Raw genomic sequence first — 284,395 nt, 5'->3', positions numbered from 1 at the left:
AACTTTCAGAGAGATATTAAAGCTTAAATATCGTTGCTGAATAAAGTTCAAAGTCATTAGAGTGCAAAGAATTGATTTAGCAGAATAAGGTTAGACAACACTTTTTCATTTGCTCATTTGTTTATTCAACAAATATTTACTGGAGGTATTTAATGTGGCAGCATGTTTCTAAGGGCTGGGGATACAAGGTAAGGAAGAGGGTCTTGGGTTCTGCTTATATTCTAGATTGGGGATCAGCAAGCTGTATAGCCCATCACGTTTTTGCAAGTGACGTCTTATTGCAACATGGCCATGATGATTTGTTTATGTACTGTCTATAGTTGATTTTGTGTTGCAGGTAGTGGAGATGAGTAGCTGTGACAGAGACCATTTGGCCCATGAAGCCTAGAATATTTACTCTCTGGATCTTTATGGAAAATAAAGTCTCCCTCCTAGATAATCCCTAAACATAATAACTAAAGATGGTATAAATGCTATATTAGTCAGGGTTCTCCAGGGAAACAGAACCAATAAGATGTACATATATGTGCAGAGAGATTTATTTTGAGGAATTGGCTAACACAATTGTGGGATCTTGCAAGTCTGATCTACAGGGGAGGCCCAGGGAAGAGTTGAAGTTGCAGTCTTGAATCTGAAGGCATTCCTGAGGCACAATTCCCTCTTCCTCCAGGGGACCTCAGTCTTTATCTCTTAAGACCTTCAACTGATTGGATAAGACCCGCCCACATTATTAATACGCTTTAATCAAAGTCTGCTACTAATTTTTTTTTTTGAAAAAAAAAAAGTATCTTTATTATAAGGAAAATACACAGCAAAACAGAGCTGGAGAGTGGTGTGGGTAGAAGATCTAGAAAAACTTAATCACGAAACAAGCTGCTCAGTTACCAAACAAGCTGTTCAAACATGGCTTCCTGCTGTGAGGGAGAGTGATTTAGCCCTTATCTTTCCCACCTTTCCTTTTTTTTTTTTTTTTTTTTTTTTTTTAAAACTTATTTTTTTTTTATTTTTATTTTTTTTAGATTTTATTTATTTATTCATGATAGTCACAGAGAGAGAGAGAGAGAGGCAGAGACACAGGCAGAGGGAGAAGCAGGCTCCATGCAGGGAGCCTGATGTGGGATTCGATCCCGGGTCTCCAGGATCGCGCCCTGGGCCAAAGGCAGGCGCCAAACCGCTGCACCACCCAGGGATCCCTCCCACCTTTCCTGATTCAAAATAATCTGCTCTTAGAGCTGGGCCCAGGGAGCTCCATTTTCCAACCTGTTCTCTTCCTGGAGTTTGGGAAAGGTTATCTAGTTCTCAGGCTTTCAAGATACAGAAAACAATATGGAGAAGGAAAGGATGTTCTAGCCCTTTGGTCCAGTGTTATCCCCAGCCCTATCCCTCAGTATTTGTTGATGCCAAAGAGATGAACCCCATGGAATTGGGGTAACTTAGACAGCAGCACACTAAGCAATGAGGTTGTGTTGATGGGGAAGTGAGTAGCATCATACTTGGTGTAGAAGCTGGCCAGGAGGTAGAGTACAATAGGAGAGATGCTGAGGAATTTGCAGGAAGAGATAAATTGGAGCCTGTAGTCCATCTGTTCTCAGTGGGCCAATAGCCGAGCCTTTCCTTGGTCAGGGGTCTCAAAGGGTGTCCCTTTCACTGTATGTAAGAAGACATACATAACCAAGTTATGGAAGACGTTGTTCAGGGTCCAGACAACAGGTCTGCTGAAGAAGGGGATGCTTCACGTCCTACCAAGATGATGTAGGCCAGCCAGATGCCCCGGCTATTCATCACTCGAGTGTTGGGGTTTACTTCGCTGTGTGTCACCCCCACATTCATCCTGCTGACTTCACAAGCTGGTCAGACTTGAGGCACGGCATTCGCTCCCACCTCTCTGCTACTAATTTAAGTATTATTCATCTTAAAAAAATACTTTTATATCAGCATTTAGACTTATGTGTGACCAAATATCTGTGTACTGTGATCTAGCTAAGTTGACATTTAAAATTAACCATTACAAATGTTTTGAAAGAAATATGTGGGAGATGTTCTAAAGAGTGAAGGAGGTCTATTTTTTAAGTGGTGGTCACAGCTATTTTCTCTTAGAAGGCAATATGTGTGCTGAGATTTGAGTGACGACAAAAACCCAGCTGTGGGACTATCCAGGGGAAAGGCATTCCACACAGAAGACACAGCAGGCCCTGAGGTGAGAACATTCCAGGTATGTTTGGGCCCTGGGAGACCAGTGTGGTTAGAGGGGAGTCATGAGGTGGACAGCGGTAGGGAATAAGGTTAGAGGAATCATGAAGGCCTCATGTGCAGAGATAGAGGTTTGGACATTTTTCTGCCTTCAGTGTTAAGTCAGTGGAAAAATTTAAGCTGAGACTGTGGTGTGGAAATTGGAAGCAGAAATGTAACTGGGAAGCTGTGGAGGCTTCTAGAAGAAAGATCTGATTGGCTCAGGTGGGGGAGGAGGCAATTGTGGGGCTAGATAGAGCAGAGAAACATGGGCTGCACTGACTGGGATTTGGTGCTATTTCAATGACCTCAAGTGGCTTTCTATTAACCACAACCAAAAACCCCCAGCTGCTCACATCAGCTCATCGGATCTTGCCCAATGTGCTCCTGTCACTTCCCCCATCTCACCTTCTCCCATCTGCCCCCTCTCTCTGTTCCAGCCCCAAGGGGCCTCCTAGCTGTTCCTATGCATGCCAGACACAGTCCTGGCTCAGGACCTTGGCTCTGGCAGTTCCTTCTGCCTGGAAAGCTCCTCTCCCAGATCTTCCCATGTAGATTCTTTTTTGTCATTTAGTGCTCAGCTCCAAAGCCATCTCCTTACCTGACACTCCACTAAAAAGAGCACCCCCGCCAATTCACTATTTATTACTGACCCTGTCTTATTTTGTTTTCAGTGTGTACCAGTTACCCAGTGATGCATAATAAATGCCCCAAACTTAGTGGCACAAAGCAATGACCATTTAATTATACTCACAGCTTCAGTGGGTCAGGAATCAGGGCAGAGTGTAGTAGAAATGACTTATTTTCTTCTCTGCAATGCCTAGGGCTCAACTGGGAAGATTTAAATGGTTGACGATTTGAATAACCAGGGCCTGGAATCATCTGGAAGCTTGTTCACTCAGCTCATTCAGGACTATCAAGTTATGCATGTACCCTTGTGTTTTCTATGTGGCTTGGGCTTCTCACAGCACAGCAGCCTCACACGAGAGCTGGATTCCAAGAGGCAGGGAGTGGAGGCTGCCAGGATAGTTCAACATTGTATCTGAGAGTCACTTTTGTCATCTGCCATTCTTTCCTCAGGGCCACCCAAGTTTAAGGAGGCAGAGAAAGTGACTTTGGAGGGGCAAGTTCCAATTGCAGAAAGGTCCCCTGGGATGGGAGATGTTAGGACAGTCATCTTGGGAACATACTGTCTGCCATACCGCTTTGGTGATGCATCTTTGTTATTTTTTTTTTTTTAAGATTTTATTTATTTGAGTGAGCAAGAGAATGTGCACACGTGTGCACAAGCAGGAGAGACAGAGGGAGAACCAGACTCCCCGCTAAGCAGAGAGTCTGATGTGGGGCTTGATCCCACCACCCCAGGATCACGACCCGAGCCTAAGGCAGACACCCAACCGACTGAGCCACCCAGGTGCCCCGATAATGTATCTTTAGTAACCAGAGAAAGCATTCTTGTTCCACCAAGTGGTAGAATCTGATATGTAGGATGAGATGCAGACAAGAGACCCATCTTTGACTTGCCAAAGTGTAAGCTCCATGATAGCAAGAGTTTCTGTTCGCTGAAATTCACTGATGAATCCCAGGCATTGAGAACAGTGCCTGATATATTAGGTGCTCAACAAATGTGAGTGGGAAAGGAGGAAACATAAAACATTGAGCATTTCAGGGCACTACCAAAGCAAACAAGAGGCTCTCAGCACCTGGCTTGGCTTTGTAGGATCCAGAGAGGTCCTACAATCTTAGGAATTCTCCCTAAGATGGAACAGGAAGTGTGCAGTGGGTGCATTCATAGGGAACGTCTGAGAGCCTCAAAATCCCTAGCAGGGCTGACTGGTGATGGCATCTCTCTCTTGCAGCCAGTCTGGAAGGACTGGAAGACATGACTTGTTCTTCAAATGTGAAGACAGCAAATGCAAAACTTTAAGGAATATGAAAAAAATCAAGGGGCTGAGACACCGCCAAAGAAATACCATAATGTTTCAGTAATCAAATCCAAATACATATGGTGCAGGAGAATAAGAGGGTAGAGTTTTTTATGTGATTGAAGTTGTTAAGCTGTCATCAGATTAAAACAGACTGTTATATAAACACACACACACACACACACAAACACCCCCCCCCAAAATCCCAGACTGTTAGATGTTTTATGTAAAACTCATTATAACCACAGAGCAAAAACTGATAGATACAAAAAGATAAAGAGAAAAGAATCAAAGCATATCACTATGGAAAATCAACGAACCAAAAGGAAGGCAGCAAGAAAGGAAGAAAGGAGCTACAAATAGCCAGAAAACAGTTAATAAGATGGCAATAGTATGTCTTTATCTATCAATAGTTACTTTAACTGTGAATGGATTAAATTCTCCAAGCAAAAGACATAGAGTAGGGGCACCTGGCTGGTTCAATTGGTAGAGCATGTGACTCTTGATCTCAGGGTGGTGAGTTCAAGCCCCATGTTGGGTGTGGAGCCTAGGTTTTTTTTTTTTTTTAAAGTAAAAAAAAGGTCATAGAGTGGGTGAATGGATAAATAAACAAACCAACAAGACACACCTATATGTTGCCTACAAGAGACACATACCAGCTTCAAGAACACACAAAGGCTCCAAATTAAGGGACAGAAGAATATATTTCATGCCGATGGAAACCAAAAGATAGTAGGGGCAACTATACTTTTATCAGACAAAATATACTTTATTTTTTTTGACAAAATATACTTTAAATAAAAACTATAACAAGAAAAAAAACTATAACAAGAGACAAAGGAGGGGGCAGCCCCAGTGGCGCAGTGGTTTAGTGCTGCCTGCAGCCCAGGGCGTGATCCTGGAGACCCGGGATCGAGTCCCACATCAGGCTCCTGCATGGAGCCTGCTTCTCCCTCCTCCTGTGTCTCTGCCTCTCTCTCTCTCTCTCTCTGTCTATCATAAATAAATAAATCTTTAAAAAAAAGAGACAAAGGAGGTCCTATAACAATGCACATATAACATTCAACACTGGAACACCAAAATATGTTATGCAAATATCAGAAAATCTGAAGGGAGAAAGAAACAGTAACACAACAACTTCAACGGTGGGTAGATTAGCCAGGCAGAAAATCAATAAGGAAACACCGGACTTGACCTGTACTTTACGTTGAATAGACTAAACAGGCTCTACAAGACAGTTCATCTAACACCAGCAGAGTACACATCCTTAAGTACACATGGGATGTTCTTCAGGATAGATCATGTGTTAGGTTACAAAACAAGTCTTAACCAAATTTAAGAAGACTGGAATCCTATCAAGTATCTTCTCTAACCATAGTAATATGAAAACCAGAAATCAATAACAGAAGGAAAATGGAAAATGTTCACGAATGTATGGAAATTAATCAATACACTCCTGAACAATCGATGGGGCAAGGAAGAAATCTAAAGGGAAATTAAAACATATCACGAAACAAACGAAGATGGAAATGTCATATGCCAAAACTTATGGGGATGCTGCAAAGCGGTTGTATAATTAGATAAGTTAGAAGAAATGGATAAATTTCTAGAAATAGACAGTCTGCTGAGATTAAATCATTAAGAAATAGAAAATCTGAACAGACCGGTGGCTAGTAAGGAAATTTAACCAGTGATAAAAAATCTCCCAATGAACAAAAGTCCAGGACCAGGTGGCTTCACTGGTTAATTCTTCCATACATTTAAAGAAAAATAATCAATCCTTGTCAAATTCTTCCAAATGATAGAAGAGAAGTCAACTCTCTGAAATTCATTTTATTTTTTTAATTTTTATTTATTTATTTTTTTAATTTATGATAGTCACACAGAGAGAGAGAGAGGTAGAGACACAGGCAGAGGAAGAAGCAGGCTCCATGCACCGGGAGCCCGATGTGGGATTCGATCCTGGGTCTCCAGGATCGCGCCCTGGGCCAAAAGGCAGGCGCCAAACTGCTGCGCCACCCAGGGATCCCTGAAATTCATTTTATAAGGTCAGTATTGCCTTGATACCAAAGCCAGACAGGGATGTTACAAATAATTGAAACAGAATGGTATTGGCATAAAAGCAGACACGAATCAATGGAACAGAATAGAGAGCCCGTAAAAAAATCCGTACCCATCTGGGCAATTAATTTATGACAAATGAGCCAAGAGTATACCAATGGGGAAAGAACAGCATTTATTTATTTGTTTGTTTGTTTATTTTTAAAGAACAGTCTTTTTAAATAAATGATTTTGGAAAAACTGGACAGTTACACATAGAAGAATGAAACCGGACTGCTCTCTCACACCTTACACAAAAATTAGCTCAAAATGGATTAAAGACTTGAATATAAGACCTGAAATCATAAAACTTCTAGAAGAAAACAGGCAGTAAGCTCCTTGACATAGGTCTTGGTGATGATTTTTTGGAACCAACTCCAAAAGCAAAGGCAGCAAAAACAAAAATAAGCAAATGGGACCACATCAAACTGAAAAGCTTCTGCACAGCAAAGGAAACCATCCACATAATGAAAAGGCAACCGCTGAGTGGAAGAAAATATTTGCAGGCCATATATCTGATAAAAAGAGTTAATCTTCAAAATATATAAGGAACTCCTACAAATCCATAGCAAAACCCCAAATAATCCAAATAAAAATGGGCAAAGGACCTAAATAGACTTTTTTCAAAGAAGAGATACGAATGGCCAGCAGGTACATGAAAAGATGCTCAGCATCACTCATCATCAGGGAAATGGAAATTGAAACCTCAAGAGATGTTATATCTGGTAGAAAGGCTTTTATCAGAAAAACCCAAAAGATAACAATTGTGGGCAAGGAAGTGCAGAAAACATGTGCACTGTTGGTGGGAATGTAAATTGGTGCAGCCACTGTGGCAGAAAATATGGAGGTTTCTCAAAAAAACAAAACAAGACAAAACAAAACACAGCTACCTTATGATCCAGCAATCTTGGTTCTGGGTATAAATCCGAAGAAACCAAAATCAATACCTTGAAGAGATACCTGCATTCCCACATTCATTGTTGCATTACTCACAATAGCAACGATGTGGAAATAAGCTCAATGTTCATTGACAGATGAATAATGAAAATGTTATCTCTATATATCACCTTTATTATCAATGGAATGCTAATATATATTTTTTAAAGCACATTTTTAAAAATTTTTTATTTATTTATGATAGTCACACACACACACACACACAGAGAGAGAGAGAGAGAGAGAGGCAGAGACATAGGCAGAGGGAGAAGCAGGCTCCATGCACCAGGAGCCCAACATGGGATTTGATCCCGGGTCTCTAGGATCGCGCCCTGGGCCAAAGGCAGGCGCTAAACCGCTGCACCACCCAGGGATTCCTGGAATGCTAATATATACAGTTATATATTATATATTTATATATTATATAAAGAGGTATATTTATAAATATATAAATGGAATATTATTTTAATGAAATATGTTATCAGTGATGCATATTAATTATGTCATTATAGATGAACTAATATTAATGTTGTGCTAATAATATAGTAATATTATATATATTTACATGTCCATATTATTCAGCCATAAAACAACTGAAGTCCTGCCATTTGTGACAATGTAGATGAACCTGAAATAAAGTAAGCCGGATTGGAGAAAGACAAATACTGGGTGATATTACTTATATGTAGAATCAGGAAAAGAAAGGTTGAAAGGTTAAATTTATAGCAACAGAGGAGAACTGTGGTTACCAGAGCCTGGAGGGTGGAGAAAATAGGGAGATATTGGCCAAAGGAGATGAATAAGTTCTGTGGACTATAGTAACAACACTGTGTTGTATAATTGAAATTTGCTGAAAATAAATCTTAAACCTTCTCACCACACATCACAAAGTAGTAACTAGGGCACCTGGGTGGCTCAGTGATTGAGCAACTGCCTTTGGTTCAGGTCATGATCTCAGGGTCCTGGGATTGAGCCCCACATCAGGCCTCCTGCAGGGAGCCTGCCTCTCCCTCTGCCTGTGTCTCTGCCTCTCTCTGTGTGTCTCTCAGGAATAAATAAATAAAATATTTTTTAAAAAGCCAGGCAAAACTATAAAAATGGGGGCTCAGCCGTTAAATCTTGGTCCAGAAAAAGATAACCACCTAATGACAGCCTCATCCATCTCAACCTCAAGACTCTTCTCCCTTGGGACCACTAAAGGGTGATTGGTGCCACTTCTATTTTTGCCTTATTTCCACCACATCTAAAAAATGGATTGTGGTACTCAAAAAAATATATATATACAGTAATATACACATATAGTAATACACATGGTAAATAAACGTACTGAATCCTGGCTCTGTCATGCGGGGAGGGAGATCAGAGAGGACCAAGGGGGTAGAGGACAGAAGGGAGCAAGACACAGACCAGTGAATGAAGAGGTCATTTTGCAATTGGATTCTCCAGCCTCACCTGCCCCAGCAGGTACCACCTGGATGAGAGATAAACCACTCAAACTCTTCTCAATTCCTGACTCTTACAATTTTAAGAAAAATAAAGCCAGTACCTTTTAGGGTGGCTTGTTGTGTGGCAGTAAATAAGCAACCAAGAAGCTGAGGCTAGCAGTTGAAATAATTTTCCTAAGGTGGGGGCTCAGGACTTAACACCTACACATTTTAATTCCAGACCTAGACTAGTGGTTCACAACTGGAGGTGACTCTGTCCTCCCCACTGGGCAGTGGTGCAGTCATTTATGGTTGTCACATGGTGGGGGGAACTCCTGGCCTTGGGTGGGTGGGGGCTAGGGATGCTTCTTGACACCTCTCAGTGCCCAGGACGCCCCCACCATGGATAATGATTCGGTTCCGGATGTCAGTAGTGCTGAGTTTGGGAACCCAGCTCTAGATCCCAGAATCCGGTTATTCTGCTTATGAAATACTCTGTATCAGGTGGATTCAGAGTAAAGCTCCCTTTCTGAAGTGTAGCATCCAGTTCCAGGAGGGCTGTCCTGGTTAGCCTGAGCTGCCATTAAAAAAACAAACAAACAAACAAAAAAAAACCCCACAAAATAGGGGGTGTAGACAAGATATTCATTTTCTTGTTCCGGAACCTGGAAAGTTCAAGATCACGGTGTCAGCAGGGTTTCTGGTAAGGACTCTCTAGCCACCTGCTTTCTGTGTCCTCACATCCTGGAAAGAAAAAGAGGGACCAAGCTCTTTGGTAGTTTTTTTTTTTTTTTTTTCTTTTTTCTCATCAGGGCACCAATCCCATCATGAGGGTACCACGCTCGTGACTTCTTGTAAACCAATCTCCTCTCAAAGGAAAAACACTGGTTCTTTTACTCGACTAAAAGAAAGCTTTCTCCACTTAGGCCCACTAAGGAGAACTGTTTCCTTCTCCCCCCACCCACACTCCAGTTACACTTCAGTTGACAAGGCACAATTGACATATAACACTGTGTAGGTTGCAAGTGTACAACATAATGATGTGGCACACGTAGGTATTATGAAACGATTACCAACAGCAAGGGTCACCTCACATGGTCATAAAAAGGTTTTTTTCCCCTTGTGGTGAGGATTTTAAAGATTTCCTCTCAGCAATCTTGAAATATACAAAATACTATTATTAGCTATGGTCACCATGCTGTGCATTACATCCCTAGAACATTTTGATACCTGGAAGTTGGTCCTTTTTAATCACCTTCACCAAATTCCCCCTATTCCATCCCCCTCTTTCCTTCCACTCTACTCATAGAACACCTTGGACACCAAACGTGTGGGTTCCCACCATGCGCCCTCCCTGACACTGACCGTTTCTCTGACATCTGCTGGGTGCCCCCAACTTCAGATGCCAATCACGTCTGGGCCTCTGACCAGGGAGCTCTACGTGGAGGGTTCCCACAACTCCTTCTTGGGTTGATAATTTGCTAACACAAACTCACAGAGCTCAGGAAAACGGTCTACTAATTTAAGGGACTAAGTATGGAGGGCTGGGGAGCTTCCCGCCCTGTCCAGGTGCCCCACCCTCCCAGCACCAACACGTGCTCAACAACCTGGAATTTCTCTGAACCCCTTTGGTCAGAGCCTTTTATGGAGGCTTTGTTATGTAGGCATGACTGATTAAATTGATTGGCTGATGGCCTGTAGTGATGAGCTCAACCTCTAGTCCCTCGGCCCCCCTAGGTCACCAGGGGGCTGGGCCCAAGGTGCAAATCCTCTGGCAACCGGCTCCCCCATCCTTAGGGGCTTTCCAAAAGTGACTTGGTTAAAACAAATTCAGGTGGTTCAGTTTCAAACGGGGCTTATTATGAATAGTAACAGGAAATTACAGGATTTTAGGAGCTCCGTACTAGGGACTGGGGACAAGAGCAAATATATATATTTAAATTAGACATTAAAAAATATATAAACATATTTTATATGATATTTGTTGTATTATTGTATTATAACATAATAATATTATATATTTATAACATAAATATATATACTTTACACACAATCTCACATCTCCCAAAGGCCCCATCTCCAACTACCATCACATTGGGGTATAAGCCTTCAACTTGCATAATCTGTGGGACACATTCCATCTATAACATTTTTTTTCCTCCCCCGTTTGTGCTTTGGCTGAGTTCTTACCAAGCTGTTCTTCTGGTCTACAACCCCAGCTGCTTATGCTTCTGGTGTTTATTACTTCCTTCTCAGTGAACTCCCCATTTTGTTTCTCATGCAGGAGCTTAGTTTGGGGACCCACTTGGCTTCCAATTCATCAGAAGGAAGAGATTTTAACAGCTAACAATTTCAGAAAGTTGGTGAGTGTCTGTAATAAATTATGTTACTTAGGAAATCCAAATCACACTGTTTTTAAAATGGAGATAGAATTTACATAATGACAAGCATAGCATTACAATGACATTGAAGCAATGCTTATACCAGGGTAACTCACATGCCCTACAAGATTTAGAACATTTCTGGGACACCTGGGTGGCTCAGTGGTTGAGTGTCTGGCTTTGGCTCAGGTCCTGATCCCAGGGTCCTGAGATTGAGTCCCGTAACAGGGTCCCCATGGGGAGCTTGCTTCTCCCTCTGCCTATGTCTCTGCCTCTCTCTGTGTACCTCTCATGAGTAAATAAATAAAATCTTAAAAAAAAATATTTAGACCATCTCCATCATTGCAGACATGTCCTATGTGTCCTTCCCAGAACAACATTGTTCTGATACCTATTACAATTCATACGCATTGCCTGTTCCTGAACTTCTGAGATATGGAATTATATAGAGTGTGCTCTTTGGTGTCTGGCTTCTTTCACTCAAAAGAATATTTCTGAGGCTCAGCCCCAGCAGTTCCATCCCTTCTTCATTGTTGCATAACATTTCACTGTATGAATAGAGCATAGTTTCTTATCATGTTGGAAAAGAGACAACGACCGTGAATGGGGTCATTTGCTCTCACAACGCAAATCAAGACATGATTGCAGCCTCAACCTCCCAGAAATGTGACCTTTGAACAGTCAACCTGAAATGTCCTGATCAGTGCTAAAGAGCTAATGCTTGAATTAATACCCCTGCTATTTCCTCTCCCTCTTCCCCAGACCGTACAAGACAGCCTGAAACTATACTTTCTTTTGTTTTGCTGATAATTTCTTTGCCCTACTCTCCTACTCAGAAATACTTTCTGTTTTGTCTGCTCCACGGAGTACCTATTTACTGGAAGGGGTGCTGCCCAACTGGTGAATTATTAAATTTACTCTGTTGAATTTTCTTTCTTTAAAAATCCGTTCCCCAGGTGATGGACATTTGGGTTGTTTCCAGTTTTTGCTTATTATGAATAATGCTGCTACAAACAGCACTGCATATGTGTTTGTGAACACATGTTCGTTATTCTCCAGGAGATACCTAAAAGTGAAACAATCAGTTACAGGGTTGGCACAATTTTAATTTTACAAGGCCTGTACCATAATTTCTTTGTAAAATAGCAATTTAAAAATAAAATAGAAACAGAAACTTGAAACACATGTATACGTTTGCACATCAGTTAAAAAATGTGGCCCCCATATGTTAACGATTTTCCCGCAACCACATGATCATTCAAAACCTCCCATGAAAAAAAGATATTTTCTTTTATTCCAGTAAAATATGCCTAATATTTACTATCTTAACCATTTTAAAGTATACAATTCAAGGCCAGTGGTACATTCATATTGTGCAACCATCCCCATCACTCATTCCCATGACTGTTTCTATCCTGCTCTTTTTTGCTTTTACGTTTCTTCCTTCCCCCTGGTGGCTTGAACTTTCTGGGAATGACCCGGAAACTGGGAAAGCCTAAAACTGGTTTTGAACCGTTGTCTTTTTCTTTCTTTTTTTTTGAGCATTTTCCTATAACTTTATTTTCCTCTTGAGTATTTCTCTGTAACTCTCTCTCTCTCTTTTTTCTCTCTCTCTCTTAAAAAATTTTTTTTTCTCTCTCTCTCTTAACATAGTTTATCCATTTGTTGCTTTCTCTCTTTTCCTGTCTCATCCTCTGATTCAGATCTTCAGGAGAAAATTGAACATGTGTTATAACTATTTCAGGCTTACAAGACACACACCTGGTAGAGAACTGTCTATTGGAAACATCTGGAAAGCTTTAACCAGCACTGAGCCTTGGGACCATCTGAGACCTCGATATGAGGTCTGAGAATATGCATTTTTAACAGGTTGCTGGATGTGGTAGGCAGAATTGAAGATCAACCCCAATGACCCCGGCTCTTATATAATTACCTTCCATGTAAAAATGATAGACTGTCACTCCCATGATTATGTTACATGGCAAAAGGGATTTTGCAGGTTTTATTTAGTTGACTTTGAGTTAATCCAAAGAGATAATTCAGGGGGGCCTGAGCTAATTACACAGGCTCTTTAAATCTGGATCTATAAGTTAGCTACAGAGAAAGTCAGAGGCCAGAGAGATTCACAAACTTGAGAAAGAATCACCCTGTCCTTGCTGGCTTTGAAGATAAGGGGAATCCCATGGCAAGAACCCATCTTCAAGCTGAAAGCAACCCCTGGCCAACAATGAGCGATAAAGTGGGGACCTCAGTCTTATAACTGCAAGGAACTAAATTGTGCCAACAACATGAATGAACTGGGACATGATTATTCTTCAGACTGGTCTCCAGATGAGAATACAGCATGGTTAACATCTCAATTACCAAACCCTGAGCACGGAATCCTGCTGAGCCTTGTCTGGACTCCTGATCTGTGGACACCGTGAGATAACAAATGAGTGTTGTTTTAAACCACTACGTTTGTCATTTCTATGTGGCCAGCTTGTTGATTGGGTCACTTGTCCTGTGTGCAAAGATACTTCAGAACCATGGACAATGGAGTGTGTGCCAGGGAAGAGCTAATCGGCTACATTAATCACCTTCCATCACGATGCGAGTCTATTGGGCAGTCTTGGACTTGAGCCTTGATTATTGGTCCAATTAAGCCTTGTTAGGGCCTATAGATTTGACTTCTCTTTGTTAGACATAACGATGTGTCTTGGGGGTCCTGTAAGGTCCTGAGTGAACTAGTCTTTGCCCACTTCTTCAGAAGGATCTTGCACCAACATCTTCCTCATTGCATCAGCCTTCTTTTAGCTTCTTCCCGCTTCCCAGCTACTGTCCACTGCTGCCGCTACAGTCAGGAACTCCCTTCCTTCCTCCCCTGAAACTGTCCCCTCTCCTCCTAGCCAGTTCCAACTGATCCCTTTTTGGTGTTTGCCTTGAAGGTCACTACTTCAGGGACCCTTCCTTAACCCCTGTCCCCAAATTAAGCAAGATCTCCCTGATAGATAAAAACTTGTAGCTCTCTGAACTGATGCTTTTACAAATCTTATTACAAATGTCTTTTACAACATTGTTTTTTTGGTAATGATTTGTTTGCTACCCCCACTCCAGAGGCTGGCTGGTCATTCCCCAAAAGCATTCCCTTTTCTTCTTGGACACATACAACTCTTAGACCGTGTGTCTCAGCTTCCTTTTCTGTAGGTTGGCTGAGTTCTAGTCAGTGGACTCTAAGAGAAAGCTGTATGCTCCACTTCCATGCCTGGCCCATTAAAAGCTTCCCACAAATGATCCTTCATCACCTTTCCTCTTTTGCAGATGAGCACATCTGTGGATGGTAGAACCAAAACATGGGAGAAGACTGGATCTCTGAGTCTCTGCTTGGAGCAGAGCTTCCCAATAAGCTGGAAATACCTGTTTTAGACTTTGTATGAACAAGAAGTTAACTTCTATTGTGCTAAGGCACTGGGGCTTTGGTGTTTATCTATTACAACAGCTAGAGTTATCTTAATATGCCCTGATTCTCAGGCTGGTGTTTTGGCTCACTCAATGCCCACTTCTTTTCTGTTTGTCTCTTTAGATGCACTGTCCATACTTCTCCATCTTCTGGAAGGAAGACCTATATTGATGGTGTCAATAAGTACCCTTCCACCACCACCACAACCATTATTCCCAATTGGGCTTAACTGGTAAGAGGTGCTGGAAGGGAATGAGGGATAGGGGGTTGTCGAGAACTGGGTATTTATTCCCCTTAGCTCCATCTCTGCTGGGTCCCCTTACATTAAGAGAGAAAAATATCTAAAACTTGATAAAACGTCAACTGAGTAGATGGCCTCATTTCCTTTCAGGATCACTGTCCGCTGGGTTTGTCAGTTAGGTTCTCCAGGAAGCAGAGGCTGAGACTGAGTCAGAAATGTAAGACAATGACCAAAAGCGAATGACTCAAATTTTAAACGGGAAGGAAACAAGATGGGACAGAAAGAACCTCGGACTACAATCCAGATTGCCCAAGTTCCAGTCAAGCCAGTGTGGATACTAGAGTGAAACACACACACACACACACACACACACACACACACCCAAACCCATTCTCTTTTGTTGCTACCTCTCCATTCCATTTTCCTTCCAGCCTTTGGTAGCCACTAATATACTTTCTGTTCCTATAATATGCCGATTCTGAATATTTTTATGTGAATGAGATCATGCACTATGTGACCTTCTGTGTCTTGCTTCTTTCATTTAATATACTGTCTTCAAGTTTTGCCCACAATGTAACATGTGCCAGAACTTTCTTCCTCTTTGTGCCTGAATAATATTACATTGTATAGCACATTTTGTCTCTCCATTCATCATTTAATGAACATTTGTGTTGTCTCTACTTTTTGGTTATTACAATTACTGCTGCTACAGAATTTGGTGTAAAAGCATGAGTCAGTTTTGTATGTATCAGCAAATTCATGTTGCATGTTCTTTGACTCTGTAGGTTATGTTCCCTGAATTTGAAATCTGCCCTACCATCTTACCAATTCCTTCATTAACAAATGACTTGAATAAAATCTTTTGACTCGTGTTTACTTTCATTGTGGCTTTCATTTCTTGAACTTCATTGAAGGCCACAGATCTTCTCTTGCAGCCTTTTGTTACAGTTACAGCTATCCTCTCTGGGTTCCTGGAATTGGTTCCTCCTCTGGCTCCTGTGGGCTGTGGCTAGCCCTAAGGACCCACATCATTCCTGGTGGGTTCCCCTAAATGCTGTCCACACTGTTGAACACGGTCCCTTTACCAAGCATAGTGATTGTGCCATTTGTTTCCAGACTGGACCTGACTGATACTGTAGAGGCAGGGAACATTATGGGATGTAGTTCATTGTATCTCTGGGTAGAGACATAGTAGTGCATAGCAGGTCCTCATTAGACCTTTGTAGAATGAATAAATCAAAGGGCACATTCAGGCACTCTATGTCCAGGTTTTTAAAGTCTTCTTTCTTCTGCATCTGCTGCTGCGAATTGGCAATGCTGATTGACTGAAGGTTAAGAAATCCCTTTATGGTCAGTGTTTGGGAAAATTGCTTTCGTGAAGGAACCACCCTTCACCATATGACACAGATAAGACTCACAGATGGTCCCCCCTTATTTACCTGTAGCAAGGCTAGACACAGATCCTCCAAACCCTCATTCTTAGCCTGAAAAGAAATCAGCCAAACTGCTTGCTCCCACGGATCCATCAGAACACAGTGCTTGCTAACCAAACTTTGGTTAAGCTCCTCTCTTTCTCATAGGCCCTGGACTTTGGCTCTTCCTCACCTAAGCCAGTAGACAGTCCCTCCTGAGAACAAGTTGGCCTCAGAATAAAACTTTCTCTGATCCAGTATCCGACCTCACTATCCTTTCATTCTATTTCCCCAGTGCCAGAAAGCTCAATTCTTTCTAGCTTTCTTTCCTTCTTTTTTTCTTTCTTAAGATTTTATTTATTTTCCATGAGAGACACTCACAGAGAGGCAAAGACCTAGGCAGAGGGAGAAGCGGGCTCCCTGCAGGGAGCCAGATGCAGTTCTCGATCCCAGGACCCGGGATCACAACCTGAGCCAAAGGCAGACACTCAACCACTGAGCCACCCAAGCGTCCCTGTTTATTCCTTTCCATAAAAGAAAAATCTGGCTTAACTCTTGTGATGCTTGAAGACTTTATGCTCAGTGTTCTATCACAATACTCCGCGGACCAATTTCAGTATCTTCCCCTGCCCCCTTTTAAGATTCCTTTTGGATAAAGTCTCTCCTAATTCTGGGTTTGTTTTTTTATTGGACAGAATGATAGTCTGTGTACCCAGCCAGACATATATGGTGCAGGGGGGAAAATTTCTCTACCCTGTTTGGGGAATTATTTCTAGTAGTTTTAATTATATACATTAGTTGGAATTCTCATCTCTTAGAAATCTTAATTTCTAGTGAAAACTAAAGAGCAAGAAATTATGAACTGTTACATACCAACATTCCATAGAATGTTGGCAAATTATGAATATACTGTTTTATTATTTCTAGAAGCATACATTTCCCACAATTTTCAGTGTGGCACAAGACATGTTTACTAACAGACCTCAAAATTCTTTCATTCAAATAGAAAGCCAAAAGCAGGTAAACTCAGACTTTTGTTTGGCAATTAGTGTCTCATTATATTATCTAATTTGGAAATAATCTAGATATTCAATGAATATCAATCGCTTAACTTTTTTAACCTGGTAGAACTTTAAGATTTCAAGGTACCAAAACATTTTGGAAACTATTTTGTTATTTTATTTATTTATTTTTAAATATTTTATTTATTTATTCATGAAAGACACACACAGAGAGAGAGAGAGAGAGAGAAGGCAGAGACACAGGCAGAGGGAGAAGCAGGCTCCATGTGGGGAGCCTGATGCCAGACTCGATCCCAGTACCCTAGGGCCCCAGGATCACAACCTGAGCCAAAGGTGGATGCTTAACCACTGAGCCACCAGGGTGAGCCACCAAGGTGCCCCTTAGAAACTATTTTAAAGTAGACATACTTTATAAAACATAATCATTGTTGAAAAGTTCATCTATAGATGTTTAGCTTATGTTTATTTAATTCATTTGTTCACAATTATGTTTATTTTTAAAAAAATTTTTCTGACTTTATTTTTTTATTTTTTATTTTTTTTAATGAAATAATTTTTATTGGTGTTCAATTTACCAACATACAGAATAACACCCAGTGCTCATCCCATCAAGTGTCCCCCTCAGTGCCCGTCACACACTCACCCCCACCCCCCCGCCACAATTATGTTTAGATTACTTACTGGGATGCCTGGCTCAGCAGGTAGAGCACGTGACTCTTGATCTCAGCATTGTAAGTTAGAGCTCCATTCTGGGTGTGGAGATTACTTAAATAAATAGAAACTTAAAACAAACAAACAAATACTAAGCAACGTTAGCCATCATTTTAAATCGCTTTTCTTGCTGACAAATTTCATTATATATCCTTATTAGGCAAGCATGGAACACCCAGGGCCTTATAAAAGGCTGTCTGCATGTGGGGAGAGGGGTAGGCACATTGGGTGTGAGTGTTTTCGGTTTGATTTTGAGACTGGGAGTCCAAATGCAGTCAAGCTAAAGAAAGTCCAGGCATGTCTGGGCTTGTCTCCTGAGCGTTGGGGCACCAATCTATCCGGCTTATTTGCATTATGATAATGAAGAGTCCTTACAGTATAGAGTAATTGTAAGGGAGGAAAGAATCACAGGACTATAATGTGATCTTGGGGGTGGGGGGAAAAAGAAGAGTCTGCTCCAGATCTGCCAGCATGGATTTTTTACCTTCCCTGGGTCTTGTGTGATCCCAACAGATGGAATTCGAGGAAAAATTAATGGATCAGTTTTCACTTAGGCTGAAAGATCCTGCCACCTTTTCCTAGAACCCAGTGTTGGAGGAGGTCTCACTGTCTGATAAGCCTCACAGATTTATATCCTCAAGGGCTGTGTTTCTGGACATTGATGTGATCACCAAGGAACTGATAGTAAGTACGACAGGTGCATCTTGGCCCGTATACACATGCCAAGCCCCTACGGGTAAAGAAATACAGAATATGAGGGCTCTGGTGTCTTGCATCATACCGAAGGATGTGGTTGCCTCAACTGGGGAAATCTGAGCTATCTTTGTTCAAATAGTTTCATTTAGGTCCTAGGGGTGATGAGGTCTGGGGGAAATTCAGGTTAGAATCACATCCTTGCATGGTCTTTGAGTCACTATTTGGTGACTTTGAAAAAGACATATTTTCCTTTTTTCAGCTTTCTTTCTCTGGCGTTTATCATCATTCATCAAAAGGGGCATCCAGGGGATCCCTGGCGGGGCTCAGCGGTTTAGCGCCTGCCTTTGACCCAGGGCGTGATGTTGGAGACCCTGGATCGAGTCCCACGACCGGCTCCCTGCACGGAGCCTGCTTCTCCCTCTGCCTGTGTCTCTGCCTCTCCCTCTCCCCCACCCCCTGTCTCTCATGAATAAATAAATAAAATCTTAAAAAAAATAAAAATAAATAAAAAATAAAAAAAAGGGAGGGGGCATGCAGAGGGACACCTGGGTGGCTCAGTGGTTGAGTGCCTGCCTATGGCTCAGGGTGTGATACCCCTGGGTCCTGGGATTGAGTCCCGAGTCCCGGATTGGGCTTTCTGCAAGGAGCCTGCTTCTCCCTCTGCCTGTGTCTCTGCCTCTCTCTGTGTCTCTCATGAATAAATAAATAAAATCTTTAAAAAACACAAAACCCAAAGGGGCACACAGAGAGTGTTAAAAATGGGGTGTCCTGGCTGGTTCAGTTGGTGGAGCATGTGACTCTTGATCTCAATATTGTGAGTTGGAGCCCCACACTGGGTGTAGACATAATTTAGAAATAAAATCTTAAAAAACAACAATACTGTTAAAGTCATGACTTCCTAATATGGGTGGACCTCATCCAATCAGCTGAAACCCCCAAGTAGAACAAAAAAGTGGAGGAAGAGGGAACTCCTGCCTGCCTTTGAACTGGGATTTTTTTTCATGCCTTCATGTTCAAACTGGAACACTGGCTCTTTCAGTTGGTCTTGAGCCCGTGGGCCTCCGGATTGCCTATCCCATTGCTTCTCCATGTATCCAGCTTGCCAACGTCAGCTCTTGAAACTGGTCTATTTCTATGACTCTGTAAGCTGATTCTTTATGATAAATCTCTTTCCATATTTTTGTGCATCGTATTGATTCTGTTTCTCTGAAGCATCCTTACTAATACAACCACTAGTCTACTGTCTGTCTCTGTAGGTTTCTCTGTGATGGACATTTCAAATTAACGGAATCATATAATATGTTGTCTCTTGTGTCTCGCTTCTCTTGCTTAGCATCCCCTTTCCAAGATTCATTCATGTTGTAAAATGTGTCATTACTTCATCCTTTAGCTGCCAAACAATATTGCATCATATGGAGTCCCGCATTTTGTTTATCCATTCATTTGTTGATGGACATTTGGGTTGTTTCAACTTTGAGCTATTATGAATAATGTTGTAGTGAACATTTGTGTACAAGCTTTTGTGTAGACATGTTTTTTTTTAAGATTTTATTTATTTATTCATGAGAGACACAGACGGGGGGGGGGGGCAGAGACACAGGCAGAGGGAGAAGCAGGCTCCACGCAGGGAGCCCGACGTGGGACTCAATCCTGGGACTCCAGGACCATGACCTTAGCTGAAGGCAGCGCTAAACCGCTGAGCCACCCAGGGATCCCATGGACATATGATTTTTTTATTTCTCTTGCGTACATACCTAGAAGTGAAATTGCTTCATCATGTGACAGTCCTGTGTTTACGTTTTGAGAAATGTCTGAGCAGTTTTCCACAGAGGCTGAACCATTTTAGAATCGCACCAACAATATATGAGGATTTCTGCATTAGTCAGGGTTTCCTGAGAAACACAGTCAACAGGAGATGTGCATCTGTAAAGAGATTTAGAATGAGGAATTGGCTCATGACAGTATGCCCCATGATCTTCCATCTGCATGCCTGAGATTGGAGAGAGCTGTTGGTATAATTTGAGTCCAAGTTGAAGGGGTCAGGAGCTGATGGACATCACAGTTCAAGGGCAGGAGAGAACCACTGTCCCAGCTCAGTTAGGCAGTTAAAAAAGACATGTGTCCTCCCTTCCTCTGTTTTTGTTCTGTTTAGGCCCTCCACAGGTTGGATGAGGCCCATCCTCATCAGGGAAGGCAGCACTCCCTTCTCAGTCTACAGATTCAGATGCTAACCTAAGCTCTTCCAGAAACACTCTCACAGACACATCCAGACATCATACCTAACCAGGTGTGTGGGTGTCCCATGATCTGGTCAAGTGGATACCTAAAGTTAACCATCCTAGTTCTAATCTCTATCCCTCCTTGCCAGCATTTTTTAATTGTCTATCTTTTATTTTTAAAGATTTTTATTTATTCATGAAAGACACACACACAGAGAGAGAGAGAAGCAGGCTCCATACAGGGAGCCCGATGTGGGACTTGATCCCTGGTCTACAGGATCAGGCCCTGGGCTGAAGGGAGCACTAAACTGCTGAGCCACCCGGGCTGCCCCTATTGTCTATATTTTTTATTATAGTCATCCTAGAAAGTATGTAGTGATATCTCATTGTGGTCTTGACTCATATTTACCTCATAGCTAATGATGTTGAGACTTTCTTTTTTCTTTTCATTTTCTTTTTTAAAAATTTTTATTTATTTATTCATGAGAGATACACAGAGAGGGAGAGACATAGGCAGAGGGAGGAGAACCAGGCTCCATGCAGAGAGCCCGATGCGGGACTTGATCCTGGGATTCCAGGGTCATGCCCTGAGCCAAAGGCAGATGCTCAACCACTGAGCCACCCGGGCGTCCCTCTTTCTTCTTTTCTTTCACCAGTATTTATCCTTTCCCCCATCATTATTATACTCATTCCCTTGCCAAACCACAGATACCCTAATGTCTGAAATAAACAAGGCTATCCTGGTCCTGATGGAGAGTCAGCAAAATATCCCCATGTATAGCTATTATTTGTAGACAGCATGGTGAAGGAAAGCACTAGGGATGCAGAAGGAGAGAATGTGATCCAGTCCTGGGGTGGGGAGGATTGTGTAAAAGACTCCTCGAATGACCTTTTTTTTTTTTTTTTAATTTTTTTATTTATTTACGATAGTCACAGAGAGAGAGAGAGAGAGACAGAGACAGAGACAGAGACAGAGACACAGGCAGAGGGAGAAGCAGGCTCCATGCACCAGGAGCCCGACGTGGGATTCGATCCTGGGTCTCCAGGATCACGCCCTGGGCCAAAGGCAGGCACCAAACCGCTGCACCACCCAGAGATCCCTCGAATGACCTTTTAAAACTGCAAATTCAGTCAGGTCCCTCCTCATTCTGACATCTTTAATGGCTCCCTCTTGCCTGGGCAATAAATCCTTAATCCTTAGTCTGGAATTTAGAGGTCTGCCTAACCTGGTTCTAGACTCATTTTCTACTTCACAATACACCCAAGAGCCCCTTGCATTTCTACCATCAGAGGTTCATGATCCCGACTATGGCTCCTAGCCTTCTAGTGGAATGTTACAATTCATTCCTGAAAGTGGATGAGAACTTTTTGTTAATGAAAACCTCTTGATGGGTCTTGATCTTTGGTGATTGTTGAGTAATATAACCCTGGATATCAGTAAGGACAGAATTCAGGAGCTCTGCATGATAGAATCAGCAGAATTTTGAGACAAGGGAGTGAGATCTATGAAGAGAGAGATAAGGGGGGAGAGGTGAGGAGCAGCTGGTGAGAAAATGTAACCCCAACAGCTACGGCAAAGGCCAAAGGCGGAGGGCATATATGGTTTCCCGTGGCTACTATATGAATGATCATCAGCCTTGTGGCTTAAAACAACACAAGTTTACATTCCTATGGTTCTGAAGGTCAGAGTTTGAAATAGGTCTCATTGGGCTAAAAGAACGAAACTGGATCTCTGTCTTACCACCATCCACAAAAATCAACTCAAAATGGATTAATGGGCAGCCTGGTTGGCTTAGCGGTTTAGCACCACCTTCAGCCCAGGGCGTGATCCTGGAGACCCAGGATTGAGTCCCATGTCAGGCTCCCTGCATGGAGCTCGCTTCTCCCTCTGCCTGTGTCTTTGTCTCTCTTTCTCATGAATAAATAAATAAAATATTAAACAAACAAACAAAAACTCCAAAATGGATTAATGTCTTGAACATTTGACACCAAAGGTAAAGGAAACAAAAAGCAAAAAGAAGCAAATGGGGCTATCTCAAGAGAAGAAGCTTCTGCATAGAAAGGGAAGCCATCAACAAAATCAAAAGGCAACCTAAGGAATGGGAGAAAATATTTGTAACCATCTATCTTAAAGGATTAGTATCCAAACTACATAAAGAACTCATATAACTCAGTAGTGAAAAAAAGAAGTAATCCAATTAAAAAAATGAGCAGAGGACCTGACTGGACATTTTGCCAAAGAAGACATATAGGTGGTCAATATGTACATGAAAGATGCTCACCATCACTGATTAACAGGGAAATAAATCAAAATCACATGAGATATCCCTTTACACTCATCAGAATGGTTATCCTTCCCATACTCACTTATCTTTGCTATCCTCTTGAAACTCAGATCTACTAGGCAAGTGATCGGAAGGGTGTGTTGCCAAATGGTCAGTTATGGTCCATTTATTTATTTATTTATTTATTTATTTATTTATTTATTTATTATTTATTTATTTTTAAAAAGATTTTATTTATTTATTCATGAGACACACACACACACACACACAGAGAGGGAGAGATACTGAGGCAGAGACACAGGCAGAGGGAGAAGCAGGCCCCATGCAGGGAGCCCAATGCGGGACTCCATCCCAGGACTCCAGGACCACACCCTGGGCCAAAGGCAGGTGTTGAACGGCTGAGCCATCCAGATATCTCTACTATGGTCCTTTTAAAAGGTAAATTAAGGGAAGGACTATACAAAATCTGGCTTTTTTGTTGTTTGTTTTATTTAATATTCTTTTGCACTGTTGGGATTTTTCCCACTGGGCATGTTTTACTTTTGGAAAAAATTTAAAAGCTGCAAATCCAAAAATCATTGCGAAGGCCAGCATCAAGGAATTTATATCCTGTGTTTTCTTCTAGGAGTTATATGGTTTCAGGTCTTCCATTCAAGTTTTTAATCCATTTGGAGTTGATTTTGTATATGGTGTAAGGTAGGGGTCTGGTTTCATTCTTTTGCATGTGGCTGTCTAGTTTTCTTAAAACCAACCGTCCTTTCTCCATCACATATTTTTATAGATTAATTGACCATATATGCATGAATTTATTTCTGGACTCTATTCTTAAAAAAAAAAAACAGATTTTATTCATTAATTTGAGAGGGAGAGCGAGCATGAGCAGGGTAGAGGGGAGGGGCAAAGGGAGAAGCAGACTCCCCACTGAGCAAGGAGCCTCCAGGACCCTGAGATCATGACCTGAGCCAAAGGCCGACACATAGCCATCTGAACCTCTGTACTCTATTCCGTTCTATTGATTGATGTGTTGGTTTTATGCCAATACCATACTGTTTTGATTACGATAGTTTTGTAATATAAATAAATTTGAAATCAGGAAGTGTGACACCTGCAGCATTATTTCTTTTTCTTTTTCTTTTTTTTTAGATTGCTTTGGCTATTTGGGACCTTTTGTGGTTCCATACAAATCCTAGATTTTTTTTCTATTTCTGTGAAAAATGCCATTGGAATTTTTAAAAATTTTTTTAAAATTTTTATTTATTTATGGTAGTCACACACACAGAGTGAGAGAGAGAGAGAGAGAGGCAGAGACACAGGCAGAGGGAGAAGCAGGCTCCATGCACCGGGAGCCCGACGTGGGATTCGATCCCGAGTCTCCAGGATCACGCCCTGGGCCAAAGGCAGGCGCTAAACTGCTGCGCCACCCAGGGATCCCGCCATTGGAATTTTGATAGGAATTGTATTATATCTGTAGCTAGCTTTGGGTAATGCAGACATTTTAACAATATTAATTCTTCCAATACATGAGCATGGAATAACTTTCCAATTATTCGAGTCCTCTTAGGATCCTTTGTACTTCTATGGAGCTAGTTGTAATGTCTCCTCTCACTTTTCTGATGTTATTTATTTTAGTCTTCTCTCTTTTTCCCCTATTGAGTCTAGCTAGAGGTTTGTGTATTTTGTTTATTTTTAAAGAGCTAGCTCTTAACTTCAATTTTCTATTGTTTTAGGAGTCATTATTAACCCTTCTACCTGTGGCTACATTGAATGGTGCTGCTATGAGCATAGGTGTACTAAATTTAGAAATTTACATCTGATTGACATCATCTTGCATGCCTTGTGGAGATCATCTTGGAAGATGAGATTTTACAAGTTTACTGCTTAAACTTTTGAAACTCAGAATTTATTTTTTTTCCAAAAGGCTTATTTATTTATTTATTTATGAGATACACACAGAAAAAGGCAGAGACATAGGCAGAGGGAGAAGCAGGCTCCCCTCAGGGAGCCCGATGTGGGACTCGATCCTGGGGCCATGGGATCACACCCTGAGCCAAAGGCAGATGCTCAACCGCTGAGCCACCCAGGCATCCCTGAAACTCAGACTTTCTCTCTCTCTCTCTCTTTTTTTTTTTTGTAAATTTATTTTTTATTGGTGTTCAATTTGCCAACATATAGAATAACACCCAGTGCTCATCCCATCAAGTGCCCCTCTCAGTGCCTGTCACCCAGTCACCCCATCCCCCCACCTTCCTCCCCTTCCACCACCCCTAGTTCGTTTCCCAGAGTTAGGAGTCTCTCATGTTCTGTCTCCCTTTCTGATATTTCTCACTCATTTTTTTCTCCTTTCCCCTTTATTCCCTGTCACTATTTTTTATATTCCCCAAATGAATGAGACCATATAATGTTTGTCCTTCTCTGATTGACTTATTTCACTCAGCATAATACCCTCCAGTTCCATCCAAAGCAAATGGTGGGTATTTGTCGTTTCTAATGGCTGAGTAATATTCCATTGTATACATAAACCACATCTTCTTTATCCATTCATCTTGAAACTCAGACTTTCATACTTGGCTACACCATCCTTCCATTGAAGCAATTCTCATTATTTTTTACTAATAAACTTTATTTTTTAGATGAGTTTTAGATTTACAGGAAAACTGAGCAGAGAGTATAGACTTCTCATATACTTCCATGCACACAGTTTCTCTATTTTTAACATTTTACATTAGTATAGAACCTTTGCTACAATTCATGAACCAGTCCTAATACATTATTATTAACTAAATCTCATAGTTGATTCAGATTTCCTTCACTTTTCCTCCAATATCTTTATCTGCCCAGAATCCCATCCATGATTCCTAAGTACATTTGATCATCATGTCTCCTTAGGTTCCTCTTGGTTACGACAGTTTCCCAAACTTTCTTTGTTTTTGATGACTGAGCATTCTGAAGAAGACTGGTTAGGTATTTTGTAAGATGCCTCCTTCTTGTAATTTGTCTGATTTTTTTCTCCTAGTTAGACTGGGGTGATGGATTTTGGGAGGAAGACTGCAAAAGTGAAATGTTTTTCTCATCCTCTCATGTTAGGGGTGTGTGCTGTGGCAGTGGCTTAACACTACTGATGTTGGCCTTGGTCACATGACTGAGGTGTGTTGGTCAAGTTTTTCTTTTTCTTTTTTTAAGATTTTATTTGTTTATTCATGAGAGACACACAGAGAGAGGCAGAGACACAGGCAGAGGGAGAAGCAGGCTCCCTGGGGGGAACCCAATGCAGTACTTGATTCCAGGACCCTGGGATCACGAGCTGAACAGAAGGCAAATGGTCAACCACTGAGGCGCACCTGGTCAGGTTTTTCCACCATAAAATTACTCCTCATCCTCTCACTTTCCATATTGTCCTCCATGGAAGGAAGTCACTATGGTGAAGTCCACACCTAAGGAGTGGGGAGCTACTCCTCCTTTAGGATGGAGTAGCTACATTGTGAAAATTATTATTTTTTTTAATTTTTATTTATTTATGATAGTCACACACAGACAGAAAGAGAGGCAGAGACATAGGCAGAGGGAGAAGCAGGCTCCATGCACCGGGAGCCCGAGGTGGGACTCGATCCCGGGTCTCCAGGATCGCGCCCTGGGCCAAAGGCAGGCGCCAAACCACTGTGCCACCCAGGGATCCCCCCATTGTGAAAATTATAAAGCGAAACTTCATTTAAATGAAGTTGCGATGTGTGGCAGGAGGAACTCTCATGCCCTACCACTCATCATTGACTGCAAACCCAATAGGAAGAGCCACATCTTGCATGTGGATACTATTTAACCATATCAGCAGGAGGAAGAAAGTTTTCCTCCTCCCCGGGCAGCAGTATAGCCAATGGCAGACAGTCACAACTCACCTAATGAGAAGCCACTTTACTTCAATCTCCCAGGTTACTCCAATGGACTTCATCTATGATGCCTTCCCAATTTTCTGCTTTCCTCTAGAAAAGAGCAGTCCTCTCCTTTGTTTGGCAGACTTGGCATAGGTTTTGCTCGCTATGGATTGCAGTTTGGTACTATTCCTGAATAAATCTATTTTTGCTGATAAAATAACTGGCAGTTTAAAAAAACATTTTATTTATCTTTTCGAGAGAGAGAGCGTGCACCAGAGACAGTGAGACAGCAGAAGGAGGAGCAGAGGGAGAGGGATGAGCAGACTCTGGCTGAGCATGGGGTCTCATGTGGGGTTTGATCTCTGGACCTTGCGATCCGGACCTGAGTCAAAACCAAGTGCCCATAACTGGCAGTTTCACTTCTAGGGTTGACAATATAAAGTATTTGAAATTCTGCACAAGGGCTTTGTCTCTTCTTCTCCACTTACAAATATATTCAACCACCTATTTATATCAATATGGACTCATGGATATTTATTTTATATTTTGAATTATAATCCAAAAGTATTCTGTTTATAACAGAACCTTTAACGCTCTCCACACAGAGGAAATGCCAAGGGTTTTCTGCCACTAGGCTCCAGTGCCAGAAAAGAGGACAAAAACCAAATAGATATTTATTATAAATCACTATATTACAGAGATACACAAAGAAAAACATTTTTATAAGAGAAAATAAAAAAGAGAAAAACACATTCTCCCAATAAATCTGGGCCAGGAAGTGCAATAGTTAGGGGTGGACCCACTGAACCCCAAAAAAGGTCTCATCGGCATTTGGGGATGGCAGCAGAGGCAGGGTGAGGTTGGTGCAGAGAGTGTCTCCTCGACCCAATGGTGTCAGGCGCTGGGAGGTGACCACACAACCTCCGTGAAAGTTGAGGCGCAGCAGGCTGATGCTGCGAGCTGCTGGGGAGCAGATGCCCACCGTCAGGGTGGCCCTGTGGGGCGTGGTGGCCCATAGGGAGGAGGAACAGTTGGCCAGTGTCACTTGGATGTGCAGCCTATAGATGCCACTGCGCTGGACATGCAGCTGCCCGTTGTCCAGCTCCGGTCCATGCACGAAGGAGCGGCCCAGTGCTGGGCCTCCTTGCCAGCGCAGCCTGCAGTCCTGCCGCTGTCCTGGGGGCAGAGCGTCAGGGAGGTGGGAGGATGGAGGTTTAGGGAAACAGCGCTACAGCCCCAATGTCCACAATTCCTCTGTCGAACCCTAACCCCCAAGATAATGGTATTGGATAATGCCTTTGGGAGGGGATGAGATCATGGGTGTGGAGACCACTCTCCCCGTTCCTGCCACGTAAGGGCACGGAGAAAAGATGGTCAGCTAGAAACCAAGAAGCAGGTTCTCACCAGCCACGGAGAATCTGCTGATGCCTTGATATTGGACTTCAGTTTCCAGAACCATGAGAAAGAAATGTCTGCTGTTATAAACCACCTAATTTACGGCATGGTGTCTCAGCAGCCAGAATAGAAAGTGCCAGAGAAGAAAAAGAGGAACAGGGTTTCCCTCCACTACAAAATGGAATGAACACAGCATCCAAACCTCTGGGGATGAGCGGGAAAGGCCCCACGGTGGGGAGGGCTAGAGGGAGGGGGAGGGCCTCCCCACGGGCCACCCAGTGGCTGGCTCCCTCACCACCTTCACCTCTTTCTCTAAGGCCACCTTCTCAGGGACGCTGCCGCTCCCGAGGACTCCACTGTCCCCGGCAAAGCCAGCCCTGGTGCGCCCCAATCCCCTCCCCTGCTTAATCTTTCGGTAGGACACGTCCGAGGCGGCGGGGTGTACCCCCCCCTCCCCTCGGCGTGTAGGTAGTTTGCATGTTCTTGTATTTACTGGCTGAGCCTCTGGGTAGAAGGGAGCCCCGCTCCCTTGTCTGCGGTGGCACCTGAACAGCGCCGGGCTAAGGCCTGCGGGGCGAAGGGAGGAACCTGGCGACTGTGCTGAGTGCGCTTTCTTTCCCCAAAAGGCGGACGGTAAAGGGCGAGGGATGCCGAAGGAGCAAGGTCGTAGAGAGCCAGAAACACACTACGCCCCCCTCACCTTCCTCTCCCTCCCGGGCTCACTCTCTCTCCCTTTCTCTGGCTCTTTCTCTTTCTGTCTCTTTATCGCGATTTCTCATTCTCTGTCCCTCTCTCTTTCTGCCTCCCACGCGCGCGCGAGGTTACCTGTGTGATTCAGCTGGAGCTCAGCCATGTCCCACTGGAAGAAAAGAAGGGGAAACCGGTGGGCACAAGAGCATGAAGGTTTTAAGTCCCCCCTCCCGGTGGGCACATGAGCATGAGGGTTTTAAGTCCCCCCCCCCTCCCGGTGGGCACATAAGCATGAAGGTTTTAAGTCCCCCCCTCCCGGTGGGCACATAAACATGAGGTTTTAAGTCCCCCCCTCCCGGTGGACACATAAGCATGAAGGTTTTAAGTCACCCCCCTCCTGATGGGCACATAAGCATGAAGGTTTTAAGTCCTCCCCGTTCCCGGTGGGCACGTGAGCATGAGGATTTTAAGTCCCCCCCCTCCCGGTGGGCACATAGCATGAAGGTTTTAAGTCCCCCCCTTGCCCCCCTCCCCCCGCCTCGGCGCCCCAATGAAGACCTCTCTCTTCTGCTCATCCTTCTACCCGCTTCTCGACCCGTCCGCCTGAGTCGACTTTTTAAAGATCTCTTAAAGAGGAAGTAGTTTTGAATGAACTGCTTACACCTGCTCTCTCCGCCGCGCAGCCCCCTGCGCTGCGCACCCCCCTGCGCTGCGCACCCCTGGTCCCCCGCGAGGTGGGGCCCCCGTGATGGGTGTCCAGGGCTTCCAGGAGAGCGGGCCGGGCCGCCCTGGTCTCGCAGGCGCCGGACCCACGCCCTCCCGGCTTTGTGAAGCCCCCAGCAGCCTCTGAGTCAGCCCGCCGGGGGAACACCAAAGACGAGTCATTTTCTATGCCCACATCGGATGCCCCTTGCTCAGCGGCAACCTCCCCACCCCGGGATCCCCACCCGGGATTCACCTCCGGAACACAAGCGACATCCCCTACCCTCCAGGGCAGCCGGGCCCTATCCGCTTGCTCGGGTCTCTAACTCTCGCCCTACTCTTTCCCAACCAGGTCTCCCCGGGCGACTTTTCTCCATCTGGCTCCGAGAGCCCCGGCCGCTCGGTCCCTGGGCTTGGATCCCACCGCGATTCCGGTCGCTCGCCCCGGCTCCCTCCGCGCCCCTCCCCCCACCCACGCAAGACCGGGTAGCGCCCGGAGGTCCCCAGGCTCCACGGGGCAGGTGGCAGGTTTGCATCTCTTTTCCGCCTTGCTTTTCAACTCACCCCAGGTGACTCGAGCTGCCGCTGCTGCGCGAGGCGCTGGGTGCAGAGGAAGCAGTAGATAACCGCGCCCGCCAGAAAGAGCGGCAGAGCCACCCGCAGGACGGACGCCCAGGGCAAGCGGGGCACCGGGCAGCCGGAGCCCTCCTCTGCCATCGTGGTCTTCAGTCGGCGCTGCATCAGCCGGATGAAACGTCAGCCCTCCCTCAGCTCTGAGGCTTCTGCTTGCCCAAACCTGCCTGGGACCCGCCCCGCCCCACTCTGGGGATGTCCGGCAAAGGGGAGGGATTTGAGTGGTTCACTCACTCAGCAGGGAAATCCCCCCACCCCAGCTCCTGCACACCCCCAGCTCCCAGAGCGGTGGGCCAGCTGCACGGGGCCCCTTGAGCTTCCTAGTTGGCTCCTTCCCCTCACCTTCCTGGTATTCACTCACTCACTCACTCACTCATTCACTCATTCACTCATTCAACAAATCTTCATCGAGCATCCCCTACGGACCAGATGCTGCGCTGGGCAAGCAGCCAGGGATGGCAGGGAGGCTCTCCAAACACCCACGTGCTTCTCTTCACTTTCCCGGGTCTCCCCAGCCTGCTGCGGGGCCACGTGACTGACCTGCCCAATAGGAGGAGAGTAGAAGCCTGTAAAGGTCACTTTGGTGGCCGGCTCTTATAAACACTTCACATCACCCTTCAGGGTTCTCTTCTTTTCGGAGACCACCTGTCCCTAATGGCTGCAGTGGGTTGAATAGTATCCGGTCCCAAATTCCTGTGGTGCCTAGAACCGCAGTTGGTATGTGACCTCACTTGGGAACACCATTAGATGGGTGTCGTTAGATGAGATCATCCTGGAATAGGGTGGGTCCTAAATTCAAAGAATGGCATTTTGTCAGGAGAGGAAAGGCCACACAGAGGCACGGAGGGAAGATGTGAGGATGGAGGTGGACATCAGAGGGATTCATCTACAAGCCGAGAGAGAGAGAGAGAGAGAGAGAGAGAGAGAGAGAGAGAGAGAGAGGCAGAGACATAGGCAGAGACATTGCCAAGAATTGCTCAGGACACCAGAAACCGGGAAGACGCTAGGAAGGATTCTTTCTTAAAGCCTCCAGAGGGAGCGAGGCTCTGCGGACACCTTGATTTCAGACATCTGGCCTCTGGACCTGTGACAGAATGAATTTCTGTCGTTGTAAGCCACCCCATTTGTGGTACTGTGCTGTGGCAGCCGCAAAAATCCTACAACAAGACGTTAGAGAGATGGCCTGGGCTTGCAGGATCATGCCCATCGCGGTCCGTATCAGTGAATCTAACCCTGCACTTTCACTGCATGAAAGCTGCTGTCGCCGCAACAAGTGCCCAGAGCTGTGTTCTAAGAAGCTTTGCCGATAGACACCGGAACTTAAAAATTTCCTTCCAAAGTGAGGAGTGGGTAGAGACCTGGTCTGGAGGGCGGACACGGGATAGATTTCAGAGATTTCAGAGCCGGAGCCAACCACCTTGGCTGGTGGGGTGGCAAGAGAAGGAAGGAGGGAAGGAAGGAAGGAAGGAAGGAAGGAAGGAAGGAAGGAAGGAAGGAAGGAAAAGAAAGAAAGAAAAAGAAAAGAAAAGAGAAAAAAAAGAAAAGAAAAGAAAAGAAAGGAGTCAAACGCACCCATAATCCTTGGGATGCAGGTGATTGGCATTTGTACGCTGAGACCCCCAACTGCTAAAGGAATTACCTTTCCTAAAGCCCTAGGATTAAGTTTGGGGTTTTAGCGGGCAGGACCCCCAAGGGCTTTCCCCTTCCAGCTCTCCTGAGCGTGGTGGCATGATCCTAGAAAATTTTCCCAACCTTCTTTCTTACTATATAACACCCCCCCCGCCCCCGCCCCTGGGTTCTAAAGTCTAGCTCCAGCCGCTAACCCCATCTCCAGAGCCTCTAGTCCTCATCATGTCCTGTTCCCCACAACGGACTTTTGACGATTTCCTGCAGTCCACCTGGTGTCCCTCCCGACCTCCATCTCAACGCGGTAAGACTAATTGCTACAGAGGATAGTCAAGTACGTGGAATCTGCAGTCCCTCAGCGCACCTGTATTCCAGTCTCTGGAATGTCACATTTTAGCTTTGACGTTTTGAGAAACTCATATCCTCATCAACTTTTAGGGTCAATGTTCCTGGAATCCCTAACGTGGGCCGTGAAGGGGTTCAGAGGAAAAGGTATGTGTCAGGCCATAGCCTGGCGCCAAGCACACAGCAAGTGCTCAATAAAGGCCCGCTCTTGATTTTGTTATTTTCACCCACAAAATACTCATTAGAAGAACGTACAAGGGGGATCCCTGGGTGGCGCAGCGGTTTGGCGCCTGCCTTTGGCCCAGGACGCGTTCTGGAGACCCAGGATCGAATCCCACATCGGGCTCCCGGTGCATGGAGCCTGCTTCTCCCTCTGCCTATGTCTCTGCCTCTCTCTCTCTCTCTGTGTGTGACTATCATAAATAAATAAAAATTAATAAAAAAAGAACGTACAAGGGTACAAACAATTCACAAAGAAAGGAATTCAAGTGGTTTATAAACGCAGAAAAAGGGTATCAACCTCTCTGGGCAGTCAATTGGTAATTACATCAATCACCAGTTGACAGAAAAGCTAAGAGATGGCCAAACCCGAAGTCAATTCCAGCTGGAGGGATCCCTGGGTGGCGCAGCGGTTTGGCGCCTGCCTTTGGCCCAGGGCACGGTCCTGGAGACCCGGGATCGAATCCCATATCGGGCTCCTGGTGCATGGAGCCTGCTTCTCCCTCTGCCTGTGTCTCTGCCCCCCTCTCTCTCTCTCTCTCTGTGTGTGACTATCATAAATAAATAAAAATTTAAAAAAAAAGAAAAAAAATTCCAGCTGGAGCAAAGGTTTAAGTGTAAAAAGGAAAAAAGAAACCAGGAAAACACCGAAAGCATGGTGATTTCATAAAAATTCATCCTGGTGCAGTGATGTGTTAAGTATGTTAAAACAAAAAAAGCAAACAAACTAAGAAGGCATAAAAGAGAATGCTGAAATGATTCGCAGATAAATGAATAATTGCTCCAGTAAAAATAGCAAGTTTAAGGGCACATACACACGCAAGATGGGAAGCGGGAGTGAAAAAGGAAAAGTGGATCACACACTGACGATTTTCTTTAAGGTATAAAATATACCTGTGAAGTCTTTAAGAAATGACTGACACTCTCTAGAAACGTGAAACAGAAAAAGTCCGTTTATAAAAAGAAACGCATACGCACAAGAAATAGCATCAAGCGATACACTCTCTTTTCATAATAAGAGAATTTGGAAGTTCAAAGCCGGTGGAATACACATTTTCATTTTCACCTGCGGTTTGGTGAAAGATCAAAGCGCTGGATGATTTGCTGTGTTTTCTCGGCATCTGGCTGGGAGGCATCCTCCGGCCCAGATGATGGGATTTGAAATGGATCCGCAATTTTGCAAAGGATGAGGTAGAGCAGAACCAGTCAAGGGACCAGAATACAGCTTCCCTGTGTCCCAGCAGCTGTCCTTGAAGGATTTTATGTGATAAGCACACCCTCACACATCACAAACACGGATGCTCACACCTAAATTCGACGTGGTGTGATTTGTAGTAACAAAAGGGAAAACAAAACCAACGCAAACACCCATTTGTTATTGGGGGCTTATACCTGTGATAAATAAAGAATCACATTTTTGAGACTTTGCATGGTCGGTGAAGCGTGTCATGCTACGACTTCCATCTTTCAGGGCAGCAGGGCTAGAAAGATGAGCCGAAACCACCTCGCAGAGAGGTGGGTGGAGGGGGTGTGCCGGAGTTTGATTGCACATGTGCACCCCATGTCTGGGTTTTCCCTGCTGCTCTGAAATTACTGGCCTGGGACATTAGGGGGGCTCCATCAATCGATTGTTCTCCCAATTGTGCAGTTGTGCTGGGGCGGTGTGGGATGTTTGAGGAAGTTCTGAAACCAGAGCTTCCCCTACCTTCAAGCAAGAGGCTGGCTCCCTCCCCTTACCAGCTAACTTTCCACCTCCCTTACTACTCCTCTTCTGACCCGTAGGGAAGGAAGAGGATAGAGCCTCTCCACCCCCTCCCCTGCCCTGGGGCAATCTGGTTGCAAGGAAGTAAGATCCCTTTTCTCCTGAGCTTGTGTTTCCGAGAATTGCAGATATTTGCAAGCATTCCTTACGTAGGCTTCCCAGATTGACTTCTTTTATTCAGTAATATTCATTTACATTTCCTCTGTGTCTTTTCGCGGTGGAGTCCTCACTTCTTTTTAGCACTGAATAATATGCCGATGTCTGCATGCCCCACAGTTTATTTGTCAATTCACCTACTGCACACTTGCTTCCAAGTTTTGGCAATTATGCATAAAACTGTGCGGGCATACGTTTTCCAACTCCTTTGGGTAAATACCAAGGACTGTGATTACAGATTCCTATGGTGAGGGTATGTTTAGTTTTATGAGAAACTGCCAAGCCATCCTCCAAAATTAAGCCAAGCTTCTATACGTGGTGGCTGGATCCTAAGAAGGCAAAACTAGAAGCTGATGGTCACAGGATCTCAGCTTGGGAGTGGCAACTGTGTCACTTCCACTGTATTCTTTTGGTGAAAGCAAATCCAAAGATCAACCCAGATTCAAGGAAATGGGAAGTAGACTGAATCCATGACTTGATGGGAGAAGGAACACATGCACATAGAGATGGGGAATGCTTGGGGATCATTTCTGCAGACAGTCTACTAAAAGGACAAAGCTCAAGCCTGAAAAAGGAACTAATGTGGTTTTTAAACATTTCTAATTTTTCCCAGATTTATTGAGGTATGATCAACAAATAAAAATTATATGCAGCTTAGGTTGTATTATGTGTGTTTTTTTAAAAGATTTTATTTATTTATTCATGAGGGACACACAGAGAGAGGCAGAGACACAGGCAGAGGGAGAAGCAAGCTCCCTGCAGGGATCCCCATGTGGGACTGGATCCCTGGACCCCAGGATCATGCCCTGAGCTGAAGGCAGAAGCTCAACCACTGAGTCACCCAGGTGCCCAATGCAGTGTTTTTTTTTTAAAAAAGGTATACAACAGGATGATTTAATATGTTTACACTGTGAAATGATCACCACTATCAAGTTAATGAAGAGGTCCATCCCCTCACAGTTGCCATCTTGCTGTTTTTTTGTGGTGAAAACACTTAAGATCTATTCCCTTAGCAAATTTTTTTAATCTTTCTTTTTTAAACATTTTATTTACTTATTCATAGAGACACAGAGAGAGAGAGAGGCAGAGACACAGGCAGAGGGAGAAGCAGGCTCCATGCAGGGAGCCTGATGTGGGACTTGATCCTGGGTCCCCGGGATCACGCCCTGGGCTGGAGGCCACGCTAAACCCACTGAGCCACCAGGGCTGCTCCCTTAGCAAATTTTTAAAAAAAATATTTTATTTATTTATTTGAGAGATAATGAGAGAGACAGAGAGAGAGAGCACAGAAGGAGAGAGAGAAGCAGACTCCCCACTGAGCAGAGAGCCGGACGTGGGGGCTCGATTCCAGGACCCCAATATCCGGATCTGAGCTGAAGGCAGATGGTTCATCCAACTGAGCCACCCAGGTGTCACCCCTTTAGCAAATTTTAAGTCTATAACACAGTGCTACTCATTATTTCATCATTCTGTCACACTAGATTCCCCAGAACTTATTTATTATTCAAAGTTGTACCGGTTGACCAACTTCGCCCCTCTTACCCCGCAGCGCCTGGCAGCCACCGGTCCACTCTTTAGTTCTATGAATGAGACTTTTTAGATTCCACGTATAAGTGAGACCATACAGTGATTGTCTTTCTGCATCTGGCTTATTTCACTTGGCATAACGTCCTCCAGGTTGGTCCGCCTTGCCATGAGAATTGAATGTGGTTTTAACTAATAACTTGACCAAGACTCCCATTCAGTATTCTGGGTCTGTGAAAACCTAGACCACCTACTCCCAGGTTTCTTGAAAAATCTGCACAGGTGACTACACAGGGAGAAGATGTGATCAGCAGGAGACCTGTGGCCTGAGAAGGTCACCTCTTGTGTTGAAGATCATTTTCAGTGGCAAGGAAATGGGAAGTTGACCAACAGTGATTACTTTTGTTGAGAAAAGTACTTTCCTCAGAGAATAAGATGTTTGGAAATGAATATTTGCTGACATGGTTTAGCTGATCAGTGGAGCCATCAGTACCAGACCCAGGCTCTGCCTTTTTATTTTTGCCACTATCAACATAAAGGTTTATTTTTAACAGAAGTATAATTTCTATCTAATAAAATTCACCCATTTAAGTGGATAGAGTGATGATTTTTACCAAATGCACAAGGTCATATAATAATACCACAGTTGAGATCTAGAATATTTCTGTTGCCCTGGAAAGTTACCCTGTGACCTTTTTTTTTCAACTGGCTTTCCATAACTCTTTAGCCTCAATCGTTTTTTTTAAATGCTAACATTTAAAAAAATATTTTATTTATTTATTCATGAGAGAAAGAGTGATAGAGAGAGAGGCAGAGACACATGCAGAGGGAGAAGCAGGCTCTACGCAGGGAGCCCAATGTGGGACTCGATCCCGGGACCCCAGGATCACGCCCTGGGCGGAAGGCAGGCGCCAAACTGATGAGCCACCTGGGGATCCCCACCCCATGACCCTTTTATAGTTGCTCTTCCCAATCCATCCGTAGGCAACCATCGATCTACTTTCTGTCACTCTGGTTTTGCTTTTTCTACAATTTCATGTAAATGGAATCCCACAGTATCTTTTGTGCTTGACATAATGTTATGTGTATCAATATTGCTGAGTAATATTCCATTTTGTTGTGCATTCATCAACTGATGGGCATTTGTGTTGTTTTCAGTTTGGGGCTATTGCGGATAACGATGCTATGAGCATTCTGTGTGGGTCTTTATGTGGGCATGTTTTCACTTCTCTTGGATAAATTCATAGGAGTGGGACTGCAGGTCATAAGCCAAGAGTATGTTCAACTTTGTAGGGAATTTCTGGTTGTTTTCCCAAGTGGCCATCCCATGTTGAGTTCTAGTTGCTCCATATCCTTAACAATACTTGGTTTGGTTAGTCATGTTAGTTTTAGACATTCTTGTGGTAATTTGCTGTCATTATAAAAAAGATTTTATTTATTTATTTGAGAGAGAGCACAAGCAGGGGGAGGGACAGAGGGAGAAGATGTGGGGCTCCATCCCAGGAGCCTGGGATCATGATCTGAGCTGAAGGCAAATACTTTACCGCCTCACCAACTGAGCCATGCTGGTGCCCCAATTTGTTGTCATTTAAATTTGCACTTTGTGCTTGCTTTACCAGCACATATACTAAAATTAGAATGATACTAAGAAGATTAGCATGACCCTCTGTGCAGGGATGACACCCAAATTTGTGAAGCGTTACCATATTTATAAATAAATAAACAAATAAATATTGAGCATCTTTTCATATGTTCATTTGTCTGCTGTATAGCTTCTCTAGGACATAGCTATCCAGCTTTTTGACAATTTTCTTTTTTCTTTTCTTTTTTTTTGCTGAGGTTTTTGTCTTTTAATCATTGAGTTGTAAGAATTATTTTTTTAAATAAGTAAATTTTATTTATTTATTCACGAGAGACACAGCAAGAGAGGCAGAGACACAGGCAGAGGGAGAAGCAGGCTCCCTGCGGGGAGCCAGATGCAAGACTCAATCCCAGGACTCCAGGACCATTACCTGAGCCCTGAGCTGAAGGTAGACACTCGACCACTGAGCCACCCAGGTGTCTTTGATATATTCTGGGTACAAATTCCTTTTTAGATGCATGGCATAAAATATGTAAATATTTATTCCTGTTTTGTGAATTTTATTAAACTTTCTTAATCGGATATTTAGAAGAGCAAATATTTGCAATTACTCAATTTTTAATTTATTTTAAAAATATTTTATTTATTTGACAGAGAAAGAGAGAGCACAGCAGAGGAGCAGTAGGCAGAGGGAGAGGGAGAAGCAGCCTCCCTGCTCAGCATGCGGGTAGATCCTAGGATTCTGGGATAATGAACTGAGCTGAAAGCAGATGCTTAACCCACTGAGCCACCCAGGCACCCCCTTACTTAATTTTGAGAGAGAGAGCGCATGTTGTTAGCGGGAGTGAGGAGAAGGGCACAGGGAGAGTGAGAGAGAGAATCAAGAATTGTAACTAGACTCTATGCCCAATGTGGAGCCCAACCCAGGGCTTGATCCCAGGACCCCAGGATCATAACCTGAGCCAAAGGCAGACATCTAGCCGACTGAGCCAGCTAGGTATCCCAGATGTTTTTAATTTTTGTATGGTCCACTGGATTCTTCTTTCATGGTTGAATGCTTTTAATATCAGTAAGTGTTCTCTATTTAATCCCTCTTTTGTTTGCCTCTTCTCAGGACTGAGAATAGAGAGCAAGGAGTCCCTCTGAGTCAGGGCATGCCTGATAGATCTTGTCTTAGAGAACATTCATTCAATCAATAACTATTTAATAAGCATTTACCCTGTGCCAGGCATAGTTACAGGCACTGGGGATGCAATGGTAAAGAAAACAAAGTTTCTGCTCTTTGAAGTTTATGTTCCAGGTGGTGATAGACAAAGAACACATGGTGCTGTGACTGCCTCTCCCAGATCCTCTTTGCTGGGCCATGGCACCCAACCTCCAGCTGCTGTGGGTGTTGGCTACTAATGACTCATTCTTGTACTTTATTTTTTCAAGAGAGTGTCCTTGCCTGACAGATGTTTCTTTGCTTGAAGATGGTATGAAAGTTATTTTCCCCTCCCTAAGGGTAGCCCTTGGCCAATGAGTGAATGGTTTACATAAATAACAGATCACACTTCTGTGTCTCTGGGTAAGAAAGTCTTTGTGATGCAGGTCATGCTCCAGAGCTCCCTATGAGATCAGGCTGAGGCAGATTCTCTTCCTTTGCAATCACATCTACAAGGCTAGCTTCTTCTGCCCCTATTCTGCTTCCTTCATTCTTCTACAGGTTTATTCTGAGAGACCTTCTTCAGTAAGCCATATGCACATATGGTTTTAGGAGACCCAATCTAAACATTGGGTGCCAAAAGTGGTCCTGGGAAAGGACTCTAAAAGAGATTTTGGAAGAGGGTACCTCACTGATCAGATGTCAGTGAGAACCCCATCCTTGGTGATATGGGGATTTTTGAACATCCTTTCCCCAAGCCTAGTGCAGTGTGTTAATACTTTCACTAGTGATCAACTGAAATGGGATACAGGAGGAGGGGTATGCACTAGCTTGTGCCGTACCTCTGGTGTTGGAGTTAGAGGAAAAAATAACTAAAAAGACCGTGAAAAAAAAAATACTGTGGAATTGAGTGGCTATTGCTGAGCAACACTGATGCTTTGAAGAGAGAGAACAGGCTCAGATATATTAATGATCTGGCAGCCTGGGTGGCTCAGCGGTTTAGCACCTGCCTTCAGCCCAGGGCATGATCCTGGATTCCCGGGATTGAGTCCCACATCGGGCTTCCTGCATGGAGCCTGCTTCTCCCTCTGCCCGTGTCTCTGCCCCTCCCTGTGTCTCATGAATAAATAAATAAAATCTTTTTAAAAAAGATATATTAATGATCAATTCAGGGTGTAGTGCAAGAGTCTGGGGGCTCTTTGGCAGCATCTGGAAGGGTCCTCACCTATAGTGAAGGTCATGCAGAGCTGAGCATCAGACTCACAACATAATAGTAAGGGTTACAGAATTTTACCTAAGGTTGTTTTGGCTATTGAAGCAAGTTTCCAATATCAAAGTCAGGGTCCTGATGAGGGATGAGTAGTAAGCCAAGTCCCTGGATAGGTACAGTTGAAAACTTTGAGTCTCCACATCCCTTGAGCCTCTGGACCCACAAGAATGGTCCCATCTCTGTTGTTGGAAGATTATTCAAAGGCTTTAAATGAGGCTGGTGTCTTGCAGGGCACCCTCTTTAATAAGCCCTCTACAGGAACCTACCCCCCTTCTCTGCCATGGGGTCAATACTAGGGTCAGATCTTCTCATAGCTTGAATGTGAGAGTGTGGTCCTGCTAAGAACACAGACAGAATCTTTTGCCATTAAAAAACTTTTATTGGGACACCTGGGTGGCTCAGTGGTTAAGCATCTGCCTTTGGCTCAGGGTGTGATCCTGGAGCCCTGGGATCGAGTCCCACATTGGGCTCCCTGCATGGAGGCCGCTTCTCCCTCTGCCTATTTCTCTGCCTCTCTCTCTCTCTCTGAGTGTCTCTCATGAATAAGTAAGTAAAATCTTAAAAAAAAATTTATTTCAGTGTTATTCACAATAGCCAAGACGTGGGAACAACCTAAGTGTTCATCTTCAGATGAATGTGTAAAGAACACACACACATACAAATGGGGATAATGGAAGACATTTGTTAAAGGATAAAAACTTCCAGTTCTAAGATGAATGAATTCTGGGGATCTAATGTACAGCATGGTGACTATAGTTGACAACACTGCGTTATATACCTACATGTTGACACCACCACATACACACATAAGTAGCCATTCTGATGGTTGTATAGTGCTATCTTATGGTTTTAAATTGCATTTTCAAAAAAATAAATAAATAAATCGCATTTTAATGATGCTCAGTGAAGATGTACACCTTTTCAAATGTGTATAGGTCATTTGGACATTCTTTTCAGCGGAATGTCTGTTCTAAGTTTTTTGCTCATTTTCCCATGGATTGTCTCCCTAAGGACTAGGGAGAGTGGTGTGCTCAGATGGAGCATCAAAGCCCTATGCCCCTTCCCCACTCCTTGTCCTGTGCATCTCTTCCATCTGGCTATTCCTGAGTTCTATTCTTTTATAATAAACCAGTAATCTAGTAAGTAAAATATTTCTCTGCATTCTGTGAGCCACTCTAGCAAATTAATGGAACACAAGGAGGGAGAGTCACTGGAACCTCTGATATAGCCAGTAGGTCAGATTGGCATCTGACATTGGGGAGAGTCTCGTAGGTGTCATCTCCAGGTAGAGAGGGCGAAAATTTAGTTGAATTGTAGGACACCCAGCTGATCTCTGAGAATTGCTTCAGAAGTGCTGTGAGTGTGGTAGCAGGGTGTGTAAAGGAGAAACACAGGAGGATAAAACTGAGTTTCCCCAAAATACAGACATACACATGAAATGTATATGTGAAAAAGCCAGAGATTGGAGTGAGGCATTTACAAGTCAAAGAACACCAAGGATTGCCACCAGAAGCTGGAGGAAACCAGGAAAGCTCCTTCCCTAAGTCTTCAGTGAGAGCCTGGCCTTGCTAACACTTAGGTATTGGGCTTCTGGTGTATACAACTATGAGAGAATAAATCTTCATTGTTTTAAGCCACCAAGTTTGTAGTGCTTTGTTATGGTGTCCCTAGGAAAAAATACAGTGAAGAAAGGTGGAAAAGGCACATGGGTAGTAGCTATAAACGTGTGAATTCCCATAGACACAGAGCAGGATTCAACGAAACCATTAGTTTCTCCATGATTAACAGAATTTCGTGTTACGTGTCTCAAACTTAAAGGTTTCAGCTAATGAAAGGCTCATTAATATTTTACTCATTTGGTATAACTTCAGGATCTGTTTTTGGATCTTCAGTGTCACACCACCTTTTTCTTCCCTAAAGAATACTGAGCCTCTCCCTCTCCCTGCAAAATGCACATTTCAATCTTTTTCAAATGTAATAGGCTTTGAAGCTGACTTGCCAGCATAAGGCTCACCTCTCCCTATGGGTCACAAAGCAAATCTGAAAAAGAATGTTGTAGGGGAATAGTGAGTCTTCAGGAATGAACAGCTTCTAGTTTTGGTTAAAAAGTTTTGCGTCTGCAGTCTTGTTTTTTCTTGCCTAATTGCTCTGGCTAGAACTTCTAGTACTATGTTTAATAGAACTGGCAAAAGTAGGCATCCTTGTCTTATTCTTGGGCTTTCATTATCAAGTATAATATTAGCTGTGAGTTCTTCACAGTTGGCCTTCATTAAGCTAAGGAAGTTCCTTTGCAGTCCTTGTTTACTGAGTGTTTTTGTCATGAAAGGGAACCGGATTTTTTCAAAAGCTTTTCTGTATCGCTTGGAATGATCATGTGTTTTTTCCCTGTCATTTTATCAATTTGGTATACTACACAGACTGATTTTTGTATGTTGAACCATTCTTGCATTCTGGAAATAAATCCCACTTATGCTGCTAGCTTTGTTTTCTAGTATTTTGTTGTGGATTTTTACATACATATTCATAAGAGATATTGGTCTGTAGTTCTCTTTTCTTGTGATGCCATTATTTGGTTTTGGTAGCAAAGTAGTGCTGTTCTCAGCATGAGTTAGGAAGTATTTTCTCCTTTTCATTTTTTTTTTTTTTGGAAGAATTTGAGAGAGATTGGTGTTTACTCTTTATTAAATGTTTGGTAGAATTTACCTTTAAAATCATCTGGTCCTGGGCTTTTCTTTTCTTTCTTTCTTTCTTTCTTTCTTTCTTTCTTTCTTTCTTTCTTTCTTTCTTTCTTTCTTTTTTTTTTTTTTAGATTTTATTTATTTATTCATGAGAGACACAGAGAGAGAGAGAGAGGCAGAGACACAGGCAGAGGGAGAAGCAGGCGCCATGCAGGATGCCCGATGTGGGACTTGATCCTGGGACTCGAGGATCACGCCCTGGGCTGAAGGCAGGCGCTAAACCACTGAGCCACCCAGGGATCCCTATTCTGAGCTTTTCTTTGTTGGGAGGTTTCTGATTAGTGGTTAACCTCCTTACTTGTTATAGGTCAACTCAGATGTTCTTTTTCCATCTTGAGTCAACTTTAGTGGGTTATATATTTCTAAAAATCTATGCATTTAATCTAGGTTATCTAATTTGTTAGTGTAAAATTTTTCATAGTCTTCTCTTACTATACTTTTTATTTATGTAGAATCAGTAGTAATGTCCCCACATTCATTTCTGATTTTGGTAATTTGAGTCTCTTCTCTGTCTCTGCTCTCTTTCCCATGAATCTAGCTAAATGTTTGCAGTTTTTCTGATCTTTTCAAATAATAGATTTTTGGTTTTATTGATTCTCTCTGTTGTTTTTCTATTCTCTATTTTATTTGTGTCTGCTCTAACCTTTATTTTGTCCTTTCTTTTTTTTTTTTAAAGATTTTATTTATTTATTCATGAAAGGCAGAGAGAGAGGCAGACAGAGACATAGGCAGAGAGAGAAGCAGGCTCCATGCAGGGAGCCCAATATGGGACTCGATCTTGGGACTCTAGGATCATGCCCTGGGGTGAAGGCAGGTGCTCAACCGCTGAGCCACCCAGGCCTCCTTGTCCTTTCTTCTGATAGGTCTCAATGTAACTTGACATTCCGTTTCTAGTTCTTAAAGGTATGCATTGAAGTTACTGATTTTAGATCTTTTTAAAAATATGTACATTTACATTTATAAATATCTCTCTTAGTACTGCTTTTTCTGCATCCTATTCATTTTGGTGTGTTGTGTTTTAATTTTCATTCATTTAAAGATATGTTCTAACTTCTTTTTTTTTAATTTTTTTTTTTTTTTTTAATTCATGATAGGCACACAGTGAGAGAGAGAGAGGCAGAGACACAGGCAGAGGGAGAAGCAGGCTCCATGCACCGGGAGCCTGACGTGGGATTCGATCCTGGATCTCCGGGATCGCGCCCTGGGCCAAAGGCAGGCGCCAAACCGCTGCGCCACCCAGGGATCCCATGTTCTAACTTCTATTATGATTTCTTGTTTGACACATTAGTTGTTTAAAATTATGTTGCTTAATTTCTATGTATTTGTGAAATTTCCAGTTTTCCTTCTATTATTCATTTCTGATTTATTACATTGTGATTGGAGGAAATACTCTATATGGTTCCAATCTTTAAAAATTTATTAAGACTTGTTTTGTGTCACAACATATGGTCTATCCTGAATAATACTGCATGTGCACTTTAGAAGGATGTGTATTCTGTTAGTGTTAGGCCAAGTATTCTGTATATGTGTGAAGTCTAATTGGTTTATCATGTTGTTCAAATCTTCTGTTTCCTTATTGATCTTCTACTGATTGTTATAGTCATTACTGAGAGTAGTGTGTTAAAGTCTACAACTACTATTGTCGAATTCTCTAGTCTTGCTTCAGTTCTTTCAATATTTGCTTTCTACATGTTGGGGTTCTTTTGTTAGGTGCATATGCGTTTATTATTGTTATATCTTTTTCTATTTTGAATCTTAATAGATATACAATATCCTTCTTTGTGTCTTGAGATCTTTTTGATTTAAGATCTATTTTGTTTGACAATAATATAGCTTCCCCAGCTTTCCTTTGGAATAATTTGGATGGAATATCTTTTCCCATCCTTTTACTTTTAACTTTTGTGTGTCTTTGCATCTAAAGTGAGTCTTTTGTGGACAGATGGAACATGTTTGTTGTTGTGTTGTTTTGCCAATGTGCCAATCTCTGCCTTTTAATAGGAAAGCTTAATCCATTTACATTTAAAGCATTTACTGATAAGGAAGGATTTCCTTCTGTAATTTGGCTATTTGTTTTCTGTATGTCTTACATGTTTTGTTCCTCATTTCTTCCATTATTGGCTCTAAAAAAAATTTTAGTTGATTTTTTGTAGTGTACCCATTTGATTTCTCTTATTTTTCCTTTTTCTTTATTTTTTTAAAAAAGAGTTATGTATGTATGTGTGTATGTATGTATGTATTTATTTATTTCAGAGAGAAAGTGAGAGAGAGCATCAGCATGGGAGAGCAGGAGCAGGATCAGTAATGGAGAGAGAGAGACAAACAGATTCTGCTTCACTGAATGCAGAGCCCAATGTGGGCTCAGTGCTGCAGGCTTAATCCTAGGAAACTGGGACCATAACTTGAGCTGAAATCAAAAGTCCAATGCTTAACTGACTGAGTTACTCAGATGTTCATTCGTCCTTCCTTCCTTCCTTCAGGCAGGGGGAAGAGGAAGGAAGGGAAGGGAGGGGAAGGAGGTTGGGAGAAGGGGGGAAGGGACGGGGAGGGACAGCGGCAGAGAAGAGAGAGAGAGAAGGAGGGAGGGAAGGGGGAGGAAGGGGGGGGGAATGGACGGGGAGGGAAGGGAAGGGAAGGGAAGGAAGGGGGAGGACGAGAAGGGAAGGGAAGGAGGGAAGGCGTTCGAAGGGAGCTTAGGGCCAGAGGGAAGGCTGAATTTCCGGAAGGAAGTGAAGTCTTAGACTCTCTCTCCTCTCTCTCCCTCCTCTCCTCTCCTCTCCTCTCCTCTCCTCTCCTCTCCCTTCCTTTCCTTTTCTTTCCTTTCCTAAAAATTTTATTCTCTTAGTGGTTACCTTAGGGATTACAATTAACATTTTAACCTCATAGTAATCTAGTTTTAATAATACCAAGTTATTTTCAATAGTATACATTTTGCTCCTCTGCATCTCTGTCCCTCCTCCTTTATGTCATTAGTGTCACAGATTGCATTTTTATTCATTGTGTTCCCCTTAACATATGATTATTGGATTGTGCATTTGCCTTTTAAGTGCAAGGTTGGTTTAACATTAAAAATCAATTATTATAATTTGTTACATGAACATAATAAAGGAAAAATGACATCATCTCAAAAGATAATGCAGAAAGCAATTGATCAATTCAGCATCTTTTAATGATAAAAACTTGCAGCAATCTAGCAATCTGCTAAAGAATATCACCAAAATATCTAAAACAACAACATAATTAAGGGTGGACAATTGAAATTGGAATTGTTATCACCACTTTTTATTAATATTGCACTGAGGTCCTAGCCAGTACAATAAAACATACAAACAAACAAAAAGAAGCAAAAGGCTTGAAAAAGAAGAAATAAAAGATTATATTATTGTGTAGGCAGATAACTAAAAGAAACTATAGGTAGATTTATTTTTTTAAAGATTTTATTTATTTATTCATGAGAGACACAGACAGAGAGAGAGGCAGAGACACAGGCAGAGGGAGAAGCAGGCTCCCTCTAGGGAGCCTGACATGGGACTCGATCCGCAGTCTCCAGGATCAGGCCCTGGGCTAAAGGTGGCGCTAAACCGCTGAGCCACCCAGGCTGCCCTATAGGTAGATTTAATAAAGGAATTTAGCAAGGTTACTGGATTAAAAATAAAAATACAAAAATCAATGGTGTTTTTATGTATCAACATCTCTAGAAAAAGACATTTGAAAATCATGCCATTTACAAGAGCATCAAAAAACATCAAAGACCTGTGACTAAATCTAAGGAAAGTAGTACAAGAAATTTACACACAAAACTTAACATGTTATTGAGGATATTAAGTAAAATCTAAATAAAAAGAAAGATATACTATGGTCATGGATTGAAAGACTTAAAATTGTGAAGACATTAGTTCTACACCAACATCGATTGATCTATAGATTCAATGCCATCTTAGCAATATTTCAGCAGGGTGTGTGTGTGTGTGTGTGTGTGTGTGTGTGTGATGCTGATTTAAGAAACACACGGAAATGCAAATAACCAAAAATAGCCAGGAAGATTTTCAAGAAGAAAAACAAAATGGAGTGTTACCCTTTCAGACATTAAGATCTATCATAAAGCCACAGGAATTTAGACAATGTGCTGTTAGTGCAAGGATGGACTGCAATCCAGGTGGATTTTAAATATAAAAGTAAAAGATAAAGTTTAAAGAAAGAGATTTATATTCTTACAGGAGAATATTTATTTATGTTAGAGTAAGCAAAGATTTTTAAAAGCAGAACACTAAAAATACTATAAATATAAAGGAAGTTATTAAAATGATCATTAAGTTAAATATTATTTTTTTTAAGATTTTATTTATTTATTCATGGGACAGAGAGAGAGACAGAGAGAGGCAGAGACACAGGCAGAAGGAGAAGCAGGCTCCATGCAGGGAACCCGATGCAGAACTTGATCCTGGGACTCCAGGATCACGTCCGGGGGGCCAAGGGCAGGCGCTAAACCGCTCAGCCATCCAGGGATCCCCATTAAATATTATTCTTATAGTATTTTAAAAGTAAGATCTTCTGTTTTTCAAAAGACACCAGTTCAGAGAATGAAAAGGTAATCCACAGAGCGAGAAAGAAGATTTGCAAAAATATAATTGACAAAAGGTCTCACTTCCAGATTATATGAAGAGTTCCTATAAATCAAAAAGGAAAAGGGCACCTTGGTGGCTCAGTTGGTTAAGCATCTGCCTTCGGCTCATGTCATGATCCCAGGGTTCTGGAATCAAGCCTCACATCCTGGGATCAAGACTCTCCCCTCCTTGCTCAGGGGAGAGAGTCTGCTTCTTCCTCTCCTGCCCCCCTGCTCATGGTTTTTTTTTTTTTTTTTCTCTCTTTTTCAAATAAGTAAAATCTTAAAAAAAAAAAAAAAAAAGGACAACTCATCTTTAAAAGGGCCAAAAGATGTGACCCAATATTTCACATAAAACAATATATAAATGGATAATAAACATGAAGGGATGCTCAACCATATTAACTATCAGGAAAATGCAGTTTAAAACTACAAGGGCGGGACACCTGGGTGGCTCAGAGGTTGAGCTTCTGCCTTCAGCCCAGGGCATGTTCCTGGAGACCTGGGATCGAGTCCCACATCGAGCTCCCTGCATGGAGCCTGCTTCTCCCTCTGCCTATGTCTCTGCCTCTCATGAATAAATAAATAAAATCTAAATAAAATAAAATAAAATAAAATAAAACTACAAGGGCATGGAGTGCCTGGTTAGATCAGTCAGTGGAGTTAATGGCTTGATCTTGAGATTGTGAATTTGAGCCCCATGTTGGGTGTAAAGTCCACTCCTAGATATATACTCAGCACAAATGTACACATATGGTCACTAAAAGACACAAGAAGGCACTGATTTCATTTATGAACTCATATGCAAAAGTTCTAATAAAAATATTAGTGAGCACTCAGTAAAGATATAAAGACGAATGGGCATAAGGAAAAGGTGCTCATGAATCATCAGGGAAATGCAAATCAAAACCAGTGAGATACCATCCCACTGCGTTACGATGGTTTCAATCCACCCAACACAAAATCCCAGACAAAAGACACCAGGCGCTGTTGAGGATGTGGAGAAACTGGCGCCCCTTGTGCACTACTGATGATGGAAATGCAAAATGGTGCCATGTTATGGAAAGCAGTGTGGAGGTTCCTCAAACGTTAAAATAGAACTACTTTACCATCCAGTAATCCTACTTCTGGGTATAAATCCCAAATAATTGAAATCAGGATCTCCAAGAGATACCTCCACTTCTATGTTCGTTGAAGTGTTATTTACAGAAGCAAAGGCATAGCGGATGAATGGATAAAGGATCCATGGTGTATACGTATCATGGAATATTGTTCAGCCTTAAGGAAGAAGTTAGGGCAGCCCGGGTGGCTCAGCGGTTCAGCGCCGCCTTCAGTCCAGGGCGTGATCCTGGAGACCCGGGATCGAGTCCCATGTCAGGCTCCCTGCATGGAGCCTGCTTCTCCCTCTGCCTGTGTCTCTGCCTCTCTCTCTCTCTGTGTCTCTCATGAGTAAATAAATAAAATCTTAAAAAAAAAAAAGAAAAGGAAGAAGTTAAATCTGCCACTCTCTCAAGCACATGAAATAAAGCAGAGGACAAAAGAACAAAGATGATTCCACTTATACAAGGGAACTGGTAAGTCAAGTGGATAGAGACAGAAAGTGGAATGATGACTTTCAGGGGCTGGGGGAGGGAGGGTTGGGAATTGGTGTTTAATGGGTATACAGTTTCAGTTATGGAGGCTGGGTAAGTCCTAGAGATCTATGATAAAGCACAATGCATATTGCTAACAATACTGTATTGTCTACTTAAACTTTTTAAATTAAAAAAAATATTTAATTATTTATTCATGAGAGACACAGAAAGAGAGGCAGAGACATAGGCAGAGGGAGAAGCAGGCTCCCTGTGGGGAGCCCAATGAGGGACTTGATCCCAGGACCCTGGGATCATGACCTGAGCCAAAGGCAGATGTTCAACCACAGAGCCACCCAGGCATCCCTACTTAAACTTAAAAAAAAATTAATATTTATTTATTTATAAGACAGAGAGAGAGAGAGAGAGAGCACATGAGCAGGGGGAAGGACAGAGAGAGAATCTTAAGCAGACCCCACGATGTTGAGCGCAGAGCTCCCTGCGGGGGTTGATCGCACCACCCTGAGATCATGACCTGAGTGGAAACCATGAGTGTGTCGCTTAACCAACTGAGCCACCCAGGTGCCCCTAAAATTTTTTTTTATAGAGGATGGCTCTTATACTAAATGTTCTTGTCATGCTTGCTTGAGCAGCACATATACTAAAACTGGAATGATACCAAGAGAAGATTCGCATCGCCACAGCACAAGGATGACACAAAAATTCGTGAAGCGTTCCATATTAAAAAAAAAAAGGTTTCATCACACATAAATAAAGAAGGAAAGAGGAAACTTTTAGAAGTGATGGTTAAGCTTGTGACATTGTGGTGATGGTTTCATAGGTGTTTACTTTTCTTTAAAATCATCAATATGTAGTATTAAACATATACAGCATTTTTGTACATAAGTCATACCTCAGTGAAATAAAATAAATGCAGGTTTTTTTTCTTTTTACATCACTAAAACAGAAAGTGAACTTACAATTCTTTGGTTATTTTTGTTGTTGTTAGCTTGTGATACTTGAATTGGTTTTTGTTCCTTTTGGTGAGTAATTTCCATTTTTGGAAGAATAGAAAAAACATATTTTTTATCCTAAGAATGTTTTGGTCAAAGAGATGTCTTTAAATGAGATTATCTGTGATTTTGAATAAATATTACATGTTAAAAAAAAGGTCACCAAAAATCTCACTTTGGCTGCTGTGCGGAGAACAGCCTGGAGGGGGCGAGAGTGGATACAGGTAGAACCGTCAGGAGGCTTCAGGAGCTTTAGACAGGTTAAACCTCCACATGAAGGTGCCTGAGGAAATGGTTAAAAGAATAAGAACAGAAACCGTCATTTTCTGGGTAAGTAGAAGAAAAAAACTGGAATGAGAAAAAAATCCACAATAAAGCAAGGAGGGCGAGTAAAAGAAACAGAAAAGGAGAGATGGGGCGATTGGATGCCTCAATGGGTTGAGTGTCATGATCCAGGATCCCAGGGTCCTGGGACTGTCAGGCTCCCTGCTCAGCAGGGAGTCTGCTTCTCCCTCTCCCTCTGCTCCTCCCCACTGCTCATGCTCTCTCTCTAATAAAGAAATGAAATCTTAAATGAAAAAAAAGAAAAGAAAAAGAAAAAGAGGGACAAACAGAAATCACAAAATAAATCCAAACCCATCAGTAATTGGAATGAACGCGGATGCTCTAAATCTCTGCCACCTGATAGAGTGGCCGGGGACCGTGGAGCACCTTGAAAGGTAGGCAGTCTGTGCTGAGATCCCTCCTGCGTCAGTGACAAATGCACTCCAGAATTTGGAGACCTGGAATGAAAAAAAGTGAAGCGCATCTTACTAATAATTTTATACCGATTACACCTCGAAATGAATAACATTCTGGGTACATTGCTAAATAAACTACATTATGAACATTCACCAGTTTATTTATTTATTTATTTATTTATTTATTTATTTATTTATTTATTTTTTCCATTCACCAGTTTTTAGACTCTTAATTGTGGCTGCTAGAAAAGATTTAAATTACAGAGATGGCTCACCTTATGTTTATTTTGGACAGCATTGTTTTAAATACTCAAATTAAAATACAAATATTATCAGGCTGGATAAGAAAACTTAAGATCCAGCAACGTGTTGTTTACATTTAGACATGTAAGATGTAACCAGTTACTAGTTAAAGGATATAAACAGCCAGGGACGCCTGGGTGGCTCAGCGGTGGGGCGCCTGCCTTCCGCTCTGGTCATGATCCTGGCGACCGGGGATCGAGTCCCACGACGGGCTCCCTGCAAGGAGCCTGCTTCTCCCTCTGCCTGTGTCTCTGCCCTCCCCCCTCTCTGTGTCTCTCATGAATAAATAAATAAATCTTAAAAAAAAAAAAGGATATAAATAGCCAGAAAGAAAGTTGGTTTAGCCCTACAAATAACAGCACAGAGTTTAATGTAAAAGGCGTTACTAGATAAAACCACTAGAAAAACCATAAGTTTTAAGTGTATGCACTTAAAAAGTCTCAAAATAAATGAAGCAAAAATTGACAGAACTATTCAAACATGTGGGTAGTATGAATTGAGATGTGCTATTATGTAAAATGCTCTGCAAAAATCGAAGACCCAGAACGGAAAAAAAAAAAAAAAGGACTAATGTAAAATATCTTGTATTAGATAATTATACCACTGAAGTCAGAGATTTTAAAAACACCCCTCTTGGACACCTGCGTGGCTCAGTGGTTAAGCATCTCCCTTTGGCTCAGGTCATGACCCTGAGGTCCTGGGATTGAGCCCCCCAGTAGGCTCCCCACAGGGAGCCTGCTTCTCTTTCTGCATGTGTCTCTGCCTCTGTCTCTGTTTCTCATGAATAAATAAATAAATAAATAAAATCTTAAAAAAAAAAGAAACCTTGTAGGTTTCAAGGATGAGTGTGGGCATTTTGTTCATTGCCACAAGGGGTAATAAAAAGGCATGAGAAGCCCTAACCTTATGGAAAAGCCAAAAGTCAGAAAATGTTTATTAACAGAGCAGAACACACGGTATGCAATGTTTCCATATCCAGATGAAAATAGTTACATATCAAATTTATGACATGAAACCAAAGGAAACTTTTAGAGGAAAATCTGCAGCCTTAAAGTGAAAATCAGTGAGCTACGTATTGAACTGAGGGTCAGAAAAGAACAATAGAATAAACACATAGAAAGTAAAGAAAGAGCCAAAATAAGGGCAGAAAATTTAGAAAACAAACATAATAAAAAGGGCAATATTTCTTTTTTTTTTTCTTTTTTTTTTTTGAAAAGTAGAGAAGATAAACTTCTGGTGACACTGATCAAGGAAAATAAAGAAAAAAAAGGTGCAAATCAGAATTATTTACGACGAGAAAGGGAACGTAAGCATGGGGCTGTAGAGGCCATAAGACGGCACAAGGAATGATTTTATTCACCAATATATCTATTCAACCATGATTGGGACAATGTAGATAAAATATAAAAAACAAGCCAAGAAGAAATACCAAGTCTAAAAAAGTCATTAAAGAAACTGAATAATAAAAACCTTCCTCTCCCATAAAAAAAAAAACCCTTCCCACGAATAAGATGCCAGATCTAGATGTTTTTACAAGCGAGTTTTACAAATATCTGTGTGACTAATAATGTTAACAGTATGCAAACTATTTCAGAATACAGAAAAAAAAGGATACCCAGGTGTTCTTTTGTTTTTGTTTTTGTTTTTAGAGAGAGTCGACGAGGAGGGGCAGATGGAGAGGGCGAGAGTGAATTTTCAGAAGGCTCCATGCCCAGCACAGATCCCAACACAGGGCTCAATCTCATGACCCTGGGATCATGACCTGAGCCACAACCAAGAGTTGGATGCTTTAACCAACTGGGCCACCCACGTGCTCCAACACCCAGTTTTCTTTTTTCTTTTTTAATGAGGCTAGCCTTGCCTTAATACCAAAACCTGACCAAGAATAGTATGAGTCAGAAAAATCATAGACCATCTTCCTCCTTCGCACAGATGCAAAAATCCTACCTACAATATCAGTAAATTGAATCTAGCAATGTATTAAAAAATACACCCTGATCAAGTTGGATTTTTTCCAGAAATTAAAGGTTGGATAATTAACATTAGAATACTGATGTCCATAATTCACCACATTGTCAATCTCAAGGGGAAGAATTCTGTAATACTTTTCAGATTATGTGATACAGAGAAAACATATAATAAAATTCAACCTTTATTCATGATTTTTGCAAAACCTCTTAGCAAATTAGGAATAGGAGGGGATTTCCGTCATCTGGTAAGGGCTACCTAAAAAACCCAGCAGCAGATCCATCTTTGGTGGGGAAACCGGGAAAACATTCATTTAAAGATCAGAAACAAGACAAGGATGTTGAGTTTTCCAATGTCATTGTGATGGCTACAAACATCATCTATTTGGTCAAATCCCAAACTTCATCACTTTAGGCTTTTGGAGATCGATGCAAGAGACTCATAGGTTCCCACCATCTCTCTTGGGAAGGAAAGAATATACAAAACCAACGACTCCTTAACTAGGAAAAGAGGCAAGGGAGATAGTCAACCCTTGAACAACATAGGTTTGAACTGCGTGAGTCCACTTACATGCATTCTTTTTCCAAAACATATATTGGAAACATTTTTGGAGATTTGTGACAATTTGAAAAAAATATGCAGATGAACTGGGTAGCCTCGAAATATGGACAAATTAAGAAAAAGTTAGGTATGCCATGAATGCATAAAATATATGTAGATAAGTGATCTATTTTATCATTTGCTATCATAAAATGTACAGAAATCTGTTGTAAAAAGTTAAAATTTATCAAAACTTAGGCGCATGAAAAAAGAAACAGAAAAAAACTTAGGCGCATGAACACAGAACGTACGTGGGGCCATGCACAGCGTATCCTTATGTAGGCCTAAGATAAGTGATATTTAATGTAAAATTATTAATGTATTAGTTTTCTGACTTTTATAACTTCGCTTTCAAAGAATTGGAGGAACTGCGAATCAGCCTATCATCACACGTTTTTTAAAAAGTGCAATAAGGTCTCTGATGCTGTATTATGAACATAATCGTATTAAAATTTTATAATAGGGGATCCCTGGGTGGCGCAGCGGTTTAGCGCCTGCCTTTGGCCCAGGGCGCGATCCTGGAGACCCGGAATCGAATCCCACATCGGGCTCCCGATGCATGGAGCCTGCTTCTCCCTCTGCCTATGTCTCTGCCTCTCTCTCTCTCTCTCTCTCTCTCTCTCTGTGACTATCATAAATAAATAAAAAATTAAAAAAAATTTATAATAATTCATTTATTAGTGTATAGGCTGGGCTACAGTGAAGCAACTGTATCTGTTACACTAGGCCACCCCAAAGCAATCTTATTGCCACCTCTTTGTTACAAATGCATGAATCATGATTCCTGTTAAGAAATATGAATTTCTTTTTCATATTATCTTTTCACTTTGGGTGTCTAGTATTAGTAATATGTATCGATCTGAAGTGTGTGTGGTGTTTTTTTTTTTTTTTTGGTCATATAAAGTAACATTGATGTAGGTACTAATAGATGATTGGTCGTGTAAAGATCTGATGTAAACTTACGGTATCGATAAATACAGTGCAAGACTGTACATGTATTTTCTATTCCTTATGATTTTCTTAATAACATTTCTTTTTCTCTAGCTTACTTTACTGTAAGAACACAGTGTATAATACGTAGAACACAGAAAATATGTGTCAATCGATTGTTTATGTTATCAGTAAGGCTTCTAGTCAACAGTAGGCTTATAGTAAAGTTTTTGGGGAGTCAAAAGTTATACGTGGATCTTTGACTGTGTTGCGGAGGGTCAGTACTCCTAAACTCCAGGTTGTTCAAGGGTCAACCATAATAATATCACCAACAGTGGCCAGTATTTACTGAACACTTAGTATGTACCAGAAACCACTCAACTAAACCTTAACATGTTTTCACTGTGCTCAAGTAGTGTGTGTGTGGGGTTGTATTATGAGGTGTGAGGTAGTGGAGATATTATAATCCCTAATTTTCTTTTTAAAAATATTTTATTTATTTATTCATGAGAGACACACACATACAGAGAGTCAGAGACACAGGCAGAGAGAAAAGGAGGCTCCATGCAGAGAGCCCGATGTGGGACTCGATCCCAGGACTCCAGGATCACGCCCTGGGCCAAAGGCAGGTGCTCAACTGTGGAGCCACCCAGGTGTCCCTAATCCCTAATTTTCAAACAAAGAAACAGAGAGAGAGGTTTAAGCCAGTTACTTAAGGTCACTCAACCAGTAACTGAAGTAAATATTTAGATCAGAAGAAGGAAGGGAAAAAGATCTTACATTATGATTTCAAAATCATTATTCCTCCCTGCATGGGATCTTTGAAGTGACTGGTCCCATGTTCTATAGCTGGGGAAACAGGCTCAGTCAGGTAAAGGGACCCGACCAGGGTGACATGGGGGAGGGAGTCCCTTAGGTGTAGAGCAAGTCAGTCCTCAGGGACAAGTGTTGGTGAGAGTGTCCTGAAGTAGGAGGCAGGGTGGGTCATGGAGGAGAAACGGTGGGGGAGGCAGGGAGGCTGGGTGGAAGTCTTGGATTTGAGGTCCCAGGATGGAGGTCAACGCATACAAGCTCAGAACCCTTCTCGAGCTCTCGCGTGAGGGGCACCCAGGACCTATAAGAGGGGGGCCACCTGCACAAAAAGTCATGATGGGGGCATTCATGACAGTATTTTGTATAATATTATGAAACAACCTATGTCTCCATCGATAGGGGAGTGGATAATAAAATGGGGTCTATGCATACACTGGAGTATCATGTGGTAGATTTAGGAAAGAGATTTAGGCAAAGGCTCTGGGATTAGAAGCCTCCATAATTTCCTAGATGAAGGACTCTGGGCCAGTTGCTTCACTTCCCAATGCCTCAGTTTCCTCTTCTAGTAGTCAGGGGACAATAATAATATTGACACCACAGCATGGTGGTGAGGGTTTAGAGAGATAATGTATGTCTGGCACTTGGCCCTTGGAAGTCACTGAGCAGGTCAAGTATTGTTAGTAAGCTTTTGCTGTGGATAAGGTCAAGTGGAAGCCTCCCAAATCCTTCTCCTCCACATCCCTTGCCAATCAAGGTAGTAAACTAAATGCAGTCTTGCATCACAATACAAGGGCAGAAATCAGTGCCACTCTTGAAGGTCTAAAGGTATGGTGACCAGGGTCTCTGACCCCTCAGGGGTGAGGAACTGGGTCACCTCATTGGACAAGCCACCTAGAGGAACAGAAGTGCCAGCTGAAGTGGAAGGGAATCCAGAGGGAATGGTTGGGGAGGGAGATGATGAATAGTTGGAGTTGCTCGATTCAGTGGCAGCAGTGGATGATTCCACTTTCTGTCTGGGAGAGAGATCAGCAAATCTCCCGCAGTAGCTATCCCAGCATGTGGCCAACCTCCCTGCAAAGCACATGGATCCAAGTGGCGTAGGGGTGGACCATCCCGGATGCCCCGAAGTACCTCCCAGCTCCCTCTGCGTCAGCTTGCTGTCGTTACTGGGACACATTGCTGCAGACTTAGAGGCTTAAAACAACATGAATCTCTGAGTGTACAGTTCAGGGCTAACGTCAAAATGTCAGCAGGGCTGCATTCCTTCTGGAGGGTCTAGGGGCGAATCCGTTCCTTTGTCTTTTCCAGCTTCTGGAGGCCACCTGACTTCCTCAGGACTGGTGGGAGTAGGAGAGGTGGTGTCTAGGTATGCTAGGGCTGCCGCAACAGACCAAGTAGCTTAAACATCAGAAATGCATTTTCTCACAGTTCTGGAGGCTGAAAGTCTGAGATCAAGGTGTCAGTGGGACCGGTTCCTTTTGAAGCTTCTCTCCTTGGGTTGTAGATGGATGACTTCTCCCTGTGTCCTCCCGTGGTCATCCCTCTGTGTGTGTCTGTGTGCTAATCTCCTCTTCTTATAAGACATAGGTCGTATTGGATTAGTGTCTACTTTGATAACCTTATTTTATGGGGGGGGGGTTCCTGGTTGGCTCACCCGTAGGGATGCAACTCTTGATCTCAGGGTCATGAGTTCAAGCTCCATGAGCTCCATGTTGCGCATAGAATTTACTTAAAAAAAAAAAAAAAAAAACAGAAACAAAAACAATACAGTAGCCCTTATTATTTTTTTTTTTTTTACCTTAGTCTTCTCTTTAAAGGTCCTATTTCCAAATGCAATGAGATTCTGAAGTACTGGGTATGAATTTGGGGGGACACAGTTCAGTACCTGTAACAGGGTGGGAAGTTCCTATGCCCTTCTTTATGGAACCAAAAAAAAAAAAAAAAAAAAAAGAGAGAGGCCTGGGTTAGGGAAAGTTCCCCAGAGCTATTCTAGGGGCCCTCAAAACCAGAAGAGGCTTGAGTCCTGCTCTTCATTACAGAGCCCAGAGAGTTTGCAGGTCCCCAAAAAGGAAATGACTTGATGGTGTCTCTGGGCAGTTGAAGCCACAGACAGCCTCAAAGAGCTTCCGGTGCCTCAAGCTGGCTGAAAATCAGCCCTGTGAGCAAAGCTCAGGAGTAGCAGAGAATGCAGCAATCTTGATAGGTCACAAGTATGAAAATGGAAGGCTGACAGGTGAGCAGCAGACTGACGGTGGGCAGGTGGACCCATGGCTTGAGAATCAGATGGCTCCCTCCCTTACCCTTAATGTCGGGGCCCTGCCTAAGCTCGCTGGAATTGTGGCAGTCTTGGGAAAGGGGCATGTGGGCAGGGACAGATAGTTCTCAGCATCCTGGCCCACAGGGATCTTTGCACAAAGTAAGTTGCATTGAGAACAAACAAGAACTTAAATTATTTGCACTCCTTGCGCATTGTGATTTCTATATGCTACACGTGTGTCAGGGTTTTGGGCTCTGACAGATGCAACTCTGATAAAAAAAGATTCTGGGCAAACCTTTCCTGCGGAAGGAATGAAGCCCTGCTGACACATTGATTTTAGGCCCAGAAGGCTCATTTCTGACTTCTGATTTCTAGAGCTATGATAAATTGCTAGTATTTTGAGCAGCAGCAAGAAATGAGTACAACCATGAATACCCATTCTTCCTGAAACTCGTGGTCATCTCAGGCTTTCATTTATTTTCTCACCTGACAGAGAACTGACTTCACCTCTCTGTGCCTAGATTTCTCCACTCATAGGATGAGTGTTACACCACTTCCTACCCAATGATCATTATGACAATTAAGTGAGTTATTGTGAGTTAATGAACTTAGCGCAGTGTCTGGCATGCGGTGAGTACATTAGAAGTATGACCTATGGGCAGCCTGGGTGGCTCAGCAGGTTTAGCATGATCCTGGAGACCCGAGATCGAGTCCCACGTCGGGCTCCCTGCATGGAGCCTGCTTCTCCCTCTGCCTGTGTCTCTGCCCCTCTCTCTCTCCTCTCTGTGTATTCTCATGAATAAATAAATAAAATCTTAAAAAAAGAGAAGTATGACCTATAATTAATGATCCTTATTACTTTAAGAGAAACAACTACAAAAGCATGATGCTGAAAGGCAATTGACATTTAGCCTCCGTGTGGGAGACAATGAGGAGTGGTGGAGACCACGGTGAGCTGGTGAGCCCATGCCTTATCCAATAGGGACAGCCACTGCCCAGCCTCAGTTGTTGTTCACAGCTTCCAAATTTCCAAGAAAATCCATAAATTCGGATTTCTCCACACACAACATTTTGTAATGTTTAAATATTGGCTGTCAATTTGCATATTGAAAACACTCTTGTCACTGACCTTGGTCTCTGAAACTAATAATACAGTATATGTTAATTAATTGAGTTTAAATTAAATAAAAGAAAAAAACCCCCACACAATTTGGGGCATCTGGGTGGCTCAGTCCATAGAGCATCCAACTCTTGATCTCAGGGTCATGAGTTCAAGCCCTACATTGGGCAGAGAGGCTACTTAAAAACAAACAACAGCAAAAAAACAACCTAGTGACTAGATGTGGGCTGTAGATGTAAGGTCACCTTCGATGTAATCACTGAAAAGAATCTGAGCTTTAAATGTGCATATGATTACAACTATGCTTACAAAAGGAATATCTACTAAGGATTAAAGAACTCACTGTGGGCCAAACTCTGGAAAACTGCTTAGACACTCAAGTCATTTCATCTCACAATAACCAAGGTAGGGTAGAGGCCACTATTCATATTCTTTTACAGATGAGGAAACTGAGGCCCAGAAAGGCCAAGGATGGATCCCAAGAGCCCCCAGCTGGGAAGTAGGAGAGCAAGGATTCGAACCCTGGTGGCCTGGCTTCCCTGAAAAACCTATTCTGTCTCTCTGAGACAATGCATCCCAGTACTTGAACCCAAGTGATATTTAGCAGGAAGGACATAGCATTATAATACAAAATTAATAAATGATTTATCATCTTTACTTTTACTTCTACCACCTCTGGGTCTTGGCAAGAGATGAAGGGAGAGCTTTCCAGGGGCCGGGGAAGGGCCAGGATGTAGACCTCTGGTCTCGAAGGAAGAGCCAATTGTGGGGGAAGGTGATCTCTGAACAGATGCCTGAACGCGGGATGTGAAAGCGGAAATCAAGCAGATAAACTTCTCAGAAGTTGTAAAGTAGGTCAGTGGCCTGGGCTGGGGGCATCCTGCCCCATGCCCTATCTGATATCAAGCTGGGGTCTAGGTGTCCTACTGCACCAGCCTCTACACCTGCAGGGCTCTCTGTGCCTCCTCCCTCCTTCTCCCCTCCATCTTCCTCTCCCCTCCTTCTCTTTCCATCTCCCTCCTACCCTACCCTACCCATCCTCTTACCCACCCTCTCTTCTTCCGCTTGCTCCTCCACCTCAGGGCTGGGAGGCCCCTCCCAGGAATGATCTTTGGAGGCTAAACTTAGTGAGAGGTTCCATCCCCAGGCGGAAGTTGGTGGCTGCTGGTGGCTTTGTAACTACGCCGTCCCCACACCTTGGTCTCATCAAAGCCACGGAAATAGAAAAATGGTGACAAGAGTAAAGGAAACTCCAGCAGGGGCTGAGGCCGGGCATCTGGGGCTGCCCCACCTCCCACCAGTCCTCAAGGGCAGAGAGGCGCAAAGCTGTGTGCTCTTGGTGGAAGTGGAGTCCAACATCCCTCCTCTACATCTGGAACGTGAGGGCAACAATAGCCCCTGCCCAGGTACGTATGTAAAGGTGTGACTCACGCAAGATGCCTGGCATAGGGAAAGTGCCTGACAAAGGCTGTTCTTGATATTTCTAAATCACTTATGTCACTCGCGCACTTAGGGAGCTCTTACCACGTACCAGGCACCATAGCCAATGGCTGTTTCCGTGACTGATCTGATGGAGTCTTTACAACAGACCTAGGGGTGAGGACTGGTGTCACCTCCCATTTTACAGGTGAGGAAACCAAAAAGGGATGAGACTTGCTCAGGGTCACGCAGCAGCAAGTGGCAGAGTGGAATTGGAACCCAGGACCATCTGGTTTGCAAAGCCTGCTTCCTTCTCCACTGTGGCGGGCCGCAGGACGACAGTAGCCACAGTAGCGACAATGATCCATCCACTTCTGGGGGCTGAGCCCTTATTTTCAGGTCCTAGGCACCAACATCTCCCTCTGGCCACACCAGGGTATCTGCTCATTTGTACAGACCGTCTGATTTGTGTGTGTATCCTTATCTGTCCCCCCCCCACCCCACACTTTCCCCGAGCTCCTACTTGTTCCAAGCTTCCAGCTGGCTGGTTAGACTACCACTCTGTTCCGGACAGACGGACAGACGTCTGCAGTAAGAGTGCCTGGCAGGGTGTAGCCTCTACTTCTCCAGCGCTGGAAGACTCGAGGGGGAGGGGAGGAGCTGACCCAGGCATGAGATCTCTGGTACCCCCACCCCCCACACTGCCCCGAGCTTCCTGCAGGGAGCTGGGCCAGATGGGTTCAGTTTTCTTATCTGTAAAGTGACCTCCGTGGGTGATTCAATCTATCCCTCTGCCTCTATGAGCCACCCTTCCCCTGAGAATAGATGGACCCAGGTGGCAACATTTACCATTTATTTCCAAGACCTGTGGTCAGGGAGCCCAGGGCTTCAGACAAAGTCTGGTCCTCATCCCAGGATGTATTCATCTTGGCTAGGAGGAACCTTAGACTGCGTGTGTGTGTGTGTGTGTGTGTGTGTCTGTGTGATGGGTGTGACTGTGATGCAGTCCAATGTGACGAGCACCTATCCCATGTGTCACACTTGGTGTGGCTGTATGGCCCCCGTGGGTGACTGTGGTTATGATGATGACTTGTGCGTGACTGTGTCATACGTGGTTGTCACACACTGTGACTGAGTGTGATGCTATGACTTGTGTGTAGTTGTGCAGGAATCTGATGCCTTGTGTGCCTCAATGCAGATGTGAAAGCGATCATGGAGCTGTGTGATTCTGTGATGCTACAGGTGTGTCTGCATTCTCTCTCTCTCTCTCTCTCTCTCCCTCTTTCCCCTTTCCCCTCCTTCCCCTCCCTTCCTTCCTTCCTTCCTTCCTTCCTTCCTTCCTTCCTTCCTTCCTTCCTTCCTTCCTTCCTTCCTCCTTCCCTCCCTCCCTCCCTCCCTCCTTTCTTTCTCTCTGTAAACATTTTCCAAGCACCTGCCATGTGCCAGGCCCTGACCTGGGTGCTGAAACACAGCCGTGATGTCCTAGTGGGGTGTGAGTGCTCGGCGGTGTTGGGATCCAACCAGCCAGTCGGTGATACGTTGGTAGCCAGAAACCAGTTGTGTTGGGAGTAACGACACCAGGGAACTGGCAGACGCTACAAAGCCTCTTCCCTCCTGGGAGAGCTGGTCGCCAAACAGTTACGGGCACATCCGCGCGCCAAGTCTCTGCGAGGAACCCCTACAGGACCCGCAGGGGGTGTGGCCACACAACTGCGTGTGGATCTTGAGTGCGTGACTGTGGCCATGGGTGGGCCTGGGCTGGGCTGTCCACATGGGTGAGTCCTAACGATGACTCTCCCTACAACCGCCCACACTCATGAGAGTGGGGGACAGTGAGGCTTCCTGTCCTCAGCCAAGCCCCTGGACCTACAAGTCCCATTCTTCTCTGAATCAAAAACATAAATACCCACCCCTCACCCCTTCTTCCTGAATATCAGGCATATGAGCTTTCTCCCCCTGTTGGGGACCTCCTGACTCCCAAGTCTCTGGGTCTTTGTCCTCAGTATTGTCCATGGCAGGGTCTGTAGATTTCTTTGGTGCCCCAGAGGTGCCAGCTGGGTCTGCAGCCTTCAGGGGTGGCTAGGTCCTCGGCCCCTGGAGGTGCCCGCCGGGCTCTTTGCTTCCTGAGTTTTGGGTCCCCAGGGCACCCTCTGAGTCACTGTCTGTCAGACCCCCATTCAGTCCGTTGGCAGCCCTTCCTTCACACCATGAAAGCCCCAAAGTAGGAGTGGGTGCCATCGCGGAGTCGGACCAGGCGCTCGTCGGGCACACGGACCAGCACCTCCTCGCCCGCGTCCAGGTGCACCACTCCCCCCAGGAAGCTGCTGTCCCACCACACGCGGGGGCTGGTGGCTCTCCCACAGGGCGACCGCCGGCTGACCAGTAGCTCCAGCTCCTTGGGGTAGCGGGGTGTGCGCTTGTAGAGGCCGTGAGTGATGGGCAGGCCGCTGCTCAGCCCCTGCGGGCAGCCCACGCCTCCCAGCTGCACCTTGGAGTAGATGTAGTAGTAGCCGGCCCGGGCGATCACCAGGGAGCCCTCGCGGTAGTTGAGGCCTCGCAAGAAGGCCAAGCCCAGCTTTGTCTCCCAGAGCAGCGGGCCCCCACTGCCCGTCAGGCTGGAGTTGGCCCCTGGGGATGGAGACAGAGGGTCAGCACGTGTCCCTCCCTGGGTGAGACAGGGTGATGGCGACCCTCCCGTGTTAGTCCTTCTGAGAACCTTATACACGTTAGTTCACTTTATCCTCACTTTGCAGGTAGAGAAACTGAGGCACCCAGGGGCAAAGTCACTTGCTTCTTATACATCTTAGCTCATGCCCCCTCCCCTCCCGCAGGTGGGAAAACTGAGGCATGGAGCAATTAAGCAACCGGCCGAAAGCATCAAAAACGGTGAGTGGCAAAACCAAGGACCAGAGACAGAACCACCCTGGTCCAGAAGCCTAATAATCTCCATTTTCGTCAGTGTCTCTCTCTCTCTCTGTAAAATGGAGATATGAATCGTGCCTCCTTCGGGTGTAAGGAATGAACATGCCCAGAGTGTGTCACAGTACGTGTGACACGGTGAGCACCACGTAAGGGTGTATTCAATAAATGAAATGAGACACTGCCCGGGTGCAGGCAGTGTCTGTGTTCTGGGCGAGGCTGTGAATAAATTGTGATGGATGCGTGGATCCTCATGTTGCCATCTGGTCTCCCCAAGGACACCCTGCCCCTCCCCTCCTTCCCCCGTGCCAGGCCCCGGGGTCCCCCTCACCTGTGAGGTGTGCAGCTGGGCTGGCCTGGTGGGACCTCCGCTCTGGAGAGGGAAAGGGTGAGAGGTTAGCGATGGAAGCAGTGGGGGGCGAGGGCCAGCCTCCGGAGGGGTCATCAGGTCTACCTCCTGGCGTCAACCCCACCCTTTCCGGAGTGGCCCAGACTTCTGCTTCTCGGGCCTGGGGGAGGGGCACCTGCAGGGCTCAGATCAGTTGTGCAAATCACATTGGGCAATGGGCTGAGGGGGCGGGGGCAGCGTGGGAACCATCCCACCCTCCCTCCCGGGGGCCCAGGACCCTGACTCACCTTGAGTCAGCTGTTTCCAGGCTGCATCTCCATCCTGAAAATGCAATGGAGCCGGTGGTGAGGACCTGCGTGGCCCACGCACTGGCGTCCTCAGGCTCGTGGCTGTGAGCTGCACACAGACTACAGGTACAGACGCCACCCAGGGCCACGTGCACACCCCCGCCCCACCAAGCAGCTTCAGCTTTGCCCTCTCGAAATAGACATGTGAATGAATGGTGCTATTTAGGGTCCAGTGAATTCACCGGGGCTGGGGTAGGGGTAGGGTAAAGCCATTCCGGTGCCCTGCACATAGGAGGTACTAGGTAAGGGTTAATTAAAGAGTCAGGGACAACTGGGTGGCTCAGCAGTTCAGCGCCTGCCTGCCTTCCGCCCAGGGCGTGATCCTGGGGTCCCAGGATCGAGTCCCACATCGGGTTCCCTGCATGGAGCCTGCTTCTCTCGCCGCCTGTGTCTCTGCCTCTCTCTCTCTCTCTCTCTCTCTCTCTCTCTCTCTCTCATGGATAAATAAATAAATAAAATCTTTTAAAAAAATAAAGATTTTTATTTATTCATGAGAGACACAAAATAAAGGATTTTTTATTTATTCATGAGAGACACATTGAGAGAGAGAGAGAGACAGAGACACAGGCGGAGGGAGAAGCAGGCTCCATGCAGGGAACCCGATGTGGGACTCGATCCTGGGACCCCAGGATCACGCCCTGGGCGGAAGGCAGGCAGGCACTAAACTGCTGCGCCACCCAGGCGTTCCTAAATAAAATCTTTTTTTTTTTTTAAAGAAGTAATATTACAGATACACGGACATTCAGGTGGCAGGACACGTGGACATTAATGCCAACAAGCGGATATGGATGGACATGTGGCATAGAGCACAGACTTGGACACTCGTGTGACACACGACAAGGCACACGTGGACTCGGATACACGGGCACATGGTTTATGGATCCCTGTGGGTCTGTGTGCAAGGCCAACACATGGGCCACGGACAGGCCAGTCCGTGGACACTTGGGCACACAGGCGCGGGATAGCAGCACGGGTTCCCGAGCCGGACATGCACATATGGCCATCGGGTGCAGCCATAAGGTGAAATGACCTGGGGAGACACAGGACACGGAAGGCCAAGGCCGCATGGCAAACAGACAGAGACAGCCACCGCCAACGGCACACTGCTGCAGGGAGAGGTTCTCACAGACTCGGACCAAGAGGATTAGTGGCGGTCCCCACAGTGGGGGTCAGGGCACGGCTGACAATACCTAGCAATGTCCGAATGCCCGTTCCGGGGGTTGCCGGCAACAAGACTATGTTATGAGCATAAAACCTGCTGAGAGACCAGATTTTTCTTTGTGGCCACCACGAGGAGAAATGGTAATTACGTGACAGCGCAGAGGTGTTGGCGATCGTGTTGCGGTACAAATACGTTGCACGCCTTAGATGACAGAGTATTTAAATCTCCATTAAAAAAAAAATGCCGGTTTTGATTGATTGAACACCTGCCTCGGGCCCCCGCCGCCGGGCGCCACACCCGCGACACCGTGTCATCCCTGTCGGGTGGGCACTCTTATTTCCACAGCCATTTAACAGACGAGGAAATTGAGTTTCGGAGGGGTGAGCTGACTCGCCCTGGGCTGCTCTTGGTCTGTCTCCTGTCTTGCACACACACGTGCACCCAGTGACACAGAAGCCCCCCCCCGCCCCGAGCCCCGAGCCCCACTCACCAGCAGGGGTGTGACCATCTCCCCGAGGCGCCAGTGTAGCCGGAGTAGGAACCAGCCCTGGACGGCCAGCCCGGCCACCAGCAGCAGCAGCAGCAGGCCCAGGCCCAGCTGGGCCACGCTGCAGGGCCGGCTCCGGCGCCTGCGCCCCAGCCTTGTGAATGGGATGTCTGTCTGTCCGTCCACCACGAACACGGAGGGTCGCACGACGGGCTCCTCCATGCCTGAGCAGATGAGGTCCCGAGACGCCCCGGGAGCTGGGCTAGCGCGGCTGGGTCCCTGAGGGCAAGGAGGAAACCACAATTGCCCAATGCTCCTGGGCTTCCCACGCTGCAGACAGGCGCCCGTGGGTCCCGGGGCTGCCTTTAGAGCGGGGTTCAGCCCCTCCCCTTTCCCCACTGGCCCTCCTCTTCTTCCTGTCCCCCCACCCCCAGGCTGGCCCCATCTTACTTTCACTCATGCAGCCTCTCACACTTTCCAGGGGCATCTGAAGATGTGACTCAGGTAGGGATGGAGAGGGGAGGCCCCAGCTTTTCCCTGAGGCCGCTTCTTTGTTACGAAATATTTATAGAGCATTTCCCGCGTGCCAGGCACTGTTCTAGGCTTGAGGGCACGGCCGTGGACAAGAGAGACAAAAGTCCCTGGTCTTATGGAGCGCCTACTCCCCTTAACAATGAGCCTGGTAAATAAGAAAATACTATACAGCATGTTAGTTAGATGGTGGTAAGAGCAGTGGGAAATACGAGAGTGGTTTTTGTGTGTGTGTGTGTGTGCACGTGTGTATATTGTGTTCAATGCATGTGTGCATGTGTGAGCATGCCTGTATGCATACATATGCACACGTGTGGGTGTATGCAGGTGTGTGCATCCACCCGGGATGTATGCAGGTGTGTGCATATGGGCATGTGTATACTGTGTATATGTGTGCAGGTGCAAGCGTGCCTGTATGCGTACATAGGCACTCATGCAGGTGTATGTAGGTGTGTGCATGTGTATGTGTGTAGGTGTGAGCATGCTTGTATGCATACTTATGCACACATGTGGGTGAAATGCACACAAGTGTGTCCCAGTGCAGGCATATGTGTGCCTGTGTGTGTGCATAAGCATGCACATGTGTGTGTGTGCATGTGTGCATGCATGCATGCAAGTTTTAATGGGAACTCAGAGTCAGTGCTGGAACCACTGGTCACCAGGCTAAGACCCAGGCTTGGAAGGCGTCCTGAGGGCACCCGGAATTGGCCTGAGTAGCTCTCTCTTTTTGCTGAAATCCCACCTTTCAGCGAGCCCTGGTGATTCAGTCTCCAAGGCCCGTCTCAATCCAGCCACCTGTGAACATACCCACTGCTACCACCTTCCCCAGGGCTGTGGACCGCTTCTGTCCCTCCCTCCATTCTTATGGTGAGGTCCTGGTTATCAAAGTGCTGGTATTTGGAGGTGGAGCCTTGGGAGAGGGGATGAGGTCACAAGGGTGAAGTCCTCCAGAATGGGATGAGTGCCCCTACTGGGCACTCTCTCTCTGCCTGGTGAAGATCCAGCCAGAGGGCTGCTGTCTGCAGGCCAGGAAGAGAGCCCTCACCAGAGCCCGACCGAGCTGGCACCCTCCTCTCAGACTTCCAGCCTCCAGAACTGTGAGAAATAAATGTCTGTTGTTTAAGGCCCCCAGTGTAGGGTTGTTACAGTGGCCAGACTGCGCCGAGACCCCAGGGCAACCCACCTCTTCTGGCTTGGGCTCTTACACTCTTATCTTCTCTTTCCCTCTAGCCACCTCGTAATTCATTCTCTGCCCTCTACCTAGTGTGAGATTGCTTATTTCATTTTATTTTATTTTATGGAGGCAAAATTCACATAACATAAAACTAACCTTTTTTAAGGTGAGCAACTCGGTGGCATTTAGGATATTTACAATCTCAGACAACTCTATCTAGTTCCCAGGCATTTCTGGTGCCTTGAAAGACAAGCCCCTTCCCAGCCCCTGGCAACGGCAAGTCAGCTTTCCTGCTCTGGGGAGTCACCCATTCTAGATATTCTAGATATTTCATAAAAGTGGACACATGCCATCTGTGGCCTTCTGTGTCTGGCTTCTTTCGCTGAATATAACGTTTTTGGGTTTCATCCACATTGTAGTGGGTGCTGGAACTTCCTTCCGTTTTAGGGCTGACGGATGTTCCAGTGTTTCTACCCTTGGATGGATGTTTAAATTGTTTCCACCCTTGGGCTACTGTGAGCATGCATGTGTGCACATGTATTTGTCTGGGCACCGGGTTCCCAGTCTTTTGGGCATATAGCTGGGATTGGAACTGTTGCCATCGGCGTTTTAAACACGTACATCAGCCTTCACCTCTCCCCTGCTTACAATCCTGTAATGGCTTCCCATTGAGCATATAGGGCGTTAGCATATTATGCCCCATGGGCCGCATCCAGTCATCCCCCCTGACTGCACAGGAGAGCAACTTTCCGGGGAAAGTATTTGGGTGAGCTGCAGATGCCCACCAGCGGTCCCTACTCTGCTCCGTGTCCACCTCCCTGACCGACAGTCCACATCTCATCACCTTCCATGCCTTGCGCTGCTGTAGAGAGAATCCCAAGCAGCCTCTGCGCTGAACACAGAGCCCGACGCAGGACTCGATCTCATGACCTTGAGATCATGACCTGAGCCAAAACCAAGAGTCAGACCCCTAACCAACTGAGCCACCCAGGCGCATCTATCTATCATCTATTTATGTATCATCATCTATCTACACACACAGCTTATTTTAAGGACTTGGCTCATATTTTGTTTTTTGTTTATAAGTATGCCCCACACCCAATGTAGGGCTTGAACTCGTGACCCTGAGATCAACAGTCTCATGCTCTCCCGACTGAGTCAGCCAAGCAAGCACCCCAGGAGTTGACCCATGTGACTGTGGGGTGTGGCAAGCCCCAAATCCATCGGACAAGCCAGTAGGCTGGAGATTCGGTTAAGAGTTGATGTTACAGTCTTGAGTAGAAAGGCAAGAAACCAAGGCAGAATTTCTATGCTGCTATCTTGAATTCCTTCTTCCTCAGGAAAACGAATCTTTCCCTTTGGCCCTTCAACTGATTGGATGAGGCCCATCCGCATTATTGAGTGTAGCCTGAAAGTCAATCGACTGTAGGTGGGAATCACATCTAAAAAATACCTACATAGGGACGCCTGGTTCAATGGTTGAGCATCTGCCTTGGCCTCAGGTCGTGATCCCGGGGTCCTGGGATCGAGTCCCGCATTCATCTTCCCGCAGGGAGCCTGCTTCTCCCTCTGCCTCTGTCTCTGCCTCTCTCATGAATAAATAATCTTTTTAAAAAAAGGTGTGGGGGAGGCTCAAAAATCCTCATCACTCACAAGGGTCCCAGCCAACCTCTACCAGGATGCCTTTCCACCTTGATGTCTGCCTTCCTCTTTCTTTTTCTTGCTTATTTTCCTGTTCTTCTGCCCTGGGATTCCTTTTCTTCCTTTCTTTAACACGTGGCATGTTGTTCTGTTGGAGCACCTGTGGTTCCAGACTGTGAACAGCTCAGATAGGATCTTTGAAACTTATATTCCAAGGACAGCATGGAGTTGACTTCAGACAGTGAGGTTGTCCAAAGAGGAAAGGAGAACAGGGCAATGTGAGAGAGCCTGCCTACCATGGGGCCACCGGTATAGTCATTTAGATCAAATAATAGTCTTTTTTTTTTTTTTTTAGAAAATATAATAGTCATTTTCTATGTCAACCTAGCTAGGCTGTGGTTTAGTAAAAAACCAGTGTAAATGTTGCTTTGTAGCTATTTTTAATTTTTAAAATTAAAAAAAACTTTAAAGACTTTATTTATTCACAAGAGACACACAGAAAGAGGCAGAGACATAAGCAGAGGGAGAAGCAGGCTCTCCTTGGAGTCTCCCCTTGACTGCTGCCCCCACTAAACAGGGACTGGTTGTGAATCTATTTCCCCCTATTTCTGGAATCAGGAGGCAGCCTTTACAGGACCTGGCGGGGGGAGTCTTAGCGGAAGGGGCTGAGAAGGGGTGACTGCAAGGCTCAGGGATTTTCAGGTGATGAGCACATCTAGAGTGGGGGAATGGATCCCACCCTCAAGCCCTTGAATTAATCAGAAGAGGCACCTAGGGCCCCAGTTCCCCTCGACTGTCAGTCAGCTCACTTCCCTCTGGCTCCTGCCCCCCAGGCAGCTCTGATGATGCTGTGACCACAATGCCAACTCCCCACCTAGACCGCTGACTCAGATCTTCCCTTTCACTAGCTCACTGGCTTGCTCACTCGCTCAGAGCTCACCGGAAACACCGCTGGGCCTGCCCCCTACCGCCCCCTCCTGGGCACAGCCGGCCCAAGAGGAATGCAGGTGAGGTAACAAATGGAATTGCCCCGGAGGAGCTGCAGGTGAGGGGCAAATGGGATGAAGGTGAGAACAGGTGAAGATGCAGGTGAGGATGCAGCACATAGGTAGGCGAGTTGGTAAGATACAGGCCAGCTTGCGGTTGGAGATGTCGGCATGGGCCGAGTGACAATGCCAAAAATGCAGGTGGATACAAGCCAGGGCGTAGGTGAGACAGCAGGTAAAGATTCAGATGATAATGTTGGTGAAAACGCACGTGAGGGTTCGATGAGGAGGCAGGTAAGCAGGCAGGTAAGCAGGCAGGTGTGAAGGGGCAGCTGGTGAGAATTTCCAGAAGGTTGGGGCTGAGAAGCAGGGTAGATGCAGGGGAAAGTGGAAGTACACTTGGGTGGGGCCGCGTGCCAGCCAGGTGGAGGGTGCTCCCGGGAGAGTGGGGAGGAAGCAGGCCTGCAGGAGGGCCACAGAGGGACGGAAGTGGGGGTCAGGCGAGGCTTCAGGATGGATCACAGTGGCCTCTTTCCCTCTCAGAGACCTTCCCACACTGGAGACACATGACATACAACTGAAGCTTTATTGTGGGGACCACGGGGAGGGGTCAGTTGGGACAGCCAAAGGTGATCATGTCATCAGTGAAGCTGGCCAGGTCTTGGCACCGTTTCTCATTTTCCTCATCCTGGCATTCATCGGCCTCAGGCCACATCTCCACCCATGTGTCCTTCCCGATGATGTAGTTGATCCTGCAGGGGGGTGGGGGGATGTGCGGAGAGGAGGCAGACCGGTCAGGGGCAGGGCAGGGGAAGGGTGGGCAGGGGCGGCCCTGGGCATGCACAGGGCTGGCACTCACTTGGGTTTCTCTCCCCACAGGTCGGTGGAGACGCCCCACACGAGGTAGCGTTTCCCATCCTGCAGCTTCAGGGCTTCTCTGCACCTGATGTGGCTGATGAACCTGCGCTCCTGTCCTCTGGCCACCTCATCGGAGCCTGGAGGGGAGGGAGAGAAGCTGAACTGGAGGGAGGGAGGGAACTGGGGGGAAGGGGGTGGGAAGACAGAAGCCAGAGTGCAGGGCTGACCTGATTTGATGATCTGCTCCACAGCCATTACGTACTCGTCAAAGTCTTCTGCTGGCTCCTTCCTGAGAAGCCTGGTCTTGTACACTGTGGGGGGAGGGGAGGGGGCGGTGGGGGTCAGGATCACCTGCAAGCGCACCTGGGCACACGGCACCCCCCATGCAGATACATGCAGGATGGCCGCCAGTCGTGCTACAGTCCCTGCCCCCCAGTAACACACATGTCACACGTGATCTTACACGGTCTCACACAGTCACACACACGACCATGTGCATGATTACAGCCACCCACATGCATGACCATGCCTACTCCTGTCCACTGTCACCTGCAACCACTGTCTCATATCTCCGTGATTTGGCACAACTACAACCTCACAGTCGCACACACAACCAGGCACACAACCACATCCACTCATACACTTGCATACACCCAGCCCGCTCACAACCATGGTTCCCATGTAATCATGGCCCCTCACACACACACACGTCGCCTGCAATTATATCCTGAAGTACAACCACATGTAGCCATGGTCACTCGCAGCCAGTCACACACACAACCACAACCATAACACAGTCTCACATGTACAACCACGTCCCCACACACTGTTGCTCCCACACGCTCCCACATGTATGCACCCACTGACCGTAGTCTACGCCTGGCTCACAGGCCTTGTCCAGCCGTTCATCCTTGGTGACCTTGTCGTACACCTGCTGCATGAAGCAGTTCTCTGTGGGGCGGATGGGTGGGGGACATGGTTACATCTCACATCTCCTCCAGGGCCCCCCCGCTCCTGGGTCCGTCCCTCTGGGTGTGTGGAGGGATCTGGTGGGTGTGGCCAACCCTTCCCCGCTCCTTGGCACCCACCCTCAGCACAGCGGCACATGTCCTTGTGACAGAGCTTGCTTAGTTGCCCATCTTCTTTCTCTGGGTGGTAGAACCGGGTGCAACTCTCATCTGTGGGCAGAGTGGTGGGAAAGGGTTAGAGGGCGAGGACCTCCAGTCCAGAGAACCCAGGGGGTAGGGCTTGGATTCCCAACTCCAGTCCCTCAGACCTGGAGATGCCAGGTCCTCAACCCCGGGAGCCTCAGACTCCCACTTCTCAGATCCCTGGAACCCTCAGACCCCAGGCCCTAGGTCAAGGTTGCTCACCTAGGTTGTAATAGGAGTACACCTTGACTGATCCAGGCTGGATAAGCCCCACCTTAAAGTACTGGTGCACTCTGAAGGATATACAGTCCTCCTGGTTATGTGAGATCTATGGAGAATGAAGAGGCTGGTTAGTGGGATGAAGACGTGGAGGGCATACCAGCATGAGGTACTGGGGGTTGGAGAAACTGAAGGATCAAGGTGGGAAGTGGGTGGGGAGGGTGGAGGGCAGGACAAACCCATGTTCTGTTACTCCAAGGCTCAGAGCTAGATTACACTCGTCAGCTTCCTTCCTTAGTTTAGTGTGTGGCCATGTGATTGAGTTCTTGCCAACGGACTGCTATCTATGCCCATAAAAACATCATCCCGCAGCTAATGATACTGAATTGTAGATTTTAAAGTTGCTGAGAGGGTAGATCTTAAAAGTTCTCACCACACACACACACACACACACACACTAAAACTATGTGAGGTAATGGATGTGTTAAGTAACTTTATTGTTGGGATCGTTTCCCAATATATGGAGACATCAAATCATTATTTTATACACCTTAAACCTAACAGTGTTATTTGTTAGTTATATCTCATTAAAGCTGAAAAAAAAATAGAGAGAGAGAGAGAGAGAGAGAAATAGATATACACACGTGTATGTGATAGACAGGTGTATTTGGAGGAAAAGGCTAACAGTGAATTTGGGTAGAACCGTGGAACCATGTTCTCCCACTCTGCAACTTCCCCATAGGGTTAGAATTAAATAAAAATTGAAATGCACAAAAATTAAGATGCAAGAAAATATCAATGTCTGTCTCATGCAGAATCCTCCTTTCTTCTAGAAAGAATGGGTCCAGTAGATAACTCTAGAGTCCTAGGGATTGTGGAGCCCCAAGACAGAAGGCATGTGGATCCCTGAATGACTGTGTGGAACAGAAGACCCTTTCCTTAACCTCCCACACCAACTGGACTTGGCGTGAATGAGAAACACAAATTTCTTGGGTTGGAACCCCCATATTCTTGGGAGTTTTATTATAGTAGCTAGTGTTACTCATACTGACTAATATGGGGTGAGGGGCAATCAAAGGTATTGGGACTTCAGCAGGGAGAGTATGAGGATAAGAAAGATGGAAGATAGAAGTAGGGGTGAGGAGGAAGCTCAAGTCATGTTAGAGATGAAGAGTGAGAGGTCAGATGGAGAATTAATAAGAGAGAGATGCCAGGGGATGGGGGAGCAAGGGAAATTCTTGTTCACCACTGAGCACTTTATTTTTTTAAACCAATATGGCTCTTTTCATTGGTTGTTTAGACTCTGATGAGAAGGGATGCCTGGATGGCTCAGCGGTTGAGCATCTGCCTTTGGCTCAGGGTGTGATCCTGGGGTCCTGGGATTGAGTCCCACATTGGGCTCCCCACAAGGAGGCTGCTTCTCCCTCTGCCTGTGTCTCTGCCTCTCTGTGTGTGTGTCTCTCATGAATAAATAAATAAAATATTAAAAAAGACTAATGGGAAGAAGTTGGAGGAAGCAAGTAAACTCTGAGGTTGGAACATGAGTGGGCATAAGGTAGGATGCTTACAAAAGACAGGATAACTTGGGTTGACCATCTTGTTTTATATAGCCCTTCCTCCACCACTCAAAAATATGGACCCCATCCCCCCTAGCCTGGGCCTGGCCTGACCCAGAGGAAGGCCAGCCAGGTAGAGGCTAGGTCCCCACTGGAAGCCTTACCTTTTCCAGGTAGAGGATGACATTGTTCTTGTTGGAGAAGGCCTTGTTCAGCTCATACTTAGATATGTATCTCTCGATACCACTGCTCAACTGGGGAAGGAAGGATGGGATTTGTGAAAATCTTCCTTAGTCTTTCAGACCCCAGGGTTCTTCCCACTGATCTCAGTCCCCAAGCCCATAAGCCTTTCATACCTGGTTGAGGTCACAAGTGTCAGGAGAAAAGCCAGTCATCATGGATATATCCAGTATCGACATGGTAGCGTCCTCGTCTCCCAGGTACCTGAATGGAGTGGAGGGAGGGCAGTTGGTTGCTCAGGCAGTTGTCCTGAGCCCTGGGGGTCAACGCCTGGACAAGGGAGTCTGATCAGAGACTGAGGTTCTTGGTTCCCACATGGCAGCACAAGGGGATATTAGATTTTAGGAAACATTCCCCAAAGGGACTAAAGGGAAGATGGTGTAATGGTCAAGGAGACTACTAGCTTATTTTTTTTTAATCTCTTTTTTTTTTTTAAAGATTTTATTTATTTACTCACGAGAAACAGAGAGAGAGGCAGAGACACAGGCAGAAGGGGAAGGAGGCTCCATGCAGGGAGCCGGATGTGGGACTCGATCCCAGGTCTCCAGGATCATCACCTGGGCCGAAGGCAGGTTCTAAACCGCTGAGCCACCCAGGCTGCCCGAGACTACTAGCTTATAAATAAATTTTTAAAAATCATTAAAAAAAGGATGCCTGGGTGGCTCAGCAGTTGGGCATCTGCCTTTAGCTCAGGGTGTGATCCTGGGGCCCTGGGATCGAGTCCCGCATCAGGCTCCCTGCATGGAGCCTGCTTCTCCCTCTACCTATGTCTCAGCCTCTCTCTCTCCCTGTGTCTCTCATAAATAAATAAATAAATAAATAAATAAATAAATAAATAAATAAATCAATCTTAAAAAAAAAAAAAAAAAAGGAGACTAATAGCTCAGGCTCTAGGGCCCAACCACATGGGCTCAAGTCCCAGCTCTGTAAGACATTTGATGAGTCACTTGACCTCTTCATGCCTTAGTTATTCTAGGAAAGAAAGGCAGAAAAATGTTACCGTGGTCTAGCTCAATAACATCAGGTCCCCAGCACCAGGGTACAGTAGTCACAACTGCATAAAGTACAAGTCTTGTTTCTAGTGATTTAGCCCACCAATTACTGAGCAGATAAGAGGTGCACAATCAATGACCAATCACGTCACTTCCTTCAAAGTCTGTCAGTGATGGTCACTGAGCAGCCATTATTCAGTTCATGCACTGATAGCAAGGCCAAGTTACGATAAAACACTTTAAAGGTCATGGGACAATTGGAATGTGCCCCACATCGATTGCTGAGATTGCTGGCACAGTCTCAGCCTATAGGGTCACTGCCAGTCTCGGACTGCCATGCATAGTGAGGATGGCATCCGCCTCCTGGTGGGTACTTAAGGCAATACCAGATGCACAATGCACTGTTGGAAAGGGTTTGGTACCACAGATATTATTTTGAGAAGTCTTCTTATAGACGGAAGAATGGCCAAGATGACCCGTAGTGACCCATCATCACTTACCTGGTACAGATGTTAAGGGTCATGCTGTTCAAGGCGTCCTGAGGCCTCTTGACTAGAAACACAGAAGACAGAAAAATGGGATGGGGGTCCCTGGGTCCCGATTCAGGAGGGGGGCAGACATTAGAATGGGGTTGGGGGAAGCGTAACATGTAGGGTCTTCACTCCCTTTACCATTTTCAGGGGCTGGTTGTATGTCAACCCTGAGGTCAAACTTCTTGCAGGTGGCTTTGTTTTTGAGCTTGGCATAGTACATGGTCACCACCTGGTGAGACAGTGGGGGAGATGAAGTGTCAGCCCATTTGAGTTGAGAAGGAGAGGGTCCCTCTGGGTGCTGAGAGAAAGTGGTGGGCCAAGCAGGTGTGTGTTCCTATTCCTTACCGACAAGGTGCCTTGTCCTTTTCCTTTTGCTATTACTTCGAAATTCTCATTTTTCTTGGTCTGCAGGGAGCCGGGAGAGAGAAGAGAGGATGTTGGGGGAACCAAACTTTCCCCTGGCTGCAACAATGACCTGTCCTCCCTCCTGGCTCTGGCAAACCCTGGCTGGTGTGGAGGGTGACACCAAGGAGGGTTTGGCTAGGCAGCTGTACCTCTTCTGACCGTTGGAGGCTAGGAGAATCCCAGACAATGTGGTGCTTGATCTCTGTGCTGCGGCTGGGCAGGTTGATGGACACTTGCAGGTTCAGGTCCTTGTGGTTGGGGACATCCTTCTGGTATTGGGCCAAGGCTTGGAACACCATGAAGGTGGCCTAGAGCCCAGGAGAGAGGAAAAGACTCAGATCAGAGAGAGGATAGCCTAGAACCCGCCCCCCCCCCCCACACACACACAAAGAGAGGGTGAGGATGGGATTGAGGGTTGTTCAACACTCAGGACATGTTCTAGATTCTCCAAGGGACAGAGGCTTAGACCAGAGCTTGGAGACACTGAGGACAGGTCTAGAATCCACCAGAAACTACAGACATAAGACCGAAGCTATAGCAACATTGAGAATGTGGCCCAGACTCATCCAGAGGAGAGTCTAAGACAAGAGTCTGGAGTCCGTGAGAATGTATTTAGAACCCACTTGTGAAAAAAGAATGAAGTTAGAGTCTGGGGACATTGAACATATGATCTAGAATCCAAAAGGAACACACTGAGAATGTGACTCACAGCTCGCCAGAAAGAAAGGAGGTCAAACCAGAGCCTGAGGTTACTGACACCATGCCCTAGAACCCACCAGGGAGAGAGGCTTGGATGATGTCCTCAAACAGCTGAGAACTTGGCCTAGAACCCATAGGAAGATGAGCTAACAAGGAGCCTGGTGGAACAGAGAACATGGTCTAGATACCAGGAGCTTCAGAAGACAGCTTGGGGCATTCAGAATGTAGTCTAGGACCCATGGATGGGTTCACAACTATTTTTTAGTTGTGATCTCTCAAATCCACTCCAGCCACTCTGCTGGTGGGACAGAAGGATTGCCCCTCTTGGTCTCAGTGTCTTCTCTGGGAGGCCAGTGGGAGGGTAGAGGAGGTGGGCATGCAGGTGCCAGGGGGATATGGGGTCACTTGCCTGGGTGGAGCCATAGCCACCTCCGTAGTATCTCTGCTCATTGAGCCAGCGGACGACAGGAGGTACATTGTCAAAGTCTTTGAGCAGCAGCAGGGCCAAGAGGGCGTAGGATGTGGCTTCCACATTGTAGAGCTTCTTGCCAGGCTCCACCCAGCGGTTCCTGTCTGCGGAGAGAACCCCCACCCCATCCCCCATGCTCACTGCTCTGTCCAGCCTGGAGATGGCTCCGAGACAGCTCTGAAGTGGACTTCTTGGTGTTCAGATATCCTGGCTCACATCCAAGGCCCACAATCTGCTGGCTCCTGCCTCACTCTCTTCTCTATTAACCTTCACTCCTCCATTTAAATTCTCAGCCACAGCCCCACCCACCTACAGGAGATTCCCTAAACTTTCCATGCTCGTTTTTACTTCTGAGCCTTTTGATATTCTGTTCCTTCTCCTTGGAGCACCTTTTCTCCATCTACCCCTGTTAATCCCCTGATTTGACTTCACTGGCACCCCAAGACTGGGTGACAGACCCTTGCCATTCCTTCTGTCTCTCAAAACATTCCGTGCTCTCCCGTCCCAGCACTATGATGCTCCATAGCAATCAGGTAACTCATTTCTCTCCTCAGTTGGGGTGTGAAGCCATGATGGCAGGGGCTGTGCTGTATCCACTGTGATGTCCCAAGTGCCTGAGAAAGTATTTATGGCAGAGATCGTCATTAAGAACCATCCCCTCCTCTTCCCGGGCATACAGTTGGACTATGTCTCCCGCAGATCCTTGCAGGGAGATATGGCCACAGGACTGAGCTCTGGACAATGGAATGGACACTGGCAACGATGGGGGCCCCTTCCACGCCTGCTCTACCTCCCTTGCACAATCCTCCTGACTTGTCCCCCTTCTGCTTGAATGGAGTAGATTCCAAGGACCCAGAGTGGCAGAGCCATGAAAAGTCAGAGGCCAGGAGCCAAGCATCAACATATGGAGGAGAGCTGCCCACAAACAACAAACTCCTATTGTGGTAAACCACCTCAGTATATCCTACATCATGTTTCTTGACATATGTTACAGCAGTCAGTGGGAACCTGGCACAGAGCATCACTGGAACCATCAATTAAGTGCTCGCTATGTGCTACCACTGTGCTAAATTCCCTATGGCACTATCTTGTCTAATCCTAATTGCCCTTGAGATCATGGTAATGTTATGACAACAGCAGCGATAGAGCTCTTCCTGGGTGCTGGACCTTCTACCTGTATTACTCGTCCAATCTTCACAACCACCCTATGATGTGTCACCTTAAGGTGAAGTCTAGAGAGGTTCAGTGACTTGTACAAAGTCACACAGGGAGAAAGGGGCAGAGTGGGATCTGGATTTGAGTCTGATGTCAGAGCCCAGGTCCTTGCTCCTGTGTCCTGGCAAGTGCTCAGCACGCATTTGTTGAACGATGGATGCAATGGACCTTCTTGTGTAGCTTACAGTGAGGCCTTCTCACACCTCAGAGCCATTCACTCAGCATGGCTTGGCACCACCCACCCCAGCTCAACTTGAGGCTGCCCATCCCGGCGTGGCTTACGGCCACACATGCCAGCTCAGGACGACCAGTCAGGCATTCGCCTCTCACCTCACCAGGCTGCCCCTCACCTCTGGCTGTGTTCAGAAATTTTCTGAGGTTATCTCCCTCCAGTTTGTCTAGATGGGCCAGGGCGTAGCCAGCAATGGCCACAGAATATGGTCTCCTCAGGTTCTGGTAGTGGGCTGCAAGATAATTTCCTGCCTTTTCGATGCTGCTTGGCAAGATCTGCAAGAAAGAGGACGGGTACTCTGGTAAGGTGGACATTGCTGCCACAGAGAGCTGGTAAGTGTCACACAAGCACCGCTTCCTGGGTGCCAGGATGGTTTCTGTCCTTGCAACACAGATCTGTCTTAGATCTTTTTTTTTTTTTTTTTTTTCAGGTTTTCCAGTGGTTTTAGCCACTGTGAGCCGCCTTGTTGCTGAGTACCTAAGCTGTGTCTGGGACAGTTTATATATCTGGTAGTGTACTGGTAGCTATTTAAGAACCAGCTCTCCAAGGCATGTGATTGGGGGCAAGGTGGGGGGTCAGTTTATGGACTGTCAGTTATTGTGATGCCAATACTCCCACTGTGGCCAATTACAAGTTACCAACATAATATCCCTGATCCCAGAGTGACGAAGAGATGTCCCAGATAGGCACTTGTGAGCTAGTGTGAACCAGACTCAGCACCCTCCTGGGAATGCCTCTTGTCTAATCATCGGCTTCATAGCTAACACTTACTAGATGCCAGTCATACAGCCTGTCATTGAACTTCAGAATCCTATGAGGTAGGCAGTATTTTTATCATCATCCCCACTGCACAGACGAGAATATTGAGACCCAGAGAGATGAGAGATGGAGAAAGACATAATTTATAGTGTTTGCGAATTTTCATGGTGTAAGTACAACCGTGGCCAATTTCAAACTACTGATGTGGAAGCAGTGAATGCAGAGTTGGGAAGAGGTGGGCAGTAAGCAGCACAGTGTTAGGTAGTATTTCCACCATACAAGGTACAGAAATAACCTCGAGATGGGTAGATTTATCATATAGATAATGACGAAGGGTAGTAAAACAATTAGAAAGTGATAGGTTTTGGGTGTTTATTACCTTAGGTTTTAATGGTTGATGTTTAGTCTAATTTACTTAAGTTTATGTAACTTAATTTTATTTTTTTCAATTAAATTTAATTTTTTAATTTTTATTTTTTTTAATTTTTATTTATTCATGATAGGCACACAGTGATAGAGAGAGAGGCAGAGACACAGGCAGAGGGAGAAGCAGGCTCCATGTACCGGGAGCCCGATGCGGGACTCGATCCCAGATCTCCAGGATCGCGCCCTGGGCCAAAGGCAGGCGCCAAACCGCTGCGCCACCCAGGGATCCCTAAATTTAATTTTTTAAAAAAGATTTTACTTATTTATTCATGAGACACAGAGAGAGAGGCAGAGACTCAGGCAGAGGGAGAAGCAGGCTCCATGCAAGGAGCCTGATGCCGGACTGGATCCTGGAACCCTAGGATCACTCCCTGAGCCAAAGGCAGACGCTTAACCACTGAGCCACCCAGGCATCCCATAACTTGATTTTAAGTGATGATTGTATTTAAGAACTAGCTTGCGAAAAGTCCTGGAGATGTAACAGTTGGTTTTCCCAAGTTCAGTGGTTGGTTCCAGCACACTCTTGATTTGAACCCCAGCAATCTGGTTCTACAGCCTATGCTATCCTCAGTTATACTGTTGCCATGTTGTAGAGGAAAATGTTGCTGCATGGTAGTAGAGCCTAATCCTTTGGCCTGCCCAGCTACTTCTCCTCCATCTACTTTTGTTTGACGTCTGTAGGAGCTTTTCTCCTCCATTTCCACGCCACACTGGAGGCAGGCCATATTTGCCCAGCGAGACCAACTCCTTGGCCTGAGCTGATTGGCCCAGGGGTGATCACCCTACCACGGTCCAGCCAATCAGTGCTGTCCCCTGGGAATCAGCTAGCCTTACTCTGGCTGTGTTCCTCAAGGAAGGTCAGCCCCGTGCTGCCCTGCAGGCAAAGAGGAATTATTGGGCCCAGAAAGGTCTGGGTCCCTCCTGGGCACTAAAGTTAACAGGCCCCTCTCTTCCATCACTTTCTGGGGTCCAACGAAGGAAGAAGCAGCTGGCTGAGGGTGAGATCCTGGGGTTCCAGACTTGGTAAGCCAAAGTTCAGACAATCCACTCTGACCATCCCAGGACAAAGCAGATGAAGCAATCACAGAGACTCTCAGGAGCCCATCTCTCTAAGTTTTGTGCTTCGAAATGAAAACCAGAGGAAAAGGAGGTAACCTTTTAGGGTCATGGGCTCCTTTGAAAATTTCCTAGAAGAGAGATGCTTGGGTGGCACAGTCGGTTAAGCATCTGACTCTTGATTTCAGCTCGGGTCATGATCAGGGTGGTGAGATGGGGCCCTGCATGGGGCTCTGTGCTCAGCAGTGTCTGCTTGAGATTCTCTCTTCTCCCTCTGCCCTGCCCCCATGCTCTCTCTCTCTCTCAAATAAATAAATAAATCTTAAAAAAAATTTCCTAGAGGATCCCCTGGACTAAGAAAATAGTCTTGATGTTTTCTTAGCACTGTGTTGTGAGTTTCCTTTAGGCAAGCAGCAAGGATACAATGCACTGATCATGTAGGAGTGATGTGGGAGGCAGGCTGAGGGGGCTTTTGTTGAAATTGGCTAAAATTCTCTGAAAAGGGTAAGGCAGGCAGAGAGGACCCGCTCTTTGATCTCTTTGTGTCTCAGTTTTCTCTTCTGTTAACTGGGGATAATAAGAGTAGCCTACCTCTTGGGCTCCAACAAGGATTACAGGACTTCACCATGTGAAGCTCTTAGATGAACATCTTTAGTTAATTGCCCCCCAAATGTTGGGTATTATTATGGCCGCTTTGCTGGCTGTTAGTGCACTGGGGGAGGACTGAGAATCACCCAAATGCAACACCTCACCCTCCAAGGTGCATGTGCCTTGGGTAGAGGAGGGGAGAGGAAGAGGATGGCAGATACTTACGTTAACCTGTCCTATACAAATATCTTCAGCCTCTTTTAGTGCTATGAGAACAAAGGCCGTGAGGGACACAGACTTCTCCTCAGCTTCCCGGAAGCCACCCTAGAGTGGGAAGCAAGAAACAAGGATAGAGTCACCAGTGTGTTCCCATTTGCTGGCCAATCCCCCTGTAGGTTCAGTAGGTCCAAGCAGGGCTGAGTCTCTCCCCAGTGTCTCCCTAGGAGGGTCACTGTCTTCAGTATTCATTCATTCAGCAAATGGTGGTGCTGCTGGGGATAAGGTGGTGGGAAAGACCTGGACACCAGCCCCAATCCTCATGGAGCTCGCCGTATAGTAGGGGAGACAGACAAGAACCGACCAATTCGCTATAGATTTATCATTACAAACTGATGAGTGCTATGCAGGAGAAGTGGATGTGGCAGTGAGAATGGACAGTGGGAGTGTGACTCAGTTGGGGAGGTCAAGAAAGATGTCCCTGGGGGATGACAGGGGTTAGCAGGCCAGGCAGTGGGAACAGCATGTGCAAAGGCCCTGTGGCAGGACAGAGCAAGGCTCCTAGCAGTACAGATGGCATGTGGATGGGGATAGGAGCAACACCGTGAGAATGGAAGCTTGAAAAGTCAGGCTAAGGCAGTGATTCTCTAACATGGGCATGTGTCAGCATCACGGTGGTGGTGGTGGGGGGGGAGGTGGGGTGTGGAGAGGGACTTATAGAAACTGGTTCCTAGGCTCTGCCCCTAAAGTTTCTGATTCCATGCATCTAGCATCCAGCCTGAGGACGTACATTACTAACAAGTTTCCAGGTGATGCTGATGCTGCTGGCCTGGGGAATCCCGTTTGGAGAACTGTAGTTCTGAGGGGTTCTAGGTGTATTTTCAGAGTGAAGGGGAGGGACTTTGGTTTTGTACTGGACTCTGAAGGTCTCTGGTTTTTGTACTAGACGAGTGACACTCCCAAAGGAATGGGTCGTCTTTCTCCTATCTGTCCCATGACTTCCAGGCGCCCCTCCCTCACTCTGTCCTGAACCCCTGCTTCTTACGGTCATCTCTTGGTGGATCACAGGCCCATCCTCCTGGAAGATCCCATCGGGCTTCTGCTTCTCCAGGATCAGCCATTTGACAGCCCCGCAGAGAACCTGGGCTTCAATGGCGATGAGGTTGGTGGCCAGAGAGAAGACCTTGACCACGTAGGCTGTCAGCCTGGGGGTGGTCACAGAGCATGAGCCAATCGCCTCAGCATCCAGAGAGCAGGTTCCAGCAAACCAGTGAGCAGAGGGGGCAGGCCCTGGCCCAGCTGGCTCAGCTTGCCCACCCAGGTTGAGACCCAGCCTAGCTGCAGGAGGTGCTTGATGACCGAGGGCCACTCAGGAGCCCACAGTGGGCGCCTCGCCTCTGTGGGTGGAGGCTGCATAGCTGGGCAGAGGGCTGTGTGGATGGGGCCCACCAGGACCACGGTAGGCTGCCCTGCTCTGTGGGGTGCAGGGGTGGCTCACCAGGTGCTGGATGGCCGGTTCTGGAAGGCAGCGAAGGCCGAGTTGGGTTGTCTGAAGGCCAGCTGTTGGGTGTATCCTGCGGGGAAGCAAGAAGTGTTGTCAGAAGAGCAGGGGCGCAGTGGAGAGGGTGGCCGGCATGGGAATGCCAGCGAGGGGGAGGGCCTGGAGTCCTGGGGTTCAGGGAGGGGAGAGGGGGCTCAGCACAGAGGAGGGAACTGCAAAGGGGGAGGAGCTTCTAAAAAGAGAAGGGGCTCAGAGGATGGGGCGATCAGAGTAAAGGGGGTGGGGTCCCCGGGAGGACCCAGCTCCAGGAGGCGGTGGCAGCGGGTCTCCCACGAAGACGCACCCTTCTTGATGAGCTCCAAGGCCTCCTGGCGCTTCTCCAGCCCGAACTTGTCCCACTGCTCGGTTTGGTCCAGGTAATGCAGGGCGATGACGGTGGGCGTCATGCCGATCATGTTCTGCTCCCCGCAGCCCGACGGGGTCACGATGAGGTGCTTTAGACGGTCCCCGTCGATGGCGTCCTCTACCATCTGAGCCACCGGGGTCCCTGGAGCCAGGCGGGAGGGAGGACCGCGCTCAAGCACAGTGGGGCGGGGTGAGGAGGGTCGGGACTGACCCAGGGACCCCAGGCTCCCACCAGCCAGTGCCAGGGATGCGGGGGGCAGTTGGAGGCTGAGGGGGATGTGATCAAAGGGGAGCAGCAGGCTGAGTGGCCCCAGAGGGGGGTGCGTGGCCTACATTTGTAGGGAAGGGGGGGCTTGTGCTTCATAGAGCCCTGGTTCCCGAGTCCTCTTGTTACACCAGTGGCAAATGAATCCCAGTAACAATCGTCACGAACACTTAGATGTGCTTAATGCTGTTTTGTCAGGCGCGCTGTTCCAGAGATCATCATATAATATCTCATTTAATCCTCTCAGCAACCCTTTGATATATTTGTTATTTTGTTATTTGCCCCCATCACAGATGAGGAAACCAAAGGTCTCTCCCCAAAACCTTAAGCTTGCAAGGTGCCTTTCCAGCGACCTCTTTTCCCTCTTGCTCCAGTCCTCCATCCCGCGCATTAGGTTCCAGAATTTCCTGCTCTCAAGAGGAAACTCTACTGTTTCTCATTCAAACTTCTCTATCAGCAAAAGCTATTTTCTGAATTAAATACTGCCTGGGGGCTTCTCTAATCCAGGAGGTGGTTCTAGCAGAAGTGGAGGGGGGAGACACAGCGACAAATGCCCCCAGAATTAGGTGGCACTGGGTCCCCTGCTCCAGGGTCGTGCCTTCCTGGGTCGGGGCCAGTGGCCACTCACCTTGCAGGAGGATCCTGGTCTCTGACTCCGTGTCCGGGACTTGGTCGCCCAGGTCTGCGGCATGGACCTCCTCTCGCTGCACTCCCTCTGCCGGCCGAGCGGGACAAACGGATGGCACCAGCCCTCTCCCACAAGGCCCTGCATCACCACCCAGGCTGCCACTCCTCTGCTGTGGCTGACTCACCCTGGCCCTTGGCTTCTGGATCCAGCGTGCGAATGGCCAAGGTTTGGTTGACTAGGATTCCTTCCGGCTGACCCATGTCGGGATAGGGGGTGGAGGGAGGGCAGGCGAATAAAAGAACAGACAGACACAACTGGTCAGCAAAGACACTGTCCTTCTGGCCATTACTGTCGCACAGGCACGAGGTACCACCTTTCCTAGCTGTGTGATGGGAGTCAAATACCTTCCTCCGTGGCTCAGCTTCCTCCCTTCTAAAGAGGAAGCAATACCAACATCTACTTCATATGGTTGTCCTGGGAGTTAATTTCTTTTTCTTTTTTTTTTTGGGGGGGGGGAGTTAATTTCAAATTATACGTTCATAACAAAAGCACAAACCCTTTGGAAAGCTTCCTGCGTGCTAACCCTACTGTCTTGCGTTAATGGTTCACAGCAAACCCAGTGGGGTGAGGGCTGCTGTGATACCTCCTGTCTCAAAGATGGGGTATGAAAGGCGAAGTAACCGCCCCCCCCAACATCACAGAGCTGGTAGGAGAGAACTGCTTTTTTTTTTTTTTTTTTAGAACTGGGGTTTGAACAGGGCATTCTGGCACAAAGTCTGTTTTTTGAGGGGAGGCAGTCACGCTGAACGACCCCAGAGTGTCTGTGTTTGTAACTCAGTGCCTTTCAGGCGTCTCTAACACAAAAGAATGTGCATAAAGTACTCAGCACAAGGCCTGGCACATAGTAAGTGCTCAGTTAAAATAGGAGCTATTTTAGTTAGTTATCGGATTCCCAATGGAAGCTCTCCTGTAAGTGCAGAAAGACCTCCATGGTGGACTGCAGCTGTTTATGCCTTTTCAGAACACATTCTCCTTTTAGGCTGATATTAATGCCCAAATTTTCCTTTAGAGACCGACTCTTCTCCCATGGCATGCTGGTAAATATTTGCCACCCAGCTCTCCAGGAAGAAAAGATGCTGACTTGTAGCGCTGCCAGTTTCTGTGCTGTGAATATCTCCTCCACACTGGATTTCAAGTTGCCAGCATCTGGGATTGCAAAATTGGGAAGTTGTGGGCACTCTGGCTCTTGGGCGCTGGACCATTCAGGCTCCAGCAACCCTACTGGGTTTGCATCCCATTGGTTCCCATACTGAGCCAACGCTCAGAGGCACAATGACATAAGGGTCCCAGACAAAAGGGATAATAAAAAATGTATCCCTACGGGCACTCAGCTGACTCATCAGAAGAGCATGTGACTCTTGATCTAGGGGTTGTGAGTTTGAGCCCCACGTTGAGTGTAGAGATTACTAAAAAAAAAACCCAAAACAAAAAAAGCTTAAAAAAAGAACTCCTAGATATATATTTGTATGTATGTTTTCATGGTTCATTATATTCCAGAACATTAAAGTAGTTGAAAAAAACATGAGTTTGGGTGCACCTGGCTGGCTCGGTTGGTAGGGTCGGATCAAGTGTGACTCTTGATCTCAGGGTTGTAAACTCAAAGTCCCACGTTAGGTATAGAGATGACTTAAAAATAAAGTCTTAAAAAAATATGTGAGTTTGGTTCCATTAAAGTCAGGAAAGAAAAATTATAATCAATTCTGGTTTGGGTATAAATAAGACATTTGACTGTAAAATAGCACTGTCAGTTTTAAAGCATTTGCTTTTCAATGTTTCAATATTTTTTCAACTACTTTAACATTTTTTGGGAAAATCAACCATTAATCAATTTTAACACTTAAAAAAAGACATGTATATGCCCTATTTTCCCTTTTAGCTTCAGGCTCTAATATAGCTTGACTTGACATTGTCAGGTCCTCTCTGTGTTTAAAATTTTGATCTTTTGTCCATCATGGATTTTTCTGGCATTAATTTTGATTTCTTAAAACACTGCATTAAAATATTGTTGCTCTTATTTATGATCTCACATTTTGCTCGAAAATATTAATAAAAGATGATAAGAGGCTTTTGTTTTTATTAATGACTTGATCTCCTATTATATTTGTGAATGTTCCTCACTGTAGGAAAGAGTAGATATTATCGGATATACCTTAACAGTTATATATCTACTCTTTCCCTACAAATTTTAGAAAGCAATAACATATAATGTGAGAATATAAGAACTTCTATTTTTATCTATTATATGTTATTGCTTTCTAAAATTTGTTTTTTGAGGGGTGCCTGGGTGGCTCAATGGTTGAATATCTGCCTTTGGCTCAGGGCATGATCCCAGGGTCCTGGGATTGAGTCCTGCATCGGGCTCCCCGCAGGGAGTCTGCTTCTCCCTCTGCCTATGTCTCTTCCTCTCTCTGTGTGTCTCTCATGAATAAATAAATAAAATCTTAAAAATAAATAAAAAAGGAAATAAGTAAAATTGATTTTGTGAAACATGTTTTCCCAAGACTTTTAAGGTCAAAAGAAAACTCCTCTATACTGAACTGTGTTAAAAATATCCTATGTGATAATAAAACATATATATATATTTTTTATAAAACATATTTTCATTTAAAAATCTATCACTGGGAGTGCCTGGGTCAGTCAGTTAAGTATCTGCCTTTGGCTCAGGTCATGATTCTGGGATCCTGGGATCCAGCTACACATGGGGCTCCCTGCTCTGCGGGGAGCCTGCTTCTCTCTCTCCCTCTGCCTGCCACTCCCCCTGTTTGTGCTCTCTTTCTCTCTCTCTCTCTGTTTGTCAAATAAATAAATAAAAGCTTTAAAAAATATATCACTGATTTTTATTATTGAGTTTTTTGGTTCCCCCTCAAAGTTCTCACTCACTCACCCTAATCCTGGTTCCTGCTTCCAAGCGCGTAAGGACTCTTAAATTTCCTAAGCTGAGACACTTAGTGTCTCAGGGCCTGGATCTCCAACTTGGGTTGACAGCATGGGAGACAGGAGCCTCTCCTGAAGGGCAAGGAGCCGCAAGCACCCCCAAGGACTCACCACGACCTTCAAGATCTTCTTGACACCATCGTTGGCGAAATGCCTGTAGACAGCGGCCTTGACCTCCACCTCATGGAGGCCAATCTTCAGAGGCACAATGACATAAGACACGGCCACGGAGGACTTGGCTGGGATGTTTACAATCTGCTGGTAGCTCTTCTTAGATGTGGCCAGACTACAGAAGGCTGGATTGTAGAGTAGTTCCACCCTGACCTGTTGGGGACAGAGGATCGGTTAGGGGTGTGTGCCACGGGCCACCAGCATGACCACCACCACCCCTTCCAAGCTTGCCATCATGCCTCTGTCATCCCAGGGACCCACCTTGATATCCTCTCTCTCCTGGTAATTGTAGAGTATGGCTCGGATCTCCACCTGCTCATTACGTACAACAGAGTAGGGTAGCCGCAGGTCAATGAAGAAGTCTTGTAGCACTGTGACTTCATAGGGGTCAGCCACACAGATCCCTGCCCGGAAGTGGAGTGTCAAGTGAAGGAGGTGGACAGAGGCTCAGTGCTTACCCTGACTGCTGGAGCTGGGCCAAGCTCAGGCTGTGTTTGTAGCAGCCCACGGACTGAACAACTTCAATGGTGATACCTTACCGACGGTGGTGGCAGCTGGGAGTTGCCGTGATGGGACGATTTCCATCCTCTTTTGTGATTTGGTTCATAGGTAGGTGTGCAGGTGGGAAGAACTCAAGCATAATCAATGGCTCCTATCTGCGCTCTCCAAAATGGTAGCCCGAGCTCCTTGTGGTTACCAGGCACTTGGAATATGGCTCGCTCTGGTGGGAACTGGATTCCTACTTCTATTTCATTTCACTTCACTCAGATTTAAACTTAAAAACTGATGTTTGTCATGAATATGCTACAACCCCCTGAACTATACACTTTCAAAGGGTGACTTTCATGGTATGTGAATAATATCTCACTTTAGAAAATGATGTTTGATTCAATAATTGGAAAAACCTTTAAATGTATGCTTGGAACAATTTAGATATGCCAATATACCTTTACGACTGTACATTTTACAGATCCTAAAATACAGATCAAAGTGTTTCCAGTGAAGGCCTAGGGGCATCTGGCCAGTTTAGTTGGGGAAGAGTGTGACTCTTGATTTCAGGGTTGTGAGTTTGAGCCCCACGTTGGGTGTAGAGATGACTTAAAAGTAAAAATAAAATCTTAAAAAAAAAAAAGTTAGCACCCTAATTGAATTTGCTCTGCAGGTATAAAATACGTGCTGGATTTCAAAGGTTTAGTGCAAACAGAAGTAAAATATATCATTCCTAATTTTGAGATGTTAATAGGTTATTCTTAAATATTAAAAGATTTATTAAAAAAAAAGATTTATTGTAACATCATCACTAGTGTGAAGTGGTTTTGTGCATGTTTATAAAATGTTGAAAGAATAAAACAATGTTGAAAGAATAATATTTGGGGCATATTTTGTAAAGAAAATATATAATAAAATTGATTTCACCTATTTTTTTTCTTTTCTTTTTTTTCAGGTAGGCTCCATGCCCAACATGGGGCTTGAACTCACAACTGAGATCAAGAGTTGCATATTCTATGAACTGAGCCAGCCAGGCATCCCTCACCTACTCCTTTCTTTTGGGGCTACCAGGAAATTTAAAATGACATAAAGCTTGCATCTGCCACTCTGTATTTCCAATGGACAGGGCTGATCTACAAGCAGTGAAAATGATGCCAGAAACAATGGTTATTTGAAATACAACAGTTATTGCATTAAATTCAAAGGGTTGATTGATGCAAGCAAAATTTGCAAAAAGATATTTAAAATAATGTTATACTAAAAAAATAAAACAAAAATAATGTTACATTAAGAAATCTATTAAGATTTTTTTGTTGTTGGTGGTGCTTATTCTTCAGTGGTGAAAAAAATTATCAGAGACTTAAACAAAATCCTTATTTCCTAACCTACAGTCATTTATTCACCACCCTTGGGGTGTTTGCTCTAGTCATGGGAGCTCTTTACCCATTTCTTATCTACTATTTGTTTTTACATTTTTCAAAAAAAATTATTTTTTTAGTAGTCTCTACACCCAGTGTGGGGCTCGAACTCACAACCCTGAGATTGGGAGTGGCACCTTCCACTGACTGAGCCAGTCAGATGCCCCTGTTTTCACATTTTGAAACTCAAATCGAATTTACGATGGTGTGTGAAAAACGAGCTTTTGCACCATAAATAGGAGGGTTCTCTCAAGGAAAACAAAACGGTTTTGTTCAATACTGGTTAGCTTGTGTGGTGCCTGCAGAAAGTGGCACCTGCTCCCCTCTCCTCACTGATTGAAGTTGTTAACAAGAACCGGGGAGATGAAGGGGTGCTTGCCCCAGACTGAGCTCTTCCCTTTGAACAAGATAAAAGGACTGAAGGAGAACCAAAAGAAGGACTTCTGATGCACCATCCATGTTATTTTTAAGGCAATGAAACAACTCCTCTGTGTGATATTGGAACTGTGGCTGCATGTCATTACAGGTTTGTTCAAACCCCCAGAAGGTACAACCCCTAAAGGGGGGGAGCTCAAGGCTATTGGCTGCAATTAATAATAACATATCCAGGGGCACCTGGGTGGCTCAGTCTGTTGAGCATCCGACTCTTCATTTCGGCTCAAGTCATGATCTCAAGGTCATAAGATTGAGTCCCAAGTCGGGCTCCCCGTTCAGCGGGGAGTCTGCTCAGGAGTCTCTCTTTCCCTTTGCTCCTCCCCTGCCCCTCAAATAAATAAATAAATAAATCTTAGAAAAAAAATCAGATATCCATATTGGCCTATCGATTATAGCAAATGTACCACCCTAACACAAATGGGGATGGAGGGGGGCATGGAGGGATGTGTGGCGACTGTGCTTTTTGCTCAAACTGAAAACTGTTTTAACAAATCTACCAATTAAAAAAAAAAAAAGAGTGACTTCTGGTGCATGATTTGCGGTATTTAAGGAAATAGCCATGCATCTCTGAAAGGCATTTACTCTTTGGTCTCTAATACATGTCTGGCTCCAATGATAACTCACACTCATCGGACATCTATAATATGCCAGGCCCCATCATAAGGGCTTTCTGTGTATCAACTCATAAAATCCTCCCAACAACACTCTGAGTAAGTGCTATTTCTATTGTGCCTGCTTTATGGATGTGCACAGAGAGGTTGAGTAACTTGACTCAGGCCACACAGCTCCCCAGGGGAAGATCTGGGATTTGAAGCCAGGCGTTTCAGCCTGGGAGGCCCCCTACTTGTAACCCTACTGACTCTTTAATTCATAGTGTCTCAGGAGTTTGAAATTTCCAAGTTCTGTTGGTTATAGTGCTACAATATTTTATTCTGAAGCTCTAAGATGGGATTCCCGGGAGGTTCATCCCCTGCTGATCTTGGGCAAGTCACCTTCTTTCGTTGGCTTTAGTATCCTCATTTGTAGGAGAATAATAGTACCAAGCTCTCATGGGGTGGTTGTGAGCATTGAATGAGATAATGTGGAATCCAGCAGGTAGAGGCCATGAATGCTGCTCGACATCCTCTCCTGCACAGGGCAGGGCCCCATCACAGAGAACCATCCAGCTCAGGGCCATGTCGGTGGTGAGGGAGAGAGGTGCTGGGGCAGGGCGGGCCTTCCCCAACCACCACACGCATGCTAACCCCTTGGGGACCTCGTGAAAACACAGGCTCTGAGTCAGCAGGTCAGAAGTCAGGCCCAAGATTCTGAATTTCTGACCAACTCCTAGGTAAAGCAGCTTTGCCAGATTGCTAGTGGTTCAGGGAACATGGTTTCGGTCCAAGAATCTAAACTGTGGCTTTCAATTTTTTTTTTTTTCCCAAGCAGCAAGAACTCTTCTTATTTAAAGGACACCTCACACAGAACCTCAATATACGAACACAGAGGATGGGCAGATAGGAAGATGCTCTGATCTGAAACACGGGTGGGGGCCACAAACCAGAATTGTGCTGAATTGTACTGGGGTTTCAGGCGAAAGGAAAAGTAGGTGCCCCGGCCTACACGATCGTGCTGTGCCATCATCGCTTGTTCAAGAGAAACTGCCAAACAGTTTCAATTCCTTCATTTAAAACAAGACAAGCAAAGAAGCAGATTTTGGAAACCTTGAAGGAAAATGGTAATGAGGTGTAATTTATTATAAACTGTGACACAATAAAATTATTAAAAATCACTTAAAACGTTGGTTTGGCATAAGTCAGATATCATTGGTTTTCATACACCCACTTTTTAATATTTCAATCTTTTTTCCAGCTATTTTAATGCTCAGGGAAAAAATTAAAATATCCATAAATCAGGCACAGGGGACATACATTTTCTCTCTTGCCTCAAACCCCAGTATGGCTTGGCATGGCGCTGGCTTCTATTTAAAATGTAGGTATTTTGTTCACCACAGATTTTTTTTTTTTTGCATTCACATTGATTTTTAAAAAATGATTGAGTGAAAATATTACTTATCGGGGCACCTGAGCTTTTTGGCGCCCACTTAAAATTGGCATGTAGGGGTGTCTGGGTGGCTCAGTGGTTGAGCATCTGCCTTTGGCTCAGGTCATGATCCCGGGGTCCTGGGATCAAGTCCCGCATCAGATTCCCCACAGGGAGCCTGCTATTCCCTCTCCCTATGTCTCTGCCTCTTTCCCTGTGTCTTTCATGAACAAATAAATAAAATCTTTTAAAAAATAGATAAAATTGACACTTAAAGTTAGCGCCTCCTTCTCCTCATCCTGCTCCTCACCCTCCTCGAGACCACTCACGTCAGGCCAGGGCTCCCGGGTTCTCTGAGGTGGTGGCCTTGGTTTCATAATCTGACCACCCATGTTCCAATCATGCATTTCATTCTGCTTCCTCTTATACTCTTTTTTAATCGCTTTACCCATCATCCTATCCACATCACTCCTTAAGGGTGTTTGTCATTGCGAATTATTCTATAAGATACCACAAGGGTGGATATAGATTGAACAGCACCAAGAGTGAACCCTACTGTCAACTATGAACTTGGGGTGATGATGATGTAATACACCGTGCTGGTTCGGAATGCTGGGATTTGGGGAGACTGTGCTTGTGGGGAGGTAGCATGGAAGTATGGGGGGAAATCTCTTACCCTACCGTCAATTTTGCTGTGAACCTAAAACTGTTCTCAAAAACATATCTATCTACAAGAAGCACTGACTATGTCACTCACAGAGAGGACCTGACACCCCTTCAGTCACCAAGAAACGAGGATTTCTTTGCATGGGAGAGAATGCCCAGTGGCTCTGGGGTCCCTGCCTCCTGAGGATGGGGCCACCACCTTCTCTCACCTTTCTTCTTCGACAAGCTCACAGCCAGAATTTCCCAAGTTGTGATGGAGTCTTTCAAAAACACATTCATGGTCTTCGTGGAGATTCTGGATGGGGGGGAGAAGTTGGGGTGTTAGGAGAAGACGTGTGTCAGGGTTATGGAGGGGCCCCAAGGGAAGAGTGGCAGGGGACAGCTAGGCACATTTAGGCAGCCTGACTCTTGATTTTTCTAGGCTGGATTTGAGGCTGCACGGTGATTCCAGAAAAGAGGGGGGTTGGGGTGCATGCAAATTAAGTGGTCCAGTCTGGGGTGCTGTAGGAGCTGGCCTGGGCCATGGGTTGAAGTGGAGGCCTTACCCATTTTTCTCAGGTTCATTGAGAATCTCTATGGTCCACAGCCAGCTCTCAGGGAACTGGCTTCTGGAAACGATGTCCTCTTCCAGGAATAGTTCTTCATCCATGTCACCTGGGAGGCAGGGGGTGGGGAAGGGAGCAATTTGGGTTTAGAACAGACCCATTTTCCCACTGTCCCTGGAGATATTTATCTCTGTATCTCTGGAGGGATTTCTAGCAGCAAAACACACCCATGGCCACGTGATGACCTTGGCAGGGGGCGGGTATGTTTGCCTTTGTCACTCCTTCCTCCATAAAAATACTATTAAAAATTGTATTTTACAACTGTGTTGATATAAGAGCAAAAATAATCCAGGCTGGGTTATACTATTTACCCTTCCCCCGATTTTCATAGAAATGAAAGCATTCGCTTGAGCCTCTAAGCACAGTGGCTCTGGGGCTCTGTCCCTGCTGCATCTGATGGTTATGGTCCTGAAGCAAGCAGGTGGCTCGAGAGACTCCCCAGACCTGATGGAGACCCCTGGAGAGGGAGTGACCTTTTAAAGCGTGGCTGACACCATCAACACGTAGGTAAAGTAAGGCCGGAATAGGGTCAACCCTGTCTGGGCTTTCTTCAAGACACAATGGGCAGCTCGTAACTCAGCTCTGGGTCTGCCTAATAACAAATTGGTGAAACCTGCTAATACCTAAATCCACCCACATTCTGGAATAACCCATCAAAGTGCCTTTGGAGGATGAACATGTGAGCAACTCTCTGCCTCACCCCAATTTGGCTGAAAAAAGTACACAATGCTACAGGATGAAAGCAGCCGAGCATATGTAAGCCAGATGCCAGTAGATCAGATATTTTTGTCTAATACTCCTCTTTGAGAAAGGAAGTCTGTAGGTTGTTGGAATGGTAGTCTTCCAGCTAAAAGAATTTAGAAATATTTGTCCACTTTGGCAAATTCTGCCTTTAAGAGGTGACTGCTTACTTCTAAGTAAAAAAAAAAAGGACCCAAACCAAACCAGACCAAACCAAAGCGAAATCGCTGGTGCAACTTGAATGGGGCTGGAGGGTTTGGCGGTGGCAACGAGTCAACATTAATATCCCAATTCTGGTGGCTGTGCTGAGTTTTGTCGGGGAACATCTCTGCTTCTAGAAAATCCACACTGAGCTAGTTGGCGGTGGTGGGGCCTCAATGAGTTCAGAAGGGAAAAAAAAGATTTTTATACCCACTTCCACTTTTTCTGTTGGAGATTGTTTAAAGAAAAAAAAAAAAGGATGATTTTTGCTTTGCTTGGGCAGCTATGAAATGGCCCTGTTTTTTTTTTTTTTTTTTTTTTTTGGCCCTGTTCTTCCTCAGTTTTTAAGCAAAGGCATTCTCTTTCATGACTTTTCATCCAATAGTTGATAAGGTAATTTCCCTTGATTTCAAGAGCCGTTCACGTGGGCTTTTATTCTTGGAGCCCAATTTGAAAGGACGTGATTTCCTGTTCCCCATGAAAACAGTGGGATGTGCAAAAGAAATGTTCAAACGGCCAATCAGAGCGATCACCAGAGCAGTGAACGCTCTGCCTAAAATGATTAAAAAGAGCCATGTGGACAGGGTGGGATGAGCTGGGAAGTTTGCCAAGGTGACCCTCACAAAATGCCCTGTGCTGACAGTGGTGCGCTGTCCCTAGGTTCAGTTTTGACGGTGCCCATCCTTAGCAGAAAGATCTCTAATCAAGACAAAGCAAAAAGCATTTTTAAAAAGGAGGGATCAGGCCTCACTGGGCTCAAAGCCTCTCAGCAAATGGCACTTAGGACTCCGCTCATTTCTATCAGTGCCACTTTGTGGTGGAGACAGCTCTGGTTTTTGCTGTAAATGGGGTTATTATAAGAGAAATTTCTGGGGATCCCTGGATGGTGCAGCGGTTTAGCACCCACCTTTGGCCCAGGGCACAATCCTGGAGACCAGGGATCAAGTTCCACGTCGGGCTCCCTGCATGGAGCCTGCTTCTCCCTCTGTGTGTGTGTGTGTGTGTCTATCATGAATAAATAAATAAAATCTTTAAAAAAAAAAGAAATTTCTCTTAGCTTTGCTTAAGATATATTTGGACTGAGATGTAAAGCTTCAAGCGTGTACACGTTTTGTCTTATCCAGACTGGAATGAATGAATGAATGAATGAATGAATGAATGAATGAATGAAAATGAATCAACAGATGTTAGGCATGGAGTTAGGCACCACTTTGGAAGGCAACATAAATGAGTTTTCTTTGGTCAAGGCCAGTTGAAAACCCATCTCGGACAGAGGCATCCTCCCCTCTGGGACAGGGCCTCCTCCCCAGACAGGTGCACCTCCTCTCCCCTTAGGCCCCTTCCTCTCTCTCAGGGAGCCCCTCCTCCCCCCCCCTCCGGCCCACCCCCCTGCAGGTGTACTCACTCCTGGCCAGTCCCAGGTTGTCCATGCGGCTGTAGTTGAGCCGCAGCTGCGTGATGTATTTGCAGCACTCGAGGAAAGCCTTCACGCAGCTCTCCGACTCCTCGCGGGAGACGAACTGGGCCCTGCGCTCGCAGGAGAACTTCATGGGGTTGTCCCGCATGCCGCCCTCGCAGCACTTGCGCAGCTCTTTCGGGTACTGGCCCACTGTGGGGGCACAGACGGCGTGTCACGCCCTCTGCCGGGGCCTCGCAGCGGGGAGGACGTCCCCATGGCCAGGCCCTGCCCCCCTTCCCTCTTTGGCTGGGACCCCGGGGCTCCCACCTTTGTCCATCCTCTTCTCCGTGAGCACCACGGAGCGGCGGCGCCGGGCGGCTGGTTTGGGGCACTCAAGATCTGGGGGGCAGGCAGATATTAACAGGGTGGATTAAGCACCGACCTGGTGAGTCCTCACCATACTCCTCTCTGGTGCTCCCATTTGACAGAGGAGGAGACTGAGGCTCAGAAAGCAGTGACTTGCTAGATGGTGGCAGAGGCAGGACTAGAACCCAGGGCCCCCTGACCCCAGAACCCTGCCCTCCACCTGCACTCAGCATCTGGGGGTGGAGGCCCCGCCCCTCAGCGGCCCTCACCTCTCCTCTGGGGAGTCTGCAGTTCTTTGTTGGTCTTGAGGGCCAGGCCTGCGTCCATGAACACCCCGGCATAGTCCTTTCCGCTGCCCGCTGTGCAGCCGATGTCCGCCGCCTCCACCACGTTCCAGATCTGCAGGGCGGGAGGAGTCATCCGCGGGGCCCACCCACCCCTGCATTCTCATCCCGGGTCCCCCTCAGCGCTGTGTGTGCTGTGTCGGCCGCCACGGCCCGTCTGCATCCATCTGCTCTCCCCTCTGCAGCCTTGACTTCTAGCCCATGTCCGTGTCCCTTCTGACCTCCCTCCAGCCCACGCCTCACTCCACTTCCAGAGCTTTCCCCAAGCCCACCGCCCGCTCTGCCCAACGCCACCCCTTTGCCTCGCCTCCCTCCACCCTATAGCACCGGGAGGCACACCTTGCTCTGAGTCAGTTTGTTCTTCTTGTTCAGCACGAACACACCCTTGTCCACAGCCACGAGGCCCACGCGGGCCCCCGGGTCTCCCTGGATGATGAGGGTCGTCTGCTGTCCAGGCAGGTGTGACCTCTGTTCCTTCCCGCTGCCTTTCACCACCAGCTGGGGGGCGGGGGGCAGAGTGAGGGGTCAGCGCTGCCAGGCCGGGTCTTGGGGCTGCCCTCGTGGGTGAGCGGGGGAAAGCTGGAGCCAGGCAGAGCAAAGGCAGGAAGGCCAGGAGAGAGAGAATACGGGAGCACGAGAAGCCCTGAGGCCCAAACAGGTCGCAGGGCTGGGAGTGGGCGCAAGAAGGAGCCGGGCAAGGAGAAGAGAGAGGCAGAAATGCCATGACCAGGTGGAGAGCCTGCTCGGAAGGCCGGAGAGAGGCAGAGACTGAGAAAGCACTGGCCAGGTGGGGAGTCCCAAGGTGAGTGCAGAGGAAGGTTCTGGAAGCTTACGGTGCCCATGCAGGAGTCCTTGACGTCCACCCACACGGAATCGGCGACCACTTCCCTCTGGCCGCTGCTTCCAATGACTGTGTAATAAGCCACTAGGCGGAAGGAAGGAATGAAGTCCGAAGTGATGGTCAAGGGCAGTACGACCAGGTCCTGGCCACTCTCCCGCTCCTGGCGGCCCACCTTCAAGATCTTCCCTTTGTTCATGATCTGGGGGGAACAGGTGGGCATTAAGGATCAGCAGGGTGGGAGGGAGGATGGGGCGACCTGGGATTGGGGGTGCTGGGGAAGCGGAGAGGAGGGGCCTGGGATCCTAGGGAGCCACAGACCAGGTAGGTGTAGTAGCGGATCTGAGCCTCCTTGCTGGGGTCCGTTCGCAGGTGGAAGTTGACATTGAGAGTTTCCCCTGGCTTCAGTTCCATTCGAGGCACAGACAGATGCAGGTAGTTTCTGGAGTTGCCGATGGTGTTGTAGGGTTGGACTTCCATGGTCCTGGTGGCCTGTCGAGACTCTAGGATACCCTCCTTCTTCGTGCTTACCTGGGCAAGGAAACAGGGATGAATGCTGTCCCCCCCGCCCTCCTCCAGATGTCCATGGTACCTTCTGTGGCAAGAGGGACTTTGCAAATGGGATTAAGTTAAGGATCTGAGGATGGGGGCAGATTGTTCTGGATTGTCCAGGTAGGTCGAATGTAATCACAACGATCCTTATAAGATAGCTATGCAGGGACGCCTGGGTGGCTCAGTTGGTGAGGCGTCTGTCTTTGGCTCCGGTGGTGATCCTGGGGTCCTGGGATCGAGCCCCACATTGGGCTTCTTGCTCAGTGGGGAGTCTGCTTCTCCCTCTGCCTGCCACTCCCCCTGCTCCTGCTCTCTCTCTCTTTCTCTCTCTCTCTTTGACAAATAAATAAAATAAAGTCTTAAAAAAAAAAAGAAAGATAGCTGTGCAGACAAGAACCCCTCCATGTGAATGAAAACACCTCTATGTGAACAGCAAAACCCCCTCATGTAAATAAAAGAACCCCACTCTGCAGGTGGCAGGATGTCCGGCAGAGGACAGATGGGGTCCCTCTGTGCAAACTCAGTCCCCCAGCTCTCTGGAATGGGGCCCCAGGCGGGCGAGGACTCACAGTGATGTGCAGGGGCTTCTTGCTGTCGGGTGTGTTGATGGTCAGCTTGGCCACACCGTCTTTCTGGGTTAAAGCCTGCACTCTGTAGTTCTGGATCCCCACGGGGACGTGGGGGGCCGGGGAGCCGTCAGGGTTTGTCACGAACACCTGTGGGTACAGGGGCAGGTGGAGGGGGCTCAGGTGGACCCAGAGGCACAGCCAGTGCTCAGGAGCAGGGCGTGGGGTACAGGCCCACCCAGGGTCTCACCATGAGGTCAAAGGGCATGGCTGGTTTGAAGAACTTGGGCGTCTTGGTGAAGTGGATCTGGTAGGGGGAGGTCACGATGGGGATCGCGTTGCTCTCGGCCTCCACCATGTCGCTGCCTGAGGGGGCCAGCAATGAGGGCGGGCTCCCCTCCAGATTGGGCTCCACCTTCATTTTGGGCCTCCCCCCTCAGAGTGGGCCTCCTCTGTCAGACTGGATCCCACCTTCCTACTGGGCCTCCCCCCTCATACCGGGCCTCCCCACGCAGCCGGGCCTCTGCCCTCAGACCAGGCCTCACCTGAGTGCAAGATAACAGTGGCTGACACGTACAATGACTTCCCCACCAGGGCTTCTGGTCGGGAGGGTCGCACCCCTTCCAGCAGGACATTTCGTTTCAGCGTAGCCACCCCATTGCCATCTTCAATCTGGGGAGAGGAAAGGAGGCTCAGGAAGGGGGAGGCGCTAGGCTGGGGGAGGGCGGGAGTTCAAAGTGGAGGCAGCTGGGAGGGGCAGGGCACCAGAATACGGGTGAGGGACTGAGACAGAGAAATCCTCCGGTCGCCATCCTGGACTCCAAAGATGACGAAGGCTGTTCCGTCCACTTCCTTCCCGTATAAGAACCTGAGAGGCAAGAGAGTCTCAGGTGCTTGTCTCCTGAACGGCAGGCCTCCCTCCAAACCTCCACTGACGCATCTCACAGAGCCCCTGGTCCTTCACCTGGTTCTCACCTGGTTCTTACCTGGTCCACATCTGGTCCCTCATCTAGCCCCTCACCTGGCTCCCCGCCCCCCCACAGGGTCCCTCACCTGGCTCCACCCCGGGCTGCTCACCTGATCCTCATCTGGCCCTCATCTGCCCCCTCACCTGCCCTCCTCGCCTATCCTCCCACCTGGCCCCTCACCTGGCCATGATGGTGACATCCAAGCCCTCTGTGCTATCGATATAGTAGAATTTCTGTGCAGGTTCCACCTGGACCTCAAAACTGGGCAGCACTGGGGGAAGAAACACACAGGTTAGGGCGCCAGCACTGGGACCCGGCACCGCGGGGCCCCCACCCCGACTCCCTCCTCCTCTCACCGTATTCCTTCACCTCGAACTCGGCGGAGAAGACCTGCTCCGGGGCATCTTCGTAGTGGGCTTGTATCTTCCACTGCCCCATGCTGTGGGGCAGGCAGGCAAGTGAGCTGGCCACACCTGGCAGCCCCCACACCCCCACCCCGGGGTAGGGAACCCCCTCCAGGAAGGCCTGACATACTTGACCAGCTCTGGGATGTACCACGACTGGGACAAGATGCCATCCTGGTTTTGAGAGGACAGGGAGCCCCGCTTGACGGTCACACCATCAGGGGACTGTGGAGGGAGACAGGGACGGTGTGACTCTTCGGAGATCGGGCTTAGCCCCTAGGCTGTCCCCTCCCTCTCTGTGTCTGGCCACTCTCTGCGTGTCATGGTGTCATGACTATTGGGGCGGTGGTTTTTAAACATGCACTTGGGTCAGTCGGCCCCGATTCAAGTCCCCACTCTGCCATTGATGAGCTGTGTGACCTTGGGCAAGGTACTTAACCTCTCTGTGCTCAATAGGCCCATGTAGAAAAAGGAGAAAAATGGAGCCCCTACCTCATTGGCTTGGGACACGGGTGATGTAAGCAGGTGCTCACCATCCTCAGTGTCGGTCCGAGTACTAATGATCACTAGCATTTATCACCTACTCTGGGCGGGACTCTGTGGGAAGCATCTCATGGGTGCTGAGCCACCACGGATTGCCTACATCCAACTCTTTGACCCACAAGGATACCAATTTCATGTGGTTCGACCAAATACACATGATTTTTTTTTTTTTTAACGCATGATTTTTGTTGCCAATTATTAAACGTCAGGAGACGTCCTGTAAACATCTGGTTTTTTCCTGGCTCCTCTTGGGGATTGGGATAATTGTGGATGATGGATTCCTGTTGCTACAAGGCGACATCTGACAGAAACTGGGCCGAGGCTATGTCGTTAGAGGCATGTGTTCTCTGGTCCCCACAATTCCACTGAGCCCCCAAAGTCAGCTCAGGGCTGCCGGAACCTGCTCCCTGTTACCATTGCATGATCTTGAGAAATACTCATGACGATCCTCTGAGAAAGATGCCCCCCTCTTCCCTCCCTCCTTCACCTCCTCCTTCTATTCTCCCTCCCACCCTCCACCCTCCCCCCGCCCGTTCCTTCTTCTAGTAAATTTTCATTAAGCTACTACACACCAAACACCGTGTTGGGGTCAGGAGGTAAGGCCCTGAAAACATGGGTGAAAATCCCTTTCGGTGTGGAATTTAGGTTCTGGGGAGGTTGGGGGAGGGGGCAACTAGCAAACGAATAAATCCAGTTGATGAGGATGCTAAGAGGAGATGACAGGAAGGGAGAAGAGTGGGGTGTGTGTGTGTATGTTGAGGGGGAGAAGGTTTGCAATCTTACGGGATGCTCCGGGAGGCTTCTCTGTACAGTTGGCACGTGGGTGACATCGGAGCAAAGACTTACAGGACATGAGGGGGCAGGCAGTGTGGGTATTTGGAAGAAGGGGGTTTTCTGGGTACAGGGGAACAGTCTGTGCAAAGGTCCTGGCAGGTCCCACATGGCAGTTGGAGGGCAATGTGGCTGGAGCAGAGTGAGTAGAGGGAAAAGAGAGAGAGAGAGAGAGAGAGAGAGAGAGAGAGGAGGGGAGGACAGGGAGGGGACAGGGTAGGTCATGCAGGGGGCCCTGGGGACCGCTGGAGAGCTTAGGCTTTTACCCCAGGGAGGTGGGAACTCCTGGAGGGCTCTGGGCAGAGGAGGGTGGGACCTGAGTTAGGTGCTTGTGGTCGCCCTCTGGCTGCAGGAGGCGGAATGGACTACATAGCGTTTTTTATCTGTCACCCCTATCTTCAGATGAGAAAACTGAGGTCCTGGAAGGTGAAGTGACCCGTCGGGAGTCACACAGTGGCCAGAGGTTTCTCTGGAGCCAGGATCCACGTGGTATCCCTGGATCCCTGCCCTGTCTCTAGGGCTCTTTCTGTGTCTGGGGCTCTATGTATTTCTTCTGCCTTTAGGTTTCTGCAGGTGTGCCTTTTCCGGAGTCTCTTTCTCTGTCTCTCCTGTCTCTTTGTCTCTCCCTGGGTCTCTGCCGGGGCAGATCTGGGGCCCTGGCTGGCTGGTACCTGGATGCTGATGATAACGCTCCGGCCTATGGGCAGCAGGTTGTGGTCCACGGTGAAGACCCGATAGAGGACTGGAAGGCGGTGGGAGACAAAGGCGGCGGCAGGTGAGCCCTTGGCTCTCCCGGCAGCGGGGCTCCAGCCCTGGCCCTCCCCAGCCGCTGTCCACCCTCTTACCTGTGGAGCTGGGGGTGTAGATGGTCTTGTCCGTCTGGATGAACAGGTACCCACTCTGGAAGCTGACCAGCACCACCTTCTCCAGCACAGTGGCCCCGAAGGCCGCCTGGACAATCACGAACTTGCTCCCCTTCTCTGATTTTGCATCCTTGTTGGCCGGCATCTAGGCACCGACCAGAGGATCATTAGGAGGGTCTTTCCGGGCCCCTGGGCCACATCCAGCCCCCAGGAATTCAGTGGGGCCCACACATGCCCCTCCTGCCAGTAGCACCTGCCCATCACTTCTGGTCTCCCTGGTGTGCCCAGGTTGGGAGAGCAGGGGGACTCGGAGGTAGGGGTCAGAGAAGGGGATGAGAAGGGGGGCTCAGCGGCAGGTGGCAGGGGTGGCTCTGAGGACCTCCCAGGGGAGAGGAGCTCGGGATGGGAGGGGTTAATTGAAAGAGGAGGCTCCCGGGTGCTCAGAGAGCTGCAGGGCTTCAGCAGGTGCCCACCTGGATGGTGACGGTGCTCATGTACTGATTGGCGCTGGTCAGATCGGTTTTCTCTCTGAACAGCACTTGCTTCTTGGCCGGGAAGTCGTGGACGGTGACGGTGACTTCAGTGTTTTCTTTCAGGTCATGGGCCTCCAGCACCACGGTCTCCTTGTTCTCCAGCCGCAGGATGTTGGGGGTGATCATGGAGAACCTGCCGGCGCGGGTGGGACATGGGAGGGCGCTGCCGTTCTAGGGACCTGGCATTCCAACCCTCACCCGCACAGTGAAACTCCCAAATCCCATATGCAGTAGTCAGATGTCGGGGCTTCCAAAGCAGTACTGCCACAGGATCACCAAACACCACACCCCATGTGCCCTAAACCGGCAGACGCTTGGTTCTGGAAATACCCGCACCCCGCTCCGCGTTACCACCCTGAACTCCACAAACACCCGACTCATGAACTCTTGAACTCACAGGCAGCCTGCATTCCTTAACAGCCCAACCCACTGCCCACTGCCCGCACAGGCACCCGCATGCACCCTGAATCCTCCTGAGACCTGACCCCATCACTCCAACCCACGGCCCACTGCCCGCACAGGCACCCGCATGCACCCTGAATCCTCCTGGGCCCAGACCCCATCACTCCAACCCACGGCCCACTGCCCGCACAGGCACCCGCATGCACCCTGAATCCTCCTGGGACCTGACCCCATCACTCCAACCTCAGAAGTAGCTGTGTTTGGGGAGGGGTCATGACCACTCACATGGGGTCCCCCAGTGCCAGGGGGAGGCTGGTCAGCAGCAGCAGCAGCAGCAGGCGGGGGCCCGAGGCAGGCCCCATGGTGCAGGGACAGAGGAGGGATAGAAGGACAGAGGGAGAGGACTGTGGGGGGGAATGAGCAGAGGCTGTTGGGGATTGCCTTTTATCTGGCCCCAGCCTCCCCCCACCTTCAGCCCAGCCCACAGCTCCTGTAGCCTCCCCCTCCCTGCAGCTGCCCCAGATTACTCAATACCATTTCCTAAGTTTTTCAATCCCCGGGGCCAGTGTGTCGGGGGTAACTAACCCAAGGGCATGTCCTCCTGCAACATGAACACACCTTCCCCTTGCCATGGCCTCCCTCAGGGTCAAGGCCAGCTGGTGAACCTTTCCCCGTGGCAGCTTCTTCATGGTGAAGGAACACTGCAGGCCAGAGAGCCTGCACCCCAGATAGCTGAGCCTGACCCCCAGTCCACTTCTGGTGTGCATTTATGAACCAAACCTTTGGCAGGTGACAGACATGGCCTGAATGACTATGATGGTTAATAGAAAAAAAAAAAATAAAAGTCATCATTGAGCAAAGTCCATATTGCTAGCTTTTTCCTCTTTCATCAACATTCCCTTAAGATATTGTTATTACTATCGTTGCAAATTGTATTTAGGGTTTTGGTATGAATATCTAACATCTTCATATGGTTCCACAGCAAGAAGGTGCAAGTAGACACTCAGGGAAAAGGCGATTTTCCTATTCCTGGTGGCAAACATTCAAATCTCGGGTGTCACATCGCAACCAAATGCCTTGTTTCCTTCCAGAGATATCTTATGCATTTATAAATGTTCTCAGGTTTCAAAAACAAATGATTGGGGGACACCTGGGTGGCTCAGTGGTTGAGCATCTGCCTTTAGCTCAGGGTGTGATCCCGGGTCCTGGGGATCGAGTCCCACATCGGGCTCCCTGCATGGAGCCTGCTTCTTCCTCTGCCTGTGTCTCTGCCCCTCTTTCTGTGTCTCTCATGAATAAATAAAATCTTTAAAAAACCCCAAATGATCGGCATTCTCTACCTGCCCTTCTTACTGGTCTCTCCACCCGGGTGACGCCTCGCTTTTTCATAAACCATATCCCTTAGAGATTATTTAACATCAGTGCCAAGAGAGCTTCCTCGTTCTCACCGGCAGCTGCCCCACGTTGTGTTGTGTAAAGGTGACCAGCCTCTTCCCCGTGGACGGACTTCCGTGATTGCAAATCATGTTCTCTCCAGCGAGTGATCTTGAGCCTGCAATCACCTTCCAGCTCTGACACTTATTAGTGCTAAACCTTGGGCACCTGATTAATAACCACTGCGAGCCTCAGTTTCCCCGTGTAAAAGGAGGTGATGATAGCACCCACTTCACAGGGTTGTTATTGCCATGATAAGGCAACCAGCGACCTGGCTAGACGCTGCTGTACGTCCCTCTGTAACTACTGATTTACAAACCCACTGACCCCGCAGGAAATTAGTGATCTCTCCCCGCCGCCTCACCCCTGACAGCCTGTTGGCAAAGCTCTGTTTGCTTTTTTTTTTTTTGCCCCTCTGTCATTTTGATGTGCCTCTGTGGGATCTCCAGCAAGGTTGTGTGTCTGGGGGTGGGGGTGGGGGTAAAGGGGGTGTGAAGTCCCCAGCACAGGAGGCAACTTGTATGTTGGTGGAGGATCCCGATCCTCTGAAGGGCTGGTCTCTAAAGTTCCAAGGAAGGGGTTAATGGGGAACTCAGCGAGGATTTCCTGTAAACCACGCTCCTTTCCTGGCTGTCTGCATGCCTGGAGTGGGGAGGGAGGCATGGAGAAACAGAACAAACTTGGCCCCTGTCTGCTTTGATTGCAACACCCCTTCTTTGGAAGGAGGGACAGTGCAAACCCCTGCTTACCATCCAGAATTGAGATTAGACTTCTGAAACGCGGGAGGGGGGAAAGGGGAACCTGCTAGGATCTCCCAACACTGCCCCCCCCCCCATGACTCCATCTATCCTCCTCCCCACCCAAACCCACCCCGTTTCCTGAATTCATCATAGCCTTAAACACTTCGGGCTCTGTGGTTTGACGGTGTCTGGTCCCTGGGCAGGTGTTGCTGCTGGCTTCTGCCTCCCTGCCAGGCTTGCTTCCTTCTTTCTCAGAGCCTTAGTTAATGCCGCGGATGGTGGGCTGGGGATCCGTGATAGTTCCTGCGGTTTTTGACAATGAAAGGTGCTCAGATGCTTCGACCCTGGGCTTGGAGGGAAGCTTCATGCCCATGGTGGTGCAAGTCTGGGAAGTGTCCTGGCCCCGACCCGCAGGGCCTGCTAGGAGGGAAGGAATTCTTTGAGGCTTCTTCCTGGCCCTGTGCATGTGCACTCACAAGTGTGGGAGGTGGCTGGCAGGCAAGATAAGGCAGCTGGGGGAGAAAGAGGAGGCTCAGGGGGGGATGGCACTTCCAGTTAGCTGGTGCACCCTGCCCTGCATTCCAGGCAGGAGGGAGGGGGAGCTGGGCTGCTAGAGCTGGGTAGGGTATCTGGGACATACTTAACAAAAACAAAGTATTTGCTGTTTATCTGCAATTCAAATTGAACTGGGTGTCTTGTATTTCATCCTGCCACTCTCACTGGAAGGGCAAGGAAAGAAAGGGAAGGAAGTGGGGATGGGTTGTGGGGGTGGGGACGTGCCCCCTCTGCCACCCCAGGCCTGCCAGAGTGCAGTTTCTTCCCTGCTGCACCCCTTACCCTCACCTCACCCATCAGAGGCGGTGCTGGTGCCAGGCCGGAGGGGCAGGTCTCCCCTCCCTCCTGACCCCTTACTTCCAGAGTGGGGTCCTTGCTACACTGCCTTCTGAGAATTTCCCTCCCCCTCCCACGCAACCCGAGAGCTTTCGCTTCTCCCTCTATTTATTACCCATTAACTGGAAGGTAAACTTGCCCTGGTTGAGTCTGATCTGCCCCTTGGTTCCTGCCCCCAGCCCCCGCCCCTCATGCTCAGCAGAGACCTGGGCACCAGGGTCCCCTACCCTGGAGGATACAGGGCCAGAAAGGTTTTGACTCCAGCTGCACCTGCTCCCAGCCTCTGTTCCTAACCTGTAAACGGGACCGTCGCAGCCACGGAACGTCCCTCTGAGTCGGGGTGACAGACATTGGCAGGCAGGATGGTCAGCCCGGTGCCCGGCACATAGCGAGTGCTCGAGGCGCTTGGACTGTATTTTTATTTTTCCCAACACCTGCTCCTCCTTATTTTGGGGATAGGCCTGCCAGGCCTCCGGGCCGGGGGTCCCCCCAACCCCCTTTCTCCCTGTCCCCTGCATTCTCTGTGTGCAGCCTCTCTGCTGCAGACTTCTTCTAACCCACCTACTCTACAGTAACTGGGGACTTTTTTTTCTAAAAACACAGCTTTGTGATCCTACAGAATTATGATGTCGAGTACAGGCGTGCACACTAACGAGGCGAAGGGCTCCGTGAGGCCCAGACACAGCACCTCATCTATCTCACAAACCTCGTGTGTTCTGCACCCCTACGTTACAGACCAAGAAACCGAAGGCTTTGGCCACCTGCCCAAGATCCTCTAGCTGGCAGGAGCTGGGCTCCTGAGCCCCTGCTCCTAAACCGTATGAGTTTCTGACGGCTGCTATAACAAATGACCACGAATTTGGTGGCTTAAAAGAACACCTATTTATTATCTTACAGGTCTGGAGGGCAGAGATCTGCAATCGAGGTGTGGGCAGGGCTGCGTTCCTTTGGGAGGCTCCAGGGGAGGAATCCTCTTCCTGCTTCTTCTGCTTCTAGAGGCCGCTTCTCTCCGTGCCTGGAGGCCCCTCCCTCCAGCCCCACAGCACACCACCCTCCCAGCCAGTCACCCCTTCTCTGACAGACGTCACCGCCCGCCTCTTACAAGGATCCTGGTGATGACACTGGGTAGAGGATCACCCAGTAGAGTCCAAGGATCACCTTCTGTCTCAGGGTCTTTAACTAAATCACAGCCGCAGGGTGCCTTTTGTCGTTTAACTTAATGTTGGCAGGTTCTGGGGACTGGATGTGGATGTCTTTGGGGAGCCTGATCCTGCCCACCCCTGCACGCACAGGGAGTGAAAAAACTCAGCCCTGTATGGCCATGTCTTTCCCTGCTTTCAACTTTTCCGTGGCTCCTGCAGGCACTGGCACGAAGTCCAACTGTGTATGTGTCTTTAGGCTCCTGCCAGCTGCTCCCCCTCCCCCCTGCCCCCGTCCCTGCCAGCCCTGCAGTGGGACTCGTAGGCTATTCTGGGCTTCTCTGCCTTGCTGCATAACTTCCTCAGTCTGCAATGCCTCTCCACTTCCTTGTCTGGCTGGACTATTTATTCATCTGGGCCCGTTATACTTGTTTCCGTTTGCAGGAATACTTGACCCCAGCCCAATTCTCTACCCATTCATTGTCCCATGCCTGTGCAACCCTCCCGCCCAAAAAAGTATTTCTCAGAGCTCCGAATGGGGCTCAAGGCACTCCAGCTGAAGGGGACGGGATGGGGGACAGGAGACGAACTATATCTCTGGAGCTGCCTATGTGTGTGCACAGGTGCATCCCTAATCTGAGGTCATTCCTCAAAGTTCAGGGCAGTTCACGCAAGGTCAGGCTCACAGCATTATCATGTGTGATCCTCAGCGACCTGGTGGGACCCCCATTTTCCATGTTGGGAAACAGAGGTGAAACCACTTATCCAGGGTCACTCAACAAAGGGGGCAAGGTCGGGGCACCTGGGTGGCTCAGTGGTTGAATGCTTTTGGCTCAGGTCGTGATCCTGGGGTCCTGGAATCAAGTCCCACATTGGACTCCCCACAGGGAGCCTGCTTCTCCCTCTGCCTGTGTCTCTGCCTCTCTCACGAAAAAATAAATAAAATCTTTTAAAAAAAGGAGCAGGGGGGTGGGCACAGGTCAAAAGGTTTGGTTGCAGTGAGCCCAGGAGCAGAGGGCAGCACACACAGTGGTTAAGTGCAGCTCTGAAACCGGCCTGCTGGGGTTTTGAGTCCCGAGTCTCCCAACTGGTGAGCTGTGTGGCCCTGGGCAAGTTACTTGGCCTCTCTGTGTCTCCCAGGCTTTTTAATAGGAATTAGGATCAACAGAAAGAAGCCTTAGAAGAGGGTGTGGCATGTAGCAATCACTACGTGTTAGCCATGATTACGGATAGTCTTCAGTGTGGGCGACTTGGGGGCCTGCCAACCGCCCTGTTTTCCTCCCCTCCAGCCTCTGCAAGGGCTGTCCCCTCCCCTGGGCCTGCTGTCCTTCCCACTGCTTCTGTTCAACTTTCCCTGAATTCCCAGGCTGGGTCAAGGCCCTGTGATGGAACTGCCTGAGGACTCAGCCCTCTCCCTGCCTGTCCCCCACCCCCAACCATGGGCCCGGGTCATTGCCCTGTCCTCAGCATCCAGCCCAGGGCCAGGTACAGAGCAGTTGTTCAACTGATATTTACTGAATATGTAAAGCAACGGATCCTACAACCCTCCCTCCACAATGAATATAGGTTTCTAAATTGTAAACACAACCTCTGTGTTAGGCCTCAACACACAGAAAGGCAAATAAACCAGGGTAGCAAAACAGATTGGTCATTATTGTACAGCTGCAAGTGGCAGGTGGCTCAGGGGCAGGGACAGGGCTGCCCAAATCTTGGGGGAAGAAGGGGCTCTCTTCCAAATGGGCTCCTGGAACTCAAGTCTCTCACCCAGGCACCTTCCTCCCCCGCCACCCCCCCACCCACTCTCCACCCCAACACATATGTGTGCTTTGGGAGCAGAGCTAGAGTGAGGAACGTGTACGCAGAGGGCGGAGGCGGGAGGTGGGGGAAGCAGGACGGTCCCAGACACAGGGGAGGATCACAAAAGTTCCCGCCCGCTGGCTGTTTTGTTGACCTTGGACAGGCCTTCCCGGAACCCAGAATCGGTCATTCTGGAGGCAAATAGCAAGGAGGTGGTCCAGGAGTTGAGGAGCGCTCGGCCCCGCCCACCCAGCACCCATCAAATCCAGCCCTAGAGCGGCCTACCAGGCTGGGCCCCCTCCATCCCCAAAGCCCTGGCCCTGCCCACTCTGCCTGGGAAGCCGCCACACTTCTCACTGCCCTGCCCACCCCTGTGACTCAGGACTCACATCTGCTCCATCTGCATGTCCTCCTCATCCTCCTGGGGCAGCTGTAGGTAAGGGTTGTTGCCTGCAGGCTGGAACTTGTAGCCAGTAAGCACGAAGAAGGCCAGAGTGGAGCCCTCTACCAAGAGCTGGGGGGCAAAGGGAGTGGGAGTGTCAGGCATATCCCCTACCCCCCAGTTGTAGTCTGGCCTGCGCCCCTCCCCGCCATTTGTGGTCTCGATCCTCACCTGGTATAGCCACTGCCACTGGAAGGGCACAGCCACCTGCAGCAGGATGGCGATGATCCGCGTGAAGTAGACGTAACAGATGACCTGCCGGGACAGGGGCAGAGTGTTGGGGCTCAAAGCGACGGCAGAGGGAGGGCTTAGAGTGGGTACACCAATGGGCTGGTTGTACGCACCCCCCGGCAAAAAACAAAAACAAAAACACCCCCAGACACTTCCCCGAGTGAGAACAGGGCTCCTACCATGATGTAGTAATGCCGAAACAGCTTCAGCTTGGCCAGGTTCACCGCCACTGACAGGTGTGCACAGAGATTGAGGGCGTAAGGGGAGGGGGAGAGGTATGGAGGAGGATCATTTTGGGGAGAGTCCAAGGGACAGGAAGGCTGGAGGAGGATGTTCAGGGGACAGGCAGGAAGGGGCAGCTGGTGGGGAGGGAAGGGAAGGGACATCCAGGGGTCAGAAAGAGGGATCTGGAGCAGGACAGGGGCTGGGGAACAGCAGGTCCTGGGACCAGGGCCTCACCCTTTCCATCGGTGCCAGATGCGTCCTGGAGATGCCGGATGGACCTGGAACCAGACGGGGGACCCAGACAGCTCTCAGCACTACCTCCTGTCACATTTACAAGGGGCAGGGTCTCAGCCTCCGGCAGGGGTCAGCTAGCAGGGGTCAGATGTAGGATCCTCACCAGACCACAGGGAAGAGGATGGTGCCACAGCAGATGAGATCCACCAGGAAAAGGATCTCCTTCCAGAGCCTATAATCACTGGCGCCCTCCTCGCGGGACTCGATGACAATGTAGGCCACGTTGGCCAGGACCTGTGGGGGGTGGGTGGGTAGGTGTGCCCCGAGAGTGCATGCATGGCCGCCCCCCCACCCCCACCCCGCCTGCCACCCAGGTGCACCTGCAGTGGAATCACGATCCCAAAGATCTTCTTCTCCTTGTCTGACAGGACGTACTTGACGAAGGCCCAGCCGGAGCCGATCAAGGCGATGGTGATGAAGAGGAGAGCACCCTTCAGCCTGGGGAGGGTGTGTGTGGTGAGGGGGATGGTGCCCAGCTCTCCCCAGCCCACTCCCCCCACCTGCCAGAGAAGGGCACTCACAGGTGTGTGATGTAGTGCATGATAGCGAGGCCTTCGATGGGGTGGCCCTGGCTGTTGATGAAGTAGTAGTTGATCTGGAGGTGGGTGGATGGATGGATGGTCAGACAGACGGACGTGTGGGTGGCCGGTGGTACAATTGGGAGGATGGCAGTGGTTTAGGGACATGGACGGTCAGGGTGGCATGGTGGGCACAAGGCTGACAGAACTGACAGTTATGATCAGGATGGCAAGTGGACGCAGAAATGGGCAGTCGTGGCCCTGACAGAGGAGGGCGACTCACAGCTGGATGGACAGACAGGGGGAGGATCAGAGCTGCGCCAGTTGACCGTCAGACTGAAGGGCAGACAGTCACAGACAGGACGGACGGGCAGACAGCTGAGTTGGGGGGCCAGCTGGTGGCCACTGCGATGCAATGGCTGGATATGTGGACGGGGGGCGGGGGGTGGACAGATGAACTCCCAAGCCCGGGGTCTGCAGAGACTTGGGGAGTGGGCTGCACGGGCTTCTTCCTGGACCCAGAGACCCCAGCCCGCCCCCTTCTGCTCCCCGCCCAAGGCTCTCACACTGTGGAAAAGGAGGGAGATGCTCTTGGTGAAAGCGAGGGCCGCCATGAGCCAGTGGATCTTGAAGACCTTGTACCTGGCGGGGGAGGGGGCGGGGGCATCAGTCAGGGGCGGGGAGGGGAGGGCTGTGACCAGGGGAGGTGGGGGACCCCCAGGGGCCAGGGCATTACGTGTTCCTGCAGAGGACGGACACCCAGAAGATGCCGGCTGCCAGGAAGCAGGCAGACATGACCAGGTACAGCTTGAACAGGGGGATTTCCGCCGCCGACAGGAAGCCCTCGGGGTTCTTCTCCCGAATCATGACCTGGGGAGGGAGGCCGCAGCAGCGGGGAGTGGGGGTTTCACACCTCACCAGATGGGCACGCCAGCTCAGGCCTGGGCGCGGCCGCCTCTGCTCACCGTGAGGTCGAACGGCTGCTCCCGGCCCGGCTCCGAGTTGTAGCAGTTGTGGAAGTTGAGGCTGTACTGGCCTTCCTCGGCCCGAGAGCCGATCACCACGTGGAACTGGGCGGCCGGGACAGGGGGAGAAGGGGAGTCAGCCCGGTGGTCCCCGCTCTGGGGGGGAGGGGGGCCACGGGTGCGCCCCGACACTCACACTGAAGTTGTAGGAATTGTTGAGATGCCCAAGCCCCAGGACCAGTTCGCTGTCCTTCCCACTGAGGTCCCTGAGGGGACAGAAGGCCCACATCAGCTGGCCCTGGGCCTGGCTCTCCGTATGTCCCCCCCCACCCCGCCCCGCTACCCTCTCCCCCTGCCCCCAAGAGACAGTCCTCCCTCCTGCCCTGGCTTCCTCAAACCTGCTGGTCTCCCTGGGACACTGTGGGTTTTGACTGGGCCTTGCTGAGCACAGCGATGGTCCCTAGAGGGGGCAAGTGAATGACTTTAGGATGGACAACAGAAAAAATGGGAGGTAGGCCAAGCAGCCCTGGCCATCCACCCTCCCTGCTCCCACAGCCCAGCCTGACTCACCGCTGCCCACTTTAGGGGTGACTGTGAGCTCTGGTTTCGGGGGCCCTGGTTCAGAGGGCACTTCGGGGAGGAGCCCAGGAGAGATGAACAGCTTCTTCTGGTCCCCATACCTCCGCACCTGGACCCTGGGGTGAGGATGGGGGCCCTGGGGGTGAGGCCAGGAGGCTGATGGCTTAGGTCATCTGTACAATGTGTGCAGAGGGACTCGATGGTCCCTTGGGCCCTCAGATCTCCTTTGTGAGGCTTGGCATCAGGCTGAATCAGTGGGCACACAGTTCCAGCACTGGCCACCAGCCCTCAAGACGGCTGCCCCACCAGTGACCGTCACTTTCTGCAACGCTGACTTATTCCACGTAAGTGCGTTATTTAAAATGAAAATGCATCTATAGACAGGCTACACGGTATTGTTGGACTCTGGTTCTTGGGCCTCAGTTTTTTCTTTCAGAATGGGGGATAATGTCAGCATCAAGAGTCGACGAGTTAACACCTGTAAAAGCTCACAGGATGCTCCCTGGGACATATGACACATTCAACAAGTATGAATGATGGAGCACCCGACCCATCAACTTACCGCAGATCCTTGGTGTTGATGAGGAAGAGAACCAGGAGGTTGCTACTGTTTTTCCGGAGAGGACAGTTGGGGGGGTTCGGGGTCTGGGGAGTGCGTAGGAGGGTGTCTTGGTTACCGCCTCCCTAGCCCAGCCCCACCCCTGTCCCCTCCCCATCTACCTTGCAAGGGAGGGTCACTTCTTGCTCCCCCTCCCTGCGAGAAAGAACAGGGGCCCTTGGCTCCTGATGTAAAGGACAGACATCCCAGGCCCTCCTCACCCCCTCCACCATCTCCTCCTCCACTCACTGAGTAGGATCGAATGCTGCCAGATTGAACCCGAGTCAGACTGAACCCCACCTGGCAGGTGGAAAGAAAAGGGGAGGAAATGAGGGATTCCGCAGGGACCTCCCCAAGCCACCTCTTTTAGCAGCAAGCGAAACATCATCTCAAATTTACTGAACACCTACTGTGTGCTAGGTCCCACAGTCACTCGTGGAATCTTCCAACAACCTGTCCTGCCCTGGGGCCCCCCATACTCTTAGCTCCTAACCATCCTGTGCCTCTCAACTTGGATGTCACTTCCTGCAGGGGCAGGTCCTCTGGACCTAGCCCACCTTGTTTTCACTCAATTAAAATGTTGATGTAATAAAGAAGTAAAAATAGATAAAATGTTGATGGCCTCCAGCCTTGACCTGTGGAATCCGGCACACGTGGGTTTGCATCCAGGCGCTGAGACTCTGAGCAAGGCACATACCTCTGAGCTTGTGTGAACATCTGTAAGGTTGGGTTTACAGGTGTAACATTTGCACAGCATCCCTGAGAGGTGGCTGTGAGAGAACGGACCCATGGAAAGTGCTTTGCCTGGTTACCTGGTACTCAGTGGCCATTCAAAAAAAAAAAAAAAATGCTGGCTACTCGTTCCGACTGCGGGAACTGGGGATATCTTGTGCACTGGTGTGCCCTCCCTCCACCAACCCCCGCTCAGGGTTGCACATATTGCACGAGGCCTTATTATTCCCATGTTACAGATGAGGACACGGAGGCTCAGAGAGGCCAATGGATTTGCCCAAGATCCCATGGATGAGAGGCTGAGCCACCTCTCATCGGCGTGGTGGTGGTGGTGGTGGTGGGGTGGTGGGGTGGTGGCAGGAAACTTGTGCGCCTCGCCCTCCTCCAGCAAAGTCCTCAAAGCCCCTCACCAGCGGGGTCTCCTCTTCTGTCTCCCGGAGGCCCAGCCGCAGGAGGCTCAGGTCCACCTCCAGGGAGCCATTGGCGTAGAAGCCGAAGCTGTTCAGCGGGATCTCGGCTCGCTTCTCCCCCTGCCGGAGACCAAGGAGGCAGAGGCAGCTCAGACCTCTCCCCACCAGCCCAGCCCCACGGCTCTGGCGCGAGGTGGCAACAGGGTGGCCCCAGCTCCTCCAGCCGCTGCTCTGCGAGTCCAGGAAGGGAAAGCCCAGGGGCACCTGGAAGTCTGGGCAGCGGGTGAGCACCACCCCAAAAGCGGAGTTCTTCATCTTGGTGTGCGGAGCCCCGACCCCCCAGACAAGTGTGAGCTTCCAAGATCCCAGCGAGTGCCCAGGGGACCCGGTTCTACGAGCCCCGGGGACTCCCCCAGGGCCCCAGCGCCCCAGAGCGACCCCGAGGATGCACACACAGGACTAAAAGTTGGGGCTCCCGGGGGGGGTGAAGTCCTACCCCCTAGTGGGTGGGGCACGACCCTAGCGGGGGCGGCCCCGCAGCCCCAAGCGGGGACCGAGGGGGACTCCTCGGACGAGACCACTCGGGGCCTGGAAGCGGGGGGGCGGCGGACCGCTCCATCCCGCGTAAGCAGAGGGGGAGGTAGGACGAGACCACTCCAAACCAGGGGCTTCTTGGGGACAGAACTGCGCCCCCCGCCGCCGCCCGCCGCGCGGAGGGACTCACCGTCAGCGCCAGCCGGTGGATGCGCCCAGAGCAGCTGTCCAGGAGCAGCAGCAGCAGTAGCCGCTGCCCCCACTCCGCGGGGCTCCGGCGGGCGAGCCCCCTCCTCTCGCTCACTGCCATCTCTGGAGCCGCCGCCTCCCCCGACACCGCCTCTGACGCCCCCACCCGCCGACGGGTGAGCCAATCGCCGCACGGCGGGGGCCGTCCCTCCGGCGGGTCCCGCGCGTCTAGCCAATCAGCCACCGCTTCCTCGGAAATCCGCACCGTCCCCCTCGCACGACGCCAGATGGACATCGCCAGCTCCGAATGGGCCGCCTCCGCCGTCACCAATCACTAGGGAGACTGTGCTGATGCAATTGGCTCAACAGTCCACCTAACCAGTGCTGCTGGACCCGATATCCCGCCCCTGAAGCGGAATTCCTCCACCCACGCCCAACTGAAGATCGGTCCAGGACTACATTACCCAGAATGCAGGAAGACCAGACAGCGCAACAGGGCACGCAAAAACTACATTTCCCAATGTCCCTCAGGACGGACTTCCCCTCTTTACCCTGGGGAGGTGGCTCCCAGCCAGAGCACAGGCTTTTGGTAAACACGCACGTCTGCCGAGGCCTGTCCTGTTCTAATCTTGCTGATCCAGGAAGGCCGAAACCTAGCCCCAGGCTCAATCTTGACCCTAGGATGACCTATGACCCTGGGCTGAATTCCAGCCTTAGGCGGAGACTCTTCTAACCCTAGAGTGAGGCAACTAGAAACCCACCCACAGATCCCAAGCTGGAGGTGTCCACGGGGACGGGGGCTGAACCGGGCTGAGTCCTTAGCTGCAACTGAGCCCGGACATCAACCTGAAATCCAGACTTCCCCACTCCCTTCCGACCCTCGACCTACGCTGAGCCTGAGCGTTAATCTCTGGTTGAGCCCTCCCAACCTGGACGGAGCCCTGACCCCAGACGAGGCCTGACCGCTGGACCGTAGTTTGTGGCCACGACCCCCTAGTGGGTTGCTGACCCCTCCGCTAAGCTGACCCCAGGTTGAGATCCTATCCCAACTGTGGTGCCGACTTGGAACGAATCCCAATTCCAATTTGAGTTTGATGCCAGTGTGGAGACTCTAATACCAGGCTAAGCGGCTGAGAGCAGAACTCACGCTGAGCCCCTGACTCAGCTGGTCCCCCAAACCCTGGAGCACAGCCCACTTTGCAACAGGATGTTTTCTAGCTCAGAAGCCACCAGCAGGTGGGGCCAGGTCCCCACAGAGCCATCTGTCCCAGGATTTCAGGCTGATGTCCCCTGGGCTCCTGGGGCTCCCCTCCTGGAAGCCCAGAAGCTTGGGGCCTAACTTGTGCCCCAGGGGCTCCGGGGCGTCTGTCACCTCCGTTGGCACTAAGGACTAAAGGCAGGAGAGGATGAGGGTGGGAGCTGCAGGGTTCTCTACCCTTTCATCTCAGTGCCTTAAGGAGATTAATGAGGTGTGAACAGGCATTTATGAGGGAAGTGACAGACTTCTGTGCCCCCAGGGCCCGAGTGTCTGGAGGGAGAGGTGGAGTCGGAACCGGGGTCTGGACAGTGAAACCTGATTGGGTCTAAACGGATGCGCCTGGAAAATGGGCAGGTGGAAGCGCGAACTGGATGAGGACCGAGGAAAGACCTGGGCCCGGTGCCCCAAGGACAGCCCGTCCTCAGTTTCCCGGCGCAGACTTCGGGAGGAGGGAGAAGGCAGGATGCGGTGGGGGTGCTAATGGACCGGGCCTTGGCGGAGGCACGCGTTCTGGGCAGGATCGAAGTCCTCCCATCCGCCCTGTGGCCGGAGGGAACCAGACCATTAGTGGGCCGAGCATAGATGTCTGGAGCCGGGCCGGCCCGCAAGAGCGGGGTGACCTCAGGTTCTCCCAGCGACGGCGGGGGGGGGGGGGGGGGGGGGGGGGGGGGGTGCGGGAAGGGGTGGCTGGTGGTGGGGGAAGGACCTCTCGGGTTGGGGTTTTAATGTCTTGGTCCCTCTAAGGAATGGTTGAAGGAAAGAGAAAACAACAGTCCCAGGCGACTTAGGGGTGGGGAGGATAAGAGGGGTCCGGGGGATTTGGGAAATGGATGGGGGTCCTTTAAGGGGTCGGTCCAGTGGCGTCTAGTGGCAACTTTCCTTTAAGAGGGGGCGGGGCGTCCGTTGGGCCCCGCCTCCTCGGGGGTCCCGCCTTTAGGGCGCTGTTCGGGCCTCCGCGCAGATGGGGGCGTGGCAGGGCCTGCGGGGGCGGGGCCGGGCCTGGGGGGGCGGGGCCTGGCGGGCTGGGCCGGGCGCGCCGCTCCAGGCTGAGTCTCCCGGCGGCGGGCGGCGGGCGGCGGGCGGCGGGGACCGGGCGCGGCGGCGGCGGCGGCTTCGGCGGGAGCAGCATGGATTGGGGCACCGAGCTGTGGGTGAGTCCGATCGGCCCGGCTTCCAAGTTTCTCCTTTTCTGGAGTTCAGACCCCCCCTCCTTTGCTCCTGCACGACCTTAGCGGGGGCTCGGCGCTTTCCCCTTCGGAGACCCCCGGAGTCCCCGCTTTCCGCCCTCCCTCGGAGTTGCCCAGGGCGTTTCAGGACGCCCGGGGCGAAGGGCGACCTTGCAGCCGCCGAGTCGGGAAACTGAGCGCGGGGTTCCGAGTGAGGAGGGCAGGAGTCCTGGGACCAGGCCGGGGCGGCCGGGCGAGGTCACCTATTTTGAGCACCCTGGCTGGGCCGGCGGCTTATCTTACGGCCCCTGGGTCCCTGCCCGCAGCCCGCCTGTCCGGCTTGGGCGGGGGAGGGGACCCTGTGGCCACTTCCAAGCCCACGTGGGACCTGGAAGTTCTGACCGCCTTTCGGAGGCTCCAATCAACACCTTGGGGCTTGGGTCGCGCTAGGGGGGAGGGGGCTGCGAGGCTTGGCCTCGCAGCCCCCTCCCCCATCCCGCCCCAGGCACTGGGAGGGGCCGCCCCCAGGCTGCTTCTGACCTCTGCTCTGGAAGCCCCAGAAATTTCCCCTTATTCTAGCCAGGACCTCTGACCCCTCCTTTTTATGGGGGCGGTGGCATCCCTGGGTTCCTGGATGCAGAGGGGGTAACCAGATTCCTTCCCCCACAACTCTGGAATTTCTTTCGGAGGTGCAGTGGGGTCAGTGGGGGAAACGGAGTCACGTGTGTGCGGGGGACCCCGGGAAGCATGGCGACCCGGGGAACATGGTGCCTGGCCCCTGGACATTCTGGGGCCCCCCGAGCTGCGGCGAATCCTGCCCCTCTGGTCCTGACTCACGCCGGGCCGGCCGGATTTTCCGGAATCTTGGGAGGGGGGATTAGGGGAGCCGGGGCAGGGGGGAGTGGCCCTGCCCCATTCCACACCCCTCTTGGCGGTCTGGAGGCCGGGACCCCGTAGTCCGGCCGGGGCCCCGCCCCTGTTCCCTGGCCCTTCCCGGGAAGGGGAGGGGGTTCCCGCCGGTTTCCTGCCTCCCCCCGCGCCGCGCCGGGGCGGGGCCGGGAAGCCACACCTTCTCCTAGCTCCGAGCCCTGAGGCTTCTCAGGCGCCTGGTGTGCGGGCGGTGGGGTCCCGACGTCACGATCCCGAATCCTCCGCCCGCTTCCAGGATCAGTTTGAGGTGCTCGAGCGTCACACGCAGTGGGGCCTGGACCTGTTGGACAGATATGTGAAATTCGTGAAAGAGCGGACCGAGGTGGAGCAGGCTTATGCAAAGCAACTGAGGTGAGACCCTAGGGGGGACCGGCCTGGGGCTTGGGGAAGCTGTTGGAGGGCTGGGGGCTCAGCCTTTCTGCCTCTCTCCATTAGGAGCCTGGTGAAAAAATACCTGCCCAAGAGACCTGCCAAGGATGACCCAGAATCCAAGTAAGGATGGAGAGGAATTGCCAGGCTAGATTTGGGGGCGCCTGGGGAGCGTGTGTTGGTCTTACTTCCTCTCCCCCAGCTAGGCGGTAAGGCCCTCACCTTTTGCTTCATTTCCCACCTAGAGGAATGAGCATGGATGGAGAACCTGGATCACCTGTGCTGGAATCGAAATCCTGTTATTTTCCAGCCCTACGACTCTGGGCAATTGACTTGAGTTTTCCATTTGCCTCTTCTATTGAGCGGGGCTCCAGCACTCACTCAACAAGTGACTCTGGGTCATTGATTTATGTTTTGTGCCTGTTTTCCTCACCTGTGAAACGGGATGATGATGATGATCTTGTACGGCTCATGCAGAGAATAACAGATCTTGCACTGAAGCAGTGCCTAGCCCATAGTTAGTCCACCATAGGAGCATTTCGCTTTTTGCCACATCCCCAGTTCCCGAATCCAAAGAGCTCTAGAAGTGAAAAAATTGTTTTGGTAGCTTGTGTGGCAGCAGCCTCTGACCTGACTTCACGTTCATCACGTCCTTGGTTTTTATTCTTCTTACTGTGAATAGTAATATCTCTCGCTGCAAAAATATTTATGGTGTTTGATTCAGGATGCTGCCCCTGACCCCACTGGGGTGCTGCATAAAAGATGGTATAAGCATTATATCCCCTTTCTGAACCTGAAAAGTTCTGAGTTCCAAAATGCATCCCACTGAAGGGTTTGGGGTAAGGGATATGAACCAGAATTTATGATTGCTTCCAGGAGGAATGTGTTGGGGCTTTCCCGTTCCCATATGGAGGTGGGTCCTAGGGCATCTGGCTTCCCTGGGTGGCGGGGGTGGCCTCCTGACCCTGGCTTGCTGCCTCTGCCCATCTTACCCTAGGTTCAGCCAGCAGCAGTCCTTTGTGCAGATTCTCCAGGAGGTGAATGACTTTGCGGGCCAGCGCGAGCTGGTGGCTGAGAACCTCAGCGTCCGTGTGTGTCTCGAGCTGGCCAAGTACTCACAGGAGATGAAACAGGAGAGAAAGATGGTGAGGGATCCCCTCTCTGGGTCTTGAGGACTGCTACCTCGACCCAGGTGAGCCTAACCATCTCCGTTTTGCACAGCACTTTCAGGAAGGCCGTCGGGCTCAGCAGCAGCTGGAAAGTGGCTTCAAACAGCTGGAGAATGTGAGTCTGGGGGCGTGGAGATGGGTACCTCTGGCCCTAAGGAGCTGGCTGAGGGTTTGCTGATCCATGGAACTGCCTGCATTGTCTGGCCTGGGGCCCCTCTGTCCCATGGGTTCCCAGCATGCCTGTTGCCCTGCATTTGCTGGGTGATGTCCCACCAGTCTCTGAAACCTTGATTTCTCACCTACTTCCTCCTTCTGGTTCTGTCCCTGGCAGAGTAAGCGCAAGTTTGAACGGGACTGCCGGGAGGCTGAAAAGGCAGCCCAGACCGCTGAGCGACTCGATCAGGATATTAATGCCACCAAGGCTGATGTGGAGAAGGTACCTGTGGGGTCTGGGATGGTTTGGAGGTCTGGTTGGGGGGTGGGTGCAGAACCTGGCCGTGACCCCTGCCTCGATATTCCTCAGGCCAAGCAACAAGCCCACCTTCGAAGTCACATGGCAGAGGAGAGCAAAAATGAGTATGCAGCCCAGCTCCAGCGCTTCAACCGAGACCAGGCCCACTTCTATTTTTCCCAGATGCCCCAGATTTTTGATGTGAGTGTTCTAAGCCCCCAGCCTACCCTCCTGAAAAATACAGTTACCCGACTCTTACACATTTGTCAAAACCTTAGCTGCAATGTCCCGATCTCTAAATTGGAAGGGAATTAAAAACAGCAGTGAGCTCTGTCTCTAACTCTTTCTGCCAGGATGTCTTTCTTTTTTTCTGAAACTCCTATTCATTCTTCTAAGCCCCAGCTCTAACAGTCCCTCTGAAAGGCCTCAAATTTCCTGTCTTCATCTTTAGTCTCTTGCTCTCCTCCACCTGGGACTGGCAATATCTATGTTGGGTGTGCTCTCGGTGGGTTCAAAGCCCTGGCTTCGTGGTCACCTCCTTTGAGAATCCTTTCCTGACTCCCTAGGCGAGGCTGGTGCTCCTCAAACTCCCCTCTTAGATCCTCTGGCCACCCCGGGCTGGACGTCTCTTCGATTTTGTGTTTTCCCCACCAGACTAGGCTTGGGGCTGGGGCCAGTGTGGCACCCCATCGTGTTTGCGGATTGAATCGCTGCTGCTGGTCCCATTAGCGCCCCTGCCTCTGTCTCTGCAGAAGCTGCAGGACATGGATGAGCGGCGGGCCACCCACCTGGGGGCCGGGTATGGGCTCCTGTCCGAGGCTGAGCTGCAGGTGGTGCCCATCATCGCCAAGTGTCTGGAGGGCATGAAGGTGGCCGCAGATGCTGTAGATGCCAAGAACGTGTGTATCTGGTCCTGGGCGAGTGGGCTGACAGGTGGGAAGTTGAAGGACCCCAGAGGCTAGGCATCTGGTCTTGCCCCTGACTGCTTGCCCCTGCTCCCTCCTGCAGGACTCCCAGGTCCTGATCGAGCTGCACAAGTCAGGCTTTGCCCGCCCTGGTGACGTGGAATTTGAAGACTTCAGCCAGCCCATGAACCGCGTGCCCTCAGACAGCAGCCTGGGCACCCCCTCCGATGGACGGCCTGAGCTCCGAGGCCCGGGCCGCAGCCGTGCCAAGCGCTGGCCCTTCGGCAAGAAGAACAAGGTGGGGGCCGGGGCCCTTGGGAAGGGGAGTGTGAGTGGGGACAGGGGGGCCCCCACTGAGTCAGCCCCAGCCGCTGGGACGCTGAGTCCCGGGCAGGAATTTGCCTCTTGGCTGCTGGCCCAGGCTGGAGGGAAGGGAGGCGGCCGGGTGATCGGCCTGGGAGTCCCCCAAGGCTGAGGGGGGGTGCAGGGAGGGGGCCCGTGGCGTCTGTCTGCTGCTTCTCGGGATGCTGGGAGAAGACCTGCTTCTGGGATTCAGGGCTGGATGAGGGCTTGAGGGACTTGTCCTAGGGACTCCCCTTGAGTCTCTCTCCATCCTGCCAGTGGGTCCTTGGGCCCCTGACCCTCAGGCTGTTTTTTCTTGGGATTTTGGCTTGTAATGTCAAGCACATACCTGTTTTATACCTTAGACCCTCACCCCCCACCCTTAGTTTATTTCTCATGAGCCCTGTTATATATTCTTGATCCCTCTTGACATATAATTTGATAGCCTCCCCTCAGTTTGTACAACAGACTCCCCCAGCTTAAACCCCACCTGTAACCCTTCTGATACTTCATGCCTTCTACCTTTCTCTCAGCTTGCCTTTGACCTCTGTAGCCATATACCCATCTGAGACCTTGATTCCCGCATGCATCTCCCTGTATTTTCTAGACTGTGAGCTCAGAAAGCTGGGTGGACAGAACCCGGGGCCTCCCTGCCCCTGCTCCCCTCCAGCCCCATGCTAGGTACTGGACATAGAATTCAAGGAAGGGATAACATAAGGGGGTAGGGAGGGGTCTGGCCTTCCGGCTCACAGTCTAATGCCCTCCCCACCACCTCCCAGATTTTTGTGTTGCTCTTTGCATGCATTTTCTGTGTGTGATTGTGCATCTTGAGTTGTGGTTTTCTTACCGTTTTTTTTCTTTTCTTTTCTCCATTTTGTTTTTTCTTTTTTCTTTATTATGTCCGTCCGTCCGTCCATCCTCGTTCTCTACATCCTCCAACCCCTTGTGACCCACCCCCTCCCCTGCCCCCGCCGGTAGCCACGCCCCCCACCCCTCTCCCCCCTGGGGGGCCCCCTGCCCTCGGCATTGCCTAACGGACCCCCATCCCCTCGCTCCGGCCTCGACCCCTTGGCCATACTGAGTGAGATCAGTAAGTCGGTCAAACCGCGGCTAGCATCCTTCCGCAGCCTTCGAGGCAGCCGTGGGGTAAGTGAGGCCTCCAGGGGAGTAGGAGGGGGCGGCCCCAGCCCACCCAGTGGCTGGGTGGTGGTACCCTGGGCTCGCTTCCTGCAGCCGGCTGGGCCCCCCTCCTCCGGTTGCCAGACCTGGACCTGCTTTGCTCTGTGCATGGCCTTGCCCCCAAAGAACCTTGGGTGGGGAGGAAGGTGGACTTGGTATGTCATAGCAGTGTCTTAGAGCATAGAAGCTGAGAATCCCCAATCCCCCCGAACTCAGTCCTCTTGCCACCTTGCAGACAGTGGTGACGGAGGATTTCAGCCACTTGCCCCCAGAGCAGCAGAGAAAGCGACTTCAGCAGCACCTGGAAGAACGGAATCGTGAGCTGCAGAAGGAGGTCGACCAGAGGTAAGGTTTGGGGCAGGCAGGCAAGGAACAAAATAAAATAATAAATGAACTGTACTGAAATGGTACTCCAGACTCTCCCTAACAAGCCCCAAGCCCAGTGGTTTTATAGGTGATTCCTACCACACTTAAAAGGAAACCATTCATTCCAGCAAACAAAAAAAAAAGAGTGAAAAGGTGTCAGCTCACTTAGGAGGCTGGTGGAATCAATTCCCCTATCATTTAGCAAGAATCAAGAAATTCAAATTCTGGACTCATTTTATTTCACTTAGGATCTTAGATGGAGAATCCTAGCCAGACAAATCCAATGATATATTTTAAAAATAATATTGCACGTGGTGGAGATGGTCGCACAACAGTGTGGATATACTTAATGGCTGTGGAATCGTACACTTAAAAATGGTTCGAGTGGGGGCTTTCTCGTGTTATGTGTATTTTACCATAAGAAAAACAGAATATTTTTTGAAGACAAGTCATGATCAATTGGGTGTTATCCCAGTAATGCAAAGATGGTTCAATGTAAAGACATCTATTATTCTTTTACTACAGTAATTGGCTAAAAAAAAAAAAAAAAAAAATCATGGTTATCTACTAACTCAAACACTTAAAACATCAACAATAAAAAAACCTGCCAGATTAAAAAAGGAAAAGCTGTACTCACTCCTTCCAAGCAACGAGATCGTCTTCCCAGTCCTCTTACATAATGGGAATGACGCTGGCCACTTGTGGACGGGCAGCCAAGTTATATTTTGCCATTGCATTGAACCTCTTGTACGAAACTTTTATTGGTGTAAAGTTCCACTTGGAACTTTGTAGTTACAGAGTCTTTATGACGTAGGGGTGAAGGGGGATCCTTTGGAGTCAGGACTGGCCTTGAATTCTAGTTGTTGCACCTCACTGTGTTTGTTTCCTCATCTGTGGCACGGATCTGGTATTAAGACTGGAGAGAAGTTGAACCCAGGTTGGACAAATGCCAAGGTTTACGCTTGTTACTGCTATTGCCTACATAGGCTTGGAGGAAACAGGGACCAGGGACTAATGATAGTACTGAGCATTTATAGAGTGCTTACTGTATGCCATACACTATTTGAGATCCTTTACATAGATTCACTGGCATCCCCAAATTCTGAGACTGTGAGCTGGGGCCGAATCCTGATTTTCTTGTTCAGGGCTGTATTTCTGATGCCTGGAACAGTGCCTGGTATGCAGTAGGTAGTCAATATGTATCTGAATAAAAAAAGGCACTGTTGTAATCTTTGCAACCACTCACATGAGTGGGATTAATGATGCATTATCCCCATTTTCCAGATTTGCATACTGAGACAGAGGTTCAGTAACTTAACCCAGGCTCACAGACAAGGAAATGCCCAAGGATTTGAACCCAGGTGGTGAAGCACTAGTGTTTGAGATTTACCAACTGTCTTCTCTTGCTATTGGCTCATTGAAGCAAAGCGTGTATTTTTTTTGCTTGTTAGATCATATGGGACTGTTCCTTCTAATCTGTCTGTGTCATCCTAGAGAAGCCCTGAAGAAAATGAAGGATGTCTATGAGAAGACACCCCAGATGGGGGACCCTGCCAGCTTGGAGCCCCGGATCACAGAAACCCTGAACAACATTGAACGGCTGAAATTGGAAGTGCAGAAGTATGAGGTCAGGGAAGACCCTGGGGAGGGGTGGGGGCCAGCGGGCCTGGCTGAGTCACTTCCTGGGGGGGTGGGGGCAGGGAGGTGTTGGTGTGGTGGTGCTCCAGCTGTTTCTCATCACAGCCTTGGGTGTGCATGGGTGAGCTCAGGAAACCTCCAGGCCCAGAAGGGGCTGACCCCAGAATCCTGCCCTGGAATTGACTGTGTGTCTCCCTCCTCTTAGGCTTGGCTGGCGGAAGCTGAGAGCCGGGTCCTGAGCAACCGGGGGAACAGCCTGGGCCGCCACACCCGGCCTCCAGACCCCCCAGCCAGCGCCCCACCAGACAGCAGCAGCAGCAACAGTGGGTCACAGGATAACAAGGAGAGGTGAGTGTGGATGCCAGAGAGGGTCTGTCCCCAGGACCTAGGAGGCCTGTCCTTACCTGCTTTGCTCTCCCCAATCAGCTCTGAAGAGCCCCTCTCAGAGGAGGGTCAGGATGCCCCCATCTACACAGAATTTGATGAGGATTTTGAGGAGGAACCGGCATCCCCCATAGGTCACTGTGTGGCCATCTACCACTTTGAAGGTGAGGACAGCTTGTAGGTCCCATCAGCTGCTCAGGGGAGGGCGGTCTTTTGGGCTAGGTTGAGTTTAAACTCACCCGAAGCAGATCTGAGCCCACTGCCCCTCCCGTGACAGGGTCCAGCGAGGGCACCATCTCCATGGCCGAGGGTGAAGACCTCAGTCTCATGGAAGAGGACAAAGGCGACGGCTGGACCCGGGTCAGGCGGAAACAGGGAGGTGAGGGCTACGTGCCCACCTCCTATCTCCGTGTCACGCTCAACTGAACCCTGCCACAGGCGGGAAGAAGGGGGCTGTTGGCTGCTGCTTCTGGGCCACGGGGGGCCCCAGGACCTACGCACTTTATTTCTGCCCCCGTGGCTTCAGCTGAGACCTGTGTAACCTGCTGCCCCCCATCCCACTCCTCATCCCAAATGGACCCGCTGTGCCTTCCACCATTGATGTACATACTCGTGTTTCAGATCTTTTCTTCCTGCCGCTGGGCTAGGGCCATTTTGTTTTATATAAAAAATTCTATAAAGCTTTTAGAGTCCACGCGTGATTAGATTTACCTACTGGGGCTGGATATGCAAATGCCACCCTCCTTCCTGGCTACAGAGGGAATGAAGAAGGAGACCTTGAGGTTAACTTGGGCCCACATGAGACAAAACCTCCCTGGAGTGTGGTGCTTGTATGTAATTGCGACATAAGGAGAAAAGTCCCGAACATCCTTTCTGTGTTTACTGCAGCTTTACTGAGAAAAGGTAGTGTTGAGCACCTGTGTGCTAGGCATTCTCCACCTGACATTTGAACACTGAACTTTAAGCCCCCATGACAACCGGTACAAAGTACAACAGCTTTGCTCATAAAACCTGGTGGGTTTTTATGTCGAAGGCACAGAGAGGCTGAGCCATTGGCTGGAAGTCACAGAGCTCTTAAAAAGCATTTGAACTCTGGCTTCTGAGTAAGGGATGTGCAGGTTCTCCTACCCTTGAAAGCCTCATGTTCTGCATTTGTGGGTTATGTGTGTGGGGGTGGGAGGTGGGATGGGGCCTCCAGACACCCTAGGATCCATGTACATTTTGGGGGAGCTGTATGGGTTTTTGTAAATCTGCACTCCCTTCTGTGAGGCAGAATGGGTTCCCACTGCTTTGGCTACATGAACGGCTTGGGGCAAGGTCTGGTGGCCCCGGAGGTTCCCCAAAGTCTGGGTGTCCCAGCTTGAAGAAGGGGGTGTGCTTTCAAACGTCTGGCTCCAGGCGCTGCGAAAGGGCACTGAGGACTCTTTGGAACTTCTCCAGACGGGTGGCATGTGGCGCCCCCACGCCTTGGCTTCCCCAGAGGAGCCTCTGTACGAAGCCTGTGGTCAGGGCCTCCCTCAGCTGCGGGTTCGGCTGGAATCCTAGGGGCGGTGCCAGGTGGGCTGGGGGCGGGGCCAGGCTCCTGCCTGGGCCCCATCCTCTACCTGCCTCCTCCCCTCAGAACTTTGTCCCAACAGGGCCCTGGAGGACTCTGCCCCGAAGCTCTGGACAACTGGGCGGGATCGGAGGGGAGGGGGCTCTCTGGGGCTCTGCAGGACTGGGGCGGGGTGGCCAGGAGCTCGGTGGAAGCATGCTACGCCAGGGTGCGTGGGGGCAGTCTGTTCCAGGTGCCTGATGGCTGAGGGGTCCCCTTAGGGGTTGTGCCTGGGGATGGAACCACCTGGGGGGGGGGGAAGATTTGGAGTCTGGGCCGCCCAGCGCGACACATTTTGGGGGACGCTGAGCCATGTTGGAGAGAGAGGAGTGCCTGGGTCGCTGGTGAAAGCGGAATAAGCCAGGTCGGGGGTTCTGGAGGCTGGGCTGACCCAGCACGGAGGAGGTTTGGCTCTCAGCGCAAGGAGGGGGCTGTCCTCCCAGGATGAAGGACTGACTCATTTTGGAGACAGCTAGACAGACGTTGTCAGAGGGATCGAGGTCCTCCGGGGGCAGGGCCGCTTCAGGTGGGAGCGGGGAAGTGGGAATTTGTGGACGTGGCTCCGGGGCCGGGGGCCAAGCCTTTTGGGGTGGAGAGCGCTATTGCTGTCAAGACTGTTGGCTGCGACTCGGACTTGGGGTGAGATCTCCCCGGGGGCCGGGCCGTCCCAGTCTGGGTGGAACTCTGGGAGGCGTGGCCAGAGGCTCCGGTCCCTGGCCCGGTGGGTTTTCGGGTACCGGGTTAGAGCATGCAGCGGGTGGGGGGGACTCGGGGAGTCGGGACCCGCTGGCAGCCGGGAGCAGAGGGAGCACTCACCTCGCAGGCGCCGGGCCGCTGCCTCACGGAACTGGGGCGCGTCCCGGGCCACCAGACGCGCCCGGTGCAGGGTGCGCAGCAGCCGCTCGCAGCTCTCGTCTAGCGGCCCCGGGAGTTCCTGGCCTTCCAGCAGGCGCACCGCGGGCACGACATGCGGCAGCGCCACCTCGCCCGGGGCGCAGGGTCCTGTGCGGGCGAGGGCTCAGAGCTAGGCTCGGGCAGAAGATGGGACCCAGGGTGAAGAGGGTGGGAGACTGGGCGGAGGCGGACCCCGGGAAAGGAGCCCAGAAACCCACGTTCCAGCCTAGCACACGGCGGGACCGGGCGGGGGCGAGGCCCGGGGCGGGGGCGGAGCCTAGGACAGGCGGGGGCGGGGCCTAGGCTTGGGGCCGGGTAGCCAGGCGCGAAGGGCGGGGCGTAGAGCGAAGTGGGTGGAGCCTAGGGCGGGCCTAGGGCTGGGTTAGGATTCTGGTTAGACGTGGGTGCGCAGCTCCAAGCGATGCCACTCACCAGCGCCCTCGTCCAGCGCCCGCATCAGCGGCTTCAGCTCCTGCTCGAAGGCCAGCGCGGCCTGTGTGTGGCTCCTCCTGAGCTGGCGCCACGTGCGTTCCAGCCGGGACACCTGGGGGAGGAGCCCTGAACATGCTTCCTCTTCCCTCTTCCCCACGCCCCGCACTCAGGCTTCCTCCTCATTTCTGCTCCCCACGCACCTGGGGCATGAGCAGGGCGCCCATGACCGCAGCCAGTCCAGGCAGGTCCCCTGCCGCCCCTGGCCGCAGCGCCAGCGCCAGCTCCACCAGGCCCCGCAGGGTGGCCGCGCGCTCCTCCAGCGGCCCCGAGCAGCCCAGCACGGCCAGCGCCCCGGCCAGCGCCAGCGCCTCGTGTCTGCGGAGGTAGAGAGCAAGGGCCTGGGGGCAGTGGGAGCTTTGTAACTTGGAGGTGAGAGATGTGTGTGTGTGGGGGGGTAGCTTTGCCCATTTCCCCTCCTCCTTAGGGGTCCGTGAATGGGGGGAGGTTTGAGGACCCTGGGGATTCCGGGTGGCCCGCTCACCTCTCCAGAAGCTCCAACCTCAAGCGATGCCCATGAGGAAGTGTGAGCAGCTCCAGGCCAGAGGTGACCCCCATGGCGCCCCGCTGAGCCTTGGTCACTCCTAGGAGGCCTGTAGCCTGGGCAGGAGGGTTAGTGGGGAGGTCAACTGAAAAGAATAAGTATATGCTTGAGGTGCCTTGGCCTGGCTTCAGCCCCTGTTTGGGGAGGAGTGACCCACCTGGCAGTCCACCAATAATAGGTGGAGGGCTGTGCTCCCAGGATGGTGCTCCAGGAAGAGGTCACGGAGAGTACTCAGGACTTTAGGTTCCAGGGGCCGATTCTGGGGGCCCAGCAGGCAGAAGAGGTTGTTAGGGGGGCAGAAAAAGACCTCGGCCTTTGGTCTTGCAAAGCTTCTGTCCTCTTCCTCCTCTTCCTCATTGGCTTCCCACCATGAGGCCTCTGTCTCTGGGCCACTGTGGCCAGTGGGTGTTTCTTGGGCACTGGGCACTCGGGGTACCAGCTCACAGTATGTTGGGGGGCGTCCAGATGCATCATGCAGCACCAGTGAGGGTGTTCGAGGTGGTTTGTTTGGTGCCTTGGCATGAAGCTGCCCATCGGAGGCCCTGAGGCCATCAACAACAGACCCCAGAGAAGCTGGCGTCTTCAGCAACACCGGGTCACTACCCATCCGAGGGAGGGCACATGTGGGCACAGGTGAGGCTCCTGGGGGTCAAACAAGAAGAGTGAAGGGGGTAGACACAAAAGATAGCTGGATGGGATGGGTGGGGGGCTTCATGGGCTACCGTCCTCCCGGACATCTAGTCAATGACTGGGTATTTTGGTGTGGTTTTGAACCTAAAGGCTTCATTGATACAAATGCTACACACTTATCAATGGTTTTAAAATGAACTTTCTTTAATACTTCTGTGTGTAGTCTGAATGCTACAATTTAAATCTGAATTCCTTGTGTTTGCCCCCCTGAAGGTGGTAAGCACTGACTACAAAACTAACACAGAAAAAAAGTATTCAAAAAAAAAAAAAAAAAAAGAAAGAAAGAAAAACGAAAAAAGTATTCAAAATACAAAACTACAAAAGCATCCAAGAAACTGAATTCATCAAACTCTCAAATGATGTCTTTTGTTAAGTTTGTGGCCTGTTTACTCCTGTGGTTATTAGAACTTCAAGCTGCACCCAGGCTTCTGGAAGACTCTGTATTTACCAAGCCTATAAAATAGACCTTCTTATAGAGACTTAACACTTTCCCATGGTTCTAGGTACTCTGGGTAAAGGCCAAAATCTTCACAGTAGCCAAAAAAAAAAAAAAAAAAAAAAAAAAGCCCCTGAAATCTGAGCCCCAGATGGTTCAGCCACATCCTTTTGGTTGATGAACAGCTGAAGTTCTTGTTTTGGCCCTAGGACCTTTGCACAGGCTGTTCTTTCTGCCTGGGCCACTCTCACCCCCCAGATATTCACATCATTTCCTCCTTCCCCTCTTTCAAATCTTTCTCCACGTGGCCTGTCCTACTACTTCAAATTATAATTCTCTCATTCCCCCTATTCCAGTCTCCCTGACTCTGTTCTGCTTTTAAATTTTACTCCCAAGCCAACTCAATTATCGATGTCCATCTTCCTCCAGTAGGATGTTGGCACCACCAGAGACCTTTATTTTTCTTGTTGAGTGATGTATCTCTGCACTTCATACAGCGGCTGGCATGCAGTGAGGGTTCATGATGAATGAGGGGAGGCAGGGCAGACGGGGCAGAGAGGGCACAAGGAGAACCTTCCTTTAGGTAGGATGGCCAGGGTCAGCTACTTTGAAGAACTCGAGTTAAATGAGAAGTCAGTCAGGAAAAGATTAGGGGAATGGGCTTTCCCATGGCCAGAAGACCAGGTGCAAAGACCCAGAGGCAGGCACGAGACTGTGTGGCTGGAGTTATTTGAGAGGTCAGCTGTGATCAGAACACATAGAACTTCTGGAAATAATCTTAAACCCTCCATTTTTAAGCCCCTACAGAGCTCCTGTGTATTTCTTAATCACCAGGACAGTTTTGAAAGCTGATTGAGCCCATTTTCCAAGAGGTTAATCCACCTGTGCAATACCAGTCAGGCAGTGAGCAGCAGAGCAACCTCTGGACCATGTGCTGTCCTGGTAGACCCTTACCTGGTCCTGAGTGGTCTTCTCCTGACAGCCCCATGTGCTCCAAACCTGCGGGCTGACTGTCACTCCGCTTCCTAGCCCTGGAAGAGATGAGGGAGATGTGTAGTCCCACCCTGAGCAGGGCAGCCCCCACCGATGCCCAGAAAACCCTTTATCTAGTCACTCAGGAGCAGTGGCCCCAACCAGGGTGCTCTACCCCCCCAGGGGACAACTGACAGCATCAGAAGACATCTTTGGGTTGTGACAGCCAGGGGGTGGAGGGGAGAGGATTCTACAGGCACCTAGTAGCTAGAGACGAGGGGTGCTGCTCAACATCCTATGATGCACAGGAGAGCCCCCCACAATCAATCCAGCCCCAAATGTCAGTAACAGTTACTGCACAGGTGGAGAAACTCTAGGGGTATCAGGTGTCACCAGAGGTGGAGTCTGTGATTACCTGGGCAGCTCTATCCGAGCTGGGCTCTCTAGGAGGGTATCCTCACTAAAGCTGCGTCGAATAGGTCCTTGTCGTATCACGGGCCTGGAGGCCACAGCCCCTGTGGCTTGGGACAGTGGACGCTGCCCAGTCACATAGCTGAGAACTAGGGAGGGCAGGCTTGGGAAACGTTCATCTTCCAGCTGAAAGAGGGCTGTGGGCCGGCCTGGACGGGGACGGAGGGCCACACGGAGCACCTCGAAGTGTAAGGCTGAGCCCTGCCAGCGGCAGGAGATCACTGGGTGGCCCCCACGGGATCTGGAGGCACGAACCAGGAAGTCCCCATCTTGCTGCAGGAGGGCCTCAGCCTTCTGGGGATGGAGGGCAGGGGGTAGAGGACTTAGCCATGAGCCCAGATGAGCCATTCATAGTGATTCCTTACCTCCATCCCCCCACCCAAAAAAAGCCACCCCAGAGACTGGGTGGTTTTGCACCAAACCATTTCCCATTTTCTCATGGGCACACTTCTGGAGTACATTTCCCAGGCTCCCCTGCAGTTAGACATCATCTGACACGATCTGGCCAAAGGAGGAGGGCAGAAGTGCTGCCCAGAATGTCCAGACCCGGCACAGTCCTACAGCTTCTGTCCCCTATCTGTCAGGGGATATTCCCAAAGTGCTAGTTGAAGGCAAAGCCACAAGATAGAGCTCGGGTCCTGATTTATTTCTGGAGCTCCACCTTCCCCACTCCTCAACCACCTTGTACTATAACATGAACGAGACCATAAACATTTGTTGTGTTTGGCTGGTGACACCTTGGGGATGTTTGTTAGAGCTGCTAGCTGACACTGACTGATGCAACATCCACACTGAGTAAATGCGCTGAGCTTTGTGGCTTCATAAAGGACCATTCACTGGATCCTTCCAAACTGACTGTGGCCTGGAAATCTTCCTTTATAAACATTTTCAAGCAGTCTTATGCCAGCCATGGTGGCTGGTGTCAAAACAGGGGCTGGGGGCCACAACACCAGAGGAAGACAAAGCGGAGTTGGTGATGGGGGCTGGGGAGTGAACCATACATATGGTGGACACACATATAGCCTTTACTACGTGCCAGGCCCTGCTGTAGGTATAAAACATACGAACTCATTTAATCCTTTACCAAGGTTAGGCAGCAGATACCATTATCCCCATTTTATGAGTGGGGAAACTGAGGCCCAGATAGGTCAAATACCTTGCCCAAGGTCACACAGAATGTAAGTTGTAGGGCTGGGATTTGAATCCAGGGTGTCTGGCTCCAGGGTTTGGGATTTTAACCACTAAGCAATATTGACTCTCACAATTTGATTGGATGCCCAGGGTCCCAAGACTCCTGGGGGTGACAAATGAGTTGCAGAGGAGGGTGGGGAGATTTGGGTTGAGAGGGAGATGCCAAGAGTTCTCAACACTGATTGAGCCCTTATTGTGTGCCAGGGCCTAACTAGACCCTGGAGACACAGTGATGAATGAGACCAAGGCTCTGTCCGGCGCCTTCTGATGGGCAAGACACACAACAAACACACATGAATGAAGAAGATAATGTCTAAGAGTAATCACTGAAGGTGATAAAAGAGGGATATGGGGCTCTGGTGGCCACAGGTGCCTAGGACCCAGATGGAGAGACAAGCAAAGCCAAGGAGTCGGGTTGGGGAACACGCCATTGTACCAACCAAGCTTCAAGACAGTCTCGAGACCCTCAGCCACCCCATCCAATAGACCTTAAGTCCCCCATCCTGGACCCAGAAGTTCCCAGCAGGTCAAGGGCAAGAGGCTCCCCATCAGATGGTGCTGAGGCCCTGTAGGAAGCAGAGATACCTGACGGGATAGGGGGCCGTGGTACCACGGCTGGCTGGCAAAGTCCTCTCCATCCTGTGGCACCTGCATGGAGCTCTTGGGGGCAGAGGGTGCAGGGGCTGAACTCTGTACTTTCAACAGTCCTCAGTCTTCCACATCTGTAAAATGGGAATAGTTATTGCTGCTTCCTAAGCTTCCTGAGTGGCTGGGTCAGCCCTTCCACATTCCTCTTAGTTTTGGAGACTGCAGCCCACATCCTATCAAACCTTAAAATGCCAACTCTCTCTCTCTCTCTCTCTCTATACATATTCTAACATGTAACATATAACCATATTCTAAATTAAACAAGTTACTTATAGTAAAAAAAATACACACTAGATTTTGTTTATATATATGTGTATATATATATATGTTCTAGATTCATACTATACATACTATAAAATTTAAACTTTAATTTAGAATTGGCTGTGACCTCATGGAAACACTCATGCATTCACTGGGATCCTTGCAAAGGGAGAAGACCTAGGCACTGCTTTCATTTTTTTTTTTAAAGATTTATTTATTTATTCATTCAGAAAGAGAGAGGCAGAGACACAGGCAGAGGGAGAAGCAGGCTCCATGCAGGGAGCCCGACGTGGGACTCGATCCCAGGTCTCCAGGATCACACCCCGGGCTGCAGGCAGCGCTAAACCGCTGCACCACCGGGGCTTAGGCACTGCTTTCAAATGTAATGCAATTTTGATGCAGATGACATGATGCTGCGTTTTATAGAAATTTCATGAACTAATTCACTCAAACTAATATTTAGGGGGGACCCACCATGTGCCAGGTGCTGCTGGGAGCTAGAGGCCCAGCAGTGAACAAAACAGGGGCATCCCTGCCCTTGGGGAGCTGCTGTTCTAGTGGGGGAGACAGCAATAAAGAAAATAAATAAGTAGACGAAGGAGTAGATAGATCAGAAAGAGATAAGTGGAAAAATAAAGCCAGGGATGTGACATGAAATGGTAGAGATAAGATTTTCCATAGGGTGGCTCGTGGAGGTCTTCATCAGTAACAACTGGGAGAATTTTGAGGGAGCGAAGCCAGGTGGGTGAAAGAACCTTCCAGGCCAGAGCAAATTTATTTTACTAATCTCTAGCTTCTTAGCAATCTATGTGTACACTCAAGAATTCTTAAGTTGTAAGAAAATCTAACCCATACAAGGCTTTCCTATGTAACACCATTTTAAAAAATTTTATTTGTTATTATTATAGTTTTAAGTAATCTCTATGCCCAACATGGAGCTCGAACTCACGACCTGCAAACCAAGAGTCACACGCTCTACCAACTGAGCTAGCCAGGTGTCCTTCCAATCCTTCCAATGCAATATCATTTTCAAGGACATTTTGTAGAAATGTCAGCAAACAGCAATTTTGCATTTGCAGATTCTTACATTTTGGAGCCGAAGCTGATATGCTTTGTTATTATTACGGTCAAATTTAGGTCTCTGACATTTTAGGACTCCCTTGATATTGTGCAGGCCCGAGGCCCGGTGTATCTCCAGCATCTGGTGGAGAAAACCTGCCCTGGACGGGAAGGAAGCTGGCGGTCTGCTTCTCACTTCCTCCATCCCACGGTGTTCTGGGCCTGCCTGGGTGTACAGGGAAATAGCACCAGGATTCTCTCATCCTGAGTCAGCAAGGCCTTGAGTGCCAGAAGCCAGCGAGGAGTTACCAGACTTGCCTCAGGTGGCTTTAGGGGCGGGGAGCTGGGCAGGGACCTGGCTCCAGGTGCTGCATACCTGAACACCAGGTGTGTCTCCTGGATGCCTGCGTACTTCCTGTTTGTCAGCTGGGCCAGGCCAGCCTCTGTCTTGAGTCCCCCAATGTCAGCTTCCTCTGTTTTGTGCCATCTTTAGCACCCTTGCAGGGGGGTCACTGACAACGCTCCGGTTAGCTTGGTGGAGGGGAGTTTGCATGAGGGAGGAGCTCAGAGAGGGTGCAGGTCAGACATAGGCCAACTAAATCATCCTCCTGCCCCTCATCCTTTGGAATAATTTCTGGATATTTGGGCAGGGGAGAGGGGAAGGGAGAATCAGGAAGAGGGGTAGGGGCAAGCATGGAGAAAAGAAGGGGGTTATTCATGCCCTATAGAGCACACATATGTGCACACACATGCAGGGGGGCAGCCGCCTGCCTACACATAGACACATGGACACAGACTCCGGTACCCAAACTTGACATTGAGCAAACACTGATTGGTTGAGACCTTGCTGTGTTCCAGAACCTGTTCTAGACCCGGGAGACACAGTGATGAATGAGATGAAGGCTCTGCCCTGTGCCGTCGGGTGGGCAAGACACCCAATAAACAGAGCACAACGAACGAAGACGATAACGCCCACGGGTAATCACTGAAGACGGTGTGCTAAGGAAGGCTGGAGGCGGCGGCCACGGTAAATAACACGTAGCCAGGAAGGTCTCTCCCACCGGGTGACATGGGAGCTGAGCCCTCAATCAAGGGAAGGAGACTTTAAAAAGATTGCTCGGGCAAAGTGGGAGCAGGGAGGCTCTTCGCGTTGCACAGGAAACACGCTCGGAGGAGCACTCCCAGGTACGCCCAGGTACACGGACACGCGTGACGCACAGCGACCCAATCAGGCACTCGGCGCCCCTTCTGCGTCCGCGGCTGCTCATGGACCGACACCCAGGTCCTCCCTGCGGGCCGGTGGCCCCACCTGGAGAAGAGAGGACTCCCCACCCCAATATCCCTCTGATCCTGGATGTGCCTGGGGCCCCTCACTCACCTGGGCCGGGACCCGCGGAGCTCGCGAGAGGCTGGGGCAGGGCCGGGGAAGGTGGAGGCCCGCCCTCCCCTCCCCCCCACCGGCCCCACCTTCTCCGGCCGCGCCCGTGGGTCACCGAGCCCTTGCACCTGGCTCCGCCCCCGAGGACCCGCCTCCGACGGCGGCCTCCCGGCTCTCGCCCCGCCCCCTCGTCCCCGCCCCACCCCCTTACAGCGGTGCCGGGCGCTGGCCACGCCCCCTTTGGAGAAACTCTGCTCCCATAAACCACGCCCCCTCGGGAACCCCGTGGGTCCCCGTGGGGGGCCGGGCCACCTGGAGCCTGGCCACGCCCCTAGGCTGGCCACGCCCACACGCTCCTCGCCCCCCCTTAGCCCCGCCCCTTAGAGCTCGGCTCATGCATTCCCCGCGGGCAGGCGCTTAAGTACCCCCGAGCCCTAGGGACGTGGGAAGGGGCGTCTCTGTCCTCGCCCACGGGGTCCCGCCCGGGGACCGGGCTGCCTCTTACGGGCTCTCTAGCAGCGCGGGGTGGCGGCTGCTGTGACGCAGAGAGAGGTGCGCTTCCTCCAGACCGCCCCCCTGGGTTTCCCGGAAGGGAACTCCACTGGGTGTCGGGTTTTGTGGAGGCAAATGCGTGGAAACACAACAGCCTCCCCGTGTAACAGGACGAGGGAGATGAGCTGGACTCTGGGTGGGGGGGAGACATTCAGGTGGTTTCCCTGGTGGGACGGGGGCTTCCATCCTGATGCTTGGAGCAAGCCTGGAAAGAATGGGGGAGTGTTCTGGAACCAGAGGGAGGACGCTCTGGCCACGTTTATTGAGGGGCTTGTGCACAATGATAACAGCGAAAGCAGCAGCCTCACTAACACCCACTGAGCACTTAACGTGCCAGGACTGTTCTGCTTCCTTGACCTGCTTCAACGCATTTATTTTTTACATCGACCTCTCAGTGAAGTAGGTACCATTTTCATCACCCCCATTTTCCAGATGGAGAAACTGAGGCACGGGGCAGCTAAGCCATTTGCCCAGGTCGACTCGGCTTGTGAGTGTGGCGGAGGTGCGGATTCATACCCGGAGCCCTGAAGCGCCATCCTGTCTTCCTCGCTTTCATCTGCGCAGCCCCACATCGCTCTGATCCCTACCATAATTCTAAACGGTGAAGGTGACTGTCACCCAATTTACAGATGAGGAAATGGACTCATTAGAGCGCCCAGGATGGTTGGGGATGAAAAGTTTCGGTGCCCATGGGATCACAAAGCGGGTGATTTCTAAGCTCAGCTCCTCACCCCCTCCCCACTCTACCCCCGCCCCCTCCCCAACCCCCGCAAATGTGGAAGAGATTCGAGGCTCAGGAGGAGCTGAGGGGAGCCACTTTTTCTTGACCTCCTCCGTCCTAGTTTTGGTACAGTCAGGAGGTAGGGGGTAATGTCCAAGTGAAGGAGCCTAGCGCTCCCTTGTGGTTAAAGAATTAAAAAAGAAAATCCAAGGGGCGTGCCTTGTGAGACGGTCGGAGGAGGAGAGTCTACTGGGCCTAGTGGGGTGGAGGTGGGGAGAGAGACCTTGTAGACAAAATGATTTCAGGTAGTGATAAGGTCTAGGAAAGACAGTAAATGTTTGATAAACGAATGGATTAACGACACCATCGAAGTCTATGGAAAGAGATGATGGTGGCCAGGGCCATAGCAATAAAGAAATGAATTTGGGAATGTTAGAGGCAGGGCCGAAAGAAAGCTTCCAACCATGTATTTATTCATTTAACAAATACTTATGGGACATATATTCATGCCAGGTGCTAGGAACATATGAGACACAGATTTCTAAATAGACAATACAGAAATAAGTCTAATAAAATGTCAGGTTTGTTGGACAGTGATCAGGGCTTAATGTAGGGACATGGGAAGGAAAGTCTATGATTTGAAATGGAGAGATCTGGGAAGATTTCGTGAGAAGGTGACACTGAACAAAGAACTGTTGGAGGTGAGGGAGTTAGCCATGAAGTTGCTTGCCTAAGGCGGAGAAGCAGCATGTACAAAGGCCCTGTGGCAGGATTTTGAGGTAAAATTCTGGGGTGGCCTGGTGTCCTGGAGGAACAGTCCCTGCGTGGCTGGAGGAGAGTGGGTGAGGGAAAGTGGTGAGTGGAAGAGGTGAGGAACGTGTCATGTAGGGCCTTGTTGGCTGCAGGGTGGTGGGCTATAAGAAGAGGAGAGACATCATGGCTTGCCCAGATGCTCACAGGTGTGCGCCTCCGTGGGGAGGACAGACTGTGGGGATAAGGGGAGGGTAGCCTGGGCACCAAGGTAGAGGAGGCTATGCTAGCTCAAGCTGAGATGTTGGGTGCCAAACCAAGGCGGAGGCAGAGGAGAGAGGGGTCAGAAGAGAGCAGACGTTGAGTATGTTGCCGAGGTCGTACTGCTCATGGATTGGATATGGAGGAAGGCGACAGGCCTCAGTAACTCCACCAGCAGCCTCCCACTCTCCGGGGCCCAAGCCTGTGTTGAGCTGGTGGGGGAAAGAGATGCCAGGCCCTGCATAGAAGGGGCTGGGCAGCAGCTGCTCCCGCCCCCCATGGCTCCTCCTCCTCCACCCCCTCTCAGGGCGACAGTTACAGGCAAAGAAGAGGAAGTGGTAGCTAGCTAGCATAGGCAGGCAGGCAGGCGGTGGAGGCCGCAAGGGCGCGAGGGCTGACCCGGTAAGGCAGCAGCCATGGAGCTGTGGCGCCAGTGTACCCACTGGCTGATCCAGTGTCGGGTGCTGCCGCCCAGCCACCGTGTGACCTGGGACGGGGCCCAGGTGTGCGAGCTGGCACAGGCCCTCCGGGATGGCGTCCTTCTGTGCCAGCTGCTCAACAACCTGCTGCCCCATGCCATCAACCTGCGTGAGGTCAACCTGCGCCCCCAGATGTCCCAGGTGAGCCTGCCATTGGCTGGAGTGCCAAGGGTTGGAGGTGGGGGGCACCCCAGGCTAGCACCAGGGGAACTAATACCCTGAAACTCTGGGTCTGGGATGTAGAAGGGAATATGCTGCGGACTCGGGCTGGCACAGGGGAGATAGGGGGAAGGGACGGAGGGGATGGCAAACTCTGAGATTCTGGGGTGTCTCACCCAAGGTTAACCGGAATGGGTTAATAGGCTCTGGGTTAGTGCACATTTAGACTAAGAACTGACAAACTTGAGGTTAACGCTCCCAAGCCCCAGGCTGACTTCACTGAGGTTCAAGCCCCTAGATGGGACTATGTGGGGGTCTTGAGGGTTACCTGGGAACTCCTAGGTGGCCAACAGGGTGCCTGAGGATTTCACCTCCTTTGACATCCCCCCTCCTTCTGCCTATGGGGGAGGGGCCTCCACCAACTTCTTCCCCCACATGTATCTCCTCCTCCTGGGCCCCTTCCTTCCCCTCACATCTTCTTCCCCTTCGCTTCCTGCCTGGGCCTGGGGCGTGGGATGGGTGGGGGGCTGTGAGCCCCTGGGTTCTGGTCTTCTTAGTTCTATCCATCCCAGGGGGACATTGAGAAAAGCCTTGGTCTCCAGCCTAAGACTGGGTCCTGGGGTTTTGGGGCCTAGAAACAGCTGCTCTTTCTCTGTAGGGATTACTGCGAGGGCCCAGGTCCGGGGAGGGTGGATTGTACAGAGCGGGCCCTGTGAGACTCAGGAAATATATTCAAATCCCTATTTGAATGCGGTTGGGGTGGAGGCGGTAACGTGACTGGATCCCCTCTCTGAAGCACCTTCTTTGGGTCCCTATGGTCTCCTGGGTGCTGGGTAGAAGCTGTGTATGCTGGGGGCTGGGGGCTGGGGGCTGGGGGCTCCAGGGGCCTCACCTGCCTTGGGAGTCTGAGCCGACACTCACCTCTGGCCTTCAGGCTTCACTCTGGAATGAAGGCTTTGGGCCAGCGACTTGTGTTTTGGTAGGGGTCCGAGATGCCACGTGCGGATGCGGAGAGGGGAAGTGACTGCTCAGGGAGTGGGCCTGTGGGGGTCCCTGGAGGCATTCCCTGGGGACAGGGTGGTGGGGTGGGGGAGGTGGGTGGCCCACCCTCCTTGGCACAGGCAGGGCTTCCTGAAAGGATGAGGGAACTCCAGAGGCCCAGCTCCTCTGGCTACAGGCCATCCCAGATTTGCCTACATTTGCTTCCCTCCTGGCTTCCAGGTGATGGGGAAGTAGCCATAGGACCTGTCAGGCCCCAGCCCCGCGGGCTGTCAAGGTCCCCAGTGAGGCTTTAACAGCAGCTGATGGGGAAGTGGATAAATGTGAGGATGAACTTCCATCCCCATGCCCACATCTTGCCTACAGCCGGCTGTCGGATGAAGGGCACAAGGGAAGGCAGCTGTGGGGATCGCAGGGCTGCAGCCTCTTTGTGCCAGGCAGTGCTGAGGACCTGCGCCAGGCCTGGCCCTCAAGGTGCTCTCAAACTGGGGGAGACAGACACCCCCTGGCCTGTGTGGTCGGGACTGGGACAGAGGGAGAAAGCTCTGGGCTGGGGGCCCTGAAGCAAAGGCTAGACATTGCCTGGCCATGTCAGGCTTTATGCAAGAGGGGACATCTGTGCTGTGTTTTGAAGCGTGAGTAAGAGTTTTCTTGTTGCTCTGGCTTCCTATGGCCAGCTCTGTCAGGCTCCAGGCTGTTCTCCAATCTCCCCAGGTCTGGAGCTCTGTGCCTTCCTGCCTCTGCTCATCGTGTCTCCCCTCAAAGCTCAGCTCTGAGCCCCAGTTTCTAGGGAAGAGGGCGGGGAAGAGGGCCTGCGCTCAACGGCAGTTGTGATGTACGTCAGGCCTCTTTTTGCTGCTGGGACAGTGGGAAGGACACACACACAGAGCCCTGGCGCTGAGGAGCCCACCTCGTAGTGGGCAAGACCGACAGTGAGCAGATAAAGAAACACGTAACTTATGGGGCGGGGGTACGTGCTCTGGAGAAATCAAAGCAGGAAAGGGAGCTCCTGAGTGCGGGGGTCACGCTCTGGAACGGGTGGGCCGGGAGGCCCCACTGACTTGGGCAGAGACCTGGGGAAAAGGAGGGAATGAGCCTTGTGAATCTGGGGACACACTGCCCCTGGCGGGGGGTACCGCCATGCAAAGGCCCTGAGGTGAGAGCTTGTGGGGGCGTCTTCAGAGGCTGGTCGGAGTGGTTCGTGGCCGAGGTCAGAGCAGAGCGCGTCTCCAAGCTGGATGTTCCCTCTGAGGTCTGAGGCGGAGTGAGGATCCTATCCCAGGCGTCACCCTGACCACCAGACCTCCTAACTCACCTCCCCTCTCTGGGAGTCCACATTCTGGTGGCAGAGATGAAACTTTATGGCCAAGGGAGCGGAGAGGAAAGGACGAATGTGACAGTCATTGTGGGAAAGACCCACCAGAGCGTGGGAGCTGATTAGACCTAGCGGGGGCAGGCGCTAGGGCCTGGATGATGTCAAGGTCCCCAGCCTGTGAATGCCCCGTGCCACTGGCAGAGGCAGGGGAGAGGGCAGGAGAGTCAGAAAGTGGGTCAGCTGGAGGGCAGAGGCTCTGAGGGGCCAGACCTGGATTCAGATCCTGATGCCACCACGTGAATAAAAATGGGACATTTACTTCGAACACTGTTGTGCTATTTCAATACCACTTGGCACGGTGTCTGACACCTGATAAACCCGCACTAAAAAGTCTTCTTAGGGAGGACGTGGGGCAGCATAACACAGCAAGCAGGAGGTTGGGTTGGGGTAGTATTTCTCAGCTGGGGTGACTTTGTACCCCCTCCTCGGGGCATTTGACCAAGTCTGGACATGTTTCTCGTTTCATCACAGCCGGGAGATGCTACTAAAATCCGGTGGGTGGGTATGAGGGATGCTGTCAGTATCCTATAATCGCACACACAGCAGAGAATTCTCTGCCCCTAACATCAATAGCGCTGAGGTTGAGAAACCCTGCGATAGGGGCAGAGAGCTGCAAGAATTTTTAAAATATTTATTTGGTTAAATAAATACATTCATACGATTCAAATATTAAAACACATAAGAAGGTGCACAGGGAAAAATTTAACTTAGATACCCAGCTCCTGCCTTCTTCCGCGAGTAACTCCTTTTTTTTTTTTAAGTGGACTGTGTTTCCATCCAGAGTTTCTTTTTTTTTGTTTTTTGTTTTTTAATAAATTTATTTTTTATTGGTGTTCAATTTGTCAACGTATAGAATAACACCCAGTGCTCATCCCATCAAGTGCCCCCCTCAGTGCCCGTCACCCAGTCACCCCCCACCCCCCGCCACCTCCCCTTCCACCGCCCCTAGTTCGTTTCCCCGAGTTAGGAGTCTTTCATGTTCTGTCTCCTTTTCCGATATTTCCCACTTTTTTTTCTCCTTCAGAGTTTCTTTATGCAAACATAAGCAAATAGGAATTTAGGTTCTTATTTCCTACCCTTCTCCCTTAACACGGACGATGGCACATACCACCGACTGCTTTCCATCTTGCTTTCCTTACTTAAAAATCATCTTGGGACTCTTTCCAAATCAATACATAGAGATTGTCCTCATTTAAAAAAAAAAAAACAACCATGACTGCACGGTATGCCAGATAGTCCATTAATTTAAGAAGTGACTTATATTGTGTTAATTGCGTGCCAGGCATTAGTCCAAACCAGGTGCCAGCAAACTGCAGTCCAACAGGTGCATCTGGACCACAGCATGTTTTTATAAATAAAGTTTTATTGGCACACAGCCACGCACATTGCTTCATGCACAAATTGTCCACGCTGCTTTCCAGCTAAACCAAGGAGTTGAGGAGTTGCCACAGAGACCGTCTGGCCTGCGGGGCTGAAGATGTTAACTGTCCAGACATTTGTAGAAACGTTTGAGGGTTCCTGTTGTAAATATTTTCTTTCTTTCTTTTTCTTTCTTTCTTTCTTTCTTTCTTTTTTCTTTCTTTCTTTCTTTCTTTCTTTCTTTCTTTCTTTCTTTCTCTTTCTTTCTTTCTTTCTTTCTTTCTTTCTTTCTTTCTTTCTTTCTTTCTTTTCTCTTTTTCTTTTTCTTTTTCTTTTTTTAGATTTATTTCTTTATTTTAGAGAAAGCGAGTGAGAGGGAGCACCAGCGAAGCGGGGGGAGGGCAGAGGGAGAAGGAGAGAGAGTCCTGAGCTGATTCTGTGCTGAGCGCTGAGCCCGACTTGGGGCTCAATCTCACAACCCTAAGATAGAGACCTGAGCCGAAACAGGAATGCGTCGCTTAACTGGCTGTGCCACCCAGGTGCTCCTGTAAACATTTTCTATACATTAACTTGTTTAATCTTCATAATGCCCTTGGTGGTAGATGGTATATGATCCTCATTTTTCACTTGCCTCAGGCCACCCAACTTGAAAGTGGCAGAGCTGGAGATTGGAACCCTGGACAGCCTGGTCCTGGGGTTCTTGCTGTCCACTGTTACCCAAAACTGCCTCTATCTCATTGCTCAGTGGCATGATCACTTATTTTATCATCTCCTCTATCAATGGACACTTGAGTTGTGCCAGGCTTTTGTTATGACACATTAAATGCAACCATTCACCTTGTCCATGAATCATCTTTGGTCTCCTCCACTGTGTGACCTTGGGTGTGTTACCTAAACTCTCTGTGCCTCAGTATCTGCATCTGTAAAATGGGGATAATAAATCCCTACCTTTAAGCATTGTTGTGAGGGATAATGAATTACTATAAAAAGCTTAGAAAAGTCCCTGGCTACCCAGGAATGTTATTATTGCTGCCATACACATGAGCAAGTATCGCCATGGGATAAGCTCTCTGAAGGATTTGCTGGCTCAAAGGGTGTGAGCTTCTTGTTTGGGGCAGGTATGGCCAGATTGTTCTCCATGAGGGCCTGTTCCCATGTGGGCTGTTCCAACTACATTACCACTAACAAAGCATGAGAGTGCTTATTGTTCATCACCTTACCACAGACTGTTCTGTTGTTAAGATTTTGGAGTCTTGCCAACTTCATGGGTGATAAATGGAGCTTATTATGGCTCAATTTACATTTCTCTTATTCTGAGTTTGAACCACCTCTTTTCTTTTGTTTAAGAGTTATTTCTGTTTCCTCTTGGTGAAGTAATATTGGTTCATATCATTTGCCCATTATTTTTTTTCCTTCTGGGACTGCTGTCATTTTTTTTTCTTATTGATTTTTAGGAACTCTTTATATATGAGGCTGGCTTGAATTTCAAGTCAGGTACTTACTACCTTTGTGATATTGAAGAAGAGAAACATTACTTAACCTATTTGAGCCCTGGTTGTCTTATTTATAAAGTGGGGATGTGGACAGCACCTTTATCTCAGGGTTGTGTGTGGGTTAAAAAGTAATAGGTTAAGTTAAATTCCTTACTGATGCGATTGATGTGCTAAATTTAGCAAGTGCTGGGGATCCCTGGGTGGCTCAGCGGTTTGGTGCCTGCCTTAGGCCCAGGGCGTGGTTCCAGTCCTGCATTGGGCTCCCTGCATGGAGCCTGCTTCTCCCTCTGCCTGTGTCTCTGCTTCTCTCTCTCAGTCTGTGTCTCTCATTAATAAATAAATAAAATCTTTAAGAATAAATAAATAAATAGATAGATAGATAAATAAATTTAGCAAATGCTAAAATAATGGGAGAAACTTTTTTGTTGATTTGATTTCAGTCAAAGTTGGCTTAGATGTGGTACGTCATGGTGTGTAATGTTAGCTGCTGTAACAAACTGCACATTTCAGTAGCAGTAAGGGTTTACTTCTTGCTCACATCACAATCTAGTTTGGGTCAACTGGGGGGTTAAGGGGGTGGCTCTTCTTTACAAAGTCCCTTCAGGACCTGGGCTCCTTCCATCCCATGGTCCTCCTCTCCTTAAAGCCCTTGGACTCCTCTCTATCCCAGAAGGTGAGGAAGAAGAGTGTAAGGAGGGAAACCATGGCAAGCTTTCATGGGCCAGGCCCAGAAGTGGTGCCTTCACCTCCATTCTTGTTTCATTGGCCATAACTCCATCACAATGGTCCTATCCAACTGCAGGAGAGGCTGAGGCTGGTTTCGTTGGGAGCCGGGGAGGACAGGAAATGGGTTGGGTGGACGTAGAAGAGAATGTTGTAGAACCGCAAAGTGATGCCTAGCTGGCTTCAGAGATGCAAGTCTGGAGGGGCTGGCTTGGAGGAAGCCATGATGGGATAGGGAATGAGGATCTTGAACCAAAGCCATGGGCGGGGTGGGGGTGGGGTGAGGGGGTTAAGCTAGGGACTGGGGCCCTGGGGCCCTGGGGTGGGAGCAAATCTCAGCAAAGTAGGTTGGGTTGGTTCAAAGACCTCATCTTAACATGTTTACTATGGCCGATGAGGACAGAAGTCTGGGAGGGCCAACATTTGGTATTATACCTTCTTTTATTCCATTTTTATTTTTTTTTTTCTGTTCACTGACCTCCTTTTGGTCCTAGTACTGGGAAATGTTACCCTTCCATTGCCTTTGGGGCAAAAGATAGTCCTCATCTTGGCCCATGAGAGTCTATGATTTGGCCTCTGCCCACCGCCTGGCCTTCTCCTCCCCCACTCTGTTGCCTTCCTTCACTCTACTGCAGACACAGAGCCTCCTCGCTGCTCCCAGAACCCACCAGGCCCAATGCAGCCTCAGGGCCTTATCACATCTGTTCTTTCTCCACAGATCTGTCTTCCCCCTGATATACACTGTGATTGTTCTCTTATCTCCTTCAGGTTTCTTATCAGAGAGCTTCCCTGGTTTCCACACCTAAGATTGCACTCCCTACCTACCCCCTACCCCTGTTCCCCACCCCTCTGTACTATCACATCTTTTTCTTATATTATTTTTCACCATAGCACTTACAACCCTCTGACCTACATAGTTTTTTTTTACTTCTTTGCTTATTATCAGCTTCTTCCACTGGAATGTCAGGCAAGGCTTTTGCCTGTTTGGTGCATAGCTGTGTCCCTTGTGCCTAGAACAGCACCTGGCACATAGTAGGTGCTCAGTAAATATTTATCAAATATTCACTTTATTCATTTATTTGTCCTTCCTTTATTTTTTAATTTTTATTTTAAAAATATTTTATTTATTTTATTTTATTTTATTTGTTTATTTGATGGGGAGAGAGAGAGCGCACAAGCAGGAGGAGTGAGAGAGGGAGAAGCAGGTTTCCCACTGAGCAAGGAGCCCAATGTGGGGCTTGATCCCAGGACCCTGAGATCATGACCTGAGCTGAAGGCAGATGTTTAACTGACTAAGCCACCCAGGAAACACTTTTCATCCTTCCTTTAATACTGGAACAGCAAACCATAACTGATGCCTTCTTTCGTACATACAATTTAATGGATATACCCTGTCACACTCATTTGTTGACATTGTCTGTGGCTGCTTCCATTTCATGAATAATCATGACAAAGGCGCTATGACCTGTGAAGACAAAAAAAGTTTGTTGTCTGTCTCTTTACAGAAGGAGTTTACCAATTGATCCCTGATTTAGTGGGTGTTTGTTGAGTGCTTGCTTATTATTGGTTAGTGGTGGTTGGTTAGCAGTAGTTAAGTATGGATTGCTTGAGATCAATCCTGCGTCTACTGGTTCCTAGTTATGTGACTTTGGGCAAGTGTCCAGGCCTCTCCTGCCTTTGGTTTTCTCACCTGTAAAATAGGGAAAACAGTGATGATGCTTCTGGTAATAATAATAATAATAATGAGGATATCGCCCGCATCATGGATATTTACTTGTATTAGGCCATGCACAAGATGATGGAGAATTCCATGATGAACGACACACAGGCCCTCATGTAGCTCATGGAAACAGATGAGGAAATAGGCAGTTACCTGAGAGTGGAACACAGTCTGTGATGGGTGGGTGGAGCCCGGGGTATTGTGGGAACGGAGAGGAGGGAAGCAATCAGGGTAAGCCTCCTGGAGGAGGTGAGATGCCAATTGAGTGTAGGAGGTTGGGACATATTGAAGAGCCAAAAGAGGTTCTGTTTGTCTCCTTTGTTAACATTTATAGTTCCAGGAAGTGGGCAGCACCCGAGGGTGTGTTGGATGGGCACAGCTGAGCTTCTAGAGATCTCACCATATTGTAGAGATGAACTGTCCCCCTCTGATAGCAGGGATGGTGTTCTGAGTCCTCTGCTTTAGGAGGAACTTGGGAGTCAGGTCCCTTGGGGGGAAGAAATAAGGGATGTTCAGTTGGAGAAGTTTGAAGTTTGAGGAAATTCTGAGCTCCGTCTGCAGAAATTTTAACCAAGAGTTTTAGACCTTGTGACAGAAAACCCAACTGAAACTGGCTTAGTAAAAAATAATATTTATTAGCTCACATAACTGAAAAGCTTGGGAGAAAATGTGTTCAGGTCCAGCTGGATCCAGGGGCTCTATCTCAGGATCACGCCTACCCGTCTCTTAACTCTGCTGTGTTTTCAGTGTTTTCCCTCATTCTCAGTCATCCTTTCCCCTCATGGTGGCAGGCATGGTGCCTGACTGCTCCAAATTCAGATGCCCACATTTTTGTGTATAATGAAAAATGGCTGCTCAAGCCCAAATCTATGCCTCACTGGATATGATTTCTTTGTGTATGTGTATGGGGAGGAGAGTCACAACCAATTGTGGTGAGTAGATTATGATGTTCTGATTGGCCAGGCTGAGGTTATATACCTATTCCTGGAGTTGGGGAGGAGCTGACCCCACCGAAAAGAGCTAGAGGGGAAGGAGGAGGAGGGGTGGTTCCCCAGGGGACACTGAGGGGCTGCTAGCAGAAGCAGGAATAGATGTCAGGAGGCAGTCCATGCATATACTGGCAGTATGAACTTCAGTGCACAGCTTCTCACCATCCTGCTGTCAGCTGGAGTCTCGTCTTTCTCTCTTCCAGGGGCTGCCCCATGCATTGTAGGATGTTTGGTGGCATCCCTGACCTCCACCCACTTGATACCAGTAGCACCCTCTTCCCTTGAGCTGGGACAGCAAAATGTCTGCAGACGTTGCCAAATGGTCCCTGGGACGCGGAATCCCCTTATCCCCCCACCCTCACCCCCCACCCCCATCTCAGAAACTTGGTTTTGGAGGGAGCAAGCTTCCTATCTTGAGAAAAGTCCAAGAAGATGTGTGTGAACAATTTCTGTCTGGGGACGGTGAAGAAGAGATCCAGAGCTTCTTTGAGTTAGAATAATCATCTATTCTATTATCAGCAATAGGAGCTGTGCTGATTGCTGGAGTTTTGGGAAAGAACACAGAAGATACATTCTCTGATCTCCTGAGTTCATGGCCTTGTGGGGGAGAGGGGCAGTGTACTGGTTTCCTGTGGCTGTAGCAGAGGACCACACACTGGGTGACTTAAAATAACAGAAACATATCATTTCTTGATTCTGGAAGTTAGAGGTCTGAAATCAAAGGTGTGGGCAGGGTCAAGCTCCTTCTGGAAGCTCTCATGGAGAATCCATTCCTGGCTTCTTCCAGCTTCTGGTGGCTCCAGGCATTTCTTGGCTCCTGGCTGTGCCACCCTGTCTTCACCAGGTTGTCTCCTCTGTGTGTCTCATGTAAGGACGCTTGTTGGTGAGTTTAGGGCCCACTCTGGTAATCCAGGATGATACTGTGATCTGCAGATCCTTAACTTAATTACATCTTGCAAAGTCCTTTTATTATTATTATTATTATTATTATTTTCAAATAAGGTCACATTGACAGGGAGGTTCCAGGGATCTGGTATAGTTATATCTTTTGGGGACCCACCGTTCAACCTACTATAGATAGTAAAAAAGCAAATCAACAAAATATTACAATAAATGCTGCAGACAAAATAAGCCAGGGGTCAAGATGGAGAAGAGGAAAGCGTGGTCTGGAGGGTGGCCAAGGAAAGCTGAAAGCTGAAGGATGAAGAGCTAGCTCTGGGAAGAATGGGGCGAGGAGGGCAAATGTCATGCAAAGGCCCTGTGGGGAGGAGGGTCTAAATGAAGGTGAATGGTGAAGAGAGAGTGCTGGGACTGAGGTTGGGAGGAAGGCACTTCACTAGAGTGGCTGTGCCTATATGTGCACAATTAAATGTGATGAGAAGTTCTTGGAGGGTTTAAACAGGTTGGCAGGTTAAAGAGGTTCCTCAAGCTGCTCTGTTGGGACCAGACTGTTAGGGTGATTGAAATGGCAGAGGGGGGACCTGGGTGGAGGGGATTGGTGGTGTCCCACCGGGATGCGATGGTGGCTGGACTATGGATGGGCTCACATTTCAGTGGTTGTGCTGGTTGGACATCCTGACAGACCAGATGGGGGAAGGGTGAGAGTGAATGAAAGGAGGTGAGATGATGTCTAAGTTTGTAGTTTAGGAACCTGTGTGAATGGGGGCCTTATTTGCTAAGATGAGAAGGCTGGGGAGAGTCAAGATTTGGGGAGTTCTGATGGGGCTCAGTTACCTTGGAGATGGAAGGCAGCACAGCATAAGTGTTAGTGCAGTGGTTCTCAACCAGGGGCACGGGGAGCACTGCCCCCCCCCCCACCCAGAGCACATCTGAGGGGGATGCCTGGAGATATTTTTGGTTGTCACTACTGGAGGGAGTGGTGTGCTCCTGGCATCCTGTGGTAGAGACCAGGGGTGCTGTGGATATCCTGATGTCCTATAATCCCAGGACAGCCACCGAAATATCAGTTGTGCTGAGGCTGAGAAACCCTGTTTGAGGGACAATGACTCTAGTTACATGGGGGTCTGGGTTCCACTCTTGACTGTTGAATCTTGGATGAGTTACTGAATCTCTCCGTGACTCAGTCTCCTCACCTTTTAAATGTGGATCAGAATAGTCCCTGCCTTATAGGTCTGTTACAGGAATTAAATGAGCTCATGGTTATAAAATTGTCACATGCTGCAAGTAGTACCTAGTAGTGATTGGTAAGCAAACTCACAGGGGTGGATGAGATCCCTGGTGGGGGAAGAAGAGAGAGAAGAAAAGGGGTCAGCGCCTGAGGGTGCAGCAGCATGGAGAGGTTGGGGAGAGGAAGAAGAAGAAGCTGAGGGGTCAGAAGACAAACAGTGACTTAGGAGGAAAGCCAGAGGCCAGAAAAAGAAAGTGTATCCACAGTGAGGTGTCAGTACTTTGAAAAGAATAGTTTTATTGAAATGGATGGAAATAGTATCAGAAAGTGTAATAAATAACAATAGAAACCAGTCCCATTTATGCAGCCCTTACTATGTGCAAGTGGTTTTTTTTTTAATTTTTTAAATTTATTTTTATTTATTTATTTATTTATTTAATTTTATTTAATTTTATTTTTTATTTTTTTTTATATGTGCAAGTGTTGTTCCAAGTAGGTAACACTTATAACTCATTTGATTTTCACAACAAATCCATGGAGTAGGTGCCATGATGTTCAGGTTATTTCTTCTGTGAGTCAAACCACCCCAAACTTAAAGATGTAAGACGACAACTATTTCAGAATTTTCAGAGTCTGTGAGTCAGGAATTCAAATGGAGTGTGGAGATGATGGTTTGTCAGCCTCACGATGAAATGCCTTGAATATCTGAGGGCTGGAGTCAGCTGGAGGATCCCTCACCCGCACGCTGGAAATCTGGGATGGGGTGACTCACAGCTGAGCTCAGCTTGGGCTGTTGACTAGAAGAGTGGCCTGTGGCCTCTCCACGTGGCTCGGGCTTCTTTACAACATGGTGACTGAGTTTTGAGAAGGAGTGTGGAGAGACCAAGTGTTTCTCAAGGTGGAGGTTGCAAGTTTGCTTCTGACCTACTTGGAGACCACGTGGTGTCACTTTGCTCTGATTCTCTAAGACCAGCCTGGATTCAAGGGCAGGGGAATCAGACTCCACCTCCTGATGGTGGTGTGACGAGTCCCCCTGCAGAAGAGCATGCTGGTTGGGTGCTATGTTGATGGCCATCTTTGGAAAGCACAATCTGTTCTTCGTTACTATCCTAGTCTCAGAGATGAGGAAATGGAAACATGGAAAGTTTAAGTGAGTTGTCTAAGTGAACAAGTAGCTACGTTGGGATTTGAGCCCCCCAAGCCTGTGACCATAAGCACAATATGAATGTTGCCTCTTCAGGGGGCGGGGTGGGGGGGAGCATATGAACCTTTTAGGTGGTTATGGAGGTAGACTTGGATTCAAATTTCTGGTTTTCTCAGTCAGGGTTTAGCCAAGAAAGCAGAAATCATCTTAGATCTTTCAGACAGAGAAGATTTAATTCAGGGAATGGCTAGTGGGTGATGGGGGAGCTGAGAGGACAGGGAATTCTGAGGTTAGTAACCTGGAGAGTGGCCACCTGGCCAGAGAAACAGTAGAAGAGATGATGTGACCAGGGTCCAGAGGCTGGAGCCATTCAGGGGAGCCAGGACCTTGTGCAAGGACCGCCATCAGGGAGTGGAGACCAGGAGGAAGATATATTAGCTGCTGAAGAAGCAGAGCAAGAGAAGGAGAAATACCCTGGTTTCTCTTCCTCCCGCCCTCTGGCCTCCTGCCAGGGTATCCCATTGGCTGAGCCTACCTGGAAGCCAGGGTGCAAAGGAGCCTGGGAAATGTAGTTCCCTTATCTTTGGCGCAAAGGGCAGAGGGCAGGCGGGGAATGGATCTGAGAGCAAGCCGACCACGGTCCTCATAGTAACTGCCTCGTTGAGCTCGGTGTTATCTCAGTGGGAGCTGCTGTTACCTGCTGTTTGCCCGAGATTGGGTGAAATAAAATGGTTTCATTTCCCGAGGCAGGGTCCTCTTTAGCTCTAACGGCTCTGGTGGTTTTGGAGTTCAATCTTAGATCAAATCCAGATCTCCTTTCTTAGGACTCTCCACCAGCCCACAGCTCATCAGCCTTCCTCCAGATAACCCATCAGAGATCTGCCGCAATAACTGTGTCCCTGGCTCCCTCCAAGTCACCTCTAGTCCTGGAGCCCTGCAGCAACTTCATGGCTTCTCAATGGACGATGTGTTCCCAGAAATCCATCTTGGGGTGTCTGTCTTGTGTCTGTCTGCCCTGGGGACTTAGAATGATCCCCACATGGATGCAGCATCCAGCACCCCAAAAGATGTGGGGCTGTCCCCTTCAGCGTGATCTGCAGTGGAGTGTGGGACCAGGGGAATTGGGGGAAGGGCATCAACTGTTTGTGCTTCCCTCTCAGAGACTCTGAGACATGGCCAAAGGGTGGGGATGCTCTGGTGACAACCACCTACCCCATTTTGATTACACAGTTTTTTTTTTTTTTTTAAGATTTTATTTATTTATTCATGGGACAGGAGAGAGAGAGAGGCAGAGACACAGGCAGAGGGAGAAGCAGGCTCCATGCAGGGAGCCCGACGCGGGACTCGATCCTGGGACTCCAGGATCACGTCCTGGGCTGAAGGCAGGTGCCAAACTGCTGAGCCACGCAGGGATCCCTGATTACCCAGTTTTTAAAAAATTTTTGAGAGAGAGAGAGAGAGAGAGAGAGAGAGAGAGAGAGCCTCTTAAGCAGGCTCCACACCCAGCTTGGAGCCTGAGGTGGGGCTCGATCTCAGAACCCTGAGGTCATGGCCTAAGCCGAAATCAAGAGTCAGGCACCTAAATGACTGAGCCACCCAGGCGCCCCTGATTACACAGTTTTGTTGTTCAGTTTTGGTAAATCAGCATCCGATACTACTCTTGGTTCGCTCCCTCCCACTCCTTCTTTCTCACTTTGCTCCAGTCACACTGGCCTCCCACCTCTTTTCCCAACACACCGGGCAGTGTCCTGCCTCAGGGCCTTTGCCCTGGCTGTTGCCTCTGCCTGGACTGCTTTTCCTCCAAGGCACCCACCTGGATCATTCTATCCTTCAAGCCTTTACTCCAATGTCACATTCTCAGTGAAGCTCCCGTCCTAGCACAGCCCATCTCTTTATCCCACTTCTTTTTCTCCCTCAACACTCACCACCTCGTACATACATATTCATGTAACACTTTGGTTGTGCGTCTCCTTCTACCAGAGGGTCAGCCTCACGCCAGCAGGGAGAGCGCTTTTGTTCACAGCTGTACCCCCAGCACTTGGATAGGTACCTGGGGGCATAGTCGATGCTCAATAAATATTTGTTGAATCAAAGAAGGGGTGGAGGCCAGAGGAGAGCTCTCTGTCATGCTGTTCCGTCTGCTCATAGGCTATGTACCCTCTCAGTCTGCTTCTTTCACTCTTTTGCGATTTATCGTAGTGCCGTGTCTATCAGCCCTTCACACCTCATTCCTGAGTAGTATTCCAGCATACGGATGTCCCACAGCTTGCTCATCCCTTCTCCTGTTGAGGGACACCTGGGCTGTTGCCACGTTTTGGCTGTCACAGATGTGGCTGCTGTGAACACTCGGCTTCATGGGGACGCTTGCTTTCATTTCTCTGTGTGAATGCCCGCGAGTGAAATACATTGTGTGGTAGGTGCATGCCTACCCTTTGAAGAAACTGCCAAACCATTCTTCCTACTTGGTCACACCATTTGACATCCCAGCCAGCGGTGCATGAGGGGTGCTGGGAGCACTCCTCCTCTTGCTTTACCATCCCTTAGTCCTTGGCTTCATCAGACGCCCTTCCCAGGGCTCTCTGTGCTGTTTCCCACGCTCACCCACCCACCGCCGTTGTAACCAATGGCTTATTCATGCCGCTATCTGCTCAGTGTCCGTCTCCCCACTAGACTGTAAGCTCTGTGCGGGTTTTGTCTGTCTTGGCCACCCCTGGGTCCCGGGGCTTGGCACACTGTGCCACTCAATCCGTGCTTGTTGAATGAATGTACGATGCTGCCTGGTGGGCCTGGTGCTAGAGTGGGGATTCGGTCGGTATTTTCATTCCCAGAGTGTAGACGGGGAAGTGAGTGCCCCAGATGGTGCAGTAACCCATCCAAGGTCCCTCAGCTCGTGGCAGCTGGGCCGGGAGTCAGACCATGTCTGTCTGAACCCCTTGACTGAGACGGAGATGTTGAGTGTGTGTTGGGGTGAGAGGGGAGGAGACGAAAGAGAGACAGGCTAGCATGGGGAAGGTTTTGAAGGCCCGGATGAGGAGTTGATACTCTGTACCCCTGCTTCCAGGCTTCGAAGAGGGTGCACAGCACGCCCACCCTCTCTGGTCTGCAAGATGAAGTCTTGCAGTCCCAAGATTAAGGGGCTTCAGGGCTGAACGCAGAGGCCCCCCTTCTCTGTCTCCCTGAGCAAGCCCGGGTAACAGGCATTTCCTGTTTCCGGTGGCTCCCTGGGCCAGGGTGGGGGTAGGGGAGCTGGTTGCCGCAGTGGTGCTCTGCTGTGGGTCCCTCTCTGCTGCTCCCTGCCCCCAGCCGCCCAGTGGGTCTCTGTCCCTGCACGCTGGTTCCCTAAAGGAGGGTGGCAAACTAACCAACCTTTCTGGCTCTTTCTTTGTCTTGGGCCAAGGGGTGTGCCGAAGGGGGACCAGCCGGCAAAGGGGAAGTGTCTGGGTGCCGATTTGCATATGGGCAAGATGCCAGCCCAACTTTTTGATATTCTGGTGGAAGGAGGAGGGAGGCTGAGGGGCTCGCCTCACCAACATGAAGGAAATGTTCTCACACGCCCCTCCCACTTTTGGTTAAAAGGCCTCCTGTCCTTTGCCACCTCTCCTACGCTTTGGGCTACCGGGAAGTCCTTCTGGTGGTCTCACCTCAGTCACTCTGGCTGTCTGAGGGAGCCCCTTTTTTCAGTGGGCCCTACCCCAGCCTGGAGGGCTGATGAGTCACACCTCTTTTCCCCCCTTGAGATGTCACATGACTGGGGGGAAGAAATCTCAAGGCTCAGCTGATCTCCCTGAGGTCAGGAGGGAACTTCCTCCCTCAGGCCAGATGAGGCCAACTGTTCTATTGCTCCTGGTGACTTGCAAGCCCTGACTGGAGTCAGCCTACAATGCTGCAAAGGCTGCTGGGCAGGAGAGTGTTACATGTGGTTCCTGTCACGTGTCGAACATCCTATGTGGCACCAGGAGGCAGCCTGGTGTGGTTCAAAGAGGTAGGGTGGTGCAGTGGTTAGAAGCATGGCCTCTGGGTCCAGAAAACTTGTATCTGGCTCTTCACTCCTTCCTTTGTGGCCTTGGGCAAGTGATATATCCCCACCGAGGCTCAGTTGTCTCATTTGTCAAATGTGGATTCATTTATTCACCAACTTTTACTGAACAACTATTGGGTGTCAGGCATTGTACCAGGTGTTGAGACCATAGCAGTGAGCAGACGACACTGAGAATCCTCTTCTTGTGGAGCTGATGTGCCAGCATGTAAAGGAAGACAGACAGACAGTAATAAACTAAATAAGAGAAATATACAGTGCTCCAGACAATAAGCTCTATGGAAAAAACACGAAGCAGAGGGAAGGATGGGGAGTGCTGGGAGTGCGCATGATGCATGTGTGGTGCAGTTTTAAGTAGAGTGACTGGGAAGGTCTCACTGAGAAGTGTTGTTTTTGTCAAAGGCCTGAAAGAGATAAGGAAGGGAGGTGCCAGGTTAATTGGGGATGGACATTCTGAGCAGAAGGGAATGGCCCTTGCAAAGGCCCTGGGGCACAGCATGCCTGGCAGGTTGGAGGAATAGTGACAAGGCCTGTATGGCTGGAGCAGAAAGAGCTAGGAGAACAGGAGGAGGAGAAGGTAGGGAGGGGATGAGGCAGGTTATGTGGGTCCTTGTGGTTTGCATCTGGATAGGATGGAAGTCTTGGGAAGGTTTTGACAATATTTCTCTGGCTGCCATGTTGAAAATAAATGATATGGGTCCAGGGGCAGAAGCAAGCTGTCTGATGAGAAGGCCGTTGCAGTAAGGCAAGGAAGCGATAATGGTGGCTTGGACCAGGCAGGTGCAGAGAAGGGGGCAGGATTCTAGCTGTATTGGGAAGGTGGAACCAATAGGATTTGTTGATGGGTTGGGAGTGGATGAGAGAGAAACAGAGGAGCCAATGTGATCCAAGGTTTGGGGTTTGAACCACCAGCAGGGCAGATGTTGTCAGAGCGTGCCTCCTGGATCTCGGTAGCAACGTTGTCGGGAGGATTGAACAAACCTGTGCACATCAAACTCTTCATCTCAGGCTTGGAAGAGGCTATGCTCTCAATAAATGGTGCCTCTTTGGAAGGGCTGGTGCCTGGAGGGTGGGGGCCGGCTTGCACAGGCAGCGCTGGTTCACTGAGTGACTCTTCAGAGACAGCTTTGGGGAAATGGGGCTGTAGTGAGAGAGGGAGGGTGGGCTGTGGGACAGAAAGGCAGGGGCACCAGACAGTACAGAAGCACGCTACCTGCTGTTGAGGGGTGCACGTGTGGAGAGAGAATGAGGACATGGACGGGAATGGTCCACATCCACTTGCAGAGAGGGGCAGCCAGTGAGGAGGGAAAAGGGAGAATGAGGTCAGAGACAGTGCACAGGACTTGGAAATGTGACTATAATGTCTAATTAAAAAAGAAAATATATTTATTTACCCAAAGGGGCTGAGAACTCAGGTCCAGATAGAAACCTGTGTTTATGGCAGCTTTCTGCATCTTTGCCAGAACATAGATGTAACTGAGATATTCTTCTAGGTGATGGATAAGGACACTGTGGGACATCCAGACAAGGGATTTATGGAGATAGTGGTTGCCAGGGGATGGGCAGGGTTGAGGTGGGGTTGGGGTGGGGTGGGAGGGACAGATAAACAGAGCACAGAGGATGTTGCAGGCGGTGAAACTACTCTGTATCTTACTATAATCGTGGGTACGTGTCATTATGTATTTGTCCAAACCCACAGAATGTATATCAGGAGTGAACCCTGATGTCAAGTGTGGACTTTGGGTGATGACGTGTCAGCATAGGTTCATTGATTATAACAAACATATCCTCTCTGATGGGAGAGGTTGATAGTAGGGGAGGCTGTGCATGCTTAGGGGGTAGGGAGGTGTATGGTCTCTCTACCTTGCATTCAGTTTTTCTGTGGACCTAAAACTGATCTAAAAATATAAAATCTACTATAAAAGGAAAGAAGGAAGGGAGGGAGGGTGGAGGAGGGGAGGGGAGGAGGGAGGGAAGGAGGGAAGAAGGGAAGGAAGAAAGGAAGGAAGGAAGGAAGGAAGGAAGGAAGGAAGGAAGGAAGGAAGGAAGGAAGGAAGGAAGGAAGGAAGGAAGGAGTACAGCCTCCAGATAGGATGGATGAAGATACCACGCACCCCCAAAGGGGCTGGCCAGGTGTTTTCTCACCTCCCTCTAGCCTGTTTGTCTCCACTCCGCACTGTCTCTCACCCTCCAAAGGTTAGACTGAGCTCTTCAGGTTGGCAACAGTGTTCCAAGAAAGCAAGAGCAGAGGCTGCAAAGCCTCTGGAAGCCTAAACTTCCAATTCACACAGTGTTACTTCCACTGGTTCACCAGACACAAAAGGTGGGGAAGCAGATGCTGCTTCTAGTGGATATTTGCCTGACTTTATTTTTTTTTAAGGTTTATTTATTTATTCATGAGACACACAGGCAGAGGGAGAGGCAGGCCCCTGCAGGGAGCCTGACACGGGACTGGATCCCGGATCCCGGTATCAGTATAACACCCCGAGCCGGAGGCAGACGCCCAACCGCTGAGCCACCCAGGCATCCCTTTGCCTGACTGTAATAAAAACTTTGCATATCTGGGGGGTGGGAAATAGTATCTTGTGGTTTTAATTAGCATCGCTTGGATGACTACCAAGGTTGACCGTCCCCTTGTGGGTTTGGGGGCATTTGTGATTCCTCTTCAGGGAAGCTCACGTTCAGGTCTTGCCAATTTTTCTTTTTCTTTTTTTTTTTTTTTAATTTATTTATTTATTCATGAGAGACACAGACTGAGAGAGAGAGAGGCAGAGACACAGGCAGAGGGAGAAGCAGGCTCCATGCAGGGAGCCGGATGTGGGACTCGATCCCGGGACTCCAGGATCATGCCCTGGGCCGAAGGCAGACGCCAAACCGCTGAGCCACCCAGGGATCCCCGCCTTGCCAATTTTTCTGATTGAATTGTTGTCTTATTGATTCTTATTGAATCATTAAGAATTCTTGATACACTTTGAATGCAAATGTGTAGCAAATATCCATTTTCACTTTGTGGCCTATCTTGTCACTCTCTTCCTAATGCTTTCTGATGAATAGGCCTTTATTTTAGTTTGATCAAATTTTGTGTATCATTTGGGCTTTTTGTTGTTCCAGAATCACTCATAATCCTGAGATCATCCAGAGAGTCTCCTCAATTGTCTTCTCAAAGCCTTGCTTTTACCAGTTAGGTCTTTAACACCATCTGGGATTTGTTATGAGTAGGATATGAGGAAGGAATTTGATTTATTGTTTGGGTTTGTTTGTTTGTTTGTTTGTTTTTTGCCTTTATGGATAACCAGTAGAACCACCCACAATATTTTTAAGATTTATTTATTTATTTATGATAGACATATTGAGAGAGAGAGAGAGACAGAGACACAGGAGGAGGGAGAAGCAGGCCCCACGCTGGGAGCCCGTCGCGGGACTCGATCCCGGGACCCCAGGATTGTGCCCTGGGCCAAAGGCAGGCGCTAAACCACTGAGCCACCCAGGGATCCCCAGAACCACCCACAGTTATAAAATAGTACCTCTTTTTTACCCTACGTCTGTAACAGCTGCTCAGTTGTAAAAGACATTTTTCATACATGTGTGATTTATTTCTGGCTCTTCCATTGTGGTTTGTCTTTATCCCTATATTTCTTTCTTTTTTTAATTTATGATAGTCACACAGAGAGAGAGAGAAGCAGAGACACAGGCAGAGGGAGAAGCAAGCTCCATGCACTGGGAGCCTGATGTGGGATTCGATCCCGGGTCTCTAGGATCACGCCCTGGGCCAAAGGCAGGCGCTAAACTGCTGCACCACCCAGGGATCCCTATCTCTATATTTCTTAACCAGTGCTAAATAACAAATTATCCCCAAAATATTCCTTTATTGAGCATTTGTTGTGCTTATGAATTATTTGGATCAGAGATGATGAAATGGCTCAGCTGGGGTTTCTCGTGAGGTTGCAGTCAGATGTAGTCAGGGCTGTAGTCATCCGAAGGCTCAACTGTGGCTGGAGGATCCGGTGGTTCAGCCACATGGAACCCCAGTTCCTCTCCACTTGGACCCCACCCCCATAGCTCTGACTGAGTGGTCTCACAACACAGTGGCCGGTTAGTGATCCAAGAGGCCAAAGTGGAGGCTACAATGCCTTTTATTACCCAGACTTGAAAAGCCATGTGTTGTTATTTCTACCATACTCTATTAGTCAGTCACACAGGGCTAATCTTGGTTCAGTGAGAGAGACAACTACAAATAGGGCACAAGTACTGGGATCTGTGGACCACTGGGGGCCATCTTGGAGGCTAACTGCTATAATTACATTGTCTTAATTACTGTAGATTTATGATAAGTTTTGATGAGAGTACTCCTGGCTTACTTTTCCCTTATAGAATTGTCTTGGCTATTTGTGGCTCTGTTCTTTTCCATATAAATTGTAGGATCCATGTGCCACGTTCAACGAAAGACCATTTCAAGATTTTAGTTGAGATTAAAATATTGAGTCTTTCTAGACAGGAATTAACATGTATTACACTCTATTTGTTTAGATCTTTCATATTTTTCAAATAAAATTTTATAATTTTCTTTTTAAAAATTAAAAAAAAAGATTTTATTTATTCACAAGAGACACACAGGGAGAGGCAGAGACACAGGCAGAGGGGGAAGTAGGCTTCCCACAAGGAGCCTGGTGTGGGACTTGATCCCAGGACCCCAGGATTATGACCTGAGCCAAAGGCAGACACACAATCACTGAGCCACCCAGGCACCCCATAATTTTCTCTATAAAACATTTTTCACTTCTTTTTGTTAGATTTGTTATGTATCACTAGCTTTTTTGTATGTTTGTTTTACATTTTTAAGGCTATGGTAAATGGTATCCTTTTAAATGGAAGTCCAATTTTCATGCGGTGAAATGCTCCATTCTTCAGTTTACTGCTCAATCCGTTCTAGCATATGTGTAGACTTGTGCAACCCACACCCTTATCAAGACACAGAACATTTCCATCACTTGTGGCCTTTCTGAGTCAATCTCCACCACCCTCCCCACCCCAGAAGCAACCACTGATCTGATTTCTGTCACCGTAGATTAGTTTTGCTTATTCTAGGATTTCTTAAATATTATCTTTTTAAGAAAATTACATTTTCTGGTTGATTGTTGCTAATGCACCAACACGCAGTAAACTTTGTATATTGATTGTGTATTGACTAACATTGTGAAATTACCGTATTGATTCTGGTTATTTATCTGTATATTCTTCTGAGCTTTTCATGTTGACAATGGTATATTTCGAATATGAAGAAGGGAGAAGAAGAAGGAAGAAGGTGAGGAAGGGAAGAAAGGAAGAAAGGAAGAAAGGAGGAAAGGAAAAAAAAAAGAAAAGAGGAAGAAAGGAGGAACCGTCCGTCCCTCCCTTCCTTCTTTCCTTCCTGCCTCCTTCCTTCCTTCCTTCCTTCCTTCCTTCCTTCCTTCTTTCCTTCTTTCCTTCTTTTTGTTTCCCTGTTTTGTCTTGCAGTGTAGGCTAAGATCTTCAATGCAGTGTTGACTAGAAATGGTAATGGGGACACCCTACTTTAGTTCTGATTTCAAATGCAGGGAATCGTTTCACCATTTCCCCATTAAATATAATGTTCTACTTTTTATTAAAACAAAGGTTTAAGATTTTTTTTGAAGATGCTCTCTTTATCAGGTTACAGAAATTCCTTTCCATTCTTACTTTGCCAAGAGTCTTTTTTTCTCTCTTTCTTTATCACAAATGAATGTTGAATTGCTACTCTGTTTTTTAAGCACCTCTAATTATTACTAATCTCTCTTTGACAGAGACAGAATGAGCCTTGGACAGACAATGGAATCTAGCTGGAATTTACTAACACTGTTTACATCATATTTATTTTACACTGCCTTCTTTTTATAGCAAATGATCTTAGTTTTCTTTCAATCGGAGGATGTAAAATTCTCTTCTTAAAGACATTTATTTAAGTTAGCGTTTATTTAACATTCATGTTCTGTAGAGAGTGGGTTAGGTATACTGTGAATGCAGCAATAAATGAGAAGACGATACAGTCTGAAGATGGAGGTGTGAGATAAACACTGGTACAATGAATAGTGTGTATTGATTTGATTCATATATGTTGCTACTGCATGGGCAAACGTTAAAAAACTTTCAGGCACAGCAGCCTGGGTCCTTTGTACAGGATTGCAGTCATGCTGCCTGGGGTTGCATCCTGGCTGGCTGTCCTTGCCTCAGTTTTCTTATCTATAAAGTGAGGATATAATAGTACTTGTAGCATTATTGCAAGGATTCCATTATATATGGGGGGGGGAGGGAGTAAGGAGAGAGAAGGGGGAAGATTTGAGGGGGGAGGGAGGGATATGGAAGGAGGAAGAGAGAGAGAAAGAAGGTCAAATTCGTAGAAGCAGAGAGTAGAAGCTTAGCAGGGACTGAGTGGATGAGGAAAATGGGGAAATGTTGGTCAAAGGGTACAATAGTGCAGTTAGGTAGGATGAATCTGTCTAGGGATCCAATGTGCAGGCATGATGTAGCTACTGTATTGAGGGGCACCTGGGTGGCTCAGTCGGTTAAGTGTCTGACTCTTGATTATGGCTCAGGTTGTGATCTCAGGGTCTTGAGATGGAGCCCCAAGTAGGGCTCTGTGCTGAGTGTGGAGTCTGCTTAAGGTTCTTTTTCTCCTTCTCCCTCTGCCCCCCCCACCCCACTCCCACTCACACGCACATGTTCTCACACACACTCTCTCTCAAAAGAAAAATGATAATACTGTATTGAACACTGGAAATATACTAAGAGAGTAGATTTTAGGTGTGCTCATCACACACACAGATATATATATATATATATATATATATATATATATATATATATATATCTGTAATATATTTAGAGAGAGTGCCAGGAATTGGGTACACGGCGGGTGCTCATGCAAAGCTATGAGATAAAACTGTGGTCAAGCAAGGCTGGTTAGGATTCTGTAGGATCTAGAGACCTTAGAGAGAGCTGAGCCCATATGGACACTTGGATGAGTTATCAGGCAAATGCAAGGATGTGAGGGCTTGTTTATAACAGAGCCAAATACCCCAAACCCAGAGTGATATCCTGTATATCTGACTGCTGCATTGGGTAACATCTTGTGGTTGCAAGTCACTACAACCCAACCCAAACTGATTTAAACAAGAAAGGTATATGTTGGCTCATGAAATTGAAAAGTTCAGACGTGTTTCCTATAAATGGAAACATACAGTATGTGACCTTTTGTACCTGCCTTCTTTCACTGAGCATCACTTTTTTGAGGTTTATCTACTTTGTAGCATGTATCAGTACTTTGCTCCTTCTTTTGGCTTAATAATTTAATGGATATACTTCATTTTGTTTATCCATTTATCAGTTATGGATATAGTAAATGATAGGGACAGGAAGCTGACAGTGGTTGCCAGGGAGAAGGATGAGAGTGGAAATGGCAGGTGACTGCTTAATGACAGAGACTCTGCGTGACAGAGTTTCCTTCTGGGCTGAGAAAAACATCTTGGATCTAGATGAGGTGTTCATTGCAGGACATGGTGAATGTGCTAAATGTCACCCAAGTGTACACTTTAAATGGTTCGTGGTTAGATTTTTTAAAAGATTTTTAAATTTATTTACTCATGAGAGACATATATATAGAGAGAGAGAGGCAGAGACACAGGTGGAGGGAGAAGCAGGCTCCCTGCAGGGAGCCCGACATGGGACTCGATCCCGGGTCTCCAGGATCCCACCCTGGGCCAAAGGCGGTGCTAAACTGCTGAGCCACCGGGGCTGCTCCATGGTTAGATTTTCTTTATCTCAGTAGAAGATACACAGTATTTACCATTACATATACATACAGAAAATGACATAAATACATATTTGATAAATATAAATACAAGTTTATATAAAATATTTGAATACAATATATATAAGAAAGAATATTTATCACTTTAACCATTTGTAAGTGTACAATACAGTGGCATTCTATATCCAAAATTGTTCCTCTTCTCCAATGGAAACTCTGTTTCCATGAAATTCTGACTCTCCACCCTCTCCTCCAAAGCCTGGCTCCCACCATCTACTTTCTCTGTGAATTTGCCTACTCTAGAGACCTCATATAAGTGCAATTCTATAATAATTGTCCTTCTGTGTCTGGTTTATTTCCTGGGAAGAATGTTTTCAAGGTTCATTCATGTTGTAGCATAAATCAAACTTTCATCCCTTTTCCTGGCTGAGTAATATTCCATTGTATGTATATAATATGTTTTGTTATCAGTTAATGGTTAATTTTATGTTATATGAATTTTACCTTAATAAAGAAGAATTCAAGGGTAGATCTAGCTTCAGGTACAGCTTGATCCTTATCAGAAGAGGGTGCGGCTTACTGAGAAGGAGGTGATGGCTTCTTTTCCCCCTTCCCTGCCAGTCCCCAAGACAGACTGCCCAGGGCTCAGCTGCTCCCCGTCCTGTTATGTTTCCTCTACCCCCATTTCTGTCTCTCTTCACAGTTCCTATGCCTTAAGAACATCCGTACCTTTTTGTCTACCTGCTGTGAGAAGTTTGGCCTCAAGCGGAGTGAACTCTTTGAGGCCTTTGACCTCTTCGATGTACAGGATTTTGGGAAGGTAAGCTGGTGCTGAACTGCCCATGAACTGGGCACATAGAGCTGAAAGATTGGATTTAGTCCATTTCCATGAACACTTACACCGGGAAAGCTAAGGGCTACTGGGGGAGGAACAGGTAAGTCAGACCAGATGGTACCTCAGATACAAAGAGCATGGGTTGGGGTGTGTTCCAATCTTTGGAACTGGGTTCCAATCCTGCTTCGCTACTTGCTGTGTGACCTCAGGTTTGTGGCCATGCCTCTCTGAGCCCTAGGTCCCTCTTTTCTGAGTAATATCATCCTATACTTTCTGAGTGGTTATAAGGATTGCATAGAAGAAGGCAATCAAGTGGTGGGTGCTTAGGGGAACCTGACCTACTCACACAGAGGAGTGGGAAGGTGGAGAAAATCCTGAGTTAGACTCCTAGGGATGTGGAGTCTAACCATAATATCTAGTCTCAGATGGAGTCTGAGGCTGTGTTCTGGCATGTGGGTGGGCAAGGGGCTTGCTGAGCAGCCATGGCCATTGTCACAGGTCATCTACACCCTGTCTGCTCTGTCCTGGACCCCGATTGCCCAGAATAAGGGGATCATGTGAGTAACCATTTGAGCTGGCATCCTTGGGTTGATCTGGCCCCAATCCTCCCCCTTCTGGAAGTCCCCCTCCCAACTGGCCCCCAAGCCTCTGGCTCATACCATTATGGCTCCCCTAGGCCCTTTCCCACTGAGGAGGAGAGTGTGGGTGATGAAGACATCTACAGTGGCCTGTCTGACCAGATCGAGTGAGTGTCTGGGACCACCACCCTGCCCTGGGAATCTGAGGGGACATGGTCCTGCTCTAAGGGGTTTCAGGGGACATGCCCCTGCCCTAAGGGGTCTGAGAGGATATGGCCCTGCCCTAAGGGGTCTGGGAGGATATGGCCCTGCCCTAGGGGTTCTGAGTGGATGTGACCCTATCTTTGGGGGGCCTCCAGGGGGCATGGCCCTGTCCTGTGGATCTGAGGGGACACGAGTCTGATCTGGGAGGGGCCTGTGGAGTCCCTGGCCTAGGGACTCCGGTGGCCCTGGTTGACTCCATACCCCGCAGTGACACGGTGGAGGAGGACGAGGACCTGTATGACTGCGTGGAGAACGAGGAAGCGGAGGGTGACGAGATCTACGAAGACCTCATGCGCACGGAGCCCATGCCCATGCCGGTGGGTGGGGTGGGGTATGACGTCTGGGCAGACACTTGGGCATGTGCATACATGCACCCCAACACCGACCTCTGCTCCCCATTCTCAGCCCAAGATGACGGAGTATGACAAGCGGTGCTGTTGCTTGCGGGAAATCCAGCAGACGGAGGAGAAGTACACGGACACGCTGGGCTCCATCCAGCAGGTGCGATGCTCAACCCAGCCCCTGGCAGGCGCATACGCGGGAGGTGGCCCTGCAGGTGCACATCCGCCGGTGTGGCGGCCTCTGGGCCACACTGAGAGGCCACTGTGTCCCCAGAGGACCTGGGGCTCTTCTCTATCCCGTCGCTTTGTGTTTCTTCATCTCTGTCTCTGCTTTTCTCGTCATCCTGTCTCCTGTGTCTGTCTCTTTCCCTCTAGGTCTCTCCTTACATCTTCCTCTGTTTGTCTCTCTTTCCCTGTGTGTGCCCCTTTGTCCCTGTCTGTACCCGTTCCTGTACCCTCGTCTCTGTCTGCGTGTCTCTGTTACGTCTCTCTGACCTTCTATTCCCTTCCTTTGGGCCATTGCTTTTTCTTTTTTTTTTTTTTTCAGTAGCTTTATTGAGGTGGACCCAGTATACTGTACAGTTCACTCATTTAATGGCTACAACTCAGTGGCTTTTGGTTTACTCACAAGGCTTTGTAACCATCACCACTATTTAATTTTAGAACTTTTTCATCATCCCTCCCAAAGAAAACCCATACCCTTTAGTCATCACACCCTAAGCCCATCCTTCCCCGGCCCCTGGCAACTGTTAATCTACTTACCATCTCCGTGGACGAGCCTGTTCTGGGCATTTCACACACGTGGAGCTACACACCGTGTGGCCTTCTGTCTCTGGTTCCCTCCCTGAGTGTCATGAGCTCAGGGTCCCTCCACGGGGCAGCAGATGTCGGCGCTCGCTCCTGTTCAGGGCTGATATTCCCGTGTGTGGGCGGACCACATCTTGTTATCCACTCATCCACTGATGGACATTTGGGTTGTTCTCACTTTCTGACTGTTACAAACAACTGCTGTGAACAGCCACGTACAGGTGTTTGTGTGAACATTCTCCATCTCTCTTTCTCTCTTAGTCTCTCTTTCTGTTGTTTCTTTCTGACTCTGCCTCCTTGTCCTCATCTCCCAGGAGGGGTGAGGCCCCTCCCTCACCCTTCTCTCCCCTCCCACAGCACTTCATGAAGCCCCTGCAGCGGTTCCTCAAACCTCAAGACATTGAGATCATCTTCATCAACATCGAGGTGAGCTGGCCAGTCCCCAGCCCTCCTGGCCTCTGTCCAGTGGGGACAACCTGCTGGCCTCACCTGTCCCTGGAATGTGGGGGTTGGGAGTTGAGCAACATAGAGTGGGAGGGTGACCCATCTCCTGCTTGGCTTCCTGAGCCCCGGTCTTACCCTTTCTTCCGAGTAGGACCTACTTCGCGTACACACTCACTTCCTAAAGGAGATGAAGGAAGCTCTGGCCGCCCCGACTGCGCCCACTCTCTACCAGGTCTTCATCAAATACAAGGAGAGGTGAGACCCAGCTGGCCAGCCTTGACTCCTGGAAGTCACCTTGTCCTGCTCAGGCTGGGCATTTGGGAGATCTTGCCCTCAGAGACTACTGGACAGGCAGGGCTTTTCCTTCTTTGCTCCTGGGCAAGGGACCGCTCATTTCTGGTTCAATCCCCAGCTCTGCCTCTTGGGGCTGTGTAATATTGGGAAACCACTTAACCTCTCTGTGCTCTGGTGCCACATCTATCAAATCAGTGTGGCACAGGAACGTACCTCCTAGGTCGTGGTGAGGACTAAATAAATTGATGCCTAAAGTGCTTAGCACAGGGCCTGGCACACAGTAGGTGCCCTGTAAGTGTTGGTTAAATGAATGAACGTTGAAGCGACAATATACCAAATGCTAAGAGCTTCTTATGCGTTGTCTCATTCAGCGCTACAATAGCTCCCTGTGGGAGGTGCCATTGTTATGCCCATTTTACAGATGGGGAGACCGAGGCTCAGCATCACCCATCTGGGAAGAGGTGGGGCCTGGACTGACACCCAGATCTGCCTGACCATGGTGCCGGCCACCATTACCCGGCCACCTGTCCTTCCCTCAGGTTCCTCGTCTACGGCCGCTACTGCAGCCAGGTGGAGTCGGCCAGCAAGCACCTGGACCGCGTGGCCACAGCCCGGGAAGATGTGCAGATGAAGCTGGAGGTGGGTGCCTGGGCCACATCTGGGGAACCCTCTTACTCCTCCCCAGGCTCCAGGGGCAGTGGGGAGGAGACTGAATTGATGGTGCCACTTTTTGTGGCTGCCCAGCCAGAGACCTGCCCATTGAGGGTTTGGGGAGGGAGGTACTGACCAGGTGAGTGGGAGAAATGGAGCAGGAGGAGGTAGATGGGAGCACGGAGCCCTGACCCCAGCTGAACCCCGACTCTGCACTCAGCCCTGACACCAGGTTGAGGTCCTCACCCTGAACTGAACTCTGACTCCATCCTGATCCCCAGCCCTAAGTTCAGGGGCTGCCCCAGGTCCAGGCTGAGCTTCAAGTTCATACCGAGCCCTCATCCTGGGCTGAGCCCCACCCTGGCCCAGTGTGTCCATTGGAAGCACAGACAGGGCAGAGATGATAAGGAGCCACCTTTGTGTGCCATACATCAGGCTCATTGGTCTCTAGAGTGGAGACCCTGCAGACCTGTCCCTCTCTCCCTCACCAGCCCCACTCAGCTGATGGAATCCTGGGCTTCTGCCCCAGGCAGGATTTGCCAGCCTTCCAGGAAATTCTTCACCATTTCCTCAGGGGAGATATGATGGTTCCAGTTCTAGAAAAATCAACACCTGTCTCCACCTCATCTTGCTCATCTCTCTCCCTCTCTGACCCCCCAGGAATGTTCTCAGCGAGCCAACAATGGGAGGTTCACGTTGCGGGACCTGCTGATGGTACCCATGCAGCGGGTGCTCAAGTACCACCTCCTTCTCCAGGTGCATGAGTGGGGGCCCCTAGGCAAGGGCTTGGCCTCTATTCCTCTCTGTGTCCTAGGAGCGGGGTGGAGCTGGCTTCCAGGGGCTGAGCCCTAGGACCCTCTGGGAGGAAGGACGAATCTGGGAGGCCAGGCTTGTGTGGAGGGCTCCCAAGAGGAGAGGGCAGGCCCAGGTCATGAAGATGTCTGTCTCTGTGGGTCATGCAGGAGCTGGTCAAACACACGCAGGATGCAGTGGAGAAGGAGAACCTGCGGCTGGCTTTGGATGCCATGAGGGTGAGTGTTCACGCACAGGTACATATGCCTTCAAGGCAGTGCAGCCCAGGCACACAGTCACACCCACAGGCAACCCTCCTCTCACCAACAGTGACATGCCTACGTGACCCAGTGAGTGATTCCCAGCCTTCCCCTTGGGGACAGGACATCTGGGGATACCCTCTTTATACCTCTCTATACCTCCTGAGTGGAGGGGCTGACCTCCTATCCCCAGCCAGGTAGGGGACTGGGTGGGCTGGGGAGGCAGTGTCTAGGCATACCCTCATTCTACCCTCAGGACCTGGCACAGTGTGTGAACGAGGTCAAGCGGGACAACGAGACACTGCGGCAGATCACCAACTTCCAGCTGTCCATCGAGAACCTGGTGAGGGGGTAGGGCAGGGATAGCCAGGTGTGTGGCCATGAGGGAAGGGTATGTGGTATCTTCCTTGGTGGCCCCTTGCTAGACCCCCTTCCTGCTGCATAGGACCAGTCTCTGGCCCACTATGGCCGGCCGAAGATTGATGGGGAGCTCAAGATCACCTCAGTGGAGCGGCGCTCCAAGATGGACAGGTGGGCAGAGCCAACAGATATAGGGTAGAGCCTGGGCAGAGGCAGGGCCAGATTTCTAGTTATACCATGGGGTGGAGCCTAGATGGACAAACGGCAGGACCAACGTGGACGTGTGTGTAGAGCCAAGACCAACAGGTGCTGGGACCAGTATGGATCTTATGGGTGAAGTCAGGATGGATAGACAGGGGGGCACTGCCAAGTTGGCCTAAGAAGAGAAGAGCAGGAATCCTAGATGGACAGCAGGGTGGGGCCTGGATGGTGGAGGAGATCGAGCGAGTGGGGAGCTGGTGGGGACCCCTGGGGGGAGCCAGACGAGGCACCTGACCCAGCCGCTCTCAGGTACGCCTTCCTGCTCGACAAAGCTCTTCTCATCTGTAAGCGCCGAGGGGACTCTTACGACCTCAAGGACTTTGTGAACCTGCATAGCTTCCAGGTTCGAGATGACTCCTCTGGGGAGCGAGAAAACAAGAAGGTGTGTTCTGAGGCCGAAACTGGGATCCCCAGTGGTGGGAAGCCCTAGTGCAGCCCAAGCCTCCCCCCTTGACCTTTAGAATTCCAGTATGTGTGTGTGTGTGTGTGTGTGTGTGTGTGTGTGATTTTAGATTTATGGATGTGTATTTGGTTCTCCTGGGCAGACCCATACGCAGGTACCTGTGCCTGGTTCTCCTGGGGGTAGAGAGGCTGTTATAGGCCTGACCCTCTTCTCCCCACAGGAGTAGGGGTAAAGGGGGCATGTGGTCCCCCCTCTGCAGAGTGGGTGCCTTCATTTTGAGCTCTGCTTCCCTGCAGTGGACTCATATGTTTCTCCTGATCGAGGACCAAGGTGTCCAGGGCTATGAGCTGTTCTTCAAGACACGAGAACTGAAGAAGAAGTGGATGGAGCAGTTCGAGATGGCCATGTGAGATCCCTTCCTCCTCCATCCTCCTGTCCTCAGAAGACTCTACATGCGGGCAGAGGCCGAGAGGCAATTCTGTGCTCCGCTCTGTAGGGCCACCGTGAACCTCAGTTTCCTCATCTGGAAACTGGGAGGGATAGGCTTTTGATGCTGTCTGCATGCTCAGAAAGCCAAGGTTCTGTGTGAGCTTCAGCCACCAGCCTGGACAGACTCATCTTCTTCCTCCTTCCTTTTCTTTCTCTTCTTGGGGTGAAATTTATGTAAAAAAAATTTAGCTTTTTCAAGCATATGACTCAGTGGCATTTAGTACATTACAGTGTTGTGCAATCGTCACCTCTGTCAAGTTCCAGAGCATTTTCATCCCCCAAAAGGAAACCCTGCAGCCATGAAGCCATCACTCCCCATCCCCCACCCCCCAACACCAGCCCCTGACAACCAATTTGCTTTATAGTCTCCACCCATGTTCATAGCAGCACTATTCACAATAGCTAAAACATGGCAACGGCCCTAATGCCCATCGGTGGGCAGACCGAGAGGCACAATATGCTTTGGGCAGCATATCCAATACGGCTGCATGGATGCGTCCAAGTGGCAGCACGTGTCTGTACTTCATTCCCTTGTGTGCTGAATACTATTCCATTGCATGGAATTCTCTCCCCTCTCCAGCTCCAACATCTACCCCGAGAACGCTACTGCCAATGGGCATGACTTCCAGATGTTCTCCTTTGAGGAGACCACGTCGTGCAAGGCTTGCCAGATGCTGCTGAGGTGGGAGTCTGGGAGGATGGGCCTGGGGCCTGGGTTTGGGTATCTTTTCTTCCTTAGAAGGGCTCCTCTGGCCATCTTCCCCCTGAGTTGGAAGGCAGGAGGCTCTCCTTTGAGCTTTGGCTTCCCCATGTCTCTGCTGCCCTAAAGAGAACCCAAGGGGACCCTTGGCAAAATGATTGGCTGTGTCTGTTCAACATCACTGACTTTGCTTTATCTCGCCTTTGTGTCCCAGAGGCACCTTCTATCAGGGCTACCGTTGTCATCGGTGCCGGGCACCTGCACACAAGGAGTGTCTGGGAAGGGTCCCTCCGTGTGGCCGACATGGGCAAGGTATACCAGTGGGAGAAAGGGTGGGAGTCGGCTTGGTTCTGCGTGGGGGGATTTCCCATCTTAGCTACTTCCTTTTCTCTCCCATAGATTTTTCAGGAACTATGAAAAAGGTGAGACCCCCCATGCTCCTTTCTCTGCATGGAAAATCATGGGGGATAATGAGGGGTGACCCAGGAGACCCCAGCAGTGGGCATGGCCCTTTGCTGGGTGCCCCCATAGGGGTTGAGGAAGTCCCAGGCTGGGCCTAGGTATCCACGCTTGCTTTCTTGGTCTCTCCCTCCAGGATAAGCCACATCGCCGGGCTCAGGACAAAAAGAGGAATGAGCTGGGTGAGTCCAGGTGTGGGGCGGGAGGAAATCTGGTCTTTGCCTCAGATCTCAACAATTGTATTATCAACCACATAATGTGCTGCTTATAAAGCTGTGATCCATTTGTTCTAGTCCTAGAAACTCGAAAGGAATTTAAGATTTATTTATTTATTTATTTGACACAGAGAGATCGGCAGAGACGTAGGCAGAGGGAGATGCAGGCTCCTCACAGGGAGCCCAATGCAGGACTCAATCCCTGGACCAGGATCATGCCCTGAGCCAAAGACAGACGCTCAACCCTGAGCCTCCCAGGCGTCTCCCTGAAAGGAATTTAAAAATAACTAACTTAGATTCTTTACTTGCTTTGCTCAAGTGCTTGGAAAAGAATGCATTGATAATAACAGTCCTTAAGATGTGTTTTCTTGGGGCACCTGACTGGCTCAATCGGTTAAGCATCCAACTCTTGGTTTCAGCTCAGGTCATGGTCTCCGGGTCATGAGACTGTGCCCCACGTCGGGCTCCACACTCAGCGGGGAGTCTGCTTGGGATTCTCTCTGTATCCCTCTGCCGCTCCTTCTTACTCTCCCTCTCTCTCAAAAAATAAATCCTTTTTTTTTTTTTTAAAGATGCTCTTTCTCTTACCATCCACTTTTCTTATCCACTGCCTCTTTTCTCTTACTCTCTGAGAGATGCCTTCTCTAGCCTTAGTCAACTAGGCACGCCTCTGATAGTTCTCACCTCCTTTCCTCTTGATGCCACGCCACAGAATCTGATTATGATATTTGGTCTCAGCAAAGTGCCCTCCACCAGGAGGATGGGGAAGTGGAGGACATGGATTCTTTTTAGCTCAATGGCAGAGGGGAGAGGCTAGACTCATTCTTATGTTAACGAATTTTGTGGAATTACACCAGGGATGGGTTATTTGTGTTTAGCATCTACTGTAGAAGTCGTCTGGGGCAAACAGCTAAAATAGCTGTGCTGCTTGTCCTCCGGAAACTCTCAGACCAGTGTTGGGGGACAGATAGCCACCTCTGGCCAGTGATTGTCCTACCAGACTGCACTATTGAATATCTCCACCACACAGAAAGTTTCCAGTGCTGCTGGTCAGTACCCACCTGGCCCTCAGAGGGGACCACTCTTAGACCTCTGTCACCATAGATGAGTTTTGCCTTTCTTTGAACTTCATAAAAATGGACTCATGTGGTATGTCCTCTTTCTGCATCTGGCTTCTTGAGTCAAGTGTCATGTCAATGAGACTCAGTTTGGTCACTGCTGTCTAGGATTCCATTGCATGATTATATCACACTCAGTGTATCTATTTTATTGAGGACATTGGGTCATTGCCAGATTTTGGTTCTTGTGAAGTAAGCTTGTCTAGAACTTTTGGTGGACATGAGCATTTGTTTCTCTTGGTCACATATGCCAGAGTCAAATTATCAGATCACAAGGTGGACATCTATTTAGCTTTGGAGAGATATTGCCAGACTGCTGTCCAAAGTGGACTCCCAGCAGCAACATAGAATTTCAGGTGCTCCACCTCCTCACCACCACCTGGTGCTGTCAGCCTCTAGTTTTCACCATCCTGGTGGGCCTTGAGACTCAGGTTTGAAAATCCCTGACCACTACTAACCACACCAAGCCACCACCATCCCTCCCCTCCAGGTCTGCCCAAGATGGAGGTGTGTCAGGAGTACTATGGGCTTCCTCCACCCCCTGGAGCCTTTGGACCTTTTCTACGGCTCAACCCTGGAGACATCGTGGAGCTCACCAAGGCTGAGGCCGAACAGAACTGGTGGGAGGTACAGGCTGAGCCGTAGGATTGATGGAGAAGGACCTGAATGTGGGGCCATGGGTGCAGGCAGTCCTGGGAAGTGACGCTGGCAGGAGAGGCTGGTCTGGAGGAGGCATCTGGGGAGGGTGATATACATGGGGATATCTAGGACTGGATCGGCTCTTCCGAGATGGCCATCTTCCCAGGAAGTTGATACTGGCTGGCACTCCGTGGGTCATGCAGGTCACAGCGAGATAGATGGACAGACAGCGTGGCCACTGGGTAGAAAGTTCAGCACACACACAAGCATGAATGCCTATAACCTCTCTGTCCATGTCTTTCCCTCCTGGCCTTTTAGGGCAGAAACACGGCTACCAATGAAGTTGGCTGGTTTCCCTGTAACAGAGTCAAGCCCTACGTGCATGTGAGTGCCTGAGATTGGGATGGAGTGAGGGCAAGGGGTTCCAGAAAGGGTCGTGTGAGGGCAAGAAGGCTTGGGGTGACACTGCTGAGATAGGGAGGGGCTGCCCATCATGGTAAGGTCATTCCTGAAGTCCACATTCTGCCAAACCTGAACCCAGAGTAGGGGCCACGTGCAGAATGATGACCAGTCCTTTCTCCCTTGATTCTTGTATGAAAGTCCTCGCCCTTGTAAAGGAGAAGGAGCAGGGGCTCAGAGGCCTGGCCAGTCCCTGGCTTCCTTCAGAGGCAGTGAATGTTGTCTCACCAGGAGCCGGCCACCCATGCCTCCTGGCCCAGCTCCTGTGGACACACCTGCTCACACTGTGCCTGGCCTGTTTTTCAGCAGTCCTCTGCTGGCCTGACCCCCTCACCTTACAGTGACCTCACATCTTTCCCACTCTCCCCAGACCTCCCTCCCTCACCACAGATGCTCTTCTGGCTGCTTCACAGCCCAAACAGGAACCTGCAGAGGGAAACTCTCTCCTGTTTTGTTGCTTTTGTATCATTTTTGTTAATTTTGATATCATTTCAGACTTCCAGAATGGTTGCTAGAATAATGCAAAAAACTCCAAATAGCCTTTTCCCTGATCCACCAGCTGTCAGCATTTTGTCCCGTTTGCTCTTTCATTTGCTCTTTCTCTGCACATTTTATTTTAGAAATTCATATTATTTTTTATGAAGATATTTAAAAGGTGGTTTACAGACATATTTTCCTTTAATCCCTAAATACCTCCTAAGAACAAGAACTTTTTCTTACATTACCATAGCATGATTTTAACAATCATGAATTTGACACTTGACATTGAGATTATGCTATGATTTAATCTATTGTCCATATTTAAGTTTTGACAACCCCCCCCTCCAACTATCTTTTAGTGATTTTTTTTTTCTTTTTTGGCCTGGGTCTTCTGGGTTTCTCTGCTGTGAAGCTACATTATGCATATCCAACTCTATCATTCTGTCCAAGTTTTTTAGCAGATGTTCTACTGTAAGGATGAGCTATCTCCTAATCAATCAACCTACCTACTATCAGTTATCTATGTATCTAATGATCATCTAGGTATCTACCTGTGTCTCTGTGTATCCATTAATCATTTATGCATTGATCTATGTATCAAGCATCTATGTATCTGTGTAGCTGGGTATCTGTCTATCTGCTAATCAATCAGGTTTGTATGCACATATCTCAGGAATGCTCATGGATTCTTTAAAATTGTCCAACTTTTGGCCAATGAAAGCCCTATCTGTCCTTTTAATATATCCCTATTATTCTCTGAGCTCTTCCTTATTTTCTGGCATAATACCAGACTTACCTTGTACTTTCCATGCCCCAGTCTTGGAATCAACCATTTCCCCCCAAGGAGCTCTGGTCCTTTCAGTGGGACATGGCATTCAAAAGCCGAGATCTGGGCATCTCTCCAATTTCTGCCTCCGAAATGTACTGCCTTTTTAAAGCTACACCCATCCTAGCCTCCTCCTCTCCCATTACAATGAAGGCTCAGAAAAAAGATAGAAAAAATGACAATTCCCCTTTCTACTCAAGGATTCCATCCTCCTGGCACCACCTACCTTACAACTGTTATTTGTTTTCTGTGTGCCTCATGGAGTTTCTTAATGTACATACAAGTGGATACAAATACGGATTCTCATTTCCCCCACGATTTGTTCAAAGGATTTCACACTCACTGTTTTGCAGCCCCCTTCCCTTAATATATCTTGGGACCTTTCCATACTACTGTACATAGAACATTTCATTCTTTTTTTCTCTTTAAAAAATGAGGTGAAATTTGAAAAACATAAAATTAACCATTTTAAAGTGCACACTTCAGTGGCATTTAGTACATTCTGCAATCATTTCATTTACATGAAATATCTAAAATAGGTAAATCTGCAGGGAAAGAAAGCAAATTAAGAGTTCCCAGAAAAAAAAAAAGAGTTCCCAGATACTCCCAGGAGGTGGAAGGAATAACGGTGGAAGGTTTAATGGGTGATAGGTATGGATTTTCTTTTGGGGTGATGTTTTGCAATGAGGTAGGTTATTCCTCATTCTTTTTATTGTTACTATTTTTAAATTATGGTAAAACACACATAACAGAGAATTTACCATTTTAACCATTTTTAAGTGTACAGTTTGGTGGCATTAGGTATATTCACACTGTTATATAACCAACCCCACCATCCAATTCCAGAACTCTTTTCATCTTGCAAAGCTGAGACTCTGTCCCTGTGAAACATTAAACTCCCCACCCCTTCCCTCAGCCCCTGGATCCCACTATCTACTTTTTGTCTCTATGGCTTTGACTCCTCTAGGAACCTCAGATAAGTGGAATTGGTCCTTTTGAGAATGGCTTTTCCTTTTTTTTTAAATTATTTTTTTTAATAAATTCATTTTTTATGCACTGAGCATAATGTCTCAAGGTTCATCCAGGTTGTAGCAAGTGTCTGAATGTCCTTCTGTCTTTAAGGCTGAACAATATTCCATTGTGTGTACACACCACATTTTGTTAACCTGTTCATCTCTTGATGGACACATACCTTTTGGCTAACATGGATAATGTTGCCATGAACATGGATGTATAAATATCTCTTTGAACCCCTGTTTTTAATTCCCTTGGGTGGATACCCAGAAAAGGAATTGCAGGGTCATATGGTGATTTTATTTTTAGTTTTTGGGGAACTACCATCTGTTTTCCATAGCGGTGGTACCATTTTACATTTCTGCCAGTAATACAAGATTTCCAATTTCCCTATATCCTTGCCAACACTTGCTATCTTCTCTTTTTGTTTTGTTTGTTTTGTTTTCTTTACAGTAACCATCCTAATGTGGTGGAAGTGAGCACCTTTGCATTTATTCACACTACGGGTTGAGCTTTCTGTAAATAGACAGATAATATAGATTCTCATCTTTACAGGTCACAGGCTCTCTTTGTGACTTCTCACCTCTGCCAGAGTAGTTCAAGAGCAGCCACAGTGTGTAAATGAGAGGGTGTGACCATGTTCCAATAGCGACTGAATTTATGGACCTTGGCATGTGAATTTCATCCCATCTTCCCATGCCAGGCAATATTATTCTTCCTTTAATTTTGGTAACCATTTAAAAATATGAAACCCATTCTTGGCTTGAGGGTTATGCTAAAACAGGTGGCTGGACAGTCCCTGTTGGAAGTGGACTAGTCTCTCCCACGAGATGCTGAGGCTGCATCTTTAGTGAAAAGCACAGTGCCTGGCATTCAGGAAAGGATGGTGGAATGAATGATAGTAAATGACAGTGAATTAATGGAGTGCTCTGCAGTCTGTTGCCAACCTGGGCTCTTTATCCTAAGTCCCAATCTCTGTCTGTGTCCCTAGGGTCCCCCTCAGGACCTGTCTGTTCATCTCTGGTGAGTAGAACTACTTTTCTTTTTCTTTTTCTTTTTTTAATAATAAATTTATTTTTTATTGGTGTTCAATTTGCCAACATACAGAACTTATTTTCAACTTGAGACCTCTGAGGGTGTTCCGAGGTTGGGTTTGAAGGGGCCTCTAAACCAACCGGTTATTCATTTTTTGAACTCTGGGGTATTAACTGCTAGATTGAGCCCTGTACCCAGGGCTGCTAAGGGGCTAGAAAAACAAAAGAGGCTCCCTGACTTTGGGACGTTAGGGTCTCACTGGAAGGAAAATGGTGGTGGGGATGGTAACAGCAGCCCCTCCTTCCTGTTTTTGAACACTTATTGTAGGTAGAACAGTGAGGGGTGGAGGTTTACAGTGTTGCTTCTGGAGCCCAGAAGTCAGTGTTGCTTCTGACCTGGGTTCAAATGCTGAGTCCAACATTTCCCAGCTATGTGACCTTGGGCCAGTAACTCAACCTCTCTGGGCTTCAGCTTTCCTTTCTGGAAAATAGATTAATACCAACATCTACTTTATAGGGTTGTTATAAGGCTTCCATGGGCTGTTCCCTGTCAAATTCTTAGTCCCATGCCTGGCACACAGTAAGCACTTTATTTTCTGCAATTAGATTAGCTCTGTTATTATTGTGACCATCTTATTATGACTACATTCCATCAATTCTAAAATGCACATTTTTAAAGAAATATTTTAACATCTCTAACATTGGAATGGCTTTTACCACCAGTGGAAGATCAGTCTTCTGCTTCATTTTATGGGTAGGAGTTTTTATTTCACAATGGCCCGTGAAAGAACAGTGCATTTTATGATTGCTGGCATCTTAGATGATGTCATACGGGATTGTTTGTATGACTGCCAGGTCAGCACTTTGATGAGCACTTTGAATTCTCATAATAGCTCTTTGCTCTTCTTCCTCCCTTTTGGCAAAGAAGGGGGAAACCAAGGCTTAGGGAGGGGAAGTGATTTGTTCAGTGTCACACAGTGAGGAAATGACGGAGATTAGATGGAACCTACCTGCTTGACTCCAGAGCCAGACTTTACTGCCCCTCAAAAGTCATAGTAACACAAGGGGCGTAATGATGCTCACATTTCCCCAGCGCCAACCGCATACGAGGTACATCAGCTGCGTTACTGCCAGGGGTCAGAAATGTCACTCCATGGGGGCAGTTTTAGCTTCCTCTTTTCAGAAGAGGAAATTAGGTCTCTGAGTGGCAAAATCAGTTCCTGAGGTCACAGAGCAACCAAGTGGCAGAGCCAGGATTCAAACCCCATCTCTGCCCTCCCCTGCTGAGATGCAGTCATCATCATGCCTGGCACTGGGTGATTCATTTCAGGCACAGAATTTAAGGGGCCCTCAAAAACTCAGGGATCAAGATCCATAATATTTCAATGCAACACTTAAAATAAAAGCAAGGCAAACAGGGGTGCCTGGCTGGCTCAGTCAGGAAGCATGCAACCTTGATCTCAGGGTGGGGAGTTTATTTTTTATTTATTTATTTATTTATTTTAGGGTAGGGAGTTTAAACCCCTTGTTGGGCATAGAGCTTGCTTAATTAAAAAAAAAAAAGCAAGGTGAACAAAATCCATGATAAGCAAAATATCAAAATTGTAAATAAAGATGGGGTCTGAAAAAAAAAAAAAGATGGGGTCTGACAGGGCTTGGTGTAGAAAGAGGTGATGCAGGGAACCCCGAGTACGGAGTCAGGTCTTGTCTTTATTTAAAGCCCTGACATTTTGTTCACTATGGATTTTTTTGCATTAATTTTTATTTTTATTTATTTATTTTTTAAATATTTTTTTAAAGATTTATTTATTTATTTATGATAGACATAGAGAGAGAGAGAGAGAGAGAGAGAGAGAGGCAGAGACACAGGAGGAGGGAGAAGCAGGCTCCATGCCGGGAGCCCGACTTGGGACTCGATCCCGGGACTCCAGGATCGTGCCCTGGGCCAAAGGCAGGTGCTAAACCACTGAGCCACCCAGGGATCCCTTTTTGCATTAATTTTTAAAACTGAGTTGAAATCCATATAACATACAATTAACCATTTGAAGTGGCATTTATATTAATATTTACATTTCTGTTACATATTTACATGTATGTATTCTGTATAGTTATATATTACCTCTAATTAATGTATATTATTTATGTTCTGTTTATATTTGCAGCACAGATACATTCATGTTCACCTTTATATATCATCTATAATTACTTATGACCTTTAATTAGTATATATTATATATGTTACATATTTATATTTATAGCATAATACATTCATATTCACACTTAAATATCATCCATATTGTGTATTATTTATGACTAATATATATTATCTATGTTACATATTTGTGTCTACAGCATAAATATATTCATATCCATTGGCATTTAGGGCATCTGCAAGGTTGCGTGGCCATCACCATTATAACTCCAGAACATTCCATCCCCCAAAGGCAAGCCTGACCCCATTAGTGGTCACCCCCAGGCTCCCAGCACCCACACCCACTTCTAACACCTTCCTGTCCATGGAGGAGCCTATTCTGGATGATTTACACACGTGGAATCATGTACCGTGTGTCCTTCTCTGTCTAGTTCCTGCCCCGAGTGTTGTATGTTCAGGGCCCGTCCACGGGGCAGTGTGTGTGGGTGCCTCACTCCCTCAATGATTGTTTTGTCAATCATTTTGATTATTAAAAGTATTGTATTAAAACACTCCGTACCTCTTTGCTATCACTTATCTTGATGGTGGAATGTTTGGGTTCTCTCTTCACAGTTTGTACCTGGTGCTTGTGTCTCATTCTCCTCACCCAGTTTCTGTCCTGGCGGTCACAGAGAGGGGCAGACAGTGGGGACCCAGTAAATGTCCATCCAAGCAATGTCAAATTCCAGATTTAAGGAAAAAAAAAAAAAACCCTGTTTTTCTATACTCACTCTCTCAACCAAATGTGTGGGGTTTTCCCCACCCCCAAACAGTTCTGCAATTCTTCCCTCTCAGCCAGGTGTCCTACAATTTAGGTCATTTTGGACACTACTCACCTGGACATGGCACCAGACCCCACAGGTTAAGGCTGAGTTCCCACCAGACTGCCCCACTTCAGGTGCCAACCTCAAGTCCAGGCTTTCAGGACTTGTGACCGACCTGCTGATAAATTGTAGGCAGAAAATGTGCCAGCACAAACTCCTAGAACTCAGGAGGACCATTTACTTAGGAGATTACCAGTTGCTTGCTCTGCATCAAAGGACAAGAATTCCTGTCTCCTTCAAGGTCCTTCTAGCAGGACTAAGAATCAAACTGGCATGAGATAGATTAATAGGAGAAAAATCAAACTTAAAAAAAAAATCAAACTTAATTTTGCATGCCTGGGGAATCCACACAGACACTGAAATTCCAAGACAGTCAAGCAAAACGAGGCAGATGTCATCCTGCACTAGGAAGAAAGGGATAAGGGTGTGGGACATCCGAGGGAAGGAATGCACTTCACAGGAATGTCACGTTTTTCCTAAATCTGCTAAATTTTGATCACTTTTTAACTCAAAATGGCCATCATGCCAAGGTGGCTCATCTTGGAGCAGCCTGCCCTGGGACTGTCACCAACTTAAAAATCACAGGGATGGAAGGGGAAGAGCGGCCCCCATATGGCATGTGGGGGCCCAGGCACTGGGGCAGTGTGGACCTTTCTCCTTGGTGTATCTTGACAGGTACGCCGGCCCCATGGAGCGCTCAGGGGCAGAAAGTATCCTCACCAACCGCTCAGATGGGACGTTCCTCGTGCGGCAGAGGGTGAAGGACACAGCAGAATTTGCCATCAGCATTAAGTAACTCCTCCCTCCCTGACCCCTATGACCTGGGCGCTGCAGGAACCTGGGAGGAAGGGAATGTAGTTATGACAACCATCTCTTATTAAACCCTGCAGTGTCCTGGGTGTTTTTATCCATCTTATTCCTTTCAGTTGACTGACAGCCCACAAGAAAGAACAATGACCCCCAGGCAGGCTCCAAAAGGCATTTAGCACATTCTAGCAAGGGGCGGAAATGCCATCTGGGCACAATGCTAGCGGACCCCTTCACTCATGCCTGTTTGTTGTGTGCAGCTTCTCACTCATGGTGACTTGTTTCCTGGTCGGTTTTGTAATTTTGTCTTGTGATGTTGAGTGGGGCTTTCCTGGTTGGGAATCTCATGCTACTTGGGTCTCCAGAAATTTTGCATTTGCTTCTGTTGGGATCACCAACAGGTTAATTTTTTCTTCCAGGTTAAACATTTTAGGTTAATTCCTTAGTTTCCTAGACTGTGCATGTGGGTTTATGTTCAAATCCCAAACTTGCATGAGGGCAGGTGTGAGGTTCTGCGTTCTCAAGGGTGACTTTTCTGTTTTGGGTCTGAGACAGATAAATTTTCTTATCATCCCTGTGAGTGACAGGTGGGTTTTCTAGAGGAAGTCACATTTGATAGTCTAGGCTTATGGAGTGTGGGGGTCTCAGTGCTAACTCTCCACCTCCAATGGACCTAGTAACTCATCCCATGTTTCTGTGGGATCATCAAGCCATAAGCTACTTGGTTAGCAAGATCAGCAAACCCTGTAGGGTAGCAGTTTATGCAGTGAGCTGTTTTTGGTTTCAACCTCATTTTTGGCCTCTGGGGATTTCCCTTTACTTTTTTGAGAGCTCAGCATTTTTTTTTTTCCTCATCATTTCTAGTTTTCTGATGAGATCGGGCGCATTCAGGGTGGTATGGCCGTAGACCATTTCTAGTTTTCTGTAGTCAGATTTTTTTTTGGGGGGGGGGGTGAGTTATCTAGTTTTCTGTGTTGACATTAGTGCATATCTCTTCTATGTCCTTACTAGTTTGTGGGCCGCCATGTTGGTGGAAATGGGTCTCTTTTCCCTCCTGTAGATTCTAGGCTCTCCATCTTGGGAGAAGCACAGCGCTCATCCTTTCTATTCTAGAAAGTGGCTTTCTTTACAAGATCTTTGTGACTTCTCAACAACCTCTGAATCAGGGAAGATGGTTCCTATATACAGGGGAAGATATCAAGGCTTAGAGTAGCAAAGCCTCTCCCCATCCCCCAGGGAAGGGAATCCTGCTGGGGCAGCAGGAGGCAGTTTCTTGAGTCTTTGGGCTTCAATGGTTGTTTCTTCCCCGAAGTTGTCAAGATTGTGTGAGACCATGGTTGGGGTATATAGCTTGGGGGCTGAGACTTGGCAGGCGATGAGCTTGAGTCTCCAGTGTCAGGGCACAGTGACTATCTGGGCTTCTCTCTCACTGCTTCCAGGTATAATGTTGAGGTCAAGCATATTAAAATCATGACAGCAGAAGGACTGTACCGGATTACAGAGAAGAAGGCTTTCCGGGGGCTTACGGTAAGCACCAATCTACCTCAATCCTGGCCTATCAGAATCTGGGAGAATCTAGCCCTCCCTGAAGCCCCATCTTGGGACCGCCCTTTCCCCTACTCAGAGCAGCCCCTCCAAGAGCACCATGGAGCAACTTATTGGCCTTAAATTCATTCTCCTAATGGCCCATGATGATGATGGTGATGAGTAACAGCAGTGAGCATTTGCCAACACTTACTGGGTGACCAGATGTGCTATGGATAGGACTCTAGTGAATCCTCTCACCTCACTGCAGGAGGTTCTATTTCACACACAGGTGAAACTGATATTCTTTTTCTCGTATCACAGAGGAACAGAGCTCCTGTTTCTGTAAGACTTCAAGACTTAGCTTTGCCTCATCTGTTCAATGATCTTTTCACTGAGAATTCAAACACCTTCCAAGCATTTTTGCTTCTGCTTGGTGCCCTGTAATTTGGGGCACACTTTTAGACATTTTAAGCCCATTGGCCTAAGGCACGTGTATTTAAGTTGTGGTCTGTGGATCTTTGAGGAGCTCTGAGTTCTCTGGAAGAAGATACAGAATTTTGCACATAGCTGCACGTATTTGGAGGCGTGTGTCTCAGGTTTCACTCCATTCTCAAACAGGTCTTTGATTCCCTAAAAGGTTAAGGACTGCTCATATATGTTTTTCTCCCCCAAAACTTGATTCTGAAAATTTTTCCCTTCATTGTTTTATTTCTGAAAGATTTCCTAAAAGTTCCTGGAATAGTGAAATGAACATCTGTGAATCTTTCATTTACTAATTAATATTCTACCTCTTTTGTGCCTTCTCTGTCAATCCCTTCCCCCATCACACACATTTATTTTGCCCTATATAAGAATAAGTTGCAGGCATCAAGACCCTTTACCCAAGAACACTTTAGCATGGATATCAGAAGAACCAGACATTCTTGTATCTCACTACAGTATCATGATTATACCCAGGAAGTTGAGCATTGATGGAAAATTATTATGTAATATACAGTCTATTTTCCAAACTCCTGCCCCAAATATGCCTTTTATAGCTCTTTTTTTTCCTCCAGGATATAATCAAGGATCACACATTGCATTTCTCTTTTATCTCCTTAGTCTCTTTTTGTTTGTGATAGTTTGCCAGTCTTTTAAAAAATCTTTCTTCTTCTTCTTCTTCTTCTTCTTCTTCTTCTTCTTCTTCTTCTTCTTCTTCTTCTTCTTCTTCTTCCTTTTTCTTCATGTGTGTGTCTTTCATGGTACTAGCATTTTTGGAGTCTAGAACTCTAAACCATGAGACATTTTGTTTTGTCTTTCCTACTACACTCTACTGCCCCTTCCCCCAGGGGACTCTATTCTGGATCTTCCCTTTTCCAGATGTGGGACCTCAGATCAGGAACTTGGCTTCTCTGTGACTCAGTTTCTCCATTTATAAAATGAGAGAAGCATGAATGTATTCATCTTTCATGATTATTAGATTTTTATGATGTGTGATTGCATACTGACCAGCACATAATAGATGTTCAATAAACAGAATTTATAATAATAATAATAATTATTAATTACAAAAATAAGACTCTTGACACCCATGGGGGAGTTGATTTTGGTGAGCTGATTATCAGGCAAGTTGATTATTTGGTAAATTTATTATGAAGAGAATTTGTTAATAAGAGAACCAGCTTTAGGCACTGTGATCTCTTCCCCACAAAATGGTCCTGGTTGGTCAAGAAGGGAATGAGCTTCCCATCATGGGGAACAGTCAAGGAGTCACTTACTAGGGAGGCTGGAACGGGGGGGACCTGCTGCACCTGAGGAGTTAGCTGTGACTCCTTCCAGCTCTGGCCCCATGTGAGCTGGCCTGATTGGATAGCATCTGTCCTGCTGTCCTTCCAGGAGCTGGTGGAGTTTTACCAGCAGAATTCCCTAAAGGACTGCTTCAAGTCACTGGACACCACCCTGCAGTTCCCCTTCAAGGAGCCTGAGAAGAGAGCCATCAGCAAACCGCCAGGTAGAGGTCTCAGGCTGAGGGCCTGTGGTCCCAGCTCCTTCCTATTGTAGAGGGCAAGTTTGGGGATGCCATGGACATTCCAGTGGGCATATAGGGGTCATATCTGTTAAATAGTGGGAGCTCCTTCTCACACAAGTCAGTGCCTTTGCTCTTGAGTGGTTTGCATGTTGATTTACTTGGATGGAAGGTGGGAGGGAGGTTATTTTTGTATTTGGGAAGATGAGGACACTAGGTAGCAGAAGGGTCCTCACCTGCACTTTTAAGCCTATATTTTTGTGTCAATATCAAGAATTAATTAGTATCTATAACATTCTCTCACAAAAAGGCAAGATCTTTAATGCCTTCTTCTCTTTTCCTTTACATCCCTCTCCCATAGGTTCATTGACATTACCTGGAAATGTTGGATACAGTTTGCTATGAATTAAAATCATTATGACATAGGTTCTAGAATTCTTTCTTAACAATTGCATGTAGCTTCTCAAATGCAGTATCAAGAATTATTCAGATTCCATCTATATTTCTTGTTTCTCATATTTCCCTTTATTTTGAAAATTCCTTATTCTGATTTCATTCAATTTTATTCAAAATTTCATTTTGCTAGAGTGCATCCTGATGTATGTTTTTCAGAAAAGTCACATAGTTTCTGAATTCTTATATAGCCAAAATTTTTTTAAAGAGAGATTTAAAGATTAATTATTATTAAAATGTTACATTTTTGAAAAAGCAACACCAACATAACATCAGGACTCCAGGCATCATCAGAGGATCTTCATCACCCAATGGGATAGATGTTTGTGTTTGTCTGCGTGTTACTTTTTTGCTCTGGTGTCAATTTGGATCTTAGCATATTTTCAGAAATACTAAAAATTAATTTTCCATTCTATAATGTTACTTAATATTTTACTATGAAAAATTTTCTGTATTTCTCTCCCCTGTATGTCTTCCTTGTATTCCCCTTCTTTTTTGACCCTTGGTATTCTTAGGATAATTAATATGAACAGCCTAGAATGAATTTCTCCATGTCTTCCCTCTATTCCTTTCACTATTAACATATAGATGCCATTTAAAAAGTTCGTAAATGGCATTATTTTCTAAACTTGGATAGTGATTGGGCTAGAAGGATGATTCCAGACGTACAGTTGTGTCCACTCAGAGCACAGGGCACTCAGTACTCTGCATGAAGAAGTATTGAGGGACCCTTCATCCTCGTGTTACTCTCCTGAGAGCATTCCTCCCCTCAACTGTCCCTAGATGGCAGGCAGGTGTCTGCTCCAGGCTCTTTACCCACCTCTGCTCTCCCCCACACAGCAGGAAGCACCAAATATTTTGGCACAGCCAAAGCACGCTATGACTTCTGTGCCCGGGACCGATCAGAGCTGTCTCTCAAGGAGGGTGACATCATCAAGATCCTTAACAAGAAGGGGCAACAAGGCTGGTGGCGAGGGGAGATCTATGGCCGGGTGAGTTGGTGCAAAGCTTGACAGGCTGGGGAAAGGGCATGGGGTGACCTGGCTATAGCACTAGAGCCTAGAATTATGGAATGGAGCAGGTGGGGAGTGGCTCCTATGGGTCTTCCCTGGTCAGAGGGGAGGAAAGGAGATAAAGATTTCATTCATTTACACAACTTGCCTTTATTTACTGAGCACATACTATGTGTTGGGCATTCTGCTGGGTGCTGAGGAGACAAAATGACAAAGTGAGTGTGGTACAGTCACTGCCCTCATGAAACTCAGAGTCTAGTGAAGATGATAGACATGTAACCAAGCAGGTACAACACTGAGTGGTCAAGTTTGAGATGGGGAATCACAGGGCAGGGTAGGAGCAGGTCAGGAGGACTTCTGGAGGCCCAGGTGATCTCTGAGGGATGAGTAAAGTTAGCCAGCAAGAAGGTCATGGAGGAGGTGAGGAAAGTATTCCAGGCAGAGGTACCAGCAGGTACAAATCCCTGAGGTGAGAGAATAATTGGTGTGTTTGGAGGACATGAAGGGAGGGATTTTTGTCTCTTGTTTGAGGCAGTGTCACCAGTGACTGGTGCATAATAGATGCTCAATAAATATTAAATGCATGAAGAGGTATAACTGGAACTGACTACTTTTGCCTTTGGTACTTTTTTGCCTACCTGCATTCGGACTTTCAGGAGGGACCTCAAAGTTCCTCAAAAAAATTTTTTTTCCAGCTAGGTCTTATTTTTGTCCCATGAAGACAGAGAGTCTTATTTGTTTTATCCATAAATTAATTCCTAGTCTCTAGAATACTGCTTCACTTGTAATGGTTTCTTAAAAATATTTGTTAAATGGGATCCCTGGGTGGCTCAGTGGTTAAGTATCTGCCTTTGGCTCAGGGCGTGATCCTGGAGTCCCGGGATCAAGTCCCACGTCGGGCGCCCTACATGGAGCCTGCTTCTCCCTCTGCCTGTGTCTCTGCCTCTCTCTTTCTCTCTGTGTGTCTCTTATGAATAAATAAATAAAATCTTTAAAAAATTTTGTTAAAGAGTGAAGTTTGGTCAGGAACTTGCATCCTACTGGGGGAAACATATGTGAAAAAACAGCTCAGATAATTGCTTAGGTGAACAGTTTTGTTGAGAATTGTAGAGGGTAGAAGGCACCTGGATGGCTCAGTAGGTTAAGTGTCTGCTTTTGGTTCAGGTCATGATCTCAGGGTCCTGGGATCGAGCCCTGCATTGGGCTCCCTGCTCAGTGGGGAGTCTGCTTCTTCCTCTCTCTCTGCCCACCTCCCGCTTATGCTCTCTCTCCCTCTTTCTCAAATAAATGAGATAAAATCTTAAAAAAAGGAATTGTGGATGGTTAGTTCAATGTGTAGGGGAGGACAACTGGGGTTTGAGAGAGCCTTTGGGAAATCTTGGCTATAATGGATTCATCTGTCCATCTATCTATCCAACCATCCATCCATCCTTTTAAGAAATATTTATTAAGCATCTCTGGTGTGCCAGGAACTATTCTAGGCTCTTGGGAATCTAATGAATAAAATAGACAATAATCCCCACCCTTGAGGAGCTCATTTTGTAGTGGGAATGTGGGGACAGATGACAAGCCCATAAATAAGTAATATATAATCAATAAGATGCTGACAAGTGCTATGGAGAAAAATAAAACAGGGATAAGGAGTGTGGGGGGGTGGATAGGGTTTGCAATTTTAAATAGGGTAGTCAGGAAGGCCTCATTAATAAGGTGACATGTGATAGAGAACTCTGGAAGGTGTTTGGGGGCGGGTATCAGTCATGTGTATCTCAGGGATGTATTTTTTTTTTTTTTTTTTTTTTTTTTTTTTAGGGATGTACTTTCTAGGGTAGAAGGTATGTCAGGTGCACAGGCCCTGGGGCTGCAAGGGAACCTGCCTGGTATGTTGAGGAACAGTAGGGAAGGTGCAGAAGCTGCCCTGACTACTTTCTCTTCTCTTTCCAGGTTGGCTGGTTCCCCTCTAACTATGTGGAGGAGGATTATTCTGAATACTGCTGAGCTTTGGCACACTGGCCGAGAGATGAGAAACTCCAGGCTCTGAGCCCAGGATGAACAGGCACCAGGGCCAGGAGGGGCTGTGACAGGTCCCAGCGGGTTGAGAATCCAGGATGGACTGTGGAGGGCCAGCATCCAGCTGGCAGGGCTCCTGGGATGACGCCCGCCATGGTTAATTTATAACACACTGATTTTCTCTTGGGGTCCCTCAAGAAGGTGGGGCTCAAGGCAACAGCTTCTAATAAAATCATGAAAGGAATGACTGCTGTCATTCAGGAGGACTTGAATGGGAAAGAATTTTACACTCACAGATTCCAGATCACAAAAATGTAACTCTCCTTTGTTTTTTTTTTCTGTGCTAGAACTTAACTACCATCCAATTCTGCTAAAAAGAAGCATCTTAGTCAGCTTTCCCCAAGATCAGGCTTAAATTCCACCGGGCTTGACACTGGGGTGTTGGGGAGACAGCTGGTGCTTGGCGGTTATCTCTCACACTGCCACCTGCAGAGATGTCATTGCTTCTGCTTCATGTTTGGTTCCTCTGCAACTTTCACATCCCTCCTGGCACATGCAAGACATCTGGCTGATTGTCCTGAAATACTGAGTGGAATGACTGTGCCTCTTGGTTTATCTGCAACACTCTTGGCTATTGCCCTGGTGTAGTTATTAATCATGATCCCTTTTATTCTCCAAAGTGTCCTGCTTTGGGTGATAAATTATATGGTCACTGTCTCCAGTGGGCTTCTCCAGAAGCAGAGCCTGAGACAAGGATTTGGATGTGCCCGGTTAATCTGGAAGGTGATCCCAAGAAGTAACCAGAAGGGAGGGAGAAGGGAGGAGCCAGTAAAGGGAGCACTGATGAGCAGGTGACAGCTGTGGGCAGCAGGGGCTCGTTCTTGTTGGGGAACCTCCATGGAAGTCCATACAGAACATTCCTTGCAGTTGAAGGGCAAGGGAGTTGGGATATGTGTTCACCAACTTCCATCAGTCATTGCTTCTGAACTGCTTGTATCTAGGCAGTGCATGCTCTGGTGGCTGGAGAAACACAGGCATTTCTGGAGCTGTTGACCTGTTGGATATGATCAGTGGGTGGGCAGAGTGCTGACAGGGTCTGCTGCATTGTCCCATAAAGTACAGAGAAACTGTGTGTACAACCTCTTTGCAGCCATCCCTACCCAATGGATCCGGCCATATGCAGGGTGTGGAGAACCTCTGCAGAGCTTGCTATATCCTGGGGTCCATAGGGCTCCAGGGAACCTTCTTTTTCTCTTATTGCCCTGAAGCCATCTAAACTGGGGTGTGTGGATAAGATACAGGGATGCTTCTCTGGACCTATCTCTTCCCCTCTGCCTTGGAGAGTCATGACCTTTCTTATTGAAGGAAAAGTTGCTTCAGTCTGATGAATGCCGTTCCACAAACATGGCCAGATTTTTTTTCTTTTTGCTTAATCAATTTAATTTTTGAAAAATTGTGGTCCAATATACACAATATAAAATCCATTATCCTCACCAGTTTTACGAGTATGGTTCAGTAGTGTGACGAATATTGGTTGTGCAACCAATGTCCAGAATTTTTCATCTTGCAAAACAAAAACTCTGGTCTCCCCATTAGGCAACAACTCCCCATTTCCTCCTCCCTCCAGCCCCTGGCACCCACTATGATCAGATTTTTATTGGGCATCCTTTGGGGCTTCGATTTTTGAGGTTCAAAAGCCTAGATGCAAAAATCTCTAAAAAGGCTTTTGAAGTTCAGAAGCCAAAACGCTATTTCTTTGGTAACTCTCCTGCAGGTTGTAGAAATACCCCTTTGGAGGCAAAAAAGATGGTGGCCAGGGCTAGGGAAGGGCCATAGGTTATATGTTAATTTTGGGGAAAAGAGCTAATACTTCTAAATATTACTCCCCACACTCTAATAACAGATGCAGCCCCATGTCAAGCCAGTGCTTCACACTTACCATCCAATGCTATCTCACAACTAGCCTCATGCGCAATAGAGCATCATGACCACAGCTCTGGGAAGATCCCAAGAGCAGCTTTGTTTCTGTAAAATTAGCTGTAACATTTTGGAAAAGTGACTTCACCTCTCTGAACTAGAGAAAGATGGGAAATCACCTGTCTGAGGGTGCAGAGTTGGCTGGTAACAAGATGCAAAGCCACCCTCTTAACCATCACTCCAGTGGCTGGTGGGAACCTTAGAGTTTTCTGGTTCTGTCCTCAACCCAAGGAAACCAGTGCCCAGACAGCACCTGCATGCACCTGGCCAGGTGATGATCTGGACTCTGAAGTCTGGAAGAACTTTCCATGTTTGAAGGAATGTGTAATGGAAAATGGGGGTGTTGGAATCACAGAGGTCAAGGACTACGAGAGGGCTTCTGTCTTCCTCCATGACTCCCCTCCCTGAGCCACATCATGAATTTACCAAAGTTCTAAGGAGGCTACCCGGGCTAATTCAGTGGTGCTAATGAGGTAGAGGTCATGGACTTGTTCTTGGAGGTCCTGAGCATCACCATCCGCCAGACCCAAGCTGAACTTCGATGCCAGCCATGCTTTGGGCTCTCAACCCCGACTTGGGGGTCTTTATAGGGCAAACTATCATCCCTCGCCTTAGGCTAAGTGTTGCTGCAGCCACGTGTGACTTCCGGTCTGTCATACAAATAGCTCCTTCAGGTATTAGCTTCAACTGTGCTGAAGAAGTTCCTGGAAGGAGAAGGCATTGCAGGAGTAGCCCCACAATTTGAGACATTCCAGGCTCAGGATATGCCAGACTCCTGGCAGAAAGAAAGGAGAGATGGCAGGACCGCTCAGGGGCTCTCAAAGTTTCTTCCAGAGAATGGCGTACTACTTCCTCTTGCATTTCATTGGCTAAAGCAAGTTGAATGGCTAAGACTAGCATCAACAGAACAGGAATGTTTAATCCTCAGAGAGAGGTGTGAATACTCAGAACAAAGCCAGAATCAACGGGAGGGGCCTTTGTATCAAACATTGATTTATTCACTCCTGTTGGTGATAAGCAGCTAATAACACCAGCTGTTCTGGCTTAACCTGAACCCTCTCCAAATTCATGGGTTGAAGTCCTAATCAGGACCTCAGAATGTGACTGTTTTTGGAGATGAAGTCTTGATAGTGGTGAGTAAATTAAAATAAGGTCATGAGGATGGGCCCTCATCCCACATGACTGGTGTCCTTATAGGTATGGAGACACAGACCCATCCACAGATCATCTGTGAACCAAGAAGAGCAGCCTCAGAAAGAACCAACCCAACCAATATCTGATCTTGGGTTTGAGACAGTAAATGTCTGTTTTATAAGCTGTCCTGTCTGTGGCACTTTGTCACGGCAGCCTGAGCAAACTCGTACACCAGCTTTGTGCCATGTGAATGAATCAGGCACAGACCTGCCTGCCAAGTGCATACAACCTAATGAGGACTCTTACCAATCAACCAGGTGATCATGGCAAGCAGTGAGGAGTTTCAGGTTGAGGGAAGCAAGGGGTTATGGGAAAGGAGACATATGTCTCACCCAGGCTTGGGTTGAGGGGATGGTCAGGGAGGACTTCTTGGAGGAGGAAACATCTAGGGTGGTACCTGAGCAATGAGCTGGAGTATTTAATAAAAATGCAGGGACATTTTTTTTAGGGGGAGGTGGAAGTGATGGTGTGCTTTGTGGGTTCTGAGAACTGCAAAGGGTTGACTTTTCCTAGAAGGGGAGGGAGGGGGGCTGAAGTAATTGTCAGACGGAGCCCAGGTCAGGCCTGATGCAAGATCTGCCTTCTTAGGTGTCCCTCCAGGGGGCCAGGAAGGGAGAGGCTGTGACCGGCTTCCTGAAGACAGTTGCTGGAGGAAGCTGCTTCTTGGTGGTGTGGTGGAGATGATGAGGGGCCTCAGGTGAGCTCTGGGGAGGCCTGCTGATGGCTGGGGGGTTGGGTTCCAGGGCACAGCTAACTAATGGCAGAGAGTTAAAGGAGCACATAGCGGCCCCCCCACTGCCCTAACTCGGAAGTTCTCTGATGCTGGCAATCAGTTACACCTGTCTGCCTGGGGATGTGCGTGTGCACGCACGCGTGCGCGCGCGCGCACACACACACACACACACACACACACTGCAGCTCCCTTGGGCTGCTGTAATAAAGGACTACTGACTGGGTGGTTCAAACGGCAGAAACTTACTATCTCAGTTCTGGAGGCCAGAAGTCCAGCATCAAGGGGTTGGCAAGCCTGTGCTTGGTCGGAGATGCCACACAGGGATCTGTTCTGGTGGCCTCCCCGAGCTTCTGGTAGTTCCTTAGCTCATGGCACAATCCAGCGTTCCCATTCTGTCCTCCTTGTGTGCATGTCTATGTCCAAATCCCTCTTTCTTTTAAGGACACCCATCAGGCTGGATGAAGGGCCCACCCTACTTCCGGGATGATCTCAGTTTAACTCAGTACATTCTATCCACAAAGGCCTTATTTATAAACAAGGTCACATTCTGAAGATACTGGGGATTTGGGACGTCAACATGTGGATTTTTGAGGGGAATCACCTCAAATCATAACACACATCTAAGGTGCACACGAAAGCCCTCATAAAGAACCCCCACCGCACGACAGGACAAACAGAGATGGTCATGAAGAAACACAACCCCCAAATACACACACATGGCCAAATACACCCAACAGAGCCTGGCACGTGGACACACAGATGGATGCGGGCAGGCACCAAGCATTTGCCCACATACAACTGTAGGCAGACAGCTCTAGAGACACACAGACAGGGTAACACCCCGCTGCCCTCCCCTGCCCGCCCTGCATTGCAACAGGCTAACAGACTGCAGACCCAAACACTCCTGCAAAATCATAAAAAACAGACAAATGAATAGAAACACGCACAGATACAAAAATACCAACACCCTCTTTCTACAGGCAATCACAGGCATGTGTGTACACACACATGCACATATAAAGCTGGTTACATAGACACGGAGACATATATTGGAGGCTCAGCCAGACACAGGGACACACCTGGAATCCTTACACGGCTACCTCCATGCCCAACAGGTGGTGCGGGAAGTAGACAGTCACACACACCCTCAAATAGACTCGCGCATGCGCCCGGTCCTGGGAACTCATAAATTCAGATGAAGACCTCCACACCTGAAGTCGGTGGAGGCTGACTCCAAATGGCAGAGAGGCAGCCCCTGGATCAGACAGCAGGGATCCTAAAGGCCAAGACACAAATTGGGGACATTTCCACTGCAGATGGCCCCAAATTAAAGCCAAGCTTGCCCCCTGGTGGACAGGCACAAATAGCGCCCCAACCTCGTCTGCGGATTTGGGTCCCTCCTTGGGGAAGAGAGCAGGAGAGAGCAGAGGAAGGAGTGTGTATGTTTGTATCTCTGTGTGTGTCTGCACGTGTGTGCTTGTTCATGAGCACAGGTTAGGCACCAGAAAGGGCTCCTGGTGCTTTTGGCTTTGCAGCTTCTCAGCACCATCACACCGACCGATGGCACACCTTCTCATTCATCCAAAACTCCACGGAAGGACCCATCCAGAGGGGCCCACAGAGGTCTTAATCTCAGGGTCTTCTTGGGTATGAGCACTCCCAGCTTCCAGAGACTAGGACAGGGCAAGAGGGAGAAATAGAGAGTTGGGATTCCAGGGCTTTGAGGGAACAAGTTCGTGTTTATACTGTTAAAAAGGCGGCAAAACATATTGTGGGTGGAGGGGGCTCTAGCCAGAGCCTTTATTCTCTGGTCTGAAGGCCCTTCCCATTTCTGCAATCCCTTCCAGGGGCTTGCACTTGGGCTGTTGAGTCAGTACCATGTATCTTCTGGAAGAGAAATGTTTAAGCTAAAGGAATAACTCTAATGGTGGAAGTTCAGGGAAGTCAGGCATGGGGCAGATTTCCTTTCTTCTTTTTAAAACTGGTTTGTTGAGGTATGATCAGTACCTAAAAAGCTGTATGTGTTGAACATATATGTCACAATGAGTTTGGGGTTAACCATATCTACCTGTAAAATCATTACCAGTATCAAGGACATTAGCATATCTATCACCCCCCAGAGTTTCTTCCTGAGGCAGATGTTCATGCAGGGCCCCATCATAATACCCGAGGACTATCTACCTGAGGACAACCCTTCCTCAGGGGCCCAGAACCCTGGGTTTCCTGGTGTTGGAGATTGCTCCCGTTGGTCACAGAAGGTGGATCCCTGTGTCTCAGGCATCAGTCTGCAGCTGTGTGCTGCCATCTAGTGGCTAACGTGGCCTTCACATGCAAACCTTTCTGCCTTCGACTGTTCAAAAAAAAAAAAAAAAAAAAAAAAAAAAAAGACCAGACTTTAAGGCAAGGCTGGAAGTCAGCCTTATGGGTTTGAACTTTAAGCTGCAGGAGATGGGGTGGGGGAGGGGGGGTGATGGAGGAAGCGGATTTAATCAGTGGATGCTGGGACAGCACGTTTCAATTTCCATGGTACAAATACACCTGCCATGGCTGATTCCCAAATCATTAGCATCATCACCTCCTTTATCTCCAGTCTTTGCCATTTCTTTCTTTTTTAAAATTTAAAAAATTTTTATTTTAATTTATTTTTTATTGGTGTTCAATTTGCCAACATATAGAATAACACCCAGTGCTCATCCTATCAAGTGCCCCCCTCAGTGCCCATCACCAGTCACCCCCACCCCCTGCCCACCTCCCCTTCCACCACCCCTAGATCGTTTCCCAGAGTTAGGAGTCTCATGTTCTGTCTCCCTTTCTGATATTTCCCACACATTTTTTCTCCTTTCCCCTTTATTCCCCTTCACTATTTTTTATATTCTCCAAATGAATGAGACCATATACTGTTTGTCCTTCTTCGATTGACTCATTTCACTCAGCATGATACCCTTCAGTTCCATCCACGTTGAAGCAAATGGTGGGTATTTGTCGTTTCTAATGGCTGAGGAATATTCCATTGCATACATAAACCACATCTTCTTTATCCATTCATCTTTCGATGGACACCGAGGCTCCTTCCACAGTTTGGCTATTGTGGACATTGCTGCTATAAACATCGGGGTGCGGGTGTCCTGGTGTTTCATTGCATCTGTATCTTTGGGGTAAATCCCCAGTAGTGCAATTGCTGGGTCGTAGGGCAGGTCTATTTTTAACTCTTTGAGGAATCTCCACACAGTTTTCCAGAGTGGCTGCACCAGCTCACATTCCCACCAACAGTGCAGGAGGGTTCCCCTTTCTCCACATCCTCTCCAACATTTGTTGTTTCCTGTCTAGTTACTTGTCCCCATTCTCACTGATGTGAGGTGGTATCTCATTGTGGTTTTGATTTGTATTTCCTTGATGGCCAGTGATGCGGAGCATTTTCCCATGTGCTTGTTGGCCATGTCTATGTCTTCCTCTGTGAGATTTCTGTTCATGTGTTTTGTTCATTTCATGATTTGATTGTTTCTTTGCTGTTGAGTTTACTTTCTTTTTTTTTTAAATTGTTTTACTTATTTATTCATGAGAGACACACAGAGAGAGGCAGAGACACAGGCAGAGGGAGAAGCAGGCTCCACGGAGGGAGCCCGATGAGGGACTCGATCCTAGGACCCCGGGATCATGATCTGAGCCAAAGGCTGAGCCTCACTGAGCCAAAGGCTGAGCCTCACTGAGCCTCACTGGATTTCTGATCCATTTGGGGAAAAGCACAGATAGACATCAGACAGGATATCTCTCTGTCTCCTCTCTGTGTATTCTCATGAATAAATACAATCTTTTTTAAAAAAAGAAAGAAAGATATAAAAATAAAATAAAAATAAAGACATAAAGGAGCACCTGGATGGCTCAGTCAGTTGAGCACCCAACTCTTGGTTTCGGCTCAGGTCACAATCTCAGGTGGTGAGATCGAGCCCTGTGTCAGGCTCTGTGGTAGGCGTGGAGTCTGTTTTAGATTCTCTCTCTCCATCTGCCCCTTCCTGCCCCTGAAAAAAAAAAAAAAAGAAAGGGAAAGCAAAGGACAACATAAGAAATATAAGAAGGCAGAAAAATATATAAATGCCGCCCTAACCCCCCAGCCCATCTGATAGACATCAGACAGGCCAGGCGTCAGGCTGGTTCTGTAGGACGGTCCACAGAGCCACATATGAGCTGTGCCTTCCTTCCTGCCCAGGCCACAATGGTCTCCGCAGGCAGAAAGGGGCAGGAGATAAAGCTGAGTCATGAAGTGTCCTCAATTTGAGTTTGGGGGTCAGCTCTGTGGAGAAAAATAATGCTGAGTAGCAGGCCTGGAGCGGCTCGATGGGGGCAGGGCTTGTTCCTCAATGGATGGCTGAGGCCCAAATTCTTGGAGAGCACTCAGCATGGAAAACGGGGAGGAAACATGCGTTTTGGGCAGAGGAAACAGCAAGTGCAAAGGCTCTCAGGAGCCCGTTAAGTCAGAGCTTTGCATTTTCTGGAAGAGAAATGCTTTTATCCAAAGGAATGAGTAATATGGAATTTCAGGCAAGGAAGTCAGGCATAGGACAGCTCTCTCTCTCTCTCTTAACATCACTCTATTTAAGTCTGAAGAATGAGCTTGGTGAGATCAATATTTTTTTAAAAAATGTAAAAATTAGGGCAGCCCCGGTAGCTCAGTGGTTTAGCCCCTGCCTTCAGCCCAGGGTGTGATCCTGGAGACCCTGGATCGAGTCCCCTGTCAGGCTCCCTGCATGGAGCCTGCTTCTCCCTCAGCCTGTGTCTCTGCCTCTCTCTCTCTCTGTGTCTCTCATGAATAAGTAAATTAATAATTTTTTTTAAATGTAAAGATTAAAAGCCCCTCCAAGAACTTCCTTTGGTAGCCTCTGATGGTTGCCAGGAGTCTTTGTGAAAATTAGCAAAAGCGCTCCCCACCCCTGCCATTGTCAGATGCAGGGCCACTCCCAGGGTGTGCAACCTAGCGTAGGATGAGCTTTGGTCTCCACTTCCCCTCAGCCAGGGACATTTGCACAGAACAATGCACAGAAACCCTGGCATCCGGTGAGGGACAGAAAAAAAAAACCCGTGTTCACCACGGTTTTCTTACGCCACCACTTACATTCTTGGAGATTCACTTCCCTCAAATTCTGCCCCATTTGCCTGAACTCTGGGGCCCTGTGTTCGGGGAATAAATACGATAGCTTATTTTGAACCTCTCAAAGCTTCTGCACTTCCATATCCTCTTCTGGTTCTACTTCTGGCAGCATCCAAATGAGGTCCAGGGTAGATAGCAGCCCTTCCAGCTCTTGCTGCTGCCTCTTGGGAGATGCAACAATCACAGAAGCCACTTGAGGATCAGAGTTGCTGCAGAAATTCGCAGATCAAGCATGTGGAGGCAGCAAAGCTAGCTTGCAAGGGCCAGGTATCCCCTCCCAGGGAGATGCAAAAGCAAATCCTCTGCGAGTTCCCACGATGGCAGACGATGTTGGTTCCAAACATGGTGACCAAGCTCTAACTGTTGAGGAGGAGGGATTCCCAAGAAATATTTCTTATCAGTTCACAGGGCAGTTAGGAAACAGAAACTGTACTGTGTTTGGTTGTTTTATGGTTAATATTTTTAAGGAATTATAGATTTAGATTGCTTTGCAGCTCTCGAGGCCAAATGTATTCATCACTGTGAAATGAGATCAGCTCTAGATGAAAACAAATGGAAGAGACATCACTTCACTGGAGAAACTCAAAATGCATGTCTTCCAGTCGCTTTATATAGCATAAAATAATTTGATTCCTTTCTATGAATGCACAACAAAATCATTTGGTGGCATGGTGGATAATTTTTTTAAAATTTTGCAGTCAATCTTAACTCTATCAAGCAGTGATTTATGTACAAGCTGCTTCCTTTCACAGTGTAAAAATTGATGAGTTTTGAAAGCCTCTGCTTTAAGCAAGATGCAGAACATTTCCATCATCTCCCTAAATTTCCTTGAGTCCCTTGTTCTTCCTCCCTCCTACACCCCCCACTCCTGGCCCTAGGCAACCACTGATTTGTTCCCCTCCTACTCACCAACTAGAATATTCTAGAATTTCCTGTTGTTGGACTTTGTGGTGGTTAAGTTTATGTGTCCACTTGGCTGCAGTCTGGGGATCAGTTGTGTGGTCAAACACCAGTGTAGATGCTGCTGTGAAAGTATTTTAAAGATGTGGTTAGCACTGAGATTGGTGGACTTTGAGAAAACAGATGACCCTCCATAATGTACGTGGGTCTCATTTAACCAGTTGAAAGCCTTAAGAACAAAAACTGAGGTCTCCCAAGGAAGAAGGAATTCTGCTTCCAGACGAGCATAGAAATCTGGAAATCCTGCCTGAGTTTCCAACCTTCAGACTCCTTGGGATCCCTCTCCTCTTGTTTTTGCTTCTCTGGAGAGCCCGAATACAGAATTCTTCAAGTATTTATTCTTTGTGTCCGTTACGTGTGGCAGCTTCTTCCTCTTCCTCCTCTTCTTCTTCTTCTGCTTCTTCTTCTTCTTCTTCTTCTTTCTTCTTTTCTTTTTCTTCTTCTTTTCTTCTTCTTCTTAAGATTTTATTTATTTATTCATGAGAGACACACACACACAGAGGCAGAGACATAGGAAGAGGGAGAAGCAGGCTCCATGCAGGGAGCTTGATGCGAGACTCCCATCTTGGGACTCCAAGATCACGCCCTGAGCCAAAGGCAGACACTCAGCCACTGAACCACCCAGGCGTCCCACGTCTGGCTTCTTTTCCTCGCATGTGATCTTTGAGATTCATCCATACTGTTGAGGGTCCTAGTAGCTCCTGCCTTCATCATGTAGACACATCACCTGTCCATGGACTTCTGAACTCTGTTCAGCATTCAGCAATTGTGAACAAAACAGCTGTGAACATTTGTGTATGACTCCTTCTGTGGATATATGTTTTTATTTCTCTTGGACAAGCACTAAATGGTCTAGTGATCCCACTTCTAGGTATATAATTATAGGAAATTAATACTGGATATCAAAAAGAGAATATGTACTTCCATGTCCATTGCAGGATTGCTCACATTAGCCAAGACATGAAAACAATCTAAGTGTCTATCAATGGATGAATGGATAAAGAACATGCCACACACACACACACACACACACTCACACACACACACCACTGGAATGTTATTTCAGTATGAGATAGAAGAAAATCCTGCCATTTGTAACAACATGGGTGGATCTTCTGACAAAGACAAATGCCGTGTGCTATCACTTCTAAGTGAAATCTAAAAAAGTGAAACACGTACCAGGAGTGGAGGTGGTGGAGGAAATGGGAAGATGTTGGTCAAAGGGTACAAACTCGGAGTTAGAAGAGGAGTGAGTTCTGGGGATTTTCTGCATAGCAGCGTGATTATAGTTAACAATACTGTATTATATACTTGAAAGTTGCAAAGATACTAGATCTTTTTTTTTAATTTTTATTTATTTATTTATGATAGTCACAGAGAGAGAGAGAGAGAGAGAGAGAGGCAGAGACACAGGCAGAGGGAGAAGCAGGCTCCATGCACCGGGAGCCTGATGTGGGATTCGATCCCGGGTCTCTGGGATCGCGCCCTGGGCCAAAGGCAGGTGCCAAACCGCTGCGCCACCCAGGGATCCCTGATACTAGATCTTAAATGTTCTCACCAGAAAAAAAAATTGGCAATTGTGTGACATGATGGAGGTATTAGTTAATGTTATGGCAGCCATCAGATTGCAATATATAAACAAATCAAATCAACACATCGTACACCTTAAGCTTAAAAAGATATGGAAATATTTCTGTTCTAGTTGGTAAGTAGTCGTGACTCCAAGCCAACGACACATCTAGCCTTTACCATAAGATATCCCATGATCCAGCTGCCAAAGGGTTAGTGGCTAGCACCAGATGTGACCCCTGGATCTTGTCTTAGGTTCACAGCCAGTATCCATTCTGATTGGTCAGTGCCCTCCTTCGACCAGGTATCTTTTATTTTGGATATCACCTTGTAGGAATGCTAACAACACTGACTCCATCTTGGGCCCTCCGTCTTGCTCATGCCTACGCACTGACCTCGCTGGGGACTATGTGTTCTAGGCCCCATGGATGTTAATGTATGCTCTGATCGGGAAATGGGAAGGCTTATTCTGATCTTCCCTAATGTGATGCACAGAAGGCCCCACTTTAGGTAACTGTCGGGTGACCTTACTGCCATGCCCCTCGCTCCCTAAAAGCTGGGATTACTTCTGGACTGGGCGGAGAGTAGTTGTGGAGAATGACCGTCTTCCCCATGGATAGTCGCCTGTCAATCCACCTATCAGAGGCAGGAAACAACAAATGTTGGAGAGGATGTGGAGAAAAGGGAACCCTCATACACTGTTGGTGGGAATGTGAACTGGTGCAGCCACTCTGGAAAACTGTGTGGAGGTTCCTCAATCAGTTAAAAATATACCTGCCCTACGACCCAGCAATTGCACTGTTGGGGATTTACCCCAAAGATACAAATGCAATGAAACGCCGGGACACCTGCACCCCGATGTTTATAGCAGCAATGGCCACGATAGCCAAACTGTGGAAGGAGCCTCGGTGTCCATCGAAAGATGAATGGATAAAGAAGATGTGGTTTACGTATACAATGGAATATTACTCAGCTATTAGAAATGACAAATACCCACCATTTGCTTCAACGTGGATGGAACTGGAGGGTATTATGCTGAGTGAAGTAAGCCAGTCGGAGAAGGACAAACATTATATGTTCTCATTCACTTGGGGAATATAAATAATAGTGAAAGGGAATATAAGGGAAGGGGGAAGAAATGTGTGGGAAATATCAGAAAGGGAGACAGAACGTAAAGACTGCTAACTCTGGGAAACGAACTAGGGGTGGTGGAAGGGGAGGAGGGCGGGGGGTGGGAGTGAATGGGTGACGGGCACTGGGGGTTATTCTGTATGTTAGTAAATTGAACACCAATAAAAAATAAATTAAAAAAAAATCCACCTATCAGTACGTTACCCTGAACACAACTCTGTGTAAGCGCTATAGAGTGGCTTGCTTTGTTTTTTGGTCTTAAAGTGCCTTCTCGGTCTGGAGGATACGTTACTGATCCTCCACTTTCTAATGCACCTCTTTGGAAAAATGTTAACATAGTTGGCCCTCAGTTGGGGATTTGGGAGCTTGGGCCCTGCTGTGGGGACCTCATGCGTGGGGTTTGCTGGGGCGAGTGTTTAGCAGAGGCAGGGTGAGGGAGACCAAGTGGGACGGAGGAAAAGAGCTGAGTAAAGAGGTGGTCTCACATCGGAAGCTTGCCTCAGCCCGACCCCATGGGGAACCTGGAGCCTAAATACCACCATGAGTTGATCTTACTGTGGGGCTTGCTGTTTGTGGCCCTGTGACCTTGGGTTACTAGCTGGGCTGGGTCTGAGGGTTTGTGGAGACACTGGGGAAGGGGAAGCTGTGAGCTATTAGTAGGCAATACTCACAGCAGCTGGGGGATGGGTGCTCCACCTGCTAAGAGGTGGCTATAGGGCATCAAGAGCATCTGCTCTAGAGGCTTCAGTTGGTCTAAGATAACTATGGTTTTGGGAGGACGGGGAGAAATGAGGGCAGCAGGGTAGACCAGTGGAAGACAAGACAGGGTCTTGAGTGCCATGTTAATGAGGCTGGAATTCATCCTGAGGATAATAGGGAGCCATAGGAGGATCTAGAGTATAGGAGGAATATGGTTAAGTTGGGTAGGGCTGTTCTAGAGCGGCCCTGCTAACAGTCAGTGTGGGGAAGAGTGGTGCCGCTGGGGCTCCTCCAGGCTGATTTCTTAAATCTGATTTTCCCCTTATTTCCCCCCTTTCTGGGAAAAATTTAGGTTAGGTTTATCAAGCCACGTGTCTAGAAACTGCATTTCCTCTGCTTCATCCTTCCTCTTCTCCCTCTAAGCCTGTCTGTGGATTGGCAGGATCTCTGAAGTGCAGATTTTACAGCCTTGGTCAGCTGTTTGGGGTTTAATAAAGGGTGACTGGCATCTTGTGATCCTCTATTCCTGACCAGGACCCCAGACTCGCATATGTGTAGAATTATAAGGCTCCTTCCTGCCAAGTCGTCCACATCTAAATCCCTGGAACTTGTGAATATGTGACCTTACCCAGCAAACGGGGCTTTGCAGATGGGATTAAGTTAAGAAGAAATTCTGGATTATTTGAGTGGGTCCAATGCAATCACAAGGGCCCTTTTAAGAGGGCAGAAGGAAGGTCAGAGAAAGAATGAGAGAGGGAGATTGAAAGAGAGAGAGAGGGAGATTGGAAGATGCTACACTGCTGGCTATGAAGACAGAGAAAGGGACCTCCAGAAGCTGGAAAGGATAAGGCATGGATTTCCATGGAGCCTTCAGAAGGAATTCACCTCTGTTGACATCTTGAACTCAGTCCCCTTAGATTCACTTGGGACTCTGACCTCCAGATCTGTAATGTAATGAATTGGTGTCATTTCAAGTGGTCGTTTGTGATGCTTTGTTACAGTGGGGGCAGGGAAGTCACCTGTCCTCATCCCATGTCTGTCCCCATTCTGAATGTCATCTATTCCTTCTGTCTCAGACTCCCTGCTCACCAGACATTTCCCCACTTCCACCTTTCCTGCTTCCTAAACTCTTCTCTGTCTCCACAGCTCCTGCCGTAGGCAAGACCATCATGCTTTTCTCTTCCCCAGTTGCAGCCCAGCCTTTTCCACAGCTCCCACCCAGTCCAGAGCGCAGCAGCTGTAAAGCCCTAGCCTGTTGCTCACTCCCTTACTGAAATGCCTTCTGGTGCCCTGAGGATCAAGTTAGAGAATAACAGTGAATATTATTGAGCATTTAATCTGTGTCAGGCAGGATTTTTGTGATTTTATTACATTAAACCTCAAACCCTATGAAACTGGTGGTGTCCTCATTTGCTGATGGGGAAAATTGCTTCTAGGTATACCAGTTGTCTCTTGCTACAAAACTGGATGGCTTTAGATAACCAGGTTTTATTTTCTTATAGTTTCAGAGGGTCAGGAATCTGGAGGTGACTCAGCTTGGTGGTTCTGGATCAGGGTCCACCTGTGAGGTCACAGTTAAGCTGTTGGCTAAAGACCTCATTTCCTCCTCATGTGGGCTTCTCCCCACTATTGCAGAGTGTCTTCACAACATGGTGATGAGTTTCCCCCCGTGAATGATCTCAGAAGGGGTGAGCAAGCAGGAAGCCACAGTGACCCTCTAAACCTCAGATGTCTCAGATAGCAGTGTCATGTTCTCCTTTGCTGTTCACTAAGTCCAGCACACCCCTCAAGAAGGGCAGGATTAGGCTCCCCCTCTTGAAGGGCAGAGTATCAAAGAATTTGTGGATGAAGTTAAAACCACTGCATTTGTTTGTTTAGTGACCACACCTGGATGCATTGAACAAGGATTATAGAAGAAAATGCAAGCCCCAGAAGTTGCTTCCAGTGGGCAATATTACCCCACATTATGGAGTCCCCACCATAGCAATCCTTCGGGACATGGCTTATTGTTATCTTCATTCTCCAGATGAAAAAACTGAGGCCCAGAAAGGCAAGTTACTTCCCAAGATCACTTTGAGAATACCTGCAGAGTAAGAATTTGAGCCTACATCTGATTCCAGCTTCTGTGGCTGTATTAGCCAACACTTGGAGTTTTTCCTGCATGCCAGGCTCTGTTCATGTGTGCCCACTCCTCACAGATGCTCACAGCAGCCCCAGTGAAGTAGACCTGTTATTATAGGGCCTGCTTTACAAATGGAAATGTTGAGGCACAGAGAGATTAAGAACTTGTCTGGGACCACACATGATTAAGCAAGCAGAGGAGATGGGATTTGAACCCCTGGTGATCTGGTTCTAGAGTCTATGTATCCTCCAGTGCTTCTCCTTAACACAACACAGCTTTTGTTTATCCTCTTTCTTGGTGAAATTTGCTTTTTTTTTTTTTTTTAATTTGCTTTGTTTTTATGCTGGCTCTTAACTGTAGCCTCACCAGGCAGGGTCCCTTGATGCACCCACAGGGGACCATTGATGACTCTTCTTCAGTGATCTTCAGTTGCAAGGTGGGTCTTTTGCTTTGCACAGAGAAAAAGGGAGAATGCAGATACATGTGGGGCTTTTCTTCCCAAGAACTTGGGGCTGGTCTTTGTGCCTCATTTTTAGCTTGTGGCAGATGCTTTTGGTGCCTGTGACCCTCAAGCCCTGGGACACACTGGACCAACAACTATCAGCCATTGTATTCTGTTATCAACAGGGTTACACTCAGATTATGCACATTCTCTCTGCTTGAAGGCCAGGCCTGAGGTGTTGTGGGTTGACTTAAGCCTCAATCCATGACCAGCAGTAGCTAGTGGGGTAGATACCTCAGTTTCCTTGCCCCTCTGTTGGGGTAACTGAAGACTACTCTGGGCTGCCTTTCAGAGGTCTCCAGTGAGATCGAGCTCCAGTCCAACTTGCTAGATGGCATGGCCACCGGAGACCCTTTCCCATCCCTACCTCACTGCCCCCCTCCCCAGCTGGAGTCTTCTGGGGTCACCTCCCTGAAGTACTACTTTCACTAGAATGTCAGTCTCAGTGTCTGTTTCTGGGGACCCTGGCTGAGGGATTACTAGACCTCCATGTGTGTGATTTTGTACGTGAAGGTGTGTTAGACCTGGGAATGCGGCAGAATGCTGCTGTGTAGCGGTCAGATGTAGGAGAGCTGGGGGTAGATGGGGTGGTTCAGGTGTTAGACCTTGAAGCAAGGGTCCTGGATCCAAATCTCAACTCCAAATAAACTTGGACAAGTCCCATCTCCTCTCCATGCCTCAGTTTCCTTATTAATTTTATTTATTTATTTATTTATTTATTTTGTAAAATAGGTGGGGGTCAGAATCCTTACTTGATGATGTTGATGTGAGGTGATGAAATTAAATTTTGTTGGCAATGGGTCTAGCACAACACCTGGTCCATGATGTCTGTGACAGTTATTTGTGTGGGGCATGCTGGGAAGAGACCTTTGAGTCTGAGATTTGCTTCATTGGGGACAAGTGGTGGTAGCTCATTTATAGTTGGGGGCAATGAAAGAAGATTGAGAAGGTAAGTATTGGTAGGGAAAGAAAAGCAAGAGTGGATGGAAGAGGAGAGATTGGAGAGAGAGAGGACACAGTGACACACCGGCTAGACCAACTTCTCTTCACTGTGTGGAAAGACAAAATAGGGGCTTGCCACACTGTCCTCATCTAGCAGCAATTCAGCAAAAAAAGCTGTCTTGCTCTGGCGGCATTGAGCAATTCCGGCTCCACCCCTCCCCTGTTCCTACACCCTCTTTTCTTACAGAAAAGTCTCAGAATGAAGGAAAGGTTCTGTTCTTTGAATGACAGAAGCAGGGCATCATGTGGAGCTTCAACTTGCTCCTCTTCTGGGGTGAGTATGGGGCTGAATGGTGGTGGGAGGGTTGGGGGAAGCCTGCGCTAGACATAGACTGTAGGAAAAAGGGAGGGCCATGGGGTGATCAGCCTGAGACCCCAATTCTAGGCTAGACACTGCCAATACCTTCATTGGGAGATCTTTGGCAAAAATTACTCAGGATAGGGAATTCCATCTGTCAGGGAAGATTTTATTTATAGTCATTCATTTGACATGTATTTCCTGAGCACCTACTATGTGCTGCTGTAGGTACTGAGGGGAGAGCAGTGGTAAGCAAGTAGTTCCTGTTGTCATGAGGCTGACATCCTCATGGGAAGGGCAGATAGAAAAGAACCCACTGGCCATGACAGCAACCACCCATCTACCACCCTTGTAAGTTCTTCAAATATCTTCACAAAACTCCTCCAATACTGGGTCACTAATAGTCCCATTTTACAAAGGAGAGAACTGAGGCAAAGGATATGAGATGACTTGCCCAAAACGACTTAACTAAAAGGGGTAGAGCCGGCAGTTTGGCTCCAGGATGTGTAAACTTTATTTCTTATCACTACACTATGCTATCCCAAATAATAAGTACACAAAAGCATTTCAGGCAGTGATAGTGCCACAAAAGAAGAGAGTGACCAGGGGTTATGTTGAAGAGGGAAGTCGGGGAAGACCTCTCAGAGGGGGTGACATTTGTGCTGAGGCCTGAGCCATGAGGTGGAGCCTTCCTGTCTATTCTCTTATTTCCCTTTCTTCAAATGTCAGTTTGTACTGGTTTTATTTATGGTCTATGTTGTGATTTTCTTCCTATCTTTCAAGTTTTAGTTACCGCTTCAAATCTATGAACAAGGGACAACATTTTGAGCAATAAGTGCAGGCTTCCTTGGCTGTGGCCCAGTGCATCTCTTTGTGGAAGAGAAAACTTAGGCCCAAAGAGATTAAATAACTTTGCCACATCCATGTAGTCAGCAATTAGTGAAGCCAGATTTTTAAACCCAAGCATTTGACACCAGAGTCGGTATGCTTAAAAACAATGCTCTGTTCCCTCTAAAATGATTAATGAGCAAAAGAATTTTGGTTGGTGGTAATGAATGGGAATATCAAGAGTTTGAGTCTGTGGGAGTTGTTGATTGGCAGGCGTCATTAGAAGGAGCAGGTAAGGGGCACTTGAGTGGTTCAGTGGTTGAGCATCTGCCTTTGGCTCAGGGTGTGATCCCAGGGTCCTAGGATAGAGTCCCACATCGGGCTCCCCGCAGGGAGCCTGATTCTCCCTCTGCCTGTGTCTCTGCCTCTCTGTGTCTCTCATGAATGAATGAATGAATGAATGAATGAATAAATAAATAAATAAATAAATAAATAAATAAATAAATAAATAAAATTTTTTAGAGAAGTTGCAGATAACTCATGGACTCCAAATGCAGGAATGCCAAGTTGCCGCTTTGGGGTGTTGGCACTGGTATTAGCTATTAGGCTCCTTGTTCTTCCCTGAAGTTAATCAGCAAAGAGTAGTGATGACAACATTGGTGGTGGAGATGGTGGGGGTGATGGTGGGGGTGGTGGTCATGGGGATGGTGGGGTAGTGGTGGGAGTGCTGGAGGTTGGACAGTGGTCATGGGAATGATGGTGGTGGTGGTGGGGGTCATGGAGTAATGTCAGAAAAGAGCTAAATGTTGGGGCAGCTGCACTGCCTTTTAGACATTTTAAAAACTAACCACTTGACCATCCATGCCATTTTAATGCTACGGATATACTGTACATCTATGTATGTATTTTTAAAGTATTCTTTTTTTTAAAAGATTTTGTTTATTCATGAGAGACACACAGAGAGAGGCAGAGACACAGGCAGAGAGAGAAACAGGCTCCCGACAGGGAGCCTGATGTAAGACTCGATCTCAGGACCCCAGGATCATGACCTGAGCCAAAGGCAGATGCTCAACCACTGAGCCACCCAGGCTCCCCTATTTATGTATTATTACATGTATTATTTCTATATATGTGTCATACAAGAAACAGTAGGTTTTTTCATCTCTCCCTAAGAACCAAGTTTTGCCCTCTTGGGGGAGATGTCATTTCTTTTGAGAATACATGTTTTAGTGTACATTTTTGAAAATCAGCTGGGACTTTTTTTTTGTAATTGAAAATAAAATGAAGATGATACAAACAAAATGAAAAACATGGAGTGCAGAAAAACAGGAATGGCTGCTGTAAGTATTACATGAAATATTGTATGTTTATCACTCCAGGTGGATCTCCCATCTAGGTTCATCAAACCTGTTTATATGAGGCCATTCCAGGAGTACTTTTTCAGGTTGAGTCCATCTTGCTTCTTGATGGTTCATGGTATTTTTATTTTCTTTTTTCACAGGGTATTGTGGTATATTCATCTGGGTTATGTTTTCATTGGAATCAATGGCAGTTGGTAAGTTAGTTGGTCAAAGAGAATCCATATGCTCAATGTGTGGGAGGATGTTTTCTGGGAAGGAGACCCTTCTGTCTCAGGAGGCTGAGCCATAGCTGAACACTTGCTGGGAGCTACGTAGTGTCAGAGCAAGGGATAAATAATATCCAGGTCTCCGGGTTCCTGCTTCAGGCTCTTATCTTTGTGCCTTGGATTCACTGTGTGACCTCAAGTGAGTCACACAAAACCTCTCTGATTCTTACTTTCCTCAGCTGTGAAATATAGTCAACATGGGTTCCTATCCCACAGGGATGTTGTGAAGCTTAAATTACAGTAGGTAACTTTGTTAACCACTGGGTACATGTGATAAGAGCTTCATAAATGGTAGTACAGTGGGAATGGGAATGGAATTTACTCAAACCACAACTCAATGTGGGAAAAAATCCATTTTTAAAATGTATTGGGTGTTCCCGTCTTTTACATAAGCTCCTACTGGATGGAAAGGAAAAACATTGCCAGTTTTTAGTGTTCTTAATGACTCAGCTTCCTGGCTCAGCCTTATTTGGGGAAACTCTGTGTTGTACAAAGAATTGATCTTTCAAAAAACATTTTTATTTAAATTAAATTAGCCAACATATAGTAGTACATCATTAGTTTCAGATGTAGAGTTAAGGAATTCATCAGTTTCATGTACCACCCAGTGCTCATCATATCCCGTGCCCTCCTTAATGAATCTTTCCTACCTTCATCTTGGTCCTCTCAAGATGGCTACTGGGTGTTAGTATAGGGGCAACTTACAAGATCCTGTGGCTGTCAAGGGGGGACTCTGGATGGGGTGTTTTGTCTACTGGTACAGCATGGACTCACCTTACTTTCTGGTAGTCCTCTCAGCAGCTCTGCACCCCCTGGGAGTCCATGCAAGAGCTTCTGCTTTCTATGTTCAGGCTATAGAAAACCAAAAGAGTTTTCTTGGACAACCTACTAGCTACCTCCCTCTGTGGGTTCTAATCTTTGGCTTTAATACCCTGTTGGATGTGACAGCAACAGAAAGCAAGCCTCTCTTCTAGGCTGGGAAACTCCACCTGGATATTGTTGGGAGAAGTCAGTCCCTAGCCTTGATACCCCTAATTGCACCCATTCCTATCTGGAAGTTTCTGAGGTGAGGTAGCAGAGGAATGGGGGTCCTGGTGGGTCCCTCTCATCTCTCTGTATTAGCATCCCAAAATTTTTTCTTTTCCCTTGTGATAGGTATTTCCTTTACACCACAGCTTAATGAAAGCTTTACCTTCCAGTCCTCCAAGCCTGGCTACTGCAAAATCATTTTTTTAAAGAGGGGAGGTGGGCAGGGGGAGATGGGGTGATTGGGTGTCGGGCACTGAGGGGGGCACTTGACAGGATGAGCACTGAATTCTATACTATACATTGGCATATCGAACTCCAATAAAAATATACAAAAATAAATAAATGAATTAATAAAATCTTTATTAATGAAGATTTTATTTATTTATTCATGAGAGACACAAAGTGAGAGGCAGAGACACAGATGCAGGGAGAAGCAGGCTCCCTTTGGGAATCCCAATGTGGGACTCGATCCCAGGACCCCAGGATCACGCCCTGAGCCGAAGGCAGATGCTCAACCACTGAGCCACCCAGGTGTCCCTGAAAAATCATTTTATTGAGATATGACTGACATTTAATATTGTGCAAGTTTAAGGTATACACATGTTGATTTGATGTACACATATATTGAGAAATGATTACCATCATAGTGTTTGCTAATTTCTTCATTGCCTCACATAATTACTTTTTTTTTTTCCTGGTAAAGATATTTAAGATCTATTCATAACAACTTCCAAGTATATAATAGAGTATAGTTAACCAGAGTCACCATGCTGTATACTAGATATCCAAAACTCATTCATCTTATAAGGCTTTGCTTTCAAGATTATTGTCTTGCTTGGAACACAAATATCCAGTTTGGTATTTATTTATTTATTTTTTTTAATTTTTAATTTTTATTTTTATTTTTTATTTTTTTATTGGTGTTCAATTTACTAACATACAGAATAACCCCCAGTGCCCGTCACCCATTCACTCCCACCCCCCGCCCTTCTCCCCAGTTTGGTATTTAAAACCTGAACATTACTGTTTTGCTTTCATGTATGCCTGCTGCTAAGACATCTTAATTTTTCCTGAATGAGAGTAAATCCTTTGGCAGAATGTGTTGGAAGGGAGGTTCACATCCATATAAGTGGAAAAGAGAAAATCATATCACTGTATTTCCAAAAAGGTCACCTGGATTACAAAAATTGATCATTATTATTGAATCCAGAAAGTCCTTGGCTGTTGAAGAAGTCATTTTATCATTCTCCACAGTTCTGGGATCCAGCCTGGGCCTGACACAGCACAGGCAAGTTAGGTAGATAAATAAATAAAAGAAAGAATACGACCCTACATAGAGAGTGCAAGAGATATAGTCGAGGCACATACAAGGAATTTGTAAATGTGAGTTTCTTAACATTTGAGAAGACTGGGCACTACTGGAATAAAAAATGCATAAGCACAGGAAAGGTTATGATAGTTCATCAAAGCACACATTTACGATATTTGTGCTTTTCTCTGTATATCATCCCTAATAAAATACTATAAAAATGCATATACATGGGGTGCCTGGGTGGCTCAGCAGTTGAGCCTCTGCCTTTGGCTCAGGGTGTAATCGATTCCCACATCAGGCTCCTTGTGAGGAGCCTGCTTTTCCCTCTATGTCTCTGCTTCTCTCTGTGCCTCTCATGAATAAATAAATAAAATATTTCAAAAATGCATATACACTTTGAGACAGCAATTCATAATCCAGAAATTTATTCCAAAGAGATATTTGTACAACATACAGAGATACCTCGCCGTACAAACAACTTGGAATAAACAGTCATTGCTTACCTGAGGGGACTGGTTGGATAAAACCTTGTGTTTGTCAGGATAACCCTAGCTACCGTAACAAACCCAGAGCTGTCCATGGCTTAATAAAAAGAAATTTAATTTTTGTTTGTTTAAGAGTCCAACGTAGATATTTCTGGCCAGTGGGTTCCTTTCCTCAAAGTGGTAATTCAGAGACCTGGACTCCTTCTGTCTTGTGGCTCAGCCATGCTAGGGGCTCAGAATCTTCTGTAGATCATAGGGGAGGGAATATGCATGATGCATGTCATATTTGCTCACAGTCACATGACCATACCTGGACACAAGGTGAGCTGAGAAATGTAGCCTGTGGTGGGTAAGCTGCCTGCTAGTGACAGTTCCAGACCATGGAAAGGGGAGTGTGGAGTTTCTGCTTGACCTTTGACTACCAAGCCACTGTGTCCATGGGACAGTTAATGCCCATGGACACAGCAGAACCGACATAGCTGTTCAAAAGCATGAGTTAGGGATGCCTGGGTGGCTCAGCGGTTGGATATCTGCCTTCAGCTCCAGTTGTGATCCTGTGGTCCCAGGATCGAGCCCCACATCCAGCTCCTTGCAGGGAGCCTGCTTCTCCCTCTGCCTATCTCTCTGCCTCTCTCTCTCTCTCTGTGTTTCTCATGAATAAATAAATAAAAAATTTTTTTAAAGTATGAGTTAGGTGTGTATGGACTGGTTTGGAAAGTTGCCCCAAACATATCCTTCTCTTTTTATTATAGAAATATTTAGACATTCAAAGGTAGGGAAAAATAGTACAGCAAACTCCCATGTACCCATCACCCAGCTTCCATGCTTGACCAATTTGCTGCCCTTGGTTTGCAAGACCTACTCCTAAGTGAAAAAGCAAGTAAGAGTATGACAGGGTTTTCCAACAGAACTTTCTACGATGATGGACATGTTCTGGATCTACTGTAGTCGCTAGTTAGTCACAAGTGGCTACTGAGCAATTGAAATAAGGCTAATTGGATCAAAGAATGGAATGCTTCATTTTATTTAATTTTCATAGATTTATTTTTTAAAGATTTTATTTATCTATTTGAGAAAGAAGGTGAGAGAGAGAGAAAGAGAGAGCGAGTGTGAGCACGATCGGGGGAAGGGCAGAGGGAGAGGGAGAAGTAGACTCTCATGCTAAGCAGGGAGCTCGATGTGGGGCTTGATCCCAGGACCTTGAGACCATGACCTGAACCAAAGGCAGAGGCTAAATCAACTGAGCTACCCAGGTGCCCCAATTCTCATAGATTAAAATGCAGCCATATATGATTAGTATCTACTATTTTGGAGAGCACAACAGATTGTATATTGTATGATCTCACTTGTGTTAATAAAACTGTATGAATTTATAAACTTATTCCAATTTAATAATATACTTGCTTGACTGAGCCTGTGAAGAGTATCTAACCTGGAGGAGATCCCCTCGAAGCTAAGGGGGATCTAAGCTTTAGGCAGCATTTGCCCCTGGGTATAAGGATGGGGGACTGAGAACTCTTCATTTTTAATTTTATATGCTTCTGCATTGTTTGCATTTAGTTTTACAATTATTATCTTCTTAGAAAAAGATATAAACAAAACAAAAAATGCACCAAAATAAGGATTACTGTCTGCTTTTGGTCAGTTTCTTTTTCTTTTTTTTTTTATTTAAATTCGATTAGCCAATATATATAGTACATCATTAGTTTCAGATGAAGTTTTCAATAATTCATCAGTTGCATATAACACCCAGTGCTCATCACATCACATGCTCTCCTTAATGCTCACCACCCAGTTACCCCATCCACCTCCCCTCCAGCAGTTTTTGTAGAAGCAGAACTTGATAAGAGGACTCTTGTGTGAATAATTTATTGAGGGAAGACTCTCAGGAAACACTTGCAGGGGAATGAGAGCAGGACAGGGTGGGGAGAGAAACTAGCCACCCAGAAGGTGTTTCAGGAGAGCTTCAGCCACAGCCTGGTCTCACAGGGAGCCCTGGAATGTGAAGCGCAACCCAGAGGTTCACCTTGGGGGGCCAAGGGGAGGCTGCACTATAACACTCCTACGCCTGTCTGCCCGTCATTCCCTGGGGGATGGGTATGCCATCCTGGTAAAGCAGTTGGGGGATGGCTGCCAAGAGTGACCACTGTCCCACCATTTCTTTTTTTTTTTTTTAAAGGTTTTATTTATTTACTCATGAGAGACACAGTCAGAGAGAGAAGCAGGCTCCATGCAGGGAGCCCGATGTGGGACTCGATCCCAGGACTCCAGGATCACACTCTGGGTTGAAGGCGGCGCTAAACCGCTGAGCCACCTGGGCTGTCCCTGTCCCACAATTTCTTACCTGGCAACATGTGAAGAGCTCATGAGCTGATGTAGGAGAGCCCCCAGGAAGCTGGGGTTTTCCCCTTCGCATACCCACTCCTGCTTTCGTAACTTGCTATGGTAATCACTGGCACTCAGGGAAATACAGCCTGGCAGGGTCACAGCCACTTTCAAAGGGATGGCTTTGAATAAGGATCTAGTGGCTTCTCATTGCTCTGCTCGTGGGCTGCTGGCAGCTGCGGAGCACGCATTCTGGTAAGAGACTCCCCCAGGAATGAAGGCAACTAGATCTTGGGTAAGCATCTTCATCTCTGTTTTGTCCTCTGATTAACGGGTATTGCGATGACTCGCACCCGGTGGGATAATTGTGAGGATTCGACTCCATATGTGCAGTTGTTAAGAGGTGGGCTCTGGAGTCACGTTTCCTGAGTTCGAATCCTGGTTCTGGTGCTCAGGTATTTCGGCAAGTTCCCTAAGACTTCAGTTCCCATGAAAAGGAAGGTCAGTGGAGTTAATCCAACTGGGTTTTGATGAGCATTATATGAGGTAAGATACAGGTGGTGCCTCAAACTGTACTGGGAACATAGCAGGTGCACAAGTATGTCAACCCTCCTTCTCCTCAGAGAAACCTGAATTATCGGATTCTTGCTATCTGGGCCAAAGTTGGTAGCCAGCGAGTGGGCACAGTCAGGACAATGAGCAGGACCCCTGGCTGCCTTGCCAACCTTCACCCATTTTACTTGCTCTTCTCTTGCATTTTGACTGGTGGTGTGACCCAGGAGAGGCTATACAAACTCTCTTGGGGATCTGTTTCCACATCTGTAAAATGGACCCCTAACGTTTACCTTGAAGTAGGGTGACCAACTGTCGTGGTTTGCCTCTGACCAGGAGGGGCTTCACGGGACTCTGAACTTCAAGTGTGAATACCAAGAAAGCCCTGGCGAAAACCAGGATTACTACACTGGGAAGCATTATTGTGGGGCCTGCAGGAAATGCATGGAAGGGGCCTGGTGCTTGGGAGGCACCAATGAAACGGAAGCTCTAGTTCTGTTTTTAAAAGCCTTTTTGCCTCTTGGAATCTCTTTATGCTTCGGTCAATTAGGTGATCATCCATTAAGTTGTTTTGCTCATGATTGAGGATCATGTGTCTGCTCAGGTGGATTGTTGAAGGGGTTTCTTGGCTTTTAGCCCTTGAAGTGGCCACAGAGGACACCAGAGAGCACAGCACCCAAGTCAGGTCCTGCGTCCACTGCCCACAGCCCTCCAAGGCTCCCACCACCCTTGGGTAAAAGCCCAAGTCCTCTCTGAGGCCCCTAAGGTCCCACATGACCTGTCCTATCCCCTCCCTGCCCCTCCCTCATCCCTGTCTCCCCCTCACTCTCTCTGTTCCAGCCATACATACCTCACTGTTCCTCCAATACCCCAGGCCCTGTCCTGCCCCAAGGCCTTTGCACAAGCTGTGCCCTCTGCTTGGGATGTTCTTGACCTACATATATACTTGGTCCTTCCCTCATCTTCTTTATGTTTCAGCTCATGTGTCATCTTCTCAGCAACTACTCTATTTTTGACATTAGATCCCTCACCCTCACTTCTCCAGGTTATCAGCTCTGTGAAGGTGGGGGAATTTTGTGTATCTTGTTCCACTGCTGAATCCACAGTACCTAGAATAGTGCCTGACATATAGCAGGTATTTGTATTTGTTAGAGTCATGCACAGAAACAGAACCAATAGGATGGATACATATCTTTTATAGATAAAAGATTTTTTAAAGAATTAATTTATTTATTCATGAAAGACACACAGAGAAGCAAAGACATAGGCAGAGAGAGAAGCAGGCTCCCTGCGGGGAGCCCGATGCGGGACTTGCTCCCGGGACCCTGGGATCATGACCTGAGCCTAAGGCAGATGCTCAACTACTGAGCCCATCCAGGTGCCTCAGATAAAAGATTTATTATGAAAAATAATAAGGTTCACATGATTAGGGAGGCTGGCCAGTCCTAAGATCTTTGGGGTGACATGTAAAGGTCCTGAGACCAGAAGGAATTTGAGGAACCGAGCAAAGGTGAGCATGGCAGATGGGACAAGGTAGGAGATGAGCTGGAGAGGTTGGCAGGTGCCCAGTCACACAGGGCTGGTTTGCGATTCTGGTTTGGGGTGGGTGTGAGTTGTGAGCAATTGAGCCAGAGTAAGAGAATAATGGGAAACTCGAATGAGAGACTGTAAGTGGCAATGTTCCGGAAGTTTGCAAAGAACAATGTTGCCTCTGCAGGCGAAAGAGGAAGTTGTTAATGAGAAGAGATGCAATTGAGGTGTCCTGCAGGGAAGTGAAATAAACAAAGCATGTTATAGGAAGTAAAGAGCTGACTCTTCAAGACCCTAAGCATAATCCACCCCTTAATGTTTTTGCAGCACTTTATAAGGTGCTTTCCCGTTCTACCGATTGGTATTGGCATTATTGTTCATTCCTCTTTCTTTCACACCCTCCATCCAATCTGTTGGCAAATCCTGCTAACATTGCCTTCAGAATAAACCCCTAATCTTCTGTCTTCCATTCTTCCCACTGGGGTTGCCTCTGCCCTCCTTGCCTACCTGGACAGGTGCAGGTGCCTCCTCCCTGGTCATTCTGCTCCTGCCCCTCTGCAGTTCATCTTCCGGCCAGGGGCCACAGGATCCTGCTAAAACCGCAGTCCTATTGTGTCCTGCCTGTGTTCAGACTCTCCCATGGCACCCATTGTTCTCTGATAGAAAGCTGAGGTATGCCAGCAGTCAAGGAGATCTAACACGATCTGGCCATGTCCAGGCCTCCCTTTCCCCCCTGCCCACTCTGCTCCAACCACACTGGCCCCCCTGTAACTCCACCACATCTCCAGGCGTGGTCCTGCCCCTGAGCCCTTCATGCACTTGCTGTTTCCTCTGCCCCAAGTACCATCATAGCTCACTCACCTCCCTCTGCTCTTTGTTCTAATTTTTAGTTTTTCAGCTATTACTGAGCACCAAATGTGTACTGGGCACTGTGTATGCATTTAGCACACAGCAGTGAATGACACAGACATAAGTCCTTGACTTCAGGAGCTCAGAGTCCATCAGGGCTTAATCAATTACAGACTTAATCAATTACAAAAGTTTTTACAAAGAATTGTTTTAGAAATTACCTGAAAATTGATTCCATTTCTGGCCAGATCTACCTCTTCTTGGGTAGCACTCATGAAAACTGCTCACTTCAGGTTTCAACAGGCTTGGAGCTGCCACTCACCAGCTGTGTGTCTTTGGTCAAGTTACTTAACCTCACTGAACCTCAATTGTTCACATCTGTGTAATGGTAATTGTATTAGTTTCCTATGGTTGTTCTAGCAAATTATCACAAACTTGGTGGCTTCAAACAACAAAAACATTACCTTATGGGTCTGGAGGAGATCAGAAGTCCAAAGTGGGTCCCACTGGGCTAAAATCAAGGTGTTAGCAGGGCTGTGTTCCTTTCTGGAGGTTCTTTTTATTTTTTAAAAGATTTTATTTATTCATTCATGAAAGAGAGAGAGGCAGAGACATAGACAGAGGGAGAAGCAGGCTCCTCACATGAAGCCTGATGCGGGACTTGATCACTGGACCAAGATCACCCTCTGAGCCAAAGGCAGATGCTCAACCACTGAGCCACCCAGGGGTCCCTTTCTGGAGGTTCTATAGGATAATCTGTCTTTTCACTTTTTCCAGCCTCTAGAGGTCACCTGAATTCCTTGCCTTGTGTCCTTCCTCCTCCATCTTCAAAGCCAGCATTAACTGGTCAGGTCTTTCTCAAAGGGTGTCATTTTGCCTCTCCTGGCTCCATCTTCCATTTATAAGGACCTTTGTGATTACCTTGGACCCAACTGGATAATCCAGAATAACCTCCAGATTAATCTGTTCAGCTCGGGATCAGTTGGTTGCTATCTTAATTCCATCTGAAACCTTAAGGCTCTCTTGCCACAGGCATAGCATATTCGTAGGTTCCAGGGATTAGGATGTGGTCATCTTTGGAAGGGTCATTATTGTGACAACCACAGGAATGGTAGTATCAAATAAGACTCTTCCCAGGCACCTAGAAGCCTGCCTCCACCTCTGGCTTTCTCTTTCTCTTTCTGGAGCTCACAGTGTGGCAGAGGAAATAATAACTAAAAAGCTAATCATACAAATAATTGAGCAACTATAAGTGTCAGAAAGAAGGAGCACGTGTAGCTTTCGAGGAGTCAGGGGAGGCTTTTATGAGGATATGATACTAAAGCAAGACCTGAGGAGTGAATAGGAGCTTGCCAGATGAGCAGAGGCAAAGGGAAGAGCACGAGCAAAGGCCCTGCAGTGGGAAGTCCTGGACATTGAGAGTAATAGGAAACGAGGCTTAAAGATGTGGTTGGGTCTGGCCCCTGGGGCTTTGTGGGTCCTGTTAAGTGATTTGGATTTGAATTATGAGTGCAGCAGGCAGCACTGTAGGCAGCGGTAGGGGTAGATGATCAAATATGTGTTCAGAGATGGCTACTATGTGGAGAAGAGATCGCAGTGGACAATGGAGGATTTAGGGATGCAGAATCCAGAGGAGGATCTGTACCAAGCATAGCCGTGGTGATAGAGAAAAGCAGGTAGATGCCAAATGCTCTTTGGACAGAGAACCAACAGGGCCTGTGGACCCCCTGGATGTGAGGGTGAGGACTAAACAGGCAAACTGAGGTCCAGGGAGGTGCAATCACTTGTCCCAGAGCTGGACTGGCTAGAATGTTGTTTTGGCTGTTTCCACAGAAACCAAACAACAACTTAGAAATTTAGCTCTTAGAAGGACAGTCTTCTCATAAATCTCCAAACTGTAGATGGAACAGGGTGACAGGGCTGCCCAGATCATCACAGATTCCAGGTGCCCTCCACTTGTTGCCTCTCCATCCCTCAGCATGTGGTTTTCCAGGCCATTATCCCCATGGTGAGGGATAGATCAGCCTCCTCTGTCCATGTTTCAGCCAAGGGGAAGAGGAAAGGGGAAGAGGAGAAGATGCCTTTTGTCATTAAGGGTATGGCCAAACAGTGTGCATATCACTTCTGTGCATGCTGAACTTAGCCACCGGGCCACACCTAGCTGCAGGACACACAGAGAATGCAGTCTTTAACTGGAAGTCATGTTACTACAAGGAAGTAGGGGACGTGGGTCTGGGGAAGAACTGCTGTTCTCTGCTTGATGGTTTGCTGCTGAAGGTTTTTGTTTTGTTTTTGTTTTGAACCTGGGTCTTCTGTGCTTCAAAGGCTGAAATTTTGAGTCTCAGACTCTTCTATCTAGAGGTCTCATGCCCAGCGTGGTCCATGGACCAGCAGCATCAGATTCATTCAGGGACTTGTGAGAAACACAGAATCTCAGGCCTCTTTTTTGACCAGCAGAGTCAGCATTTGCTTTTTCCAGACCTGGGACCCAGGGGAGGCAGACACTGTTGGTCTGAGGAACACTTTGGAGTAGCAGGTGTCCACGTCACTGCATTTCACACTTTCCTGTGCACACAGATCACCCAGGGCCTTGTAAAAATGCAGATTCTGATTGATCAGTTCTGGGGAGGGGCCTGACAGGTTGCATTGCCACCAACTCCCAGGCAGTGCTGGCGCTCCTGGCCCATGAAGTACTCTTGGAGCAGCAGGGGTGTAGAGTCTCCAAGGTCCCTGACAGCATTGAGCAGTATCTCAGAGCTGCTATAACCAGTTGCCACCAAACAGAGGGCTTAAAACAAGGGGAATTCTATTCCTTCGCCATTCTGGGGCCCAGAAATCTGAAATTAAGGTGTCTGCAGGGCCATGCTTTCTCTGAAGCCTCTTGGGAGAGTTTATCCTGGTGTGGCGAGAAATCCTTGGTGTTCCTTGGTTTGTAGCCACATGACTCCAGTCTCTGCTTCTGTCACCAGGTGGTGTTGACCCTGAGCTGTCCATATGCCTCTTTTCTTATAGGGATGCCAATAATATCAGTTTAAGGATCCTACTCATCCTCATGGAGGTCTTAATTACATCTACAAAGACTCTATTTCCAAAAAAGTTTACATTCCCAGGGACCAGGGCTTAGGTCTTCCAGAGGTAGTAGAGCCTACAACAGTCTCCTTTACTCTCTCATGCTGGCTCCTCTGGAATCCCACTCGGGCTCTAACCTGACTTCTTGCTTCTGTGCTGCCCAGATGTGAACGAGTGTGCAGATACCACCACGTGCCCAGCTTATGCAAAATGCACTGACACTCCAGATAGTTACTACTGCACTTGCAAACGAGGTTTTCTATCCAGCAATGGAATGGAACAATTTAAGGGCCCAGGAGTGACATGCATAGGTGAGTACATGCAACCTCGTAACCCTTCAGCATTTTGTAGGAAAATCGGGTGGAAGCTGGTGGGGTAGTGCATGTAGGTATTCTTTCTTTTCCCTCAAATATTATTTGCACCCTCTCTCCCTCTCTGACCATTGTTTTCCTTTCTTTTTCTATAATGACCACAATTCCTGCTCACTAAAACTTCCAATGATTCGGAGCTGGTGTTAGCATGGAAATAAAAGTAAAAACCATGCTATTTGTTTATGTCCAGAAATAGCGGCTGTTTTCATTTTGGGAGAACTCCTTTTCATTGCCTCTCCATGCAGAAAACAAGAATTTCTAACATTCACTGAATACCTGGTCCCCTGTGGAGGGCTCTCAGCGCATTTTTACATGAAACTGAGTCAGGTTTGTGATAATCTCTAATGTACAGATGAGGAAACTGCTTGGAACCCCAAAATGATGCATTCATGGTCATGTGGTTGAACTGGCCTCCAAACCCACATCTTGCAGAATCTAACAGCAATCTCTGAATCATGTCATCTAGTTGTAAGCTGTTGGGGGAAGGTATTTACCCTCTCTAAGCCTCAATGTTCCCATCTGTAGAGTGACTATAGAATAATAACTACATCAAAGGATTTTGGGAAAATTAAATGCAGTCACGTATGCTATGGGCATATGCAAGAAGTATCACTAACATAAGTCGTATGAATTGAAATAGTTCCTAGAAGGAGTGAGGTTATTTTTTTTTGTTTTTTTGTTTTTTTTTAAATTTATTTATGATAGTCACGGAGAGAGAGGTAGAGACACAGGTAGAGGGAGAAGCAGGCTCCATGCACCGGGAGCCCGACGTGGGATTCGATCCCGGGTCTCCAGGATCGCGCCCTGGGCCAAAGGCAGGCGCTAAACCGCTGCGCCACCCAGGGATCCCAAGGAGTGAGGTTCTTTATCTGCATTTCTTCCTTTTAGATCTTGATTCTCCCCTCAACAGTCAATATATGACTGTCACCTCTGAATATAACCAGCAGTCCAAGCCAACTTTTTTATCCCAGGGACCAAATAGTAAATATTGTGGAGGTTGCAAGCCATAGGATCTGTCTCAGAAACTTTAATACCCCAGTTGTAGTGGGAAAGCAGCCATAGATGATATACAAATGAATGATGTGGCTTTGTCCCAATAAAACTTTATTTATACAAACAGGCAGTGGACTGAATTTGCCTCACAAGCTATAGTTTGCTGGGCTCTGAAGAAGATAATTGGTTTCTATTGTTGTAGTTCCCTTGGAGCCCCCAAACCTTCTTTATTTTGGAGTTACAATTTATGGGTTATTCAGTAAGCTTCAGTAGTCCTGATGGGCCCTGGTTTTAAACTTTGGATTCAAATCAACATTCCCCATCTAGCAAAGTATGTATCCCACAGCAAGGATTTCATCCACTTTATCCTGTGTGGTGCCTGATATCTAGTGAGTAGTCAGGTGATATTTGTGGAACGAAGGAACACATACCTTATTCTTTATGTCAACCCCAGATTTAATCAGCCTTTATCACTTGTTCCTAATGTTTTACTACTTCACAGAAAGGTGGAACAAATATTCCTGAGGTTTGATCCTGATGTACAGTGGCAGCTCCAGATTTCTGTGTAGGAGAGGCCCAGTTTTCTGGGAGAGGCTATAAGAGACTCGCCTTGAAGCTGTATTTGCATGCCATGGATGTTGCAAGGGTTTAGGATGACTTGGCAGAGCAGGGCTGAAGGAGACTTGGGGCTGGACCACCCCACTGTACTACGACTGCACAATTTTATGGGCCTTCCACTGAGTAAATTGCTCTCTGGGCTTTTAAAGTTTTTTTAAGCTGCTTCTTTTTAATCTACTGCTGAGTAGCAGAACACCCGCCAACTTAGTACATCCAAACAAGGGCAATCGTTTATTTTGCTCATGGATATATCTGTCATTTTGGTTGAGTTTGGTGATGTGGCTTGTCTCTGTTCCATGCAGTGTCAGCTGAGTTGGCTCAAGTGGGGGCTGGAGGATCCACTTGAAAGAGAACACACTCACATGGCTGCTCAGCTGGTGCTGGCCTTGGGCTGTCTGCCCTCAGGGCTGAGGGCTGGAGCTCTGGTTCTTCTTCTCATAAGTTGTTTTCTCATGGCTGGTTGGGCTTCCTCACAGTATGGTGGCCAAGTTCCGAGAGAACAAGGAGGAAGTGCATGGTATCTTTATGACTTAGTGTTACCACCCTCATAGTCCCATCATGCTCAGATACAAGGGGAGTGGATACAGACTCCACTGCTTGCTGGATGGACTACAAATACACATAGAATGAAGGGCATACAGCATGGCAGACATCACTTCTGTTATCTTGAAAAACAATGTGCTACACAAGATAAGGCAATTTTGTAACTCCACCTCTTTCTGGATCCAGATATAGATGAGTGTTCTCAAAGCCCCCCACCATGTGGTCCCAACTCAGTCTGCAGAAACCTTCTGGGGAGGTACAAGTGCAGCTGTTGGCCTGGTTTCTCTTCTCCCACTGGAAATGACTGGATCCTGGGAAATCCAGGTCGTTTCATCTGCACAGGTAATGCTCTCAGGCATGGGTCTCTGGGGGACAGTGACCTCTCTTGAGCTGGGTACGTGTGCCTCTCACCTTAGACACATCATCTTTGGTCTGTTCACTCTCCTCCACTGCTCCTCAGACATCAATGAATGCCTCTCCAGTGGGGTCTGCCAAGAGCATGCTGAGTGTATCAACACCTCGGGAAGCTACAAGTGCAGATGCCAGGTTGGATTCATCGCTCACAACTCCATTTGTAAAGGTATGGAGGTCCTGCTTTTCTTTATTTACCTACCTAATCCATTGAGAACCACCTCCGTTGATGATCATGTGAAGTAGGGATTATGATCTTCAGTTTGGGGATGAGGAAATTAAGGCTCAGAGTATTGAAGTAACTTCCCCAAGGACACACAGCTGTTCAGTAGAATAGCCAGGATTTGAAGTACTGCCGAGGACCTACTAAGAGACAGGTAGTGGGTCAGGCTGTACTGGAGAGTAATGAAGGGCTTGTCTTTGCAGTCATATTCTCTCAAGGGATGCTGGCAATGTCTGGAGGCATTTTAATTGCCATAACTGGTCGTATTCAAGGGGGCTTGTGGGTGCTCTCTGTTCTAGTGAGGAGAGGCTAGAGATGCTGCTAAACACCCTGAAATGCACGGAATAGCTTCCCTACACCCCAAACTAATCTGGTCCCAGATACCAGTAGTTCTGAGGTAGAGATGCTCTGTAGTAGGAGATGCTCAGACTCAAACTTCACAATTTTTTCCCAAAAGAAAAAATTCACATAGAATGAAGGGCATACAGCAGAGCAGACATCATTTCTGCCATCTTTGAAAATACAATGTGCTGCACAGTTTAAGAGAATTTTGTAATTCCAATTCTTTCTGGGTCCAGATATAGATGAGTGTTCTCAAAGCCCCCCACCATGTGGTCCCAACTCAGTCTGTGAAAACCTTCTGGGGAGGTACAAGTGCAACTGTTTGCCTGGTTTCTCTTCTCCCACTGGAAATAACTGGATCTCAGGAAATCCAGGTCGTTTCATCTGCACAGGTAATGCTCTCAGGCATGGGTCTCTGGTGGACAGTGACCACTTGCGTTGGGTACGTGTGCTTCTCACCTTAGACACACTATCTTTGGTCTGCTCACTCTCCTCCACTGCTCCTCAGACATCAATGAATGCCTCTCCAGTGGGGTCTGCCAAGAGCATGCTGAGTGTATCAACACCTTGGGAAGCTACAAGTGCAGATGCCAGGTTGGATTCATTTCTCACAACTCCATTTGTAAAGGTATGGAGGTCCTGCTTTTCTTTGGGTTATTAATCCATTAAGAACCTACTTAATCCATTAAGAACCACCTCACTTGATCATGTGAGGTAGGGATTATGATCTTCCATTTGGGGATGAGGAAATTAAGGCTCAGAGTATTGAAGTGACTTCTCCAAGGACACACAGCTGTTCACTAGAAGAACCAGGATTTGAAGTCCTGCTGAAGGCCTACAATGAGACAAGCAGTGGGTCAGGCAGTACTTGAGTGTAATGAATGGCTTTGTCCTGGCAGTTATATCCTCTTAAGGGTTTCTGGCAATGTCTGGAGGCATTTTGAGTGTCATAATGGTGGTATTCAAGGGGCATTATGGGTGCTACTGTGATCTAGTGAGGAGAGGCCAGAGATACTGCTAAATACCCTGTAATGCATGGAGTAGCTTTTCTACGCCCAAAAATAATCTGGGCCCAGATGCCAGTAGTTTTGAGGTAGAGAAACTCTGTCCTAGGAGTTGCTCAGATTCAATCTCAGGAATTTTTTCCTAAAAGTATTGGACTCAAGTCTTAAGAGTTACCCTCGACTCTTTACCCCCACTCCCATCTCTATATTAAATCAGTCATCATATCTTAGGGAATTTCCCTGCTAAATATGTCTTAAAACTCTCCATTCTTCCCCATCTTGGTTCAGGCTCAACTACTACTTTAGCAACCTCCGCACTGGGCTTTCTCTTCCTTTAGTCTTGTCCTTTTGAATTCATCCTTCAAACTGCAGCCAGAATATTTTCACAAGATGCAAGCGCTCCATCTTCCTGATTCTGGTGCAGTACTACTATTCTCCATGCTCATTGGTACAGAGGGTGACTCCATCAAGCAAGTCATGGAGTGATCAAGTCCTTATCACATGCCCTTGGCTTGGAGTGAGAGATATTGGAAATCCTTTCTAATTTTTCTGATCCATTTATAGCGGTTAGGTACTGCTGAGTAACAAGTTACCCTGAAAGTCAGTGGCTAGAAACAAATACCATCTATTTAGCTTTCTATTCTGTGCATTGGAAGTTTAGGTTGGGCTTTGCTGGTCAGTTCCTTGGGTCTCTCATGTGCTTGTTCATATATCTGTGGTCAGCTATGGGTCAGCGTGTTTCATCTCAGCCGGCGACCTCCCATGAAGGGGGTTATCAGGGATGATCCATCAATACCATTATGAATGATAAAAATGAGCTGAAGCAAATAAATCTCTAGAAATCTAATTTTGGAACTGACATCACATCATTTCTTTAAAAAAATTTCTTTATTGGAGTTCAATTTGCCAACATATAGCATAACACCCAGTGCTCATCCTGCCAAGTGCCCCCCTCAGTGCCCATCACCCAGTCACCCTAACCCCCCACCCACCTCCCCTTCCATTACCCCTTGTTCATTTCCCAGAGTTAGGTGTCTCTCATGTTTTGTCACCCTCACTGATATTTTCTTTTTTTTATAAACTTATTTTTTATTGGTGTTCAATTTGCCAACATATAGAATAACACCCAGTGCTCAGCCCGTCAAGTGCCCACCTCAGTGCCCGTCACCCAGTCACCCCCACCCCCTGGCCACCTCCTCTTCCCCCACCCCTAGTTCATTTCCCAGAGTTAGGAGTCTTTCATGTTCTGTCTCCCTTTCTGATATTTCCCATTCATTTTCTCTCCTTTCCCCTTTATTCTTTTTCACTATTTTTTATATTCCCCAAATGAATGAGACCATATAATGTTTGTCCTTTTCTGATTGACTTACTTCACTCAGCATAATACCTTCCAGGTCCATCCACATTGAAGCAAATGGTGGGTATTTGTCATTTCTAATGGCTGAGTAATATTCCATTGTGTACATAGACCACATCTTCTTTATCCATTCATCTTTCGAGGGACACTGAGGCTCCTTCCACAGTTTGGCTATTGTGGACATTGCTGCTATAAACATCGGGGTGCAGGTGTCCGGGCGTTTCACTGCATCTGTATCTTTGGGGTAAATCCCCAGTAGTGCAATTGCTGGATCGTAGGGCAGATCCTTTTTTAACTTTTTGAGGAACCTCTACACAGTTTTTTAGAGTGGCTGCACCAGCTCACATTCCCACCAACAGTGCAAGAGGGTTCCCCTTTCTCCACATCCTCTCCAACATTTGTTGTTTCCTGCATTGTTAATTTTCCCCATTCTTACTGGTGTGAGGTGGGATCTCATTGTGGTTTTGATTTGTATTTCCCTGATGGCCAGTGATGCGGAGCATTTTCCCATGTGCTTGTTGGCCATGTCTATGTCTTCCTCTGTGAGATTTCTGTTCATGTCTTTTGCCCATTTCATGATTGGATTGTTTGTTTCTTTGGTGTTGAGTTTAATAAGTTATTTATAGATCTTAGATACTTGCCCTTTATCTGATAGGTCATTTGCGAATATCTTCTCCCATTCTGTAGGTTGTCTTTCAGTTTTGTGGACTTTCTTTCTTTTTTTTTTTGTGGACTTTCTTTTGCTGTGCAGAAGCTTTTAATCTTGATGAAGTCCCAATAATTCATTTTTGCTTTTGTTTCTCTTGCCTTCATGGATGTATCTTGCGAGAAGTTACTGTGGCTGAGTTCAAAAAAGGTGTTGCCTGTGTTCTCCTCTAGGATTTTGATGGGGTCTTGTCTCACATTTAGATCTTTCATCCATTTTGAGTTTATCTTTGTGTATGGTGTAAGAGAATGGTCTAGTTTCATTCTTCTGCATGTGGATGTCCAATTTTCCCAGCACCATTTATTGAAGAGACTGTCTTTTTTCCAGTGGATAGTCTTTCCCGCTTTTTTGAATATTAGTTCACCATAAAGTTGAGGGTCCACTTCTGGATTCTCTATTCTGTTCCATTGATCTATGTGTCTGTTTTTGTGCCAGTACCACACTGTCTTGATGACCACAGCTTTGTAGTACAACCTGAAATCTGGCATTGTGATGCCCCCAGATATGGTTTTCTTTTTTAATATTCCCTTGGCTATTCGGGGTCTTTTTTGATTCCACACAAATCTTAAGATGATTTGTTCCAACTCTCTGTAGAAAGTCCATGGTATTTTGATAGGGATTGCATTAAACGTGTAAATTTCCCCGGGTAACATTGACATTTTCACAATATTAATTCTTCCAATCCATGAGCATGGAATATTTTTCCATCTCTTTGTGTCTTCCTCAATTTCTTTCAGAAGTGTTCTATAGTTTTTAGGGTATAGATCCTTTACCTCTTTGGTTAGGTTTATTCCTAGGTATCTTATGCTTTTGGGTGCAATTGTAAATGGGATTGACTCCTTAATTTCTCTTTCTTCAGTCTCATTGTTAGTGTATAGAAATGCCACTGATTTCTGGGCATTGATTTTGTATCCTGCCACACTGCTGAATTGCTGTATGAGTTCCAGCAACCTTGGGGTGGAGTCTTTTGGGTTTTCTATGTATAGCATCATGTCATCTGTGAAGAGGGAGAGCTTGACTTCTTTGCCAATCTGGATGCCTTTTATTTCTTTTTGTTGCCTGATTGCTGAGGCTAGGACTTCTAGTACTATGTTGAATAGCAGTGACACCACATCATTTCTGCTGCATTCTATTGTTCAGTGAAAGTCATAGGCCAGCTAGATTCAAGGTGTGGGGAAACACCTTTTTGACTTGGGTTTTCATTTCCATTGATCAGATGTGGATGAATGTGCTGATCCCAGAACTTGCCCAGAGCATGCCACTTGCCACAACAGTCCTGGAAGCTACTCTTGTGTCTGCAATGTAGGATTTGAATCTAGTGGTGGAAAGGAACGCCTCCTGGGTTCAGGAGAGATATGTGGAGGTAGGTGGAAGGAGTCTGTTGGCAAACGAGGTCCAAGTCTGTTTGCCAAGACAGCTGTGGTATGGGAGGGATTAGGATGAGTCTTAGCCAAGCTTACAGCCCTCACCTGCCAAGCCAATGTCAATAATCCCTCATTCATTCATTCATTCACTCACTCATTCAACAAATACTTCCTGAGTACCTAGTATACACCAGGCACGATTCTAGAGATGGTGGATGCAGCAGTAAATAACAGAGTACAAACTATTTGTTCTCCTGGAACTCATCACCTAGTGTTGGGTAGATATATGGCAACATAAATACATGAACATATCATGTGCCAAGAATACTTGAAGGAAATAAAGATAAATAAGGCAGGAGCTGCATAGGGAGAGCTTGAGGTGAGGGTCTATTTTTAATAGAGTGGTAAGGAAAGGCCATGCTGGGAAGCTGGTATTTGAGAAAAGATATAAAGGGCATGGGGGAGTGAGACATTTGATTTCTGGTGATCGGTGTTCCAGGAGGAGAAAACAGCAGGTACAGAGGCCTGGAGACTGGATCCCAGAAAGCGTTAAGCTTTTCCATTCTTGTACCCATTGTCTTCCCAACAACCTGATGGTGTCAGTGTATTTTATACCCATTTTACAGATGAGGAAATTGAGTCTCCATTGGGGTGGAGAAACTCTTCCACAGTTAAATAGACAGGAAATAGGGGAATCATAATCTATACTGTGCTGAGTGTGACTTCACACCCTGTGCTCTAACCATCATGCAATTTCAGCCTCCAAATGAGGCTGCAATGTCCAGCAACCCAGCATGGGGGCTTGCATAGGGCCAGCATGGACTTAATCTCCAAATTCCCAGATTCTGACTCAAGACAGTCTGGGGAGATGTCTGGTTCTTGAGCCTCTTCCCAGGCCTAAGAAGCCTGAAAACTTCCCTTTTCTTCTTTTAAGGGCACTAATCCTATTATCAGATCTCATCTTAATCCAATCATCTTACAAGGGCCCATGTCCAAACACCATCCCACTGAGTGTTAGGGCTTTGCCATATGAATTTGGGGAGACCTAACTGAGTCCACGGCCCCCTGGAACACACAATGAACAGGCACAGAGCCAGGCTTTGAGCCCAACCTGTCCATGCTCTCTATGCCTCCAGTTAGACGCCTCTCAATTATTATTACTGATGATGTAGTGATTCCTTGGAAAGGAATTGAGATGTATTAAGGACAGAGTGGGGCAAGTGGGTTCAGGCCTGAGGGAGCAGAGAAGGAGACTTCATGAACCTACCAGTAGTCAGTGATCTGGATCAGAAATGACTATGGGATTAGAACAGAAAGGTGAGCTAGGTGAGCTTAGGTGGGACCAGACTCTTGATGTCTGCCGTGTTCTAATGAAGAGCTTGGTTTTTTTCCAGAGCTGTAGAGAGCCTCATCTGGAGATTTGTGTGGGTCACAGACATGTCTCTTTGCACTTCCTTTCAATAGTGTTTAAGAGGATGTGAGCAGATCCCAAGAGACTCACTGGCTTGAGGCAAGGTGGGGCTATGCACTGCCATAGGCCTCGGCATCCTTCATCCTTTTGACTTAGATCACTTTTCTGCTTAGATGTGGATGAATGTGCCAGGAACTCAACTATTTGTGGCCTCAACTCTGTCTGTACCAACATCCTGGGAAAATATAATTGTTCCTGCCTGCCTGGGTACTTTTCGCCTGCTGTTTGGACTCCTGAGAAACCAGAAGATTTCATATGTACAGGTAATGCTCTCAGCCATCCTGAGAATTTTCAATGGCTATCAAACTACCTTGAAATATAGTGGCTTCCCACTGCTTTGTGCTTACTCATGATTCTGTTGGCTGACCACTTGGGTTTTCTGGGGGCCCTGGGATGGTTGCCCGGTCCAGAATGGCCTTGTGTACATGACTGGTAGTTGGTGCTGGTCTCTGGCTGGGAGATCAGCTGGGCCCCTCAGTTTCCCTCATGGGCCCGTCCTCATAGCTTCTTGGGCTTCCTCAGATCATGGAAGCTGGTTTTCAGGAAGGGAATGTACAAGGGGAAGAAAGCAGAAACTCTGGGTTCTTTTTTTTTTTAATTTATTTTTTATTTGTGTTCAATTTACTAACATACAGAATAACCCCCAGTGCCCGTCACCCATTCACTCCCACCCCCCGCCCTTCTCCCCTTCTACCACCCCTAGTTCGTTTCCCAGAGAAACTCTGGGTTCTTATAAGACTTGTGCTTACAAGTCACAGAACATTACCTCTGCCTCATTCTCCTGGTCACAATCATGGGGCTAGCGTAGATGCCAAGGAAGGGGGAATTAACTCACTATCTCACTGGGGAAGCAAGAAGGGCACACAGGAAGTGGAGGAATTGATGGTGGCCATCTTTGGAGGATCTACTCTACTGCAGAACATGTCTTATGTTCTTTGACCCCCCAGGGGAAATGCATGCTTCTTTTCATTAAAAAATGTTCTATTTCTTTTCACTCATTATTTTCACCAGCTGCTGACATTGTTAGAGGCAGGACAATAGAGAGGCACATTTGAAAGGGACCTTATATAAATTAATAGAGCACTCTGGGCTCATAGACATTTTTTCAGGACCCCATTCCAGTCCAATTATCACCGCTTTTATTTGTTTTACCTACTCAACAAGTTTCACTTTGCATGAAGGGAGGTTTTCTCGGTCAATACAGTTTGGAAAACCATGCACCTAGTCCAGCTCCATATGCAAAATATGAACTCCATTTGTGCTATTTCTTTTTTAAAAAGAATATTTTATTTATTTGAGAGAGAGAGAAAGAGAGAGAGGACATGAGCTTGGGGGAGGGGCAGAGGAGAGAGGAAGAAGCAGGCGCTTTATTCCAAACCCTGGGATCATGACCTGGGCTGAAGGCAGGTGCTTAACTGACTGAGCCACCCAGGCACCTCCCATTTGTGCTATTTCTGATGAGAGTTCACCTCCTGGATGTTTAAATGAGTCTGTAAGTGGAGAGCTCACTATTAAAGGACAGGCACTCTTTGGTTAGAGATGTTTTCTGTGATACCAGGAGGAAAACCACTTCCCTGTACCTTAACTGTGGATCATTCTTCTGTCCTTTGAGATCTCCAAATTAGTCTATACTCATATCATAAGGAATTCTTCCAACCCTCCATGGTAAAGCCCAGTGCATATTGAGCAGGCGGTTAGTGGATTTTGCCGGTTTTATCCTGTTTTGTGAGCTGATATAGGAATATGAAAATTTTTGCTCTTACTTCCCTCCTGATTTTTTTCCCCAGGACATTCTATTACATATATCCTCTATGGCTCAGAACCCCCCCCTCCACCCAGAGGGAGAGGTAACTCCTTATTGTCACAGTGACCTGGCATCAACTTGCATTAATACACCAGGTTTCCTCAACTTTGCTGCTATTGACATTTTGAGCTAGACAATTCCTTTTTTAAAATATATTTTATTTATTTATTCATGATAGACAGAGAGAGAGAGAGAGAGAGAGAGAGAGAGAGAGAGAGAGAGAGAGAGGCAGAGACACAGGCAAAAGGAGAAGCAAGCTTCAAGCCAAAAGCCTGACGCGGGACTCGATTCTGGGATTCCAGGATCGTGCCCTGGGCCAAGGCAGGCGCCAAACACTGAGCCACCCAGGGATCCCCTTTTTCATATTCAAATTCAATTAGCCAACATATAGTACATCTTAGTTTCAGATGTAGTGTTACATATGTCACTTGTGTATAATAACACCTAGTGCTCATCACATGAGGTGCCCTCCTTAATGCCTATCACCCAATTACCCCATCCTGCCACCCACCTCCCATCCAGCAGCCCTCAGGTTGTTTCCCAGAGTTAAGAGTCTCCCATGGCTTTTCTCCCTCTCTGATGACTTCTCACTCAGTTTTCCCTCCCTTCCCCAGTGATTCTCTGCGCTAGATAGCTCTGTGTGGTGGAGGGCTGTCCTGGGCGCTATAGGATATTTGGCAGTATCTGTGGTTTCTACCCACTAGATCACAGTAGTACACCCTCTAACCCTGGCCCAGTCAAACAACCAAAGATGTCTACAGATATTGTCCTTGTCCCCTGGCAGGGGTACAGGGGGCAAGCCTCCCTCAGTTGAGAATCATTAGCTTAACATAAAAGAATTTCTGACTCTCATTGCCATCCAATATAGACATACCTGGCCAGTGGGCAGCTTTTCTCCACATGGTGATAAGGGATCCATTTTCCTCACATCTGTTGGTTTCTATATCACTTCTGACATTGGAATCGCTGGTTCAGCCAGTGGTGAGAAAAGAGAGAGAAGGGACACCCACTTTGTACCACCTTGGCCCAGAAGTGACAAATGTTGTACTTGCTCCCCTTCTCTAAGTGAAAACCAGTCATGTGGCCCCATGTAGTTGCAGAGATTTCTGGGAAATGTCCTTGCTTGGGACACCATGTCTTAGGGACAACTCCATGCCTTGGAAATGTGACTTTTGTAGGATTGACTTTTGACTTTTGTAGGATTGCTAGCCACCTGCCTCATGCCCATTCTCTACCCTACAGATATTGATGAGTGCCTTCACTTGTGCCCTTCCTTTTTAAAAAGATTTTATTTATTCGTTCATGATAGACACAGAGACATGGAGAGAGAGGCAGGCAAAGGAGAAGCAGGCTCCCTAGGTGAAGTCTGAGTGGGACTTGGTCCCAGGACCCCAGGTTCATGACCTGAGCCAAAAGCAGATGCTCAACTGCTGAGCCATCCAGGTGTTCTCACATGTGCCCTTTCCAATGCAACTTGCACCAACAGCCCTGGGAGCTACTTTTGTACCTGCTCTCTTGGCTTTATACCAAGCAATGGACAGCTAAGCTTCACAGACCAAGAAGTCAAATGTAGAGGTGAAATGAGGGTTTGCTGAACATCCTCGGAAAGACATATCTCTTGGTTCTTCTGGGTTGTTTGATATTTTCAAGTTCTTTGCAGATATTGATGAATGCTCCCAAGATCCATCACCATGTGGTCCCAATTCTGTCTGCATCAATACCCTGGGCTCCTACAGCTGTAGATGCAATAAGGGCTTTCGTCCCAATCCAGGAGGCTCCTCAAACTTCACCTGCCAAAGTAAGCATCTCCTTGTGTCCCTTCACAATGGAATCAATCTGGGTTTGGTGTGGTGGGGAAAATGATCATTAAAAAGCTAATGATACAAAAAAGCAACTATATTTAAGATAACTGTCATAAAGAAGGAGCGCATGTAGATTTCGAGGTGTCAGGGGAGGCTTGTTTTGGGGGAAAGATACTAAGGCAAGACCTGAGGAGTGAATAGGAGCTTGCCAGATGAGCAGAGGCAAAGGGAAGAGCACGAGCAAAGGCCCTGCAGTGGGAAGTCCTGGACATTGAGAGTAATAGGAAACGAGGCTTAAAGATGTGGTTGGGTCTGGTCCCTGGGGCTTTGTGGGTCCTGTTAAGTGATTTGGATTTGAATTCTGAGTGCAACAGGCAGCACTGTAGGCAGCAGTAGGGGTAGATGATCAAATACGTGTTCAGAGATGGCTACTATATGGAGAAGAGGTTGCAGTGGACAATGGAGGATTTAGGGATGCAGAATCCAGAGGAGGATCTGTACCAAGCATAGCCGTGGTGATAGAGAAAAGCAGGTAGATGCCAAATGCTTCTTGGACAGAGAACCAACAGGGCCTGTGGACCCCCTGGATGTGAGGGTGAGGACTAAACAGGCAAACCGAGGTCCAGGGAGGTGCAATCACTTGTCCCAGAGCTGGACTGGCTAGGATGTTGTTTTGACTGTTTCCACAGAAACCAAACAACAACTTAGAAATTTAGCTCTTAGAAGGACATTCTTTTTTTTTTCTGTGCTCATTTCTCTGTATTTGCAGCTTTTTTATAAATTTATTTTTTATTGCTGTTCAATTTGCCAACATATAGAATAACACCCAGTGCTCAGCCCGTCAAGTGCCCCCTTAAGTGCCCGTCACCCAGTCTCCCTCACCCCCCGCCCTCCTCCCCTTCCACCACCCCTAGTTCGTTTCCCAGAGTTAGGGGTCTTCATGTTCTGTCTCCCTTTCTGATATTTCCTACCCATTTCTTTTCCTTTCCCCTTTATTCCCTTTCACTATTATTATTATTCACTATTATTTATATTCCCCAAATGAATGAGACCATATAATGTTTGTCCTTCTCCGATTGACTTACTTCACTCAGCATAATACCCTCCAGTTCCATCCACGTCGAAGCAAATGGTGGGTATTTGTCGTTTCTAATGGCTGAGGAATATTCCATTGTATACATAAGCCACATCTTCTTTATCCATTCATCTTTCGATGGACACCGAGGCTCCTTCCACAGTTTGGCTATTGTGGACATTGCTGCTATAAACATTGGGGTGCAGGTGTCCCGGCATTTCATTGCATCTGTATCTTTGGGGTAAATCCCCAGCAGTGCAATTGCTGGGTCGTAGGGCAGATCTATTTTTAACTCTTTGAGGAACCTCCACACAGTTTTCCAGAGTGGCTGCACCAGCTCACATTCCCACCAACAGTGCAGGAGGGTTCCCCTTTCTCCACATCCTCTCCAACATTTGTGGTTTCCTGCCTTGTTAATCTTCCCCATTCTCACTGGTGTGAGGTGGGATCTCATTGTGGTTTTGATTTGTATTTCCCTGATGGCAAGTGATGCGGAGCATTTTCCCATGTGCATGTTGGCCATGTCTATGTCTTCCTCTGTGAGATTTCTGTTCATGTCTTTTGCCCATTTCATGATTGGATTGTTTGTTTCTTTGGTGTTGAGTTTAATAAGTTCTTTATTAATCTTGGAAACTAGCCCTTTATCTGATACGTCATTTGCAAATATCTTCTCCCATTCTGTAGGTTGTCTTTCAGTTTTGTTGACTGTATCCTTTGCTGTGCAGAAGCTTTTAATCTTGATGAAGTCCCAATAGTTCATTTTTGCTTTTGTTTCTTTTGCCTTCGTGGATGTATCTTGCAAGAAGTTACTGTGGCTGAGTTCAAAAAGGGTGTTGCCTGTGTTCTCCTCTAGGATTTTGATGGAATCTTGTCTCACATTTAGATCTTTCATCCATTTTGAGTTTATCTTTGTGTATTGTGAAAGAGAGTGGTCTAGTTTCATTCTTCTGCATGTGGATGTCCAATTTTCCCAGCACCATTTATTGAAGAGACTGTCTTTTTTCCAGTGGATAGTCTTTCCCGCTTTGTCGAATATTAGTTGACCATAAAGTTGAGGGTCCATTTCTGGGTTCTCTATTCTGTTCCATTGATCTATGTGTCTGTTTTTGTGCCAGTACCACACTGTCTTGATGACCACAGCTTTGTAGTACAACCTGAAATCTGGCATTGTGATGCCCCCAGCTATGGTTTTCTTTTTTAAAATTCCTCTGGGTATTCAGGGTCTTTTTTGATTCCACACAAATCTTAAGATGATTTGTTCCAACTCTCTGTAGAAAGTCCATGGTATTTTGATAGGGATTGCATTAAACGTGTAAATTTCCCCGGGTAACATTGACATTTTCACAATATTAATTCTTCCAATCCATGAGCATGGAGTATTTTTCCATCTCTTTGTGTCTTCCTCAATTTCTTTCAGAAGTGTTCTATAGTTTTTAGGGCATAGATCCTTTACCTCTTTGGTTAGGTTTATTCCTAGGTATCTTATGCTTTTGGGTGCAATTGTAAATGGGATTGACTCCTTAATTTCTCTTTCTTCAGTCTCATTGTTAGTGTATAGAAATGCCACTGATTTCTGGGCATTGATTCTTTTCATAAATCTCCTAACTGTAGATGGAACAGGGTGACAGGGCTGCCCAGATCATCCCAGCTCCCAGGTGCCTTCCACTTGTTGCCTCTCTATCCCTCAGTATGTGGTTTTCCAAGCCAGTATTCTCATTGTGAAGGATAGATCAGCCTCCTCTGTTCATGTTTCAGCCAAGGGGGAAGAGGATAGGGGAAGTAGAGAAGATATTTATTCTCATTAAGAGCATGGCCAAACAGTGTGCATATCACTTCTGTGCATGCCCATTGGGCAGAACTTAGCCATGGGGCCACACCTAGCTGCAGGACACACAGAGAATGCAGTCTTTAACTGGAAGTCATGTTACTACAAGGAAGTAGGGGATGTCGGTCTGAGGAAGAACTGCTGTTCTCTGCTTGATGGTTTGCTGCTAGAAGGTTTTTGTTTTGTTTTTGTTTTGAACCTGGGTCTTCTGTGCTTCAAAGGCTGAAATTTTGAGTCTCAGACTCTTCTATCTAGAGGTCTCATGACCATGGCGTGGTCCATGGACCAGCAGCATCAGATTCATTCAGGGACTTGTGAGAAACACAGAATCTCAGGCCTCTTTCTTGACCAGCAGAGTCAGCATTTGCTTTTACCAGACCTGGGACCCAGGGGAGGCAGACACTGTTGGTCTGAGGAACACTTTGGAGTAGCAGGTGTCCACGTCACTGCATTTCACACTTTCCTGTGCACACAGATCACCCAGGGCCTTGTAAAAATGCAGATTCTGATTGATCAGTTCTGGGGAGGGGCCTGACAGGTTACATTGCCACCAACTCCCAGGCAGTGCTGGCGCTCCTGGCCCATGAAGTACTCTTGGAGCAGCAGGGGTGTAGAGTCTCCAAGGTCCCTGACAGCATTGAGCAGTATCTCAGAGCTGCTATAACCAGTTGCCACCAAACAGAGGGCTTAAAACAAGGGGAATTCTATTCCTTCGCCATTCTGGGGCCCAGAAATCTGAAATTAAGGTGTCTGCAGGGCCATGCTTTCTCTGAAGCCTCTTGGGAGAGTTTGTCCTGGTGTGGCCAGAAATCCTTGGTGTTCCTTGGTTTTAGCCACATGACTCCAGTCTCTGCCTCTGTCACCAGGTGCTGTTGTCCTTGAGCTGTCCATGTGCCTCTTTTCCCTTTCTTAAGAATCGTCATCATATCAGATTAAGGGACATCCTACATCTCTTATCACAGTAAGGGCCTCCTACACATCCTCATGGAGGTCTTAATTATATCTACAAAGACCCTATTTCCAAATAAGGTTACATTCCCAGGGACCAAGGCTTGGGTCTTCCAGAGATAGTTCAGCCTACAACAGTCCCCTTTACTCTCTCATGCTGGCTCCTCTGGAAACCCACCCTGGGGCTCTAACCTGACTCTTCCTTCTGTGCTGCCCAGATGTGAATGAGTGTGCAGATACCACCACGTGCCCAGCTTATGCAAAATGCACTGACACTCCAGATAGTTACTACTGCACTTGCAAACGAGGTTTTCTACCCAGCAATGGAGTGAAGCAATTTAAGGGCCCAGGAGTGACATGCATAGGTGAGTACATGCAACCTTGAAACCCTCCAGCATTTTGTAGGAAAACGGGTGGAAGCTGGTGGGGTAGTGGATGTAGGTACTCTTTCTTTTCTCCCAAACATTATTTACTCCCTCTCTCCTTCCCTGACCATTTTTTCCTTTCTTTTTCTATAATGATAACAATTCCTGCTCTAAAACTTCCAATGATTCGGAGCTGGCATTAGGATGGAAATAAAAGTAAAAACCATGCTATTTGTTTATATGCAGAAATAGCGGCTGCTTTCATTTTGGGAGAACTCCTTTTCATTGCCTCTCCATGCAGAAAACAAAATTTTCTAACATTCACTGAGTACCTGGTCCCCTGTGGAGGGCTCTCTGTGCATTTTTTTTTTTAAGATTTCATTTATTTATTCATGACACACGCACACACACACACACACACACACAGAGAGAGAGAGAGAGAGAGGCATAGACATAGACAGAGGGAAAAGCAGAAACCATGCAGGGAGCCCGATGTGGGACTAGATCCAGGTAATCCACGTTCTCGCCCTGGGCCAAAGCAAGGCGCTCAATCACAGGGCCACCCAGGTGTCTCTCCATGTGTATTTTTACATGAAACTGAGTGCAGGCATCATGATAATCTCCGGTGTACAGATGAGGAAACTGCTTGGAGCCCCAAAATGATGCATTCATGGTCATGTGGTTGAACTGGCCTCCAAACCCACATCTTGCAGAATCTAACAGCAATCTCTGAATCATGTCATCTAGTTGTAAGCTGTTGGGGGAAGGTATTTACCCTCTCTAAGCCTCAATGTTCCCATCTGTAGAGTGACTATAGAATAATAACTACATCAAAGGATTTTGGGAAAATTAAATGCAGTCACGTATGCTATGGGCATATGCAAGAAGTATCACTAACATAAGTCGTATGAATTGAAATAGTTCCTAGAAGGAGTGAGGTTCTTTATCTGCATTTCTTCCTTTTAGATCTTGATTCTCCCCTCAACAGTCAATATCTGACTGTCACCTTGAATATAACCAGCAGTCCAAGCCAACTTTTTTATGCCAGGGACCAAATAGTAAATATTGTGGAGGTTGCAAGCCATAGGATCTGTCTCAGAAACTTTAATACCCCAGTTGTAGTGGGAAAGCAGCCATATATGATACGGCTTTTTCCCAATAAATGAGTGATGTGGCTGTACCAATAAAACTATTTATACAAACAGGCAGTGGACTGAATTTGCCTCACAAGCTAGTTTGCTGGGCTCTGAAGAAGATAATTCGTTTCTATTGTTGTAGTTCCCTTGGAGCCCCCAAACCTTCTTTATTTTGGAGTTACAATTTATGGGTTATTCAGTAAGCTTCAGTAGTCCTGATGGGCCTTTGTTTCAAACTTTGGATTCAAATCAACATTCCCCATCTAGCAAAGTATGTATCCCACAGCAAGGATTTCATCCACTTTATCCTGTGTGGTGCCTGATATCTAGTGAGTAGTCAGGTGATATTTGTGGAACGAAGGAACACATACCTTATTCTTTATGTCAACCCCAGATTTAATCAGCCTTTATCACTTGTTCCTAATGTTTTACTACTTCACAGAAAGGTGGAACGAACATTCCTGAGGTTTGATCCTGATGTACAGTGGCAACTCCAGATTTCTGTGTAGGAGAGGCCCAGTTTTCTGGGAGAGGCTATAAGAGACTCACCTTGAAGCTGTATTTGCATGCCATGGATGTTACCAGGGTTTAGGATGACTTGGCAGAGCAGGGCTGAAGGAGACTTGGGGCTGGACCACCCCACCGTACCACGACTGCACAATTTTATGGGCCTTCCACTGAGTAAATTGCTCTCTGGGCTTTTTAAGTTCTTTTTAAGCTGCTTCTTTTTAATCTACTGCTGAGTAGCAGAACACCCGCCAACTTAGTACATCCAAACAAGGGCAATCGTTTATTTCGCTCATGGATATATCTGTCATTTTGGTTGAGTTTGGTGACGTGGCTTGTCTCTGTTCCATGCAGTGTCAGCTGAGTTGGCTCAAGTGGGGGCTGGAGGATCCACTTGAAAGAGAACACACTCACATGGCTGCTCAGCTGGTGCTGGCCTTGGGCTGTCTGCCCTCAGGGCTGAGGGCTGGAGCTCTGATTCTTCTTCTCATAAGTTGTTTTCTCATGGCTGGTTGGGCTTCCTCACAGTATGGTGGCCAAGTTCCGAGAGAACAAGGAGGAAGTGCATGGTATCTTTATGACTTAGTGTTACCACCCTCATAGTCCCATCATGCTCAGATACAAGGGGGGGAGTGGATACAGACTCCACTGCTTGCTGGATGGACTACAAATACACATAGAATGAAGGGCATACAGCATGGCAGACATCACTTCTGTTATCTTGAAAAACAATGTGCTACACAAGATAAGGCAATTTTGTAACTCCACCTCTTTCTGGATCCAGATATAGATGAGTGTTCTCAAAGCCCCCCACCATGTGGTCCCAACTCAGTCTGTGAAAACATTTTGGGGAGGTACAAGTGCAGCTGTTTGCCTGGTTTCTCTTCTCCCACTGGAAATGACTGGATCCTGGGAAATCCAGGTCGTTTCATCTGCACAGGTAATGCTCTCAGGCATGGGTCTCTGGGGGACAGTGACCTCTCTTGAGCTGGGTACGTGTGCCTCTTACCTTAGACACACCATCTTGTGTCTGCTCACTCTCCTCCACTGCTCCTCAGACATCAATGAATGCCTCTCCAGTGGGGTCTGCCAAGGGCATGCTGAGTGTATCAACACCTTGGGAAGCTACAAGTGCAGATGCCAGGTTGGATTCATCGCTCACAACTCCATCTGTGAAGGTATGGAGGTCCTGCTTTCTTTATTTACCTACTTAATCCATTGGGAACCACCTCCGTTGATGATCATGTGAGGTAGGGATTATTATCTTCCATTTGGGGATGAGGAAATTAAGGCTCAGAGTATTGAAGTGACTTCTCCAAGGACACACAGCTGTTCACTAGAAGAGCCAGGATTTGAAGTCTTGCTGAGGCCTACCTTGAGACAAGCAGTGGGTCTGGCAGTACTTGTGAGTAATATAGGGATCTATCCCTGCAGTGATACCCTTTCAGGTGATTCTGGCAATGCTTGGAGGCATTTTCTGAGTGCCACAACTGGTATTGTTCAAGGGCATTGTGGGTGCTACTGTGATCTAGTGAGGAGAGGCCAGAGATGCTGCTAAATACTCTGCAATGCATGGAACAGCTTTTCTACACCCATAAATAATCTGGTCCCAGATGCCAGTAGTTGTGAGGTAGAGAATCTCTGTCCTAGGAGGTGTTCAGACTCAAATTTCAGAATTTTTTCTAAGAAGTATTGGACTCAAGACCTGACAGTTATTTTCGACTCCCCAAACCCCCACACCCCTCCATATTTAGCAGTCATCATATCTTAGGGAATTTACCTGCTAAATATGTCTTAACTCCCTCCATCTTCCCCATCCTGGTTTGGGGTCAACTATTATTTTAGCAACCTCCTCACTGGGCTTTTCTTTCCTCCAGTCTTGTTTCCTTGAATCCATCCTCCAAACTGCAGCCAGAATATTCACACAAGATACAAGGGCTCCATCTTCCTGAGTTGGTGCAGTCTAGCGTTATCCATGCTCACTGGTAGAGAGGGTGACTCCATCAAGCAAGGCACGGAGTGACCAAGCCCTTATCACATACCCTTGGCTTGGAGTGAGAAATACTGGAAATCCTTTCTAATTTTTCTGATCCATTCATAGCGGCTAGATACTGCTGAGTAACAACTGAAGGTCTGTGGCTAGAAAAATACCATCTGTTTAGCTTTCTATTCTGTGCTTGGAAGTTTGGGTTAGGCTCTGAGGGTCAGTTCTTTGGGTCTCTCATAGGCTTGTTCATATGTCTGTGGGCAGCTTTGGGTCAGCTTGGTTCAACTCATCTGGGCTGCCTCCCACGTCACTAGGGTTTTCAGGGATAATCCCCCTCTTGTCAACTTTCTCTCTCATTCTTCCTTAGGCTAGTATTGTGCTTGTTCATATGGAAGAAGCAAGGTGCCCAGAGTATGAGCAGAAGCAAATATGCCTCTAAAAGTCTAAGTTTCGAACTGACACCACATAATTTTTTTGCTGCATTCTATTGACCAGTACAAGTATAGGCCAGCTAGATTCAAGATGTGGGGAAGCAAGCTCCACATCTTAAAAGAGGAGTGGCAAAGTCACATCTCAGTGCACCATCTGCATCCCATGGTGTAGGCACAGGAAAGAGTCAAGGAGGATAACCATTTCTATGGTCATTATGCTTTGGAGCTATTTGCCACCCTCTGCTTGTATTGTTGAGCCAGAATTTAGTCTCATGCCTGAGCACCTAGTATATGCCAGACACTAATCTAGGGATGGTGGATACAGCAGTGAATAACAGAGGAAAAGCTATTTGTTCTCCTGGAGCTCATCACTTAGTGTTGGGTAGATAGATGGTAACATAAATACATGAACATATCATGTGCCAAGAATACTTGAAGGAAATAAAGATAAATAAGGCAGGAAAGGTGGATATGGAGAGAGAGCTGGAGGTGAGTTTCTACTTTTTAATAGAGTGGTAAGGAAAGGCTATGCTGGGAAGCTGGTATTTGAGAAAAGATGTGAAGGGCATGGTGGAGTGAATATTGGATTTCTGGTGATTGGTGTTCCAGGAGGAGGAAACAGCAGGTACAGAGGCCTGGAGGCTGGATCCCAGAAAGCGTTAAGCTTTTCCATTCTTGTACCCATTGTCCTCCCAAAAACCTGATGCTGTCAGTGTATTTTATACCCATTTTACAGATGAGGAAATTGAGTCTCTGTGGTGGAGGCTCTGTGGTGGAGCAACTCTCCCATGGTCAAATAGATAGGAAGTAGGGGAGTCATGATCTACACTGTGCTGAGTGTGACTTCACACCCTGTGCTCTAACCATCATGCAATTTCAGCCTCCAAATGAGGCTGCAATGTCCAGCAACCCAGCATGGGGGCTTGCATAGGGCTAGCATGGATTTAATCCTCAAATTCCCAGATTCTGACTCAAGACAGTCTGGGGAGATGTCTCATTCTTGAGCCTCTTCCCAGGCCTAAGAAGCCTGAAAACTTCCCTTTTCTTCTTTTAAGGGCACTAATCCTATTATCAGATCTCATCTTAATCCAATCATCTTACAAGGGCCCATGTCCAAACACCATCCCACTGAATGTTAGGGCTTTACCATATGAATTTGGGGAGACCTAACTGAGTCCACGGCCCCCTGGAACACACAATGAACAGGCACAGAACCAGGCTTTGAGCCCAACCTGTCCATGCTCTCTATGCCTCCAGTTAGATGCCTCTCAATTATTATTACTGATGATGTAGTGATTTCCTTGGAAAGGAATTGAGATGTATTAAGGACAGAGTGGGGCAAGTGGGTTCAGGCCTGAGGGAGCAGAGAAGGAGACTTCATGAACCTACTGGTAGTCAATGAATCTAGATCAGGAATGACTAAGGGATTAGAAGAGAAAGATGAGCTAGGTGAGCTTAGGTGGGACCAGACTCTTTATGTCTGCCGTGTTCTAATGAGGAGCTTGGATTTTATCCCAAGCTTCTAGAGAGCCTCATCTGGAGACTTGTGTGGGTCACAGACATGGGTTTTTGCACTTCCTTTCAGCAATGTTTAAGAGGATGTGAGCAGATCCCAGGAGACTCACTGGCTCCAGGCAGGGTGGGGCTGTGCACTGCCAAGGCCTTGGCATGCTTCATCCTTTTGACTTAGACCACTTTTCTGCTTAGATGTGGACAAATGTGCCAGGAACTCAACTCTTTGTGGCCTCAACTCTGTCTTTACCTACATCCTAGGAGAATAGAATTGTTCCTGCCTGCTCGGCCTTTACCTCCCTCCTTATTTTTTCCCCCAGGACATTCTATTCCATATATCCTCTATGGCTCAGAACCCCCAGAGGGAGAGGTAACTCCTTATTGTTGAGGTGACCTGGCATCAACCAGTATTAGTTGCCAGGTTTCCTCAACTTTGCCACTATTGACATTTTGAGCTAGATAATTCCTTTTTTGTATTCAAATTCAATTAGCCAACATATAGTACATCTTAGTTTCAGATGTAGTGTTACATATGTCACTTGTGTATAATAACACCTAGTGCTCATCACATGAGGTGCCCTCCTTAATGCCTATCACCCAATTACCCCATCCTGCCAACAACAACAACTCTGGTTGTTTCCCAGAGTTAAGAGTCTCCCATGGCTTTTCTCCCTCTCTGATGACTTCTCACTGTTTTCCCTCCCTTCCCCAGTGATCCTCTGTGCTAGATAGCTCTGTGTGGTGGAGGGCTGTCCTGGGCGCTATAGGATATTTGGCAATATCTGTGGTTTCTACCCACTAGATCACAGTAGTACACCCTCTAACCCTGGCCCAGTCAAACAACCAAAGATGTCTACAGATATTGTCCATGTCCCCTGGCAGGGGTACAGGGGGCAAGCCTCCCTCAGTTGAGAATCATTAGCTTAACATAAAAGAATTTCTGACTCTCATTACCATCCAATATAGACATACCTGGCCAGTGGGCAGCTCTTCTCCACATGGTGATAAGGGATCCATTTTCCTCACATCTGTTGGTTTCTATATCACTTCTGACTTTGGAATCACTGGTTCAGCCAGTGGTGAGAAAAGAGACAGAAGGGACATCTACTTTGTACCACCTTGGTCCAGAAGTGACAAACGTCATACTCGCTCCCCTTCTCTAAATGAAAACCAGTCACATGGCCCCATGTAGATGCAGAGATTTCTGGGAAATGTCCTTGCTTGGGACACCATGTCTTAGGGACAACTCCATGCCTTGGAAATGTGACTTTTGTAGGATTGCTAGCCACCTGCCTCATGCCCATTCTCTACCCTACAGATATTGATGAGTGCCTTCACTTGTGCCCTTCCTTTTTAAAAAGATTTTATTTATTTGTTCATGATAGACACAGACACACACACAGAGGCAAGCAGAGGGAGAAGCCGGCTCCCTAGGGGAAGCCTGTTGTGGGACTTGATCCCAGGACCCCAGGTTCATGACCTGAGCCAAAAGCAGATGCTCAACCTCTGAGCCATCCAGGTGCCCTCACATGTGCCCTTTCCAATGCAACTTGCACCAACTGCTCTGGGAGCTACTTTTGTACCTGCTCTCTTGGCTTTACACCAAGCAATGGACAGTTGAGCTTCACAGACCAAGAAGTCAAATGTAGAGGTGAAATGAGGGTTTGCTGAACATCCTTGGAAAGACATATCTCTTGGTTCTTCTGGGTTGTTTGATATTCTAAGTTCTTTGCAGATATTGATGAATGCTCCCAAGATCCATCACCATGTGGCCCCAATTCTGTCTGCACCAATACCCTGGGCTCCTACAGCTGTAGCTGCCTTGAGGGCTTTCGTCCTAATGCAGGAGGCTCCTTGAACTTCACCTGCAAAAGTAAGCATCTCCTTGTGTCCCTTAGTAGTGGAATCTGTGTCTTGGTTTGGTTGTGAAATCCTCAATCTTTGCAAACTCTGGATCTTCCTCTTACTCTTACCTCATCTACAATTCTTTCTTTTCTAATGCATTTTTTCCCTCATTAATTATATCAATGAATAAATTATTCTTGGGGCATCTACTAATTAATTAGTCATCAGGCCCCAGCACTAGAAACTGAGGATTTAATCCTGGATATATTGGACATGAAATACACCTTCATGTAGTTTATAGTCTAGGGAAGGAGCAGAGAGCACACACATAATTATTTAGTAAGCACAATCAGTGTGACTCCACAAAAATTATACTGTGCTTCAATGTGAGTAATGAGATATTTGATATACTCTGGGCTAGTGATATTTTTTTTTTAATTTTTATTTATTTATGATAGTCACAGAGAGAGAGAGAGGCAGAGACACAGGCAGAGGGAGAAGCAGGCTCCATGCACCGGGAGCCTGATGTGGGATTCGATCCCGGGTCTCCAGGATCGCGCCCTGGGCCAAAGACAGGCGCTAAACCGCTGCGCCACCCAGGGATCCCCTGGGCTAGTGATATTTAAGCTGAAGCTTGAAGGAAGAGTAGGAATTATCCAGACAAACGGTGGAGATCTCAGTGTGCCAGGTTGTGGCATGTGCAAAGGCTCTGAGACTAAGGCAGAAAGAGGGCTAGGGGAAATGGCATTAGGTGTATCTGAGAATGTGGGCTGAGGTCAGTTCCTGCAGGAACTGGTGAGCCATGTGAAGAATTTTAGAGGTTTTTTTTTTTTCTTGTTGAGAACAGTGAAGAACTGTGAAAGGTTTAAGTTTTTAAATTTGTGGATGACTTGATACATTAAAAATAGGGGTAGTTTCTATGGAGGCAATGAAGTGTCATTATAAAATGGGTACATCTGAGGCCCTTACCAACACGAGAACTAGAACATTATCAATGCCATGTGTTTCCTGCATGTTCCTTCCCCATTATTAGATCTCCGTTTTGTCTTCCTCAGAGGGGACTACTTGAAACTTTTTGTTTATAATGCCCCTACTTAAAAAATGCCCCCCATGAATGTTTCTTTAAACATTACTTTGCTTGGTTTTGTTTGTTTTGGAGCAATATAAAAATGGCATTGTGCTCTGTATAGTCTTTTCTGACTTGCTCTTTTCACTCAGTATCCTGCTTCTCAGAGTCCCTGATGTTTCAGTGTGTAGCTGTGGTTTGCTCATTTCCACGATCATATAATATGGTAATGGATGGATTTGAAGCAGGGGGTAATGAAATCAGACTTGTCTTTTAATCATAGCTTGCTGTGGTTGAGCTTTAATTTGGTTGCTTTTGGTTTTTCCTAGGGATTCCCTTCAAGTGTAAAGAAGATGTGATACCAGACAATGAGTGGGTCCAGCTATGCCAAGTGGGAGCAGCAGTAGAGCGTGAACACGTAAGTATTGTTGAAAGTTCCTAGCTTGAGTTTCCTAGAAGAACTTCTAGAAGTTCCTAGAAGCCACTCAGGTAGGATGTTGTTTTGCAGCTTTAACAAAGACCAAAATAATGGTGACCTAAATTGTATAGCAGTTTATTTCTCTCCTTGTAACAACCTGAGTGTCAACTGTGGAGAGTTGATATGATGGCTCCGTAGATGCTCTGCCATCACCAACAGAAGCCTCCCACTTTGTGGTCCAAGATGGCTGCTCTGGACCCTGCCATCACATCTGCATTTTGGCTGGTGGACAGGGGGGAGAGGGAAGTGAAAGGCATAGTTCTTTTCTTTAAAAGTATAACCCAGTGTCACTTCTGCTTATATCTGACTTCAAGGAAAGGTGAGAAGGGAAGACATTTGTCTATCTTAAACTTGGGAGCTCTTTTACTGAAAGAAGAAAGGATGCTAGAGTCTCCTTACCAGTGAGAGTGCTGGTACTATGTCTGCATGGTGTGCGAGGGGTGATTCACAGTCCCAGAGCCAGGCAAAGAGGAATTTGGATGTCTTGATGCTCTAATGAAGTTGTTTTGGGGACTAAAGCCTCCATGATTATGTTCAGGAATTGATGTCATGATTTTTGATATGAGTTTATAAATTAGCTTTGGAATTCCCATGCACTTTGGACCACTGCTGTTGTTTTGTGAATAAGTTGTGGTGAGGAAGATCTCTCTGTATCCCTCAGTTTGTCTCTTCTGGATATTTCATATAAATGTAATCATGCAGTACATGATGTGTGTGTGTGTGTGTGTGTGTGTGTGTGTGTGTGTGGCTTCTCTCACTGAGCACAGTACTTTCAAGGTTCACCACGTTGTACCAAGTGTCCATGCTTTACTCCTTTTTGTGGCTGAATAATATTCCATTTGGACCACTAGGGTTGTTTTTTTTCCCACGCATTCCGCCATCTTTGACCCCTCTAAGTAATTTTGCTGTTTCTTTGCATTTGTTTCTTTTATTCATTGAAGAGAGAGGTGGCTCCAATTCTGCTCAAATGGTGAGTTTCTATTTTCCTGAGAATTCTAGAGCCTCTTGGACACCTTAGGAGCCCATATGGTGGGCTGGACGGCCAATTTGTATACTTGACATGCTGAGGGATTGATGGATCAGTGCTCACACATTCTCCTCCTCTGGGGCACAGGGTTCCTTCTGCACACTAATGAATGCCACCTTCAACGTTCTGGACGATGCCTGTGAAAACAGAAACACCGTGGTTTCTCTGAAGGTAACAGCAAAGTCTTTGTAATTGTGTTTCAAGCTTCGAATAACATGGGGGACACTTTGGGCACAGAAGGTCCTTTTTCTAATTAATGGGTTGAGTTAACATTTAATTTGTTATATAGTTGTAAGGTTTTAAAATTTAACATACAGGGGGATCCCTGGGTGGCGCAGCGGTTTAGCGCCTGCCTTTGGCCCAGGGCGCGATCCTGGAGACTCGGGATCGAATCCCACATCGGGCTCCCTGCACGGAGCCTGCTTCTCCCTCTGCCTGTGTCTCTGCCTCTCTCTCTCTCTCTCTCTCTCTCTCTCTCTCTGTGACTATCATAAATAAATAAAAATTAAAAAAAATAAATAAAATTTAACATACAGTTAAATTTCCCTTCTCTGTCTAGTTTGATGACTTTTATTACCTAAATAGATTCCTATGTAGCCACCACAATCAGAACATAGATGATAGGTGATTTTGCCACCACAATCAGAACATAGAACAGTTTCTTTTCCTCCCTTGGGCTTCCCCTTTATTGTCAGATGCTCCCTCCACCACCAGCCCCTGTAAATCCCCAACTCTTCTCTGTCATTAGAATTTTGTCTTTTCAAGAATGTTATATAAATAGAATCACACAGGATGTGGCTTCTTTCACTCAGCATAATGCCTTTGTGATCAAGAGTTCCAATTCTTATTTTTTAAATAACTGTTAGTGACACTGTCTACATTCACAGCGTTGTGTAACTACCACCAGCATCCCCCCAAAAGGAAACTTATGCCCATGAAGCAGCTGTTCCTCATTCCTCCCTCCCCCAGCCCCTGGCAACCATTCATCTGCTTTCTAACTTTGTAGACATACCTGTTCTGGATGTGTTATGAAAAGGAGTCCTACAAAATATAGTCTTTTGTGTCTGGCTTCTTACTCTGAGTGTAATATATATATTTTTAATAATAAATTTATTTTTATTGGTGTAATATTTTTAAGGTTCAACCACATTAAAGTACATGTGGGTGCTATCCCACTTTATGGATGTACCACAGTTTATCCATTCATCTGGGAAAAACATCTGAGTTAAAAAAAAAAAAACAAAAAACATCTGAGTTGTTTCCACTTAACCATCTCCCCTTTCTCCTGGCCCCATCTCAACTTTGGGCAATTATCAGTAGAGCTGCTATAAACATTCACATAGTGTTTGTGGGTCTGCATGTCTATCTGGGGTATGTGTCCCAAATTTTTCATTCCTCCATGATAAATATCTAAAGCTGGGATTACTTGTTGATTGCAATGGTAGATTTTTTTTAAAGATTTTATTTATTCATGATAGGGAGAGAGAGAGAGAGAGAGGCAGAGATACAGGCAGAGGGAGAAGCAGGCTCCATGCAGGGAGCCTGATGTGGGACTTGATCCCTGGTCTCCAGGATCGCGTCCTGGGCCAAAGGTAGGTGCTAAACCGCTGCACCACTCAGGGATCCCCCTGCAATGGTAGATTTTAAGCCTAGTTTTTTTTTTAAGACTTAACAACTTAGCTATTGTTAATTTATTAATAAATTTGGTTGGTTTTGTACTAAAATAAGAATAATACTTTCATTTGTAATTTGACTTAAAATTAATTTATTGGTATAACACATTTATTCATCAAGTGTACATTCACTAATAGGGTTTTCAGATTAAATTTCCATAAGTGATGAGTCATTTTTACAAATTTCGTTAGATTCCCTCATTTTAGACTATGTTTACAAATATTCTTATTTCCCTCCAAATTTCAAATACCTACTGAGAAAGATTTACAAACCTAAAAGGTGAAGTTGCTGTGCCTTCAAGGGAATATAAGTCCAAATAATAAAATGTATAAATGTAATAATTTAGATTTTTTAAATGTTCAAACCCATTTATCAGCAGCTGTGTTCTCTTACACGGTTCATATTAAATACACATTTATCACACATCTAATTGTTTTGGCAGTGAAATCACGTGGATAATCAGTTAGCTTCTCTAATGTGTCAAATTATTCTAAACGCTTTCAACCACCACTTTCCAGATTATGCCAAAGATCATAAAACCTTCAAAATTGAAAGTTAGCACAATGAAGTCTTAATTTGCCTATCGATTCTTTACTTTCCCAAAGAAATAAAATAATGTTTGCAGGTGAAAATAGATTTCACATTTCAAAGGGAGTTTTAATGAGGTCTCCTTAGCCATAAAATTGAGGACCACATTTTTGCAGGATGATTCCACCTGAGATTTTTCTGTGTTGGTGGGGAGGGACCCCAAACTCATACTTGCACTTGAGATATGGCTACAGAATTCAATGCATCCTGTTTCTCCAGAATGAACATCTCTCAAGTTGTACCCTCACCAGTTTTCCCTGAAATTCTTTTCATGATTTTTTAAAAAGGATTTATTATGCTGAGTGAAACAAGCCAATCAGAGAAGGACAATTATCATATAGTTTCACTCCTACATGGAATATAAAAAATAGTGAAAGGGATTATAAGGGAAAGGAGGGGAACTAAGTGGGAAAAATTAGAGAGGGAGACAAACCATGAGAGACTCCTAACTCTGGGAAACAAAGGGTTGCAGAAGGGGAGCTAAGTGGGGGAATGTGGTAGCTGGGTGAGGGGCACTGAGGAGGGCACTTGATGGGAGGAGCACTGGGTGTTATACTGTATGTTGGCAAACTGAATTTAAATTAAAAAAACAGAATTTGAATGTCAAGAAAGGAGTTCACTGAGTAAAACTGATATATATAACCGTTCTTTTATTATGAGCTGCATACTATCCCACAATTTGATTCCATCATCATTTATTTAGCCAATCTGTTGGACATTTAGACTTTCTAACTTCTTGCTATCATAAGCCATGCTGAAATAAATATCACTGGACAAGGTCCTTACACAATTTTTAAGCATTTCTGGAAGGATTAATTCCAGGAGGGGAAATTACTGGGTCAGAGGTATATGCAAGCAATAGTATTACAGGTGCTGATTTAAAGCTATACCGTTTTTGCATCCCAGGGGGATTTGGGGATCAGGGAAAGGAAGCTGAATAGATGCCCTTTTAATTCTTCATTGGCCTAGACTATGAACCCACTCTCTTGAGAGAGAGAGAGAGGGAGGAAGAAGAGAGAGAGAGAGAGAGAGAGAATGAGAAGGAGGAAGAGAGAGGGAGGGAGAGAGTAGGAGCGGGGAGAAAGAGAGGGAACAGCTGCTGTTTCAGGGGTAGGGGAAGAGGGTGCGAGTACATAGTGTGCAAACACGTTTCCTTGCAGAGTACGGTCGAGAGCTTTGCCTCTGTGCTCGAACAAACATCCACATCCAACTTCACCAAAGAAGAGACATCCGCTTTGGCCACTGTGGTCCTGGAGAGTGTGAAAAGCACCACCCTGGCAGCTTTCCTGAAACCCTCGGCAAATGTCAGTCAGACTATTCAGACAGAACAATTAGGTAAGATGGCAAGGTTACACCTGGGTGCTGATGGAGGGAGGGGGGCTTGGGCGATGCAATTCTCCATGGCTTTCCCATATCCCATTTCCCCAACTGTTTCAAACCTCTGAACTCACAGAAAAGCCAGTTCAAGGATATTAACAACATCTTCCATTTACTGAGTGCTTCACATTGAGTTAAGAGTGTTGCCAGGTATGGTTTGGAGTGTGTCATTGATTCAACAACTATCCGAGTCCCACAATAAGCAAACATCTAGTGTACAAGATATAGATAGTGCTATTGACAAAAATACAGCAGGCTAAGTCAGCCAGAGAGGGCCAAGCTTGGGGGGAGCATTGCTAGCTTTCATGGTGTAGCCAGAGGGTTAGGACCGTTGCTTTCCATCACTGTTTATCTCAACCCCATGTTTCCCTGATGCACCTGCTATGGGGCGAGAGCTCTCTCCTATGGGTCCAACTGGGTTTCTAATTAGTTTAGTGCTACCTTCCTCTTGTCACTCAACAAGGGGCTCAAGATCTTCCCCATGATGAACTGGCCTTTTTATTCTTTGCTTGCAACTGGGTACATATAAGGTTTTTGGACAGAAACTGAATTCAGGACTCACTTTCTGAGTGACCTCAGGCAAAGTCTCCCTATCTCCTTTTAGAAATTGAAAGCAAAATTATCAAGGAAGAATGCAATGAAGAGAATATGACCTTTCACTTTAAAGCCAAAGGGGATGAGATGAAGATTGGGTGTTCCACCATTGAAGAATCTAAATCCACAGGTATAGACTTGCTTCTGGGAATCAAGGAGAGTGGTAATGGTATAGTCAGTCAGTAAATGTTTATCACTCAACGCTAAGGTGCCAAGATTTATGAGGGGATCAGGTGAGGCCCAGGCCCTCAGGAAGTTTTCCATCTGCTGGGGAAGTCAGATATTAAATAAATATTCTCACAATAGTGGAGTATTAGGAACTTCACTTTCCAGCACAGCAGCCACTTGGCCACCTTTGTTATTGAGCACTTGAAATGTGGCCAGGCTGTGAGTATAAAATACACACCGGATTCCAAAGGCTTAGTACAAAAAATGAAGGGTGGAAAAATCTCATTCACATGAGATTTTATATTGATTGTATGTTGAAATGATAATATTTTGCAGGTATTGAATTAAAATATAATTAAAATTAATTTTACCTGTTTTTGACTTTTCTGAAATGTGGCTACTAGCAAATTTAAAATGACCTATGTGGATCAAGTTATATTGCTAGTGGACAGTGCTGTCTGTATCAGGGACTGGCAAACTTGTCCTGTAGGGGGCAGGTTGGTAAGTATTTTAGGCATTGAGGGCAATACAGTTCCTCACAGTGCAAAGGTGTTTATACGTGAACGGGTGTGGCTGTGTTGCAGTAACTTTTATTTATACAAAGAGGCGATGGCCAGATTGGTCTGGGGGCTGTTGTTAGTCACTCCCCAATCTATCTGCTATTGGGAGTGCTCAGGGAGCAAGCCTGGGATGTCCCTGAAGACCACCAATGTTGAAAGGGGAAGCCCACCAAAGAGATGCAACAAGAATAACCATAAATATGGGAGGAGAACTTACTCCCCATGGCTCAGTTTGTCCCTTAAAAGCACAAATTCAAACTTATTTTTTTAATTGTAGCCAACATTTCTCAGGTGGTAGCACCTCAGGATTTTTTTTAAATGGTTCTAGAGAGGGTCACCAACCTAGGAGTCTCCTGGTTCCATTGGTGTGGCAATCCTCAGAGCAGGCCAGTGGAGGTAGAGATGCATAGGATATTAAAGCATGTATGCATATGTACATGTTGGATCATCTATAATCACTACTGAGCAAATTATTCCTTTCCTCTCCCCTCCTTTTTTTTTCTTTCTTTTTTTTTTTTGCCTTTGGGGGAAATCACAGGGACCACTGGGGTGGCTTTTGTCTCCTTTTTGGGTATGGAGTCTTTTTTAGATGAGAGCTTCTTCCAAGACCAACAGATGCCCTTGGCCATCTCTCAGAGGAAGGTGAAGATGAATTCTCGAGTTGTACAAGGCATCATGACTGGTGAGAAGAAGGATGGCTTCTCTGACCCTATCATTTACACACTGGAGAACATTGAGGTTTGTGAAGAGGTCCCTGCTGAGCCCCCATCTACCTGCTGAGAATGCTCCATCCTCCAGTGGGCTTAACTTTCACTTCTGGTAGGGACTCATGAAGGCAGCAAGCTCCCACAGTTTCTTGCAACTCAAGACGATCCCCAAAATCTACCTCAAAAGAAAGGGCTCTCCTATTCCTATGTGGCATTCTTCCATCCATCACCGGGCAAAACTGGGCTCAGATTAAGTGATGTTGGTGCAGGAACATTCACAAGGACTTTATTTACCTTGGCTATGACCAAGTCAGTGGTAGAGGCAGACCTGGTATCTGAGATCTTTCTCTCTATCCTTGTGCATGGAAATATTGCATTTCCCTCCCAAACATACCTGTATCTTCATGCCCCAAATGATTCTTGAAGTCAGTCATACTGAATCCATTTGAAAGAGAGTCTTGGATGACCAGAGCCTTTCCTTTTTCAGCCTAAGCAGGAATTTGAGAGACCTATCTGCGTTTCCTGGGACACCAATGTGGAGGGTGGTAGGTGGACGTCTTCTGGCTGTGTGGTCCTTGAAGCTTCTGAGACGCATACTGTCTGCAGCTGTAATCAAATGGTGAATCTGGCCATCATCATGGCTTATGGGGAGCTCACGGTCAGTACCAATTCTCTGCACTCTGGCTCCCCAAATGCAAGGGGGAAAATACTAAGTAAACATCCACTGTGTGTCTCTCATGGTCTTGGGTGTTGTGGGAGGGAGTCATGGGGGACAGATGGAGTGTGTGATACTTTTGCCCTTGGTGAATTCAGAATCTAGCTGAGAAGCCATGATATTGATATATAAAATGAGAAATGACCCTAAGCAGATGCTCTGGGAGAAAAATAACCACAGATCCCATTTACAGAGTACCTACTGTGTTAAACCCTTTATTTTAAGTCAAGTGTTTTCAGGCTATTTTATAGGATGGAGGCTGAGGCTCCACAATCCACCTACTTAGGAAACTAAACTGGTGGAAACGAGACTCAAACCCAGGACAGTCTGGCTCCAGAGCTGTCTTTCCACAAAACCATGTAAATGGTACAAGAAGTTGTGCTATAGGAATTCAGAAGTGTGTTGGTGAGAGCAATCAATCAGGGAGGGGTTGGAACATGAACCTTGATGAGTGGGTAGATTCAGTGGAGAGGAAGGCTATACAGAACATGTAATATATTTCCTGCACAGCCATGAGCACTTGAAGTATTTTCACTGAATCCTCTTACAACAACTCTACTGGGCAATTACTGTTCATATCTTTTAACAGATGAGGAAACTGAGGGACACAGCAGTGAAGTGTCTTGCCCAAGCTCACACAGCTCGGACCTAGCAGAACTGTAGTCCATTCTCTCAGTCACCATGTCTGTCACAAGATCATAGGGAGTAGCTTGTGAGATGGCGTCTTGGCACATCTTTAACACACAGAGGAATTCAAAACATTGAAGTTAATGGTGAATAAAAATAATTGTGAATAAGTGAAGGACTCAGTTTGCCATTTCCACTCCCAGAAGTTGGGGCATCTATCTCTGAATGCCTGTGTAACAGCCCTAGTCCAGGCCAGGAAATGGTAACCATTCTAGGTATTTCAGGTAGGGAATGGGATGCTTGCAAAGTCACAGAGAGGGACGGAGGATTTGAAGTCAGGGGCTGCGAGTTGGGTCACCCCAACTCTTCAAGATCATCCCTCTGCAGCTGTAATGCAGAGGTCAGGAATTGACCCACATCTATGGGGCAGATCACCCCACATCCATGCAATCAAAAAAGGAGCAAGCTGGAATGTGGAGCCCACTCATAGCTTGCTCCTGTCTGCAGAAAGCTGGTACCTGCCTGCATCCTACCTTCCAAAACTGTGCAAACATCTCATTGGAGAACCTAAATGACATCTAGGACCCTAGCCCCAGAAGATTCTGGGAAATGTCCTTTATAGACATCTTGCTCTAGTACGACATGAGGAGTGGCACAGGACAGGGGTGGGAATGGGTGCTGATGGATTCCAGAGGTTGATAATGGACAATATCTAGTTCACTCCAAGTGTCAAAGGGAGAAAAGTTTCCTGAGCCCTTTCTGCCCTGGTCAGGAGACTGGATAATTCTTTTTTTTTTTTTCCTGCCTGAAGGAATGTCAGCCCCTCTCTGAGTGGTGTATCTCTTTCCTTGACAGATGGACTTCTCCTTGTACATCATTAGCCACGTGGGCATGATCATCTCCCTGGTGTGTCTCGTCTTGGCCATCACCACCTTCATCCTGTGTCGTTCCATTCAAAATCACAATACCTACCTCCACCTGCATCTCTGCGTGTGCCTCTTCTTGGCCAAGGCTCTCTTCCTCACTGGAGTGGACAAAATTCATAACAAGGTCTCACACCCCTCAGGCTGTGTCTTCACCCAACCCCACCACCTCCACATCAGCCCCCCCCATTCCTACTCAATAACCTCTACTCTAATTCCTACCTCAGGACCTTTGCATGTGCCATGCCCTCTTTTGATAATATTTATTCCCAGTTCTTCACCTGGTTGACTTCTTCTTGTGATAGGTCTCAGTTTAAAATCATTTCCCTGATCATATTATATATTGTGGCGATCTCTCCTATTATACTTTAAGCCATTGGTTCTTAACTTTGGAGGATCCTGCCCCCTAGGGGACACTTGGCAATATCTAGAGACATTATTGGTGGTCATCACTGGGAGGGGGTGCTTCTGGCATCCGGTGGACACTAAGGATGCTGCCAAACACCCTACAATGTACAGGACAGCCCTCATGACAGAAAATAATCTGGCAATATTTTTATGAATGTCAATATGCTACAGCTGAGAAACTCTATCCCTTATCAGTTTATTTTGCTTTCATACCCAGCATGTATTTGAAACCATATTGATTATTTGGTGTTTTACTTGTAGTATATCTACCCTTCCCACTAGACTATGGGCCCCATGAGAGCAAGAACTTTGGCCAATTTATCCCCTTTAACTATACCAGAAACATAGTAGGTTCTTAGGATTTTTCCGAAAGGAGCACTAGCGACATTTTGCTTGGGGTGATCATTTTTGTGCAGAATCACCTCCCTCACTGTGGAATGTTTGAGAATTCAATGCTAGTAGCATGTGTCACTGCCATCATTTAACCAGGAGTGAGCCAACTTTTTCTCTAAAGAGGCAGGTATACATATTTTTAGCTTTGCAGATCCTAGGGTTTCTGTTGTAGTCACTCAGCTTTGCTGTTTTACTGCAAAAACAGACATAGAAAATATAAAGATGGGGATGCCTGGGTGGCTCAGGGGTTGAGCATCTGCCTTTGGCTCAGGTCGGGATCCTGATGTTCTGTGATCGAGTCCCGCATTGGACTCCCCACAGGGAGCCTACTTCTCTCTCTCTGCATCTCTCATGAATAAATAAATAAAATATTTTTTTTTTCAAAGAAAATATAGAGATGGGTGTGGCCATGTGCCAATGAAACGTCATTTACAAAACAGGCAGCCATTCTAATGGCTACACTGTGCTGACCCCCCACACTCAATCAACTAACCATTCTTCTCAAAACTCTCTCTGTTTTAACACTGAAAGTCACATGTCCTGGGAAGAACAGGTCCCAGGTAAACCAGGATGACTTATCCCCCTACCCAAGGGATGGTAGCACCTGTAGGGAAAATACCTCTATGTAAAGGTTTGTGGGATGAATGGATGGGCTGTGGTTCGGGAACTCCAGTCAAAGTAGTGCCCCACTGTTGCTTCTTGGGTAGGGGATCCTGAGTGTGCATGCTTCTCCTCTCCAGATGGGCTGCGCCATCATTGCAGGCTTCCTGCACTACCTTTACCTCGCCTGCTTCTTCTGGATGCTGATAGAGGCTGTGATGCTCTTCCTCATGGTCAGGAACCTGAAGGTGGTGAATTACTTCAGCTCCCGCCACATCAAGATGTGGTACCTCTGTGTCTTTGGCTATGGGATCCCAGGGCTAGTGGTGGCTGTCTCTGTTGGTGTTCAACCACAAGGTTATGGAATGCATAATCGGTAAGTGATATCCTCTCTCCCTGAAGAGCCTGCTGCCAGGGTTCATGAGGATAATTGATTACATGAACAACAAGAAGAGTAGTAACAGTAGTGATGATTGTGTCTACCATTTATTGAGCTCTTTATGTTTTGTTGGTCTCAGAGCTGCCATGTATAGTAGTAGCACGGGTTGTGCACTGCGTGAATCCAGGAGCCACTATTTGTACCATAGTATAGATAATGGTGGTGGTGTAAACAATGAGCTTGGTTGTAAACTTTAAAATCATGGATCCTGGAGCCAGCCTGCTTGGGTTTGAACCCTTGCTCCACTACCTCCTAGCTGTGGGAGAGTTGCTTAACCTCTATATGCTTCCATTTCCTCGTCCATACAATAGGGGCTGATGTAGCAATGTCTACATCATAGTGTTGTGAGGGTTAAATGAGTTATTATCTGCAAAACATTTAGACCAGTGTCTGGCATAGGATAAAACAATATACATATCATCATCATCATCATCATCACCATCATCACCATTGTCTGTTTGAAAGCAACGTTTGTTTGTCACATGGTTCCATGGGAGAGGATTTGGGGTAGTATGTTGGTGAGTATAACTTAAAAATAATTTCGTAGTTATCTTATAGGACATTAGGGAAAAAAATTGCTAGCATACCAACCAAACTCATGATATCATAGATGTGATTCCATTGTATAAGTTAAAAAAAAAGTGAATCAACTTTGAAAATCAGGTAAATGACAGGACAAACAGTATGCGGCTAGTGCAGAGACTGTAACTCACTGTGTCATGTCAATGATCCTATGACCCCTGAGATAGTGGTGCTATTCTAATTTAGATATGAGGAAAGACAGGCTTTCTTGCCACTACGATGAGAAAGGGGCTGTGTGAGGACATGAATCTGGGTCTTTCCAATCCCAGGGCCTGTGCTCATCACCCTGTGTTAGAGGCATTGCTGAGCTGTGGTTAGGGAACTAAATATCCAGGTTTCCTCCCTGCCTACTACTGATGTTTTATATTTCAGGTGAGGTCATGAGATAAGAGGTGAGGGAAAGAAATCCATAATAAGTGAGCACTTATCAAACCTAAATCCTGCAAGTTTTACAAACATGCATTATCTCTGGTACTTCTCAACTGAAATCCTAAGTGCAAGGACTAGGAGTATGAATAGTGTCCCCTGGATTTGTGCAGTACACAACCTGGGCTGCTGCATATGGTGGTACCTAAAGTAACAGCTTAATAAATGGTAGCTCCAGAGGAGACTGAGGCTCAGCACAGTTGCAGAACTTGCCCTGGGCCACATAGCTAGAAAGTGTCCAAACTGAATTCAGACCTGACTGTCTTGTCAGGAGATGGTGGTAACAGTGCAAGGCTACCATGATTGAAGTGTCTGATGTTGGTGTGGGTAATATAAGCACTGACACAGACCAGAGAAGGATAATAGCACATGGGAGTCGGAAAGTTCATGGAAGGCTTCCTGGAGGAGATAGAATTTGAATGAGCCTTGAAAACCCTACTGAAATATACACAGGCAAAGAGGAAGGGGAGTGGCGACGGTAGGTGAGGGCAATAGCTTCCCAAGGGAGGGCTCAAGGTGTGTTTGGAGAACAGGTGGATTGGGCTGAAAGAGGGGGATCTAGGGGAGGGGCATGGAATTTGGGGCATACCTTCCAGGTGGTGAGAACCACAAAAAATTTTGGAAGAGGGGAGTAGTGTTGACAAGGATTTGAGATGACCTTAGGAAGAAGCACCAGGCAGTGAGGAAGAACTGGAAATATGGAGTGCATTTCTGAGCAGGTACAGCTGAGGTAACAGGCTCCATCCCAGTGGGTACCTCTGGGAAACTGTGTAGGGCATGGACCTCCAATAACCCACCAGTTGTTCACCATTTCCCTCCCAGCAGCCATCGGTTGAGGGCTGCTCTCAGAAAACTAATTCTCTAGAGCTTTTAGTCTGATGCCTCCATGCAGAGATGCAGAAGCTGATAAGGAAATAGTCCAGTATCTACTGAAATGGTTTTCCATGCATTTTCCACCTTTTTATCTACTACTACCTGGAGACTCCTGTTCCAGGGAAAGAACGCCTGGTTGGCCAAACTTGATTATTTTCCTTCTCTTTTGGGGGAGGCACACTTTCACAAGGGAATATTGGAATGCTGTTACTGAATATGGTGGAATGGTTGTCAGATGGTGAAAACCAATTACTAGAGACATGATGGAAAGAAGCAATGCATGTCTCTTCCTCCTCTCCCTCCATTCCTCCTTTCCTCCCTCCATCTTTTCCTCCCTTCATTTCTTTTAAGAAATAATTATAAAATACTTCATCCACACCAGGCTTTGCCCTGAGTGCTGGGTATTCAGAGATGAACAAAAGTTCAAGGTCTGAGTTCTCACACAGCTTATAGTCTGGTAGAGAGAAGAACAGTTTGCAAGGAAACACACCACCATAACTTATGACACTGATAGATGGAATAAAAAAGAAAAGCAGCAAGCTCTGCTAGAGAAGGACCACGGGTAGGGATGGTCAGAAGTGGCTTTTCAGAGGAGGTGACATTTAAGCTGGGATCTGAATGTCCAGTGTACCAGTGAGGAGGTCTGAATAGAGAGGAAGGGGTTACAAAAGTTATGAAGTGAGGATGAGCTCTATGTAGGACATCAAATTAATACTCCAGGAACATTTACCCAGGAAGAAGATCTGAAAGAAGACTTGCTGAGGCCCAGAGAAAACTGAACTGTAGCCTGTCTCATAATGAGAATTTTCGTCTCAGGGTCATCTCCCTATACTCTCCTCCATTAGTGCATTTGTTGGGTTGTGAGTAACTTATAGGGTCAAGACTCTGAGACAAGCACTGACTTCTGTTTCTCTCCATAGCTGCTGGCTGAATACGGAGACAGGTTTCATCTGGAGTTTCCTGGGGCCAGTCTGTACCATCATCGTGGTAAGCAAATTGCTTGGCACAGTGTGATAAGGAGACCCAAGGGATCCGATGGAAGGTGGATAGCCAAGGTCACATATTCCTCTCAAACATTCTCCCTTCTGATCCCCAGTTCTTGAGATTTCCAAGTTAGAGTCAATTTCTTTGACTTCTGATTTTTTTTTCTTGCCAACATTGCAAATCCCCTGGAAGGGACCACAATCTTATCTGTCCTTTGTGTTCCAGAAAGAATGGGTTTATTATTGTCTTCTGAGGATCAGAATTAAATGAGAAAAAAGGGAGGCAAAAAAAATTTTTTTTTAGGTTCTCAAAAATGATTTTTATTTATTTATTTTTATTTTGGAGGAAAAAAAGAGTATTTGATGGTCAGGGAGGAAAAGAAAACAGTGGGATGGAAGCAAAGGGAAGCCTAGAGTTGTTGGTTTTTTTTCAGCCTTACTAAGGTGTAACTGACAAATAAAAATTGTATATATTTAAGGTGTGTAACTTGGTGTTTTGACATATGTATACATTGTGAAATAATCACCACAATCAAATATCCCTGTTTTATAAGGTCATGTGGAATTAGAGCCCACTGTAATGACCTCATTTTAATTTGATCACCTCTGGTAAAGACCCTAATTCCAAATAAGATCACATTGTGAGGTCCCAGGGCAATCACCCAAATAAGAACCAGAAAGGCTTATTAATTGCTATAGTAAGGGAGCCAACCACCATCACTTGCACTTTGCAGAGACTCAAAAGCAGTCAGAGGAGTGGCAAGGCTTTATAGGGATAAAACAGGGATGGCTTCTGGTGTGGCCTGATCAGAGGCTGTATGCATCGGGATTCTATAGGCAGCCTAACTCAAAGCAGCGCATTCAATGTGAATGCTTAGGGCAGCATATTGGCTTTTTCCTTATTGGCTTTTTCCTTTCGGTCCTAAGTTGGAAGTGAGGACAGAAATTAGGGAGGCTATCAGTTACCACTCAAGAGCTGGTTGTTTGGGGTCAACTGCTTCCTGGGGTGGTTACTGAAGACTATGGGTCTCTTACAGGTGGTCTGGCCATTGTCCGTGTGTATCTCCAATCTCTTAGTCCTTTCTGCTTGACTTTGTAGATCAATTCCATCCTCCTAACTTGGACATTGTGTATCTTGAGGCAGAAGCTTTCCAGCGTCAACGCTGAAGTCTCCAAGCTCAAAGACAACAGGTGCAGACCCTTCTTCCTTTTCTCTCCTTTCCCAGTCTCCTTCATTCTTCCCACAAACATCCACTGAGTCCCTTTTGTATGCCTGGTCCTGGTGTCCAGGACAGAACAGCTCAGAGTCTAGATCTGGGGTCTCAAACACCAGGTCTGACACTTACAAGCTGTGTGACCTCAGACAAGTTACATAACTTCTCTGAAACTGTTTCCTTATCCTTATTTACCATGGGGATATTAACATTGTCCACTTTATCTGGTTTATGAAGTAGCAACACAGTTACTAGGAAGACTGTTTCCTATATTGAAACTATTAGTACATTTTCTAACTCATCTACTGTGCATAATTATATGTGATATTTACAAAAATAGAATCATTCATTTTTATAACCATTTTCTCTTAATAGCATGGATATTTTTCAATTTAACTAGACATTCTTTGACAATATCTTTTTTTTTTTTTTGTAAAGCATTTCAGTGTAAGAATACAGCACAACTTACTTAAATCATGCCTTATTCATGGACATTCGAGTTGTTTCTGATTCCTTGGGGGGAGGAGGGTTATTATAAAGAATGCAGTCTTGAATACCCTAATAGATCTTTTTCCATGCCTGTGATTGTTCATAATGGTAGGCATGAAACTGCCCAAGTCAAATGGCAGGCTGGATTGTCACACTTTTAGTATATATTGCAAATTATTTTCCAGAAAATTTGTTTCCATTTGCAAGAGTGCTTATTTACTTAACAGCTATGCCAACACCAGGATTTATCATTTTTGTTGTGTCATTTTTGCTAATTTAATGGGTTAAATATACTATTTTATTATTTTAGTTTTGTACGTATTATTTAATCTTACAGATGTGAGACATTTTCTTTTTTTTTAATAAATTTATTTTTTATTGGTGTTCAATTTGCCAACATATAGAATAACACCCAGTGCTCATCCCATCAAGTGCCCCACTCAGTGCCCGTCACCCAGTCACCCCCACCCCCTGCCCACCTCCCGTTCCACCACCCCTAGTTCGTTTCCCAGAGTTAGGAGTCAGATGTGAGACATTTTCATACTCTTATAGACCATTTGTGTTTCTTGATCAATCAACTAATTTTTTTAAAAGATTTTATTTATTTATTTATTTATTTATTTATTTATTTATTTATTATTTGACAGAGAGATAGAAAGTACAAGCAAGTGGGGGGAGGGACATGGGAGAGGGAGAAGCAGACTCCCTGCTAAGCAAGGAGCCTGATGCAGGCTTGATCCCAGAACCCCAAGATCATGACATGAGCCAAAGGCAGATACTTAACCAACTGAGCCACCCAGGCACCCCTCAACTAATCTTCATATCTTCATTAGATCTAGCAAAGTCAGACATTGTCTAGGTTTTTTTGTTTTAAAGTACCGTTTGCTTTGGCATGGATGGAACTGGAGGGTATTATGCTGAATGAAGTATGTCAGTCGGAAAAGGACAATCATCATATGGTCTCACTCATATGAGGAATATAAGAAAGAGTGAAAGGGATTATAAGGGAAAGGAGGGGAACTGAGTAGGAAAAATTAGAGAGGGAGACAAACCATGAGAGACTTTAGCTCCAAGAAACAAAGAAAGGGTGGTGGAAGGGGAGGCGGGTGGGGGGTGGGGTACCTGGGTAACAGGCACTGAGGAGGGCACTTGATGGGATAAGCACTGGGTGTTATACTATATGATGGCAAATCAAACTTCAATTAAAAAATAATAAAAAATAAATAAATATTTTTATTTATTTATTTACACACACAGAGAGAGGCAGAGACATAGGCAAAGGGAGAAGCAGGTTCCCTGTGGGGAGCTGTCTAGGTTTTATTGTCAGGAACCATATGATGTCCTTTGCTTGTTTTCCTGTCAGTATCCAATCCCTCATCCATCCCATCTGAAATAATTTTTTTCTAAAAATTATTTTTAAAAAGTTGATACAAAAAGTATAAAAGAGTTAATACATGCAATGATAAGAAAAAAAGTTTTTAAGATTTATTTATTTATTCGTGAGACATGAGAGACACAGAGAGAGAGAGAGAAAGAGAGAGAGAGAGGCAGAGACACAGGCAGAGGGAGAAACAGGCTCCATAGAGAACACATGAAAAGTAATCCCCTGATCTCCAGGTCTCCAGATTCTCTTCCACCTTAAGCAACCATTATCATTTGAATTGAGCTTCCTTCCAGAATATTCTATACCTACACATTCACCTTCTATTACATAAATGATAGGATACTATACATATCATTCTGAACTTTGGGTTTTCCTCACATAAATACATAGCTGACTTCATATCAATGCTTATGATTAAAAACAACTAACAAGAAGATGTGGTTTATGTATACAATGGAATATTACTCAGCTATTAGAAATGACAAATACCCACCATTTGCTTCAACGTGGATGGAACTGGAGGGTATTATGCTGAGTGAAGTAAGTCAGTCGGAGAAGGACAAACATTATATGTTCTCATTCATTTGAGGAATATAAATAATAGTGAAAGGGAATATAAGGGAAGGGAGAAGAAATGTGTGGGAAATATCAGAAAGGGAGACAGAACGTAAAGACTGCTAACTCTGGGAAACGAACTAGGGGTGGTAGAAGGGGAGGAGGGCGGGGAGGGGGAGTGAATGGGTGACGGGCACTGGGGGTTATTCTGTATGTTAGTAAATTGAACACCAATAAAAAATAAATTAAAAAAAAAAACAACTAACAAAAATGTTTTTGGGCCAGACACTCTGGCAAGCACCCTTGGAGTTTTGTTATCTCATTTAATCTGCAGAACAAGTAATATCACCCTGTAGGTATTGTATTATTATCCTTACACCAATTTTAGGAAACTGAGGCACAGTTTCCATGGTACCCAGGGCCTGTATATGGTCACTCTTATACCATTTTAAAAAATGGTTTTATGGGGCACCTTTCTGGCTCAGTCAGTGCAGCATGCAACTCTTGATCTCAGAGTTGTGAATTCAAGCCCCATGTTGGGTGTAGAGATTACCTAAAGATAAAATCTTTTGAAAAATGGTTTTATAATTTCCTTTTAGTTTCTATAGATTTGCCTGTTCTAGACATTTCCTATAAATGAAATCATGTACTCTGTGTTCTTCTGTGACTGGCTTCCCTCACTGACAATGTCTTCATGGTTCATCCATGTAGCAGGTTTTAGTACTTTATTCCTTCTAATGGCTGAATAATTTTCCAGGGTATGGATGGACCATATTTTGTATATCTGTTCATCAATGGGTGGACCCCAGCGTTGTTTTAGTTAGGGGAGGGGGAGAAGAATGAGTGCTTGACAGGTGTGGGGTTTCTTTTTGGGGTGATAAAAATATCTTAGGACTGGGTAGTTATGATGATTGTACAGCATTGTGAATGTGCCAAATGCCACTGAATTGTACACTTTAAATGGTTAAAATGGTGAATTTTATGTTATGCGAGTTTTTCTTCAATTAAATAAAAAAAGTCCTCGTATTTCATACTATGGTATTACCATTCACTTAATGTGTCCTCAGTTCTTGGACCTGTAGGTCCTTTGAGCATTTTCATCACTATCAATAATATTGCATTAAATATATGTGTTTACACATCTTTGTGCTACGTGTATCTGTAGGCCATCTGCCTTTTAATGCTGATGGGACTCCATTTCCCTTCCTCTGAGCTTGGAGACCACCCCATATTTATTCTCACCTAGGTAGCAGATGACATGGTGGCAGCCTCAGACTGGTGGTGGGAGTACGGTCCATGAGGACAACAGCCACTGCCCAGAACTTTATCCTTTCCAAATCTTCTCCCCTAGGTTACTGACATGCAAGGCCTTTGCCCAGCTCTTCATTTTGGGATGCTCCTGGGTGTTGGGCATCTTCCAGATTGGATCCATGGCTCGTATCATGGCCTACCTATTCACCATCATCAACAGCCTGCAGGGAGCCTTCATCTTCATCATTCACTGTCTGCTCAACCGCCAGGTACATAACTGTTGCCCTTCCCAGCCCCATCCTTCCCAGGAATATGCCTATAACAACCCACATCCCTGCATCTAGGACTAATTCATCTTCTTGTGATGTGTCTCTTCCTCCAGGTACAGGAAGAATATAGGAGATGCCTTACCAGGAAGATCAAACCCAGTTCCGAGTCCCATACCTCAGGGATATTACTGTCCTCTGTCCCCTCCACTTCTAAGACGGTGAGAGACTGTGTGTTTTATGCAGTTCTGTTCAAATGGAACTACTGCTTCTTAGCAATACCAGACACCACTATGCACGGAGTACCTACTGCGAGCTAAGAGTGTCCATGTATATTAGCACATTTAATAAAGTGTGGTGTTCAAGAGTTGGGGTTTAGGACCCGGAGTTGCCTGGGCTCAAATCCCAGCTTTGCCCCTTAGTACCTGTGTGAGCTAAAAAAGATGAAATGATGACTCCTACAGACATAACATGAGAATACATTAAGGATTTTATTCTATTCACTAAACAGTGAGAGTGAGGCAGATGTTGAACTGGCTCAAAAGAGAATGCACGGAAGAGATATATATATACACTATGTAATATATATTATGTATTATTTAACATGTATCATATATATCTCATATATTATTTACATTATATACAATTATATGTTTTATATCTTTTGTTTACATTATACATGTATGTTATATATATTATATAATACATACATAGCTCTGTTCTTTGCATTCTTTTCTTTTTCGTATTTTTTTTATTGGAGTTCAGTTTGCCAACATGTAACACCCAGTGCTCATCCTGTCAAGTGCCCTCCTCAGTGCCCGTCTTTTTTGAGCCAGTAATAACATCTGCCAGGTTCTCTTGTTGATAATTATTTTTTTTCTTGTTGATAATTGTAAATAAGATTATATATATATAATTATGAAGTTATATATTATCTAATTATTATACTATAATATATAACATATAAAATTTCATATTATCTATTATAAAAATGAATTACAATATATATTAACATATGAATTATATTTCACATATATGACTTCAGAAACATTGAAATGAATGTGCAAATGGAGGCAAAACTGATTTTTCCACATAATCCCACATATTTTTGCATTGCTACCATTGCCATTTAAAATTTACAGGGTTATAAAAAAAATTTACGACAGCTCTTCCATCCTCTATTAGAATTTTTTATATTTTCACTGATTTATTCTAAGCACAAGAAACTAAGATTCAGTGGCTTATTTATGTTTTTTATTTTTTATTTTATTTATTTTTTGCCTTATTTTTTAAAATAAATTTTTTTTTTATTGGTGTTCAATTTGCCAACATATAGAATAACACCCAGTGCTCATCCCATCAAGTGCCCACCTCAGTGGTGGCTTATTTAAATAGGAAATTCTTCTTCTTTTTTTTTGCCCCCAAGAATAGAAGCTCAGAGTTAGGTGTTTCTGATACTGGTTCTGTTGCTCAGGGGTGTTTTAAAGGATCTAGGTTTTCCCTACTTTTCCATTCCACTAACAATATGTTGACTTCATCAAATGATTTTCATGGTTGCAAGATGGCTGCCATAGCTCCAGACATCACAACCATGTTGAAGGCAAGAAGAGGGATGGGACAGAAGCAGCAAACTCTTTCTCTCTTTCACAGGAAAGAAAAGCTTTCCCAGAAACCCCTCAGGGGATTTCCCTTTCACCTAGTTGGTCAGAATTGTATCACAGGCAACACAGAGTTACAAAGGAACTTAACAAAACACGTATTTGGCTTCTTTGCCTCTAGAGTGGAAGCTATTGATGACGAAGAGGTTGAGAAGAGCTTTCAGGTTTGCCATTAGTGTCTGCCACACTAGAGACCATCAATGTTAACATTTTAGTGTTTGTCCTTCCAGTGTTTGTTGCCATATTTCTCTGTATTTACAGAAGACCCGTGTATTTATACAACCCCTGGAATCACATTTCTAATCCTAATCCTGCTGATTCTAATTCTGATTTCTCTCTCACAGGATTAAAGCTCTTCTTCCTTTCATATGTGCTATGGAGCAACATCTGAGGAAAGCAGATGCCTACCGGAGCCTACTCTGAAATCTCTTCACATCTTGATGCACAGATGCAAGATCCTGCCAGCCCCGGCACTCTCTGGGAAACAAGACTTTCTCTTCTAGGTTATCAGTCCATCTTCTATGTTCTGCTCTTTGAGTTTCCAGAGTTTGGAAGAAACAGGTCCCAGTGCAATGGCATGACCAAGATTATCTGGCTACTATTTTGGTTTCTCCCAAGTTCACGGGTGCATGACTGCAAGTGTGTCTCTCCAGAACACAGAGCAGCCCCTCAATTAATGATTTACCATATGACTGACTGACATACCCTTTGACAAAGCCTCCTCCTCCTTTGAAAGAAGTGGTCAGTAAAACAATAATTATGGGCCCCAAGGGGGTGAATAAAACACATAGACCTATCAACTACTTTTGGACAAACACTTAATGCAGTTACATTGGTGAGTAGGAGTGCTGGACGGAGGAGAATCCCAGCGTTTCATGGAGGGTTGCTGCGTTTGATGACAGCACACTTTGGAAAGTGTTTTGGTTTCCTGGGACCTTTCAGGGAACCAACACCTCTCTTCCTTCCAGGAACTTTCATGGGACTTGCCTAGGATTCACACTGCTCACAAAGCTATCACCATCCCACATTGCCCTCCATCCTGCATAAAATCTTGATTGCCAGGGAGAGAGGAGGGAGATGCAACTTTAAAATGTAGATATACTCTGTGCTCACTTTGGTAGCACATATACTAAAATTGGAACAATAAAATGTATATATCCTCCCTTCCATGGCCACTCTAATACCTCCCTACTCAGAGTGTGGTCTGTGGACCAGAAAGCAGGATACCAGGCCCTACCCTCTATTGGCTGAACCAGAACTTGAGTTTTAAGGAGAGCCCCTGGGGACTCACTCATGAATGTTCTAGAATATTCTGGAATACTCTTCTGTTTGTCATGCAGATAGCAGAGCTTGTCTTTCAAACCAGAAAGAGGGACGCCTGGGTGGCTTAGCAGTTAAGCACCTGCCTTCGGCCCAGGGTGTGATCCAGGAGTCCCGGGATCGAGTCCCGCATCAGACTCCCTGCATGGAGCCTGCTTCTCCCTTTGCCTGTGTCTCTACCTCTCTCTCTCTCATAAATAAATTAAAAGTATTTTAAAAATAGTCATAAATTAATTATTAAATTAAATTAAATATTTTTAAAAACAGAAAAAAAATGTCTTCTTGACTTTTGGACTTTGCATCCACCATTCCCTCCTCCTAGGACACACCTTTCCTCAAAATCCTGATAATTTCTACCTTTTTTTTTTTTTTTTTTTTTTGAATCTCAGTCATCACTTCCACCAGGGAGCATTCTTTGAATCTCCTGAAGTAAGATTAGATGTCCCTCTGTGTGTTCCTAGGGCTTCATGCTTTCTAACCTTGTATTTATAACTTCTTTTTCTTAGGCATCTCCAGCTTAGACTGTGAGCTCTATAAGCACAGGGAATTATATCTAGTAGATTCTCCACAAATATGTTGAATGAATGAGTAAATGAATGATTAATCTCCATTTTCAGGATGAAGAAACAGAGGCTCAGAGAAGTTAGGTCACTTTCCCAGCATCACACAGCTGTAAGTGGTTGAGCTAGGCTGTGAGCTCTTGACCACAGAGCTCCTCTTCCAGACCCTGTAACTTTCTCTTTCTCTTCCTTTGACCACAGACATTCTTAGTGTGGGGATACCGAGGAAAGACTAAATAATTACTTTGAGTCAACTTACCACCTAAGATTCAGTTAGCTCAGTAATGATCATGGGTTAGACAATTTGATAACGATATTAAACTTGGTTCATGGAAGCTCAGTCTTTATTATTTGTGGCAGCCACAGCTTGAGAGGGAAGCTGACCCACGAGTTCATTTATGACAGGTTGGTCTTCTGTGCTTGGCTTGTCCAGAGTGTTCAATACAGATGCCACAGTTCTTTTTTTTAATCTATAATAAATTTATTTTTTATTGGTGTTCACTTTGCCAACATACAGAACAACACCCAGTGCTCATCCCGTCAAGTGCCCCCCTCAGTGCCCGTCACCCATTCACCCCCACCCCCCGCCCTCCTCCCCTTCCACCACCCCTAGTTCGTTTCCCAGAGTTAGGAAACTAACTGTTTCTGTTTATGTTCTGTCTCCCTTTCTGATATTTCCCACCCACTTCTTCTCCCTTCCCTTCTATTCCCTTTCACTATTATTTATATTCCCCAAATGAATGAGACCATATAATGTTTGTCCTTCTCTGATTGACTTATTTCACTCAGCATAATACCCTCCAGTTCCATCCACGTTGAAGCAAATGGTGGGTATTTGTCATTTCTAATGGCTGAGGAATATTCCCTTGTATACATAAACCACATCTTCTTTATCCATTCATCTTTCAATGAACACCGAGGCTCCTTCCACAGTTGACTATTGTGGCCATTGCTGCTAGAAACATCGGAGTGCAGGTGTCCCGGCGTTTCATTGCATCTGTATCTTTGGGGTAAATCCCCAACAGTGCAATTGCTGGGTCGTAAGGCAGGTCTATTTTTAACTCTTTGAGGAACCTCCACACAGTTTTCCAGAGTGGCTGCATCAGTTCACAGATGCCACGGTTCTAAGGGATAATGAAACAAGAGATGGCACAGCTCTTACCCATCACCAGTTGTGGTAGATTGATTGGATCAATGGCCTCAAGAAGTGGCCTCTATTCTCTACACCCCTTCCCTATCACTTTGTGACCTCTTACTGTTCTCACTCAGGCTTGGCCTTGAGACTTGCTTTGGTCAGTAGAATGATTCAAAGACAGAGGCTTTCAAAATTGGGTGTGCATTCCTTTTTGTCCTTTCCATGATTAGTTTTTTAAAATTTTATGTATATTTTTTCATTGGAGTTCGATTTGCCAACATACAGTATAACACCCAGTGCTCATCCCGTCAAGTGCCCCCTCAATGCCCATCACCCAGTCACCCCATTCCCCTGCCCACCTCCCCTTCCACTACCCCTTGTTTCCCAGAGTTAGTGTTAACTTGCTCTTGCATCCTTGTCTCCACCCTGAGAACATGCCTGCTGACCTGCAGGAGGGGTGTGAGAAACATAGAGGAGAGCTACGTCATTCCATTACACCAGCTGAGGCTGGCCTCAATCAGCCACCTGGCCGACTTGTAGCTGATGGCAGTCAGGTGAGCAAGCCCAGCTAAGATAGCAGACCTGCTCAGCCAACTCACAGACTCAGGAGTAGCAATCAAGTATCATTGTTTTAAGGTACTGAGTTGGTTTTTTAAAAAAATATTTTATTTATTTATTCATGAGAGACACATAGAAAAAGGCAGAGACATAGGCAGAGGGAGAAGCAGGCTCCCCACAGGGAGCCTGATGCAGGACTTGATTCATGACCTGAGCCCAGGGCAGAGTCTCAACCACTGAGCCACCCCAGCGTCCCAAGGTACTGAATTTTAAGAGTGGTTTGCGATGAAGTATTATTTGTGGCAATTACTAATTGATACAATAACCAGTGGATTATCAACATTTTGTATTTAATTGCAACAATTTGGAATATACAAAATGAAGGATTTGAGTTTGCATTTCCTCTTAGGTATCAGGATCTATAAATTTGTTTTTTTAATAATAAATTTGTAATGCTTAAACTTCTTCCTCTTAGAAGATTTGCACAAAGCCTTGCTTTTTTATTTTATTTTATTTTAATTATTTTTAATTTAAATTCAATTAGCCAACATATAGCACATCCTTAGTTTCAAATGTGGTGTTCAATAATTTATCAGTTGCCTGTAACTCCCAGTGCTCTTCATGTCGCATATCCTCCTTAATGCCCATCACTCAATTACCCCACCCCCCAACCCACCTCCTGCCAGGAGCCCTCAGTTTGTTTCCTAAAGAGTCTCTCATGGTTTTTCTCCCTCTGTGATGACTTCCTATTCAGTTTTCCCTCCCTTCCCCTATGATCCTCTGTGCTGTTTCTTATATTCCACATATGAGGGAAACTATATGATAGTTGTCTTTCTCTTATTGATTTATTTCACTCAGCATAATACCTTCCTGTTCCATCCATATTGATGTAAATGGTAAGTATTCATCCTTTCTGATGGATGAGTAATATCCCATTTCATATATATATAGATAGATATAGATATAGATATAGATATAGATATAGATATAGATACACCACATCTTCTTTATCCATTCATCTGTTGATGGACATCTGGGCTCTTTCCACAGTTTGGCTGTTGTGGACATTGGGGTGCAGGTGTCCCATCATTTCACTACATTTGTATCTTTGGGGTAACTACCCAGTAGTGCATTTGCTGGGTTGTAGGATAGCTCTATTTTCAACTTCTTAAGGAACCTCCACACAGTTCTCCAGAGTGGCTGCACCAGCTTGCATTCCCACCAACAATGTAAGAACAATCCCCTTTCTCCTCATCCTTGCTTACATTTGTTGTTTCCTGACTTGTTCATTTTTGCTATTCTGACAGGTGTGAGGTGGTGTTTCATTGTGGTTTTGATTCGTATTTTCTTGATGCCACGTGATATGGAGCATTTTTTCATGTGTCTGTTGGCCTTTTGCATGTCTTCTTTGGAGAAATATCTGTTCATGTCTTCTTCCCATTTCTTGGCTGAATTATTTGTGTTTTGTTTGGGTGTTGAGTTTAATAAGTTCTTTATAGATTTTGGATACTAGCCCTCTATCTTAAATGTCATTTTCAAATATCTTCTCCCATGCTGTCAGTTGCTTTTGGTTTTGTTGGCTTTCCTTTGCTGTGTTCCTGCTTTTTATCTTGACGAAATCCCAAAAATTCATTTTTGCCTTTGTTTCCCTTGTCTTTGGAGATGTGTCTAGCAAGAAGTTGCTGTGGCTGAGGTCACAGAGGTCGCTGCCTGTGTTCTCCTCTAGGATTTTGATGGATTTCTGACTCACATTTAGGTCTTTCATCCATTTTGAGTTTATCTTTGTGTATGGTGTAAGAGAATGGTCCAGTTTCCTTCTCCTGCATGTGGCTGTCCAATTTTCCCAGCACCATTTGTTGAAGGGACTGTCATTTTTCCAGTTGGTATTCTTTCCTACTTTGTCGAATATTAGATGACCATATTGTTAAGCGTCCATTTCTGGATTCTCTATTCTGTTCCATTGATCTGAACAGACCCATTAACCAGGAAGGAAATTGAAGCAGGCATCAAAAACCTCCCAAAATACAAGAGTCCGGGGCCAGATGGCTTCTCAGGGGAATTCTAGCAAACATTTAAAGAAGAAATAATACCCATTCTTCTGAAGCTGTTTCAAAAAAATAGAAATGGAAGGAAAACTTCCAAACTCATTTTATGAGGCCAACATTACCTTGATCCCAAAACCAGACAAAGACCCCACCAAAAACAATTACAGATCAATATCCCTGCTGAACATGGATGTTGAAATACTCATCAAGATACTAGCCAATAGGATCCAACAGTACATTAAAAGGATTATCCACCGGACCAAGTGGGATTTATTCCTGGGATGCAAAAATGGTTCAATATTTGCAATCACATTAATAAAAGAATAAATCACATTAATAAAGGACGAAAACCATATGATCCTCTCAATAGATGTAGAAAAACAAAAGATAGCATCCTTTCTTAAGGAAAACTTTCCACAGTGTAGGCATAGAGGGTACATTCCTCAATATCATAAAAGCCATTTATGAAAAGCCCACAGAGAATATCATTCTCAATGAGGAAAAACTGAGAGCTTTTCTCCAAAGGCATGTCTTTATGACTGTGTTGCACATTGGTCAAAAATATAGTCTCCCTAAGGAAATATATATGTATATATTTTAAAAGACATATGCTCCTATTTTATTTTTTTTAGAGAGAGAGAAAGTGAGGGGGTGGGACAGAAGGAGAAGGAGAGAATCTTAAGGAAGCTCCATCCTCACCGCAGAGCTTGACATAAGGCTCAATCTCAGGACCCTGAGATTATGACTAGAGCTGAAACCAAGAGTCAGATACTTTGAGCCACCCAGGTGCCCCAGGGACTCTATATTTCTAAGGTAAGTAAAAGCTGTGGCCTCCACACAATAATTTTTCTTAGTATAAACATCAAGCTGCCTTTGGTATAGTCTTTTACCCCCACTTCCTCTACTGCCTCTACTACATGGAGAAAAGGGATTCAGAATAAAAACTACATCATTCTCCAATCCCATAAATATAAGGATCCATTCATTCAAAAAATATTTGTTGACCACATACAAGTGCTTCCCTTAGAACATTAAAATAATTGAGAAAACATTGAAAAATCGAAGTTAAGGATCTTAGAACTGAAAACAAATTTAAATATCTTATTTTTCCCCAAACCAGAATTTATTAAAATTTTACTGCCTTGGTTTTTTTTTTTTTTAATTCGTGATAGTCACACACACATACACACATAGAGAGAGAGAGAGAGAGAGGCAGAGACACAGGCAGAGGGAGAAGCAGGCTCCATGCACCGGAGCCCGACGTGGGACTCCATCCCGGGTCTCCAGGATCACGCCCTGGGCCAAAGACAGGCACCAAACCACTGCACCACCCAGGGATCCCTACTTCCTTGGTTTTAATGGAAGTAAGCTCAATAATATTTTCAAAATCAAGTTCTAGGAAAAAAAAAGCTATTAAAAAGTACAGTGAAGGGGCACCTGGGTGGCTCAGTGGTTGAGCATCTGCCTTCGGCTCAGGTGGTGATCCCAGGGTCCTGGGATCGAGTCCCACATCCGGCTCCCCACAGGGAGCCTGCTTCTCCCTCTGCCTGTGTCTCTGCCTCTCTCTCTGTGTCTCTCATGAATAAATAAATAAAATCTTTTTTTAAAGTACATTAAGAAAAAAAAAATAAGAAAAAAAAAATAAAGTACATTAAGAAAGAGTGTGTAAGGGTGCACATTTTTCCTTTGTTTTTGCCACAGGGTCCATTATGACCTGGCATAACACTGGATATTTTGGATGTTTGGTTTATTGTGGGTTTTCTTGCATTGATTTTTGATGTTTTGAAATGTTGTGTTGACGTAGTATTTATCTTGATTATTGAAGGGATTGTCTTCTATTATATTGTGCTTGAGATGAGTTCTTCTTTCTCTCCTCCCTTGTGCTGGCCCTGATCATGACTGTCTGGGGGCAGATTTACAGCTAGTTTTTCAGGAAATGGGCCAACATCCTTGGCACCCCTTGACTAAAAACACTTGCATATTAATAATACTCTGTTAGTTACACCTGCCTACATGTAAAGGGAAAGCCAGAATGTGACAGTGCCAGAGGTCTCATGCCCACCTGAGGATAGGCTAGAACAAGTATGCCTATGGTCTTCTCAAATCTGCATTTTTTTTTTTTTGCACTTGTCCGGTTGTGAACATCTTTTCAACTCATCAAAACTTTTATTTATTTATTTATTTATTTATTTATTTATTTATTTATTTATATTTTTTGTATATTTTTATTGGAGTTCAATTTGTTATATAGTACAACACCCAGTGCTCACCCTGTCAAATGCCCCCCTCAGTGCCCGTCACCCAGTCACCCCAACATCAAACCTTTTAAAACATTGTTTTGTTTTGATGGTTGTGTGGTGGTCCATTATACATGTGTCATAACGCATTTGATCTAAATTGTGTCATCTCCAACTTTTCAGGATAAACAATGATGTAAGGAATAACTTTGAGCTAAATTCAAAAACAGTCTACTATTTAAGTGCTTTTGAGACCAGTAGTAGATTGTGAGTGTGCACAGTAATAGGACAGCGTTCTGATATTCCACCCCTTGAAAGACAGATTTTCCTGGTTTTCCAAATCATGTCCTGCTCTTGCCAGCAACTGAAACAGGCCCCTTTCACATTTCCACGAACAACTCCATGATAATTCCATTACAAACTATAAAATGACAATGGGTGATTTAGGGCAGGTTCCCTAAAGGCAGAGCCTGAGACGGGGATTTTGGTGCCTGTAATTTATTGAGGGAGTGCTCTGAGAAAAGAGAAGGGGAGGGAAGCAGGATGTGGTAGGAGAGGGATCTGGGTTCAGCTGATCCCACATGAGCTCTGATGCCTGGATTGCACCTCAGTGCCGGTCCCCCTTTGAGGCAGGGTGACCAGCCTTTCATATCCCTGTGTCAGTCAGTTATTGGCTGTGTGCCACCCTCCTGGTGGTGGGGAGGTGTATTATAGCTCCTGTTCATCTGAGGCCAGTCTAGAGAACAGACAGCTGGCACAAAAAGGAGATTAGCGACAGACATCAACAATATTGACTACTTTGCTCCATCCCCATGACCACAAAATATGAAAAAGAAAGTTGTATTAATCACTTAGATACTTGCTCACAGCTCATTGTAATGAGATTCTGAACTGTATTTTATTATTATTTTTTAAGACTTTATTTGTTTATTTGAGACAAAGAGAGAGAAAACACAAGCAGGGAAGAGGGGCAGAGGGAGGAGCAAAACCCCCCAACTGAGCAGGGAGCCTGATGCAGGGCTCGATCCCAGGATGCTGGGATCCTGACCTGAGCCAAAGGCAGATGCTTAACCAACTGATCCACCCAGGCACCCCTTGAACTGCATTTTAAAATGTTTGTTTCAAATGATGCTCCTTAGACATTTTGATAAAACTTACATCTTACTTAAAGATCTTAAGGGTTGTTTCCCATTATCACTTGGCTTTATTGAGCCTAGAATGTAATGGTGTTTATATTTCCAAATATGCCTTTAATCAAGTGCTTTCATCTTTAAAAAATATGAAAAGCTTCAGAAGGAGACATTTCCAATGCTTATCCTGGGTAGGGATGACTTCTCTTTGAAACCCTGTAATGGACAATGTGCGAAAGAACTCACCACTTTTCTCCCTAAATATTCCGTCACTTTATAATCAGTATTAATTTTTGTGCTGTCTCATTTCTGTGACCTTACTTCATGAATAATTTCTGACTTTGATGAAATTATCCAAATCCACGATTTAAAACTCTCAAGCTGGGATGCTTGGGTGGCTCAGCAGTTGGGCATCTGCCTTTGGCTCAGGCTGTGATCTCGGGGTCCTGAGATCGAGTCCCCCATTGGACTCCCCGCAGGGAGCCTGCTTTTCCCTCTGCCTTTGTCTCTGCCTCTCTGTGTGTGTATCTCTCATGAATAAATAAAATCTTTAAAAAATAAAAAATAAAACTCTCAAGCTGTTTCTACCTGTACTGCAAATGTGGACTGGCTTAATTTATGTATCTGGTTTTTGTTTGTTTTGTTTTGTTTTGTTTTGTTGTTGTTTTTTTTACCACAGGATCTCAGATTGTGTTTTGTCCTCTTCCCTACTTCTCAGAAAAACCATCCTTGGGAGTTTGTGGGTGCTGTGGGGCATCTCATCTCTGCTCAGGATGTGCTTCTCTCATCTTTCTCTACTTTGATCTCCTTGTCAAAGTTCATCACAGGCTTTCTCCAAGTATCTGATCCACTCAAAACAGTGATCCTCACCCATGGCCAGGTCCAGTCCACAGAACTCTGAGACTCATCCTGACCTGTGCTATAGGAAGCAGTTCTCTCCCCAGCATGGGTCTGCCACTGTGTCCTGGATCCCAGAGCTGATGCACTTGGGCACAAAGTCACTTATTATTTTTTTAAGATTTTATTTATTTATTCATGAGAGACACAGAGAGAGGCAGAGACACAGGCAGAGGGAGAAGCAGGCTTTCCTTAAGGAGCCCGATGTGGGACTTGAGCCCAGGACCCATGGATTACACCCTGAGCTGAAAGCAGACACTCAACTGTTGAGCCACCCAGGCATCCCCAGAGTCACTTCTGACTCATAAACATGGTACCACCTCTCATTCTATCCCTTCACTTAAGGGGCCTCCAAGTAACCACAAAGGTCTGCTGGATACATGGACAGTCTCCACCTTTTTGTCTATTCCCTCTTTCATTCCATGGATTCTTCTCAAAACCTCCATGAGTATCAGCTCGTTCGGGTAGGTATTTGGAAGTGTTGTAAGGGTATATCCTGATTGTTTGCCAAAAGCATCTAAATTCTACCTCTTGTCCAGCTGAAACACCCAGCAACATGTAGATAAGAAAACTCGGGAGTCTTGGAGATGTTAAGGGATTTGCACAAAGTCATTTATTCATCTTATGAATATTTATTAAGTCTCTATTCTCTAGAAACTGGGACTATGTTGCTAAGCAAGATGTACATTGTCTTTCCTTTCATGGGACTTACATTGTAGTAGCAGGGAGAGACTCAATAAACAAGAAAGTGAACTATTTGAAATCTTTATTTTTGCACTTGTAACATTATGAACATCTTTTCAGTGCATCAAACTTTTTAGATTTTTTTTCTTTCTGTTTTTCTGAGTGGGCTGGGTGCCTTCTGCTGAGTCCTCCAAATGCATCCAGTTGTCTGCCTGCAATCCTGACATCTTTGGAGAATAATGATAGACTTCATTAGCCTCTGGCTTGCTGTTGGGTTTAGCCAATGGGAAACACCAACAGGTTATCAGAAATCGGGAGGACAGTGAAGTCAGAGTATTTGCTCTCTTAGCTCCTTTCCTGCAGGTCACCATGGGCTGTCTGTCCGTTGAATGAAGACCATAGCTTCATGAGCTAGTACACCAATTTTCATCAATTACACTTTCTTTCTCCTTACTCATGCTGAAATTTTCTCAAGAGCATTACATGTAATTCTGAAACCTCCTCAGCTTATCCTATAAATTTATTTTCACATAAAATAAAATTTAGAAAGCTTAAGTTACAAAATTTGGGGAATTAATATTCATAATTTTTTTGCATGAATTACAACACATCCTGCTCTTCCCACACATTGTGGTCACTACACAATCACCATAAAGATAAAACATAAGGCCAAAATTGTCTGGATCTTATGGAAAATAAGGTCCAACAAAATCCATTTGGTAAGGAATATAATTTTGCCAAAATCCAAACAGGTCAGCCAGGTTCCCTGTTTAAACTTGGAATGGGACCAGCAATTTCTTTATCTCTTTATATTTTTATTAAGATTAAAGTCACATGGGGTACCTGGGTGGCTGAGTCAGTTAAGCATCTGCCTTCCACGTAGGCCATGACCCCAGGGTCCTACAATTGAGCCTGTGTTGGGATCCCTGCTTGGTGAGGAGCCTGCTTCTCCTTCTGTCTCTGTGCTCCTCCTGCTTGTGCTCTCTCTCTCTCTCTCTCTTCCTCTCTTGAATGAATACATAAAATCTTTTTAAAAAGATTAAAGTCACGACATAAAATTCACCATTTCAACCATTTTAAAAAATGTATATAGTTCAAAGCCTTTCAGAACAGTCAGAATGATGGGGCACCTGGATAGCTCAGTTGGTTGAGTGTCTGGCTCTAGATTTCAGCTCAGGTCATGATCTCAGGTTCCATCCTTAGTTGAGAATCTCCTTGAGATTCTCTCTCTCCTTCTGCTCCTTACTCTCTCTCTCGCATGCTCTCTCTTTCTCTAAATAAATAAATCTTAAAAAAAAAAAGTCAGAATGTTGTGTTGCCGCCTGTACAGGGCCAACTTAAATCATCACAGGTAGCAAGTACACTTGGCATAAGAGGTTTGTTTGAAACAAAAGTGACAGTACAGCTGACCCTTGAACAACATGGGGCTTAGCGGCACTGACTCCCCCCCACACACAGTTGAAAATCTGTGTATATTTTGACATACAAAAACTTAACTATTAATAGCCTATTGTTGACTGGAAGCTTTACTGATAAAGTAAGCAATTATCGCATATCTTGCATATTATAAACATTATAGACTGCATTCCCACAATAAAGTAAGCTATATAAAAGAAAATGTTACAAAAATCATAAGAAATATACATTTACAGTACTAGACAGCATATATATGTATATATACATATAGCATAGCATATATATATGTATATGTATATATATGTATGTGTGTATATATATATATTCGTATCTATATGTAAGTAGACCCATGCAGTTCATTCCTGTGTTGTTCAAGGGTCAACTATATATTCCAAGGAGAAGGTTAAGCTGATTTCCAGTGAACCAAGTGTTGACTAGTACTGTTTTAGTGTTACGTCTAGGCTGCCATTCTGATAGAGCATACACACTGGGTTCTGCTCAGTTCTTGCAACTCTGTTTCTGCAGGGTGGAGCACCTTCACCATATTTTCCATTTCCAGACAATGCTTCTATGGAATATCACTATTACAAAGTGTGGGAAGTTTGCTGAGAAACAACTGTTTTTTGGTTTTTTTGAGAGGGAGAGAGATTGGGAAAGCACTCAAGCTGTGAGGGGATGGTAGAGAGGGGCAGAGGGAGAGAGAGAGAATCTCAAGGAGACTCTGTGTTCAGCATGGAGTCAGAGGCAGGGCTCATCTCAGGGCCTTGAAACCATGACCTGAGCAGAAATCCAGAGTCGGCTGCTCAACTGACGAGCCACCCAGGTGCCCTAGAGAGACAATTGTTGTTGTTGTTGTTTTAAAGATTTTATTTACTTATTAATGAGAGACACAAAGAGAGGCAGAGACATAGAGGGAGAAGCAGGTTCCCTGCAGGAAGCCTAATGTGGGACTCAATCCCAGAACCCTGGAATCATGACCTGAATGGAAGGCAGATGCTTAACCGACTTAGCCACCCAGGCATCCCGAAACAACTATTTTTAAATGACAGGCAAAAACGGGCACTTGGCTGACTCAGTTGGTAGGGCATGTGACTCTTAATCTCAGGGTCCTGAGTTTGAGGTTCATGTTGGGCATAGAACCTACTGTTAAAAAAATTTTTTTAATGAAAAAAAAAAAGGGTGGGATGTGTGGGTGGCTCAGCAGTGGGTCAAACAAACAAACAAACAAACAAATAAAATATTTTTAAAAATAAAAAAATAGCAGTGGTTAAATGACAAAAGAGGAAGTGGCATTTGTGTTTTGTGCTTCACGTCCACATGTTGGTAAACGATGATGTTTCCTCCTTTTCTTGAAATGTGGCTTCCTCTTGCATGACAGTTAATAAGAAAGGCATGACTTCTGGTTAGAATGGGTAGAACCAGTGTAAGTGCCAGGGTGTGTCTTGGGTGGCTGCTTGGTGAGAAGCAGCTGGCTCACCCAAAGGAATTAAATGAAGAGGGTTTAATGAAGACTATTTATACAGGTGTGGAGATGTATGGGGGGATCTGAACCCAATTCTAGAGTATGAATGAGGTTTTTTTCCCTCACCACCAAATGAGACTCTAACACCAGCTGGGTGTTCTACAATTCAACTCCATTGTGATACTACCTACATGGAGCTAGCACAGTGTCAGATCCCATAGGTTAAATGGCTTAGTCCCACAAGACTGTTCCCGCCTCTCTGAAGCCAAAAAAATATTTTTAAAAATTTAAAAAAATTTAAAAAATAAAAAAAAGCCCAGCTGGTCACAGTTTCCCCCTGGAGTTTGATTAATTTGCTAGGGCTGCTCACAAAACTCAGAGAAACATTTTGATTACTAGATTACCAGTTTGTCATGAAAGGATATAACTCAGGAGCAGCCAGATGGAAGAGACGCACAGGGCAATGTGGAGAAGAGGCATGGAGTTTCCCTGCCCTCTGCAAGTGCATCACCCTCCCCAAACCTCCACGTGTTCATCAACTTGAAAGCTCTCTGTACCTCATCTTTTTTAGAAGAGCTTCATTACCCAAGCTTGTTTGATCAAATCATCACCCATTGGTGATTGAATGGAAACTCAACATCTCTTCCCTCTCAGAAAGTCAGAGGGTGGGGCTGGAAGTTTCAACCCTCTAGTTCTGTTTTGTTCTCCAGGCAACCAGCCCCCATCCTAAGTTGCTCTCCAAAAGTCATCTCATTAACATAAACCCAGTTGTGGTGAAAAGAGGCTTGTTACCCATTTCACTATCTTGTGATACTGTCCTTCAGCATCACAGTTTACTGTGCCAGAAACAGGATGAATGCCAAATGTATATTTCTTAGTACAAATCACAATATCATAGCAGAGCTAATGGAAACCAAGAAAGGATGGGGAGAGTGGAGGGAGGAAATAGCAACAGGGGGTAACTCATCAATCCTTGTCTTTAAGGGGCAAGGGATGGAACAGGTATAGGAACCCAAAGAGTGCCTTAGCCTGTGACAGAAGAATCTACCACTGCCCAAATGTGCAGGCCCTGTAAGGAAGGAGGAGCTTGGAAATGAATACCTCCATCTCTCTCTCCTCCAGCTTTGTTCCTTCCTTCCACAACTACCATTGGTCACAACAGGTTGGAAGAGAGAGCACAAGAGAAGTCTGATAATGCAGTCCATACAGGACAATCTCCCAGTGCACAGAGCAGAGTGGAGAAGGATATAAAACAGATTCTTTCACAGTCACCCAAAATGAATTGTTACAAGCTTGTTAAAGTTTGAGAAGCAGCTGTACCCAATCGATCTGTTTCTCAGATTGGGCATTTGCTTCCTTGGATTGTGGAACTGACTGGGATTCTGTTATGGTGAGTCTACTGCTCCATCAAGGAAAGTTGAGATAAACAAGTAGGGATTGAAGAAGATCATCCACAGATTCTTCCTTCTGATGGCTTCTGCTTTTGTTATTTCTCAGCTTGTTCATCGTCTCATGGACCACTCTACTTTCTGTGTCCCTCTCTAGGGCTTTGCAATCAAACTCCAAGAGAGAAACAAACTGAATGGATTGGCCGGTATGCATCCAATATTGGAGAAGTACTCTAAGGTAGATTTCTCTGCTTGGGCCACTTCATACATTGTTGGTGCTGAATGGACCAACCCATGGTCCCATCAATTGTAGTTAGAAGGTGAAGTCATATGGTACCATGCCTGACAACATGTCTCTAAAAAACTTCTTTTGAATAAACCTAACCAAAGAGGTAAAGGATCTGTACCCTAAAAACTACAGAACGCTTCTGAAAGTAATTGAGGAAGACACAAAGAGATGGAAAAATATTCCATGCTCATGGATTGGAAGAATTAATATTGTGGAAATGTCAATGTTACCCAGGGAAATTTACACGTTTAATGCAATCCCTATCAAAATACCATGGACTTCCTTCAGAGAGTTGGAACAAATCATCTTAAGATTTGTGTGGAGTCAGAAAAGACCCCAAATAGCCAGGGCAATATTAAAAAAGAAAACCATAACTGGGGGCATCACAATGCCAGATTTCAGGTTGTACTACAAAGCTGTGGTCATCAAGACAGTGTGGTACTGGCACAAAAACAGACACATAGATCAATGGAACAGAATAGAGAATCCAGAAGTGGACCCTCAACTTTATGGTCAACTAATATTTGACAAAGCGAGAAAGACTATCCATTGGAAAAAAGACAGTCTCTTCAGTAATGGTGCTGGGAAAATTGGACATTCACATGCAGAAGGATGAAACTGGACCATTCTCTTACACCATACACAAAGATAAACTCAAAATGGATGAAAGAGCTAAATGTGAGATAAGATTCCTTCAAAATCCTAGAGGAGAACACAGGCAACACTCTTTTTGAACTTGGCCACAGTAACTTCTTGCAAGGTACATCCATGAAGGCAAGAGAAACAAAAGCAAAAATGAATTATTGAGACTTCATCAAGATAAGAAGCTTTTGCACAGCAAAAGAAAGTCCACAAAACTAAAAGACAACCTACAGAATGGGAGAAGATATTTGCAAATGACCTATCAGATAAAGGGCTAGTATCCAAGATCTATAAAGAACTTATTAAACTCAACAGCAAAGAAACAATCCAGTCATGAAATGGGCAAAAGACATGAAGAGAAATCTCACAGAGGAAGACATAGACATGGCCAACAAGCACATGAGAAAATGCTCCGCATCACTGGCCATCAGGGAAATACAAATCCAAACCACAATGCGATACCACCTCATACCAGTGAGAATGGGGAAAATTAACAAGGCAGGAAACAACAAATGTTGGAGAGGATGTGGAGAAAAGGGAACCCTCTTACACTGTTGGTGGGAATGTGAACTGGTGCAGCCACTCTGGAAAACTGTGTGGAGGTTCCTCAAAGAGTTAAAAATAGACCTGCCCTACGACCCAGCAATTGCACTGTTGGGGATTTACCCCAAAGATACAGATGCAATGAAACGCCGGGACACCTGCACCCCGATGTTTCTAGCAGCAATGTCCACAATAGCCAAACTGTGGAAGGAGCCTCGGTGTCCATCGAAAGATGAATGGATAAAGAAGATGTGGTCTATGCATACAATGGAATATTCCTCAGCCATTAGAAATAACAAATACCCACCATTTGCTTTGACGTGGATGGAACTGGAGGGTATTATGCTGAGTGAAATAAGTCAATCGGAGAAGAACAAACATTATATGGTCTCATTCATTTGGGGAATATAAAAAATAGTGAAAGGGAATAGAAGGGAAGGGAGAAGAAATGGGTAGGAAATATCAGAAAGGGAGACAGAACATAAAGACTCCTAAATCTGGGAAACGAACTAGGGGTGGTAGAAGGGGAGGAGGACGGGGAGTGGAGGTGAATGGGTGACGGGCACTGAGGGGGGCACTTGATGGGATGAGCACTGAGTGTTGTTCTGTATGTTAGCAAATTGAACACCAATAAAAAATAAATTTATTATTAAAAAAATAATAATAAAATTAAATTAAAAAAAAAAAAGACTCCTAAGTCTGGGAAACGAACTAGGGGTGGTGGAAGGGGAGGAGGGTGGGGGGTGGGAGTGAATGGGTGACGGGCACTGAGGGGGGCACTTGACGGGATGAGCACTGGGTGTTATTCTGTATGTTGGCAAATTGAACCCCAATAAAAAATAAATTTATTATTAAAAAAAAAAGAAATGACAAGTACCCACCATTTGCTTCCACGTGGATGGAACTGGAGGGTATTATGCTGAGTTAAATAAGTCAATCGGAGAAGGACAAACATTATATGGTCTCATTCATTTGGGGAATATAAAAAATAGTGAAAGGGAAAAAATAGTGAAAGGGAATAAAGGGGAAAGGAGAAAAATGAGTGGGAAATATCAGAAAGGGAGACAGAACACGAGAGACTCCTAACTCTGGGAAACGAACAAGGGGTAGTGGAAGGGGAGGTGGGCGGGGGGTGGGGGTGACTGGGTGACGGGCACTGAGGGGGGGCACTTGATGGGATGAGCACTGGGTGTTATGCTACATGTTGACAAATTGAACTCCAATAAAAAAATAAAAATAAAAAAATAAAAAATAAATAAAAAACTTCTTTTGGTCCACTTTGTGATGAGTGTCACTTAGCCTTGGCTGTGTAACAAACCACCCCCAAATTTCATTTGTTAAAGTAATAACTATATTATTTTGTTCATGATGTTATGGGTTGGTTGAACATTTCTTCTGATCTAGTCTAGCCTGGCTGGTGAGCTCTTTCCATGAGCTCTTTCATGCGTTTGTGGTCAGTTGGCTGGTCAACTGGTTGCTGGATGATCTAGCATGGTCTCACTCCTACATCTGGCACTTTGGCAATCAGAGTGGAGAGTTGTTGATCAGTAAGCCTTGGCTCTCTTCCACATGGCCTCTCATCCTCCACTAGACTAGCTTGGGCACATTCACATGATGATCTTGGGGTTTCAGGGGCAGCAAGAGAGGGCAAGCCCCAATATGTAAGCATTTTTCAAATTTCTGTTTCCATCCTGTTAGCTATTGTTCCAGTGGACAAAGCCAGCCACACAGTCAAGTCTAGAGTCAGCATAGGAGGTCTATGCACCAAGATGGGGAATTCTCATAACTGTGCAAATATTCTATCACTTGCAGAATTAGGCTATGAGCACATGAAATGCTCAAAAATTCAGGAACTTCTCTTTCAGGCATTTCAGTTTAACATTCAGACACTTTTCACCGTCAGCTAGGCCTAAACCCTCTTTCATTTGTCTTTCAAAAGCAACATTTTGAGTATCACAGGGAGCAAACATTTTGAGTTTTACATGGAGGGGCTAACTGCCTGCACACCATATCTAAAGTGATTATTTGAATATTTTATTTGCATATGTGTGTGTATGTAAAATCCCCAAAAAAACAACAACAAAAAATTCCTGCAACTAATAAAGCATTTGTAGCAAAGTTGCAGGTAACAAGTTTACTATACAAAAGTCCATCATTTTCCTGCACACTAAATAATAAACAATTGTAGTTTGAAATTAAAAACAAAATACCATTAACATTAGTAAGATAATATGATGGTTTTGTACATCTTGTAAATACCAAAAACATGTACAGGATATATATGAAGAAAACTACAAGATGAAAGATAAAAATAATAATAAATAGAAAGATATTTCGTGTCATGATAGGAAGATTCAGTACAGTCAAATGGCATTTCTCATAACTTGATCTGTAGATTAAATGGAATCTTTTTTTTTTGTATTTTTTTTATTGGAGTTCGATTTGTCAACATATAACACCCAGTGCTCATCTCAAGTTCCCCCCCTCAGCGCCTGTCACCCAGTCACCTCATCCCCCTGCCCACCCCCCCTCCCACTACCCTTTGTTGTTTCCTGGAGTTAGAAGTCTCTCATGTTTTGTCACCCTCTCTGATTTTTCCCACTCACTGCATTGATTTAATTTATAAAATAAATGGGAACCAAAAAAGGAAAATATTTGTGTTAGGGAAATAAAGCTATGCTTCATAAATGCAACAAAACCAAGATAAGGAGTGAATCACTGATGTGTATCTAGACTTGTTAAACTAGGGCTTTGTAGGTTTTTCCCCCCATATTTGTGCTGGCTCTTACAAAGATTCTTCTAATATGAGCAAGAAGAAAATTTCAGGACACCGCACTAATGGATTCAGTCAAGAATTTCATCAGCCAAGTAGATGAGTGTAATTACATTGAGGAATTCTCTCTCAAAGTCCAAGAATATGGATATATTGTTTTCCCAAGATGGTAAATTCAGAAGTGATACCATGATAGGGAACTGGGTGATACATAGATATACTGGCTCAGTGGGATACACTCCCCCCGCAGTCTGGCCTTCAACTGTCTTGCTAAGAAGTTCGCCAACTAAAGGAGCCTGCCCAACATTGGACCCATTTCCTTGTTGTATATAGAAGTTGGCGCTGCTCTCCATTATGTGATTTTTTGCACAGAACACCATCAGCATTTCCAAATTCATTCTTTGAGGCACTTTAATATGATCCATTCTAATGTAATGCACTATTTAAATTACCCAGATGAAAAGAGAACTAAGGGATTCTCCATTATGCAAGCTGCTCAACTAACACCCCCAGCCTCCGCATGTACTCACAAGACTTCTTGATAAAGTAGAGCTCAAGAAAAGAAGTGATGTACTTCCTTCCTCATTAACCCTGAGAAGCTACATTCTGGATGAGAAGCAAGAATTTTTCATCTTGTGGGTAAGTAGGAACTGACTAGCTTCTTTCAAGAAAAATATAGAAAATATTTCATGTGTTATCTTGTGTCTAGAAAAATGTCTGGTACTTGTTATATGTCCTGTTGCTTTGTTTTTTGAAAGTTGCTATATGGGCATAATTTTCCAGCTTCTGCTTGGGCAATGTGTGTATTATGTGGTGCAGAATAAACTGAAATACTTTGGCAACCTCGATAGAGATGACGAATTGTATATCAAGGAGCTTAAAGTGATTTAAAACACAGGCATATGTCATTTCACTGTACTTTGCCTTATTGTACTTCACAGATACTGTTTTATTTTTCCCCACAAATTGAAGTTTTATATCAAGTAAATCTATTGGCACTATTTGTCTGACAGCTCACTTGGTGTCTCTGTGTCACATTTTGGTTATTCTTGGGATATTTTAAACTTTTCATTATTATTATTATACTTCTTCGATGATTTGTGATCAGTGATATGACTTGCTGAAAGCTCAGATGATGGTTAGCATTTTTCAGCAATGTAGCGATTTTTCATTAAGGAATGGGCTTTTTATTTAGACATAATGCTATTGCATACTTAATAGATTACAGTATAATGTAAACATATTTTTATATGCAGTGGGAAAGCAAAAAACATTTGTTTGATTCACTATATTGAAGGAATCTGGAAGTAACACTGCACTATCTCTGAGGTATGTCTTTTAAAAAGTTAGAAGAAACAGAATCTGAAGAAAACATAGCATATAACCAATTTGCTACTGAAAATGAAGAAAACAAGACCTAAAAAGATGAATAGGTTTATCAAGGTTACATGGTGAATTGACAAGCTTTGTCACATGCCTCACACCTTACCTCCATGATAAACACATGAGCACAGTTAAATGCAAGGCTCGCTGTCAAAGGATTGTATATTTTATTCATGGCCAGAGTGACTTGCTGTGCAGGTCACTGTTTTTCCAGCTTCTGGGACC

General features: G+C 46.7%; 8 protein-coding genes, 2 non-coding genes and 1 pseudogene across 18 annotated transcripts; 5 read left to right on the top strand and 6 right to left on the bottom strand.

Annotated features, from left to right (window-relative positions):
• Positions 1-1,270: 1,270 nt before the first annotated feature.
• LOC100682602 lies at positions 1,271-1,830 on the bottom strand (annotated as a pseudogene).
• Positions 1,831-27,557: 25,727 nt separating this feature from the next.
• On the bottom strand, positions 27,558-30,536 carry CD70 (CD70 molecule). Its single transcript, XM_038565333.1, has 3 exons — positions 30,238-30,536; positions 29,107-29,140; positions 27,558-28,062 (listed from the first exon to the last, which is right to left on the bottom strand). Exons 1-3 carry the CDS (start codon positions 30,412-30,414, stop codon positions 27,674-27,676), a joined length of 600 nt encoding a protein of 199 aa, XP_038421261.1. The 5' UTR covers positions 30,415-30,536; the 3' UTR covers positions 27,558-27,673.
• Positions 30,537-37,541: 7,005 nt separating this feature from the next.
• Positions 37,542-37,649, top strand: LOC119864829. Its single transcript, XR_005375313.1, has one exon. It is a non-coding gene; the product is annotated as a U6 spliceosomal RNA (small nuclear RNA).
• An 11,835-nt stretch (positions 37,650-49,484) lies between these two features.
• LOC119864831 lies at positions 49,485-49,589 on the top strand. The gene has a single exon (XR_005375315.1). It is a non-coding gene; the product is annotated as a U6 spliceosomal RNA (small nuclear RNA).
• Positions 49,590-62,206: 12,617 nt separating this feature from the next.
• Positions 62,207-65,492, bottom strand: TNFSF14 (TNF superfamily member 14). The gene is made up of 4 exons (NM_001284494.1): positions 65,274-65,492; positions 63,562-63,595; positions 63,257-63,298; positions 62,207-62,634 (listed from the first exon to the last, which is right to left on the bottom strand). The coding sequence occupies exons 1-4, from the start codon at positions 65,490-65,492 to the stop codon at positions 62,207-62,209; spliced, it is 723 nt and encodes a 240-aa protein (NP_001271423.1).
• A 4,677-nt stretch (positions 65,493-70,169) lies between these two features.
• Positions 70,170-102,728, bottom strand: C3 (complement C3). Its single transcript, XM_038567540.1, has 41 exons — positions 102,652-102,728; positions 101,905-102,097; positions 101,414-101,576; positions 101,240-101,310; positions 99,325-99,419; positions 99,147-99,229; positions 98,971-99,061; positions 98,588-98,690; positions 98,368-98,494; positions 98,073-98,188; positions 97,826-97,972; positions 97,026-97,235; positions 96,700-96,906; positions 96,206-96,364; positions 95,792-95,921; positions 95,484-95,555; positions 95,163-95,366; positions 92,756-92,864; positions 92,420-92,505; positions 87,442-87,584; positions 87,121-87,333; positions 84,200-84,266; positions 84,016-84,102; positions 83,061-83,264; positions 82,715-82,790; positions 82,262-82,421; positions 81,226-81,324; positions 78,290-78,446; positions 76,665-76,828; positions 75,706-75,864; positions 75,497-75,556; positions 75,290-75,380; positions 75,119-75,170; positions 73,743-73,830; positions 73,551-73,640; positions 71,834-71,939; positions 71,549-71,638; positions 71,328-71,411; positions 70,688-70,771; positions 70,462-70,597; positions 70,170-70,354 (listed from the first exon to the last, which is right to left on the bottom strand). The coding sequence occupies exons 1-41, from the start codon at positions 102,726-102,728 to the stop codon at positions 70,213-70,215; spliced, it is 4,995 nt and encodes a 1,664-aa protein (XP_038423468.1). The 3' UTR covers positions 70,170-70,212.
• Positions 102,729-108,056: 5,328 nt separating this feature from the next.
• Positions 108,057-114,230, bottom strand: GPR108 (G protein-coupled receptor 108). Of its 2 annotated transcripts, none has more exons than XR_005375178.1 (18): positions 113,626-113,840; positions 113,362-113,481; positions 112,469-112,519; positions 112,184-112,266; positions 111,613-111,737; positions 111,441-111,502; positions 111,239-111,308; positions 111,043-111,147; positions 110,814-110,947; positions 110,644-110,719; positions 110,081-110,154; positions 109,880-109,997; positions 109,663-109,793; positions 109,500-109,543; positions 109,220-109,269; positions 108,981-109,064; positions 108,757-108,881; positions 108,057-108,558 (listed from the first exon to the last, which is right to left on the bottom strand). XR_005375178.1 is itself a non-coding variant. In XM_038567539.1 (18 exons), the coding sequence occupies exons 5-18, from the start codon at positions 111,718-111,720 to the stop codon at positions 108,486-108,488; spliced, it is 1,254 nt and encodes a 417-aa protein (XP_038423467.1). In that variant the 5' UTR covers positions 111,721-111,737; positions 112,184-112,266; positions 112,469-112,519; positions 113,362-113,481; positions 114,086-114,230; the 3' UTR covers positions 108,057-108,485. The 2 variants fall into 2 exon arrangements, 1 of the variants encoding a protein (XP_038423467.1); XM_038567539.1 differs by lacking the exon at positions 113,626-113,840 and adding an exon at positions 114,086-114,230.
• Positions 114,231-114,533: 303 nt separating this feature from the next.
• Positions 114,534-124,926, top strand: TRIP10 (thyroid hormone receptor interactor 10). 4 transcript variants are annotated; one of them, XM_038567531.1, is made up of 15 exons: positions 114,534-114,673; positions 117,674-117,789; positions 117,874-117,930; positions 118,805-118,952; positions 119,029-119,091; positions 119,308-119,412; positions 119,500-119,628; positions 120,180-120,326; positions 120,436-120,630; positions 121,653-121,820; positions 122,089-122,198; positions 123,714-123,846; positions 124,063-124,205; positions 124,284-124,405; positions 124,519-124,926. In XM_038567531.1, the coding sequence occupies exons 1-15, from the start codon at positions 114,554-114,556 to the stop codon at positions 124,665-124,667; spliced, it is 1,905 nt and encodes a 634-aa protein (XP_038423459.1). In that variant the 5' UTR covers positions 114,534-114,553; the 3' UTR covers positions 124,668-124,926. The 4 variants fall into 4 exon arrangements, with proteins under 4 accessions (XP_038423459.1, XP_038423461.1, XP_038423460.1 ...); XM_038567532.1 differs by lacking the exon at positions 114,534-114,673 and adding an exon at positions 116,394-116,493; XM_038567533.1 differs by lacking the exon at positions 121,653-121,820 and having other exon boundaries at positions 114,538-114,673.
• On the bottom strand, positions 122,956-134,987 carry SH2D3A (SH2 domain containing 3A). Of its 4 annotated transcripts, none has more exons than XM_038567537.1 (10): positions 134,869-134,987; positions 132,108-132,244; positions 130,276-130,625; positions 129,843-129,919; positions 127,920-128,404; positions 127,703-127,818; positions 127,362-127,536; positions 127,162-127,273; positions 126,652-126,837; positions 122,956-123,135 (listed from the first exon to the last, which is right to left on the bottom strand). In XM_038567537.1, exons 2-10 carry the CDS (start codon positions 132,174-132,176, stop codon positions 123,107-123,109), a joined length of 1,599 nt encoding a protein of 532 aa, XP_038423465.1. In that variant the 5' UTR covers positions 132,177-132,244; positions 134,869-134,987; the 3' UTR covers positions 122,956-123,106. The 4 variants fall into 4 exon arrangements, with proteins under 4 accessions (XP_038423465.1, XP_038423464.1, XP_038423463.1 ...); XM_038567536.1 differs by lacking the exon at positions 122,956-123,135 and adding an exon at positions 125,112-125,782; XM_038567535.1 differs by lacking the exon at positions 122,956-123,135 and adding an exon at positions 125,112-125,774.
• Positions 134,988-136,430: 1,443 nt separating this feature from the next.
• VAV1 (vav guanine nucleotide exchange factor 1) lies at positions 136,431-186,352 on the top strand. Of its 2 annotated transcripts, none has more exons than XM_038567529.1 (27): positions 136,431-137,772; positions 162,261-162,377; positions 162,891-162,949; positions 163,069-163,137; positions 163,443-163,551; positions 163,640-163,735; positions 164,740-164,808; positions 164,978-165,081; positions 165,660-165,759; positions 166,432-166,527; positions 166,734-166,802; positions 167,080-167,166; positions 167,269-167,354; positions 167,694-167,826; positions 168,144-168,253; positions 168,917-169,018; positions 169,251-169,348; positions 169,436-169,458; positions 169,632-169,677; positions 171,319-171,455; positions 171,786-171,851; positions 175,238-175,269; positions 178,971-179,087; positions 180,542-180,629; positions 182,505-182,619; positions 183,928-184,079; positions 186,042-186,352. In XM_038567529.1, the coding sequence occupies exons 1-27, from the start codon at positions 137,569-137,571 to the stop codon at positions 186,093-186,095; spliced, it is 2,538 nt and encodes an 845-aa protein (XP_038423457.1). In that variant the 5' UTR covers positions 136,431-137,568; the 3' UTR covers positions 186,096-186,352. The 2 variants fall into 2 exon arrangements, with proteins under 2 accessions (XP_038423457.1, XP_038423458.1); XM_038567530.1 differs by having other exon boundaries at positions 137,569-137,772; positions 183,931-184,079.
• A 16,986-nt stretch (positions 186,353-203,338) lies between these two features.
• ADGRE1 (adhesion G protein-coupled receptor E1) lies at positions 203,339-264,147 on the top strand. The gene is given in 27 exon segments (NM_001038668.1): positions 203,339-203,413; positions 205,767-205,820; positions 217,208-217,354; positions 219,755-219,910; positions 220,029-220,148; positions 220,781-220,936; positions 221,053-221,172; positions 224,828-224,974; positions 226,560-226,709; positions 229,911-230,048; positions 234,119-234,265; positions 236,693-236,848; positions 236,967-237,086; positions 241,574-241,711; positions 243,079-243,167; positions 244,342-244,425; positions 247,677-247,851; positions 248,498-248,617; positions 249,754-249,953; positions 250,410-250,580; positions 252,120-252,314; positions 253,729-253,964; positions 256,829-256,895; positions 257,991-258,082; positions 261,885-262,053; positions 262,167-262,271; positions 264,053-264,147. Coding segments are annotated over 27 exon segments (3,489 nt in total). The 5' UTR covers positions 203,339-203,382; the 3' UTR covers positions 264,059-264,147.
• Positions 264,148-284,395: the final 20,248 nt, after the last annotated feature.

The sequence above is a fragment of the Canis lupus genome, chromosome 20, assembly GCF_011100685.1.
Source record: "Canis lupus familiaris isolate Mischka breed German Shepherd chromosome 20, alternate assembly UU_Cfam_GSD_1.0, whole genome shotgun sequence".
NCBI classification, from domain to species: Eukaryota; Metazoa; Chordata; class Mammalia; order Carnivora; family Canidae; genus Canis; species Canis lupus.
This window is presented reverse-complemented; position numbering and strand designations above follow the sequence as displayed.

Bases quoted from the DNA above. Each gene is read 5' to 3' on its own strand.
- CD70 (XM_038565333.1), bottom strand. From the start codon at position 30,414: ATGCAGCGCCGACTGAAGACCACGATGGCAGAGGAGGGCTCCGGCTGC. The intron at 29,141-30,237 runs GTGAGTTGAAAA...CTTTTCTTCCAG, and splicing joins GGCAGCTCGAGTCACCTGGG to TGGGACATGGCTGAGCTCCA. The intron at 28,063-29,106 runs GTAACCTCGCGC...CTCTGCCCCCAG, and splicing joins GCTCCAGCTGAATCACACAG to GACAGCGGCAGGACTGCAGG.
- SH2D3A (XM_038567535.1), bottom strand. From the start codon at position 132,176: ATGCAGGTGCCACAGGATGGAGAGGACTTTGCCAGCCAGCCGTGGTAC. The intron at 129,920-130,275 runs GTAATCACAGAC...CATCTCTTCCAG, and splicing joins GCTCGGATAGAGCTGCCCAG to GGCTAGGAAGCGGAGTGACA. The intron at 126,838-127,161 runs GTGAGTGGCATC...TCGCCCGCACAG, and splicing joins GGCGCTGGACGAGGGCGCTG to GACCCTGCGCCCCGGGCGAG.
- TNFSF14 (NM_001284494.1), bottom strand. From the start codon at position 65,492: ATGGAGGAGCCCGTCGTGCGACCCTCCGTGTTCGTGGTGGACGGACAG. The intron at 63,299-63,561 runs GTGAGTCAGGGT...TTCCCTCTCCAG, and splicing joins CTGGAAACAGCTGACTCAAG to AGCGGAGGTCCCACCAGGCC. The intron at 62,635-63,256 runs GTGAGGGGGACC...CTCCATCCCCAG, and splicing joins CCCAGCTGCACACCTCACAG to GGGCCAACTCCAGCCTGACG.
- TRIP10 (XM_038567531.1), top strand. From the start codon at position 114,554: ATGCAGGAAGACCAGACAGCGCAACAGGGCACGCAAAAACTACATTTC. The intron at 118,953-119,028 runs GTGAGGGATCCC...CGTTTTGCACAG, and splicing joins TGAAACAGGAGAGAAAGATG to CACTTTCAGGAAGGCCGTCG. The intron at 119,092-119,307 runs GTGAGTCTGGGG...TGTCCCTGGCAG, and splicing joins GCTTCAAACAGCTGGAGAAT to AGTAAGCGCAAGTTTGAACG.
- VAV1 (XM_038567529.1), top strand. From the start codon at position 137,569: ATGGAGCTGTGGCGCCAGTGTACCCACTGGCTGATCCAGTGTCGGGTG. The intron at 168,254-168,916 runs GTGAGATCCCTT...TCCCCTCTCCAG, and splicing joins GAGCAGTTCGAGATGGCCAT to CTCCAACATCTACCCCGAGA. The intron at 182,620-183,927 runs GTAGAGGTCTCA...TCCCCCACACAG, and splicing joins AGCCATCAGCAAACCGCCAG to CAGGAAGCACCAAATATTTT.
- GPR108 (XM_038567539.1), bottom strand. From the start codon at position 111,720: ATGGGGACCAGAAGAAGCTGTTCATCTCTCCTGGGCTCCTCCCCGAAG. The intron at 110,720-110,813 runs GTAATGCCCTGG...CTCCCCCGCCAG, and splicing joins TCCGTCCTCTGCAGGAACAC to GTACAAGGTCTTCAAGATCC. The intron at 108,882-108,980 runs GTGAGGATCGAG...TTTGCCCCCCAG, and splicing joins AGTGGCAGTGGCTATACCAG to CTCTTGGTAGAGGGCTCCAC.
- C3 (XM_038567540.1), bottom strand. From the start codon at position 102,728: ATGGGGCCTGCCTCGGGCCCCCGCCTGCTGCTGCTGCTGCTGCTGACC. The intron at 99,230-99,324 runs GTATGTCAGGCC...CCTGCCCCACAG, and splicing joins TACATCCCAGAGCTGGTCAA to CATGGGGCAGTGGAAGATAC. The intron at 75,557-75,705 runs GTACAGCTGCCT...GGCTCCCTGCAG, and splicing joins GCCTCCAACGGTCAGAAGAG to ACCAAGAAAAATGAGAATTT.